This window comes from Rattus rattus, chromosome 2, assembly GCF_011064425.1.
Source record: "Rattus rattus isolate New Zealand chromosome 2, Rrattus_CSIRO_v1, whole genome shotgun sequence".
In the NCBI taxonomy this organism is placed as follows: Eukaryota; Metazoa; Chordata; class Mammalia; order Rodentia; family Muridae; genus Rattus; species Rattus rattus.
In genome coordinates, this window is record NC_046155.1 from 88,074,241 (window position 1) to 88,362,598 (window position 288,358).

The window sequence follows — 288,358 nt, forward strand, 5'->3', positions numbered from 1 at the left end:
AGGCGTTTTCCTAACTGAGGTGCCCTCCTTTCACATAGCTCTGGGTTGTGTCAGGTTGACATAAGACTATCCCACACGAGTGGACAGGTACTAGAACTCACTGGCCAGACAGACTTTCCCATTAGTGAGCTCTGGACTCATTGACTGTCTCAAAAAATAAGGCAAAAGGCAAGAGAAAAAGACATCTGAAGCTGACTCTGGCCTCCTGGTGCGTGCATGCACACATATGTCCACATACATATACACACAAACACACAAAGGTATGGTTTTACTGCCATGACATTGGCAAAAACGTAAATATGTAAGTAAGGGTGTGGGGAATGTCTCTAGGTAACCTAGTGGGTCAAGAAATATGAGAAATAAAACCTAACAAAAATTATAGTAACCAAAATGAAGAAAGCCAGTTTTTTTTTAGAATACTTTTTAAAAAGAAATTTAAACTTAACAGGCATCCAGTTGAACTACCTGACTTAAGTATATTTCATGCCATGCAAAAAATATGATCCCAAATCTGTCTACATTACAGATACCAAGGGGATGGAGTTGTCGACCATGAAGAAGAGACCATGGAAAATAAGGAAGAACAGACATAGGTAAAGAAGGAAATGAACAGTAACTTAAAGTAAGACTGCAACAGGGTCTGCACCCAGAGCTGATCCTGTGCCACAGCTCTCAGTACCCAAATTCTGAGAGAGAGAGAGCTGGTCTCCCAGGAGTGCTGACACACAGACTTATAGGAGGGTCAAGCCATTGTCAGAGACAGCAAGACCAGCTAACAGATAACCAGATGGTGAGAGGCAAGGGCAAGAACCTAAGCAACAGAAACCAAGGCCACTTGGCATCATCAGAACCCAGTTCTACCACCACAGCAAATACTGGATACCAACACACAGGAAAAGCAAGATTCTGACTTAAAATCACATCTCATGATGATGTTAGAGGATTTTACTTTGTCTACAGGAGATGGCCAAGCACAGCTCTGTAAAGGTTCTAATTCTTCCTTCCGTTTTTGTTATTGTTGTATTATAAAATAAACATTAGATCTAAACACGCAAATATAAATACACAGAATCAAATATTAATTAATACCTGGATAAATAGTTTTAATCATAAGCAAAGAGTTAATACCCCTAGCAAGGAGAGGTTCCAAGACATTTCAGAAAATCAGTAACCACTGTAATAGATGGACAAAGACAGAAATGGCCAAACATATAAAAATTGCCTTTAACCCTTTAAAACTATGTTCAATGTATTTCACAATAAGGTAAGCCAAAACTAAAATTAGTTATTAGACTCCAAAGTATTCCAAGATGCGATAGCATTTTATGTTGTGGAGGAAAAGCCCAGCCTCAAACTCCTTTTGAAGAGCAAAGTAATACAAACCCTATGGAAGGCAATTTGCCTGCGACTGTCAAGATCAAAACATTATTCAGAAAAGTCACTTCTCCAGGAGGCTGAAAGGATTGGTCAGTGAGAGTGCTTACCCAGCTTACACAAATCCCAGGGTCCGTTCGATCCCTAATATCATATGGGGAAAGAAGGAAAACAGGGGGTGGGGGGGCAGTGACTATGCAGCTATACACCAAAGTATCAATTAAAATTTAAAGATCCAAAAAGCATAGGAAGAAACTTGGAAAATAGATCAGTGAATTACAGCAAAATCTACTGAAAGAATTTACCATAAAAATGCATCCATGAATAGATGAACTCTCATCTGTACAAGACTCAGTGAAGCACAGTGTACAATAGCAAAGGACTGGAAACAGCTGTCCTCTAAGGGCCTAATCTTAAGAGATGCAGGATCTATCTAGTTCTTGGCAGAAAGAAAAGGCTGTAGGCTGCTTTTGTGTGAGAGAGGAAGAATACAATTTGGATCAATAGTTCAATATATCTGCTTAAAGGTATTTAAAGAAAATAATAAATGGCAATTGTATATAGGGTTGAAGGAAAGGAATAAATGTATCTGAGTTGGGCCTTTTTGTTGCTCTTTTGCTTTTTGTTTGTTTGTTCTGTTTGTTTTTTCAAGACAGGGTTTCTCTGTGTAGTCCCTGACTGTCCTGGAACTCCCTATGTAGACCAGGCTGGCCTAGGACTTACAGAGATGTGCCTCTGCCTCTGCCTCTGCTCTGCCTCTGTGTCTGTGTCTGCGTTGCCTCTGCATCTGCCTCTGTGTCTGTGTCTGCCTCTGCATCTGCCTCTCTGCCTCGGTCTCTGCGTCTGCGTCTGAGTCTGCGTCTGCGTCTGCCTCTGCCTCTGCCTCTCTGCCTCTGCCTCTGCCTCTGCCTCTGCCTCTGCCTCTGCCTCTGCCTCTGCCTCTGCCTCTGCCTCTGCCTCTGCCTCCTGAGTGCTGGGATCAAAGGTATGTACCACCACTACCCAGCTCTGAGTAAGACTTCTTAATGTGTAACTTTTTAGATCTTTGAACCAAGTGAATATATTACTTTTTCAAAGGTCACTAAGCTGAGTTTGGGATGTAGCTCAGTTGATAGAGTGTTTGCCTAGCATGCATGAAGCTGTGGGTTCAATTCCCATTCCCGTGACTTGGTGGTTTATGCCAGTAATCCCCTGTACTCAATGACAGAGGCAGGAGGGGCAGACCCTCAAGGTTATGCTCAGCTACACAGCCAGTTTGAAGCTAACCCTTAACATGTGGGGTGTTATCTTAAACTAAAGCTTGGACTAGAGATGGTTTAAAGATTAAGAGCTCCAGGCTAGAGAAATGACTCAGTGGTTAAGAACACTGACTGCTCTTCCAGAGGTCCTGAGTTCAATTCCCAGCAACCACATGGTGGCTCACAACTACAATGTACTCATATGAGCAAAATAAACAAATCTTTTACAAAGTAGATTAAGAGTTTCTTAATCTTAATTAAGAGCAAGGATCCCACTTGGGTTCCCAGTACTCACATCAGGGGGCTCACAAATGCCTGTAAATTCAGCTCTAGGGGATCTAATGCCCTCTTTGGCTGCCCTGTGCACTGGATATAAACCTACAAATAATTTTTAAAAATGTTTTTTAAAGTCATCACATTGAATTTGTAAGACGCTGTCTGCCGATGCAGGCGGCAGTGCCAGTCAGCCTGTTACCTGCACCTGGGCTTCGCGCTCCACGTTGTCTCTTTCCCTGGCTGCGTTTGCTCTTATCCTTCCGTTGGCACAGTACAAAGAGCTTTCTGCCCGCATTACGTCACCTAGTTGCTCGTACCTTATGGCCCCGTGACCTCAGCGTTGCTAAATCTGACAGTGCCGTTCTTACACCACACCTCAGCAAACTTTAGCAAGTCGCGTCTTTCCTGACACATCTTCCCCTCTGACTTCCTTGTAACTCAGTTTTCCTTCCACACGCTCACCGGTTGATCCCCGTAATTTCTAATTCTTTCCTGCTCAATTTTCCCTCTTCTCCTTCCTCTATCTGAATGTTAAATAGTGGATCTCCCTCAAAACTATGGTAAACATTTTTTTTGAACAATTTGTTCCAAATACACTCAACGCAGAACTACAGATTCAGTTGATAACAGTGACTGCTACACTTTCCCCCCCAAAACCCTTTACAACTGAGGTAGCCCTTACCTGGCAGCTCCTTCTGGCCAAGCCAAGTGTGTAGATATGAACTCAACTGCTGAGCTTCTAGCAGTCCAAATTCCAGGGAGTTAGGGGTAGATCTGGAAGGAGCCACCTAACAAGGAGCTGTGTTACGGACATTTTCTCTAAGAGGGTTATACACCTGTTCACTTTCTTTTTGGTCTCTTAATAATAGACTTTTTAAAAATGTTTTATCAACATTAACATCTTTCTTTTATATGTAGTGTTCTTTTCTGTAAAGATTGGAATTTAATCTTATTATGTGTAGTGAATACGTAAGTTCCATCTTTGGTGAACAGTCATTATAGCTAACTTGGCTGAATCAGGATGTATTCAAGTTTCTTTCACCTTATGCCCGAGTCTAGGAGCTGCCATGCTGCTTTCCACTGTGGTAGCACTGACATGTACTCTTACCAACAGGTACGAGGTTGCCAATCCTACAGGACCCCAGGTCATACCTATAAGGGTATTTACAGAGATTTAGATGAAGGAGGAACGCTCACTCTGAATGTGGGTTTCATCATTCCATGGGCTGGGGACCCATGGAATAAAAGGGACAAAGGAGAAGGTGTACTGGGTGCCAGCATCTACATTTTGCTTTCTGTGAACTCAATGTGGTCTTATTCTCCTGACACCAGAGCTAGAGAGAGCCACTCCCACCACCATGCCTTTCCCCCTATGATAGACTGTACCCTCCAACTGTGAGCTAAGAGAAACCCTTTCTCCCTTGAGTTACAGCAACAAAATAAGCAATAAACCCCCGAATGCAGATGCACACCATAAATTACCATCTTAACTTTATTTGGTACATGGCTTTGAGGAAAAACACCCCAACTTCTGAAATACTAAAGAAAGAACATGCACCTCAGAATTGAGAAAATAAGTCCTTCTTTTGGTTTCTTATAGCCTCTAACACAACACATGTATGTCCCACACAGGGAGTAACATACAGGGAGCTTTTGAAGTCTAAAGAGGTTGAACAATTTAACCAAGATGGCAGTGTGATCTGAAGGCCACTTTCCTAATCGTAAATTATGCTGCCGAGCAGTCTGTGGAGCTAAATCTACTTCCATTCAGAGATCTTCGTCAGATGAGGAGAATCCACACAAACCGAAAACTCACTGTGAGGCCAGACTTTAAACTGGGTGGAGGTGGGCCAGTGAGATGGCTCAGCAGGGAAAGACAGCTGCTGCCAAGCCTGACCACCTGAGTTCAGTTCGGAGAACCCACAGTGTGGAAGGGAAGAACTGACTCTCCAAACTTGTCCTCCGACCTCCACACTGTGTTGTGGTAAATGTGCTCACCCGCACTAAGTAAGCAAGTAAGTAAATGTAATTTAGCTAAGCAGTAAATTATCAGCTTCACTGTCACAATGGGGTGCTGCTGTCTTCACGAACTTGAATTGAGAGCTTCAGTTTACCGGAATCTCAGGACACAGGAATGCAAGTGTTACTGTGGGTGAAAGAATGAAGATTTAGAGGATCAAAACAGATCTGGAATACTCTTGGCTGCAAGGAAAAGGACACTTCACTCAAGGCATTCTACATCAGGCAAACTCATCCCCCCATGTACGAAATTTACAGATAGCACTGTGTGCTCTAAGTAGATGTTCTTATTTACCCTCTGGAATGCAAGGGCACAGGATTGTTTCAGATGAAAAGGCTCTGTGGCAAAGAAGGCAAGTAACTTCTCCAAATGAAAGATGTGCAATGTTTCTGGCTGCAAGTGACAGGAAGTGTCACTCAAACTGTATGAAACGGAAGGGAAATGTATTCTGCCTTTCGGGCAGTGCACTTGGTGGTGGTGGTGGTGGTGGTGGTGGTGGTGGTGGTGGTGGTGGTGGTGGTGGTGGTGGTGGTGGTGGTGGTGGTGGTGGTGGTGAGACTCCGCAACTCTCTTACTTCTTTACTCAACAATAGATTGCCTTAAAAATGGAGAGGCTGGTGTGGTTCCAGGGGCTTGAGCAAGCAAGACAAAGGAAGAGAATATTCTGTTTATCTATCAACTTTAACAATCAAAGTTGTTCAAGAGATGATGTGCTGATTGTTAGGAAACAGACAGAGGTTGGCACATTTGATGAATCACTGTGTTCACAGCACCAATACATCAGGAGGAGCTTCAGATAGGTTCTATAGCTTGGAGAACTTTCCTCACCTTCAAACTCTCTTAAAGAAGCTGAAGATCTGCTCTACTTCCTAACTAGACCTTTCTGTTTAGCTTTTGTTTTTGTTGTTGCCAAAGACATCTCTCAGATCCCCTTGAATGGAGAAGTAGAAATACTAGCTTACAAGACACTATTTCTAGAGGATGAGATTAACTATCATCAAGCATCAGGTTTATTAAATGTTTAATATTTTTACTTGGCATGTGAGTGTGGGCATGCACCTGCTACGACACAGTAGTGTGAAGGTCAGAAGACAACTGTTAGGAGTCAGGTCTTTCTCCCCACATTTGTTTGTTTGTTTGTTTGTTTGTTTGTTTGTTTGTTTTAAAAATATTGGGCTGGAGAGATGGCTCAGTGGTTATGAGCACTGATTGCTCTTCCAGAGGTGCTGAGTTCACATCCCAGCAACCACATGGTGGCTCGCAACCATCTGTAATGAGATCTGATGCCCTCTTCTGTCTGAAGGCAGCAACAGTGTACTCATATATCTCATATATAATAAATAAATAAATCTTAAATAAATAAAAATATTGAATGCTTATTTTATTTGTTGTTATTGTGTATGTGTGTGTGCACGGACATGGAGTGGCCACACATGGGTCATGGCACATGTGTGGAGGTCAGAGAACAGCTTTGTGGAATTGGTTCTTTCCTTCTACCTTACACAGTTTCTAAGAACTGAACTCAGGTCAGGCTTCTGGGCAAGCATCTTTATTCACTGATCTTGTCAGCTAGTCTCGTTTCGTTTTTATTGCTGTGAGAAAATACCCAGACAAAGCAATGCAGCGTTTATTTTAGCTCAAAGGGGGCAAGAAAGGGTTTATTTTAGCTCACAATTCCAGGTTGTAGTCCATCTTTAAAGGAAAATCAGAGCAGGAACTTGAAGCATATAGTTACATCCCATTTAGGAGCATAGGTAAGTAAAGGTATGCATACTTAGTACTTGACTAATTCTCTACTCTTATATAGTTCCAGATCCCCAAAACAGGAAGTAATGCTTACTGCTTTTTCATCAGTGAGGCAATCGAGATAATCATCTGTACATATGCCTATAGGACAAACTGATGTAGACAATTACTCATTGAGACTCTTTTCACAGATGTGTTTGAATGAGAAATGTCCAAAGGCTTATGTGTTTGAACACTGATCCCCAGTTGGTAGTGCTGTTTGGGAGTTTATGGAACAGTTAGGAAGTAGAACTTTCTAGAAGAAGTACATCATGAACACAGGCTTTGAGGATTTATAGTATTGCCCCACTACTTGCTTGTTTTCTCAGCTTCCTGTGTGTGGTTAAAATATGATCAACCAGCTTGCTGCTCCAGCAACTTGTTGCCATAACTTCTCTGCCCTTATGGACTCTCACTCTGGGACCATAAGTCAAAATAAACTCTTCCTTCTATAAGTCAGTTTTAGTTATGGTATTTCAACACATCAACAAAAAAGTAATACACCAGGTGATTTTAGGCCATGTCAACTTGACAGTTAAAACTAAACATCACACTAGCCCTCTACTTCATTATTTGAGGAAGGGTCTTTCTCAGTTCTACCACTTCACTGCTTACTGTATCTGATGCAAAGATATGGAGCACCTAAGGTCAAGATGATAGACAAATGCAAAGGCATGAAGTACATAAGGTCACGATAGCAAAGGTCAAATGGCACTGACGGCATCAGGTACATGATGGCAACTCATCAGGTGCGAACCTGGGAGACAAAGGTAGACTCAGATTGCAGAGGGTCACTGTGCCATAGAGGAAGTTAAACTTTTTAAAAACATTTTTTATTTTATTAATTTTTATGCACTTGGAGTTTTGCTACATGTGTGAGAATGTCAGAGTCCCTGGAACCGGAGTTACAGAGAGTTGTGAGTTACCATGTGGGTGCTGGGGAAGTGAACCCAACTTCTTTGGGAGAGTGGCCAGTGCTCTTAACCACTGAACAATCTCTCTTGCCAGAAAGTTTGACTTTTTAATGTCTCTGTTCCACTGCTTGAAAAAAAAAAAAAAAAAGAATTGAGCAACAGTGTTTTAAGAACGTAACTCCAGGGGTTGGGGATTTGGCTCAGTGGTAGAGCGCTTGCCTAGGAAGCGCAAGGTCCTGGGTTCGATCCCCAGCCCCGGAAAAAAAAAAAAAAAAAAAAAAACGTAACTCCAGAGCTGATGAAGAAGCCGTGATGGAACAGTCTCACTCGTGAGTCTGTTCACCCAGACACAGTGAGGATGAGGTACAAAACGACAGAATGAAGGGGATTGTGAGGAGCCCAAGCTGCGTACTCCCACCTTCACGAACGCCAACACACTTTCTCTGCCACAGTAAATTGTACCCTTTCAAGCTCTCTGAAGAGCCTTCAAGCCGAAAGAGCTCTACCATGCCACTGGCAAAGAATGAATTTCCTGAAACTGGCTCAAAAAGGGCAGATTGGCCATTATGAGACTGGAGCAGCAGAAATATGAAGTTTTTAAATGATCCCTGCTGAGTGAGTAGCCATAGACTCCCCATGAATCATACTCATGGGGTCGTCATTACATTCTGCACCAAATCTGGAAACTGGGACGAAAATCAAAGAGAGCTGAGACTCATATCGGCAAGTAGGTAAGACTCTAGTCAGACTCTGCTTCTATCCCTTTCCCCTTAACACCCAGTCCTCCATTGGTTTGTCCATTGGCTATTTATAGTCAATGCAATTGTAGAAATCAACAGCAAGAGAAACTAAAAAAAAACACATACAAACACTGGGGGATTAAATAACATACCATTGGATGATGAATATATCACAGAAAAAGTCAACACGGAAAAGAATATCCTTAGAATTAAATGCAAATCAAAGCACAACATACTAAAACTCATGGGGCACAAGGAAACCAGTCCTAAGAGGATATGCAAAGCCACAGGTGCCTGTGTTTAAACACCAGAGTGCTCTCAAACAACTCAGCTACTGATGTACTTCAGGGCCTTCAACAAACAAAAACAGGTCAAATTCAAAACCAACTGATGGAAGATACAGTTAAGGTCAGAACAGAAGTTAACAAAGTAGAAATTTAAAAAGAAACACAGAAATAGAGTTGGTTCTTTGAAAAGATTAATAAGAATGGCAAAGCCTTAGCCAAACTAAACAGAAAAAAAGAGGACACGAGTTCATAAAATTAGAGGTGAAAAGGGAGACATTTACAGTGAGTAGCAAAGAAATTCAGAAAGTTGTCTAGCATATACAAGGTTCTGGGTTCAATACTCAACAATCACATACATAAATATAACAATGGAAAAATAAGTCTACAACATTTGCTGATTTAAAGATTTCAACAAAATCCATAGTGCCTACAACTGAATTTACAGGTGCCTGTGACATTTTGCATATTGACTTTGCTTGTAGTCACATTGCTTAATAAATACTATAAATTCCCAATGTCCCTGTTTCATCAAGGAGTAGAGTCGAGCTGGGGTGAATTTGCACCAGGGCAGCAGCCGTAGTCACCACAGTTCCATCTTCGTCTCTGTGTTGTTGCCCTTGGCCAAAACCACACTGAGCAGGCTCCAAGTTCGAAGCATTTGACAAACAGTGGCAAGGCAGAGCCATCAGAAGAGGACACCTAATTTCCATGACAAATAAGGAAATACTATATTAGCAGGTGGAGGCATCTTCTGTGTTTCTACATGGACATATACAGCCACACAAATTGGAATAGAATGGAACCTGTCCCCTGTTGGCAGAGTCACTCGAAAGGAATGGAGAGATCAGTAGTCATGCGAGCTGGTACAGTAATCAAGGAATTGTTTCAAAACCAACTCATAAATGAATGCCAAGTCAAAGAATCATGTACTCTGTAAAATATGGCAGATCGAAGGAAAAATAAAAAGATAGAGCACCTTTGAAATATTAAAAAAAAAAAAAAGTAGGGTCACAGAACAAGGTGTCCTGTGACTTATTATGATACCAAGACTTGAGCCATTGGATGGCTCTGCCTTGCCACCATTTGCCGAATGCTTCGAACTTGGAGCTGCTGCCCTGATGCAAATTCACCCCAGCTCGACTCTACTCCTTGATGAAACAGGGACATTGGAAAGTCATAGTATTTATTAGGCAATGTGACTACAAGCAAAGTCAATATGCAAAATGTCACAGGCACCTGTAAGTTCAGTTGTAGGCACTATGGATTTTGTTGAAATCTTTTTTTTTTTTTTTTTTTTTTTTTCGGAGCTGGGGACCGAACCCAGGGCCTTGAGCTTGCTAGGCAAGTGCTCTACCACTGAGCTAAATCCCCAACCCCTTGTTGAAATCTTTAAATCAGCAAATGTTGTGCATTTATTTTTACATTGTTATATTTATGATGTGAGACTAGTATTTTTTTAGTGGTAAAAAGATAATATATTCCAAAACTATGAAGAGTTCCCAGGAAGATCCAAGGGAAAATCTAGTCACCCTTTCTACAAAATAAACAGAACATCAGCAATCCCTGCCTGTCTGTCTTTGTAAATGTATGTTTTTAATACTTTTTAAAAACTTACTCTTATATCTTTTTTTACACTCCAGTCTTTATCTCCCTCCCAGTCCATCCTCCAAACTGTTCCACCTCCTACACCTCCTCCCCTTAAATGTATTAATAAGAATATTTCATGGTATTAATTGGGCCTTACACAAATTAAGTGTTCTAAGATAGTAACAGAATTGTAGAAACTAGTTGACACTAATGACCCAAAGATGCTTTAATTTGTTTGGGAGGGTTTAAGAAATGAATGATTATTTAAAACTTTAGACAAGCCAAAGTACTCATGCTTACTATGATATTGAAACTTACTTCTGAAAAGAATGTGCAGAAACAACACAGACCAGCTGTGATAATGCATGTCTTAATCCCTGTACGGGAGATGCTAAGGCAGGAGGATTGCCTTAAGTCTGAGACCAGTTTTCTAGGCTAGGCACTGAGTTCATGGCTATAGAGCAAGACTCTGACTCAAAACGATGAAAAATAATAATTTTAATATGTACACATCAATAGAAACTAAAAAAAAAATCCTCCTACATTCTATGAGTCAAATACAAAGACGTCAACCACACTTGTAGAGGAACACAATAATTTGGTGTGTTTGATACTACATGACCATGTGCACAAATAGGCACATCATAGAACAATTTCTGAAAGTATTTCTAGTGATGCTAGTTTCTAACATCAAAAAGTAGACAAAAATTAAAGTGTAATACAAAAATGTTCTCTCATTTTAAAATTAAAAATTTGAAGTAGAAAAAGAAATCTAGGGTTTCTAGCTGGGGCCCGAACCTCGTTGATCCCGGCCCACAGCTGCCTGCTCCCAAACCCCGTGGGAGAGAGAGCTCACTGCCCAGACAGGTGGACACTCCTGAGATTGCAGGGCAGGAGGGACCGCCAGTACTGCCCACCCTTGCCTACATACCTGGCCCAAGAGGAAACTGTATAGGGCCTCTGGGAACAGGAAGATAGAGGCACTCAATGCTGTAGTCCAGACACCACCCGGATCGTAAGGGACCCGGTCAAACAGTTCCCTGCACACGAATCCCATGGGAGGGAGAGCTAGACCTTCAGAGGGGCAGACATGCCTGGGAAGCCAGAGGAGACTACTCTGCCCACATTTCTGACTCTACAGGAAAATACCTAGCGCCATCTGGGCCCCCTATGTACAGGGTCCCAAGCAAAGGCGGGGCAGACCCTTCTGGTTGATGTCCTCATGGAGAGCTGAAACCCGGCTCTGAGAAGTGACTCCAGGATCGAGACCAGAGGTAAGACCAACTTTTCTGCTCCAAGTGACCTGCCTGGTAGACTCAGGACACACGCCCACAGGAACACCTGAAGACCAGTAGACAGGAAAGACTACACGCCTGAAAGCAGAACACTCTGTTCCCATAACTGGCTGAAAGAGAACAGGAAAACAGGTCTACAGCACTCCTTACACACAGGCCTATAGGACGGTCTAACCACTGTCAGAAATAGCAGAACAAGGTAACACCAGAGACAACGTGATTGCAAGAGGCAAGCTCAGAGACCCAAGTAACATAAACCAAGACTGCATGGCGTAATCAGAGCCTAATTCTCCCACCAAAGCAAACGCTGAATATCCAAACACACCAGAAAAGCAAGATCTAGATTTAAAATCACATTTGATCATGATGATGGAGGACTTCAAGAAAGACATAAAGGAATTATGAATTCCTTAGAGGAATGCAGGAAAACACAAATAAACAAGCAGAAGCCTATAGAGAGGAAATGCAAAAATCCCTGAAAGAATTACAGAAAAACACAATCAAACAGGTGAAGGAATTAAAAATGGAAATAGAAGCAATGAAGAAAGCACAAAGGGAGACAACCCTGGATATAGAAAACCAAAGGAAGAGACAAGGAGCTGTAGATACAAGCATCACCAACAGAATGCATGAGATAGAAGAGAGAATCTCAGGAGCAGAAGATTCCATAGAAATCATCGACCCAACTGTCAAAGATAATGTAAAATGGAAAAAGCTACTGGCCCAAAACATACAGGAAATCCAGGACACAATGAGAAGATCAAACCTAGGGATAATAGGTACATAAGAGAGTGAAGACTCCCAACTCAAAGGACCAATAAATATCTTCAACATAATCACAGAAGAAAACTTCCCTAACCTAAAGAAAGAGATGCCCATGAACATACAAGAAGCCTACAGAACTCCAAATAGATTGGACCAGAAAAGAAACTCCTCCTGTTACATAATAGTCAAACCACCAAATGCACAAAACAATGAAAGAATATTAAAAGCAATAAGGGAAAGAGGTCCAGTAACATATAAAGGCAGACCTACCAGAATTACACCAGAATTCTCACCAGAGAATTCTGAATTCTGAATTCAGAGACTATGAAAGCCAGAAGATCCTAGACAGATGTCATACAGACCCTAAGAGAACACAAATGCCAGCCCAGGTTACTGTATCCAGCAAAGCTCTCAATTAACATAGATGGAGAAACCAAGATATTCCATGACGAAACCAAATTTACACAATATCTTTCTACAAATCCAGCCCTACAAAGGATAATAAAGAATAAAAACCCAACACAAAGAGCAAGCTACACCCTAGAAAAAGCAAGAAACTAATCGTTTTGCAACAAAACAATGAGAAGACAAGCATAAACATAATCTCACATCCAAACATGAATATAACAGGAAGCAAAAATCACTATTGCTTAATATCTCTCAACATCAATGAACTCAATTCCCCTATAAAAAGACACAGATTAACAAACTGGATACGAAATGAGGACCCAACATTTTGCTGCCTACAGGAAACACACCTCAGAGACAAAGACAGACACTACCTCACAGTAAAAGGCTGGAAAACAACTTTCCAAGCAAATGGTCTGAAGAAGCAAGCTGGAGTAGCCATTCTAATATCAAATAAAATTGATTTTCAACCAAAAGTCATCAAAAAAGATAAGGAAGGACATTTCATATTCATCAATGGAAAAATCCACCAAGATGAACTCTCAATCCTAAATATCTATGCTCCAAATACAAGGGCACCTACATACATAAAAGAAACCTTACTAAAGCTCAAAGCACAAATTGCACCTCACACAATAGTAGTAGGAGATTTCAACACTCCAGTGTCATCAATGGACAGATCATGGAAACAAATTAAACAGAGACATAGACAGACTAAGAGAAGTCATGAATCAAATGGATTTAATAGATATTTATAGAACATTCTATCCTAAAACAAAAGGATATACCTTCTTCTTACCACCTCATGGTACTTTCTCCAAAATTGACCATAAAATCGGTCATAAAACAGGCCTCAACAGATACAGAAAGAAATAATCCCATGCATCCTATCAGACCACCAAGGGATAAAGCTGTTCTTCAATAACAATAAGGAAAGAATGCCCACATAGACATGGAAGATGAATAATGCTCTACTCAATGATAACCTGGTCAAGGAAGAAATAAAGAAAGAAATTAAAGACTTCTTAGAATTTAATGAAAATGAAGGTACAATATACCCAAACTTATGGGACACAATGAAAGCTGTGCTAAGAGGAAAACTCATAGCTCTGAGTGCCTGCAGAAAGAAACAGGAGAGAGCATATATCAGCAGCTTGACAGCACACCTAAAAGCTCTAGAACAAAAAGAAGCAAACACACCCAGGAGGAGTAGAAGGCAGGAAATAATCAAACTCAGAGCTGAAATCAAGCAAGTAGAAACAAAAAGGACTATACAAAGAATCAACAGAACCAAAAGCTGGTTCTTTGAGAAAATCAACAAGATAGATAAACCCTTAGCCAGACTAACGAGAGGACACAGAGAGTGCGTCCAAATTAACAAAATCAGAAATGAAAAGGAAGACATAACAACAGAACCAGAGGAAATTCAAAAAAATCATCAGATCCTACTACAAAAGCCTATATTCAACAAAACTTGAAAATCTGCAGGAAATGGACAATTTCCTAGACAGATACCAGGTACTGAAGTTAAATCAGGAAGAGATAAACCATTTAAACAACCCCATAACTCCTAAAGAAATAGAAGCAGTTATTAAAAGTCTCCCAACCAAAGAGAGCCCAGGTCCAGATGGGTTCAATGCAGAATTCTATTAGACCTTCATAGAAGACCTCATACCGACACTATTCAAAGTATTCCACGAAATTGAAACAGATGGAGTGCTACCAAATTCCTTCTAAGAAGCCAGAATTACTCTTATACCTAAACCACAGAAAAACCCAATAAAGAGAGAACTTCAGACCAATTTCCCTTAGGAATATCGACACAAACATACTCAATACACTATCTCTGAACTCAAGCAGTATTACAGAGCAGTAGTGATAAAAACTGCATGGTATTGGTACAGAGACAGACAGATAGACCAGTGGAATAGAATTGAAGACCCAGAAATGAACACATACACCTGTGGTCACTTGATTTTTGACAAAGGAGCCACAACCATTCAATGGAAAAAAGATAGCATTTTCAGCAAATGGTGCTGGTTAAACTGGAAGTCAGCATGTAGAAGAATGCAGATTGATCCATTCTTATCACCCTGTACAAAGCTTAAGTCCAGTGGATCAAACCAGATACACTCAAACTAATAGAAGAAAAAGTGGGGAAGCATCTCGAACACATGGGCACTGGAGAAAATTTCCTGAACAAAACACCAATGGCTTATGCCATTATCAAGAATCGACAAATGGGACCTCATAAAACTGCAAAGCTTCTGTAAGACAAAGGACACTGTTCTTAGGACAAAACGGCAACCAACAGATTGGGAAAAGATCTTTACCAATCCTACAACAGATAGAGGACTTACATCCAAAATATTCAAAGAACTCACAAAGTTAGACCGCAGGGAGACACATAACCCTATTAAAAATTGGGGCTCAGAGCTAAACAAAGAATTCACAGCTGAGGAATGCCGAATGGCTGAGAAACACCTAAAGAACTGTTCAACATCTTTAGTCATAAGGGAAATGCAAATCAAAACAACCCTGAGATTCCACCTCACAGCAGTCAGAATGACTGAGATCAAAAGCTCAGGTGACAGCAGATGCTGGAGAGGATGTGGAGAAAGAGGAACGCTCCTCCATTGTTGGTGGGATTGCAGACTGGTACAACCATTCTGGAAATCCGTCTGGAGGTTCCTCAGAAAATTGGACATTGAACTACCTGAGGACCCAGCTATACCTCTCCTGGGCATATACCCAAAAGATGCCCCAACATATAAAAAAGACACGTGCTCCACTATGTTCATAGCAGCCTTATTTCTAATAGCCAGAAGCTACAAAGAACCCTAATGTCCCTCAACGGGTGAATGGATACAAAATTGTGGTAGATTTACACAATGGAGTATTACTCAGCTATTAAAAACAATGATTTCATAAAATTCTTAGGCAAATGGATGGAACTGGAAAGTATCATCCTGAGTGAGGTAACCCAATCACAGAAAAACACACATGGTATGCACTCATTGAAAGTGGATATTAGCCCAAATGCTCGAATTACCCTAGTTGCACAGAACACATGAAACTCAAGAAGGATGACCAAAATGTGAATGCTTCACTCCTTCTTTAAAAGGGGAACAAGAATACCCTTGGCAGGGAATAGAGAGGCAAAGTTTAGAACAGAGGCAGAAGGAACGCCCATTCAGAGCCTCCCCCACATGTGGCCCATACATATACAGCCACCCAATTAGACAAGATGGATGAAATGTAAATAAGAAATACCCAAGTTCATAAAGATGGAGAAAAAAATAAGACATTTAAAACACTTGAAAAAAAAAGAAATCTAACATTCTATGTTTGAATACTGACTGAATGCTAAACTATTCGGAGTCTAGAGGTTTTGGGTTTCAGGGCTGGAAAGGCAGCTTAGTAGTATTGGTGGTGGCTTGAATAAGAAAGGCACCTATAGGCCTGTATAGTTGAATGCTTAGTCATTAGGGAGTGCCACAGTTTGAGAAAGATTAGGAGGTGTGGCTTTGTTGTAGGAAATATGTCTCTGGACATGAGCTTGGTGGTTTCAAAAGCCCACACTAGGCCCAGTGTTGCTCGGCCTGTGAATCAGGATGTAACTCTCAGTTTCTGTTCCAGTGTCATTTGTGCTGCCATGCCCCCACCGTCATGATAATGAGCCCACCTCTGAAGCTGTAAGCAAGCCCACAACTAAATTTTTTTATTTTGTAAGAGTTGCCTTGGCCACGTTTAGTTCCCAGTAGTTACATTGGGTGGCTCACAGAAGCCTCCAGATCCAGGGGGGTTCATCAATATCTTTTGGATTCTGTAGGCACCTGCACTAGTATGCACATACCCACACATAGACATAATATATACACACACAATTAAAAATAATAAAAACAAATCCAGATTTAAAAAGAATGTCTCAGGTTGTTTCTCAGTGGAACAGAAGACTTTCTCTTGAGATAAAAGAAATCTAACTCTCTCCAATGTCTTCTCTTTAAAACTCCTTTCCAAAATATGAAGTTGCCATGTTCATTCATTCTTCCTGTTTGCCACTTTACATCTGGTGTAACTGTACAGGCTGGGACCTTGCAGTATCGCACACATGGAAATTCTCTTAACTGTTTTACTTCAAAAGGACAGGGCAGCACAAAAACAGTTATCACTGGGGCACTGGACAGGCAGTGAGCCCCAACAGAACATGCTTTTTGTTTTATTTTGTTTTTCAAGACAGGGTTTCTCTGTGTAGCCCTGTCTGTCCTGGAACTCACTCTAAACCAGGCTGGCCTCAAAGTCACAGAGATCCATCCACCTGCCTTTGCCTCCATAGTGCTGGGGTTTAAGGTGTGAACCACCACTCAGAAGATTCACAGTGTAACTCTACAAGAGTTTTATTGACCCATTGACACTTCCTGGACTCAAACAGGCAAGGACTCTGCCTTCATCAATATGATTCAACCAATGTAGGCTAATTATTAGTTTGCCATTCTTCACTGGCCAAAAGTCACATGACAAGGTAATTGTCCCATGGAAGTAATAAAATCCCTGCTGGGCAGGCATAAAGAAGGCAGACATCGAGTGCTCTGACCACAGAGGATAAGCAGACAAAACAGTTCCACTGGGTGTTGGACGTTAGACGTCTGGGTCTATTAGTTGCTCCTCTTTGGTACCAAATAATAAGATGTCTTCACCGTTATTACCATCCACAGTGATAGGGCAACCTAGCCCTCTCCCATTGCTCCCTCGGCTTCCTTCCTTTTGTGTTTTAATTACTTTACACATTTATAGTGAACAGTGCAATTCTCAACTTTATCTCTGATTTTTAACGATGTATTCATTTTCTGTGCATCGCTGTTTTGCCTGCATGCATGTCTGTGAGGGTGCCAGATCCTCTGGAACTGGAGTTACACACAGTGGGGAGCTGCCACATGGGTGCTGGGAATTGAATCCTGGTCCTCTGGAAGAGTAGTCAGTGATCTTAAGCACTGAGCCATCTCTCCAGCCCCATTTCTGCTTCCCTGCCCCCATTTCTACTTTTTAAATTTGGTAAAAGGTGCTTTATGAAAAGCAGCTTGGGCAACTTTTGCATTTCTGAGTCTATGTTTACTCACCTTTAAGGCGATAACATTACCTACTTATAAATCAAACTGATATTCTACATGAAAGCCCCTGTAAACCTCACAGTTATGTAACATTTACTTTTTTATTGGAGAGACCTGTTTTCGAATACCAATTCTTGTGTATCATTCTAGCATCCATAAAACAATAGAGTCTTAAGAATATTTGTTAAATCCCATTCAACCCAAATATATTCTTTAGTGCACAATCTAATCTCTGTATTAAACGCAAAAAGTCGGGGGCATTTAAATAAACAAAGCATCAAAACAGTCCTTTGTCACCTCTTCCAGAAGGTTCTCTCTTGTCCACTTGGTGGCAGCATTGCCCGTGTCACTAACAAGAAGCCACACCAGGACACTCCCTCGTCTTTTCCAAAGGACATCTTCAAGAACCAGAACATTTCCCCACTCAAATATCCATTCTCTTATAGAACAAAGCAAAGAGAGATGACACCAGTCACAAGCCTGGGAGCATCTTTCACTTCCATCAGTTCACTGTCTGAAGCTGCTCTTTTAGTCTTTTTTTTTTTTCTTAAAGAGAAATTATCAACTCTCTTGTGCTAGAGATTTAAAACTAGAAGACATCGTGTCAGTCAACTGAGGATTCATTATTGATGACAAAGAGCTTAAGCTAAGCAATGACAAACATGAGAAGGTAAAAATGTACTCACCATGTTCCTAAGAAGATCCTAAAAGTACTAGAGGAGAGAAAAATCTAAGTTATAATATTTGGTGCTTTCTTTTCTGAGATAATCAGCTGCAAATCCCAATGCAGAGGACTGAGGGTACAGATCAGGGACTGGTCCCAACGGCGGTGGACTTCTTCCAAATCCTGCTATTTGTGGGATCCCTCACTCATATACCTCAACCTCTTCACCCCAGTTAGGTTCAGGGTGGTGCGCTTAGAAGCTAACCTTAATGAGATACCCTTAACAACTATAAACTAACTGTAGTTTGAGAAGTTCTGAAAATTACACAGTCCTTTGACTGGTACCATTGTTAAATACAGAAGATCGCATCCATCTTTTCTTCTAAGAGCTCTAAGTATAGCTGTTTAGGTTTCGGATCCTTTTGGAATTATTATTTGCAGCCCTGGAGATAGAATATGGGGCCTTGTGTGTGCTTGGCTAACAAGCTACCACTGAGCTCTGTCTCTGCTCGTTGAGTTAAATCTTATACATAGTTTAAAGCACAGATTCCGCTGTTTAGTTAGTTATTTCGCTGCTAACATGGCTTTATTTATTTGAAGTGGGTTTTCCTATGTAGTTCAAGCTGGCCTTGTACTCAGCCTCCAACACTAGGTTTGTACCACCACGCCTGTTAGTAGAGCGACTCATTTTTATTGAGCACTTATGGTGTGCTAAGCACACTTTTATTGTGTTAAATAAATTCTTTTATTTGAATGTTTATAGGTTAGTTCCTTTCAAGTTAGCTACAGAAGTGGCATGAAACATCGATTTGCACAGTTTGATGAAGACCCATTGAGGAATAACCAAGTTAGGGGTAGCCACTAAGAAGCGGAAGTGGCTCAGCACATAAAGCACTTGCAGCCAAAGCTGACAACCTGAGTGATCCCTGGGACTCATGTGGCAGAAGAAGAAGAGAACAAACTCATATAAGTTGTTCCTTGACCTCCATGTGTACACCGTTTCATGTGAACACACACACACACACACACACACACACACACACACACACACACACACACTATTTGATGAAGAAATAGTAAATTGAATTGTTTTTACCAGTGAAACTGCTTGTTCACAATCACAAATGCCATGTAACTCTGGTTGTAGACACAGTGATTCGTTCCTTCCCTTTCCCTATGTTTCAGTGCCTCCGTTTGGAGACCCAAACTGCAGGGGGAACACATCTGTTCCCTAGATGTGTTTGAAACTGTATTTTTGGTGCTATTTCTTATTAAAATGCGATATTTATTTTCTTCTCCTTGCTGTTCCTCCTGGTCTGTTTCTAAACACTCGTTCTTCTACTCTACTCTTATTGGATATGACTTAGAATGTTTCTCTGTTACAGATATGACTAGGAGACATCGGTGCACACATTCCCATGCACATGCGCAGCATTCTTGAGCATATGGACCCAGACATTCAATTCTTGACAGATGTTTTTAATTTTCAGAAGCAATGCTAAACTGATCACAATGCCACTGAGCAGGGTCTTGCTTGTACCAGCAGTTGATAAGGTTCCTCTCCATCTCTTTACCTCCACATTGTAAGACATTGTAATTCTCCCCAGGTTTTGAGTGTTTTATTATTAACTTACTAGGTGTTTTGGTAGTGAAGTTGAGTTCCATTCCTTGAACATTAGATAGTTTGTGCTGATGGAATTTTATCCATGCCCAACAAGCACTCTCCCACTGAGCTCCACCTCTTGCCCCATGCCCTCATCTCAAAAATACTTATTTAAATATTTTTGCTACCTTTTTTTTAGGACAAACCTTTTTTTTTTCCAGATTTATCTACTTACTTCATGTATATGAGTACACTGTCACTGTCTTCAGACACACCAGAAAAGGGCATCGGATCCCATCACAGATGGTTGTGAGCCACCACGTGGTTGTGGAATTTGAACTCAGGACCACTGGAAGAGCAGTCAGTGCTCTTATCCTCTGAGCCATCTCTCCAGCCCTTTGCCACCTTTTAATGACTTGTTTTCTCTGCTGAATAGCAGTTGGTATGATTCCTTTTCGCTTTGTATTTGCCTTTGTTGACGTTCTGCAGTGTGAGGTTATAAAGTCTCCTTTGTATGACCAGTGCTTGTTTTAAGAAATGTTCTTCTACTTTGGGATAATGAAAGTTTACTTCCGTGCTCCCCTAGATCTCTACTTCTGCCTTGAACATTTGATTCTTTGTATTACCTGGATTGATTTCCACAGGAAGGATTGTTTCATTGTTATTTTTCTGCCACGGGTATAAATATCCTTTTGTTTCAGTCAGGTTTATTTGTTAATCTGCTTAATCCCCAGGTTTCGTAGATACTGTTTTTATCCACCTTGGCTCTGGATCAGTTTCCTTGGTCAAAGTGATCATAGGTCACTTCCTTCTAAATTCTCCTTAGAGAATTTAAGCCCTTGTTGAATTTGAATGACCAAAGGCTACCACAGCCACTTTCAGCTCTGCTGGTTCATTGTGAACATCCATCTCAGAGGTTTTTACTATGATTTTTGTTTCTAAAAAGTGTCTGCATCTGAGTGAACGCTCAATGCCAACCAGAAAGAGCCCTTGACAAACAACACTGTGACTGGAGAAGATCATGATCCCTATAGGATCCCGAGCTGTCCCAGACAAGGAACACTGTTTCTTCTAGCACAGTCTGGAACAACTCACACTTCTTGAATTACAGACAGGAAGGCAGTCACAGTTCAACGGGCGATATCTCCCCACTCTGTGGAGCCAAATCACCTTTCCATTCCCTGCAAGCTCCACTTCATGAAAGTTGTAACAGAGAGTGCATCAATTCCTTCCTTGATGCAGTCACAAAAAATCAACCCTGGGCAGCTTTTCAAAACACAAAGAACAACAAAGTAGTAAGTAGACTGCCATCTTTCTGCAGCCAACAGCGTTGCCCCACTATTTTTTAGTTTTTTTCTTTTAAACAAAAATCTTGCTATGTAACTCAAGAAGGCCTCAAGCTTGCAATCTTCATACCTGTAGAGGAGCCCTAAATGAGTGAAGTCTGGAGTGAATGTGTGTTGTTAACATGTCAAGGACTCCAACACGTTAACATGGCCATGTCAAGGACTCCAAACCTCTGCCCCATGGGATTGCCAAAGCCTTCCCTGGAGAGACACAGGAAGGATAGCAAAGCTTCCCTCAGGAGTCTGGATGCCAGTACAAATGAAAGACCAGTGTGTGGGAGACTAGGAACTATAACTTCTTCCTCCCCTCCTATGTTCACAGCCTGAGACTGGTCAGCTACAGACACCTCCTACCAAAATTAGCTAATCCCTCCCCTGTGCTGTACCTAATGACCATGCTGAGGTTCTGGGTTGGTAGTGGTCGTAGGTGTGGCTCAACAGAGTGCTCACTCCTACCTGACCCCAGCTTTTCTGTCCATGTGTGTGTTCTTTCTTTAATTCCTCGTAAGGGTTCCAAGGACTCAAGTCAGCTGGTAGCTCCTGATTAAAGGTTTGTCCCACAGTGCATCACTTCTACTTTATCTTTTGAGCATGGATATCCCAACATCCTTTACGGCAAATACCATCTGTCCTCCATTGAACTATCTGGGCAACTTCAAAAGACCCTCCATGTCTGGGTGTACTTCTCGAGAGTCAACTATTGTCTAAATGTCTACTTCATGCCAGTGCTGTACTCATTTTGACAGTTAGCAGCATTGGAGCAAGTACTGAATAACAACTTGTAAGGTCTCCTACTCTGTACTTCATCAGCACTGCTTTGGAATAGAGACTGTTGCTGTGCCTGGCTGCAAGTTCTACCAGGAGAACCTTCAAGCGTATGCTATACAAACAAACAAACAAAAATGTATAGATTGTTTGTCATCTCAAAAAGCCCGAGGCGGTGTTGTGGTTTTACTCATTAAATGGCCATACTTTGGGCATCTGTATTTTCCAGCTCTCGGGGATGTAGCATGGCTCTTGTTTCCTCACATGTAGGAAACGAGGATCAGAAAGGTTAGGTAACTCTTTCCAATACTGAAGTGGATTCGGATGCAGCTCCGCTAACTCCTGGTCTTAGTGTTTCGCTACAAGGAGACTGGCAGGTCGATTCTTGTGGCACAGTCCTCAGACTGCCACCACAGGTTATGTTTGACCTTGGGAAAGTGTAATGCTCCTAGGTAGACTTAGAAGGATAAATATTGGATTCTATGGCCGCCGTTAGATGGTAGATTATTTAACCATTTGTTATTTTAAAATGTATAGATTTATTTTTTTAAATTTTGTGTGTGTGTTTGTATGCATGTGTACACGCATACGTACTCGTGCACGTGCTGGTGCGAATACAGATGCCTGTGGAGGAAAGAGATGATTGATTTCCTGGTGTTGGGGTTACAGAGGTTTTAAGTGGTCATTTGACATGGGTGATGGGAATCAAACTTAGGTCCTTGAACAAGAGCAGTGCATGTTCTTAACCACTGAGATATCTCTCCAACCATCCATCATTTATTCTTTAGATAAACATTTATAAAGAGTTGCTTACTGTGTAGTAATACTTACAACATAATCCAGACCAGACATAGACAATGTTATGGTTACATGGAGTTCACCTTCTTGTACAGAAGACAAAGAATAAGAAATTTCTCTCCCTCCCTCCCTCTTTCCCTCCTCCTCCCTCTCTGTCCTTCACACACACACACACACACACACACACACACACACACACACACACACACACACACACACACACACGTCACATGTATCCCAAGATAACTGTGCATGCAAGTCAAACACATTTGTGGGTAGCCATACCATGTTACAATGCCAAAAGGCCAGATACCCAACAGTAAATAATTGCTTTAAAGAGAAGGAAAAATACCCCCATTATTAAGTGATCAGAAACTGCTGCCTTAGATGGTGTCTTGGAAGTGGTAAAATTTAATCAAGATAAAAATAATGAAAAGCTAATCCTTATCAAGAGGATTCTGAGTATAAATTAAAGCGCGAAGCAGAAAAGGACTGTGTATACCTAGATCTGACAGAAAGCTGGTAATGACCTGAGTGTCCTGAAAGGGCAGACAAGCAAGAGCCAGCTTCCAGAATGTGAAAAGATTTATCCAAAGTAGGAACGGCATCAGAAGATGTTAAACCAAAGTGGTCAGTGATTCACTTTGTAGTTCAGATAGCTCAGTCAGGATGATGTATGCAGAACAGACAAAGTGGCAGAAAATTCATGTAGGAACAACTGCCCCCAGATCACAGAAAGATGTTTTATGCTGGGCAGAGACATCAGTGGTCATAAACAGAACAAGCTTTTCTTTTCTTTTTTTTTTTAAGTAAAATTAAGAGGTTGGCAGTCAAGTTTCTGGCTTCAATAACTCACTGACTGCTGATGCCATTTGGCAGAAAAGGGAGAATGGGAGAGGACCAGAGAATGCACAGTTAAAGAAATCATTGAGAAGACTAATTAGACACCTTAAATTTGGACATTCACTTGGCAGCCTCACTGGCATCTGGGATAGAAGGCGGTTCTTCATCAAGAAATACAGCTGAAGAAGAGAGCTTATTGTCAAGGGAAACCTGGCTACCTGGGGGTGGGGGGTGAGTGAATAAGCAGCAAGTGAAGCTGTTATTCGAAGGAGCCCAGAAAGACAGGAACCAGGAACAAATGCTGCCGCTCAGCAAATATTTGCTTAGTGCTCACAAGGGTCGTGTAAGGCTATTCTCTCACATCAGTGGTCTGGAAGTTGGCTCAGCGGTTAAGGATGTATACTACTCTCGCAGAGAACCAAAACGTGTGCGCGTGTGCGCACACACACACACACACACACACACACACACACACACACACCATGCAATTGAAAAAATAATAAAAACAATTATTTTAAAAATAAGAAGATGTAATTTGAAAGGAAAAGATATGGGTTAAAGTCCAGAGACTTTGATCATGTCGGATCTTGCTAGATAGCTGTAAAGACTACAAAAAGTCATGTAGGCATGTTTGTATTGCCCATTTGGGGAATGTCATAAGTGAACAGACGGATGGTACTGTGTAATACTGCACTGTGATAATTTGGGATAAAGGCAGTTTCTCCTGCAGAGGCCAGATCTTGTACTGCTCAGGTAAAGCTGATCAAAACAAAACGATTACGGAGAATAGTGGCATGTCACCAGGTCCCCATGTGGGTGAACCAACATTCCTCAGAAGCCCAGAGTCTCAGCAGATCTTTACCCTGATTATATGTCCAAATCTAACAGCCACTGCTTGGTTGTATGGCTGTGATTTCTCTGCCGTTGAATCCCAGTCCTATCCAGACCATCTGCACATCTTGTACCTTCCTTAAAAAACCACTTGTCAGCATTAACCTGAAACTTCAGCAATATACACCACGGTTTTGGATTCTCTCCCATGTTATCTCATGCACTTGCTTCGTCAACAAAACCAGCATGTTTTTTCATTGCTTCACTGCCCTTTCTAGGACAACTGAATTTTTTCAAGTACCACGCAATTTTGTATTACCAAACTTTTGTCCCTATGAAGGGTCCTTTGGTCTAGGACATCCCTTCTACCCACCTTTCTACTTACTATTATTTATATTATAGGTGCAAATAAATGTAAACTTTCATTTCTCAATACTAGCTAGAATTCATTCCATCCTCACCTAAGTTTCCATTTTGCTCTATGTACAAATCAAAATACTTACCCAACAAGCACAGAATGGCACTGGCTATCTACACTCGTGTATGTATTTGGCAGAAGCTCAAGCTAAGTAGGAGAAGCAAAATAATCCTTCTAAGGAAATAAAAGTAAGGCACAGTAAAATGAGGTACGTAAAGAATGCTATTAGCAGCCATCGCTTTTATACAGGCCAGTTAGGTTGAGTTCCCTAGAAATACAACCAAGGGCAGAGATTCCAACGACAGTGATTTATTGATTCAGGAAAAGGTCCATGACCAAAACAGGACAGGAGAGGGGAAGAAAGCTAAACAAACTATTTCAGAACTTTTACAGTGGCCAGCATGAAGTAGCCCAACTTTTCCTCTCACTAAGCCTCATCCAGGTTGACCTGCCTTCTGCTTGCTACACAAAGCTTTCTTCACACCTGGGCCTTCCCCGTTTACTCTTCTGTTTCCACCTCCACCTTTACTATTGTCTAAATGACACATCTTTAGAAGAGAATCACCCTGATACACTATAGGGAGCATCATGCTTTTCTCAAGTAGCCTTTGTTCCTATCGTAACTCCAAATCAAATTCCTTTGGATACATATCATAGTTTGTAATGACTTTTTTTTTCAAGAGCTGATCCTTTATTTGTTACTCTTAAAGCCTTTGGACTCTGACTTAGAAGTAGAAGCTCTCAGAGACAGCCTACGTCTCTTGGCAATCTCTCCCTGGCTTCCTTCATCCTCTCCGCCAAAAGTTTAGCGTATTCTGCAGCCTCCTGGTTTTTTCTCAGTGCGTTGTTTCTTCAGAGTAATATGCCAGTGTTAGCTTCACAGGACACATGGAACCATGCAGGGTGCTCTGTCCTAGGCTTCTCACCTTCTTTGTTTAAGGGCTTTCTGATCACAGCTATCATTTTCCTTAGAGAGATTGAAGTTTTGGGGTTCTGCTAGCTCTTTTGGGCTCCACCCTTCCAAGGCACAGTAATACCTCTCCTCCTCCTCCTCTTCTTCCTCCTCCTCCTCATCCTCCTCCTATCCTCCTCCTCCTCCTCCTCCTCTTCCTCTTCCTCCTCCTCCTCCTCCTCCTCCTCCTCCTCCTCCTCCTCCTCCTCCTCCTCCTCCCCCTCCTTCTCCCTTCACACTAATTAAGTCAAGACCACTCAGACTGACATCAGAACAGACGTGCTTCCTGGCTCCAGTTTTCCATAGTGTATAGAATTCCTTTTACTCAACAGCAGGTGCACTGTGCAACAAGACATCTTGCTTCATAGGAAAACCTTGTCATTCCCACCACTGATCTGGACCACGGATCCCTTCCACTCTTCCCCAGAGAATCATCGGCTACTTCTATGGCTGTGTATTTCTCATAGAAAGTACAAAGTTCATGTTCACCATTCACTTTATTGAGTTTCTGACAGCTGATGGCAGGGAAGGAATCATACAACTTCATCTTGACAAAGCCAATTTTCCAGTAGGTACCACACACACACACACACACACACACACACACACACACACACACACACACAAAAGTTGTTTATTTTGGGGATGTAATCTCAAGAAGCCCTGGCTAGCTTAAAACTCACTAGGTAACCAAGGATAATCTTGAACCTCTTTTTAAAAATGATTTATGTATATAAGTGTTTGTTTTGTATGTGTGACTGTGCACTATTGGATAACCCTGCTATTGAGATCTCAGTCTACCGTATCCAGATAGCTCTCCAAGATCGGTACAAAATGGAGGACTCCCTTCTTCAGCGGGGCTTCCCTTTTTCTGTCTAACCTCAGAGTATGTCTGAGCACAAATGACTGATCTTATCTGAAGAATGACCCTGTGCATGACTCAGCACATAAATCCCACTCTAGCTTCCTACCTATATGATAATTAGGTGCTGTGTTATGACCAATCAACTCTTCTCACCCATATGATAATTAGGTAGGTCAATCAATCAGCCCTTTCCACCTGAACCCCTAAGAGCCCCTATATACTCTAGCCCTGGGACAATAGCACTGACTCACAGAAGTTCTGGCATACTCACTGCAGTCAAAAACCTGCTCACTGCTTCTGCTCCCTATGCCCTCGAGGGTCACTGGCCAATCACACACACACACACACACACACACACACACACACACACACACACACACGCACCAGGAGAAGGGAGACCCACAGTGAACACTTTATCTGGAGCTGCAGGAAGGGAAAGAAAATAAAAGAGAAAATTAGGCTAAACTGAACTGGGATGCATAGCAAGACTATCTCAGAAACAAATCAGGGGGACTGGAGAGATGGCTCAGTGGTTAAGAGCACTGACTGCTCTTCCAGAGGTCCTGAGTTCAAATCTCAGCAACCGCATGGTGGCTCACAACCATCTGTAATGGAATCCAACACCCTCTTCTGGTGTGTCTGAAGACAGCAACAGTGTACTCATATACATAAAATAAAGATTTAAAGCAAAACAAATCAGATTCAGCAACATATTGGAATAACTGAAAAAGTTGAGAGATGAGGCTTCAAGGATGAGAGGTGAGAAGTGTTAAATCCCAGACAGTTCATATGTCCTCAAATGTCAGTTTTGGCTCAATCCAAGCTGGATTATAGAAGGATTTCTGGTGGTTAGATAAAAGCCAGTGTTCTTCAGGAACTTGGGGAACAGGTTTTCTGTCCTCCAAAATAAATAACTTCCCTTGCCTTTGGCAGAAGGGACACTGACATAACTTCAGTGTCTATCAGCATATCAAAGTCCATGCTAGCCTCCAAGCACCTACAGTCCCTAGTCACAAGTACTCCTCATACAGTTCAAATACCCCTTGCTAGTTAGCATCCTGGGCCCTCTCACCCCCTCACATCTACCTCAAACTCCCAAGCCTGTTCCAGACCACCAGGCTTCTCTCCCCCCCAGCTACTCATCCTTCTTATAAGATGCTATTGTCTTCGATCCCTGTTTCTCTAGCCCTGGCCATGTTCCGTCTGTTTCTTTTTCTCTCTGCTCTGGATTCTTCCAATACCTCTGGATATTTTTCTCTCTTATTCACAATAAAAACAAAAACCTTTCCCCTAATGCAATGGCCATTTTTGCAGTTTTTTTTTACTTAACCCCTCACCTATAAGTCTTATTAGAAAGTGCAACAGGTCAAACTTTTCTCTAGGAAGACATGCAGAGCATGATTTAAGAAAAAAAGAACTATGAAAATAAAGTCAAATTAATATGATTGGTTACTATGAGAAGAGAAGAAGGGACATGGTGGTACATATCTTTAATCCCAGTACTCAGAGGCAGAGCCAGATGAATGTCTGTGGATTTGAGACCAGCCTGGTCCACATAATGAATTACAGGACAGATGGTGGGGGGTGGGGTGGGGGGAGAGGTATGACACTATAGGCAAAGATGAGTGTGATGTCAACTAACTCGAAGAACATTAAAGATTTCCTGTAACCACTGGAAGCTAGAATGTAGCAAGGAAGCATCCTTCCTGAGAGTCCTCCACAGGACCACAGTGTTGTAGATACCTTGACTTCTTACTTCCAGCCCCCTAGCCTGTCTTAGGGCTTCTATTGCTATGATGAACACCATGACCAAAAAGCAAGCTGGGGACAAAAGGGTTTATTTGGCTTACACTTCCACATCACTGTTCATCACAGAAGGAAGTCAGGACAGAAATTCAAACAGAGCAGGAACCTGGAAGCAGGAGCTGATGCAGAGACCATGGAGGGGTGCTACTAACTGGTTTGCTCAGCCTGCTTTCTTATAGAACACAGGACAACCAGACCAGGGATGGGTCCACTATCAACGGGCTGGGACCTCTCACATCAATTATGAATTTAGAAAATGCCTAATAGCTAGGTCTTATGGAGGTATTTTCTGAATTGAGTTTCCCCTCTTTCAAATAACTCTGGGTTCTGTCAAGTTGACACACAAAACCAGCCAGTATAAGACCTGTGATAAAATAAAGCCACTGAGTTTCTGGCACTTCATTATGGCATCCCTAGAGAACGGATACCTATGGCATGCTAATAGATGCTGGAGGAGCTGGGCTGGAAGAGAGGGCTTGGGTAAACGGAGCTATCTGAGGCGTGTTTGTGTATCTGTTTTTGAGACAGGTAGTCCAGGCTGGCCTCCATCTCACCATCCCCTACCCCAACCTCGCAAGAGTTGGGTCACAAGTATATACCCCTAGACTTCGCTTTCTTCTCACTTAAAGCAATGTTAAAATGGAGGTCCTTAGATACTAGTCAGTCTTGATAACAGTCTAACTTCCTTGTCTTGCTTAGTCTAGCAGTCATGATGGCTAATTGTCTCCTCTCTGAGAGCATCGAGGCGACCTTGGTATTTATCACTAAAATATTCATAAAGTTTCCTATTCTTTTCAATGTATTTTTATGGATTCTTTGGGAATTTCACAACCTACACCCCAATCACACTCATATCCCAGCCCTTCCATATCTGCACTCTCCCACCATCCTTATGACCACACCCCAACAAAGCAATAACAGAGAATAAATAAGCCCAATTTATGTTATCTATGTACTCCCTGGAGCGTGGTTGTCTTGGAGTTTCATTGCTATGAAGAAACACCATGACCAAGTCAGCTTCTACAAAGGACAACATTTAATTGGGGCTGGCTTATGGTTCCAGAGGTTCAACCCATTATCATAGTGGGAAGAATGGCAGTGTCCAGGCAGATAGGTGTTGGAGAAGGAGCTGAGAGTTCTACATCTTGATCTGAAGGCAGCTAGGAGAGGACTGACTCTACTGCCCTTGGCAGAACATGAGCATTAGGATCCCTCAAAGCCCACCTACACAATGACACACTTCCTCCAGCACAGCCACACCTACTCTAACAAAGCCAAACGTCCTAATAGTGCCACTTCCCATAGGCTGAGCATATTCAAACCACCACAGTGCTCAAGCTCTCAGTGGCCTACCCTTTAATAGAATTTCCCTGCCCCCCTTCCCTGCCTTCCCATCGGTTGTGGAGAGCTGTACCTCAGCATCCTTATCACTCTTTTAAGAGTTCTCTTGGATAGCTTCCTGTTTAAGAAGCTGTTACTTTAGGGGATAGGGGTTGGAGTAGGTATAGGAGTTGTCACAGATGTCCCTCTTTCTTATATTTTTGGTTGTGAGCCTACCCTTTAATGACTGAGCCATCTCTCCAGCCTGATGTCTCTCTTACTTAAGTGTGTATCTGCAGTCATTGACGTCACTGCCAAAGAGGCTTCCATGGGAGTACAGATCATGAGCCTCCACATGCTTTCTGGTGAGAACACAGACCCCAAACACTGCCCCCTGTCGCAGTAGGACCATGGCTGCTGATAAGGCCCTAGGAGGCAGCCCTGACCACAGACATCAACATGGCAAGTGGCAATGCAGGCCACTCACATCAAAATGGCACCCAGCAGTAGCATGGCCTGCACTCATCAACATGGCCTCAGGTTGAAGCATAGAACAGGGACATCTGCTTGGCCTTCGATGGTGACACGGACCATGGACATCAACATAGACCTCAGCTACAATAGCACCATGGACCCAGACATTGCCCTTAGTGACACCACCGGCCTGGACATTGCCACAGCCTCAGACCACTAAGATTGGTATGGCCCCCAGCTGCAGCATGGCCCACAAACATCAACATGAATTCAAGCTACAGCACAGACCATGAACATCCTCATGGCCCTCAATGCTAACACAGGCCACAAGCATCAACAGAGACTCTGGCCACAGCAGGATCACAGAGTCCTGTTTTTGAAGCTTGCTTCCTATTTCCACACATCCCCACTTACTTGCTGTGCTGTCAGCTGCTCTGGCTGAGCCGGCCTTTCCTTCCTTTTTCATGTCTGAGCTGGTTCTATTACAGGTTTATCACTTCCTGTCCCTTGTGCTCATGACCCTCTTACCGTTTTCATTCAGTTTCTTGCAGAGAACTTGAGGTTCATAAGGATATAACTTGTCAAAAAAGGCTTTAAATTAGCATTGAAAAAGTCATCTCACAGGTGGCTTATTTTCAGTGTAGCATTAAACAATTTAACAGATGTAAAAGTAAATAGAGTAGTATATGAAATCCAACACACACACACACACACACACACACACTAATTAGCAAGATTCTCTCATGCTTTCATCGACCTGTCCTGTATATTCCAGGATATACTTAATTATTTAAAATAAAGCTAGACCTTTGCCAATTTATGCCTGTGTACTCTGTTGTGCAACTTAAAAAAATATAGGGTTTGTCTTACATAACCATGATGATGCTGCCTTCATAGCAACATATATTCAGAACTTCGGAGTCTCTCCCTATCCTCTCCGCCCCCTTCTTCCCTATCCTTAGTAACTAACCTTTAAAGCTTGTTTTAAAAGTCTTTGAGAGCATATAAGAAAATATGGATGTATATCCTTATGTAGCCTGCTTTCACACATGAAACTTATATTTAAAAGTTTTGTGCCTAACGTCTTCACTTAGCAATATATTATAGATGTTCCTAATATTGGTAAAGAGTCTTCCTTCTTTGCTGTTCCTGCTGCCTAATATCTTTTGACTTAATCAGCCAATGTTCTATTAGTATACATCATGGTGTCATTATAAATAAAGCTGCATATTATTAATAATATGCTATGATATACATGACCCAGTTTGTTCTTTGCCAATGTGTCCTTTGAAAAAACTCCTATGGGGCTAGTGAGATGGTTCAGCCTGGAAGGGCACCTGCTGACAGGCCTCCTGATCTGAATATACTTCCCAAGCCCTACAAGGAGAAGGAGAGAATTTATACTCTCAAGTTGTCTTCTGATCTCCACTCCTGTACCATTGTACAGGAACACACAGAGATACACACACTAAATAATTCTAGAAATGAGATTAATGACTCAGAAAACAGCCAAACCCCTTTGTCTTTGCTGTGAACAGACACCGTGACCAAGGCAAGCCTTATTTATTTATTTATTTATTTATTTATTTATTTATTTATTTTTATTAACTTGAGTGTTTCTTATTTACATTTCGAGTGTTATTCCCTTTCCCGGTTTCTGGGCAAACATCCCCCTAATCCCTTCCCCTCCCCTTCTTTATGGGTGTTCCCCTCCTCATCCCATTGCCGCCCTCCCCCCAACAATCACGTTCACTGGGGGTTCAGTCTTAGCAGGACCAAGGGCTTCCCCTTCCACTGGTGCTCTTACTAGAATATTCATTGCTACCTATGAGGTCGGAGTCCAGGGTCCGTCCATGTATAGTCTTTAGGTAGTGGCTTAGTCCCTGGAAGCTCTGGTTGCTTGGCATTGTTGTACATATGGGGTCTCGAGCCCCTTCAAGCTTTCCAGTTCTTTCTCTGATTCCTTCAACGGGGGTCCCGTTCTCAGTTCAGTGGTTTGCTGCTGGCATTCGCCTCTGTATTTGCTGTATTCTGGCTGTGTCTCTCAGGAGAGATCTACATCCGGCTCCTGTCGGCCTGCAAGGCAAGTCTTATAAATGACAACATTTAATTGGGGCTGGCTTACAGGTTGAGAGGTTCAGTTCATTATCATCAAGGTGGGAGCATGGCAGCATCCAGGCAGGCATGGTGCAGGAGAAGCTGAGTTCTACATCTTTATCTGAAGGCTGCTAGGAGAAGACTGGCTTCCAGGCAGCTAGGATGAGGGTCTTCAAGCCCATGCCCACAGAGACACACCTACTCCAACAAGGCCACACCTCCAAATAGTGCCATTCCTTGGGCCAAGCATATACAAACCATCATACCCTTCTTCATAATCAGTTTTGGACCCTAAGTCCTGTTTCTCTGGTAAAGCTAAAAAGAGAACAGCTAGGATCCCTTTAAAATCTAAAATATCATATAAAACGGTAGAGTTTTCAGGGCTTTGTTGAGGCCCACTAAGAGAAAGTTACTCCTTTCTGGTTAAAAGATCAGAATCTGATTTTTACTTCGGGTCCCTGTGTGGACACGTGACAGTCTAAGCTGCTTCAATCATTACAGAAAAAGCTAACCTATCTGAAAAACATACAAAAGATGAGGGAGGAATAATTGCCCCTTTCTGAGATGATGTACTTATATACCCAGTGAATGAAACAGAAATGAAAAGAAAAGAACATGACTGCTCCTAGGTATGGCAGAGGAAGTTTACTATAGATAAAAGACAGAGCATATCTGGAAGCAGGGACAGCTGGGAAAATCCAGAGTGGACATGACCCTGAACCATGAGAGGAGATGGGGGGGGGGAGTGAGGAGGGAGGGGAACCAGGTATAGCAGCCAGGAGGCCAAAGGAACAAAAGTGGCAGGTAACTAAAATGTTAGGATTATATAGGGAAGAATCTCTGGGGGAAGAGCAGCCCAGACCCTGGGATGTTGAGTGCAGAGAAGAGGGTAGGTAGGCTATGCCAGTCATGCTCTTTAACAGGTAGGATCTACGGGATGCTGAGAGAATTTTGAGGCCAAGTCTATTTTGATATATTAAATAGGAACCTCGGCTGTTTGTCCTGGGTTTGAAACTCAATATCCCAGTTTTTTATTGATAATAAATTATTGATAATAAATTTGTTGATAATAAAAGATTACGATGTAATCTAATATGACTGCTTCCTGCTGACATTGGGGAGTCAATGTTGAGGACCCAAAAAGCTGAAAGGTTGGCAGAGTCTGTGAGGAGCAGGCTGTTTCGGTTGCTGTCCAGGCTCTGCAGGACCATCTGGGGCTAGGGACAAGCAGGCAGCAGTTGGAGCAGTTTGCAGCCTTTAATTAATTAGAACTCTCTCTGCTGGAACACACACACACACACACACACACACACACACACACAAAACAACAGAAGGTAAAGTTAAGGAGTTTAGGAAATTTTTTTCTTAAGTGTACATTTGAAACTTTTAGGCTCCTGGTCCTGGTAGTTGTGTGTGTATCGGGGGTGGGGTGAGGGTGGGAATCAGTCCCAAGACCAGGAAAAGGGAAGAGAGCCCACACCCTCAGGAATAGGCAAATGGGAAAACAAGCTGCTGGTTGTCAGAACTTATCTGAAGTCCATTTGACTTATTAAAGGGTAGATCCAAGTTGATTCCCTGAAACTTACAGGACTTTTTTATCTTTACAAAAAGATTATATTAGGTATGTTATCATTATATTATTTATTATGTGCATACTGAAATTCCCATTGTAGAAAGAGCAGTAGACTCATGTTTGAGTCATAGTAAGAGCTTGGGAACCCAAAGATGATTTAGGTTAAAAGCATGAACACTCTGCTCTCTAGAACACTGGGTGCTTGTAGATTAGAAGCAGGGTTAACACAATGAGAAGCACTTAAAGTCTATTCTTAGAAGACACCTGAAGGGAATTTAAAATCTTGAGGTTAGACTATGATAATAGCAGCCAGTGTTTAGAGGTAGATTGATAGCTTATCCAAACTCCATTGATTAATGTTAAGACTCTGAACTTTTAATCTTAATATAATAATAGCATTTCAGGAGAAAGAAATCTAAAGAATTTTTCACGTTTTATATACCTAAATCACCCTTTTCCCAGTTATTTACCAGAAGACACAGATGATTGATTACTAATGGCAGTCAATGTAAAGCAAGTTTCCTTAAATAAAGGACTAGTAAAAGGTTGCTTTGAAACTTGTTTCGTGAGTTTATCTCTTTTCTGAGTCTGGTAACAAGGTAAACTGTGTCTAAACCTAGCAGTAGCTCCAGGAAAGTGAGGCCTGTGGTCCTGAGTTTTTATCAAGATTTTTATGTATGAAGAGAAGCAAGAAGGCCCCTAAGGACTTGGTCTTTGCTGTTTAATGACAAAGCCATCACCTGTCGTCAATCTCAGCAGATATCTGAGATGGATACATTTCATCTGAGTAAGCAGAAGTCCAGACCAAGCAGCTTCCAAAACTATTAAAAATGGCAGAGTCTTGCTGAGTACCTGGACAATGGCCCCAAGTTCAGTCCTCTGTAATCACTGTGGGCAGAGGTCCCAGGGCAGAATCAGTCTTTGGTTGCCAGGCCCAGAAGATCTGACAGACTTTTTGTGGAGTGGGAACTTAGGGGAACTGGACTACTTGTGTAGGCAAAGCAGAGCCAGCAACTCCTCATGTCCTGCCTCTCCACAGTTCAGAAAGGTGACAGGTGAGGTGAAGGGCAGTTTTTACCCAGAGGCTGACTTCACTACATTTAAAGCAAACTCTAGATGAAATTCTTCTGTGCCCCCATCTTCTTTGGAGGAGATCTTAGGGGTGCTGCCAGGAGTTGGTACTTCTATCGCAGAAAGTTCCCCCCATTTTAATTAAACATTTTAAATGTCATATCCAGCAGATCTCTGATTTTGAGGGCCATCTGAATTTGAGGACCATCTATCCATTAAGCATACTTGGTTTAGTTATTTGCTTCAAGCTTAACTTTGCAACCATATACAGGAAGCTAAATAAAGCTTATTCCTGTAATTAATTACATTAGTTCTTAGCATGACTATAAGTATAGTCTGGACACAGTAAAGAAGTTGATCATTTATAAGATGACTATTAACTTGCATGTCTTAATTATCTTTAACAGTTTATCTGTTAATAGCTTTCGATGAATTATTTCTCCACCAGTGAAATGAGCCAGTTCAAACAAGATTAGACTATATCAAATGCAGGTTTATTGGGAAGCTGCTCTAGGGCGAGTTCATTAGACCCGGGGAAGGAGGCCAGGGAAGTCACCATGGGAAGGGAGAGAAAGGTGAAGGGAAGAGAAAGGAAGAAAAGAGTGCTTACAAAGAGAGAGGAGAGAAGGGAGAGAGAGAGAGAGAGAGAGAGAGAGAGAGAGAGAGAGAGAAAATCTGGATTAAATAGGGAAGAGCCTCTTGTGGGAGAGCAGTCCAGCCACTGAGCTAGAAAGTTCAAGTTTGGGGGCAGGGTATGCCAGGTAGAGACTGATGGATGCTGGGAGAACCTGTAGGCCAGGTTTGCTTTGATATGTAAAATATGCATCCCAGTCTCTTGTCCCTAGGTCTGAAATCAAACAGCTTTTTATAAGATTAGGATTATATAGCTTTATCTCTGTTACATTTGAGCCTTAAAAATAACAATTTTTAAATTGGAGCGCTTTTGTTATCAAAATAAAAGTTTAATCGTGGATATAGTCCAAATGGAGACTGACAACTTCTCTGACCATTTTATAGGGCACCATTATAGAATATTGCAGGGGGTTTTGTTTTCGGTGGGAGGTGTGGTTTTATCCAAATAGCTAACATTTAAAGTGAGAAAAGACAAAGAAACTAGACAGATATAACTGTAAACCTGATAGACCTTAGGAATTTATAAATCTTCTTTATCAAATATACCTTATTTATCAAACATGTTATTAGCTGACTATTTCCTAGCAGCTTGGTATTAAACAGTTAGCAAAGACACAAGTAGTTAGACATACATCTTAAATCAGTCTTTGTTAATCTGAATAGACCTTTATAATCTTACATTTTTATCATCCTATACAGTGTATTCCAAAGCAGAGTCGAATCACATATATAGCATGTTGTAGCAAATATAACTTTAAATTTTTATCATCATATAAAAATCTATACTTTCTAGACTTCCTTGGTCTAAAAAGAGATACAATGAAAAACTAAGGGCTTCATAGGGCTGAGACATTTTATAATTGTTGCTTTATGCTATGTGGTCATCTTTCTTTTTTTTTTTTTCGGAGCTGGGGACCAAACCCAGGGCCTTGCGCTTGCTAGGCAAGCGCTCTACCACTGAACTAAATCCCCAACCCCTATGTGGTCATCTTAAGATGATGAAGACACAAGGCATGTACCCTTTAACCTTAGTCAAGATGGCTGCCAGTCATGTGGCTGCTTACATCTCAAAGACCCTCAGCAGAGGTAGAGGAAAGCCACGTGGTTACTGTTATGTTTTATAAAATGGTGGTATGCGAGGGTGCCCTAGTGGGCCCTGCCAAGGTGTCCCTCTGAACAATCAAGCCATTTGACAGGCCTAATATAAAAGCAAGTTTATTTGGAGAAGTGGGTAGAGGCTATTGTGCCAGTTCAGGAAGCAAGCTTTCTTTCTTTCTTTCTTTCTTTCTTTCTTTCTTTCTTTCTTTCTTTCTTTCTTTTTTCTTTCTTTCTTTCTTTCTTTCTTCCTTTTGGCCCAATTGGTAAGATGTAATTGCCCAACTAAACATACAAAGCCCAGTACACATCCATCCCTTAAAATAATTTATAACAACCTGTAAAAGTACAGCATGGAATCTCAACGTCAGCTGCCATATTGTCCTACCAAGGCTTCTGTCCCTCCCTCCTGTCTCTTCCTCCTTTCTGTTCCAGTCTCCTCCTCTTCCTTCAAACTTCTCTCCCGCCCATCCTTCCATCTCATCTAATGACAGGCCTCCTTCTATCCTGTACCTGCCCCTCACCTGTATTTTACAAATTCAATAGGGAGAAGGTTCTTTCTGGTGAAGTCACCTGAGTCCTGAGTATGACTAGGCAGCTGTCCTTGGGGCAGTGGAATTAGCATCAAAATACAGATACCTCCAGGGCAAACCACAACATTTCCCCCTTTTTGCCCAGTTAGGAAGCCTTCAAGAACCCCAAAAGGCCATCAAGGAGCTGATTCTAATGCAGCTGTACTAGAGTCTTTATTCAAGCTCAAGCTTGGGCTCACCACCTTCACTGACACAGCAGGGCAGAGGGATGAAACCCTGAATCCTCAGAAGGACAAGGTTTTATAGGAAATGGCAAGCAAATGAGGTGATTTATAGCCTGGCAAGCATCTAATTGAATGACACTGTAAGCCGACAGGTGGGTGTTCTGAAACAAAAGCAAGAACAATCACAAATGTTCTGTAAGAACATCTGGAACTACATGTGCATTACAGCCATAATCTGGCGGGGGCTGTGCCAAAGTTCTTCTAGAGAAGGGTGCTCCTAGATGGATAAACTGGAAGCCCTCCAATAAGGACCTCATCACCATGACTAAGTTCAATACCTGGAGCTGTGGGAAGAAAGGCAATCCTCTTATCAGATTCACAGATGATGGTAGGGAGGCCAACAGGACTGTCAGTAAGGCTAAGGACAGACTTTATGTTACTAGTAGAGATCCTGGAGTCTTATTCACTGTCCAACTCTACGTTCAGACACACACCCCCATTGCTCTTGGCCCCAATGTTCTGCTTGTTAGACCTACACCTTCACCACCTCTGTGAGCTCAGATGCCAATCCAACCCCAGGGCTCACTCTTTTCTTCCCCTAATAAGGCTCCAACCCAAGCCACAAGGACACCGAGAAGACTGAGTAATGACAGCCAGGACACTCTCTGGAACATGATGACTCAGTCCTTTCATGTCACCAGTGCATCCAGACCAAGTTAACTGAGTCTTGCTGGCTATGCTATAGGATCACAGTACTTTGAAGGCATAGCTCTGATTGGAAACTTTACTGAAACTGAGAATCCCAATGAGTGCAGATGGCAACAAGGTGAGGCTAGGCTAACCTTACAGTCCACAGAAGGCCTGGTCACCTGTATAGGGTCAGTCCCTAAGGCCTGTAGCCACCTCTGTAACCAAACTTACAGGATGAATCTAGACAGTGATAATTACCTATTACCACCCAGCAATGCCTGGTGGGCATGCGCTGCAGGGCTCACCCCATGAACCCATGGGAATTTATTACATCAGGACAAGGAATTCTGTGCATGTGTCCAGTTACTATCTAGGATCATCTACACAGAGATGACCAAGTCCTAGACTTCCTAGATGGAACCTTGGGTTTAGTCCCCAGAAGAGCCACGCAAGAACCAATCTCAGGTGTAACCCTGGCAATTCTCATAGGACTGGGCATGGCTGGCACAGGAACCAGGGTAACTTCCTTGATGTTACAAAACAAACATTATGACAGTCTAAGAGAAGTCATAGATACTGATATAGAGAGATTAGAAAAAGGAATCTCTCACTTCCAAGGTCTCTGGGCTCCCTGGCAGAGGCAGTACTCTAAAATAGGAGAAGGCTAGATCTCCTGTTTAGGTAACAAGGAGGGCTATGTGCAGTTCTCATAGGAAAATGCTATTCTATGTGGACCACTCCAGAGTGGTCAATGAGTCAATGGCCAAAGTTAGAGAAGGTCTGGCCAACAGAAAAAAAAAAAAAAAGAAAGAAAGAAAAGAAAAGGAACAGCAACAAGGTTGGTTTGAATCATGGCACAGTTCAAGAGCTCCCTGTGGCTGACCACCCTGATAGCCACCCTACTGAGCTCCCTGCTCATTTAATTCTGCTCCTCACCATTTTGAGCAGATTGGTGCAGTTCATGAAAGAAAGCCTCAGGACTGTTCAGTTTATGGTCATGAGAAGTCGCTCTCAGTCCGTCCAAAACCTAGACAAGGGCGAGCTCCGGGAAGCCCCATGATTGTGACTTCTAGTTGCCAGAGAAAGGGAGGAATGAGGGACCAGATCTTGGGTTCAGACTCCATCTTAGAGAACCTGATCTAAGTCTGAACTCGAGTTAACTAACGAGCCGGTACCTAGACCAGTTTCTAGGTTACGCCTCATAAATCTGCACCTCCAGATTACAAGCTTGCCCCTGGCACTTCACTTCCTAACAACACCAATCAGGAGGAAGGCAGAAGTTAAGTATATGGTTGGTTCCCAGCACCAGTTAAAGGGCAACAAAATTCTGTAATGCCCGCCCCCCATCAGATGTGTGCCAGTCTAGAAACCCCTCACTTGCTTGCCATTTCCTGCAAAACCTTGTCCCGCTGAGAGCTCAGGGCTTCAACCTCCCAGTCTGAGCATCAGAGATGGTGGTGAGGCCCAAGCCAGAGCATGAAATAAAGAGGCCCTAGTGCGATTGCATCGGGGTCCACTCCTTGGTGGTCTCTGAGTCTTGCAAATGAGGCACAAGGCTAGATGTTACTTTGACAGATTTGCTTTTGTTTTCATGTTGGTACTTTTCTCTTGTATCTTCAAATATTGTTTATTTTGTGCTTTGGCATTTTGACTATAATGTGTCATGGAGAGATTTCTCTCTATCCCTGTCTAATTGAATTTCTTTTTTTTTTTTTTTTTTTTTTTTTAACTTGAGTATTTCTTATATACATTTCGAGTGTTATTCCCTTTCCCGGTTTCCGGGCAAACATACCCCTCCCCCTTCCCCTTCCCCATGGGTGTTCCCCTCCCAACCCTCCCCCCATTGCCGCCCTCTCCCCCACAGTCTAGTTCACTGGGGTTCAGTCTTAGCAGGACCCAGGGCTTCCCCTTCCACTGGTGCTCTTACTAGGATATTCATTGCTACCTATGAGGTCAGAGTCCAGGGTCAGTCCATGTATAGTCTTTAGGTAGTGGCTTAGTCCCTGGAAGCTCTGGTTGCTTGCATTGTTGTACATATGGGGTCTCGAGCCCTTCAAGCTCTTCCAGTTCCCCTCTGATTCCTTCAACGGGGGTCCTATTCTCTCAGTTCAGTGGTTTGCTGCTGGCATTCACCTCTGTATTTGCTGTATTCTGGCTGTGTCTCTCAGGAGCGATCTACATCGGCTCCTGTCGGCCTGCACTTCTTTGCTCCATCCATCCTGTCCAATTGGGTGGCTGTATATGTATGGGCCACATGTGGGGCAGGCTCTGAATGGGTGTTCCTTCAGTCTCTGTTTTAATCTTTTGCCTCTCTCTTCCTGCCAAGGGTATTCTTTTTTCCTCATTTAAAGAAGGAGTGAAGCATTCACATTTTGATCATCCGTCTTGAGTTTCATTTGTTCTAGGGATCTAGGGTAATTCAAGCATTTGGGCTAATAGCCACTTATCAATGAGTGCATACCATGTATGTCTTTCTGTGATTGGGTTAGCTCACTCAGGAAGATATTTTCCAGTTCCAACCATTTGCCTACGAATTTCATAAAGTCATTGTTTTTGATAGCTGAATAATATTCCATTGTGTAGATGTACCAGATATTTTTTAATTCATTCCTCTGTTGAAGGGCATCTAGGTTCTTTCCAGCTTCTGGCTATTATAAATAAGGCTGCGATGAACATAGTGGAGCACGTGTCTTTTTTATATGTTGGGGCATCTTTTGGGTATATGCCCAAGAGAGGTATAGCTGGATCCTCAGGCAGTTCAATGTCCAATTTTCTGAGGAACCTCCAGACTGATTTCCAGAATGGTTGTACCAGTCTGCAATCCCACCAACAATGGAGGAGTGTTCCTCTTTCTCCACATCCTCGCCAGCATCTGCTGTCACCTGAGTTTTTGATCTTAGCCATTCTCACTGGTGTGAGGTGAAATCTCAGGGTTGTTTTGATTTGCATTTCCCTTATGACTAAAGATGTTGAACATTTCTTTAGGTGTTTCTCAGCCATTCGGCATTCCTCAGCTGTGAATTCTTTGTTTAGCTCTGAACCCCATTTTTTAATAGGGTTATCTGTTTCCCTGCGGTCTAACTTCTTGAGCTCTTTGTATATTTTGGATATAAGGCCTCTATCTGTTGTAGGATTGGTAAAGATCTTTCCCAATCTGTTGGTTGCCGTTTTGTCCTAACCACAGTGTCCTTTGCCTTACAGAAGCTTTGCAGTTTTATGAGATCCCATTTGTCGATTCTTGATCTTAGAGCATAAGCCATTGGTGTTTTGTTCAGAAATTTTTTCCAGTGCCCATGTGTTCCAGATGCTTCCCTAGTTTTTCTTCTATTAGTTTGAGTGTGTCTGGTTTGATGTGGAGGTCCTTGATCCACTTGGACTTAAGCTTTGTACAGGGTGATAAGCATGGATCGATCTGCATTCTTCTACATGTTGACCTCCAGTTGAACCAGCACCATTTGCTGAAAATGCTATCTTTTTTTCCATTGGATGGTTTTGGCTCCTTTGTCAAAAAATCAAGTGACCATAGGTGTGTGGGTTCATTTCTGGGTCTTCAATTCTATTCCATTGGTCTATCTGTCTGTCTCTGTACCAATACCATGCAGTTTTTATCACTATTGCTCTGTAATACTGCTTGAGTTCAGGGATAGTGATTCCCCCTGAAGTCCTTTTTATTGTTGAGGATAGCTTTAGCTATCCTGGGTTTTTTGTTATTCCAGATGAATTTGCAAATTGTTCTGTCTAACTCTTTGAAGAATTGGATTGGTATTTTGATGGGGATTGCATTGAATCTGTAGATTGCTTTTGGTAAAATGGCCATTTTTACTATATTAATCCTGCCAATCCATGAGCATGGGAGATCTTTCCATCTTCTGAGGTCTTCTTCAATTTCTTTCTTCAGTGTCTTGAAGTTCTTATTGTACAGATCTTTTACTTGCTTGGTTAAAGTCACACCGAGGTACTTTATATTATTTGGGTCTATTATGAAGGGTGTCGTTTCCCTAATTTCTTTCTCGGCTTGTTTCTCTTTTGTATAGAGGAAGGCAACTGATTTATTTGAGTTAATTTTATACCCAGCTTTGCTGAAGTTGTTTATCAGCTTTAGTAGTTCTCTGGTGGAACTTTTGGGATCACTTAAATATACTATCATATCATCTGCAAATAGTGATATTTTGACTTCTTCTTTTCCGATCTGTATCCCCTTGACCTCCTTTTGTTGTCTGATTGCTCTGGCTAGAACTTCAAGAACTATATTGAATAAGTAGGGAGAGAGTGGGCAGCCTTGTCTAGTCCCTGATTTTAGTGGGATTGCTTCAAGTTTCTCTCCATTTAGTTTAATGTTAGCAACTGGTTTGCTGTATATGGCTTTTACTATGTTTAGGTATGGGCCTTGATTCCTATTCTTTCCAGGACTTTTATCATGAAGGGTGTTGAATTTTGTCAAATGCTTTCTCAGCATCTAATGAAATGATCATGTGGTTTTGTTCTTTCAGTTTGTTTATATAATGGATCACGTTGATGGTTTTCCAGTATATTAAACCATCCCTGCATGCCTGGGATGAAGCCTACTTGATCATGGTGAATGATTGTTTTGATGTGCTCTTGGATTCGGTTTGCCAGAATTTTATTGAGTATTTTTGCGTCGATATTCATAAGGGAAATTGGTCTGAAGTTCTCTTTCTTTGTTGGGTCTTTGTGTGGTTTAGGTATAAGAGTAATTGTGGCTTCATAGAAGGAATTCGGTAGTGCTCCATCTGTTTCAATTTTGTGGAATAGTTTGGATAATATTGGTATGAGGTCTTCTATGAAGGTCTGATAGAATTCTGCACTAAACCCGTCTGGACCTGGGCTCTTTTTGGTTGGGAGACCTTTAATGACTGCTTCTATTTCCTTAGGAGTTATGGGGTTGTTTAACTGGTTTATCTGTTCCTGATTTAACTTCGGTACCTGGTATCTGTCTAGGAAATTGTCCATTTCCTGAAGATTTTCAAGTTTTGTTGAATATAGGTTTTTATAGTAAGATCTGATGATTTTTTGAATTTCCTCTGAATCTGTAGTTATGTCTCCCTTTTCATTTCTGATTTTGTTAATTTGGACGCACTCTCTGTGTCCTCTCGTTAGTCTGGCTAAGGGTTTATCTATCTTGTTGATTTTCTCAAAGAACCAACTTTTGGTTCTGTTGATTCTTTCTATGGTCCTTTTTGTTTCTACTTGGTTGATTTCCGCTCTGAGTTTGATTATTTCCTGCCTTCTACTCCTCCTGGGTGTATTTGCTTCTTTTTGTTCTAGAGATTTTAGGTGTGCTGTCAAGCTGTTGACATATGCTCTTTCCTGTTTCTTTCTGCAGGCACTCAGCGCTATGAGTTTTCCTCTTAGCACAGCTTTCATTGTGTCCCATAAGTTTGGGTATGTTGTACCTTCATTTTCATTAAATTCTAAAACGTTTTTAATTTCTTTCTTTATTTCTTCCTTGACCAGGTTATCATTGAGTAGAGCATTGTTCAATTTCCAAGTATATGTGGGCATTCTTCCTTGATTATTATTGAAGACCAGTTTTAGGCCGTGGTGGTCCGATAGCACGCATGGGATTATTTCTATCTTTCTGTACCTGTTGAGGCCCGTTTTTTGACCAATTATATGGTCAATTTTGGAGAAAGTACCATGAGGAGCTGAGAAGAAGGTATATCCTTTTGCTTTAGGATAGAATGTTCTATAAATATCCGTTAAGTCCATTTGGCTCATGACTTCTCTTAGTCTGTCTACATCTCTGTTTAATTTCTGTTTCCATGATCTGTCCATTGATGAGAGTGGGGTGTTGAAATCTCCCACTATTATTGTGTGAGGTGCAATGTGTGTTTTGAGCTTTAGTAAGGTTTCTTTTACGTATGTAGGTGCCCTTGTATTTGGGGCATAGATGTTTAGGATTGAGAGTTCATCTTGGTGGATTTTTCCTTTGATGAATATGAAGTGTCCTTCCTTATCTTTTTTGATGACTTTTAGTTGAAAATTGATTTTATTTGATATTAGAATGGCTACTCCAGCTTGCTTCTTCTGACCATTTGCTTGGAAAGTTGTTTTCCAGCCTTTCACTCTGAGGTAGTGTCTGTCTTTGTCTCTGGGGTGTTTTCCTGTAGGCAGCAGAATGCAGGGTCCTTGTTGAATATCCAGTTTGTTAATCTATGTCTTTTTATTGGGGAGTTGAGGCCATTGATGTTGAGAGATATTAAGGAATAGTGATTATTGCTTCCTGTTATATTCATATTTGGATGTGAGGTTATGTTTGTGTGCTTTCATTCTCTTTGTTTTGTTGCCAAGACGATTAGTTTCTTGCTTCTTCTAGGTATAGCTTGCCTCCTTATGTTGGGCTTTACCATTTATTATCCTTTGTAGTGCTGGATTTGTAGAAAGATATTGTGTAAATTTGGTTTTGTCATGGAATATCTTGGTTTCTCCATCTATGTTAATTGAGAGTTTTGCAGGATACAGTAACCTGGGCTGGCATTTGTGTTCTCTTAGGGTCTGTATGACATCTGTCCAGGATCTTCTGGCCTTCATAGTTTCTGGTGAGAAGTCTGGTGTGATTCTGATAGGTCTGCCTTTATATGTTACTTGACCTTTTCCCTTACTGCTTTTAATATTCTTTCTTTATTTTTTGTGTTTGGTGTTTTGACTATTATGTGACGGGAGGTGTTTCTTTTCTGATCCAATCTATTTGGAGTTCTGTAGGCTTCTTGTATGCCTATGGGTATCTCTTTTTTTAGGTTAGGGAAGTTTTCTTCTATGATTTTGTTGAAGATATTTACTGGTCCTTTGAGCTGGGAGTCTTCACTCTCTTCTATACCTATTATCCTTAGGTTTGATCTTCTCATTGAGTCCTGGATTTCCTGTATGTTTTGGACCAGTAGTTTTTTCCACTTTACATTATCTTTGACAGTTGAATCAATGATTTCTATGGAATCTTCTGCTCCTGAGATTCTCTCTTCCATCTCTTGTATTCTGTTGGTGAAGCTTGTATCTACAGCTCCTTGTCTTTTCTTTTGGTTTTCTATATCCAGGGTTATTTCCATGTGTTCTTTCTTGATTGCTTCTATTTCCATTTTTAGTTCCTTCAACTGTTTGATTGTGTTTTCCTGGAATTCTTTCAGGGATTTTTGCAATTCCTCTCTGTAGGCTTCTACTTGTTCTCTAAGGGAGTTCTTCACATCTTTCTTGAAGTCCTCCAGCATCATGATCAAATATGATTTTGAAACTAGATCTTGCTTTTCTGGTGTGTTTGGATATTCCATGTTTGTTTTGGTGGGAGAATTGGGCTCCGATGATGCCATGTAGTCTTGGTTTCTGTTGCTTGTGTTCCTGCTCTTGCCTCTCGCCATCAGATTATCTCTAGTGTTACTTTGTTCTGCTATTTCTGACAGTGGCTAGACTGTCCTATAAGCCTGTGTGTCAGGAGTGCTGTAGACCCTGTTTTACTGTTTTCTTTCAGCCAGTTATGGGGACAGAGTGTTCTGCTTTCGTGCGTGTAGTTTTTCCTCTCTACAGGTCTTCAGCTGTTCCTGTGGGCCTGTGTCTTGAGTTCACCAGGCAGCTTTCTTGCAGCAGAAAAGTTGGTCTTACCTGTGGTCCCGAGGCTCAAGTTCGCTCGCGGGGTGCTGCCCACGGGCTCTCTGTGGCGGCAGCAACCAGGAAGATCTGTGCTGCCCCTTCCGGGAACTTCAGTGCACCAGGGTTCCAGATGGCCTTTGGTGTTTTCCTCTGGCGTCTGAGATGTGTGTGCAGAGAGCAGTGTCTTCTGGTTTCCCAGGCTTGTCTGCCTCTCTGAAGGTTTAGCTCTCCCTCCCACGGGATTGGGTGCAGAGAACTGTTTATCCGGTCTGTTTCCTTCAGGTTCCGGCAGTGTCTCAGGCAGGGGTCCTGCCGCTCCTGGGCCCTCACCCCCCCCGGGCACCCAGAGGCCTTATACAGTTTCCTCTTGGGCCAGGGATGTGGGCAGGGGTGGGCAGTGTTGGTGGTCTCTTCCGCTCTGCAGCCTCAGGAGTGCCCACCTGACCAGGCGGTGAGGTCTCTCTCCCCCGGGGTCTGTGAGCAGAGAGCTGCTGCAGGCCGGGATCCGCGGGTGTGGGACTTCCAGTAAACACAGGGCGTGCCCGGTCCTAGAGGAATTCTGCCTCCGTGTGCCCCGAGTTCACCAGGCAGCTTTCTTGCAGCAGAAAAGTTGGTCTTACCTGTGATCCCGAGGCTCAAGTTCGCTCTCGGGGTGCTGCCCACGGGCTCTCTGCGGCGGCAGCAACCAGGAAGATCTCCTAATTGAATTTCTTAATGTCTCATGCTTGAATGCCTTTTTCTTTCCTTAGGCGTAAGACATTTTCTGTTGGAACTCCATTTAATAGATTTCTATCCTTTTAGTATTTTACATAACTTTTGGATGAATTTAATGTGTATGAATGGAGTATTTTTGTACATGCTTGTGCATCCTGTGTATGCCTTGTGCCTGAGGGGGCCAGGACTAGAGTTACAGGCAGTTGTGCATTGTCATGTGGGTGTTGGAAAGTGAACCCAGCCTTCTTAACTGATGAGTCATCCTTAGAGCTTCTGAGTTTAGTTGTAGTTTCTTCTACCCCATAACTTCTCAGATTTGGCCTCTTGACAATGTTCTCAAGCGTTTGGTGATCATGGTGTATCTTCACAACAATAAAACCCCAACTCGGACAGTGATATTTTCTAGTCATTTAAAAATTTTAACTGAGTTTTTTTTTTTATTTCCAACATTTCTATTTGGCTTTTCCTTAAGATTCATGTTCTTTGGTATATTTCTCAGGTATGCTGATCATTTTCTATCTTGTGGACTTCCCTATTCACATCCTGAATGGACTTCCTTACTTCAGTCATCTGATTGCTCCATCTGTGGAGACACTGACGATTTTTAGACGTATCCTTTAGAAATCTCTGTGTTGCATTCCAACATTTTCAGTCTTGCATTCAGTAACACAGGGGTCAGTTACCAGGACTGCGGCGGGTTTCACGAGGCTCCTGGACTTGTGGTTGCTCTTTGTTATTGGGTCTCGGAAATATCTCAGTCTTAAATTGGATACCTTCTCAAGATGGTGGCTAGTACAACCCTTCCAGTGGGAGTGATTGTTGATTCACCACAACAGAGGAGTCCCTCTCTTAGCCGAATGCCCAAGTGGATTTATGTCTTGCAGATGTGGGTTTGTCCACATTAGGTTTTCCACCATGGCCTCTAACTTGTCCTTGACATGAGATGGTTGCTTATCTCCCCTGCTGTACGACCACATGCATGTAGCTGTGTGCCATTTGCTTTCTCAGTCATGTTACTCTATTGTTTCACTGTTCTCTTCAAACTGCCCTGTTATTCACTCTGTGGTTTCCCATGCTACTTTGCCCTTTAAAACAGTCTACCTTTCACTACCCTATTCTTCAAATTCACTCCGTTATGTAGAAGCAGTTTCCACCATACCATATGCCCTTGGAAGTACTATTCTATTGGCTCTTGATTAACTTTATCCACCTCTCAGTTATAAAGAAGTAAAGACTTACTATAAAGATTATATCCGGGGTTGGGGATTTAGCTCAGTGGTAGAGCACTTGCCTAGCGAGCGCAAGGCCCTGGGTTCGGTCCCCAGCTCCGAAAAAAAGAAAAGAAAAAAAAAAAGATTATATCCATAAGGCTGGAGAGAGGAGGAATCAGTGAAGAGGGCAGAGGGCTCTTGCAGCACTCAGGCCGGGAAGTTCACAACTGCCTGGGATTCCGGCTCCAGACGATCCAATGCCGTCTTTCAGACTCCATAAGCACCTGCACCAACATGTGAGCATCGCCTCCTCCTAGCACACTTGCACATAATTTAATATGTAGATGCATGATCTTTAAATTAAACTATGTTTTTATGCCAAACCCAGTAGAGAAAGTTTCTGTGATACTGCTTATTTTTAATGTGACCCCTAAAGTTGATAGTGTAAAACTTAGGCAATGAGAGGCTCAGTGAGGATAGCCGCTTATCATTGAGCCTGACAACCTGAGTTAAATCCTCAGCACCCACAGGGTAACATGAGAGAATCAACTTCTGAAAGCTGTCCTCTGACATCCATACATGCCCTGGAGCAAAGATATGCATCCTCACAAAAAATGTAAAATAATTTTAAACAGTGGAAAACTGACTCTTCAGCTATGTATGCATCATAAAGTAGAAGAGACCTGGAATAATGTTTATTGATCTAAGAAACTGATGTCTTGGAGTAGAGATTAGCAGAAAATGAAAGCAATTGCAAGTTGGATGGATGGAATTTGATATGGATGAGCTAAAATAAATCTACATAGTACTTGGTTCAGGGAAACAAAATATTGCCCATTACTCTTAATGTCCATAGGCTCCAACCACTTATGCATTTGATTACTTTCTTGTATCTCAGATAATTTTAAGACTATATAAAACCACTTATGGTAAATAAAAGATTTCAAATATGAATACAACACATGGCCCACAGCTCTCAAAATCATTTTGGACAGTGTTGTGCCTCCCTGAAAAGATAATCTCTAAGCCTCTTCTAGGTCCCCTTTTTAAGTTTTACTGGTTAGTTAATGTGCAAGTTCCATAGCTTAGAGGTTAATGTGAGAGGTACACTTACAGGATGATGTAGAGAGCCTTGGGCTTAAGTTCTGTCCTTCACCTAAAAATGGCAGCCATGTTGAATCAATGACACAAACACATGAAGGGTGACATTTTTGTGATAATATCAATGTTCTTTGATGGGCATTATAAAGCACTTTGGGGATATCAGTTGTTGCTAGCCAGGGACCACACAGAAGATTCTAGTTGACGCGTATGATAGAAATAATTAAGAATTTGCCAAGTAGTCAAGAGAAAAACTTGACTCTTAGAGATTTGGTTTATGTAAAATTATACAGTAGTAGATATAAACTACTTTTTAAATAGTGTGAAAATTTTAACATGACATGTTGATTTTCCAGAAAATTAAGTTTTAAGATCCTTGCTGAGTCTTACAAGAGTCTCAAAAAAATAACCTTCTAAATCTAGGAAGCCACGGGTTCCACAGTGGAATTTTCAGTATATGTCAGTATTTTTCTAAAAAAATTGTAAAAAGTGAACTTGGTTCTTCCAGATGGCTAATGAGTAATTCATTTCGTGAGGGATTCTAACAAAGTGACCCACTGCCAGCTAGAGTGAATCCTGGTTGGAATAAAGCAATACAGATTGGTTTTCTCTGGTATGCACCACATACCCCTAAACTACCTACCCGTTCCCTGACTTCCCCATGCACAGCTCCTGGATATTGTCCATTCTTTGTTAGAAGGCTATACTTCTTTTTTGTTTTTTAAAAAAAGCATTTTCATATAAAAGTAATTTCATCTGTTCTCCTAGAAATAAAAAAAAGTGTGACCTTGTTGGCACCACTTGTAATCCTACTGTGTGGGGGGTCGATCCATGGGGATTAGGGACTCAAACCCACCTCAGTTTGTGGACAGGCTTGGCTGTATGAAACCCTGCCGAAAGCGGGGGAGGGCAGTTAATTTCAACCAACAAACATACAAAATATGCTTTTAGTGCTGGACAGTGATGGTGCACATCTTTAATCCCAGCACTTGGTGAGGCAGAGTGGTCTGATCTGAGTTTGAGGCCAGCCTGGTCTACAGAGCGAGTTCCAGGACAACTAGATATACACAGAGAAACCTGTCTCAAGCAACAGAAAGAAAGGAAGAAAGGAAGAAAGAAAGAAAGAAAGAAAGAAAGAAAGAAAGAAAGAAAGAAAGAAAGAAAGGTAACGTAAACTTTTTGTAGAGGCAAATCACTTTAATTTCCTTTTCCCGTTAAATATCTATCTTTACATGGGCTACCCAGGATCAGTGTTACTTCCTTTAGTGGTTTCTCAAATGAGGTGGCTTACTAGACATCTTTGGCAATTTTCAAGGATTTGGATTTTATTTGAAGTAGATAGGGAAGCGGGGGGGAAGTTAAGTAGATGGAGGACACTTCTACTTCTACTTCTACGCAACCACTCCGTTGTGTGAAGAACAGGTTGTCTGGAGGGTTTTAGTGTCATTGTCCAGAGGTAGAGCAGTTTTAGTGAGGTGAGTGGCAGAACTGGCATATAAACATTTTAAATCAACAGCACGGGGGAGCTTCTGTAATAATATCAATGTGCCTCTATGTCTTACCTTTCCGGAAGTAGAGCATTCTGTCCAGTACCATATCCCTGGAGCAGATTAAGACTTGACACAGACAGAAGTAATACCCAGAGCACTGAGTAGGATGGGGTTCGATACATGGCATTTATAATATTGAGGTAATTAGTTTTCTTCCAATCCTAGTTTTTATAAATGTTTTTAAAGTGAAAAGATGAACTTTTTCAAATGGTTCCTCCTTATCAGTTGATCACACTTACCCAATTACTTGCCATTATTTAGCTAATAATGGGTATTTCATTATTTGATTTTTGTATGCTGAATCAACTATGCATACCAGCAACAAATACTAACTGATGGCTATATTTAATTGAACTAATTTTAAAGCAAATCAAATAAGAGACTTTTTTATACCCTTGCTAACTAGTAGTTGGGATGCTTAAGAAATTGAAAATAATTTTTACAGTTAGATAAGCTCCATGCCTCTAAGATAAATTATGGTGTAAGCAAACACACTGTAGGAGGTGAGTGAATAGGACACTTAACAGTTCTACATGTGGGTTCTAGAACTGTGCTGCCTCTGTTCAAATCACGTTTCTGCTACCTCCAATTAGATAGTCCTGGTTAAATTTTAAACTTTCTTTTTTATTATTTGCCACTTTTATTTTTTCAATATGTAAACGGATATAGCTGTTTTATTATTTTTCCCTCCATCTTTATTAACTTGGGTATTTCTTATTTACATTTCAATTGTTATTCCTTTTCTCGGTTTCGAGGCCAACATCCCCCTAACCCCTCCCCTTCCTCTTCTATATGGGTGTTCCCCTCCCCATCCTCTCCCCATTACCGCCCTCCCCCCAACAATCACGTTCACTGGGGGTTCAGTCCTGGCAGGACCTAGGGCTTCCCCTTCCACTGGTGCTCTTACTAGGATATTCATTGCTACCTATGCGGTTGGAGCCCAGGGTCAGTCCATGTATAGTCTTTGGGTAGTGGCTTAGTCCCTGGAAACTCTGGTTGGTTGGCATTGTTATTCATATGGGATCTTGAGCCCCTTCAAGTTCTTCCAGTCCTTTCTCTGTTTCCTTCAACGGAGGTCCCGTTCTCAGTTCAGTGGTTTGCTGCTGGCGTTCGCCTATGTATTTGCTATATTTTGGCTATGTCTCTCAGGAGAGATCTACATCCGGTTCCTGTCAGCCTGCACTTCTTTGCTTCATCCATCTTATCTAGTTTGGTGGCTGTATATGTATGCGCCACATGTGGGGCAGGCTCTGAATGGGCATTCCTTCAGCCTCTGTTCTAAACCTTGCCTCCCTATTCCCTCCCAAGGGTATTCTTGTTCCCCTTTTAAAGAAGGAGTGAAGCATTCACATTTTGATCATCCTTCTTGAGTTTCATGTGTTCTGTGCATCTAGGGTAATTCGAGCATTTGGGCTAATATCCACTTATCAATGAGTGCATACCATGTGTGTTTTTCTGTGATTGGGTTACCTCACTCAGGATCATATTTTCCAGTCCATCTACTTTTCTATGAATTTCATAAAGTCATTGTTTTTATAGCGGAGTAATATTCCATTGTGTAGATGTACCACATTTTCTGTATCCATTCCTCTGTTGAAGGGCATCTAGGTTCTTTCCAGCTTCTGGCTATTATAAATAAGGCTGCTATGAACATAGTGGAGCATGTGTCCTTGTTATAAGTTGGGGTATCTTTTGGATATATGCCCAGGAGAGGTATAGCTGCGTCCTCAGGTAATTCAAGTCCAATTTTCTGAGGAACCTCCAGACTGATTTCCAGAATGGTTGTACCAGTCTGCAATCCCACCAACAATGGAGGAGTGTTCCTCTTTCTCCACATCCTCTCCAGCATCTGCTGTCACCTGAGTTTTTGATCTTAGCCATTCTCACTGATGTGAGGTGGAATCTCAGGATTGTTTTGATTTGCATTTCCCTTATGACTAAAGATGTTGAACATTTCTTTAGGTGTTTCTCAGCCATTCAGCATTCCTCAGCTGTGAATTCTTTGTTTAGCTCTGAACCCCATTTTTAATAGGGTTATTTGTCTCCCTGCAGTCTAACTTTGTGAGTTCTTTGTACATTTTGGATATGAGCCCTCTATCAGTTGTAGGATTGGTAAAGATCTTTTCCCAATCTGTTGGTTGTCATTTTGTCCTAAGAACAGTGTCCTTTGTCTTACAGAAGCTTTGCAGTTTTATGAGATCCCATTTGTCGATTCTTGATAATGGCATAAGCCATTGGTGTTTTGTTCAGGATATTTTCTCCAGTGCCCATGTGTTCAAGATTCTTCTCCCACTTTTTCTTCTATTAATTTGAGTGTATCTGGTTTGATGTGGAGAAATTTTAAACTTCTTTAAATGAAATTTTAAACTCCTTTACATTGCTTCCTTAGTTGTAATTTTTGAGTTAAAATTAACCTAAATTAGGGCTGCTGTGTTGAGATACAGTGCTGGTAAAATACTTAGAATAGTGTCTGGCATACGGTAAGTATTCTGCGAGTGCAACTATCATTGTATAATTAATTATATTTCAATAAATGGAATTTTCCTGGAATCTAAGTTTAAAGTCAAATTGTGAACTATTTACTGACAAGGAAAATACAGTGAAAATGGGGGGGGGGTTTGTTCTTTTTGTTTTGTTTTTGTTTTTGTTTTACTAGTTACAAGATTGTCAGCTTTATCATCTGTGTATGTCATCTTATTTTACATCTGGAGAGGAACCAAGATGTGTATCCGTGGATGTTGCTTCAGGTAAAAGGAAGCAATCTTCCAATCACCAGTGAGTGCACTTAAGTGTAGGGTATGACCTTGAAACTGCTTACCATCTACAGTAATCTCTGTAGGAAATTCCAGATCTGACCCTGTCTCTCAGTCCAATGGACCGATCCAGTATCACCATGAATCGTACTAGCTTAATTTCCCAATTACAGTATACATTCCTCAATGCCAGAGCCCACAATGAACCATCCATGAAACCAGGAAAACCACACAGTCTACCAGAACAGGACCATGACCTCAGAAAATGTGTCACCCTTCTTCTCTGCAGGACATTAGGACAGAGCTGTGGCATAATTCCAAAGTCACAGATTTAAATGATGCCTTCCCACTGCTAGTGGAGTAAGTTTTATTTAGCAATATCTCACGTCCCAGTTTAAGCTTCTCACTTCTAAGATAGGAATAGTATTACCCTTGATGACCACATAGGCACTGCATAATGTATTGTGCCAAGACTCCATAGAGTATAAGACAAGTCTTATTTCTTTATAATTATTACTTATTTATTCTAAATATTTTTTCCATGCTGAGAGTTCATTTGCTTATCTTTTGTTGTCTGTCATCGCTATGATTTTTCTAAAAAGTAAATTTTGTATGTGGGTGTGCACGCCTGACATACAAGCCTACAGAAGGCAGAGGCAGGAACACTGCTGAAAGTTGGAAGCAAACTTTACTCAATGAGTACCAGGCAGGTAAGCTATAGAAGACCTTGCCTCATGGGCAAACAAAAAAGCCCACTAAAAATACCTTTCTGTTTTCAAAAGTTTGAGTTGACAGAGCATCTGAGCAGATGGTGTAGAGTTCCTGCACACTTTCCCCATCCCGGAACTGCAAAGGCTCCTGTATTATCAACATCTTCTCCCAGGAATCAGTATTGACACATTAACTAAGCACCATCGTTTGTTCAGATCTTACTTCTTACAAGTGTTCTTTTTCACATTTTAGGATCCCGTCCTAGTTGTCACTTACTTACAGTCATCATGTGCGTAGGTAGTGTGCCATTTTGATTTCCATTGCTGCAGTAAACAGTGACCCACAGCAACTTGGGAAAGGAGTTTGTCTTACAGGTCGTTTCTTAGGCAAAGTCCTACACAGGCTGGCCTCAAACACATGATCTTCCCGCCTCAGTCTCCCAGGTGCTAAGGTTTTAGGTGTGTGTCACTAGGTCTAGGGAGGCTCTTTTTAATGAAGAAGACATAACTTATGAATAGGAAAAGACATTCTGACTTGGTATGGACAGTTAATAAATGACAACTGTCATGAATTTTTTGTTTTGTTTTTTGACTTTTGCTTTTTTGAAGAGGGCCTCTTATGTTGACCATGCTGGTTTTGAATTTCCAATCCTCCTCAGTAGCTGAGATTAGAAATGAGTGCATGTGTGTTCCTTTCATTGCAGGCAGAGGCAGGCTTCTCTGTGAGGTCCAGGCCTGTTGGATTACATAGTGAAGACTTGTCTCAAAACACAATATTTAATATTGTTAATTAATATAGTAATATTGTATAGTATATTGTGTTAATTAATATAGTAATATTGTATAGTATATACAGCTTTTTGTATGTAGCAGTTCTTTTATGATAACCAATCTTATCTTTTAAAAATTAGATGTGATGCAATCCACTCACAAAGCATGGTATCAGTGGAGTTGCAGCTCTGTTTTTCCAGTCCTGGAAGCTACTACTTGTGCTAAGTCTGATAGCCACAGTAATTCCTAGTGAGTGAACAGAAGGAAAACACTACCATTCTCAACCTGGATATCCTTGAAGGCAAAAGAATGCAACACAAGGCCCTTTATTCTTCCCTAAATGTAAGGACTACACTAGGCCAGGTAAACCTGACTTCAGAGAATATTTCTTTTTAAAGCTGAGGTTTTCAAAGCAAAAACCATTATGCTCAGCTTTTCTCTGTTACCAGGTCATTAGCTTCCTGTACCCACATAGCCCTTAGCCTTTGAATCTTCCAATGATGTCCTTCTCCCTTCTGCCTGAGATCCCACAGCCTGATGAGTTAGATAAACTATGTGTCCAATCTTGGCAGCCATCTCACTTATTGTAAGAAGATCAAGTCATCCTTTGAAAAACATCTGAAGGACAAAAATATTGCGGTGCTCACAAGTTTTCAGTGTAGAGCGCACTGGACGAGAAAACTCAGCAAACTTGTGGAGAGCCACCATCCGTTTCCTCTCTCCGTCTACTGCCATCTGCTCACTCTTCGTCTCCATGGCTTCCGTGCCTCTCTCTGCACATGCGTTCTATCCTTTCTCACTGTGTCAGATGGGAAAATCCATCGTCACCCTTGAAGATACCGCCATGTAAAACAGCCTCCAGAAGCAGTCACCCTCTTCTTGGAGCTTTTGTCTTATTCTTATCTCTAGGGGAACACCTGTCACATCTTGTCACAACTATATGGCGAATGTAAGGTCAGGCCACTGCCTTAATCATCCTTTGATTAAGCATAGCCACTGGAAGGGAGTGTGTATTCAATGCAGTTTGAATGAGGAGAGTCACTGTTAAAATTGCCTTATGTTTCTGTAAAAATAGCTTAATAATGTTGTTGCTTTTAGTATGACTTTCTCTTCTATAAGTTACATACATAGTAGAAACATTAAGAGCCTGATATGTCCATTACCACAAATTTGCCCAAAGAACTGGAGAAGTCTTAAAATCAGAAGGTTAATTAAGCGTGGCTTCGGCAGCAAAAGTGTTTCCTTAAGTGTGACTTTTAAGGTCTCCTTTCTGTCACCAGAGAATAACAGAAAAACAAGCATGTACATTTTGTGTCAAAGGAGTTTATGTTTGTTTGCAGAACTTGGCGATGTTAAATCTAGGACCGTCATGCATGGGAGCCCCAGAAGGGTCGTTTTAAAAGAGAGTTGAGGGTGACTAGCACCACTGTAATTTTGGTTTTATCTCCAGCATAACCAAAAACAAAATAAAACAAAAAACCAGAAGGGTTTTATAGTTGAAGGGGACTTCTAGATCACAACCCTTTACTGAGTGTGACTCTCTGCACAATGCCTGATAAATGCTCCACTAGCTTTCACTGGAAACTTCCACCGCTGGGAACCGCATTACTCAGCAAGATGCCCTGTTCTGACTATTATGATGTCCAATTTGAGCTCAAATCATTAGCTATAACTGAGTCTGCCCATCTTTCTTCATTTTACTTATTTCCTTATCTATGTATGTATGCATTTATATTTGGGGTGGGGGTTTGACAAGGGTTTCTCCAACAGCTCTGGCTGTCCTGGAACTTCTTTGCAGGCCAGACTGGTCTCACACTCACAGAGATCCACATGCCTCTGCCTCCTGAGTGCTGGAGTTGAATGCATGGTTCCTAATTTCTTTTAAATTTTAGTCTTTGCTTCTTTTTTTCACTTACTCCTCAAGATACAGTTTCTCTGTGTAGCCCTGGCTGTCTTGAAAGTCACACTGTGGGGTTGGGGATTTAGCTCAGTGGTAGAGCGCTGGCCTAGGAAGCGCAAGGCCCTGGGTTCGGTCCCCAGCTCCGAAAAAAAGAACCAAAAAAAAAAAAAAAAGAAAGAAAGAAAGTCACACTGTAGATTAGGCTAGCCTCAAACTCAGAGATACACTAGCCTTTGCTTCTTAACCCCCAGGGCTTAGACTCCTTCCTTATAGAAGTCTACAGAGAACAACCTACAGCTATATAATTACCCCACAGCTTTTCCAGTTTTACTCAACTACTTTTTACATTGTTCAACTTTTCCACCAAACTAATTTGTGCCCTCAGAATACATTCCAATATTCTCTAATATTTTAAAAGCAAAGCCTGAAACATATGCCTAGTATCTGTAGACAGTTTTCCAGAATAGCACTAACATATGTTTAAAATACCTCTCATCCATTATTCCATACTGTTCAAACGCATACTGAGTGTAGTCGTACCTTGTGAATGGTTAGCAGCCAAAGGACGGATATAGCCTAGGTGTGACCAGAGATAAGAGAACTGATCTAATTCCAAGAATGCCTCTAGTTGAGAGACAAGCTGCCTGAATAAGCCCTCACTGTGTCAAGGATATTGAAGGGTTCTAGTCAGCCAAAGAGCAACATTAGACATGAGCCAAGTGACAGCATCATGTACCTATTAGGTTTTGCAGCAGGATCTCAATCATCAGTTGCAGAACATGAGACTCAGGACTGAATGAATCCCCAGGAAGAGAGTTTGTAAAGAGAATTAAGGTGGAAAGAATTAGATTTTAAGAGAAAACTGAGGTAATAAGAATTAAAAAGGACTGGAGGTATCATAAAATCATTGAATTCCATAACTTCCACATTTACAAGCATAAGATGCTTGTGTAAGAATAAAGATACCACATTCACTGAAGAATTACTGTAATACTTACCAGAATAATGTGTACAAATTAAGAAATGTAGTTAGTGTTTATTGAATGCTATTACCATACCTCAAAAACCTAAGTTCAATGAATTTAAAAATAATTTGTTTGGATACTATCAAAATCATGTATCAAAGCACTCTGAATATTTTCTTATGTCCATTGTTTTCCTCTGTGTGCATGAGTGTGTGAGTGTGTGTGTGTGTGTGTGTGTGTGTGTGTGTGTGTGTGTGTGTGTGTGTAGGCAGAGGCCAAGATTGGGTATCTTCCTCTAGTTTTGCTCTCTTCCTTGTTTTTGCATATGGTACCTCACTGAACCTAATGCTTGCTGTTTGACTGAACTGGCTAGCCAGCCCTGGGGATTTGTCCATATCCAATTCCTTCCCCCAAGCACTGGTTTTACAAGTGCTCCCCACCATGTTTGGCTTGTAGATGGCTTCTAGGAATGGAACTCAGGTCCTTATATTTGCACTTTACTGGCTGAGACATCTGTCCAGCTCTCCAGCCTTATACACATTAAACATATATACAATATATATTTAAAGCTGATCAAAGGTGATATGAGTTGGTTGGAAACGGCTTATAAGAAAAAGCATGCAACATGATTCCTTAAGAACACAAAGTCTTATAATATAAGGCTTATAATAAGGCTGTGACAAATAGCAATATACATCAGGCCTTAATTTTAAATACTAGAATAGCTTTATCATAAATATTTGGAATCAAAACTTTGTAAAGTAGCAAGGCCCAGTGGCAAATGTCTTTGACCCCAGCACTCATGAAGTAGAGGCAAATGGATCTTGAGTTTTGGGCCAGCCTGGTCTACATATTGAGTTCTAGGCCAGCCAGAGTTACATAGTGAGATGCTATCTCAAAACTGTTTTAAATATAAAATCAGTATCATGGATTACGGCAGATTTTTCTAAGTGGTTACTTTGCATTTGCTGCAACTTCTTTTGCAGATTCTTTGCCAGCACCTTGCTCTTTTTCATCCATTATCTAAGTATCTGAAACTTTAGAGGAGTGGGCACCGCCCGATGAGGGTAGGTGGCTGTTCTGATCCTATGATTGAGAACCAGAGAACCAGGCGTGACATCATCCTTCCCAATAAAATACTCCTCTTGGTGAGCAAAAGCCCTGCATATGAAACCCAGGCAGTCCAGTTCATCAGCTGTCTGGTTTACTCCAGCTTAATACAGGGTCACTCCTGAAGGATCCTCTCTGAGAGTCATTGTATGGTAAGGAATCTCTCAATTGCCCTTTTAAATTCTGTGAGATTTAGAAAATTGTGCTAGTTTTTAATACATACCATTTTCTATCAATATCGTGCCATTTTTTAAAACTGGAAATGTTAAGGGAAGGTGAATTTTGCAAAATAGAAAAATGTAGCAATAAAATAATTTATGGTAAGAAATTCATGACTCATCTATGTTTATGGTTAAAGCTTCTTGGGATACCTTATTTCTAAAATTACCTGAAAGTACAGAAACTCAATGAACATTGGCATGATAGGTTCTTCTGATCTCCTTATTAGAAATTTGAAATAAAAAACAGGCTGGCCTTGGGACAATAATTCTGATGTTAAAAAGTCAACAATGATTTATGGAGAATGTCTATCTGTTTCCTTGTAGAATATCCTTGTCTAGGCTTTATTTTTTGTGCCTTCTCAGGAGTTTAGCCTGCATACTAAGGTTGCAAAGTTTTTCCTTTCACTGTTGACTATTCATATCTTTTACATAGAAAACAGCGTTTTTTCATCTTTAAAATAATGTATGCATTTTAAAGATGCTTTATGATTATTCAAGCTCTTCTCATGGCATTCCTAAGTAATAAGTCTATCTTCCACAAATGAACAAGGAAATAAGGCAGAGATGTCACGAGATCGCCAGAGCTGAGCTAAGATTAAGACACCGGATGCACCTTCCGGCCAGCTACAGTGCCTGTGACTGACACAGCCTAGAAGACTTTCCTTTGTTTCTCCATCCATAGCTGTGCAGTGCACAATGAAGAGAAATGGTGCAGGCTGTAAGGTCTCTTATTAACTAAGGATGCAATTTCCTTTTATAACAGAAATGCAATTCCTATTGTAAGTGTCACTTAAAGAGGACAATAGTATTTTTAAGTGCTACTATAATAATAATATCTGTAACTGTGGGGCTCTGGATTAGGCCAGAATATGCTTATTGATTTATGAGCAAGAAGAAAGAACTAGAATTTATATTAAACTATTAACTGTGAGGTTGAAGCTATAAGATGTAGACACTCATTAAGGGTCAACGTCCTGAGAACATATTATAAGAAAATAATTTGATTTTGTTGTTGTTTTGGTTCTTTGAGACAGGGTTTCTCTGTGTGGCCTTGATTATCCTGGAACAGGCTTGCATTGAACTCACAGAGATCAATCTGTCCCCACCTCCCAAGTCCTGGGATGAAAGGCATGGACCACCACTGCCTGGGTCTGATGTTTAAATATGTGTACCAACTATGTGAATATGTGTGTGCATATGAGGCTAGAGGTCAATGTTGGAGTCCTTCCTCTAGCATTCTCCACCTTTTTTTTCCTTTGAAATTCTGCCCAACACTTTTTAGGGGTTTTAGGGATCTGAACTCAGGTCCATGTTTGTACAGCAAGCATTTTCTGACTGAGTCATACTCCTAGCCTAAGACTTTTTGTGGTTGTTCTAAGAGTCACTGTGCTACTCAGTAAAGGTCTCAAAATTAAACCTTATAGTTAGACATGGTGGTGAATGCTTGGAAATTCCAATATGCCAGAAACCAAGACAGAAGGATCATAACCTCAAGGCCAGCCTGGTCTACACAGTAAGATCTTATCTCAAAAATAAAAATAAAATCCCACAAATTTGGTGTTTATGGCTATTATGTGAGCATCTGAAAACAAGATTGGTCATGGAAACTGTTTGCTCACTAGATAGTTACTGTCTACCTAATTAGGAGGTTAGTGGATTTCAATGCTATTCTAACATTGTAGATATAGCCAACATACATATGTGAAGGAATCATCAAAACTGCTCTTCATTCAGCATGTTTTAAATAGCAAATGTTAAAGTTTGTACAAGAAATCTCAGAAAGGGGTTGGGGATTTAGCTCAGGGGTAGAGGGCTTGCCTAGCAAGGGCAAGGCCCTGGGTTCGGTCCCCAGCTCTGAAAAAAAGAAAAGAAAAGAAAAAAAAAAAAAAAAGAAAAGAAATCTCAGAAAGCTACCAAGAAAGTCATGCCTCCAACTTCTCTACGTTGTGTGTACATGTTCTATTACTAAAGTATCTGTCCTATAAAGATCCCACAGGCTCATGAAAAGTAGATCAATTAATGACTATGGCATCAGCTAATGACTGCTTCCTTGGGTGGTTATGAATAACAGCTACTGGGACTGTGTTTACACACTTTAGAGCACTGACAGTGTCTTAAAATATCTCTGTCTCTCCTTGTAGTGAAGATGATGTCTGCGAGCGCCGTGGCTAAGGTGATGACCCTCATGCTGGCGGTTTGTCTCCTTACCCAGGCAGATGGGAAACCCGTTAAGTAAGTGCTGCAGCCCGTCGTGCCCAGGGAAGTCGGACGTGAGGCTCTGTAGTAGGTTTTAATGTTGTGGGCATGGGGAGCTAATGGAGTGGACCTCTCTTTCTGTTCTCTCTAGGAAGAGAGCTGTCAGTGAAATACAGCTTATGCACAACCTGGGCAAACACCTGGCCTCTGTGGAGAGGATGCAATGGCTGAGAAAGAAGCTGCAAGATGTACACAATTTTGTTAGTCTTGGAGTCCAAATGGCTGCCAGAGAAGGCAGTTACCAGAGGCCCACCAAGAAGGAGGAAAATGTCCTTGTTGATGGCAATTCAAAAAGTCTTGGCGAGGGGGACAAAGCTGATGTGGATGTATTAGTTAAGGCTAAATCTCAGTAAATGCTGACATATTCTAGACCGTGCGGAGCAATGACATATGCTGCTATCCTTTCAAGCTCCACGAAGATCACCAAGTGCTAATCCTTCTACTGTAATAAAAGTTTGGAATTTGATTCCACTTTTGCTCATTTAAGGTCTCTTCCAATGATTCCATTTCAATATATTCTTCTTTTTAAAGTATTACACATTTCTACTTCTCTCCTTAAATATAAATAAAGCTTTAATGATCATGAACCAAATAAGCAGTGTTTCTTACTTGTTAAAACTTTGGTCTCAGTGTTGGAGGGCTGGCTCAGAAGTTAAGAGTGCATACTGCTGCCTCAAATGACCTGAGTTTGCTTCTCAGGACCCACATCAGATGGCTCAGAGCCGCCTGTAAGTCCAGTTCCAGGACAATCCAATGCCCTTGGCCCAGTCAGTACTTGCACTCATGTACACATACCCACACAGTTGTAAATAATTCAAAGAAACAAAAAAAAAATCCAAAATCAATCTCATATCTTTTGTCATGATGCATACCCAAATGGTTTTATTGACATAAGCTTGTAAAACAACACAAGAGAAATTTTCTTTAAATTAACTTACCTCAGTTGATATTTTGAACACTGTCTATTTTTAATTCCAGAGTACCAAGTCCCCAAATTCACATTAGCTGGTTATTACTCTCTCCTCCTTTTCAGGAAGCCCAATGAAATACTTAGGAAATGAAGCAGAAAGAGATCTGAGAATTGGCTGCAAAGCATTTGCCATTACATAAACTCTTAGAGTATATCTATATTCTGAACTCCAAACTTCAAGGAATAGAAATATAGTATTTATCCATTATTCAAAAATCTTTATTTAGTGTGCATCACAGATAATGTGTTCATTTACCTTGTTTTGCACAAACATGGTTCTTGTCTTCATGGAACCCCCAAATTTTGGATTCCATAATAACTTTGAGGAGTTCGAAGTATGAAAAACAATATAATACAGGGGTGCAAAATACAGACCCTATGGTATTTACAACAGAGATACACAACATAATATTATGCAATACGGAACTATTCCATACTCTATGAGGCCTGTAATACTAGTTACACTCATGTTCATCTAAAACATGGCTAGCATAGCTGTGAAAACTGATTTAAATTTTGTTTAAATTAATCTAATTAGCAGCTTGTGGTCAGTGTTGTACTTCCAAGCTGTAGGTTCTTTGAACACCTACAGGTTTTCACTTCCGGCCACTTAGTGCCATAAATTAGATATTATGTACGCCTGTGATAAAAACTTACCCATTTGTTGCTTTTTCTATTTATAATAGTAAAACTTACTATTCAAGAGTTTATATTAAAGCATATATATTCTTTCTTTAAGAAGTAAAGAGAAAAAGGCTGGGCACAGTGGTACACACCTTTGATCCCAGCACTCAGGAGGCAGAGGAAGGTAAGTCTCTGTGAGCCAGGGCTAGCCTGGCCTATACATCAAGTTCAAGGTACAATCAGTACAGGATAGGATCATCTCATAAAAATATAACCAAGCCATCCTACTTACTGTTCAGGTTGTGCAGCAGAATTCTTTTCTCAGTTCCTCTTTAGTCACATAACATACATTCTGTTTCTTCTCTCTTGTTTACATATTTTTTAGATTGGCTAGTCTGTCATATTTTCAAACATTTTTCTTTGCAAGACATGAAATCAGTCTTTTAAGCCTAAGCCTAATATTCCCGTTTTCATTTTTCTGTTAGTCAGCATCTAAATTAGTTTGGATTGTGAAATTGATATTTTAATGATTCAAAGTATTTTCACCTAAATTAACTAGAAAGCTAATTGATTAATTTTTGTTTTGTTTCGTTGATCAGGTCTCTCTACATAGCTCTGGGTGTCCTGGAACTCTCTATGTAGACCAAGCTGGTCTCAAACTCATACCTATATGCCTAGCCTTGGCCTCCCAAGTGTTGGGATTAAAGGCATGGGCCACCTTGTCTGGCACCTAGACGTGCATTAGCTCACATCACCTGAACATGACCACTGGGTATGTGAAGAGCTCTGTAGGGTGGTCATGGATCCCACTTCTATCACATCATCCCAGGTTTGTCACCAGCCCAGCTAGCCAGGAGTACGAAATCATTGTGGATATGCCAGACCTGGAAAAGCTGATAGTCCCCTTTTAAGACATAACTGCAATATTTTTGGAAGTACGCTAAATTTATCCATTAGTTTTAGGATAAATTATGGTCTTTATTATATCATTTAGTCCATCAGCACTGTCAGGTTCCTAATTGACTCTCATCTCTTTTCTTGCTTTTTAAGTAGGCTGTGTTTCTTCTCTGGATTTTATGTAGTTGATGTTAATTACTAAATACAATACAGATCTGTGTCTCTCCTGAAGGGAACTTAAGGTTTTGTTATTTTTCTAGTTGATAATATTTTTGTGAAGAAGAATATTCAGTTTTCTCCTACAGCAATAATCTTGTTGAACTCATTTATTAATTAAAATTGTTTATCTTTTGATAAAGTTATACTGTTGATCATACAAAAATGGCACATTTATCTCTTTCCTCCTTATCACACATCTTTATTTTTATAGTTTTATCTAGTACCTGCAATTTTTTAATTTTTAAATTATGAAGGATGCTACTGTTCTTTCTTAATCTATGCTTGACCTTAAAAGCAGTGTGCCAATAATTTCTCCAGAAAATAAGGCTTTTAACATATTTTTTTTTATAACTGGTCTGCAAAAGGCTCTTTGGAAATATAAAGCACTGGATTTTTAAAAATGCTTTCCATATAAAGACATATAATTTTCACTTTTAGGATGTTAATTTCATAAATTAAGTTGTGTGACTACAATTAAATGTCCATAACACAAATTAGTTTTTAGCTTTATAACAACTTTTTAATTTTGTTTCTTTCTTTTTCTTTTTTTTTAATTTTTTATTAGATATATTTCTTTACTTACATTTCAAACGTTATTCCCCTTCCCGATTTCCTGTCCATAAGCCCCCATTCCCTTCCCTCCCCCTCCCCCATATGGGTATTTCCCCCATACATCCCCCTTTTGCCCCCCCATATTCCCCTGCACTGGGGGTCCAACCTTAGCAGGACCAAGGGCTTCCCCTTCCCCTGGTGCCCCAACAAGGCTATTCTCTGCTACATATGCAGTTGGAGCCCTGGGTCAGTCCATGTATATAGTCTTTCGGTAGTAGTTTAGTCCCTGGAAGCTCTGGTTGGTTGGCATTGTTGTTTTTATGGGGTTGCAAGCTCCTTCAATTCTTTCAATACTTCCTCTAATTCCCCCCAAGGGGGTTCTATTCTCAGTTCGGTGGTTTGCTGCTAGCATTGACCTCTGTATTGGACATACTCTGGATGTGTCTCTCAGGAGAGGTCTATATCCGATCCCTTTCAGCATGCACTTTCTAGCTTCATCAATCTTATCTAGTTTTGATGGCTGTATATATGGGCCACATGTGTGTCAGGCTCTAAAGGGCCTTTCCTTGAGTTGCTGCTCTAAACTGTGTTTCCATATCCCCTCCTATGAATATTTTTCCCCCTTTTAAGAAGGAGTTGGAGCATCTGCATTTTGGTCATCCTTTTTCTTGAGCTTCCCGTGGCTTGTAGACTGCATCTTGGGTAATTTGAGCTTTTTGGCTAATATCCACTTATCAATGAGTGCATATCAAGTGTGTTTTTCTGTGATTGAGTAACCTTACTCAGGATGATATTTTCTAGTTCTTTCCATTTGCCTATGGATTTCATGAAGTCACTGTTTTTGATAACTGAGTAGTACTCCATTGTGTAGATGTACTCCATTTTTTTTAACTGTCCCAAAGGGCACACAATTTATTAGGCAGCAGCTGGGAAATCAGCGGTTAGACTTGGCCACACGCTCCAGTTCATCTTTCTTCTTGATGGCATAGGAGTTGGAGGAGCCCTTGGCAGCATTAATGAGCTCATCTGCAAGGCACTCAGCGATGGTGTTGATGATCCGGAAAGCAGCCTCACGAGCCCCCGTGCACAGCAGCCAGATGGCCTGATTCACTCAGCGCAGTGGGGATACATCCACAGCCTGCCATCTCACTGTTCCAGCCCCCACAATGCGTGTTGAGTCTTCTCGGGGGCCACTGTTGATGATAGCATTCACCAGGACCTGCAGAGGGTTCTCACCAGTGAGCAGGTGGATGATCTCAAAGGCATGCTTGACAATTCGTAGAGTCATGAGCTTCTTGCCGTTGTTACGACCGTGCATCATCATGGAGTTGTAAGGCGCTCCACGATGGGACATTGTGCTTTGCGGAAACGCTTGGCAGCATACGGTCCTGCACTGTGGGGCAGGTACTTGGCATACTTCTCCTTCACAGCAATGTAATCCTGTAGAGAAATATCGTTGATCTGCACATCATCAGTGCTCCATTTCCCAAAGAGCTTGATGTCCTGGGTCTCTGCCACCGCGGGTGTGGCTGTTTCCCATACAGTCATTCTGAGGGCGCAAACCGGGCTTCTCAGTCGTTCGGCGCTGACCACACGCCTCCATTCCTCTGTTGAAGGGCATCTGGGTTCTTACCAGCTTCTGGCTATTAGAAATAAGGCTGCTATGAATATAGTGGAGCATGTGTCTTTGTTGTATGTTGGAGCATCTTTTGGGTATATGCCCAAGAGAGGTACAACTGGGTCCTCAGGTAGTGGAATGTCCAATATTCTGAGGAACCTTCAGACTGATGTCCAGAGTGGTTGTACCAGTTCGCAACCCCACCAACAATGGAGGAGTGTTCCTCTTTCTCCATATCCTCGCTAGCATCTGCTGTCACCTGAGTTTTTATCTTAGCCATTCTGACTAGTGTGAGGTGGAATCTTAGGGTTGTATTGATTTGCATTTCCCTGATGACTAAGGATGTTGAACATTTCTTTAGTTTCTGGCCATTCGATAATCCTCAGCTGAGAATGTTTTGTTTAGCTCTGTGCCCCATTTTTAATAGGGTTATTTGGCTCTCTGGAGTCTAACTTCTTGAGTTCTTTGTATATTTTGGATATAAGCCCTCTATCAGATGTAGGATTGGTAAAGATCTTTTCCCAATCTGTTGGTTGCCATTTTGTCCTAATGACAGTGTCTTTTGCTTTACAAAAGTTTGGCAGTTTTATGAGGTCCCATTTGTCGATTCTTGATCTTAGAGCATGAGCCATTGGTGTTTTGTTCAGGAAATTTTCCCCAGTGCCCATGTGTTGGAGACTCTTCCCCACTTTTTCTTCTATTAGTTTGAGTGTATCTGGTTTGATGTGGAGGTCCTTGATCCACTTAACTTAAACTTTGTACATGGTGATAAGAATGGATTGATTTGCATTCTTCTACATGCTGAACCAGCACCATTTGTTGAAAATGCTATCTTTCTTCCACTGGATGGCTTTAGCTCCTTTGTCAAAGATCAAGTGACCATAGGTGTGTGGGTTCATTTCTGGGTCTTCAATTCTATTTTACTGTCTATCTGCCTGTCTCTGTACCAATACCATACAGTTTTTATGACTATTGCTCTGTAATACTGCTTGAAGTCAGGGATGGTGATTCCCCCAAATGTTCTTTTATTGTTGAGTATAGTTTTCACTATCCTGGGTTTTTTGTTATTCCAAATGAATTTGCAAATTGCTCTTTCTATCTCTATAAAGAATTGAGTAGGAATTTTGATGGGGATTGCATTGAATCTGTAGATTGCTTTTGGCAAAATGGCCATCTTTACTATATTAATCCTGCCAATCCATGAGCATGGAAGATCTTTCCATCTTCTGAGAACTTCCTCAATTTCTTTCTTCAGAGACTTGAAGTTCTTGTCATACAGATCTTTCACTTGCTTGGTTAAAGTCACACCAAGATATTTTATATTATTTGGGACTATTTTGAAGGGTGTCATTTCCTTAATTTCTTTCTCAGCCTCTTTATCCTTTGAGTAGAGGAAGGCTACTGATTTGTTTGAGTTAATTTTATACCCTGACACTTTGCTGAAGTTGTTTATCAGGTTAATTAGTTCTCTGGTGGAACTTTTGGGGTCACTTAAGTACACTATCATATCATCTGCAAATAGTGATATTTTGATTTCTTCCCTTCCAATTTGTATCCCTTTGACCTCCTTTCACTGTCTGATTGCTCTGGCTAGGACTTTGAGTACTATATTGAATAAGTAGGGAGAGAGTGGGCAGCCTTGTCTAGTCCCTGATTTTAGTGGGATTGCTTCAAGTTTCTCTCCATTTAGTTTGATGTTAGCTGCTGGTTTGCTGAATATTGCTTTTACTATGTTTAGGTATGGGCCTTGAATTCCTGTTCTTTTCAGGACTTTTATCATGAAGGGGTGTTGAATTTTGTCAAATGCTTTCTCAGCATCTAATGAAATGACCATGTGGTTCTCATCTTTGAATTTGCTTATATAGTGGATTACATTGATGGATTTTCGTATATTAAACCATCCCTGCATCCCTGGGATGAAGCCTACTTGATCATGATGGATAATCATTTTGATGTGTTCTTGGATTCAGTTTACAAGAATTCTATTGAGTCGATAAAGAAATTTTTGTGTCAATATTCATAAGGGAAATTGGTCTGAAGTTCTCTTTCTTTGTTGGGTCTTTGTGTGGTTTCAGTATAAGAGTAATTGTGGCTTCATAGAAGGAATTTGGTAGTGCTCCGTCTGTTTCAGTTTTGTGGAATACTTTGGACAGTATTGGTATGAGGTCTTCTATGAAGGTCTGATAAAATTCTGCACTGAACCCATCTGGACCTGGGCTCTTTTTGGTTGGGAGACTTTTAATGACGGCTTCTATTTCTTTAGGAGTTATGCAGTTGTTTAAATGGTTTATTTGTCCCTGATTTAACTTTGGTACCTGGTATCTGTCTAGAAAATTGTCCATTTCCTCCAGATTTTCCAGTTTTGTTGAATATAGGCTTTTGTAGTAGGATCTGGTGATTTTTTTTTTAATTTCTTCAGATTCTGTTGTTATGTCTTCTTTTTCTTTTCTGATTTTGTTAATTTGGATACACTCTCTGTGTCCTCTGGTTAGTCTGGCTAAGGGTTTATCTATCTTGTTGATTTTCTCAAAGCTCCTGGTTTTGTTGATTCTTTGTATAGTCCTTTTCGTTTCTACTTGGTTGAGTTCAGCTCTGAGTTTGATTATTTCCTACCATCTACTCCTCTTACTCCTCTTGTGTTTATTTATTTCTTTTTGTTCTAGAGCTTTTAGGTGTGCTGTCAAGCTACCGACATATGCTTTCTCCTGTTTCTTTTTGCAGGCACTCAGAGCTATGAGTTTTCCTCTTAGTACAGCTTTCATTATGTCCCATAAGCTTGGGAATGTTGTATCTTCATTTTCATTAAATTCTAAGAAGCCTTTAATTTCTTTCTTTATTTCTCCCTTGACCAAGTTGTCATTGAGTACAGCATTGTTCAACTTCTATGTATATGTGGGCTTTCTGTCATTATTGTTGTTATTGAAGACCAGTCTTAGTGCATAGTGATCTGATAGGATGCATGGGATTATTTCTATCTTCCTGTATCTGTTGAGGCCTGTTTTGTGACTGATTATATGGCCAATTTTGGAGAAGGTTCCATGAGGTGCTTAAAAGAAGGTATATCCTTTGGTTTTAGGATGGAATGTTCTATACATATCTGTTAAATCCATTTGGTTCATGACTTCTCTTAGTCTGTCTATGTCTCTGTTTAATTTTTGTTTCCATGATCTGTCCATTGATGATAGTGGGGTGTTAAAATCTCCTACTATTATTGTGTGAGGTGCAATGCATGCTTTGAGCTTTAGTAAGGTTTCTTTTATGAATGTAGGTGCCCTTGCATTTGGAGCATAGATATTTAGGATTGAGAGTTCATCTTGGTGGATTTTTTCCTTTAATGAATATGAAGTGTCCTTCCTTATCTTTTTTAATGACTTTCGGTTGAAAATCAATTTTATTTGATATTAGAATGGCAACTCTTGCTTGTTTCTTCAGGCCATTTGCTTGGAAAGTTGTTTTCCAGCCATTTACTCTGAGGTAGTATCTGTCTTTGTCTCTGAGGTGTGTTTCCTGCATGCAGCAAAATGCTGGGTCCTTTTTACGAATCCATTCTGTTAGTCTATGTCTTCTTATCGGGGAATTGAGTCCGTTGATATTGAGAGATATTAAGGAATAGTGATTGTCACTTCCTGTTATTTTCGTTGTTAGAAGTGGAATTATGTTTATCTGTCTCTCTTTTGGTTTCATTGCAAGGAAATTATATTCTTGCTTTCATATGGTGTACTTTCTTTCCTCGTGTTGGAGTTTTCCATTTATTATCATTTGTAGGGCTGCATTTGTAGAAAGGTATTGCGTAAATTTGGTTTTGTCATGGAATATCTTGGTTTCTCCATCTATGTTAATTGAAAGTTTTGCTGGATACAGTAACTTGGACTGGCATTTGTGTTCTCTTAGGGTCTGTATGATATCTGTCCAGGATCTTCTGGCTTTTATAGTCTCTGGTGAGAAGTCTGGTGTAATTTTTATAGGTCTGACTTTATATGTCACTTGACCCTTTTCCCTTACTGCTTTTAATATTCTTTCTTTGTTTTGTGCATTTGGTTTTTTAACTATTATGTGACAGGAGAAATTTCTCTTCTGGTCCAATCTATGTGGAGTTCTGTAGGCTTCTTGTATGTTTATGGGCATCTTGTATGTTTATGGGCATCTCTTTCTTTAGGTTAGGGAAGTTTTCTTCTATAATTTTATTGAATATATTTACTGGCCCTTTAAGTTAGGAGTCTTCACTTTCTTCTATACCTATTATCCTTAGGTTTGATCTTCTCATTGTGTGCTGGATTTCCTGTATGTTTTGGGCTAGGAGCTTTTTGTGTTTTACATTATCTTTGACAGTTGTGTCGATGTTTTCTATGGTATCTTCTGCCCCTGAGATTCTCTCTTCTATCTCTTGATAGAAGTGATGCTTGTATCTATGGCTCCTTGTCTCTTCCTTTGGTTTTCTATATCCAGGGTTGCATCCCTTTGTGCTTTCCTTATTGTTTCTATTTCCATTTTCAATTTGTTCACCTGTTGGTTGTGTTTTCCTGTAATTCTTTAGGGGATTTTTGTGTTTCCTCTCTAAGGGCTTCTACTTGTTGACTTGTGTTTTCCTGCATTTTCCTAAGTGAGTTCTTTATGTCTTTCTTAAAGTCCTCCATCATTATCAAAACATGTGATTTTAAATCTAAATATTGCTTTTCTGGTGTGTTTGGATATCCAGTATTTTCTTTGGTGGGAGAACAGGGCTCTGATGATACCAAGTAGTCTTGGTTTATGTTGATTAGGTTCCTGCGCTTGCCTCTAGCCATTGGGTTGTCTCCAGTGTTTGCTTGTCTTGCTGTTTCTGAGAGTGACTTGACCCTGCTGTAGGCCTCAGTGTCAGCATTCCTGTAGAACTGTTTTCCTATTTTCTTCCAGCCTTTCCTGAGAACAGGTGCTCTGCTCTCAGCTGTGGCAGCACTCCTGGGGACTGTCTTCCAGCTCTATACACGGGCAGGAATCAAAGGGTCCTGCCCCTGATTGTTCCTAGGTCCTTGCACCCTGTGGACACAGTTGGCACTACGCGATTCCCTCTTTGGTCTGGACTGTGGGCAGAGGGTATTCTCCCCTGACTTCTCAGGAGCATCCACGCTTCTGAGGGTTCAGCTCTCTCCCCCATGGGATTTGGGTGCAGGGAGCTGTTTGGCCAATTCAGTTTGGTCCTGGGCATAGACCAGAACCTTGGGTACTGGCAGGTGTCTGTTCCTATATCCCTGAGTCCAGAGGCACTGTGCAGTTTCCTCTTGGACCAGGGATGTGGGCCGAGGTGTACAGAGTTGGCAGTCTGTCCTGTGGCATCAGGATGACTGCACTCCTGGGTGGTCCACTCTCTTCCCCTGGGATTTCTATTTTGTTTCTTTTCAGATAGGTTTTCTCTGTGTAGCCCTAGCTGTCCTGGAACTCTGTCTGTTGCCCAGGCTGGGCCTTGAACTCAGATCTGCCTGACTCTGCCTCCTGAATGCTAGAATTACAGGTGGTATACCATCACCGCAAGCCTTATATCCATCTTATTACAGAATGCTTGAAACTAATATAAATTTTATATTTCATTTTTTAATTTTAAGCCAGCAAAGAATGAAATCATGACTTTTGCAGGCAAGTGAATAGAACTGGAGATCATGTTAAGCAAAATAAAATAGACAGCATCTCATATCAGGATATAGAAATTTGTGCTTGTGGGACATTAGAGGAGAAATGGATTATGAGAGGGCAAGAAGAGAGGTATAGGGAGGGAGAATCAGAGAAAGTAAAGGTTAGGCAGGTGGTGGCAGTGCACACCTTTATTCCCAGCACTCAGGAGGTACAGGAAGAGGCAGAGGCAGGTGGATCTCTGTGAGGCCAGCCTGGTCTACAGAGCAAGTTTCATAACAGCCAAGGCTACATAGAACTGTCTCAAAATGCTGAGAGGGAGAAGGGTGGAGGGAGGGGGAGGGGAAAGCGGGAAGAGGGAGGGGGAAGGTGGAGGAGGGAGGAGGAGATGAGGAGGAAGAGAAAGAGGGAGGAGGGAGGAGTAGAGAGGAAAAACATAGCTTTTCTTTATAAATAGTGAAACTTATTGTATATTACAATATGGCTTATTTAAAATGTTTTGCATATAAGGCTGTGTATATGGCTAGAGTTAAAGTTATAAGCAGTTGTGAGCTGCCTGATATGAATGCTGGGATCAGAACAGCAAGTGTTTTTAACTGCTAAACTATCCTTCCAGCTCCACTTTCTTAAAGAAAATATAAAATGAACATCTACTTTCCATCCTTGAGTTTATGTAATAGCATGCTGCCAGTATTTTAGAATTTCTACTCAGGATCTTCTTTGATTTTTTTTAATCATATTCTTAATGTTTATCATTGCTCTCTTGTCTTTTTCCTAGTTAACCACATATCTGTGAATTTTAAAAACTAGATATCTAATATTTTCATATATGTTTGTAAATCACACAATCTGTTTCCCATATTTCCTTCCTCACCATCCACCATGGCTAAACCTCTGTATTTCCCACTTTAAAGTTTTTTTGTCTTTTTTTTGCTAGTATTCAATATAACATAGCCACATATATGAATTATTTTGGATAATAATAAGTTGCTATAAGAATAAATCTCAGGTTGTAAGGGGGCCCACATGCTGGTAGATGCTCTCCACCAGCTCAGCTAGTTACCCTGCCTGCCTTTTAGTCCCTACCCTCTATCCCCAGGAGGGAACCTTTAATTATGTAAATTCAGTTTCAGTCTTCCTTCTTTGGAGAAGGCTGGATTCCTCTTTGTACTAGAAGCTGCTTGGATGGTCCATGGAAAGACAAATTCTGTTAGGCACTTGGAAGCCACCTTTTTCATTTGTGGCATCCTTTTGTTTCCTGATTGCTGTGTCTTGGGGCCACAGACATGCTAATTGTGCCCTCTAACACTGAGTTATACCCCAGTCATGACCTATTACCTTGATCTCAGGATGCTTATGAAGCAAGATATTTGGATTTTGAGAGTATGGTGGTAGATTAGAAGTTGCCTCTGTGAGAATCTCTGACTGTGAAGAAAAACAAATCACAGGAGGGAACTCCCAGAGTCATCCTACTGGTGATCCGGGTAGGAGAGGCCATGAGAGACAGTCATGGAGAAGAGCATGGTCAGATGAGGGCTTACTAAGAAGTTTAGACAGTAGGGAATTTGGGCTGTGAAGGTGTAATGTTTCCACTCTTTGAACCAAGGGGCAAACGTGGTAATATGAAGATAACAGTAGAGAATTATAGGCCTACTCTGTGGTCAGCAAACTGCTCAGTGAAGGCTCTGAACCCAAGCACACTGGATCTCTTGATTTTTGCAGCCCACCCTCCCATGGGGTGTTTGACTGCTGGGCATAATCTGAAACTGCTAAACCTGAGGGCTGGCTTCTCTCTCTGTTCTCCCCTCTAGTAAAAGAGCTCAGATTTCTACTTCACCCTTCTACTTCACCATCTACTTCTGAGACACGGAAGAGATACCACTTGGCTTACACAGAGACACCCTTACATACATAAACAAGAATTATCTGATGCAAGTAAAAACCTCTTCCACCGGTTGCAAAGCTCAGTGCGGTCAGCATTTGCTGCTGGTGCACAAAAAAGGGAAGTTTCTAAAACGAATGTAGTAGCAAAGCAATCATGAGGCCAGCCCAGCACTCTGCTGGGCTACAGCACCGGGCTTAGGACACAAAAGGGACTCTACCTGGCAGATTCCAAGAGACCCACACAGAAGCTTCTCCAATTCATTGTTTTTAAATTAGTTTTTTTTCACCTTTTGACTTTTTGCTATATTTTATAAAACATTTATTATTTAATATTTTTTGTAATTTCAAACATGAATTTAGATCATACTTATCCCTCTTCCCCACCCCCAACCACTCTGGGGCACCTGGCCCCCCTTTTCCATTCCAAGTTTTAGTAGTGCTACTGGTATGCACATGGATAGAAGGTGCCATCTACTGGAGGATGGGTAAACTACCGTGGGCTATGCCACTGAAAACTCACTCAACTTTTACAGAAGCTTCAAATGCCAACAGCACCCCAGCTATGGGTGGGGTGGGGTCTCATGAGTCTCCTCCCTCTTTACTCTGGAGTACTGACTGGCTTAACCATTTTCTATGCTGGCAACCACAGGTTCTATGAATTCATGGGTGAAACAGTCACGTTCAGAAGACATTTCATAACAATCTCCCCATGCCTTTGGCTTTTCCAACCTTTCTCCCTCTCTCTTCTGCAAGGTTCCATGACCTTTTGAACTGAGAAGATGAGATACAAATGTCCTATTCAGGGCCGAGCATACCACAGTCAATTATTCTCTGCAGTTTGGCTTGTTGTGATTTTCTATATAACTGCCATGGTACAGAGGATCACCTCTGATGAGAGTTGCATTATGGGTACAAATATTTAGAGGGCAGTTTAACATTGTGTTCCTTTAATAGCATAGTGGTAGTAGGGCCTATGACCTCTCTGACCCCAGGTTCTTGGCCAGATTTATAATACTACACAAGAGTTCCCTCATGTGGAGTAGGACTTAAATCCAATTAGGAAGCTGTTGGTTACCTCATAATATTCATGTCGCTATTGAACCAATGGGCATATCTTGTTAGACCATAGATTATTGAAGCTTGTAGGAAGACTGTTAATTTTTTTCTCTCCTAGGAACCTGTAAAACACATTCCAGCACTATGACAGCTAGTCAGCAAGGATAGTGCTTCCACATCAGTATCAATTTTTTTTTTTTCCTTTCTTTTTTCCGGGGCTGGGGACCGAACCCAGGACCTTGCGCTTCCTAGGCAAGCGCTCTACCACTGAGCCAAATCCCCAACCCCTTTCATGTTTTTTTTTTTTTTTTTTTTTTTTTTTTTTTTTTTCGGAGCTGGGGACCAACCCAGGGCCTTATGCCCTAGGCAAGCGCAGAACCACTGAGCCAGATCCCCAACCCCATCAGTATCAATTTGATTTCTCTATGTTCTATGACCAAACTATGTGCTGTCTTCAGCAATAGGTTCCCACCATCAAGCTCCAGTGAGTAACCAAGCCTAGTGATTTATATTTCCAAAGAGCCTTTTGCAGGCCAGTTATGAAAGAGAATATGATAGCATGTTAAATAATTTTCTTGAGAAATTATTGGCACACTGCTTTTAAGGCCAAGCATAGATTAAGGAAGAACAGTAGCATCCCTCATAATTTAAAAATTAAAAATTACAAGTACTGGGTAAAACTATAAGAAAAATGTGTAATGAGGAGAAAAAAAGATAAATGTGCCATTATTTTGCATGTACAACAGTATAAAAAAGTTTGTCAAAAGATACACAATTTTAATTAATACATGAGGCCAATAAGATTATTGGTATAGAAGAAAACTGAGTATTCTTCTGCACAAAAAATATTATCAACTAGAAAAATAAAACCTTACTTTCCCTTCAGGATAGACTGTATTCTTTGGGTGGCTGTTATACTTTGTAAAGAACTATTTTTTGTTTTTAATTTTAATCATGTTTTCTTTTCATTGTTAAAGTATTTTTTTTTATCTTGTGCTCTTTTCTTTCTTTACATTCCTTTTTGAAAAAAAAATGAAAAAATTCTAGCTGGGCTTGGCAGGGCACACCTTTAGTCAACACACTTGGGAGGCCAAAAGCAGGCAGATCTCTGTGGTTTCAAGGCCAGTCTGGTCTACAGAGTGAGGTGCTGTAGATAAATCTACAGTTGTAATCTACCCATGGGGGCTGAACAACCATGCAGTCACTTGTTCCCTGCAGTTTGGTTGTAGTTTTCTGTAATTACCTCCATCTGTTGGAAAGATGATTCTTTGAGGAGAGATGAGATCTATACTTTATAAGAATAAATATGTAGAATGTATTGTAAAATTATACTGGCTTGGTAAAATGGGAGTTATATGTTTCCCCATGACCTCACTTGCCCTGGGGAATTGGCTAGGTTTCCAGTACCAGGCATGATTTCCCTCTTATTGGGCAGGCCTTTTTAAAAACTACTTTATTTGATATAAATAAAAATCTACCTAACCGTTTCTTCAAAAGTCTAGGACCACTCTCTGTTGCAGGACATTCGATCACACTGTGAACCCTGAGATGGTTGTTTTTGTTTTTGTTTTTGTTTTTTTTTACTTTTTTTTTTCTTTTCTTTTTTTTCGGAGCTGGGGACCGAACCCAGGGCCTTGCACTTGCTAGGCAAGTGCTCTACCACTGAGCTAAATCCCCAACCCCCTGAGATGGTTGTTTATGGAAAAAGCTGTTCCTAGCTGTAATGCGGCAGAGCTCTTAGTGCATGCCTTTAGTTCCTCTGGCTGGAATATTGTCACGTCCTTAGTACACACCTTTAATCCCAGACAATGAAGGCAAAGTTAATCTATAAAAGGAAGCACCCATGTTTGAGAATGGCAGACAAAGTGACAAATCAGAGAAAGATTTGACAGAATAGGATCTGCCCAATGAGAAGAGAGAGGAAAAGCTTACTTACAGGAGCAGTGCAGGCAGAGGAGAGAGAGGAGGGAGGCAGTTGTACCTAGACAGTTGTACAGACAGTTGTGCAGACAGGCTGCAGAGAGAACAAGATAGACATGGATGAAGACAAATGAGTCAGACAATGAGAAGGAACCAGAAGATTAGAACAGATTGCCAATGTTAGTATGAGGCTAAGCAGAGCAATTCAGGTGACACAGAGTGAAGCCAGACTCAGCTTGGAGAGGAGTTTGAGCCAGTACAGCTGAGTTGAACCAGCCAGTCCAGAAAGAGTAAGAAATGATGAACTTAATAAACAGTAAACCTCAGAGGCTAAAAACATTCTAGACCCAGTTAAGAGTATATGGAGGGAAAAAAAAAAAGATTGTATGGAGGTTAGAAGCTTCCAGGACTAGGCCTAGGTTAGCAGACAGGCAGTAAGCCTTGGAGACAATTACTACAGGAAAACGAAAGATATTTTAGATATTTTACAACTCTCTGAACTGATGATTATAATACTAAGAAAAGGAATTTATTAGATTTGTTTATATGTTAAGTACTAGGTAATTCATACTGGGGCTGCTACTGTAACTGAACCTGCTTTTGTCTTTCATAGGGAACTTGGTGAGGCTCCCTCCAAAAATTCCAAAAGCTAGGCCCTTAGTGGCATGCTTTGAAGCTGGGTTCTCTTTAACTTGGCAGGAGCCTGTGGGAAAGTTCTACAACCCTTTAGCATTAAAGAAGTCTAGAAATGGCTGTCAGCACACTGGGATGACTGAAAAACTGGTTAGCTGTTGAGTGTAGCAGGCTGGGTGCTTCAGCAATACCAACATGGTGCTGATGGTGTACTTGGAGAGCTGCAGGCCTTTCATCCACATTAGAGGGTTGAAAATGTCCCGTGTCAATTAGGGATGGCAGCAGTAACAGGAGAAATACACTATAGGTACACCAACAGGAAGCAAAGATGAGCACAGTCCTGCTTTCCTCTCAGATCGTTTTACATCTCAGCTGCTGGAGGAAGGTACTCTCTTCAGTTAATCCTCTCAGGAAATGTCCTCTCAGACCAGCCTAGAAATAAGTCTTTTTTTAGTTGACAGTCAAGATTCGCCATCATCCCTCTTTCTCTCTGTCCCAGAAAACAAATCCTTTTATCAGACCCATCTTTCTTTCCAGGACAATTTTTTTTTTTTTTTTTCCAGGACAATTAAGATCCGGCCTGCGAGGCTGGTGTTAGAAGGAAGATAACCTTTCAGCATAGAGATCTTTGGAGTTGAACTCACAGCAGCTATGCTTACATATACACAATGTGGTCTGTCACGTTCTATTGCAGAGGATGGAGGGGCTATGAGAAATTACTGAGTTAATAGTTACTAGGGAGAGCACGTAATTAATTTTCTTCAGGGATCTAGTAAGTTTCCCTTCTTTTCCTGACTTCCTTGCCATTTAGAGATTCTGTATACGACACACACACACTCTTCCACTGATCTAATCCCCAGCCCTAGAAGTAATCTTTCATAGCTCTGACCTCTCCTTAGCCATTACTCGTTCATATCATCCAACGTTTTTGTCTTTAACTGTTTATACACTTCATTTTTATCAGTGTGTATTAGTAGTGTCTGTGTCTCTTAGTATTCTTTCAAAGGGGCTTGAACAATAAAAAACACATTGTTCCTTTTGTATTTGTTTTTGTTTTTGTTTTTTGTTTTTTTGTTTTTTTTTTTGCTTTGCCATTATGTCAAGTGCACAAAATTAGTAATATAAGGAAGTCTCAGGCTTTTAGTTTTTTAAAAAGTTTTTAATTTTTTAAAATGCTAGAGATGAACAAAGGGTTACTAAACTATACTGCTAACCCAAATCCCAGGTTTTAAAATCTCAATAGGATGCTGAGGATATCTTGGTTTTTAGAGTACTTGACTAACATGCATGAAGCCTTGGGTTGGATCTTCAGAATTTCATAAAGCTGAATGTGTTGGCACAGCCTGTGGGATGGAGGTAGGGTGATCAGAAGTTCAACTTTATCCTTGGATACACAGAGCTCAAGGGCAGCCTGGGATATATAAGACCCTGTTTCAAAACCAACTTAAAAACAATAAAATAGACTCTAAGTCTATGGCTTATCATTAATTTGCCACACAAGAAAACAGGCAGCCGTATCTTCTGCTTTGAAAACAGTTTTAGCTTAGCAGGATGTTAAAAAGTCAACTGTGCAGACCAGGTTTACCCTAAGTTACTCTATATTCATGGGATTTGGGTTTTCAGGCTGTGCCTTGCCCTACATTGTAGGGGATGTGGAAGTCAACCTTGGGAAGAAAAAGTTGGATGGAAAGCAAGGCTCCAACAGGCTCTTGTGACTCCTCAGAGTCCTGGTCTGCAGTACAGGGCATTAGATCTAAGATGGCTCCTGGAACACCAGTAAGAGAGCAAAAAGGAATGAAGGCCAGGGTGCTTCCCCATCTTCACAGGTGAAGTCCTAACAGGCGACAGCACTCCCTCCCTTCCCCTCTTTCTGAGTGACCCATCAGGCAAGGCTTTCATTAGAGCATGGTGATGGTGTGCCAAGGATTTAAGAGCTTGGGATTGGCTCAAACACTGTATGTTAGCTTATATGTTGGGCAATAAACTCAAATCTTCACACTAGTGCTGGGTTCAATTCCTAGTACCCACATGGTAGCTCACATCCAGTTCCAGGGACTCTGATGCCTTCTGATATTTGTAAGCAACAGTTATGCACTCAAAACATTCATACACATAAATAAATCTTTAAAATAAAATTTAAAAAAGTACCACCTTTGAACTTACTAAACCAGGGACACATAGACACTTAGGTATATATGAATCATTATCAGAGAAACCAGATTTGTGAGTTTATCAAACACATCAGACCAAGGAATTTTGCAATTCCTGTGTTATAGGAATTGGCAGATAACAAAATGCAGACTGTCTCCAGCATAGTTTATCTCTCTGTTGGACTAAATCCAGTTGAACTTCCATTCATCTGGATCCATTGCATCCTAAGCCAGCTGCGAGGCCTTGAACCAAGGGTGCTTTGGCAGCCGGGCCACAGAACAGCTCTGGGATTGGGTTCCTTGTATTTACTGTTTTATCTATTATAATGATTCTCTTTTGCATTTGGAGCAGCCTTGGGCTGGTTCTTTAGTTAGGATCCTTAGAGTTCTGGGTGTTAGCATTCCTTCTAGACTCAGGCTCCACCCCGCAGTTACCTGGCAATAGCCAGGTATGCATGACTCACTGTAAAAGGGACTGTTTGTCCCCTCCTCACTCTCTTATCCTCTTTCTCTCTGCACCTTCTGCCTCTCTCCCCACCCCATCCCCCCTCTCTCCACATGTTCCTGGCTCTCTTCCTCTCTCTTTCTGCCTTTCTCTGCCTCTACTCCTTCAACTCCCTTTCCCATCTCCTAAATAAACTCTATTCCATACTATATCCGTTGTGTGGCTGGTACCGCAGGGGGTACCTCAGCATGGGCTCACAGAGGCCCATTCCACCTCACCACACAACTCGACCAAACATACTCCTGGTTCTTTCTTTTTTATAAAACACTACACTGTGGACATTTTTTTTTTCTTTTTACTTTTCCTGTTGTGTAGCTCATATTTCATTGTGTGACATATGTGATTTGAGATTTAATATTAGCAATTAAGATTGCAGTGTAATAAAAGAACCTTGATTTTGGGCAGATTTAGGTTGGTCATGCCTATAATCCCAGCACTCAGGCTGAGGCAGAATGACTACTTCAAGTTGGAAGCTAGCCTGAGCTATATAGTACATTTCAGGCCAGCCTAGGCTAGAAGTATTTTGAGACTGCCTCAAAAACCAAACCAAACCAACCAACCAACCAAAAAAACTTGAGTACCAAGTAAAATCAATTAATTTAGGTAACTTGGGCCATGAGATTGCACAACTGGTAAAGCGCTTGCCACTCAAGCACTAGGAACTGAGTTCAGTGCCCAGTACTCAGTTAAAAGCTGGACATGATGGCACAGTGTTGGTGAAGCAGAGACAAGAGGGTTCCTTGGAGTTGGCTTGTAGTAGGACTAGCAGAATTTAAGAGCTCCAGATTCAGTGAGGGACACTGTCCCCCAAAAATACAGTGGAAGATTACTAGAAGATGCCAAAATCAGTCTCTGGCCTCCACAGCATGGATATGTTTATACATATTTAACTGCAAACTCACAGATTTGCCTGCCTTTGCCTCTTGAGTGCTAGAATTAAAGGCATGCACCATGGTCTGGCCAAAACCTTTCATTAGGAAATGACAGCTTCAATTTAGACATAAGGGAATGAATGAATCCTGTTTGACTAATCTTTCCTCCTAACTTATGCTATAGTTCATTTGAGATAAATTACAGAAGACTTGATATCAAGATTGGTGAGGACTTTGCTATTGTTGAGGGTTTTCTTGAGGTTTCTTTGAACATTATTCATATGACAAACCTCACTAGCTTGCTCATCTTACAAAGTTTTGAAGATTTCCAGCAATTTCCAAGAATGTAGAACGTTGGCTATAAAAACATTATGCTATATAAGAATAATCTTTGTCTTCCTTTGGCCTCTGATATTTAAGTATTTTCAGGAGGAAAGTATGCTTACTACCAGATTTCCACTTCAAATGCTAATTTCCTTAGCAATCAATGCTGGCTTGGAAAACACATGGTATCACACATGGGATCCAAGGAATTTTTTCTTAAAGTGACAAGATTTTTAAACAAAGTTCTTTTCACAAATCAGTTTTCATGCCAAAATACTGAAACCAGTATTGGGTTTTGTTTATGCCCTTCCTACTCTTCTCGAAATGGGGGAAATTCTGATTTAAATTGGACTCAAATGCCATCCATTCCCTAGTGATCTCACTCTAGCCCAGACACACCTGGAACTCAAATCTTTCAGCTTCTGCCACCCTTCCGAATCCTAAGACCAGAGGTGTGAGCAACGCACAGAGGGTTCTAAACAAGATTATCTCAGATCAGCTCCTACTGCTCACTCACAAAGGGGAGCACGTTCCCTAGCAAGCATAATGAGGATTATCTGTTCTCTGTGGGTCTGAATCCCCGGAGCGTGAGAGTTTTGAGCGCCGGGGAGACGCCTTTCTCACTTTTTCATCTCTTTTAGAGCCTCACACTGGGCACTCGGTGGGTTGGGTGACACTGAAGGACCGGGACGCTACTTTGGCGAGCTTTTGCCTGCCAGAAACTAACTCATCCCATTCAGGTGATTCTTCACGTCCCCGAGGTGGCGCCACCGCAGGTGTGTCAGCTAGTGCACCGGTTCCCGCCAACAGCAGAGCATTTGAAACCAAGCAGCGGCCGCAGATCGGCGACCTCCGGACCACCGCCTGCCAACGCCCCGTGTGGCCCGTACCTGCTCGCTGACCCCGCGTGGGGGAGGCGACCCGGGCGTTCGCTCTGCTGAGAGAAACGCTCTCCTAGAAGTCTCCCAGGCACTGCTTTTACTGGCCCGGAGACGCTGTCCGTTTTTCCCTATAGGTGACAGGAAGCGTGGAGTGAGGATGTGCTCACGGGTGTGGAGGTGGCCTGAGACCCGTCCCGGCTAACTGCCGAACGCAGAGTTCACAGGCAAACTAAAGCACAGCACTGCCAGCGGAGACCCTGAAACACTACTCAGCCGCCCCGTGCCCCGGCGCCACGCCCACTGTGGGAGGAGCGCCGCCCTTCGCGCGAGAACTCGCTTCGCCTCCCCTCTTCCTAGTGCGAAGTCTCGCGAGAAGCAGCTAAAGAGCCGGCCTGCAACCTGCCCGGGCGGCTCTGGTAGGCGCAGCCGGTGGAGCGGCCGCCTTACACCTAGTACCGGAGGGATCCGGTTGAGTAGGCGGAGGGAGCGGAGCGTCGCTCGCTCGCTCGCTCTTGTAGCTCTTCTCCTCAACTCTCGGTGGACGTCTCAGGGGCCGGCAGGTTGGAGTGGGCCGGGTGCGGGCGGCTGGGTTTGCAGTGGAAGCCGAGGGCGAGGTTGGCTGCTGTGACCGGGGTCCGGGAGGCTGGCGGCGGCTCCAGGAGCGTGGGGAGCGGTACTCAGGGCTGCCGGCTCGGGTACTGGGTCGGGAGAGGCGGAGAAAGGTGCTGCTTTGGGGGTTAGGAGTCTGGAGGCCTTTCCCCAGGGGAAAAAAAGGCTATTTTCTCACACCTCCTTTCCAACCTCCTTTCCAGGGCAGAGTAACCCAGTGCCCCGCCCCTTTCCTGTCATCTTTGGGTCACCGCAGCGACAACCCTAAGGAGGCGCATCACAATAGGGCGGTGAGTAAGGCTCCGGGTTTGGGGATAAGGTGGTGGGGGAGTCGCCCTTTGGGTGGAGGATGAGACACCTGTAATGTGCTGTGTGGTTTTATCCTGTAACCGTATCAACAATGGTAAAGCTTTGTTTCCCCTAACTTGCCTAGTAAAGGTTCTGATTTACTCTCTGTAAGACACAAGCCCTCTGACACCTCTTACTTTGGGGGTATGGGCTTGAGAGGAGCTGAGATTTCACTTAGTTTGTTAATGTTGGCTAGTGTGCCTAACCTCAGCCTTTCCGGGCTTCTCTCTCTCTCTCTCTTTTTTTTTTTCTTTGAAAATTTGAGTCGTGGTCTCTTATTGGTATTTGGAGCCCAGAACATGCTAAAATGTTTTCCACTTTGTGCACTTAGTATGTGAAATTATTTTATAGCCATGAAAGAGTCTGCGTGCTTTTTATTTAAGTTAACAATCTGGATGGAGGAGCACAGTGTATTGATTGATTGGCAGTTGGCTTTCTTTCTGTTCTTGCCTGCCTCCCACTCTTTCTAGCTCCACTGGCTAAATTAGATCAGAACTTTTTAGAAATGGGTTTATATTGAATGAAATAGACTATAGAAATGGATGATAAGATATAATAAAAACATGTAAATGTAAAGACTGAAAAAGTTTCTGTACTAGAGAGTCCATCTACAACTCAGCCCTCGGCATTGAACCAAGGACTGATATTGAATATCAAGCAGAAAGCATTAGAAAGTACTTGGAAAATTACTTAATGGGAGATAAAGATGAGTTAATATAGTTTTCGAGGACAGTTACTTTTGAAGATTTTAGGCATAATAGTTTTCTCTAACGTAGAGCTTAGAGTATTCAGCATTTATGGGCGGAGAGAAGGTAAGGAGGGAGCTTCAGAAACATGGAGGAGCGAGTTTAGGACCCAGAATAATGGAGTTCAGAAAGTTCCAAGCAATGTTTTGATTTGTAGACATTTTTTCATATTCAAATTTCCAGGCGGGCTTTTTTCCTCCTATGTTACCCTCCAGCCGATCTGAATTTTGTTTTGTTTTGTTCTATTCTTCAAAGACTTGTATAACTATTTTTTAACCATTAAATGAAATCACAAAGAACTGTGGTCTGCTTTATGGCCTTTTACATTTAAATGGTCTCGTGGAGTGTCCAAGTGATCTGGAGATACTAGCATCCCTAGAATCCCTTAGAAGTAAGAGTGAGGACCATGCACATGCTGGCAGGTACTAGACAGCTGGCTGTTCTCTGAGAGACGTCAGGATTCAAGCCCATCTGATTAACTGTGTAGATGAGTGTGGAGTCAGTCTTCAGCTTTCTTAAAGAATACAGGAACTCCAGATTTTTAAGTTTGATTTCCCCATTTTTGAAATATTAACAGGTAAAACAAAAAAAGCCTTCATGTAACACAATCAAACCTAGTTGTATTTTAACATACGAGAGTATTTTAGAGCTTTGTTTTATATCTTGGTTTAGGAGCTGTGTATAGGTCAGAATTAATTTTATAACTAGAAACAAGTTTAAATCAACTATGTCAGTTTGGAATTATAGATTTTTAGAATTGTGAAAAATGTCTAATCTTATTAAAATCAATACATGGTTTAGTGCCCTTTAAATACAGGGCTACAGACTAAACATAATTTCTAACGTAGTATCTCATTGTCTACACTTTTTTTTTTTTTTGTAGTTTATTACTGGTTTGAAATCATTAGATGGGAAAAAAATCCATAAATAAGCTCGTAAGTTTTAAATTGCATACCATTTCAAGTTCAATGATAAAATTGTGATTCTCACACTACCTGCGTGGAATATAGACCACTTCTTTTCTCCAGTGAATCTGACCAGGATGTGCTACCCATCCATCTGCCACTTTAGTAGTAATTTGTTTATCAGACTGACTGATAATTTTACAGTGTGTTCAAGAACTCTTATTTTATTTAGTGATGGCCCACAGTACAAAAGCAGTGCTGTTACTAATTCATCTACGTCAACAAGAAGTCATAATGTGCTTCTTGTATGTGAGAAAAGTGAAAGTTCCAAACTTCATCAGGAAGGAAAAAAACCATGCCAAGGTTGCTAAGATGTGTAAATTTAGTCACAGAAACATTTTACTAGGATATATTACAATTTTTCTATCTCATTGTTAATTATTGTTACTGTGTGTAACCATTAAAGTTTCTCATAGGTGGTATACATAAGGATTCATTTGGTACTAGTCATAGTTTAAGGCATCTACTGATAACCTTGGAATATATACTTTAAGAGGGACTATATTAACATTTTACTATGGGAATAACGATGAAAACTTTTGATTTGTTTTTATTATTTGATTTAAAAGTATCAAGAGTATATTGGTTTATTTAGAAGGGTACTTGTACCTACTATGTAAAATTAAGTCCAGGATCCCATCTACCGTCCATTTCAGGATCTGAATACTTGTTATTTGCTATACCTTATCACACTGTGTCTCTGGGTATTGACTTTTACCAGAGGAAATACTCATCCCCTGGCGAATTGGGAGAGTGAGAAGCTTGGCAATGGGATGAAGAAGGCAATGTGAAACAAATATTCTTGTGCCTCTTCTTTACAGAAGCCATTGATTGAAATTCTTTTTTCTAGTAAGAAGAATGTGTACTTTGATTAAACTTTGTGTCTGATACATAGCATGACTTAATGGCATTTATGGGATTGAACCTTGTGGATTAAAACTCATTTATTTACTAGTAGGAAGTATTTTAATCACATAATCTGCTTCAAGCTTTGTTGGGCTGTGAGGAATGGGAGTTTATAGGTCAAACTCAAGTCCCAAGAGGTGGATATTGCAAAGTAAGGGTCTTTATCTTAGTGGTAAAGTCATGAAAGCCAGCCATGTAAGGAACAGAGTTTAAAAAAGGAAGAAGAAATAGCTAAATACTCCTTTGTTACTATGCAACTGTACAAACAGGACTGATACAACTGAGTTTATTAAAACTTGTATGAAGACTGCAAAGGATATTTTTTTAAGTCAGGACTTTAGGCGGAGAGTGTAATATACTAGATTTTCTTATGTTTAGCCCAGTCTTTTTAAATTCAGTGAGGCTAATATCTCTTCATCAGTTCCCTGCTTGAGGAAGTGAAAAGAGCAAGGGATGAAAAGAGAAGATGTGTTATGTTTATAAAATGTTCCTGAGAGTTTTAAAAACATTTTTTATTTATTATTTTCATTTATTACATCCTCACTGGTTTCCCCTCACTGCTTTCCTAGTTCCTATGCCCTAGTCTACCCTTTTCCCCAGAGCTGCTCCTCCTATGTTTCCCTTCAGAAAAGAACAGGGCTCCCAGAAATATCAACTGAACATGGGACATACTTCATATTAAGTTAAACGAAGCAACCTAGTAGGAGGGAAAGGGTCCCAAAAGGGGGCAAAAGAGTCAGAGACAGCCCCTGCTCCCACTGTTAGTAGTCTCACAAGAAGACTAAACTATATAACCATCACTTGTATACATAAAGAGGACCTAGGTTAGACCATACAGGCTCCCTGATTGTCAGTTCAGTCTCTGAGCTCCTAAGCACCCAGGTTAGTGAATTTTTTGTTTTAGGGATTGTCATATATTTGTGTAGATTGTCTTGATGTTCGGGTTGGGGGTGTGGAACGTCATTTCCCCCATGTTTCTATGGTGACTTACAAAGAAGGAAATGCTTGTTTGCAGGTAGCTTTCAGCCCCCTCCTTCCACTCTCTGAAGTTATTTTTCCAATGAGGATTAGAGGAAGGGGTTGAATGTACTTTCCTCAGTGCCTTTGGTTCTGTTTTGGGGTCTCCTGTTTCTTAGAACATACATTTTCAATATATTCATCTGTATGGTAGGTTTATCTGAGCAGGCTGGACCTCTGTGAGGGAGAAGGAAATGGAACACCTACATTTCTAACTGGGTAAGTGTAATTTACAATTGAAGTGATTTCCAATTTGGCCAGTGGTTTGGGTTATATTTTTAATCCTCATCTATCTGACTCCTTTATTGTTGCTTTGTTAGTCTAAAGTAAAATTATGGCAGAGGTTGGCTGTGGGGAAAGAGATAGTTACAGATGTTTGTTATAGAGGAAGAGTTACAAGTTAGGCCTCCTTAATCCTAAATCTAAACTCTGAAATGCTGCAAAATCTGAATTCTTCTGAGCATCTCCCTAGTCACCATGTTTGAAAATTATCTTTAGAGTATGTGTCTAGGCTATTCATAAAATGTAAATGAGTTTGTGTTTAGTCTTGGGCCCAAGATAATTCAGTTCATATATGCAAACATTCCAGAATTTTAGAAAAAAAAAATCCACAATCAATCTGGAATCTGAAATACTTTTGGCCCTAGGCATTTCAGATAAGGGATATTCAATCTGGTTTAGAGTTTTGTTTTTCTCTTTAATTGAATGTTTACTAGGGTTCAAGCTAATGTTGCGGTTTCCTTAATATTTCCTCCTGGTTTACTTTGTGGTCCTTGAAACTGATACCTCTTTGCAAAGAAGGTAGCAAACTAGAACTCAGAGGTAGAAGGTGAACAATTAGAACTCAGAGATGCTCTCTAGAGAAAGATAAAAGGGTGATGGTGGGTTCACAGGCAGTGGGGGTGGAGTGAGTTAAATACAACTGTAGAGTTTGGATGCTGGATCTTTGGATTAGAACAGGTAGAATCTGTGATCTCATTGTGAAATCTGAATAACTCCAGTATCTGGAACATTTGTTATCCCAAGCATTTTGGTTAATAGATACTTTACCCATATTTGAAATAGTAAAGCACAAAGAGGAAAGAGTTTGTTACTTATGCATGCTTATGTCACAGATTTCTGAAGATTGTAAGGTATCGTTGCTTTATCTTTGCCAGTAAAAGCAAAAGACACCTTTCTTTATTAATAATTATATTGTTTAAAAAATGTAATCTACCAGATTAAATGTCCTTAATGTCCAAGGAGGATTGGTGCTAACCATCCCATGAATATAAAGTCCTTAGCTGCTTAAGCTCTTGCTGTAAAATGGAGTAATATTTCTGTATAACCCACACACAATAAATCCTCTATACACTTCAAGTCATCTTGAGATTATTTAATGCCTAACTCAATATAAATTCTATGCAAATGGTTGTCCTACTATATTTAGAGAATAATGACAAAAACTGTACAATCTTGAGTTGGTTAAGCCTGTGGGTGTTGAACATGAGAATACAGAAGGCTAACTACTTATTTTTATTGTTGTAGATGAAAGAAATGATATATTAGTATTTGGCGACCTAAGAAAATTAACATTTTGTATTTGGCTGGGTATAAGATGATAGTGTCATAGTGAATGACTGATTAAAATACTACTTGACTAGACACTATGAATAATAGTTTTCTAAGGTAATTAAGAATTGTCATTATTTTTATTCTTGAGTTATTTGGAATCATTTAGATTTGAGTTTAAAGCTCACTGTTAGCTCTTTGATGCTAAAGCTACTTAATCGCTTTAATAATTTTTCTTCACATGGAAATGTGTATAGAACATAATAGCTAGGGATTTAAAGATAAAGGAGGAGTATTTTAAAATGTATAAATAATAGAACAATATATCAATGTAAATGTTTAGCACTTTGACTTTTCTTTATGGCCAGAAGATAGCATATTGGCACTGTTGGTCCTACCTCCTTGCTTACCTACCCATATTCTTGAAACACATCTCTCAGTTAATTTATGTACATTTTTGCCAATCTTATTTAGAAAGGACACGTTCAAAATTTTATTTATAGCTTTTGACAGTATAATTCTTGTACTAAAATTAAAAAAGTTTCCTTTTCCTTATGCTGATAAAGAGTGAACAGTAGGAAGTCCTCCTTGTTTTCAATGCTGGCATTTATTGTCTGGTATTTGTTAGTCTATATACTTTTAACGTCAGGTAAAAAAGAAGAGGGGTATTTTGAAGTATGTCTATTAGAATTTTTTAAAACCAAAACATTTATTAATTAAATTATTTTATTTTCCACTTTAAGATATTTGATTATTACTTGTAGTGAGTAGAACATTCTGGATTTTTTTGTTTACAGATTATATTAAATGCCAACCTAAAAGTAATTTAAAAATTGCCGTTATTGTGGGTGGGTGGGCAGTAATGTGTTCTAGAGGATGAACATACCACAGAGCATATGTGAAGATCAGAGGATAGTATGTGAAATTAGTACTCTTCTTTCTCCTTCACATGGGTTCTGGGGGTCGAATTCAGGTCATCAAACTTGCAGTAAAAGCACCTTTGTCCACTCAGCCCTCTTGTCTGCCCTTCATCCCCCATAAAAATATACTTTAAAGCCTAGTTACCTAAGGAGGAATTACAGGTAAAAGTTTTTGCAACAAATAATTTTTATGATTTTTCTCATTTTTGGATGGGCATATAAAGTGCTGACTTATTTTTAAAGTAATTATTTCATTCAAGGCAGTTTGTTTTACAGAGTGTGGGCTTGAATTTAGTTTTTTAATGTCTAGAAAGCAAATGATGGTGTCTGCTTCTTTAAACGCTTCATTTATTCATTTAGAGTCTATATGTGTGTTTGTATGCATGTGCTGTTTTGGTGCTGAGGTTCAAACCCAGGGTCTTGTGCTTTGACATGCTAGCAGGCTCTATTGCTGAGATGTATCCCTTAGCCATGTACAACTGCTTATAGAACCTGAAACTTCCCTGAATGATAGTTAACTGTAGGATACTCTTCAGTCGTTTTATTAAGTTCTACATTGCTAGTTTCTCCTTTAAAAGAGAATAGTTATTTAGAGACTAGCGGGACTATCAAACTATAGTATACAAAAGTACTTTAAATTAATTAATGCTCTAAAAAATTGGAAGAAAAAACTGAAGCAAACATGAATCAAAACCTCTTAGCTGATTAAGGTAGTAAATTACACCTAGTAATTGGAAGGCTGAGCCTATAATATAGATTGAAAGTTTGCTGAGTGTTTTATTCTAGTGCCTCCTCTGGTGAGCTACACATACTACTTATAAGGTGTGTGAAAAATGTTTACCATGCAGTAGAAAGGAGACATTAAAACTAATGTTTGTATTGCATTTTTACTGCAAATTTTTATTTTCCTTTTTAATATATTCTTACTATATATTTAATATTGCTATGATAGGATATATGAATTATACATATGATTTACATTAGTTGAGCTCAGAATGCATTAAGAGGTAAAGCTGCTATATTTTAGATATCTATGCATCCCTAGTGAATGATACTATTTAACAGTAACCTTAAATAGTGTTACTTTTGAAATTGTTTTATGATGAGAACTTGGAAACATTTCTTATGAAATGCTTTAATGAAAAATTTATCCTACAAACTTTGAATAGTTGTGTTAAAATATATGATAACTACTTTAAAAGTTTATCTCATAAACTTGAGTATCCATTTTCTCAATACTTCAGTTACCATTGTTATCATTCAAACACTTTGGTTATCATCAAACAAAAACATTACTAGGTTAAACAGCTGATTTAAAATTTCTTCTCTTCCCACTTTTGACCATTTTGGATAGGATGTGTGTGTATAAATTGTATGTTTAAAACTAACTCTTTATTTTGTTATAAAATTTATAATTTGCCACCTATATTTTAATATAGTTGGGTGATTCTTGGAAGCCTGTAGTCTCAGTTCCAGTTCCTGATTTCTTTGGTGGGTCTTTGCTAAAAACTTTAGCATATGGCTACTGATTGTACATTCTTGTTTCTTATACTAGAATTCTTTGCCTTGAAAAATTGTCGTTAGCTTTTTTCTAAAGATTTATTTTAATTATGTGTGTCTGCATGTTTCTGTCTCTTGACATGAGACACATGTCTGTGCACTGGTACATATGTATGCACATGATGGACAGAAGAGGGTACCCCATTCTTTTGAGCTGGACTTAAAGGTGTTTATTGATGCCTGGCTTGTGTGGGTGCTGGGATCCAGACTGTGGTCCTCGTGATGGTGTAGTGAAGCGCTTTACCTGGGGAGCCAGCTCTTTAGCTCCCAAGGCTCAGAAGTTCTTCTTCATTTTTGTTTGTTTGTTTTTTAACTTAAATGTGAATCTTGGTGGTTTTGTTTTCATTCTGAAAATCAGTGTTTACCCACTTTTTCCTCAACTTTTTTCTTAAATGTTTTATTTTGAAATTTTTGATTTCTGGAACTTTAGGAAAGCAAGTCCTTTGCTCTTTTTTAGAATTTTTTTTATTTCTTTTTTTTTTCATCTTTATTAACTTGGGTATTTCTTATTTCTTTTTTAGAATCTTATCTGTCATCTTTTTATCTCTTACTGTTTTGAAATGTCACTTTGTATTAGCTGAGTCTGACATTTTGATGAGTTGTGTATTAAATCTGAGAGATGGTATATTATAATTGAAAAAATACCAAATTTCACTGTAGAGATATGACTCATAGCTTTAATTGGCTAAAGCAAGTTACTGAAATCAATCTTAATTTAAAGGTCTTTGAATATAAAAACATTGTTTATTCTCAAAATGGAACACTGCTCAGATTCCTAAGCTATAATGCTATCTAGAGAGAGTTTTTCTGTTATCAAGTATTTTGTCCCAAGGCGCAAGTCTTTGATTGTTTAAAATGAAGAAGGAAAAATAATATTTTTATTATTTTTTAGCTGTAATATTTTGCTTTTGTACTGGCAAATCCAGTAGCTACCAGCCTTCCTGGTCATTACAGCTGCTCAACTTCCAGAATATGACGGCCATGTCAAACCCCAAAGAAATAGCTATAATAGAGGCACATGTGGCTATTTAAAGTGATTTTAAGAGAGTTTTAAAAATCCACTTCGTTTAGGTATGGTGGCATAGGTCTGGTATCTGGAGTACCCAAGAGACTGAGACAGGCCAGTCACTGAGATTATGCTACCTGCAGTTGCACAGTGAGTTTAAAGCTAGCAGAGAGTACATGGTTATACTTTGTTCAGAGAAACCAAACCAGATTCTTCAGTTGAAGTAGACACTATCTTTTTGAGCCAAGTGTGGTGCCACACATCTTCAGTCTAATCACTGAGGAGGCAAAGGCAAGATTTCAAGGCCAGTCTGGTCTACATTGGTGAGTGGCATAAAGACCCTGTCTCAGAAACAAAACAAAGAGAAAATAAACAGACGTGCTGGGCAATGGTAGTGCCCACCCTTCATCCCAGAGCTGGGAAAGCAGGAGGATCTCCGTGCGTTCAAGGCTAACCTGATAAGTTTTAGGACAGCCAGAGCTATCTAGAATACCTTTCTCCAAAAACCAAAAAAGTTGAAAAAAAAATTTAAAAATTTCAAAAAAAAAAAAAAAACCGAGAAACTATCTTCCTCACCTTTTAAATTTTTTATATTTTTTTCTGTTTCCTTTTTTTTTTCATCTTTATTAACTTGAGTATTTCTTATTTACATTTCCATTGTTAATCCCCCTTCCCTGTTTCCTGGCCAACATCCCTCTAACCCCTCCCACTCCCCTTCTCTATGGGTGTTCCCCTCTCCATCCTCCCCCCATTACCGTCTTCCCCTCAACAATCACATTCACTGGGGGTTCAGTCTTGGCAGGACCAAGGGCTTCCCCTTCCACTGGTGCTCTTACTAGGCTATTCATTGCTACCTATGAGGTTGGAGCCCAGGGTCAGTCCATGTATGGTCTTTGGGTAGTGGCTTAATCACTGGAAGCTCTGGTTGGTTGGCATTGTTGTTCATATGGTGTCTCAAGCCCCTTCAAGCTCTTTCAGTCCTTTCTCTGATTCCTTCAACAAGGGTCCCGTTCTCAGTTCAGTGGTTTGCTGCTGGCATTCGCCTATGTATTTGCTGTATTCTGGCTGTGTCTCTCAGGAAGAGATCTACATCCGGTTCCTGTCAGTCTGCACTTCTTTGCTTCATCCATCTTATCTAGTTCGGTGGCTGTATATGTATGAGCCATCTGTGGGGCAGGCTCTGAATGGGTGTTCCTTCAGCCTCTGTTCTAAACTTTGCCTCCCTATTCCCTCCCAAGGGTATTCTTGTTCCCCTTTTAAAGAAGAAGTGAAGTATTCGCATTTTGGTCATCCTCCTTGAGTTTCATGTGTTCTGTGCATCTAGGGTAATTCGAGCATTTGGGCTAATATCCACTTATCAATGAGTGCATACCATGTGTGTTTTTCTGTGATTGGGTTACCTCACTCAGGATGATATTTTCCAGTTCCGTCCATTTGCCTATAAATTTCTTAGTCATTGTTTTTGATAGCAGAATAGTACTCCATTGTGTAGATGTACCACATTTTCTGTATCCATTCCTCTGTTGAAGGGCATCTGGGTTCTTACCAGCTTCTGGCTATTAGAAATAAGGCTGCTATGAACATAGTGGAGCATGTGTCTTTGTTATATGTTGGGGCATCTTTTGGGTATATGCCCAAGAGAGGTATAGCTGGGTCCTCAGGTAGTGGAATGTCCAATTTTCTGAGGAACCTCCAGACTGATTTCCAGAGTGGTTGTATCAGTTTGCAATCCCACCAACAATGGAGGAGTGTTCCTCTTTCTCCACATCCTTACCAGCATTTGCTGTCACCTGAGTTTTTGATCTTAGCCATTCTCACTGGTGTGAGGTGGAATCTCAGGGTTGTTTTGATTTGCATTTCCCTTATGACTAAAGATGTTGAACATTTCTTTAGGTGTTTCTCAGCCATTCAGCATTCCTCAGCTGTGAATTCTTTGTTTAGCTCTGAACCTCATTTTTTAATAGGGTTATTTGTCTCCCTGCAGTCTAACTTTGTGAGTTCTTTGTATATTTTGGATATGAGCCCTCTATCAGTTGTAGGATTGGTAAAGATCTTTTCCCAATCTGTTGGTTGTAGTTTTGTCCTAATAACAGTGTCCTTTGCCTTACAGAAGCTTTGCAGTTTTATGAGATCCCATTTGTTGATTCTTGATCTTAGAGCATAAGCCATTGGTGTTTTGTTCAGGAAATTTTTTCCAGTGCCCATGTGTTCAAGATTCTTCCCCACTTTTCCTTCTATTAGTTTGTGGTTTGATGTGGAAGTCCTTGATCCACTTGGACTTAAGCTTTGTACAGGGTGATAAGCATGGATCGATCTGCATTCTTCTACATGCTGACCTCCAGTTGAACCAGCACCATTTGCAGAAAATGCTATCTTTTTTCTATCAGATGGTTTTGGCTCCTTTGTCAAAAATCAAATGACCATAGGTGTGTGGGTTAATTTCTGGGTCTTCAGTTCTATTCCACTGGTCTGTCTGTCTCTGTACCAATACCATACAGTTTTTATCACTATTGCTCTGTAATACTGCTTGAGTTCAGGGATAGTGATTCTCCCTGAAGTCCTTTTATTGTTGAGGATAGTTTTAGCTATCCTGGGTTTTTTGTTATTCCAGATGAATTTGCAAATTGTTCTGTCTAACTCTCTGAAGAATTGGATTGGTATTTTGATGGGGATTGCATTGAATCTGTAGATCGCTTTTGGTAAAAAAGCCATTTTTACTATATTATTCCTGCCATGAGCATGGGAGTTCTTTCCAGCTTCTGAGATTTTCTTCAATTTCTTTCTTCAGAGGCTTGAAGTTCTTATCATACAGATCTTTCACTTGCTTGGTTAAAGTCACACAGAGGTATTTTATATTATTTGGGACTATTATGAAGGGTGTCATTTCCCTAATTTCTTTCTCAGCTTTTTTCTCTTTTGTGTACAGGAAGGCTACTGATTTATTTGAGTTAAAAAAATATGGAACACTTCACCAATTTGCGTGTCATCCTTGCACAGGGGCCATGCTAATCTTCTCTGTGTCGTTCCAATTTTAGTATATGTGCTGCTGAGGGGAGCACAATTTTTTATATTTTAAAATTTTTTTAAATTATTTTATGTGTGGATGTTTTGCCTGGATGTATATAAGTGTATGTTCCTGGTATCAGTGGATGCCAGAAAGGGTGCTGGATCTCCTGGAACTGAAGTTACATATGGTTGTGAGCTGCTGTATGATTGCTGGGAATGGAATCCAGCTTCTCTGAAAGACCAGCAAATGCTCTTAGTCACTAAACTATTTCTTCAGCACTCATTTAAGAAAAAAAAAAAGTGTGTGTGTGTGTGTGTGTGTGTGTGTGTGTGTGTGTGTGTATAAAAGCATAAACTGTACATTGGGTAGATGCCCTCCATACCTCACCTGCCACTGTTTTTCTTGTCTTTCCCTCCTCCAAGTTTCTTTTGTTTCCTTAGACAGTTTCATTTCTATTGTAATGTCAAATATCTATACTTAATTTTATGTATCTCTATAAAATCTAGGAATCACAAATGAGAGAAAACATATTTATCCTTCAGTTGCATCCATTTTCCTGAAATCCACACAGTCCCTTTATGCCCGAAACATATATATCCATAGTGTATAAGTAGATCACATTTTCTTAGTCTTTTGTTGTTGTTGTTGTTGCTGTTGTTGGACACTGGGTTGATTCTATAACTTGGTTATAATATACACATAAATAGATAAGTACTGTAATACTTTGACTTGGAGTCTTTTGAGTAAATACCCAGGAATGGTCTAGCTGGGTCATCTGGTAGGTCTATTTTTACTTTTTTTAAGAAACCTTCATTATGCCTTCCATGGTGACTTAACTAGTTTAAAATTTTTAAAATATCTTTATTTTATGTATATGAGTACTCTATCTGTATGTACACTTGTGTGCCAGAAGGGGGCATCAGACCCCATTACGGATGGTTGTGAGCCCCCATGTGGTTGCTAGGAATTGAACTCAGGACTTTTGGAAGATAAGCCAGTGCTCTTAACCACTGAGCCATCTCTCCAGCCCTAGTTTACATTTGTAATAGCAGCAGTAAGAATTCCCATTTGTCAACATTCTCACCAGCATTTGGTGTTCTTTGTTTTCTTTGTGACTCATTCTGGCTGGGATAGACAGACTCTCACTATGGTTTTGATTTGCATTCCCGTGATGGCTAGTGGAATAAAACTGTCTGTACGTTTATTGACCAGGCTGTTGTATTTCTTGCTTAGGCTTCTTTGTTCCTTATATATTCTAGATACTAACCTTCTGTCAGATATATAGATAACAAAGATTTTCTTCATTCTGTAGACCATATCCACTGGATTGACTGCTTCCATTCTTTGCAGAAGTTTTTTAATTTTACAAGGTTGCATTTGTCAGTTGGCGTTATTTCCTGAATGATTAGGGTCGTAATTAGAACTGAGTACTTGCCTATACTTTCATCTTGGACCATTTTCCTCTGCACTTCTCTCATAATGGTTGCAGAATTTCAGGTCTTCATTAAGGTCTGACTCACTGGAGTTGATTTTCGTTAAAGATGAAACATAGGAGTCTATTTTCCTTCTTTTACAGATAGATATCTAGTTTTCCCAGCATCCTAAGTTGAATAGGCTTCTTTTTTGTTTTTGTTTTTGTTTTTGTTTTTTTCCATTGTATTGTATGTTTTTGGCATCTTTGTCAAAATCAGGTGACTGTACTCTGGGTTCATATTTCTGTCTTCCTTCTCTGTTCATTGATCAGCATGCATGTTTTGGTGCTGGTGCTGATTTCGTTTGTTTTATTATGGTGGCTCTGTGGTATAACTTGATCAGGTATAATGATGCTTCCCACATTATTTTTGCTCAGGATTATTTGGCTGTCTGAGATCTTTTGTGCTTCCATAAGATCTTTAAGGATTTATTGTTGTTGTTGCCTTTTCTGTTTCTGTGTATGGTAACATTGGAATTTTATGGGAAATACATTGATTCTGTAAATTCCTTTTGTAATATTCTTCCAATCCATGACTATGGAAGATCTTTCAATCTTCCAGTGTGTATTAGTTACTTTTTCATTACTGTAACAAAACACCATGGTCAAGGCAGAGTGACTGGAACAACAAACTGGGAGTTCACATCTTAAACCACAGAGAGCAAACTAGAAATGGCAAAAGAGTTTTTTAACTCTTAGTGTCCAATCCCCATGGTATACTTCCTCCACACCTAAACCTCCCCAAACAGTACCACTAACTGGGGACCAAGTATTCAAACATCTCAACCTCTACAGGAGAGACAACTCATTCACATCACCATATAGTGTGCTCTTTAACTGAAGTTTTTAATATAAGAAAGTCTTCGATTTCCTCGGTTGGTTTTATTCCAAGGTATTTATTCATGTCTTTTTTGAAGCAGTTGTCAATGAGGTTGTTTACCTGTTTAATTCCTAGTTTGTTACTAATGTATAGGAAGGTTGTTGTAGCCACATTTCATAATAGCTTCATGGCTATTGTATAGTCATCACAGATTGAAACATTTTTGTTTTCATATAGTTCTTTCTGTTGTAAGAGCACTATAATCTAGAACTCACATCATAAGACACTTTCTAGACAACCAAGAAATACAAAAGGAATGAAAGTTGTGAAGAAAATAATAAATAGGTAAAAAAAAAAAGCTGCGTTAATAAAGACTGAAAAAATGCATAGCATTGGAAAAGTATGAAAGAAAACAATGTGTAAGTTACTTATAGGCTGCTGTTTCTTAGAGTTGAATGTAATGTATTTCAGTAGCTTCTAGGAATTTTGTCTGTTAATCACATGTCAATCTGGTTTGCTTTGATTTTAAAATATTTCTGGTTTTGGAGGTGTAACTCTTTGGACATAATAAAAAGAAAAAAATAGAATCATAAAGAAAACAGTGATATTTTAACTTAAAATTGTATCTTTTAGTGAGTTAAAGAACTTATAAATATATAGGACTTGTTAATTTTGTTATAAACATGCTAAACATGTTAAGCAGATATTTGGAAATACTTGTAATTCAGAAAGAACTTTAAACTTTATTGTGCTGTTCAAAACAGGAAAAGAACAAATTTTTTTAAATGTGTTAATACCTCGATTAAGAAATGAATGAAGTGCACACTTAGGTCCGCACACAGAAAGGAACACCAGCTGGCCAATGAGGTAGACACGGCCTCAGCAGTTTGAAGATTGAGGCGTGATTTCCAGTACAAGGCTTGCCTGGGATTCATAGTAAGACCCTGTTAAGAAAAAAAGCAAAATAAAGGGAGAGGGAAGGAAATAAAGGAAGAAAGGAAAGGAGAGAGGGAGAATGGAGAGGGGACACAGGAAGAAATGAGGCAGAGAATGAGAGATAAGTGAACAAAGTAATTTTAATACAAAATCTATGAAATAGTTCTTAGGTTGTTGGGGAAATAACTCGGTTGGTAAAGTGCTTGCCATTCAGGCCTGAGGATCTGAGTTCAATCCCCAAAACCCCATTAAAAAAATTACTTGTTTATAATCCTAGTGCAAGGACGTTGAAGACACAGAGGTCTCTGGGGCTTGCTGGCCAGCCAGTGTAACCTAATATAGTTCCAGGCTAACTGAGAGAGATTTTCCTAAAAGAAGGTAAACTGTGTGTCCTGTGGAGTGACACCCAACTTTGAACTTCATCTGCCACATGCACACACACAAAAAATAGAACTTGGAGGCCAAGGGTGTAACTCAGAGGTAGAGCATTTCCTGTCATGCATAAAACCCTAGCTTTGATGTCTAGCACTGTAAAAATAAACCTTATTTTGATTGCAACAAATCAGAAAATAAACTTTTCTTATTTGAATTGAAATTGAATAAATTCTCAATTTGACATTTGACAAAGGGCTTCTGTGTGAAGTAAACAATCATCTTTGAGGGATATTGGGGACACCTACGGCTATTGGATATTTTTAAAAATATTTTCAGAGCATTTATACTTACTTTACTTCCTACATGCCCTCCACCGTGTGTGTGTGGGGGGGGGGGGGAGATAGAACCCAGACAAGAATGAGTTCTAGCCAAAGCCCTATTTCTCCTTTCTTGGTTTATGTTGCTTGTGAATAGGTATTGTCGTTAGATTTAAATTGAATTATAATTTTTTCCCTCAGTGCTCTTTGTCATGACTGTATTGTAGGTTCAGTTATGTGATAGCTTTCTTTTAAGACAAGCCACTGCAAAGCCATCGTATAAATATTTACACTGTGCATTTCCTCTACCTTAGTGGATCATAGTACGTGCCCTTCAGGCCCTTTCATCTTAGCTACTTAATTAGATCATTTTATAAAAGCTTATATTCAGGTTACAGTGAGCTGTACTAAGGCATGGGGACACAAACATAAGTTATACTTTGTCTTTTGTCCTCAAGGATCTTGTAGTATTTGAGGGACATATGGCAGAAACATTTTGATAGTCTATATGTGTTGATCATTGTACATAACCAAAACAGAATTGTACTTAAGCAGTTATTAAAGAATAAAAATTCTGTTAAGGAAAATTTCTGTGACAAAGCAACTTCTAAATACTTTATTTACCAGTATGCTGTTAGCTTGTTATACAAACCATAATTACAAAAATCAAATAGTATAGGAAAGAATATAATGGAAAATAAATTTCCCCTTTATTTCTACTTGATATTTCCAGACATTCTTTTAAATCTGGCTTCTTTAAAGCTTTTAATAATAATTCGTGCTGTGTGTCTGTAGGGCTCCAATACTTAATTTGCTGTATGTGTGTTATTAGATGTACCCCAGCTCTTTGCCACTCTGCTCATTTCTCTGGGCCATCTGCTCTTACACTGCTTAATTTCTCATTTTAGTGTTCCTTTTAGCTCAAGCTGATTTTTCATTTTACTTTTTGATACTTGTCATGTATCTACTGAGATTCCTTTTTGTTACTTATCAAGATTCTTCTTTTAGATCTTTGAGTCTATGGGCCTTTGTTTGAATATATTCATAAAGAGTGCTTTGAAGTTTGGTAACCCAACATCTGGGTCCACATGGAATCCAGGTTTTTTCAGATCTTTTTTATTGTCACATTTCTTGGCATGCCACAATTTTTAGTTCAAATTTGGCTGTTATGGTATTCTTATAAGGGTTGTCGTTTGTTGTTCTAGCAACTACTATTTAACCTGGAATCAGGCAGACTTATCTCCCCTGTACTTTATAGTAGCTTTGTCAGACCAGTTCTTCCATTTTTAATCTATTTTTCTCATTGGCTTCATATTTGGGAGCAAGTCTGTGGAAGAAATTTCTTCTTGTACCTATTATTATTTGATGTTAGCCAAGAATTTGGGCAAAGTTTATAGTCAGTTTTAATTCACCCTTTCTGTGTTCTTTTGGAGGGTGGGTTGGAGGGGGTGAGAGATAAACGCTTTCTGTTTCCACCCTATTTCCTGGTGGTCTCTGTTCATTAACATCCTAGCAGTAAAGGTTTCAGTTTTCTGCTGCTTGTGCTATATATGCTTAAGGAATACGCTGAGTTAAGAAACAGCAAATTGGGAGTGGGGGTTGCCAGAGGGGAAACTGGGAAAGGGGATGACATTTGAAATGTAAATAAAGAAACTATCAAATAAAAGAAAAAAAAGCATCAAATCATAGATCTTGTGTTATAAAACTTTTGAGGGTAGATTCTTTAGTGGTCTACCTTTGGGGTGGGAGGGGCAAGTTATTGGGATTATCTGGAGTCTATCTCCCCTGTATGTAGAATTTACAACAAACCAATGATCCAAGTGAAGTTTATGCTCAGCGTTTGGGTCTTTACCTTTTTGTGTTTTCCCCAGTTTTCAGTATATATGCTTTAAATTTCTATTTATACTTGCAGTATTGAGATTTTCTCTTCCAGGTTGAGTTGCATGGCTTCTTGGTTTTTATTCACCCTATTTGAGAGTGAAATAGAAGAATCTAAGCAGAAAATCTTGTAGCTGAACTCAGGCTCTGTTCCTTTTTTCTCACTGTGATTTGCTTTTGAGATTTTCTAGTTTTAAATAGGCTTTTTTTTTTTAATTTATGTGTTTGCATGTTTTGCTTGCATGCATGTCTGTGAAACACTTGGGTGCCTGACGTCATAGAGGCCAGAAAAGGACATTGATTCCCCTGGAACTGGAGTTACAGATACTTGTGATCCATTGGTGACAGGTTGGTGCTAGGAATCTAACTAGTACTCTTAACCACTGAGCCATTCTCCAGCCCCTGTTTTAAACAGGCTTTTAAAAATAGTCTTTTCAGGTTTAGATTGTTGTTTTCTATAAAGAAGCTTACTTGGCTACATTTAGAAAAAAATTCTTTTTTGTTCCTTGGATTTCCATTTAGAGAGAGAGAGAGCGCGAGCGCGCGCGTGCATGCACGCAGCCTATGACTATATGCAATATTCAAGTCCCTTAAAAATTCTACAGTTTTTGATGTTCCTAAAAATGAATGTTTAGTTCCTTTTCCATTATTTTATGGATTTGTGTTACACTCCAAAGGGATATTTAAAGTGGGTTAATCAAAAGGAAATTATAAACATTTTCTAGAACATTTTCAATTCTTTGTGATTTTTTTTACATTGTCTTAGTTATTTTCTATTGCAAAACACGACAACCAAGGCAACTTATAAAAGAATGCATTTAAAATCAAAACAGCAACAACAACAGAAAAGAATGCATTTAATTGGGCTTATAGTTTCAGAGGTTTGGAGTCCATGATGGTGAAGCAAAGGCACAATGGCAGAACAACTGAAAGCTATACTTTGATCCTCAAGTAGAGAAAGAGCTGTCTTTACAAATGACACAGTGACAAATGACATAAATGATCATGTCTTTAGATATGATGTTTTGAAACTTGAAGTCTGCCTTCAATAACACACCTCCCCCCACAAGGCCATAACATCCAAACCTATGTAAATAGTTCATCAATTGGAGACCAAATATTCAAATATATGAACTTAACAAGTGTCATTCTCATTCAAACTACCACATACATGTTAATGTATTTTCTGCTTTTCTGATTCTACAGCCTCTTTTATTCCTAGTTGGGAGTTTAATCAAATAATCTTAAAGTTTATGATCCTTCAGAATTATTAGTCTAGGCTTCAGTAAAGTGTTTCTTAGTAAAGAATTAACTGAGCATTTAGGTATCTTTTTGACTGCCAGTCATAAGTGATTCATTTACTCATTGGGGTAGTCTTTACTCCTATTGGTCATTTCTATATAGAGGTTACTTTAGGACATTTAGTCGACACAGATCTCTTCCTGACTATTCCTTACCAGTCTTAATCGCCCACACCTCTTGATATTTGTCTTTGCCGTTAACTGAAGGTTCTAAGCCTTCCGTCATTGTTCTCCCTTAAAGGATAAGTTATATGTATGTGGACAAAAACAAAACAAAACATAGGTAGGGGGTATGTGTTTGCCATGGTGTGTGTGTGTGTGTGTGTGTGTGTGTAGAGGTCTCAAGACAGCTTACAGGAATCCTCTTTTCTCCTGTCATTACTTGACTCCCAGAGCACCATTACCTACAGCCTTCAGCCTTCATTATTTTCTCCAGCTTACAAGATCTTTATAATAATCACTACACTTGAATTTCTAGTTTGAAAGACAAAAATAAGCACCGGGGAGCTATCCTAGTTGGTAAATTTCCTGCTCTGCAAGCATGAGGACCTGAATTTAAATCTCTGGCACACATGTGAAATGGCAGGTATGGGAGCATGTGTCTGTAACACTAGTGCAGGAGGTCCTGGAGAAGCTGCATATTCAGAGCTTACTGATCTGTCAGTCTGTCTTGTCAGTGAATATGGTGAGAAACTGTCTCAAAAGATGAGGTGGAGAACTATTGAAGGCAATCCACATGGACCTCTGGCCTCCACATGCATGTGCCCATAGGTACATGTGTACCTATATATGTATGTGGGTATATACACACACACACACACACACACACACACAAATATATATAATTTCATATTAATAGAAAAGCTCTTGTATAGCAACCTTTCTAAACAGCCTACAAAGATAAAGGACACACAAGACATGAGGAGGCTGAGGTTTAAAGGGACATCTGTTGGTAATAAGGAACCAACATTAATTCCTGTATATGTAGCTGGTACATTGGAAAAAAGCATGAGACTTTGGTTAAATTGGATTTTAATCTTAGCTCTAAAAGTTTTTCATAATATACAAACAAGTAGGGCTGTTTATTGTTTTAAGTAGAAGGAAACATATGAACTTGTTAGCTCACTAATACCTAGTGATAACAGTAAGTCTCCTTACACTTTTTATTGTTTTTTTTTAATGTTCTTCTCTGGGTCATTGTCATTAATTCAAACTATCTGGAAATAGTAAATAGTAACACATTTACTGTGTTAGAGTTGTCTTTGAGGTTTCTGGTGTAATGTTTGCCTCCACTCTACATAACAATAGCCAAGAGATAGGAATATGTAAGTAATTGAATCACCTTTTTCTCAGTTGACTCTTGGTAGTCTCCTAAAGAAAGTGTACAGATCTAACCAACAGGTCCAGCCTCTGTAATAGAGTATTTCTAAGTTATTTGGAGCATAGACTATTTCTGTTGTCTCTAAATATAAACAGGGATCTATTTTCTAGAAATACTTTTCAATACTCCAGTAATTGCTCTTGAAGCTTCAACAGTAGTACAATAGAACACTTTAATTTGTCTACTGTGACACTGGATATTTGGGATTCAAGTGCCAATTTTTAAACGAACTTTTTATAAGCAGTTTAGGTATAGGAATCGGACAGCCATTAAATGTTTTTAGAAAGGTTTGGGTTTTTTTTTTTTTTTTTTTTTTTTTTTTTTTTTTGGTTTTTTTGGTGCAAATTTCCCATTACATGGTGGTAAGGAGACTAGCCAAGAGGCTTATTGATAGACAAAATGGTTGGTTCAGCATGAAGGCAGCATTAGCTTTATGGATGAAAACGAAAGGAAGGAATCAAGAAAGTTTTGAAGTAGATTTAGTAGGGGAAAGTGAGAAGTCAAGGATAACTTCAAATTTTTTAACTTGCTGTATAAAGATGACTCCAACTGATTTGAGAGACCAAGATGATGTGGCCATCTAAAACTCAGGAAGGTGTTTTCCAAATTTTGATATTTGTCTTTCACTTAAATTATTATCATTATTATTGGTAGTAGTGTGTATAAGTCACCACATGCCACTTATGTATGTGGAGGTCTGAGGACAATATTCAGAATCCGTTCTACCCATCAGGCTGCAAGGCTTACAAGAGTGCTTTTACACAAGAAGCCCTCTCAATGGCCCTGTCTTTGACTTTTTAGGACAACTTCTCCATCAAATCCAGTTCAAAGTGAGTATAGAGAAAGAATGGCAGAGCCAATGTCAGAAAGTCTGGTTCTAATCAGATTTACACAATTTAGCTAAACAATTTGAACAGTTACATTTATTTATCATTTGGTTTTATGGTGGTGATGGTGGTGGTGTGGGGAGTGTATGGAAGTTTCACAATCCCTGTAAGTAAACTCTGATCTGTTTTTAAGACCAGGATTATTTTATATACCAAATCCTCATTGTTTTTATAATCCTACAGCTGATCAACTTTGTGAACCTCAGCAAAATTACCAAAATTCTGAGGTTGTTTTATTCTATATACGAGATTATAATGCCACTCTTGCAACATGATTGGGAATATTAAATACTGGATATACTTTTTAAATGCTTAGCTAAGATATTGTGTAAAGTTATTGGAGTTTATAACTTTAATAGACTTAGTAATAAATCTCATATATAAGAAAAAATATTGATAGGTTTCATGGTAAAGCATTTTTTGGTAATTGCATTGTAAGGAAATAGGATAACTGTATACATACATTTGTCATTAAAATTAACGTTCTATTCAGCATCAGTTTGGTTAAGGAAATAATAACATTGTTATTTGGTCCTGAGATGCTTTGTGACACTTGGGGATGTAGCTTAGTGGTGGAGCACTTGGCTAGCCTCCACAAGATCCTAAATTTAATCCTTGGTGGAGAAAAAAAAAAAATGACTTTGTAAGCATTTTAACTTTTGGCAATTAAGAAATATTCCAACTGAAAATTTATGTAAAATAGTCATTCATTCTATGGATTGTTTTTGTTTTGAGGATACTGATTGATATTTGATAACATGAGTTACTTATGGATACTTGCTCATTGTAAGGCTGTATTATTAAACTGTTTCACAGGGCAGTGAATTTAGCAAATATATCAGGTAGAAAGTACATTTAAAAGATTTCTGAGGTTTATTTTAACCTGATTTGTGACATTTGATGTTTAGTGTTTTGTGATCTACTTAACCACTTTACAAGTACACCACAGTAATCTCTAGTATATAAAATTTCTATGGCTGTTTTATTCTGCATGGAATAGATTTAAAGGTCAACACTACTCTTTTATGTAGGTTATGGGTGCTACATGTGTGCTTTCAGAGCAGTAGTGTGAGGAAACTTGAAGTGGGATGGCAGGACGGCCGCATCCCTATGACAGTAACTCCAGTGATCCAGAGAATTGGGATCGGAAATTGCATAGTAGACCTCGTAAACTTTATAAACATTCAAGGTAGGTAGAAAAAAATATATATTTCCCATATCAAAGCTCTGTTCAACAGCCTGATTATAAAAACCACTGCTCATTTGATTGTGGTAAGTCCTGTCAGGATGTAGCCACATTTACAAAGCATTGTGCATGTGTGTTTCTCCTGAAATAGCTTTTAGAGAAACATTTCTTTTAATCTTTCAGTATTTTTTTTTAATACTTGTCTCTAGATTATGTTAACATTTTAGTTGACTCAATAATTAGGTGTTATAATGTGATCAGTTTGGAATTCTGGCAAGTTAGGTTAGTTAGGTATTTGAAACTGTCTAATAGAAGTTTTATTTCTTTTTTAAATATATTATGTGTGCAGGTTTAAGAATGACAGTTTATATGTTGTGTCAGTACTTGCCTCAGTACATCTTTAAGTATGCAAAATGTATTCTGTAGGCATACTGATCAAATGGGAAAATTCATCTTTGCAGACCTCTCTACTGGTTCATTTTGAGTTTGATACATGAAATGAAATTGATCTCAAAAGTTCGTGCTTATCTGTATGTTATGTTTTTAACTTTGATTTTGTACTGTGATAAAATGAGTCATTTAGAATACTTTGTAATCTGATATTTTAAGATGTTAAATGACAGCTAATAAATTCCATATATCACAGGTATGTAAGCATGTTTTCATAGAGAATTTTGCTATATAAATATGTAGAAGATATTACTGAAAGTATAACTTTCTCAAATTAAAAAATTCTTCTGAATACTGATAACAAGTACATGCTTTCTTAAATTATACCATAACTTTGAATTCCTTTTTGTAATACTAAAAAAAGAAGAAAACTGATTTGAATACCTAATCTAAATATTTGGAAAATATGAGTGATTGGTACTTCCTAACTCTCCTGAGAAGATACTTACACATATTGTAGAATTTCATGTGTTATCTTAGATTGATGCTGATATCATTAATTTGCAAGTATGTGGCACACAGTGTAAATAGTTTTTGGTTTGGTTTTTCTGTATGAATATCCTTCAAGTAAGACTCTTGTTTATTTCCTAGATAATTATCTTGTCCTTATTTGGGAGGCTTTAAAGTTATGAGTTTTATTACTGTGTAGGATTATGGCTAGCTACACCATACTGTGTATTTATAAATTTCAAGTGAATTTTGTGTTATGCTTTTAACTCTTGATTTGTTCCTGCTGATGTGCACTAAATAGTACATTATTTAACAAAGTGACAAGAGTAGAAATGTCATTGTTTGCTTTTAGAAAGGCTTCATGCATTCCGTGGGAAATTTTATAGTAGTGATGTTTTCACTTCAGAACTCTTTATTTCTATATCCTTAATATCTATATTTTTAATTTTTTGTAGGGCTGGGTATTGAGCTCAGGACTTTGTGTATACTAAAAAAGTACTTCGCTACTATGCTTTTCATTAGCAACTTTTTAATGCTATTTTGGGGTAAGCTGTAAGGCAGGGCAGTGTAGTGGAAGCACCCAGAAGGCAGAAGCAGGCAGAACTCTCTGAGTTCAAGGCCATTCAGGGTTATAAACTGAGTTCCTACTTTGTGGGGTAAGGGAAGAAGGGGAGCAGGAGGAAGAAGAAATTAGTTTAAATTTCTTTTAAGCTGGGTATGGTAGTATATGCTTGTAGTCTTGGCAGTTAGTGGGTAAAGTCAAGAGGATCAGGAGATCAAGATTAGCTGGGGCTACTTGAGAACCTGTCTCAAAACAGCAAAATGTTAATGAAGACTCAAGAGAGGACTTGCCTAGGGTTCAGTTCTTAGCACCTACATCTGGCAGCCCATAGCTGCTTTCAAGTCCAGTCCCAGGGGATCTCCTGTCCTCTGACTTCTGAGGGTTCTGCTTGCACCTGGCGTACATAGACTTATGCAGACATGCATGCATACACATAAATAAATTTTAAATAATAAGGAAAAGGCCAGGAAACCTTTTGAGTGGATTTATATTAAGCCCCATTTATGTAAGATATGCACAAGTAAGAACAGCTTACTTTTAGAAGTTTCTTGTCCCATGCTTTTAGTGATTTCACTTAAGACACTTTAAAGAAAGAATTTTATGACTTTAAAAACAAAACAAAAAACTTGCCTTCATTTCAGGATGATATTCAAAGTATGTTAGGATGCTGTGGGCACTATTACAGAACACTTGGATATTCATATATAGAATAATTAGAAAATTGTAGGACACATGAATCATGACCTTGATTCGTAAAATGAAGTTCAGAGGAAGGGTCATTGTCAGCTTGAATTAGGGGAAAATAAGATGACTAGTCCTGAGGCGCTTAAAGCATTAGAGTGAATAAGGGGTGTGTCGAGCCAGGTCTAGGAGATTACCTGCCTTGGATCTGAGGAAGCAGCTTTGAATAGTGCTGCTATTTCCATTAGATAGATTAAAAAAAAACCCAAACTACAACAACAAAAACTGAGGTTAATAGTCTTGCCCAAGACTATCCAGCATGTAATCACAAAGCTCTAATTTATAGACATGACTCTCCTTAGTTTTCTTTTTTACATTTTAATTATTTATCAGTACAGAGAAACCATGTATAGTATCATCTCTGTCTCTACCTATTCAGTCCCCCGCCCTGTCACCCCCTTTCACTCTTGAGTTGGTAATTGAGTAAAAGCCCCTAACTTTTAAGTAGGGTTTTCGTTTTGTTTTGTTTTTTGGTATTTAAATCCAGAGGTTAAGAGATACCTTATGCATCCTAGTTGCTTAAAAATATCAGAGTCAAAATCCTCTGATTAGTTTGACATTCCTCATAATCACAAGTTGGATGTGTAGCTCTAGACATTTCCCTTCTAGGCAAAAGGGAATGAGAAAATCAATATTTTTGCGAATTTCCAACAGGCACCTGCTTTTAAATGATATGCCTATCTCTAGAACGGAGACTGGGGATAAAGAAATACAGTTCTAATTTAGGTATGTTGTTGCCTCAAGCAAGACTGGCAATAATAATAATAAATAGTAAATGAGTGAGCATAGTCTTCCTCATGTAGTTTTAGTAGGTATCGTAAACATTGTCCTGTTAAATGTGCTGTATTTTATGTATATTTTTAAATTGCCTAATACTTTTATTTTAATGCCCCTCTGCCTTCTTTGGCTATAATCAATTAAGTGTGGATTTATAAAAGTGATATTACTCTCTTAAGTGTATTGACTTTTGTTGATAATTAAGGGCTTGGTATAGGGAATGGTTTCTAGGTTATACAATGTTTTTGTTTCTTTTTGAGATTTTAATTTAAAACTTTTCTCCCTTTTCCTCCTTTTAAGCTCTCCCACATCTCTCTCCCCTAAGTCCTTCAAATCCATGCCTTTTTTTCATACTTATTATTGTATGCATATATACAATTTCCTCTTTTTTTAAATGTAGATATGCTATGATGGACCTGCAGTTTGAGTACAAATAAGTTAGGTTAAATTCAATGAGCTTTGATTCTATGCCACATACATATATATAACCAGTATAGTTAATATACTGGAACTTCTTAGCTTGCTGAAGTTGTTAACAGTGATTTCAGTTGAAGTATACTTGGCCAAAAATATGACAACTTTTTTTTTAAATTACAAATTAGAGATCTTTTACTATTCTAAAAAAATAACTTACCCCTTTTGTATAGTGTAAAAATGCCTGACTAAAAGACACACTAAAAGCTCTTGGATTTAATACAGTATGACTATGTAAAAACTGCTGTCTGCAGTCTGCTTAGGTTTCTAAAGATAAATGCATGCATGCATCCAATATCAGACTTTGCCGCAAGGTTTCATTTCCATCCAGAAGCACACATACTCATTTTTTTTGGGACACTACATGAAAAGCATGCTTTCCATCCCTGTAATAGTTCCAATAGCAATTTAGAATAGGAAAGTTTGGTTCTTAAAAGAATAGTTGGGTGGATTCTTAGGTTGCAGGTATTTTCTTCGTAGTTTAAAAGAGCTTACTGTCTAAAAGGGATACACTGATACCGAAAGGAAGGAGTTATCTGCATCCTAGTTCCTAAAACCTGGCAAGCTGTCAGGGCTGGAATTAGCTTTACAGATGGCATTTGGCAACATGTCTACATATCTCTAAGCCCTCATCTCTGGCGTTTTCTTCCACCTGCCTATCAATTACAATATCCAATCACTGTTCAGGAATGGAGAAGTGGGATGATCACAGCTCACACGATGCTGTTTGGTTAGAAACGTCAGTGCTGCACAACCCACACGGCTGAGTCAGTGTCTGTGAGAAAATGAGCTGAATTAATATTTAGAGGGGGTTGAATCTCTGAACATTTAAAGCTTAAATATCTGCAACAGCAGGATTACACAGTAGAGAGAGGAAAGCTAAAGGAAGTCTGTGGACAGGTGAGGTAGGAGGAGACTGGAAGATTTTCTGACTGTTCAGAAGAATCTTGAGGATGATGGAAAAACCAGATGAACTAAAGTTTCCTAGTAATGCCAAAGGATGCTGACCTGGCTTTCAGTGCTGCATTGTTTGAAAAAGCAGAGTCCCTTTATACTCTGATTTCAAATTTTTTTTCTTGTTTTTGTGTGTCTACCCTGGCATATACTAAAGGAAGGTGTGTATTCATTTTTTGCATCCTATCTCTGGGTTATAAGTATATACAAGAATAAATATGAGAGAGGTAGAGAGAGAAATGCTGGCCTTTGTTTTATAATAGTCATTTACATTTATAAATGCAAAAGATCGTACTTCTGATTTCAGTTTAATGGCACATTTAAAATAAATGGAGTATGTTAGTATTGTTTTCATGGGTTTGGTGCTTTGTTATTTCTTGTAACCTGAGAATGCTTTGTATTTTAGTGTTATATTTTTTTGAATGCAAAACTTGGCTAAGGAAACAAATTCTGAAACAGTTTTATACATTGAAAATAAAGTCAAGATAAAAAATGAAATAATTACCTAAAGATGGAATTAAGATTTTGCTTTGGAATGAATTAAAGATGAATGAAACTGCTAATGTGTAGTAATTTTTACAAGACTGAATTCGTTTGAATGAGGAAAGCCCTGGCTGGGTAAGTGACTGTCTAGTCTACAGGATGTGAGTAGAAAAACTAAATGCTGCTACTGAGAGAGATTGCCAGGCACGATTTTTGGGTTAGTGTAATTTAATGTTAACCTAGATAAGAAAAAAAACTGTAAACCAGGATAAGTGCTCTTGCTATGATATTCTTCATAGGTTACAGTGCTTACTTGATTTGGAGATTTTAGCACAATTTAAAATGTTACTAAGTTTTACTCTGCCTTTATTACCAATTATTTTGTAGGGACTTTTGATATATTCAGAATATTAAAATTATTTTAATGTAAATATTGTTACATCATTTCCTTATTTCAATATCCCTTATTTATTTTCCTGCCTAGTTTCTAAAATTATGAATGATTATTCAATTATCTTGATATATATCTGTCTATCTATATACATGTATGTATATTACATAAATTATATATATATGTATATATAATATGTAATCTGATATTGGGGGTCTTGAGACCTAGAAATTATTTTATAAGCTTATTATTATAATAAAATTATAAAAGGACAACTTCAAGGTTAATCTTCTTACCTTACACTTTGTAGAATACTTAGGTTCTGCTGGTTCTTTTCTGATAATACTGCTTGTCCTATTATGAAAGTGATACATATTATTCATTACATAAATTTGATAGGCATAGAAAAGCATATAGATGAAATGTTATTTTCCTAAAAGAAAACGCTTTAGGCATTTCATATTTAGCCAAATATGAATATATACACATGTATGCAAGTATATAGACATATATATCACATGTACACTTAAAATGACCCCCAGAGTTGTTATATGTTCTGTTATATAAGGTACCGTCTAAAAATTATGGACATTCTGTATTGGTCTTCTTATAGCATAGTTGGGTTACACAGTATTTTATATATACTTTGTCATTTAATCAATTGTAGCTGTTCTGGAACTTGGCCAGAGAAATGATTATTTCATACTATAAATTTCTTCAAAAAAGGACTGTCTTAAGGAGTTAAGTAAAAATGTAATTTCTGTTTTGTTTTTTGACAAAAAAAGATCCTTGATCTCATTTCACCTTGAGCTTATTGAAGATACACACAGTATTTTAAATGAAGCAAATAGCTCTTATAAAAATCAGAAAAATTGGGGTTCAAATGAGTTTGAGCCATTAGAAAGTAGGAGCACTTCAGAAGGGTTTCTTCCATAACATTTAGAGAAAGAAGTTATTCCAGGGAAGTGTAATAATAGTATTTAACAATGAAGGAGGGACCTTAGCTCTGACTTCGAAGTTTCTTAGAGAGGAAGAACAGACCACTACAAACAACAACAATAATAAAACAAGCATTTTTAGGGACATAGAAACCAGTATACGAAGACCTAAAGGTGCAAGTTATACAAGGAGGAGCTGCATTCAATCAAGATGTTCAAATTACTGGTAGTTCTTATGATCTTTGAAGATTTATAAGAGCATAAGAACTGCTAAAAGATTCTGGGCCTAATTTTTCAGGCACAACATCTTGGAACAGAAATGAGAAGGATAATATATTACTAACTTAAAGAAGATCAGATGAAAATGTGAAGTGAGTTTTTAAAAAGTAGACCAACTTTAAATTTTCTCTTATATGGTTAGTATAATTTGTACCCTTGGAATATATTTGAACTTTTTGTTTGTTCAATTTACCCTTGAATGTAAGGTAGGTAAGAGAACTAAATGTAAAAGATTTCCAAGAGTCTATGTAAGGTCTGTTAAATACCTCTGTGTGGCTTTAACATGGTGCATGAAAAAGTGAGTACAGTGTCAGTAAACTTGACATGAAACAACAATGTAATATGGCCTCTGACGTCCCTCATACCCCCTACCACCAGTCTCAGTTATTAAGGACTCTTATAATAACAATTACTTTTGTATATTTGGAGAATAGTAATTGGTAAAGAAACTAAACTTGGTTTGAGTCAGACTTACTTGAGGCTAGCAGCATGAACTCTGAAATTGAGCTTTGCATCGTATATTAGACCTAGGACTTAATTAACTCTGATTTCAGATAACTAGTCAAGTGATTTGATTACTACATATGTTCTGAAATTTTAGCTACAATCCATAGACTTAGTAAGATATACCAGAGTGTGATTGTTTTTTGTCAGCTTGACACAGGCTATAGTTGTCTGGGAAGAACCTCAATTGAGGAATTGCCTCCATTAGGTTGGCTAGTAGGCAAATCTCTGAGGGCATTTTCTTATTAGTAATTGATGTGGGAAGACTGAGCTCACATAGGCAATATTGGTTGCGGTTGCATAGAGAAGGCAAGCGGAGCAAGCCAGACAGTAAGCAGCATTCCTTCCTGGCTTCTGCTTTGGTTTTGCCTTGAGTTCCTGCCCTGACTTTCCTTAGTTATGAATTGTGATCAGAATATATAAGCCAAATAAAGTCTTCTCTCCTTGCTTTGATCATGATCCCCCCCCCCCCCCCGGAGCTGGGGACCGAACCCAGGGCCTTGCGCTTCCTAGCCAAGTGCTCTACCACTGAGCTAAATCCCCAACCCCGATCATGATGTTTTTTTTTATAGCAATAGAAACCTAAGACAGAAGTATTCAAAATGAGGAAGATACCTCCTCAAACTAACAGTTACTGCTATAGAAGGTCATTATCTATAAATGAACTCCACTGTAGATATAGTTTGTGTGTTCATGATTTTCTAATATGAATGCTACTGTGTCAGTGGCTTCTGAAGTTTTGTTGTCTTAGTTTATAAACCCTCTCTTTAGGAACCTGGACATTACATGAATACTGACTTCTTTAATATCTGATATTCTTTTCACTTATTTTTTCTCTTTTGAGGATATTCTAGGTACTTTCTTTCAGTTCTGCTATAATCTTTTCAAAATTGTTATGACTGTGGTTTTGATTTTTTTTTTTTTTAATGGTTTTACTAGGAATGGTCCCCATAGACTCGTGTATTTAAATGTTTGGTCCATGGTTGGTAGAACTGGGAAAGATTAGAAAGTATGGATTGGAGGAAGTGTGTCACTGGGTGTGGGTCTTGAGGTTTCAAAAGCCTTTGCCATTCCCTGTAGTTTCTCTCATTCCAGACATTCTCTCTTAACCCCTCTCCCTTCTCTTGTCAGTCCCTTCCTCCCCCCCCAACACCCACCTCTCTGTCTGCCTGCCAGCCTGCCTGGTGCTTGTGGACCAGTTATAAGCTCTCATATACCGCTTCAGCACCATGAATGCCTGCCAGCTGCCCTCTCCCCCACCATGATGGTCACAGATTGTTATCCTTTGAAAGGCTGAGCTCCAATTAAATGCTTTCCATAATAAGTCGTACAAAACTGAGCCCTTAAATTCCTCTTCAGTCCTTAGGAACCTGCTTTCTGCCTTCCATGTAAACTTGAATTAATTAGAATTTTGGTAAATTTGCAAGTTATGTGCATAAATTCACAGTATGTTGGTATTGATTAGGTTTGATGTAATAGATCCTTGCTTTTTAAGTGTGATCATATTAATAAGATCTTTAAATCCAGCCCATGATCCAGATCTAGGGATTGAACCTTGGGCCTCTTACATGCTGTGTAAGCACTCTAATCAGCCCTAGATTTAAACAGTTTTAAAGACTTTATTGCATGACTCTGAAATTAAATGATAAATTAGTATTACATAAAGAAATAAGTAGGATTATAAGTTAAAGTTATAAAAAATGTAAATGCAGAAAATAGTTTGACTTAATGTAAAGTAAGTTTATTTACATAGCTAGAGATGGTAGAAGTTAATGATAAAAAATTAATCTACAAGGAGTCATGATTGAGGAATGTGATTTGGGTGTTTGTCCTAGCTTTACTGGATAGTGGTGGCTTGTGAGCTCTGTAGGTGGTCATCAATTGTATAGTAGCTGTTCTTAATCTGATTATTGATATAAATGCTTTTGGTTTCTGAGACCATGAACTATACAGCTGTATGCAAGAATCTGTGTAGGCTGGTGGGGAAGCTTTAGTGTTGACCAGTGAGACAACTGTAAGAAAAAGCTTGATTGAGATGATGTATGCATACGCTTCATGGTATAGTAGTCTCAAACAGGTTCTGTGGCCAAAAATCCAGCTTGGGTGTACAGTGTGATAAGTTTAAATATTTTATGTACCCATAAAACCTCAACAGCCAGGGGTATATTGGCATATATTTCACATAAAAAGTCTCCAAAGTGCCCTTTTCTCTTCCCTTCCAATTGCCGTATTTCCTAGAATTTCACATATGTATTTTGTCTGCCTTTTTCACTGGGCATAGTTATTTTGAGATTGACTTTTGTTATGATTTATAAAACTTGTGGAAAATACTTATAGTTTATTGAATTTTGTCAACTGTAGGACTATATTACAATAGTTTATCCTCCTGCCCATGGGCATCCAGGTAGTTTTAAATTTTGAGTGGTTATAAGTAAAACTTAGAAGAATATTTGTATATACAGGTTAGGTTTTATAGAGACATGTTTTCATCTCTTTTCAGAAGTAAAATAAAATAAAATAAAATAAAATAAAATGAAGTGTCTGTGCTCTGTGACCAGTATATGCTTTATCTCTTAAGAAACAAGTTGTCTTCCAGAACAGTTTCCAAAGTAGTTATACCACCCCAGTCCTTCCACAGGTATATGTGAGTTGTATTTCATATACATGCCCCATTATATTTATTTCATGTATGCATGTGTAGGTTAGAGGACAGCTCAAGTTGTTTTTCTTGTATCACCTTGTGAGATCTTCAGATCAGCAGGTCTGTATGCAGTGTTTCTGCATGCTGGGTCACTTTGCTGGCCCATGGTCAGTTTTTTGTCTAGCTGTCCTGAGATACATTGTCATTTTAATTTGTATTTCTTTAATTATTGATGATGTTTAATATTATTTCATATATTTCATTTTATCTGTATATAGTCTTTGTTATCATTTTAGAGTTTATTCATGTACATGGCCTTGAGAACTCAGAATTATTTTCTCTTATTAGTGGTTTTTGTTTTTCTTAAATGGTGATTTTTGAAGAGCAATTTTTTTTAATTCTGTGGCCAATTATCACTTCACTCATATATGAATTTTGCTTTTTGTTTCTAAAAGTTTTACAGTTTTAGGTTTATGTTTGTGGTCTATTTGGAGTTAACTACTGCCCAGACCAGAATCCTGTTCTTTCCAGTTCTAGAAGTGAAATGTCCATTGCTTATCTCTTTCAGTACCATTTGATAAAATACACTTCTCTTTTATTGCTCTTGAATGCTTGTTGAAGTAGTGTATATTTCTCTCTGTTCTCATGAGAGTTGAACATTTCCTATTCTGTCAAATCTTTCTCTTATTCGTCACACAAGTATGAGTGTTTCCTTCTACAAATTAATTTTGCCTTCATTGTTTGGGATTAAAGGTGTGAACTAAGGGCATGTCAATATTCCAGCTGGAGGGATTAAAGGTGTGTGCTAAGGCTGAGACACACCACAACTAGAAACATGTTTCTCCAGTAAACAACACAATATCCGAGTTCACATATGATCAAATATCTAGCAAGTCTTGTGTTTTTAGACAAATTGCATTTAGGTGGGTGATATTATTATATCTTCACATTGTATTATTGTAATTATCAAAACACGTAGAATATTTATCTGTTGTAAGGCTTATAGTTTTCTTGAGATACTTTTTGGTCCTGTTGGGATAATTCTGACCTCATAGAATGAGTTAGGAAGTTCTGTCTTTTTAGTTTAATGGGAAAGTTGCATAAAGTTGGTATTTTCTGTTTGAGGTATTCATCATGGAACCATCTGGAACTGGAGAGTTTTTTGTTTTTTTTTTTAAGGAATGTTTTAAATTATAAATTCAAATTTTCTCAATACACACAGAACTGTTCAGTGTGTCTGCATTCTTGAGTGAGCTATGGTAGATTTGAATTTGTAATTTTCCTAAGTTGTTGAATTATTTTGGAATGAAGGCTTTTTAAAATTATTATTAACTATTCTTTGAATTTCAGTAGACTTTGAACATACCATTTCTGACAGTAGCCATTTGAATCTCTCTTAGTCCTTTCCCACGTGACTAGGGTGGACATTTCTCAGCTTTACTGATCTTCCAAGTTTTGTTTCATTGGTTTTCTTGGTTATCCTTCTGTTTTCTAATTAATTTTTAGTCTGCTCTTTATTAGAGGGCTCATTGAGAACTGCTGCTATGGGGATCAATGCTGAAATTGGCCACCTAAGCACTACTATACTATAATGCCATAGCATAGAGTTGAGACCTGTCAGGTGATTTTTAGTTTTATTGTGTTTTGAATTTTAAATTTTTCTTTTCATTCTTCTTTTAGATAAAGGTGTTTAATTTCTGAGTATTTTGAGATGTTTTGAATTTTAATTTAATTCTGTTGTAATCAGAAAATACTTTATATGATTAAGTTCTTTTAAGTTTATTGAGATTTGCTTTATTGCCTAGAATATGGTTTGTCATTGTAAATGTTTATGTGCATGTAAAAAAGATGATTTTCCTGCTGTTGTTCTGTGAAGTGTTTTATGTCAGGTCAAATCAGTTGATAGTATTATTAAAATCTCCAATTGATTTCTGTCTGCTTCCTCTGCTAAATATTGCAGTAGGGCTGAGCATATAGCTCAGAGGTGAAATGTTCACGTATATGTGGGGCTGGCTCTGAGTTTAGTCCTTGGTAACATAATATCCAAACAATCAAGTAGGTAAATATAAAGATAATATGAGTGTTAAAACGTAATTGTGGGGTTAGCTCTTTCTCATTTATCAGTTTTTGCTTTGTATAATTTGAGTCTGGTTATAAGGCAGAAAAACATTTGAGTTGTGTGTGTGTTCTTAATGAATTCATCCCCTTTCCTCATGAAAGAACTTCCTCTTTGAGCTCTGCTTCACTGTTATAATGACCACTGTTGTCTGTTATTGAACTGATGCTAGCACAGTGCCTTTCTTCTTTCTGTCATATTGAGTCTCTGTACCTTCTTATTTAAAGTGTGTTTCCTGTAGGCAGGATAGTTAGGTTTGGCTTTGTATCCTATCAAATCTCTTATCTTTTATGGTGTAGATCATTTATTTACATTTAAGAAGCTTATGTAATTTGTATATGAATAAGTCTGTTACCTTGATACTGTTTTTTATTCTTTTTTCCCTTCTATATCCTCATTTTTTTCTTGTCAGTTTTTGGATTAGCTGGTGTGTGTATGTTTGCCACAACTAATCGTGAGTGTCCTAGCACATGTGGATATTTAGAGGCCAGAGATTGATGTTGCCTGTCTTACTCTGTCATTCTCTTTCTTGTTTTTTAAAAGAGGATCTCTTTACTGAACCTAGTCATCCAGGAAACTTTGAGATCTATACCAATCCCAGTCCCTGTAGTTGCAGACACATTTCTGTGCTTGCCTTTTACATGTGTGCTAGGGACCTAAACTTAGGTTCACATACTTGTACAGCAAAATATATTTATCCACTGAACTAGTTGTTCTAGGGACAACTAATTGTGTGTTTGGGGGAGGTGTTTTACTTCAGTTTGTAACCAAGTCTTAGAGTGTGAACAGCTGCTTTAGCATTTACAGTATACCATCTTTAACCTGCCTTCCTTCGATTGCCCCTTTTTATGATAGTATAAAAGCCTCACAACAGTGCACTGTCATTTCTTCCATCCCAGTTTTGTTCTGTTGTACTCATGTGTATGTTATAAACTGTGCCATATTGTTAGAATTATTGTCACACTAATCTTTTAAGAAGATTAAAACAGTAAGAAAAATATTTTTCCAATGTACTTACTCCTTTCAGGGTCTCTCATTCTTTGTGTAGATCTATATTGTTACTCGGCTGTTGTTTTTTTTTTTTTTCTACAAGAATTACTTCCATTTGTCTTTTGAATAGGTATACTCATAATAAATTTGCCATTTTGTCTTAAAATGTCAGTATTCTTGTTTTGTTCTTGAAAGATAGTTTTGTTCTAGACCAATGGGAACCTATTTATTGTTGCATTTTTCATGAAAGTGTATGGCGACTTATTGTGCATATTACATTTGTGGCTTATTATGCATATTACATTTGTGACTTGTGCATATTACATTTGTGGCTTTGTAATTTTCATCAGTTTGGGAGAAGACTAGGCGTTTTTCTTCCATATTTTCTCTTTTCATTTTCCTTTGTGGATTCCATCCAAGAAGTCATATTTGGATTTGATCCAAGCATATCCAAGCTCTGTTTATATTGCTGCTTATATTGGTGGAGCTATTTGGACAGGAGAGTAACTGCAGTCTGGCCACTCTCCTGGCCAGAGGCAGGTACTGGGAATGAGCTACTTTCTTTGTCTCCTGTATCAGTTCACAAGGCGCACATTCTTTTAGATGCAGCCTGAAGCAGAGCTTGAACTTGCTTGTCCTTGTTCTTTATTTTGCACATACTGCTCTGCCTTTAGAGTGTTTTCCTGATCTAAAATTATTTAATCAAATAGGGGAGAATGTGATTTTTGAAGGCTCATTCAGCATACTTCCTTTTTTGACTTATAAAGAAAAAAATGGTTGTATGTGATGACAGTGTTTGCATTTATTTAAAATCTAATCAATTTAGAAATGAAGGCAATATTTCAGTAGAACATTTAGCGTGCTCCCTGTCTGCCTCTCTCTGTCTCTCTCTCAGCTAAAATGATGTCATGTAAAAACACTTAATTAATTAGTCTGTCTGGCTCTTATTTGAACTGAACATTTAGCCTGTTTGCCTTTAGCCATAGTTGTAACTGGACATTCTATTAAATTACTGGGTCACATTTAGGAAACTTGCTTTCTTGTGGTTCAGAATTATTAAAACTTAGCAGTAAGAATAATAGAGGGTTCTGCCACCCCCATATATGATCCTTCTATTAATAAGCAGTCCTTTTTCTACTTCAGAAATCAGCCAAAAATTCTGGTATTCCTATTCCAGTAGTAGAATCTCTTGGTTCTATTTGAAGAAAATGATTATGTTCTAAGAATATAACTGCCCCCTCCCTTTCTAGAAGGAACATGAGAGTGGAAAATTCTTTTCTTCATAAGGCTTATGAGAAACAAATGGGTGATAATGGTTAACAGACTGCCTTTATTTCTCTAGGAGTAACTAAATCTGCTTTATCTTCTGTACCTGTAATCTGTTATAACAGGATGGTGATTGATTTCCATAGTAAAAAAAAAAAACCCACAAAAATAACAAAAGCAGTATAGTTAATAAACTAACAGAAAAGATGACCTTAAGTCACTACAGGATTTAAATTAGCTTTTGGAATTATAAGATTACGTTTTAACCAATGTGGTTTTGATAAAAAGAATGCACTAGAGTATAAAGGGGACATTAGGATGAAGCAAGACTTAGCTTATAGTGTTACTGCCATGTTGGCTAGTATTGTATAACTAACAGAAGTTTGAACCTTTCTATCTTCATCTGTTATAACTAAACAGCTAGCATTTAAAAGGTGCACCCTTCTGTTTATTATACTTGATTCATTTCTAGTATCAGCTGTAGAAAGTAAATAAAAGCTTAGAACTTATCTTACAGATAGGGGACTTGTTTCCAGATATTTAGTAACTCAAAGTATTATATAACTATTAAAAGATAGTTTGAGTCTGACTCTTTATTTCTGTGAAACCATAAAGTACCTTCTACTTCTAAAATATGCTATAAAATATTTTTTAAACTGTGAACTGTCTAATTAATGGGTTCTAGTTAACTACCATTGCTTTTTCTATACCTGCCTGGATTGTAATCTCATTGTCAATTTTTATTGTTTGTTCTATTTTCATTATTAAAATTTTACATATTTTTAGGAACGAACTATAGTTTTTAATTACATTCATCTACCTATTTATTATTTTTGTGGGGCTCACATGTGAAGATGAGAGAACAGCTTTGCAGGACATGGCTCTCTTCTTTTACCATGTAGTTTCTAGGGATCAAATTCAGCCCCCTAACTTTTATCTGTTGACTTTGTCTTCATCTTTTGAGGTTCTAAAGTATTTGTTGTCTTATTACTCATTTAGTTGTTATATATTTATGATGTACATATTTTACATTTAGAAGTGAATTATTTATACTTCTCAGTATATGTATTGTTAATGTATTATTACTACATGGATAAGCTCAAGAGAGCTTCTTTTTATTAAACCGCTAAGAACAGATGTTAACTAGATCTTAGCACTCTATTGTCACTTAACACATCATTGTGCCTATAGTATGCATATTTACTAATACTGGGAGTGAATACTGTTACTAGGCTATTTTAGCTAAAGGACAGTGTTCTTAGTTACGTCTCATAGTAGAATTAAGTCTATATAACATTTTCTGAATTTTTTAAAAACTCTCCCATTTTTTACAATTAGAAAGTAAAATAAAAACTGAAATTAACATAGTAATAATAATAGATTTATAAAAATTCTCTAAGTGTTTGCATGGAAACTTGTTTGATGGAAGACCAGTTATTTTGCCCAAACCTCAATTTTATTTATCTATTTTTTTTTTTAAGTTTTTAGTATTTGGTGCTCTCTCCATCTAAGATCCCATTGCAAATAAATTTAAAATACCTGTATAACTCCTGTTACTAAGCTTGCTTGTATCTTAGAAGTCAGTTGCTGCCATATATGATAGTGAATGCCTGTAGTACCAGTACTGGGTGGGGAGAGAGGCTGGGGTCTCTGTAGTAAAGAGTTTATCTCTCTAAAACAAGACAAAGAGTCAGTTAACCTATTGGGGCTTGAGTTCTTTCAATGAATTTGTCAAACGTAAAGGTTCAAGGTAAATCAGATTTTAGAATCAAAAAGTAACATTTGCTCTTTATACTTTAAAATATCAGTTGTATACTAAAGCATGTTTTCACTTGAAATGCTTTGCTATCCTTTTTTTTTTCCTGCTTTTATGATCAATTCTCTTTTTTAACCTATCAGCACTGCCTCACGTGTTGCTAAGGGAGGAGTCGACCACACCAAAATGAGTCTGCATGGTGCTAGTGGGGGACATGAGAGATCAAGAGATAGACGAAGGTCAAGTGACAGATCACGAGATTCGTCTCATGAGAGAGCAGAGTCTCAGCTCACTCCTTGTATTCGAAATGTGACTTCACCAACAAGGCAGCATCATATTGGTATGTAAGATCATCTCACCCCACGATCCTGTCAGCAGTCAATTGTGATGATGTTCATTTGTGCACAACACTTGAGTAAGGTTCGCTTCTTTGTTGTAATTCAGTTATTTGTATTTTAACTGATCTTGATCCTTAAAAAGACAGCTTATTAAATCAAGCATAGAGGTATATTTTAAGTTGAGGAACAATCTTATAAAAGAAGTAACACAAAAAGCTTTTTAAGGTATAATAATCCAGATTTTTAAGAGAAAAATTTCCAGTTAACTTATATCTAATAACAGTAGCTTATTATAAAATAGTAATAAGGTAAATTATTGCTATGGTTCTCTTGTTAGTCATGCTAACAAATAAAAGAATAACCATTGTGGGATTATTTATTCTGAGTATTGACAGATTTCCAAATTTAATAATAAAAATAGACAAAAGAGAAACATGTTTTACTTTGTTAGCAGCTTGGGTCTTCTCCTTTCTTCTTACTCATAGACACGCACTATTAGTCCAGGAAAATATACTGTATCACTATGAAGTACATAAATATGCCCAAGCAGTACGTCATTGTTGAATTCTTTTTTAAACTTCCTCATAGGAAAGGTATAAATTACTAACTTTGGTTGAGGGTAGGTTTATGACTTCTTCTGTGTTATTTGTGCTTAGTTAGCATGCATGTGGCCCTGGGCTCAGACTCTACCACCTGTGTATGTGAGGACATATTTAGGCTGCAGGTCTGTATAGTTTGATGGTAGAGTACTAGTCAGTCGAGCATGTGCAAGGCCCTTTCAATCCCCAGCAGGCACCACTCCCACATTGACTTAACCATATCTGTAATATCTGATAATTTGAGGTAAGTCAAAATCATTTAAGTTAGGCCTTATAAGGCAGAGAAGTTACCAATATCTAAGTAGGTCATTCTTATGCATAGAATGGGCAGAAATAACAAAAAGAGTTAATAGTCTCTTCCATGATTCATTGAGTCTGAGAAATGAGAGCAGAATACAGTTATTTTATCACTCCAGTAAATTTTGTTGTGGGGATGCTACCAGCCTCGTGGAAACAGGAATTAAAGGAGGAGGGTGTCAGAACAGCTCTGGAGCTGTAGCGAGCCTAATTATACAATCAGCATGCTGTACAGAGTGTTCTAAGTAGCCTGAGTCATAAAGGAATTTGGCAAAAACTGATGAGACAGAGGTACATTTTTAGGTCACCTTTAAATTTTAGCAATCTAGCCTTTAAATAAAACTTACCATACAATCTTTATTTCCCTTTTATAGTAGGGTATTAGAACATCTAAAGAAAACTTATAACAATATTTTTTATCAATAAAAATTATAGACAGTAATTATATGGCTAATAGTTTGCATCATTGCCACAGAGTGGTGCAGTCCTGTAAACCTAGTACTGAGGAGGCCATCAGGAGCTGCGTAGTGAATTTGAAGCCAACCTGGTCTCCTTGAGACCAGGCCTAAAACAAAAGAAAACACTGTACTACCTGTTGTTTAATTCTTTGGTAGTCATTAAAGTTGTATGGTTTTGTTTGTTTACTTCTTAATTGTCCCTACTGAATTTTTTCTTTTTAGATCTTCTTTTTATGAGAAAAATTACTGATTTCAGTGTGGCATTATTAATAAAACATGTTTCTACAGTTGTACTTCATGTTCTTTATAATGGTAACCTTTTTTAGTAATTAGGGCTGTTGTAAATTACTCTCAGGCTGAAGAGTGGGAGCACTTGTAATCTTAGTACCTTGCAGTGGACGATCATGCCTGGGCTGTGTAGCAGTACCCTGTCTCAACAACAAACAACAAAGAAATCAATAATAGCTCTGTCAAATTTGATATTCTAGTTAACTTTACTAATTTTTCACATCTATTTATTTGACTTATAAAAATCAAATTCTGATTTTTGGTATTTTTCAATGGAATGATAATGAAAGATTTACCTTAATTTTGCTATTTGGCTGGATCAACATCAGTTAGCTCAAATATTTTAAAAAACATTTTTATGTTTTGAGTTTTATTCTTGGGTTTGTTGAAAATGGTATTTGAAATAGAAAAACAGAAATTCTGCAGTTTCTATATCAGACATTTTAGAAGATTCAGTTCTCAATTATTTTCAACACAGGTTTTTTTCTGTATAGCCCTGTCTGCCCTGGAACTTGCTCTATAGACTAGGTGAGCCTGGAACTCATGGAGATCTGCCTGCCTCTGACTCACTCTTGCTGGGACTAGATGTGTGTGATACCACCTCCTGGATCAAATCTTCTGAAAGATAATTTGTCTGACCTTAATATTTTTTTTTCAGAACGAGAAAAAGACCATAGTTCATCTCGTCCAAGCAGTCCTCGTCCTCAAAGAGCATCCCCAAATGGCTCCATTAGTAGTGCTGGGAACAGTAGCAGGAACAGCAGCCAGTCAAGCTCAGATGGAAGCTGTAAGGCGTCCGGGGAGATGGTGTTTGTGTATGAGAATGCAAAAGAAGGGGCTCGCAGTGTGAGGACATCTGAGCGAGTGACCCTGATAGTGGATAACACCAGATTCGTTGTGGACCCGTCCATTTTTACTGCACAGCCAAATACAATGTTGGGCAGGTTTGTTTCATTGCTGCTCATTAATTTTATTACTAATTTTAAAGCACTTTTTACAGTCACTTTCGTGTGTGGTTATTAAGTTTTACAGTAAAATTTCTGCTGTAGAGAGGATGTAGCATTTCTATTTCATAGATAAAAGAACTGAATTTTGGAAGTTAATTTGTCTAAGTTAATAATACAAGTGGAATGTGGGCAGAACAAAGCTTAAATTTGGTTTTATTTTGAATGGTCTTTTGCAGTACCTGTAGCAGTAGCAAATAGCAATAGCATGTTTGTCATTAAAGTCAGAACACTAAAAGGTCTCTAACAGTCGATCTGGGAGATTGAGTTTAGCCAGATGAATCGTAAAATTGATATATTTCCCAAATGAATTTCTAAAGCCTGTCAGGTATAGAAGGATACCTATCAGCTTTGTTTAAAAGAAAACTGTTTTATTAGCTGTGAAGTTGATTTGAATTGCCACTTTGATGTAAATTTGAATTTTAAGTTTGTTGTAAATATTTAAGGTGGGGAGTAAGAGAAATTGTCATTTAGAAAATGTGTAATTGGTAGTTGCCTTGAGTAGTTAAAAGTTTACGTAATGAGAACCACAATCTCGAGATTTTAGATAATGGAATTATTTTCAGCATACCTAAAATAAGGGTCAAAGACTTCAGTGTAAGGTCAGTATTTTTGTCTATAACTAAGATAGAAAATATAAATGAAACATGTTTACATAAGGCAGAAACTTGAAGTATGTTCCTATTCTATTTTTGTGATGGGCGTAGGGACTCTAGGGAGGAGGAGGATAAAGGGAAGGAGAGAAAGACTCAGTACAGACTTGCTGGTGTTGTGTTATTGTATACATTCTGAGTAACTAAATAATTTTTCTAAAAGATATTGGACTTGAATATGCATTTCCATTAATATGTATTTTTAATGTCATGAGATGATTAGTGGAAGCTATTGACTTGATACTGTTCAATTTTTATATAAAAATAAAGTAGGTATTTGAAATTTTGCTTCAGCTGTTTTAAACTGGTATTCACATTGATCTGAAAGAATAGCATTCCTTTTGTAAAAAGTTCAAGCATTTGAGGAAATTGCTTGACATTTGATTCTTGATGCTATTCAGTCAGTGGAAGCTTCTGTTCAGGCAGTGACTAAAGCATATCTTTGGGGAGGAAAATTAATATTCATAGGAACTGGAAAGCACTTGGCATTCTTTTTGGAAACTTTAAAATAAAAAAGCTTTGTTTTTCATGGATTTCTGTTATAACAAAGAATAAACTGCTTAAACTACTGGATAAAATACTTGAAATAATTGTGTTTATTCTGGAAATAGTGGTATTATTGAATTCAGAGGCTCAATTTTTTTACATTAATGATTTTAAGATATTTCTTAGTACTGCTTGAAACTTTCCATTGCAAAGAACATTTTTAAAAAAATTGTTTAATTTTCTCAGTAGTTACCAGTAGGGCCAGCAATGTCTTGGAAACATAAATTCCTGTTTTTTAACTCTTTCTTATGTTAAAATAAAGAGTAGGAGGTTTCTTCCTTTTAACTCATTTAATTAAACTTTTTTTGGGTGATGCTTGGTTTTTTTTGTTTCGTCTTTGTTTTGTTTGTTTTTGGAGACAGGGTTTCTCTGTGCAGCCCTAGCTGTCCTAGTACTTTCTCTGTAGATCAAGTTACCCTCGAACTCAGATATTCACCTGCCTCTGCTTCTCAAGTGCTAAGACTAAAGGCCTGTGCCACCATACCTAGCCATTTTCCATACTTTCATTTTCCTACTCAGGTACTGGTTTGGTTAGTTGGTTGGTTTTTTTTTTTTTTTTTTTTTTTTTTGAAGACAGGATCTTACTGTGTAGCTTCTGGCTATTTTGGAACTTAGAGCAGGTTGTCCTTGAACTCAGATTCAAATGCATGGATTAAAGGCATGAACCACATTGCCTAGTTCATTCACTGTTCTTAATTTTCTATTCTAGGATGCAAGTCTAAGAATTTTGAGTAGGATTCCTTACATTTAGAATTTGTGAAATGTTAAATAGCCTAACTTGCTTATATCTTCTTACTTTTTCCAGTTCAGCTTACTGTATGTTCTGTTAATATACTTCAACTTTATGATTAACAGAAGTTTCATGGGAAGGGCACAGATTAAACACCCCTCTCAAATCATCCTTTTCTAGAATGATTGTTTTGCTTACTTTCTATCACCATTCAGGGGTGTGGAGGGTTGATACTGTTGGTGCTGTGTAGTTTTAGGGCAACCTGGAGTTTCCTCTGTCGCCCAGGATCTGTGGCAGTGATTCTGCCTCTGCCTCTGAGTGATGAAGGTACAGGTGTGAGCTGCTGTGCCTAGATCAGATGATAGTATTTTCTGTGTGCTAGTGGCAGAGCCCAGGTTCTTATGTATGTGAGGCAACTGCCCTACTACTGGGTGACATGTTTAGCTGTTGGTTTTGTTATTGCTGAAAGGTAATCCATACTGTTGTTACTATCAGACCTTTTATGCTCTTTTTATAACATTTGCCAAATTTCTTGTAATTATTTAAATAATGAAATAATACAATGCTTAAGTATTATTTTTATGTCTGTCTATGAAACTGATATTTCTTTTTAAAAGCATCTTAATTATTTAATGTCACAGGATGTTTGGATCTGGCCGGGAACATAATTTCACACGTCCCAATGAGAAGGGAGAATACGAGGTGGCAGAGGGAATTGGTTCTACTGTGTTTCGAGCTATTTTGGTGAGTGTGTTTCTTGTTTGTCTTAGACATAAGATTCATCCTTAGTGTTTAGATCTCTACTTAAACAAATTTTATTATTTTGTTTTAAATGTTCTTTAATTCATATTTATGTTTATGGCCTCAGGAAGATATGAAGATTCATCTCTTACCCCTCAATGCAATTCTTTCAGGAGTTCTAAGATTTCTAAAGTCTTATTACTTCTCTTAATTCTCTTATAGTTAGTCAGTTAGATGTAATTTCTTGTACCATAATTTATCGCCCCAAACTAGCACTATGGAAATTCAATGAACATCTGAACATTATCTTACTGATTGTTGTTGTTGTTCTTATTAACTTTTTTTTTGATGTTTTTCTTCTTTGAAGTTTTAACCATTTATTTTATTTCAGTGAAATGAACTGTGTGTCTGGGCCTGAATTATCTTTATAAGTAAAATTTTAAAGATTATTAGGTAGACTGAGGTCCCATCTAACATTACTCTTCTATAATTTAAAAATATCAGGGCACTAGTAATTTTGAAAGTGCTACCAATCCAACCTTGATAATGGGTTTGGACTACCTTGTGCTCAGGTCCTTAATACATTTTTCTCAAATATTTTTCCTTCAGGATTACTATAAGACAGGAATCATCCGCTGTCCTGATGGCATCTCTATTCCTGAACTGAGAGAAGCGTGCGATTACCTTTGTATCTCTTTTGAATACAGCACAATTAAATGTAGAGATCTCAGTAAGTATGAGGCTTGTGTTTAATAGTGTTTTAAAGCCTGCATGTGTTATTTACATAGACTTCAAATGTTAAATTCCATTATAGTATCCTGGTATTATAAAAAGTATTTATTGAACTCTGCAGACTTCTAGATACCTATTATTTTCTAAACGTTTTTCAACTTTAATAATTTTCTTAATGAACTTTTAGAGATTTTCTCTTTGGCTGTTTCATGGATCATTTGTTATTATTATGACCTAGCTTGGAAACCCTGACCCTTTCCCTAAAGTGTGACTTATTTTCAATCTTTATATCATATCATCTAAAATTTTATCTTTTTTAAATCTCTGTGAGATAGTATATTGAGCACTCTGGAAGATATAAATAATTTTTACTAGGTATACTTGACATTAGAAATCAAAGACCACATATACACACAGTTGGAAGTTTTAGCTTTCCTCTCCTTCTAGACATAATTTGCTGGTTTCCCACTCCCCTGTGTGTGTGTGTGTGTGTGTGTGTGTGTGTGTGTGTGTGTGTGTGTGTGTGTGTGTGTGTGTGTGTTTGTGTGTGGGGTCTTATGTAGCCCAGGGTAGCCTCAAACTCAATGTATACCTGAGGATGGCCTTAAATCCTGGTTCTCCTGCCTTTATCCCCCAAGTACTGGCATTACCCACATCTCTGATTGTGCCCTAACCTTTTATCATCAGTTTTAGAAATCTTTTATTAGTTAATGGAATTCAGAATAGCAATCTTTACATAAAATAGATATAGTAAGTATCTTAGGGTTTTAACTGCTACATACAGACACCATGACCAAGGCCACTCTTATAAGGACAACATTTAATTGAGGCTGCTTACAGGTTCAGAGGTTCAGTGTAGTATCATCAAGGCGGGAGCATGGCAGAATCCAGGTAGGCACTCTGTATCTTCAGCCACAGAGAGCCATGAACAGACTACATCCTCAGGCAGCTAGGAGCAGGGTCTCCAAGCCCACCCCACAGTGACACACTTCCTCCAACAAGGCTACACCTTCTAATAGTGCCACTACCTGGGCCAAGCATTTGCAAACCATCACAGTAAGGCTTTCTAGACTTTAATATTTTTCCTTAAAATATGTGTCTTACTGAATATTTAGAATTTTTAATTGGAAGCAGTTATTTTGCAGAGGTGTTAGGAATATTAAATAAATGGTACCTGATATGCAGTATTAAGTGAGGATTTGTTTAAGGGAGAAAAAAAAAACAGAGCAAAAATTGGAAATACAAAAACCCAGGAGTAGGAACACATGCCTACAATCCCAGTACCAAAAAGAGGACACAGGAGGGTCAGAAGTTGAAAGTCATCTTCAGCTCTGTAGTAGATTTGAGGCTACTGTGGACTTCCCGAGACACGTCATCTTCTCAAACTGAAAGGAAATAAATGTAAAAAACAAAACTATTAAAAGATCCTTTGGGGGTCAGGGTTGGAGAGGTGGCTCAACAGTTAAGAGCACTTGTTCCTCTTAGCATGTACATGTTAGCTCACAAACATGTATAATTCCAGTCCCAGAGGAACCCTCTTCTGGTCTCTGTGGGCACGATGCACTCACACACACAGACACACAGTGCCACATATACATGCAGGCAAACACTCAACACAGAAAGTAAAATAAATATTTTTAAAACAAGTAAGTTACTAAGTTTGCACATTTGTGTTTAGCTACCCTCACAGAGCCCTGCTTATATGCATCACGTGTACTCTTAGCAGTCTTTCTTCGTAGCTTTGAGCCAACTAGAAGATTATGAGCAGTGCTGATGTGTTGATAACTCTGGCGTTAGTTTTCACTGCCAGGTTTTCTGAGCACCTCTGCTAACACTTCCTCTGGCTCTTAAAGTGTTCTTCACTTTTCTGCCTGCCATTCTCTCCCTTGCTCATTGGTCCTTCACCTATCAAATGTGGTTCTCTTTTACTGTTGTCCATATTTTTCTCTGACTTTGTATATGAACTCTTGTAGGTGAAGTGCGATAGCCGAAGAATAACCAATATATCAATGTATGGAATTCTAAAACTAATGCTGACTTATTCTGATGTTCTGTTTATTCTTTGCTTTTATCAGGCATCCAAAAACATCAAGATATTTTTGTGGGTTTCATTTCAGGTGCCCTTATGCATGAGTTATCAAATGATGGTGCTCGTAGACAATTTGAATTTTATCTGGAAGAAATGATCCTCCCTCTTATGGTAGCAAGTGCCCAGAGTGGAGAGCGAGAGTGCCATATTGTAGTGCTTACAGATGATGATGTAGTTGATTGGGATGAGGAGTATCCACCTCAGATGGGAGAGGAATATTCACAGAGTAAGTATTTTGTCATGCTTCTCTCTTCTGGTTCATTATATGGATGATCTCTATATTTTAATAATAATCAAAGAACAGGTATGAGATTCTTCTCATACCCCAGGGACCAAATTAGCTCTTAGTTAAATCCAGCTCATGCTCGTTTTATAGATAAATTTTTTGTATTGCCTTTGGCTGCTTTGGTGCTATCCTGGCAGAACTGAGTAGCTGCAACAGAGATTGCATGGCTCGCAAAGCCCAGAGCATTTAATTTACTGTTTGAGCCTGTGCATAAAAAGTGTGCCCAGCCCTGCCTGTCAGGCACAGAAACTGTTTTGAGTTTTGTTGAGCGTAGGTACTTTAAGTTCCAAGATTTCTTTTTAAAATCATTTGTGCTTCTGATAGCAGTCCTTCCAAGCTTTATTGAACAAACTATAGTTCTCCAGTTGTTTCTGACTAGACTAGCCTATCTTGAGTAGCACTGAATTCTTTTTCTACTTCCAAACTTTGTGGTTAGAATTTTTTGTTTTGTTTTTGTTAGAAAGGATCTGTTATGTTGCTTTTATGAACCCAATACAAACATTTTTAAACAGTGTCATTGGTGAGCTAGCTGCTTGCTTTCTTTTTTTTAATGATCTAGCCTGTTAACCTGGTAAAGGTTAAATTCCACTGATTTTAGGTAAAAGCTGTAGAAATACAGAAAGTATGAAAACTTTTATGTTTCCATTTTATGAGTCACTTTCCAAAAACTAAACACAGATTGCAAATGGCCACGTTGTCAACCATTTTCAGAAGCTTTTTTGACATGCTGTGGTAGCACTTTCCAAAACAGACAGGTTTGCTTTTACATGATGGACTTACATGAATGTCGTGATTCTCTTAAAAATATTTAATTCTTTAAGAACTTTATACAATGTATTCTGATCATAACCATACATAGTGTTGTGAGTCTTTTGTAAAGATGCAATAGGTGTCTTTGTCGCTGTTTCCTCAGTCTTTGACTTTTTTCTGACATATTTCTCAATTGTGTAGAATAAAAAGTTGAACAAAACAGGAAAAACAAAAAGGTGCCAAAACTCAGAATAAACATACTAAATTATTTTTTGTTCAAGAGTTTTTCCTATATATAATTTGTTTTTGGTTTTGGAGGCAGTTCTGCAACTTCATTTGACATTCATCATGTTAGTTCTCATTCACATTGACAGTCAGTAGGTTTTTGACTATGGTAACAGGCACATAAGTTAGTTACAAGTGTGTAGAGCTTGTTTGGTGAATCTCATCCTCGTTATGTTTTCTGGACAAAGGTACTCACATGCGATATAGAACATTCCTTATTCCTTTGGTTCAAATAGCTTTATTGAGCCTGGTATCAATGCTTACATCTGGAGACCCTATCTCCTTCATGCCAAATTTCCAGATTTCTTTGCATGTTGGGCACACTTCTTGAAGCCCACTTCATGGATGTGCTCATGAATGTTGATGGTGTATTCTCAGGTCATAATCTTGGTGAGGATAGAATGGCCCTCCTTCTTCTTCTCACCATTTTTCTTTGCAGGAGCCATTCCTCTGGCCCAAGTTGGAAAGTATAGGTACAGGAGATTGTGGGACACTATCATTTATATTTTAGCTTTATAGGACAGAGGTCATGCGTTACTGTGGTGACTAAATTATGGTTAGACCAACTTTTCCTCTTTCACTGTTAACGTTTAATTTCTGTTTCTTGTTCCTGTTGTTTTTGTTTTTGTTTTTTCTTTATCTTGAGCATTATAGCTTGAAGGGAACAAAAGCTTTTTAAACTTAGTTTGTCTAAATGAGATTCGTTTTGTTTCAAAACTGTTCTAGCCTAAAGAAGATTCATTCATGGAGGATACAAAGATGGCTTTTTCACCCAGACTGATTTCCTAAGTGTGACTATTTCCTTTCTGAATGGTCCAAAACCAAACCAAAACAAACAAAAAACCTTAAGATATCAGTAGTCTCAAAGCTTTAGTTATAAGCACAGATTGATCCCATGGATAAAATTTGTATACAGATTTTCCTTTATTGACTCTTAAGCCAGCATTTTTGGTTTGTGAGTGTGTTTTTCTTTTTTTGACAAAACCTTGCAGTTCACCTTTTAAGGGCGATAACTCCACCAGAAAGAGAGGAGGCGAGGAAGGCCCGTCAGTCTAACTCCCTGAAGTTCCCAGCACATTTGGAAGACTCAACATGTTGTCAGTGGACTGTCTGCCCTTGGCAAAGCCAGTTTGCTCTAAACAGACTAACCGAGGCAGAACATGCTCGACTCTGCCATATTTAACATCAGTATTAATTGGGGCTCTTTGCCTGAATGGAAAACAGTTTGTGGGGAGGGGCTTTGCCTTTGGGGAAATTATTAATAGTCGCTCAATTCATGAAACGTAAAATGTGCAGTGCTCTTTGACAAGGCAGTCTCCCACCTCCTGAGTAGGCCATGTAGGTATCTTAGTGAAATTCTTTACTCTGCTTGCTTGATAATAGTGTGTAATCAGTATCTTTTGGTTATCTTACTGAAAACTGGGACAGATCCCATTTCAATAAGTAGATGTGTATCTTTGAAAAGAGATCCTTCCTGTAGATTGGATTACCTGACTGGTTATCAGGGCTTTTCTTGTTTCCACTTAAGTAGACATTGGCTTCTGCATTAACTGTACTGAATACCATCCTGTCATGTTGGCTAGTCTTCCTTTGGCATTAGTGCATCCATTATTTCGGCTTTTAGGGATGTCAGGTCCATTTCATGATCAAGGTAAATTGAAGTTAATATATTAAGTACTTTGATGTTAATGTGTAATATTTTTGTCTTTTTTATTCCAGTTATTTATAGCACAAAATTATATAGATTTTTCAAGTACATTGAAAACAGAGATGTGGCCAAATCAGTTTTGAAGGAGAGGGGTCTTAAGAAGATTAGATTGGGAATAGAAGGTAAGGTGTTTTCAATTCATTTTCTTAAAAAAAATTTTTTTTAATGGATCTGCTTCTGTAATTTAAATTTATGGGGGAAAGCCCTCTCAAACGGTTACTGGATGATGATGGTGTAAATATATAAAGTACAGAGACAGTCTTCTGAGAGGACACATGAAAGTCATTAAAAATTAGTATGTATCCCATAAGATTCCCTATTGATACATAAATTAATTTTTTTCCTCCCATGGCATGCCCTGACTCATTTTTAGCAAAGCCCATGTGGTATTTGTTGGCTCGCATGTGTACATTCCCATGAAGTTGACAAGGCTGTTTGCCTAATATGTTTTAAAAGCACCTTTTGAAAATTCATGTAGAAACAGTACTTGGCTCGCTTTATGCTAATATTCAAGTTGCATACAGTTGCACAGCTTGTTTGATCTTTTAAATGCACATACCTCAGATAGCCTTGACAGATGTGTCTTTCAGTTCAAAGTACATGGTAAGCAGAGGCAGGCTGACCTCTTTGAATTTGAGATCAGCCTGGGCTACATAGTGAGTCCAAGACAGCTAGAGCTAGATAGTGAGAGTCTGTCTTAAAACAAAACATAACCAAATTTCCTTCTTGAATATTCGTGTTAGATTATATGGAAAGTAATGGCTTTGGAGCCAGATTACTTATGCATTAATTGTTGCCCATTGGCCAAGGCACTAAAACCTGTTTCGCTTTCTGGAATTGAGAACATTAATAATACTTTAAATGGCTATCGTAAGGATGAGCTGAGTTACTGTAAGAAAAGCATTTAAAATGGTATCAGCATATGTATTTATGGTGATTGTGCTAGCTAGGAACCTGGTTCAGGTGCTCAAGGATCACCAGGAATAGGTTGCTCAAACACTTGAAAGCAGAATCCAGAACAGGACAGTAGAATTAAGACACACCAATGCTTGCCTTTGTCATTTCACACTCCCTACACTGAACATTACCTTGTTATAAAAATTAATGGATAGTTCCTATTTGAATGAGAAATCTCATTAGGGAATAAAAAATATGTCAGTTTTTTAATTTTTTGATTCTTTCTGTCTTAGTTTTCTTGGGCAGAGGTGACAAAGCAGGGGTCTGGTTCTGAACTTTGTGATGTCAGAATCTAAGTACTTCTGAATCCTATATTAAGTGTTTTTCCCCCCTTAAAGAGACAACAGTATTTAACAGTATTTGTCCAGATACATTACAGGCTTAGGTAAATTAATCTTGACTTTGGCTAGACAGTACTTATGCTCCTCTACATTTATTTTAATCACTGCTTCTAGATTGTGGAGCATTTTTTTTTTTAAACTGATTTGTAGATGCTCAACTTTCCCATCAAGTCTATAGGTTTTTTCCTCTTAGAAAAACAAGAAACTGAGCATTGCCAAGGCCAGCCTTGGCTTGGAAAGGGTTTCCTGAGAGAAGGACTGTTTGAGAGTGGCGAAAAGAATGACTGGAAGTAAAATGATGAGATGCCTTGTGGTCTGCTTAAGATGGCTCCGAACAAAGCTCTCTTGGCTCGGTAGTCTGCTCCAAGGTAGCTTTTTGTTCAGATAGCTCCCTGCTCGAGATAACTCTCTGCTAGAGACAGCTCTCTCGTGCTAGAAAAACATTTAAAAGCTCTCTCGAGGGGTTGGGGATTTAGCTCAGTGGTAGAGCGCTTGCCTAGCAAGCACAAGGCCCTGGGTTCGGTCCCCAGCTCCGAAAAAAAGAAAAGAAAAGAAAAGAAAAAAGCTCTCTCGATAGCTCATGAGTTTTCTGACCAAAATCAGAAAAGCTGCTAGAAAAAATTCTAAGAGAGTTGTGTTCACTCTCTATGGATTTTCGACCAAAATAAGAAATCCTTTTAGAAAAAATTATAAATGAACTGTGTTTGTTTTCCAGAGATCTACGAATAGATAGCTCAGCTCTTGCTAGAAAAAAATTCTGAAAAACCAAACAAAAACTTTGCCATCACTCTCTGCTAGCTTACCTCATGCAGACTAAAACCCTAGTCTTTTACTCACATATCAATTTGGTCATTTACTCTAGGTTCCTTCTGACCATCCCATGAATCTGCATACTATGACCATAGCCCCTTGATTCTTAGAACAACAAGTACATTTTTTTAACATGGCAAATGAATTCAGAGATCTGCCTGCCTCTGTAAGCACAAACAATAAACTCAGCTGGGTGGGAATCCCATCCTGAGATTATCATTCTGTCCATGCTTGGACCTAAATTAGCTTTGTCCCAGGCTGATCTTGAACTCAGGAATCTGCCTGCCTTTGTAACTTACTGACAAACTTATAATTCAGCTGCCTCCGTTTTTCTAGGTCCACAAAAACCCTTATATAATTAATATTGTATCCTTATATTTTGCATAGTTGCGAAATTATATATTTTTGAACTCATGTTTTCAGAGTTCTTTCTAAATAATAGGGCTGTGAGGCAGGAGTGGGTGGGTTAGGGAACATCTCCCTGGGGAGATGGGGGATGGGATGGAGGATTGCAGAGGGGAAACCGGAAAGGGAGATAACATTTGAAATGTAAATAAATAACAGCCTTAATGACTGTAATGAAGATTACACTTAACCATTTTTGTTAAGGACAGAGACACACCCTCTCCTCCCAGACTCATACTGTCTCTGATTATCATGGCATCATTAACCTTGGTATACAGAACATTCCCCAAAGGAGGAGCATACAAGCCACATGGCCAGCAACTATCATTACTTGTGGAGGCCTACAACTTGCTGGCTCTGTTCCAAGGGTGGGAACCATGTCTTGCAGTCCTTTGCACATGGCAATTCAGGACTCAGCAGGGTATTGTAGCATACCTGAGGAGGAGAAAGAGGAGGCTCAGGAGTACAAGGCTTCCTTGTCATTGTACTTGCCAAGTTTGAACCAACTTGGGTTACAAGAGACCCTGTCTAAACTTCCCCAAAACAAAGAGAATAAAGTAAGCAAAAGAGCCTTAATCCTAGGAGTTTTAACCTTTTTGTCACTCTTTCCCTATGCCTGCTCCAGCTTTCTCAGTTCCTGATTTTACAGTATTGAATGTATTAACTTCTTTGGGAGCCTGGATATAAGGCTAGAAGAGTATTTTTTTATGCTCATAGCTCCCGTATTCACATTCATATAGACATTACTATAGTCAGACCTGTATGTTAGATATTATGTAATAGTAATCAGGTTTTTGGAATTGGTAAGTGATGAGGTTAAAGTATCTATGCTGGGCACAGTGGCATGTCTAGTCCCATTACTTATGAAACTGAGGCTGGTCAAAAAAAAAATGAACCAACAATAGCAACAACAAAAACCTCAAAACTGACTCGTATAAAGATGGGAAAATACAGATAATTTCTGTCTTAATATCCATACCACAGTTCCATTAAAACATGCGTCTTTGAGGGTTGTTTCCTATATCCTTAGTGGGATATCTGACAACTTCAAATGAGTTATAAAGTCAGTGTAGGAGGAGCAGGATCACATGGGTTTACTACTCCATCTGTCAGAAAATCACCTGTGGATGGCCTTCCATCCATCATTAGGTGCTGTGCCTGAATTTGATGGAAAACTCTCTTCTGTCATAGTATTTAACTGAGATTTAAGTTTAAAGGGAAAATCCTGATGTAGTAGTATTGAAATAGTTGCCATAGAGTACCAGAGTTTAAGATTGAGAAACTAATTATATGAGTTTGTGAATTAATCTGCACTTTTTATTCTGAGCAGGAGTGGCGGGACAGTAAGAATTGAATTCGTCACAGAAACCAAAATTTTCTGTACAGTTTTGTCATTCTAAGCTTGCAAAAAATATCCTTAGCTTCTTTTTTTTTAAATAAATATTATTTAGGGTTGATAATGTAGCTTAGTGAAAGGGCACTTTCCTAGTATATATACCATAAGGCCCTGGCTTTAATCCTTAATACATTAATTATGATGATGATGTAGTTAAAATTCTTCACCATGGAATCAGATCTTATCTTTTAATGTTACCATGGTTTTCTGACATATGCCCTCTACTCCACATCTCTGAATTTGCCAAACATGTTTTGTATGTTTCTGGATCTGCAGCTTATCTTATGCTAATCTCTTTTTCTGCCTGTGCTTCTCTCTGCCTTTTCCATATCCATTAAGAGCAAACACAAGAAAAGTCACTGGAATTCATTGTGAACATAGCATATGCTTCTTGAGTTTTGAGGGGTTTGTTGTTTTGACTTTATTTCAGATGTCGTTACCCGCATTAAAGCATAGACACCTTCAAGGTAGCTGGTACTTTAAGTTCTTTGATATAATTAAGCTATTAAACATTACTTGTTGAGTGAAGAGGCTAGAGACAGACTTTATTGTTAAAGGGAAAAATATTCTTGGACAGATATCTGGGTGCTGGAGAGATCGCTCAGCAGTTAAAAGCACTGGGTATAAGTTCCATTCCCAGCACCCATATCAGGCAATTCAATTGCGTGTAACTCCGTTTCAGGGATCTGACACTTGCATGCCGCGTCAGTCTCTCTCTCTCTCTCTCTCTCTCTCTCTCTCTCTCTCTCTCTCTCTCTCTCTCTCTCTCTCTCTCTCATAGAGCAGAAAGAAAAAGATATATGGACAAAGACTGTCACTGTTGTGTTCTGGTAGTTCATTCAGTGTATGCTCTATGTTGGGTCAATGCCTACAGCATATTAGGCTTGGGAGATTGAGGTGCAGATGCTGGCTTTGCCATGTAAGAACTCTGCTTAGGTGGGAGTCAGGCATAACACAAAGGTAATTACTGATTAGTGTTGCTGGTACTGTAATAACATGAGTGCTTTGGAGGATAAGCAGCAAATGATTAACTCTGTGTAGACTCCTAATATTCTGCCAAGGGTGGAAAAATATTGGAATCACAGACGTTCCTGGGGGGAATTCCAATTCTAGAGCAATTGGGCAAAAAACACAAAAGCATATTCAGGAAGAACTGAAGTTTGTTGTAACCAGTCTATTTTAGTATGAGAGGAAATATAGAATAAAGGTAGTTGAGATTGAGTCAGTTAGAACCAGGTTTTAAAACTTACGGCATACATATCCTTCTCCTTGAAGCATAAAAAAAATTATTAGCAGTTTTAAAGCAAGCATGCATTGTGATTCTGTTTGGGTAGAGATGATCTGTGTGTCAGATGGGAATATAGTCACATAGAAAACTGAGACTTCTAAAAAGGTCTAGGAAGGATCGAGAACAAGGGAATCTAAATAATCCTTCTCACCTCCTGCACCCTCTAATGGTTGAAGACTGGAGGTATAAGATAAAGAAGCCTTCTCTAGATCTTCAGAAAGCCTTTGGCTTTGTTTACCAAAACCCCTCCAGGCTCCCTCACACATAGACTACACACACCCTTAGACAGTACAAACTGATCATCTACTGTCTGAGGCCTTTCTGGTTCTCTGATACCCGTTTGATGATACAGACCAAATCCAATTTATTGCCTTTTTTTTTTTTTTAAAGCTTTATTGGAGTCATTTCTTTGTTCTCTGTGACTGATTTCACCAACTAAAGTTGGATAGGTTCAGTAGAAACCATATCATTTACAAGATGGAAATACATACTGTAGCCTGTTACAGAAAAGTTTACTTATCTCTAGTTTAGTTCTTACTGATAGAATGGAGGGAAAAGACTTGTATATAGTATTTTCCAAGAACTTTATGTGTTTGGAGAAATCTCTTTACTAATCAATAATTGAAAGTTTTCTGAAACTTTGGGTTGTTTTTATGAGTTATTACTTTTTAGTGACTATGATTCAAAAAAAGGTTATAGATACAAGTTTAATTCACTGTTGAGATAGTCAGAATAAAATGGTGGAAGAGATTAAAATATCGCCCTTACACTTGCTGAGCAAGCTGCGGAATTTAATAACCTGCTGGAGAGCAGATTATTCTTTGTTATTTAACAAAAATTCTAGAACCATGTAAAGACAAGACTAAGCTTACGGAAACTGGAAGGCTAATGGAGCCAGAAATTGCAGGCCTTTAGGCTCAGTCACACCTGAGGAGAGCAGTGAGTGTTGCTAGCGCACAGATAAAGCTCAGATCCACTGCAGATTACACACCAGTGTGTGGAGACCTACCCTCCGCGGTCCCACTTTAAAAGTGTTTTGTGGGAGTTGAGTACTGAGTAGCTGAAAAGCTCTCAACAGCTGACTTGAATGAGAAGTTGTGTGTCCCTTTTTAAAATTCCTTTCTTTCCTCCAGGCTACCCTACCTACAAAGAAAAAGTAAAGAAAAGGCCAGGGGGCCGTCCAGAAGTCATTTACAACTATGTCCAAAGACCCTTCATTCGAATGTCCTGGGAGAAGGAGGAAGGAAAGAGCCGGCACGTAGACTTCCAGTGTGTAAAGAGCAAATCTATCACCAACCTGGCAGCAGCTGCTGCAGACATTCCCCAGGACCAGCTGGTAGTCATGCACCCCACTCCCCAGGTGGATGAGCTGGATAGCCTTCCCAGCCACCCTGCCTCGGGCAGCAATGACCTCGATCCTGACGCACAGAATCCAATGCTGTGATGCTGATGTTCCTGAAACCATAGCATGCTACTCTCCACAGTGACGTCGTACTCCTCATTCTGCACTGCGAAGCCACTTTTCTTCATTGTGAGATGCACACGTTTAGGATACTGCAGTGTAGGCTTTTTTAAAGACCAAAGGTAGCTGAATGGTTTTTTAACGAGTACAACTTTAGCATCCTGGTTCCAGTTCTATAAATGTATTTGTTTACCAGTAGGTTTGTGAAATTGGTTCTTTGTATGGGGACAGTCCTTTTTCACACATCTAGGTCTTCTCAGAAGTGGGAATTTGGCAGCTGGGGTACTTTCAGTGTAGATTGACCCTCATGCCCCAGGTAAGATGCAGAATATTACAGAGTTGCACTTTATAGATGGTGGTTAAATGGAGCTGCTGAAGCCATTTTAGAGCTGTGATGCACAGCATAACGTAAGTGCTTCTATCAGAGTACTCCTCAGCACAGTATGTATAGTTGGCCCACAACAAGCAAAAACATATTTATCTTGGGTTTATTTAAACAATTAGGATGAACTTTGATGCTTATAGTATTGGTTCACTCATCTCCAGAGCCCTGCAGCCCTTTTAGAGTGAGTCACATGCAGGGAGGGTGAACGTCAAGAGGTGGTTTACTGTCCAGTCTGCCTTATCCTTAATCCGTTCATATATTTATTTACTAATGCTTTTTTTCTTAAGAGTTATGGGATAGGAAAACGAACTGTTTGCTCTTCATTTACTAAATGATTGTAAACTCGAGTTTTTCATCAAAATAAAATTTCATTGTTTTAATGTTTCTGACCAACTTTATGAACACCTTGGCTAGATTCTGTGTCATGTATGTTACATAAAACTAGAAATCAAATGATAGCTTTAAAAGCACTTTGGTATATTTGTAAGAGGCACTTAAATTTCCTATAATTCAGGAAAGCACTATAAATTCAAAGCAGTTGATCAAAATTTTTAGGATATGAAAATGGAATGACACATGTGTTTAGGAACCCTAACTTTCAGGGCTAGTTTCTAATTCTTAATTCAGTATTCTTTCCATCAGTCTGTGCTACTCTATTCAGCAAACTGTTTAAATATTTGATGGTTTGCAACAAAGAATCATTAATATTTTTAGTGCTTCAGGTCTTAGATCACTTAACTTTGTGTAGCCATACAAATAGTCCAGGACTGTCCTCAGAGCCACAGAATTGCCTGCTTGGAGTGTTCAGCTGTGCCTGTGCAAAAGGTCATCCTAACTATGCTTTTTACTGTTTATATATAAAATCAGAAGACCCTCCTCACCTGAGTGTCTATTCCCACCTCCACTTATATACAACTGCCCTTAACTGGATTTGGCCTCGGGAAGAGTATATAAAGCTGGGGAAGATTAGGAAATGGGTTACAGCTCCATCCGGATGCCTATGGGAAACCCATTTTCTCAGCTGGGTAAAGGCTTTCTAGTGTGGCCTTTGTAGTAGGAGCACCCTGATAGGGAACCTCTCACCTATGTTCTATATCGAAGCCCAGTAAACCTATTAGTTTCCAGAGTGAACTTTAGTTCGTTGGAATCACATCTCAATTTGTCAATGGACCATAGAAAGAGGGTAGATGTTGCTTATGTCGCAGCACCGTACAACTGCAGATCTAGAGAAGCCAGCTTGTAATCTTGAACTTGAAATCAAAGCATTGAAAATTAGAGTTAATGTCTTTGTTTTCATATAAGTTAAGATGGCTACAATTTGGAAATGAACTATTTTTATAATATGTCTAAGCTGGTAGCATGGGAGAAGTTATTGTAAGAGCAGGAATGTGTTTAGACCATCATTGAAATGGATGAACCAGTCCTGTAGCATATGAAGATTTTCTCCCTAATTATCAAATGGGAACAGTAATTATAGAACAAGGGAAACATTTATTAAAAATATTTAACTGTCTAATACATTATACTTTAACCCATATTTATAGTAAAGGATTCTTACAAGGAAGAATAAACAGCTTTATGATACAATTAGTATAAGAAATATCCACATGGGGGACTTCTTTGTAGTGTAAAAACACCATACATCTGAAATGACCATTTTGCATATAAAAGCTACCAATGATGCTTCTGTGCACAATGATTAAAAAATTCAACACAAACAAAATCCAAAATATACAATTAATGCAAGCTATCCACAGCTAGCCCAAACTCAATGATGAGGAAACACTGGAGCAGGCTTAGTTCCACTTTGTCTGAAGTTACACATGGTAGATTGACTTGTCTCAATGGCTCTGAGATGGCTTTTATGGAGTCAGTACATAAAAGCTGTTCTCTCCCTATCCAGTAAGCTTCACAGACTGTAAAACTTCACCAGTAATGCACTTTGATACTGTAGCTGTTGCCAAAGCAAAATGTAGTGTCTACAGCGGCCATGGCAAGTCACTAAAGTCAACGGGACCACCCAGCCCCGCATCTGCTTCCAAGAGGCTCATGATGACAGCCATTGCTGCCTCGTCGTTACTGGGGCTGCTTGATCCTTGGTCGTTGTCTATCATGTCGATGCCTATGTGGGGGTTCTCACCTGTGGAGGGAAGGAAGGCTTGTCAGTAAAAATTACACACTTAGACTTGGAAAGCAACTTCTCGACACACTGGTAAGGAAGTTACATTTAACAAAAGTAAGGGGTTATTTGGGGGATTCTGTTGCCATAACTTTTCATTGTTACTGCCTTTCAGAAGAACATCTAAAATTAACACAAAGAAATCCTTAAAATTCAGTAATAATTTGAGTCAAGTCCATTTTAGTCCTTTGGCAACGAGTTAGTCAACAGTTGGTTGTAAAAGTGATGCCAACCAGAAAAGGAGAGGTGGGAAAGCAGACTGAGAGGAGGCTGGATGGGCTGGAAGTCACTGGGTGACTCAACACCCCTGAGCTGCATGGGCTTCCCTCTGAAAGACTGCACCATGCAGGAGAAAACCTGTCTGGATCGCTGTAGAGGCATGTGGACCACTGCGGTACGTAACCAGGCCTTAAGCCCACTCTGTAGCTGGTGTTTGGCAAACTCATCACTCACGGAGGTGAATGATGATGACAACTTACCAAGAATAGACGAACTATCAGAGTAGGGATAGCCTGGGGTCTCCTGAGCCTGCCCTGGTAGTAGGCCAGCGGAAGGAATGTCTGGAGTCCCTCCATTTAGAATCTGCAGATAAAAGAGAAAAAATGAAGTTTCCCACTCAAATAGTAATCCCACTATAATTACTATCATGCAATGTTACTAAGAGGATGAAGTATTGAGTGAAGGGACTTAAAATGGGTTCAGTTTCCTATTTTTTCCTCCTATCAAACAAGGCCCTGTTTGAACAGTCGTGATGAGGGGGAACAGCCTGTCCCCTATAAACTATTTTCTCTACATGAAGCTAACAAAGGCTGGGTAAATCAGCTCTCTAGGATCACACTGCCCCTGTACTTAAAGCCAAGGCTTAAACATCAGTGAGCCCAGATTGCCCTGTAAGGGAGGGAGTGGCCCATGGCAACAGATAGCTGCTGAAGTAGTTGGGGTCAGTAACAATTTGTGAAGAGAAACAACTAGGACAAGAAAACATGAAGTAAACCTTTGATCATCAGGTGTACCAGAGGCACTAAATTAAGTAGCCTCTGGTTTTCTCTTCCTAAGATGTGATCTTTGCTATTGTTCCTCTGTAGGAGAAATCTGTCTTAAAACCCCACTCCCAACTCCCACCAGCAACACCCCAACCTGGACCGCCAAGCTTCCCTGCCCTGGGCTGAGGTATTTAGACAGGGTAAGGAAATAGTGGCTGCCGGGTTTCAGAAACCAGAACCTTGCCAGCAGATGGCACTGCAACTCAGTTCTTTACAGTTCAGTTTTGCAGGATGGGGGTCCCTGTACAATAGTAAAGATGATTAAATCACCCTCCCCCCCAATGTTTTAGGTAGGGTACGTTCATATAAATAACATGATTTTTGAAATATAGATTATGTATTAACGAATAAATATTTTAGTGAAAAATCACCTGTTACAAGAAATTTTTAGAAGTATGTTAATGTTTTATAACATTGCAAATGTTAAGAGAGTTCAGCTAGGTTCTCCCACCTGTTCTATTCAGTCTGTGTAAATGTAGTTTGAATGTTTGAAGAAAATTTTAGCCCCCAGCAGATAAGTGGTTATATGAAGTCTCGACTTTCACCAATTTTAACATTCTTTGATGGTGCCTCAGCACTTAAGTATATGTCTCATAAATGTTTATTATAGTGTGGAATCCTGTTGAGTGCCTGTTATGTGAAAAATCCATGGGTATATCTTGGCATTCAGAAAAGTTATCCCTTTGGTGATTTTGAAATAGTCTACACTGATCACTTAAAGGATATTAGTTCACTTGGAATGGCTTGATCTTGGGTGACTTTGAAATAATCCTGTATTGACCATTTATAGCAGCCTTTCTCAACCTTGGGCACCACCCCTTGGGGGTCAAATGACCCTTTCATAGGTTGCATAGTAAATATTTACAACCTGTAACAGCAAAACTACAGTTATGACGTAGTAACAAAAATAGCTTGATGGTTGAGGGTCACCACAACATAAGGGTCGCAGCATTAGGAAGGTTGAAACTGCTGACTTAGAAGCAGACCTTTCAAGTTAACGTGAAGCTATCGTCACCTGCCATCGTATAGATTTGAGAAAATGATTGAGCTCCACACAGCAGATACAAGCTTTCTAAAATTCCCAGTCTTGACCGAAAGCTCAAATTTTATCACTGCCACTTTTTCCTTGAAGTGGCAAATATATGGAAAGGAGCAACCGTTTTAGCTTGTGATAGAACCACACAAGTATGCTTCTTGAAGCAACTGCCATGGTAGGTATGCAGTAAAGCTCCATTGTTTTTCATTTTAAGTCTTTGCATTTCAATTTTTATGAGTGTTTTGCTTGTATATAAATATATGTTAAATATATTGTGTACAGTGCCCATGGAGGCCAAAAGAGGGTGTCAGATCCCCTGGAACTGGAATCCCAGACTTGTGAGCAGCCATGTGGGCGTTAGAAATGGGACCTGGGTCCTCTGTAAGAGCAGCTAGTGCTCTTAACAGCGGAGCCATCTCTCCAGGCCTTAGTCATCTCGAATGTTTCATAAAGACACTGCTAAGCTGGCTTACATCTTACTGTGTGTGGTAGGGAAGAATACAATGATATTTAAGAGTTTGGTGACATGGGTTTTTATGCTTCTCAGTGCAAACAAACAGACTGAAAACAATGGGTAATTTTAACATTGTTATAAAAATAGCTTTGACTGGGCAAATCCTTGAGAGGGTATTGAGATTCTCTCAAAAGGTGACGTCTGTAAGATTCTGCTTAACTGAACTTGGCTTGATGAGCCTGCATGTCCTAAGTCCCCCAGGGATCCATGGAGGCTTCCAGTCTCCCCTTTTCAGCTTGATCTGCAGGAAACAACTTCCGGCTAAACAACAAGGCAAATAGACTGAAGGTCTGTCCACCTTTGCCCTGCTTTGCTGAGCCATTTAATGCTGCAGTTATTTTTAACTCAATCATGCTTTCTCTTGAGTCCGGTTGCCAGGAACTTTTACAAAATAGATTCCATTTTTATTACAGACCCATTTTTAAAAGCCAGTGAAAGAGGAAAATTTTTTTCATAAACACCTCAAAAACACTTCAAGCTATATGATACAGGGTGTGGTAGTTGCTGTTCATCAGAAGACCTGGATTGTTAAAAATTCAGGAGAGCTTGGATTTTGCATATATACATATAAATGATAATTGTCCTGGGGATAAGCACAGAACATACCAAAAGCCAGCTGCCCTGAAAGGTGAATTAAGGAGGTGGGATTGCAGGTCACATTACTGATGCTATTTTCTTAATCATTCCCAAGAGCCAGGCAGTTCCACATTCATTGTCGTACAATAGAACTTGAGGGACAGACCACTGCTATCCTCCCCGTGTCAGTTCCGCTGTAAGGAGCTTGGAAGGTGTGAGCAATGGCATAACTAGCACACAGCGAAGCCAGGCTTCACACTTGCTATGACAGTGCTCTTGCCCACAATGGGAGGGCTTTTCAGTTTCCTGGAGGGATCAAAACCCTTTTTAAACAAGTGTGCTGAAGACTCAAGCAGAATCAGTTGCCCTTCCTCCTCTCCTCTCCCCCACCCTGACAGCGCCAGACCTGGTTAACCTGGGCCTGTAAGGAGCCCAGTTCAGAAAAGCCCTACTTCGCTTCTGGTATTTGTCTCTTGCGAGAATCACACCTGATTTCATTCCTGGTTGTCTCTGTATGTGTCCAGGGCATAGGGGAAGGAAGATTTCATGTGCAAAGTCCTTTGTGTGGTCCTGATCCTGGGGGCTATTTTAATAGATTTTTAACTTACAATTAGTATAATTTACGTAGGTTTGTAAATTCTCTAGTAAAGAGGAAAATAGGTGTTTTCCAAACCTCTATAAATCTCTACGGTGTCATCTTCTAGGTAGCTCTTTGTGAGGGTTGGTGACTGGTGAAGTACTTGAGGCTGTATCACATCAGAGGGACACATTATGGTGACAGTTCTCCAAGTGTTCAGCTACAAAGCCTGGTTTGACTTGGCATGTGGCTAATGCTTTGCTTTTATTAATTGGTATCCATTCACTTGAAATTCCTGACAGTAAGGTCCTTCCTAATCTTTCCCTCACAGGAAGTCTGAACTGTGTCCTCAATGAGTGACAGTCCCCCTTTCCTCAGAATGTTCTTCCCAAATGTACCTGGAGTACACCCCCTGAGCAAGTCAGCAAGCCTCCCTAAGTGCCAGCTACATACAAGTATGCTCATTTCAAGGAGGAAAGAACGTCTTGACTTACACCAGAAATCACAGCAGTTCTATAGTTCAGCCTCTAGTGTTTTCAGGATGTCTAAGCCATCACGCTTACCTTCTTGCCTCCTGGAGAGGAAGCATCAGGGGGAGGCGTACTTGTGATGTTCAGTGGGCTGGAGCCACAGCTGGAAGGTGATGACCCTCTTATCCTGTTAGAGAAGAGTTGGTTACACTAGTTACAAGGCCTTGACGGGTGGTGGGGCTGGAGAGATGCTAAGGAGTGAGGATAGGGAGAATAAGGAGCTAAGGTAGGGACTGGCAAATGTTCTGTAGGGCCAAATAACTTGGTTCTGTAAGCCATAAGGGCTCAGTCACAGCAGTCACACATAATACATAAGTGCAGCTGTGTTCCAATAAAGCCTTATTTCCAAAGCTGGATTGTTCTGCATGTATCTGATCTGGAAGGTAGACTCCAAAAGCAGTAACTGTCAAAGCCTTTGTTTGGATTAGAGTGTGGCTAATTAATATTAAATGGCCAGCTTTATTTCTTCATAGAATACAGGTGAGCTGGGGACCTCAGAAGTTTAGCCACCATTTTTGCTACCATGAATTGGAGGTGAGAGCAAGTATGTCCTCTTCCCAGCAAACATTTACAAATGAGTGTCCCTGGGAATGGACAGTGTAGCTCAGGCACACCTAAAAAGGAAACTTATAGTCAGTAAACAGTAGCAGCCTTCTCGGGGAGTGAGTGATTAAAGATGGATCTGGGACTTCTTCATTCTATCCCACTACAGCAGATTAGGAGACTCAGAACTGTAACTCTTCCCACACCCATGAGGTGTCGACCCTAGGGAGAGAAGCTGTGGCTTGGAGCAAGAGTTTGTGTTCATTGTGCTTTCAAGAGTCCTTGCTTGCATCCAAGCTGGAGCCTGAGTGTGGAGTATGGAGGCAGCTCTGTTACCACCAGGCAGGCCTTCAGCCCCTCCAGGATGAATACAGCCTGTTTCCAGCCACTGTGCCTCAGTCTCTACGTCTAAGAATTGGCTCCTGGCCTGCACTGACTGACTGTGAGAAAAGTTTTCTGTCTCCCAGACTAGAAACTCCTCAAAGTCAGGTACACCAGACATGCAGATGGCAAGAAACCCTGAAACTGCTAAGTTTCAGCCAACACTGTCTCCTCAGGATGGAGGCCTGTGAAGCCACCTTTCCCAGGCTCCCCATCCTGGAATGGCCTTTTCCCCATTCCTCATTACCTTAGCACTGGTTCTAGACGCTGGTTTCTCTACAGGACAAAGCTGGGTTAGGAAGCATACCCACCTTTATCTATCCCTATTCTCATGAGCTTCCACAAAGCATAGCACAGCAGTTTGGATACCTGCTCAGTATCCTACAATGAGGAATCTTGAAAAATCTTTATAGTCCAAACTTCTTGGGATTATGTATTAGGAGTCTTTAACCCTCTCCTTAAAGCTCTGTGCTTGCTTCTTACAGGAAGTCTGGCCGGTAGATTCCCTGAGCATCATTCACATGCTCAGACTGAGCAGTCCTGACTTCTTAGCACCTACCTTTACTGTAAACCTTAGCTGAGACCAACTTCAAAACCCTGGCTCGCCCCAATCTGTGAATTCCTAGTATCACAAAGAAAATATACTTCTAAAGGATTTTACAATCATTCTGATAAAGGGCTCTGATGTCATGTTCCAATGGTTTTCCATAGAAACGAGTGGCTGGTCTGAAGCTGATCATACTATCTCCCCATCTCCCTCCAGAGGTGGAGTCAAGCAGCCAAACCCACCTCTGTGGATTGGAGGAGAATTTACCCGAATGGGACAGAAAGCCCCTCTGGCTGACCAGAGAATAGACTAAGTCAGTGGCTGCAGAGAATATTGGTCTTTCTGGATCCTACACCTCTTTCCTTACCATTATGTTCCATTAAAGTTATATTTTTAAGTATCTGGTTACCACCTTCTTGATTTTCCAAATCCTGGTGGACTTATAAATATCTGCCTCCCTCACAATGACTATGATTAAGGACAGTTTCTGAGTGTTTATTAAATGTTATGTTGTTTTTTCCTTCACAATCCCAACAGGGTCCTTAGGAAAGTCAAACTACTTCCCTTCTGTGGCTTAAGTCAGCACACCAAAGATTAGATGTCTCTCCTAAACACAGTCAGGTGAATGCAGGCCCAGGACTGAACCCCAGTAAGCACTACCAAGCTCTGCTTTCATGTGGAAAGGACACCCCCCCCCCAAGAAACTGCCTCTGTTGACAGTTGAGCTGCTTGGCCTCTATTACTAACTCTACATAGCCTGAAGAAGTTTTTTGTTAAGGCTCAAATCATTGGCTGCTCACAGATTACTACAGGCCTGTAATGTTCCTGGACATCCATCCTCACTAGGAAGCTCCTTGGGATATATTCAAAGTCTCAGGAACTGGGCTTTCCCAAGAGTGTCCTTAAGCGCTGGCCTATTTGGTCTAGCGTCTTTATTTAAGGCATGGTTTATATTTTTCACTGGGCCAGAGGAACAGAACAGTCCTGGAACAGAATAGTCCTGTGTGGTAAAAGCAGCAACCTCTACCCAACTGTGATGACCCAAAGTGCCTCTCCACATGCTGAAGCATCTGAGAGGGGGAGTGTGGAGTGCTAAGCCCCAACTGGGTGGAGAGGCAGCCCCAGGGATTACTTGCCTGTGGATTTCCATGATTTCCTCGGCAATCATTCGACCTATTTTTCCTGCTCCAGCTCTGGTTCCCCCTGGAATGCCTGGAACAGTGGGATGAGTCCTCTTTGGGCCACCTACAAGAAAGGAATCAGAGTAGAAAAGGAGAAAAGGGAGCAAGAAATGCTATCAAGTGTTAGATGAAAACCTCCTGACCCACTTGAAGTAGAACATTGAGGTTCTACATTGTCAGAAAAAGTTCTAGCAGGGGAAGGCTTGAGGTTCTATTCAGCATCCAAAGGCAAAGTTTTGACACGAACCAGTTAATTTCCTTCCTGTGCCAGGGCTAGAGACGAGACAGCAAAGTGTGAGCTCAGCAGGTAAAGTATGAGTATGGGATGCCCAACTCATCCAAGTAGGTGTGGCTTCTTGGAGGAGGAGGCTTCCTGAGCTGAGTATTCTTAAAAGATGAGTCTGAATTAGCTTGATTGATAGGTGGCAAAGACAGGAAAGCACCCTAGGCACAGGACCACTGTGCAAGAGGACTTGGGCAGGATAGAGAAGTCTATTGCAGGGTGGTCATGGAATATGATTAGGGCGTGATCGAGCTTGGAACTGGCAAAGACACAGCCGTCAGATCATGCTGTACTGGTGACATCAAACAGGATCCACAAGGAGATAAGGACCAAGGGACTTAGCACAAAAAATGTACTGGTTGCAAGATGGGCCACTAAAAGTCCACCACACAGAGCACAAGCTGCAGCTACATTTCACTTAAATCACAGGGATGCAGCCTGAAATGTGCATGAAAAATGAGTTTGTCATGTCGATCAAACCTAGACATAATAGCCTACAGGGTATAAATTGTAGGCTATAGGGTATGGCCTGTAGGTCTAGGCTACCAACCTAGATTACTGTGCTATAGATGACCACAAAGGTGGCATTTGTGGCTCTAAACAAGGTAATGTGTTACTCTAGACATCACAATGATTATGGCATCAGAAGGAAAAATGATATTTGTCACTTATATGGTCCAATGCTAATCAGACTGTTGTTATGCTGTGTGTTGTGTGGAGTGGAGCATGGAACTGAGAGAGTGAGATTAAAATTAGGGACTAATGCAGAGGCAATGGGTGAGCATAAGAGGCAAAAAGGACAGAATGGTGTATTTAGCTGCACAGAGAGGAATGGGAGGAACCAATAATTCTGGCTTCTACAACTGGATGAAGGCAGTACAGAAGATAAGCTCGGGATATTCCTTATTTCAGTGCATCTGCAGTTCTGTCTGGGAAAGCAGAGAGTGGGTGTGGGAGTCATAAGTAGAAGGGGTCGGCTGAAGCCATGCAAGCAACAGTAGTCCAGGAAGGACAGGTACAGAAGAATCAGTGCTGAGCCACAGGGAAGGAGCTCACTGGATATAGAATATTCTCAATGCAAGTAGTCACCTGTCTCCTAAACACCGGAGCCAGTGAGTCACCAAAGATCAAATCACAGCCTGTGGTCAACAAGGAGTCAAAAGGGAGAGAGTGCAGAGCCCCAGCGAGAGCCACATGTATTCCCAATATCCCAGTAGCATGACAGTGCTGTTCTGACTGGGACTCAGCACATCATGTCAAGGTCTGCTCCACAGAACATGACAACAGGATACCCTGAACACTACGGGAGAGTAGCTGGTCATAAGCAGCAGCTTGTAGGCAAGCCCCGATGCCCAAGCAGGACATAGTTACCTTCTCCAGAGGGCAGCATGCTGTCCATGCTGTGGGGGGATGCTGTGAGCTGTGGGAAGGTTGGGTCCCCGCCTTCCAGGACATTGGCTCTGTGAATATCCCAGCAAGAAGGAAATATGAGTCAGGCTTGCTCAGAACCATGCACCTTTCACCTTGGCCAAGGAGTCCGGTGTCCACTCAGGACCTGGACAGGCCAGAAAATGAAGTGTGTGTCTGAGTGTTTGAACAGGTCTCCTCAGTGTTCTCTAACATGATGGACAGCATCCTGGCTTTGGACTCAATGCTTGCCTGGGCCTCCCTAATTTCTGTGCAACACAATTTAGTAGACATGACTGTAGCAGTACCCCTCCCTGCCCACAGGGCTATAGCACTTTTTCTCCTACCTGCCAATAGCTCCAGGCCCCTGCCTGCTTCTAACCATAGGTGCGTGAAGGCGGTATAAAGGACCTTGTGAAAGAAGGCTCTTCCCTCCCACCCTGGTCACTGAGCAGGTGGCAGAAGCCTTTGAGAAAGTATTCCTGCCAAGACTTAGGGTACTAGCAGGATAGCCATGGAGACCAGTCCATCCTCAACCAAGACTAGAAAGAGCTAGTATCTATGCAACTAAGCCTTTCACCGATGGTTGACAACCCTCTCCACCAGCATAAGCCGACGCCCATATTGGGGTTAGGGTTAGGATTTCAAGAACCGACTGTTTCCTGGAGTAAGTCTCGCTAGTGCAGATCATGTAGGAGGACAGCCAATGCCAGTCCTTGGTTAACAACACTTCCTGTCTTCCTCCCATCAGTAGGCACTAGTAAGGTGACATTAAAATGTGGGTGCTGCCTATTACCCTTATCCTTTGTATGCCCAGGTAAGGATCCCAAGGCACCCCCCTTTGAAGCAAGAATATAGCTCAGAAGATACTCACAAAACAACAGTGTTGGTTGAGACAATGTATTCTACTTCCTTGGTCCACGGGTTCATGAAACTGAACCATCGACTTCGTAGTGTGATAAAGGAACCATCTTTGATCTTAAACTTATAGCAATTAGTCGTGATCTTTTCTCTTGTCTGTAAAACTGAGAATGCAGAAAAAGACACAACTATTGTCCTTTCTTCAAACCAGTGACTATGTTAAATAGGTCACCTGACCCCAGATCCTAGCCATGCTCACCTCCCGAGCCATCACACTTAGAAAGTCAAGGAGCTTCATCCATCTTGTCTAATTGGGTGGCTGTATATGTATGGGCCACATGTGGGCAGGCTCTGAATGGGTGTTCCTTCAGTCTCTGTTTTAATCTTTGCCTCTCTCTTCCCTGCCAAGGGTATTCTTGTTCCCCTTTTAAAGAAGGAGTGAAGCATTCACATTTTGATCATCCGTCTTGAGTTTCATTTGTTCTAGGCATCTAGGGTAATTCAAGCATTTGGGCTAATAGCCACTTATCAATGAGTGCATACCATGTATGTCTTTCTGTGATTGGGAAAGGGAATAACACTCGAAATGTACATAAGAAATACTCAAGTTAATTAAAAAAAAAAAAAAAAAAAAAAAGAAAGTCAAGGAGCACGTGAATGCACAGACAGGTGGCTTCCAAGGGTCTAATCATAGCCTTTTGGTGCATTTATCAACCTGTCACACCTTTCCAGAGTCTATGAAAATGAAGGCTTTCAGGAACACTGGAGTCAGCTGTGACATGAGCACCAGCCATGTTCCTTCCCTATCACAAAGCCCAAGGACAGACTAGTACTTGGCCAGTTTAGGAAATCTGAGTCAACAGAGGCCTGTTCAAATCTCATCCTTTGAGAAACAAGCATTATGAGTACTTTTCAAGTCCCAAGTATTAGAGACAAAAGAGGCAGAGTATGACTCCTGCCCTCTGGAGGGATGTGACTAAGGCTACTTGAACACACTATCTAAGAGCAGGAAAGAACCGCATAAAGGCTAAGGGATGACAGGGACCAGCAGGCAGGCACAGGTGACAGGGTCACAGACAGAACAAATCTGGGGAGTGAAACCAAGGAACTGGGTCTGGGCCAGGAGATTTGAGGTGGGACATTTTGGATCTTGTACCTATCAGAAGTGTTTGGGTGTGAGTCTAAATATTGGTACATTAAGCAGGGATATGATATTATCAGGCCTGATCTTTTTTTAAACAATAAATGATATAACTAAAAATGGTGAACCCAGGGTAAGAGAAGAAGCAGGAGACATACAGGCACAAGTGCCTGAACCAGAGTCAAGGCAGTGGTGGCGGGGTGCGGGGTGTGAAAATGGGGACTCTTCATAAATAAAACCTGCAGCAACTGAATAAGTTCTGGTAAAAAAACAATGAAGGGAGGGGCTGCACATGTGGCCATTACATCTGTGATGGTCAACTTCATCATCCTGACACAACCAAGAATCGCTTGGTAAAAGAATCTCAATGAGGGGTATATTGAGCTGGCCTACAGGCACATCTATACGGTATTGTCTTAATAACGTTAACTTATATGAAAGACATAGCCCACTGTGGGGAGCACCATTCCCTAGGTGGGACCATGAACTGTGTAAGAGTGGAGAATTTTAGGTAAGCACAGCAAACTAACAGTGAGCACGTATGTATTCACTTTCTCTTTGCCCTAGACTGTGGGTATGATGTGACCAGTTGTCACTCCTACCACTGTGACTTCCCTCTAGGACTGTAACCTGAAATCGTGAGCAGAAATAAAGTGGCTTTTTGTCAGGGTATTTTGTCGCAGTGATAGAAATAAAACCTAGACTCCATGAGTCAAGGAAAATACAGGAGGCAGTGCAGCCAGGTATGGAAAGAAAATCAGAGCAGTCCAGGACATAAGAATTCTGTTCAAGTTCAGAGTAAATCCTAACCAAGAGACAGCTCTACAAGCAATCATGGCCTCTATAGAGAAACCCCTCATGCAGTGAGTAGGGGCTGAGCATCTGTAAGGGACAAATGGTTCCTGGACAGTCTTTTCTTCTCTCACATGTTTTAGCCTGAAGAGTCCTGGGATGGCTGAGTCCCACACAGTAGGGGCAATTTTCTCTGGAAGAACAATCAGACACACTTTATAACATCAGACCCTTCCTATGGCTCAAGCTTACCTTGCCTGTGACATTCCGCAAGGTGTCCTATATCATCTTGATGAAAATACTCATAACACGATGTACCTAGAAGTTCCTGTGGTAGATATGCCAAAATAGCCGTCGCCCTGAGAGAAAACAAGTGCCTTTAGATAAGAAAAGGCCATTCCTAGGAAGAATGATGACTTGTGGGTGAGCAGCCTCCTTCTCCCTACCACAGACTCCAGGAGATCAAGGTCAAAAGAGGCAAGAAAGCTAGGTACTTCTCACTGGACTAACTATGTGGGTGACCACCCCATGGAGTTTTCCAGACTTGAATCAGAATTATAAAGACAAAGCAAAACAAAGCAAGGACAACATAAAGGGCTTCGCTCAGAAATCAAATTTCAGGAGGTCTTTAAATGACAACCATATTATTCAGGTAAAGGTAAGATAGAAATCTAAATGCCAGGGCAGGGCAACTCCTTTTTTCACTGCTTGCTTATATCAGGACAGCTAACACCTAGAGGCTCCTGTAGGTGAAACCACAAAAGCCTTAAAAAGTAGTGCCTACTCAGGCTGGCATTCTGTGGCTGTCGCTAGTAGCTAGTTATTAGCCTGTGGATATTTCTAAGAGACAGCAGCAGCAGTGAATTCGGGACATTTGGTTCACAGTCTAGCTCTAACACCAATTAGCTATGGGTCAAGCAGGCGGTGATTCGTAGGCTAGACCTCAAGTCCTCACCTATAAGATGGGGAGTCTGGGCAAGAAACAGTTCAGCCCAGTAGCCTTCTGCAGCAGCACAGTCTGTGTGCTGGTAACCACATGGAGTGGTTAGTGTGTGGCTGCTAGTGCCCTGGGAAACCCAAGTTTTTATTTTAATTAATTCTATCCAAATTTAAATACACAGACAAGTCCAACATGACCAACTTTACTGAAATCTCAGGTCTAGATAGCTGTTTCCATGTCTTACATTCTATTCATCGACACGACCCTGGAACATTTCATAGCTGTAGACCATATTTCTGTTTCCTTTCCTAACTGAGTTTCATATCACCCACTTGACTATCACTATCAATGAATACTCAGAAAAATCTCTATATTTACCACGATACCCTAATGAGTCTGGTTTTTAGCAGAGGCCATGCTCCCTGCCCTCGCTTTATGCAGAAATGTGCAGTCGGAGGCAGGGTGGGTGAGGCCTGCAGTCAAGTGTCTCAATTTTTAGAAGAGATTATCATTATGCATTTCATTATTTAAGGCAAGGTCGTATGTAAGCCAACACTGCCCTGAGCTCTCTATGTAGGTGAGAATGACCTTGGACTTCTGATCCTTCTGCTTCTACCGCCCCAGTGCTGGGCTTCAAGGCATGAACTACCACATCGGCTACATGTGATGCTGGGAACAGAATCCCAGCTTCATGCATACGGGGTAGGCATTCTCCCAACCGAGCTACACGCCCGGCAAGCAGAATATTCTCTTAGAAAAGCCAGCTGAGCACCTTGTCTTCTCAGCTTCTCAGCTCAGGGTTGAAATCCTCTGCTACAGGGGTTCTTGAACTTCCTAATGGTGAGGCCCTTTAACATAGCTCCTCACATAGTGGTGGCCCCAACCATAAAATTATTTTCTTGCTACTTCATAACTGTAATCTTGCTACTGTTATGAGTCATGATGTAAATATCTGATATATAGGATATCTGATATGCAACCCATGAAATGGTTGTTTGGGCCCACCCTCCCACCACCGCCCCTGCCAAGGGATCAAGCCCCACAGGCTAAGAGTCGCTGCTCTACTGCATTGCTGAAAGGTGAGATGCAGGGTCTTACCTCTGATCTACAAAAACAAATTTGCCATCTATTGCATGTCGAGACACATACTCCATAGACTTCACCCGTATTTCCCCGTTCACTGGCTGTGGAACCATGTGTGAGTGCAGCCGCCCGATTGCAACGAGGCAGCTCAGATTACAGCCCTCATTGTCTGGCTCGCTGTCTTCGTCCAGCCCCATCTTTGTGGGTGGCCAGCTTTTCAAGTAGCCTGTGCTGTGGATTGTGCAGAAGCTCTTTCGATCTGCTGGAAAACAAAAGCCCATGGTGAGTGTCAGTGCTGGGCTGGCAGTGGGACTCGGTCTCCACGCGCTTCAGGTGTCACCCGGTGAATGGGGCAGGGAGAGAGGTCCCGTGTCACATAGTTTAGCAGAGCCATACACTAGAGGCATCGCATAAAGCACAGCAGGGAGGAATGGACCACACAGGGAGAAGACTCCTGGGATGGTTTGTATATGCTCTGCCCTCGGACTGGCACTATTGGGAGGTGTGGCCCTGTTTGAGTAGGTGTTGCCATTTTGGAGTAGGCGTGTCACTGTGGGTGTGGAGTTTAAGACCCTCATCGTAGCTGCCTGGAAGCCAGTATTCTGCTAGCAGCCTTCAGATGAAGATGGTGCAGCTCCTCCTGCACCATGCCTGCCTCTATGCTACCATGCTCCCTCTGAACCTGTGAGCCAGCCCCAATTAAGTGTTGTCCTTATAAGAGACACGGTTGCCTTGGTCATGGTGTCTGTTCACAGCACTAAAACCCTAAGTAAGACACCTCTCCTAGGCCAGAGGACAGGGAGGGCTGGTGTGGGATGGAGAACAGAGGCACAGATGCAGAGACTGCTCACTGGATAAAAACACTTGCCTTGTGGGGCATCTATCCTAGCATTCCCACATCAAGATGGGAGGAGACAGAAGCTCACAGGCCAGAATGCAAGGCTGTGACCAGGAACAAGACCCTACCTCAAAGTAAGGTGGAAGGAGGGAACCAACTCCTGGAAACTGTCCTCTGACCCACACACACACACACACACACACACACACACACACACACACACACACACCAAGGTGTGCTCTCTCTCTCTCTCTCTCTCTCTCTCTCTCTCACACACACACACACACAGACACACACACCATGGGTTTTCCTGTCTCTGTCTCTCTCTTTCTCTTACACATCCCCACCTGTTTCTTTCTGTCTCTGTCTCTCTGTCTCTCTGTGGCTCTGTCTCTTTCTCTCTCTCTCTCTCTCTCTCTCTCTCTCTCTCTCTCTCACACACACACACACACACACACACACACACACACACACACACACACACACACACAACACAACCAAAAGAAAAAAAAAAGCCATGAGATAAGAAAGGTAGGGGAGACAGATTATAAAGGCCTTGAGTTACTTGCTAACAAATGGGCTTAGCAGATAGTACAAGATTCATTGTTAAAAGGCCACACCACAGCAGTGTGGCAAAGCAGACAGTACATAGTGTCGACCTCCTCAGACCTGGAGAGAGTTGAGGGTAGCTGGCTCCAAGAGGTGAAACAGGCTCTTGGAAGATGCTCTAGCTGAGTGAAAGACATGGGCCCTTCACCAGGCACACCAGGAACAAGGCAGGATGACAGCCTGACTTCTCTGCCTTCAGTTTGTGCTGTCTCCTTTATTTTGACCAAAGGCACAGAGGTAAATCATTGCCTTGCACCTGTCATCACCCTGGACTTCAGAAGAATGAATCCTAGGGGGAAAGTGTACCCCAAATGAGGTGGTTACCCATGCAGGCAACACCGCATCCTGGAAGTGATTGTGTCCCAAGCCTTCAGATCACAGTAAGGATGGATTTGGCCCAATGTTTAGAAACTGAGCTGAGACTGTGTTCAGCCAGACCACACCCAGACTACAACTAATGAGGCCTGACCCTTGCTCCAATTATTCCTCTATTTCATCCTAAAGAACAGGGCAGTTCCCCAACAGACAGACTCTTCCTCTTCGGAAGGGGCCACATTGAAGACATCTTTCTGCTATCTTCACCTGTCTCTCTAATGGGACACGTGGCCTGTCCTAGCTTGTTGAAGCTGCTGGAGCCTAGGCTTTGGTCCTAAAATGTCTGGTTCCATGACTGGAGAAACAACTCAGTACTCAAGTGCTTGCTGCTCTGGCAGGAGAGCTGGGTTTGGTTGTGAGCACCCATATGGTGCCCGTATCCTAACCCATATCTGTGAGGTCAGTTCTAGGGGATCTAATGGCAGCACATTAAACACAGATATTGCACACAAACACTTAAAATGAAAATAAATAATTTTTTAAAAAATCTCTAGTTATACCTGGACATAAATAAATATCCTTCAGTGATATGAGCAGGTGGTACATGTTAGGGCCCAAGTGGCCACTCTGGAGACGCCCCTGAGGCTTACTAAGGAGGTACTTGGAGCTCAAAAGAAAAGTTGAGGTAGAAATGTAAACTTAGAAGCTGTTGACCTGTGGGTGACATTACCTATAGACACATTAATATGGACAGAGGAGAGTGGCCCCAGGGCAGAGAGAAGGGGAAGCCAAAGGGCCAGGGAGAGAACTCTGCAAGAAGAACCGTGAACAGTCATTCAACACATGAGATCACTAGGGAAATTGGCCAGGAGGATTCTAGAAGGGTTGGTACTTGAGAGACAGAACTGTGACTGACTGTGTTTTTTTCCCAAGTCACATCAGGATAAACAGAATTTATACACAGAAAGCCTATTCACAAATCTGTCCCCATGGCAACACATCAGGGCTCCAGGGCTCCCCATTCCCCGCTCTGGTTGCTGAAGGCTGTAAGGTGAGAGGCAGCCAGGGCTGCAGGCCAGGGAGCAGACGCTCTGGGGAGCTTCGTGAAGAGCCCCCTGGTAAGCCTCTCTTAAGGCTGTTAACTGTACCTTTTTTCTTTGAACAGGTGGAGGCGAAGTCCTTATCCTCCACCTTTACTGAAGGCCTGTTGCACTTCATCCTACAGAAGAAAGAGCGCCGAGCTCCAGAGCACAATCGGGAGGGCCCAGGGGTTATATCCGTTTTAACCGGAAGTCCAGCTGCAAATCAACACAAAACGTGGTGAAGAGAGGGCCCAGGGGTTATATCCGTTTTAACCAGAAGTCCAGCTGCAAATCAACACAAAACGTGGTGAAAGGAGGGCAGAACTGTCTGCCGCAGGAGGGGCAGTGTGACCTCCCTGTTCTCTCGGGGCCCACGGTCACGTGGATGGGTTACAGATGGTAAGAAGTGCAGTTGCACAGGTGGTGTAAGCTGTCTAGGGGAAGGAGAGAACACAGCAAAGAGTTCCTGCCCAACAGGAGCAGAGGAAATGAGAGAAATGAGGCATCCCAAGAGAGGTTGATAACAGGGAAACTTAACCATCAGTGCCAACTGGCAGACACTTGCTTCCCGGCTAAGGGTCTGGGGTCCTACCCAAAGGGTGCACAGGATTGAGATACTGGAATGGGGGTGGGGGACACAAGATTGCCTTGAAATTTCAGCTTAACTGGAGTTAAAATCCCTTGGGGGCCCTGATCAGTTGACCCCATTGTGGATGTTTGCTCCCTAGGATAGCCGCCAGCTTCAGGCTGCCACTGAACATGGAACGAGGCTTTTCTGAACTGAAAAGGGTTGAGTAAAGTATTTGCAGGATTTCAGAGACAGCACCAAAAAAAATGTTAAAGGACTTGAAATCTTTAGTAACAATTAAATCAACATAATATTATAGATTGATGGTGATGTTATAATTAGCTTTTGAATCTTGCTTTTGAATCTTGGGGCTACCCAAAACCCTGAACTAGACAGGCTTGAGTTTAGACTTGTGGTTTCAACCATGGCACTGTGGGTTGAACCCTCAGCCTTTGGCACATCCGGCAAGCACTATATACCAAGCTACCATTTTGTTCTGCTGGGCTGGGCTGGGCTGGGCTGGGCTGGGCTGGGCTGGGCTGGGCTGGGCTGGGCTGGGCTGGGCTTTTACTTTCTGCAGGTAGAGCAGGGCTACTGAAAGCTCCTGGGTGACTTTGACACGCATGCCTCTTACACCCCTCACGGCTGTGGAAGCTGGGTGTATAGACACCACTGGGGGAGCACCGCAGCCATGCCAAGCAGTGACCACTGCCCAGGGACCCTCTCCCTACTGCCTCTCCCAAACTGGCTCTGTTAGCTTTTCTAGAATGCCAGCCCAAGCCTCCCACATTGGTTCAGTGCCCTTCACTGTATCTTTCTCCCTACACATTTTGCTGTAAAGACAGCAAACAGGCTCTAGGACACCACACAGCTTCCTCTCTGCGGGATGTTTCCTCTTCACTTCCTGATACGCATTAACTCATCTTTGCATTAACTCATCTTTTCAAACACACCTCAGCCAACACAGACTCAGTTGTGCCTGTCCTCTTGCCCCATGCCTGTCACTACTGCTGTAGCTGCAACTATCCTGCAGGGTGCTGCCCATGTCACTGTCTCCTGACCATGTGGGAAGAGCCTCAAGGACAAAATGCCATCCATCTTTTTTCTCCTTCGGTCACGGGAAGGTGCGGAAGCCAGCCTACAGAAGGCAACAGGCATTAGGGCCAATGTTTGCTTTTATGGAGAAACACAACTTCCTGAGAGGTACCCTGAGGGAGTTCTCTGACACCATCTCCATCACCAATCAACATGGAGAACAAGAAAGCCATATGCCAACTGCTTTGAGCCCAAGCGGATCCAACACCAGTGCTACACTTGCACCGTGCTGGGAAAAGTCAACATTCTTACACATTTCAACTACCCAATGAAAAATGTATGTTTTACAGATGAGGAAACCGAGGCACAGAGAGGTGAACAACTTCCTCACAGCCACACCCCCAGTGAATGGTGGAGGCAGGATGTGGACCTAGCCAACCACAGGGCCAGCTCCTGGGTCTTGGTCTGGGAATGACTGTGGGGAACAAGGGCTGGGGCCAGAGAAATGCTGACCCTAGGCTGCAGGAAGTAAAGGACCTGGTCAGGGGACAAGAAACACTGGCTAAGTGTGACTCAGAGACACAGAGAGAGAGAGACAGAGAGACACAGAGAGACAAAGAGACAGGCAGAGAGATTTGTTCTGGGAGAACTGGACAGTGTGAGCCTTCTCAACTTAAGAATATGCTATTAGAAAGTTATAAATTCTGGGAAAAAAGTTAACCTGAAATCAGACAGAACGTAATCAAAGTGGCCCCTCTTGCACTAGGTTTGGCCATTGAAACCTCTCCCCTTTAGGTAGTCCATAATGTTAACAAACCCCAGTGAGCAGAAATAAGTCCAGTTAGCCACAGCAAGCAGCTGTAATGGAGAAATATGGCAGAGAGGTAAGAACGAAGAGGTTGGGCCCCAGGAACCTGTCTGTCCCTGGGCAGTGTCGGAGCAGCATGGGGCGGTGAGGAGAACACACAGCCTCCCCTGCACTCACTCTTCGCGTCGATGAGTCGCTCCCGAGGTGCGGTGTCCGAGGAAGATAGCTGTTCCTTAACTTTGGCAATATCTTTTGGATGCAGGTAGTCGAACAAACTCTGGCCAATAAGGTCATTCTGAAGGGGTGACATGAATGGACGGTCGGCATGACAGATACACAAGATGCAGCAGCACTCCGAGTCTGCACAGCCCTGGCCTCTACTCCGCCTTCTTAACCCTGAACATCTCAGGCGTTTATGGGACCCTGCCCACACGTCCAAACTTTTGTCTGGACAGACACCAGGAAGAAACATTGGTCCAATACCCTTGAAAGCCCAGTAGACATTAAAAGAAAAAGCTACAGAGAATGGGGTATTTTCAACTCTGACATTACGCTCCTTGGTTCACTTTTGAGGGGATACTGTTTGACACAGAATGACCATGATGACCCCACCTTGCCTGTGTCTACTCAGGTCATGACTTTCCTATCTCAGACACCCGGGTCCTAGGGTAAGTGCCAACTAGCCAAGTCATATCTTTGTGTGCCTTCATCACCTGTGTCTGCTCACAGAGATAACAGACTTCCCTTTATGAGTGCCCTGAGAGGAAAAAATTAAAAAGCAAAACATCTTGGAAAAGCTAAATTTACACAACTTCTCATTTATAGAAATGGCATTTTGACTAAAAACTTCTTCTGCCTACCAGGCTTCCATGCAATTACCAAGACGTAAATGAGTGAATGAATTAACACATATTCTAAGGTGAAATGGTTATTCTAGAAGCTTTCATATGATCCTCTTATTTAATCCTATAGGCAATTCCAAACAAACAAACAAACAAACAAACAAAAACTGTATAGGACAGTCAATGTTAACAGAATCTAGACTCCCCCGGGAGGCTGGGCATCTGAGCTGCTGGAGTGTGGGGGTAAACTCCACTGTGAATTGATGTGGGAAGACCCAACCACTGTGCTAGGCACGGTTCCCGGACTGAGATCCTGGACTGTATAAATAGAGAAAGGGAGGTGGGCCACTGGGTTAAGTTCCCAAGATTCCTATTCTTGGGTATTGAATTACCTGCCTACCTTTCTCTCCCTTTCAGACAGCTTCACTCCCCATCCTAGTCCACAGATGTGGGATCTTCATTTTGTGGCAAGAAGAAAACTTAAGCTGTTGATTGGGTCAGAGTCAGACCTTCCAGTTGGGGGAAATACAGGACCTGTTAAAATTCTTCCTAAATTTAATTCATTTCTGTGTTACAAAGTGAAGAATTTTTGGAAGAAGGATTTCGCATGTGACCCATATACTTTAATTCTTCTGAAAAACTAGGTACTATTTCTGACCACCATGAGGCTGCCCACCACTAATAGGAGCCCGACATTACCTGGCTATAATTGAGGATCTTGAAGACAGATTCGGAGACAAAGAGGATCTTCCCTCGGTCACATCCTACGACAAACAAAAATCCATCTGCTGCCTAATCAGGAGAAATGGATAATCAATTTATCATAGGTCAGGACACATGATCTGAAAGCAAAGCAGGGCTTCATTTTCTAAGTCTCCAATGTATGGGGTCATGCACCGACACCTTCACTGGTGTGAGAAGAGGGTGCTTACAGTCAATACTATGTGAGACCAGCAAAATTCCCTCCCATGTGACCATGTATGCCTGGACATCTAATAATCAGAGGGGAAATGCCAATTAAAGAAAGCTCCATTTCAGAATGAATTCAACTCAAATTTAATCTTCTGGTTCTATGACAGGCCAGACAAATTACACTCCGCTGCTCTAATTATAGTCCCTCTGTGCTGGTTAACCTCAGCTCTCAACTTGACACAGCCTAGAATCACCCAGGAAGAGAGTCTCAAGGAGGAATTATCTAGAACGGATTGGCCTGTAGGCATTTCTGTGGTGAACTGCCTTGATTCTTAGTTGATGCAGTAGGACTCAGGCCACTGTGAGCAGCACCATTCCCTTGGCAGGGGGGTCCTCAATAGTGTAAGAGCGGAGAAAAGCTGAGAGCAAACAGGCAGGCAAGGACTCAGGCATTTATTCTCATTGCTCTGACTATAACTTGCAAGGATCCACTCTCTTGTGTTGCCCTTGACCTGACCACAAATGTGGTTCTTTAAGTGCCTGCCTTGACTTCCCTGTAATAATGGACCAGGTGAGTTGCAAGTTGAGCCACATTAGCCCTTTCTCATGTTATGTTGATCTTTGCCAGGGTATTTTAACGCAGGGATAGAAAGGAAACTTGAACTACCACTGTGGAGAACATAGAATCTAAGCCGGCAAGGACCATTTAAGATCAGAATTCCATCTTCATTATCCCTGCTGCCACCTATCCTGAATTTGAATACCCCCATTTATAGGGAGTGCTTCAGACCTTCAAGCTTCAACATCCCAAGTGGAGTCATTTTGGCTTTTTCACTTTTGCTGATGGCCTGGCAGGAAGGAGGGTCACTTGAGTTCCTTTAAGCAGTGCCCCCGCCTGACACACAAACATAGTCCAAATGTTCACAGGTTCAGGAAATACCTCCCTTCATCCAAGCTAAGCTACTTGTGTTGTAAGAAAAACAAAGCAATAGTGATGAGATGCTTGTGTGGCAGACATGAGGCCCTGGGTTCAAGTCCCACTTCCACTAACAAAACAAAACTCCCTCATGAATTCTTCTGACCCTTTCTTTAGTTTAAGTACATGTGAACTTTAAAGTTCTCAACAAAGACCAGGATGGGAACAAGACGTCCCAGAGAGATGGGAGCAGGTAGGTGACAGGGACAAAGACAAGGACAACTTTGGCTGCCACATGTCTGAATCCTACCAATGATGTTTTATGGATAACCAACCAGTCCTATAGGAGTTTCCAGGTGAAGTGGTTGGGGTTCCCCTCTCATGCATTTGGCCTTAAGACTCTGCTCCCCTGGGTCCTGAGAGATTCTGAAAGCCAGGCATAGTGGCTCAGGTCTGAGATCCCAGCACCTAGGAGTCTGAGGCCTAGGAGGACTGCAAGGATTTGAGGTCAGCCTGGGCTACATATCGAGTTCTAGGCCAACCTGGGCTAGAATAGGACCCTTTGTAAAAGCACATAAGAAAGACAGCTTGCACTAGTCACAAGTGGAATGAGGACCTGCTGCTAATAACTGTAACATTTATGAGTCTTTGACAAATTCTAAAAAAAAAAAAAATCTGTCCTTTTTTACAAGGAAGGACTTTTAGAATATAGTTTAATTCTAAGAACTGGGGCATGGATTCAAGTGCCAGAAAGAAAAAGGCCAGCATGGGCAGCTGTCCTAGGATGTAAAAGGCCAGTGCAGGCGACTGTCCCATGATGTAAAAAGTGAGAACAAGAGAGGCAGAGCCATTCACCATGAGAACCTGTCAAGCCACCAGCCACAGGAAACTTGAGTCCCTAAGCTGGGCCAGGGTGAAGGATGACAGTGAGGGGGAAGTAATTTTCCTAGCACCATCTGCTGGAAGCCTCATTATGTCAAAAAAATGGATATTAATAACTTCCTCATTTGCCTTGCAGACAGTCATATCTCACAGGAGAAGTGTGTTCAGGGTTTTTGCTAAGGTGGGAATGTGACATGAAAGGTGCCGGGCAAGAAAGTGACTGACAGCCTGGAGGGAACGCTGGGCAGAGGCAGGCTTGACCCAGAGATCTGAGTGAAGTGTTTCTAAGGAGGGCAGGAAGGTGGCAGAGTCAACATGGATACAGTCAGCACTGCAGGCTCCACACGGTGCTGTGTTCTGTAAAGCAGACAGCCGAGCAATGGAGCCGGGCCTGGGGGACAGCCTGTGAGCAATTTGTCATTATCGAGGGCCACGCAGATAGCCAGAGTGGGCTCCTCCGGGGAGAAGGTTGCTAGTGAGTGGGCAGTCAGGCCAGGGTTTAAAATGCAGGAGAGTAGAGGGACTGAACATTAGAGTATGATCAGGTCGACTGATCCTCACACGTTGTCATGAGAGATCCTGAACACCAGGCATGGTGGCTCAGGCCTGGAATCCCAGCACCCAAGAGTCTGAGGCTTAAGAAAACTGTAAGCATTCGAGGTCAGCTGGGGCTACATGGTGAGTTCTAGTCCCGCCCGGGCTAGAATAAGACCTCTAATAAAGGCACATAGGAAAGACAGCTTGCACTGCTCACAAGAAGAACAAGGACAGACCTGCTGACTACTGCAGCAGCAGCATCTGAATCAGCCCAGGCACAGCTCATGGAGAAATGCATGGAATGAGTAAAGGGGAAAAATTGTGTGTGTGTGGACGTGTGTGTGTGTGTGTGTGTGTGTGTGTGTGTGCAGCTATAAAGAAACTACTAAAATTAGGTCATTAGTAGGACCATAAGTGGAATCAGAGATCATGTTAAACCAGACTCAGAAAGACAAATATTACATGTTTTCTCTCCAGATTTAAAATGCATACACATGTATGTGTGTATATATGGCATGAATATAAAAGGAGGAGAAAGGATCTGGGAAGAAATGGGGGAAGGAAGAACCTGTAATGCCCCCTCCCACACACTGAAAACTAAAACAACATAAATATCATGTGATGAACCCGCCTTCTCTACGCAAGTTCCCACTCAGCAGGTGGACACTTGGACATGGTAAGGGATTGGAAAGGGTTCAGAGTTCCAAACGTACCAGAGAACCAGGACAAGTTATCATGGAAGTTACTGATTCCTCAAACCTGGCGTAGCCCCTGCTCTGTAGGGTAAATCAGTCACTGTATTCACTCAGCCAGTGGTGTGAGCCGTGAGAGAGAGTGTGGTTCTTACAGACTTTCACAGCCACCCCAGCAACTCCACAGAGCCACTCAGAACCAGTCACAGGAGAACTGGAATCCTATCCACCTATCAGGTCTGTTCACTGCAGGTAAAACCACTCAGAGCAGCTCATGCTGAGCTGTACATGAGGCCAGTACAATGTGCCTGGACCACACTGAGTAGAAAGAGGTGGGAGCCATCCTGGGCTTTGCAAACTTCTGCTGAAGGACATGGGTACAGTGTGGATGGAGGCAGGCAGGGTCAGCCCTGGTTGTGTGGGGGTAAGGCTGGGCGATCTACCTTTTAGTTACAGTTTTCTGTTCTTCCTGTTTGCAGTATACCAAAGGGCATGCTCCTGGATCCAGGGTCTTCCCCTTTCAATTTCTTAACTCATCTCCCCCTGCCCAGCAGCAGGCTGGAGCCTGGAGCAGGCCTCCTCTGTGGAAGCTGTAAGTTCCCGTGGTGCCTGTTTGGTCATCTCTTTGCAGAGATATGGGAGACAAAGTGAGCACGAAGGCCAAGCAGGTGAGAGCACATCTTCCTCTTTGGCAATTCTGGATGGGCTCAGGCGTGAAGATTTAGAAGGAGCTTTTATTAGGTTAGAAGAGAAGGGCTTATCCATTGCCAGAATCAACCCTCTCTAAATGCTCCGTGAAGGAATCTGATTAACTCACTCCCCCTCTTTTTAAAATTTTACTTATTTTGTTTCATATGTTTGAGTGTTTTTTCCTGCATGTATATATGTGCACCATGTGTCTGGGAGGGCCAGAGAGGGAGGGCATAACCTTTAGAGTTACAGATGGTTGTGAGCCACCATGTGGGTGGGTGCTGGGAAGCAAACCTGGTCTTCTGCAAGAACAACAAATGCTCTAAACCGTGAGCCATCTCTCCAGCCCCTCTCTCCCCCTTTAACAAAATCTATCTCTGGCTGATAAGCATACTGCCATAGACTTACCCTCTGCTGCCTAAGTAAGGTGATATGAGAGGCAGGGGGCTGGTTTTGTGGAAGGAATGTGAAATGTGCCCAAAACCAAGATAAAGTGGGGGGAACTAAGAGAGGAAGTGGGCCCAGGGAATTCAGTGTTCAGATGGCAGACTCCCTCAAGCCATACTTACTCTGAAGCTTAGTAAGAAACCAATGCAATGTAAAGGGATCCCCATAACTGCCACATACCCTGAGAATTAGGTGTTTCAGTTCGTCATCGGATAGAAATGTTGGCTTGTAGTTTGCTTCTGTGTATGGGTTGGTGGCACCTTAGGAGAAGAAGAAAGAGTGTAGTGGGTAGATTTTTCTATTTGGACAGCATTTCACACTCCCCTGCTACAACCTGGGTTGAACCACCCCTGGGATCTCTCTCTGTGTCTCTCATTCTCTCATTCATATTCATTCTCTCTCTCTCTCTCTCTCTCTCTCTCTCTCTCTCTCTCTCTCTCTCTGTCTCTCCTCCCCTCTTCCTCTCCTCCTCCTCCTCTTCCTCTTCCTCCTCTTCCTTCCCCCTCTTCTCTCTCTTACCAAAACTTGGTGGATCTGGCTTGAGTTTTGGGGAAACTATGCCCCCCCCAAAATCTCATTGAAAAGAGAACATTGCTGCCCATGGCCAACTCAGTTATTGGGAAATAGGTGTGGTGCCTCACACCTTCAACCCCAGCGCTAGGGAGACAGAGGTAGGCAGACCTCTGAGACTGAGGTTAGCTTGATCTATACAGTGAGTGTTAGGCTAGCCAGAACTCTATAGTGAGATGCTACTCAAAAAACAGAAGCAAAGCCCCACAAAAGACCACAGCTCTACAGTCTCCTGGGCTGGTTCTGAAGTCCAGAGTGAACAGGCTGTCCCCATCTGTCAAGTCACTACTTCACAGCTTCTAGAGAAACCATCCAAGCTGCCAAGCCCTGGGCCCACTTCCCTGGGGAACATGTTATTCTCATCCACACAGTTCAACCCCAGGATTGAAGGGACCAGACTTTTGTTTAAAAAGCTTTTGATCTGAAATTCTGGAGAGCAATAGCTTAGCAAAGCCAGCTGCAAATGACAGCAGAGGAGCCCAGCAAAGGACTCAGATGAAGCCCACCTGTAATCCAGGGTACCATGGGGAAGGATGCTCTTCACATCAAGTAACAAGGCACATGTCTTAATCTACATCCCTTGGAGTTTTCTGTCCAACTTGCTAACGATTGATTGATTATAACCCATCTCTTCATCACTAAAATCACATTTTCATTATCACCCTTCAAGCATGAGATCCAATGTTTCTGTATCTCTGAATAGTGATCAAAAGGACAAAAGCAACTTCCTGCTTCTAGTGACCTTCTACAGATACAGAGGCATGCCTCTCTCACCATATGGGGCCAAGCACCCTTCCCAATTTTGTCCCAAAGCCCAAACAAAACTGACTGGAAAATTCCAGGAACAACATTCACCAAAATGGGTGATGTATTTCAGATTCCTCCTGCAGTTTGGTAAAGTTGCTTCCAGTTTCCTGCCTCTGTTTTCTCACCCTCCCCACAGTTAGCAAAGAAGGAAAATACTGCCTCCCTCACAAGGAGTCAATCTAGTTCGGGAAAATTCCAAGAAGATGAAAATATCATCAATGTTCATTTCTGATGATAAAACTCTCTACCTGTGACTCATTCATCAGAGGAACCAGGGTAAGTTTTTCTCTTAAAAGTCAGAGGCTCTTTCCTGCCTCCCCGTGTGCGCCTACATTTCTTGATTTTGATCATTATAAGGGGTGGGGATCCAGGCACAGGCAAGAGGCGGCATGAGAGGTGTCTGTCCTCTTTGGTAGATGAGAATATGTCAATGTATATATGCTATGTACATAGGTATCTGAGCTCATATGCTTATATGCTCTGGGAAGGCATGAATGCAGATTACATCTTAATACCCGTATCAGATCATTAATAACCTGATTTGGCCCCTTACCTGCTGCCGAGAGGTGCAGGCGTATCACTTAGGGTTACATGATGAGAGAAATCACCGTTTGTGTCAGGGACAGTGCAGGCCAGAGTAGTCACATTTGGAGGCAAGGGCATAAAGGTGATAGAGTCTGAGATCTCACCTCTCAATGTTTTCATGTGCTGAACAGCCATCCTGAGCACGGTGAGTTTATCTAACTTCCGGGACATCGCATTGCATGTTGGTACCAAAGAAGCCAATTCATCAATGAAACTGTTCATTTTGTCCCGACGCCTCTTTTCAATCTGACTGTGGGCCTCCCTGAACATGGGAAAGAGAATGACTTCATTTGAGATGTGCGCCAGCATCAAGGCAACATTGACAAAAATAACTGAGTTGTGACTGCTTCCAATATTCTCTGACGTGGGACCCCCAAATGGTCTATTGACTAGTCAGAATTAGGCAGCAGATTTGTTTTTTCATTTATTTGTTTTTGATGCTTATCCCATCATTTAAGGAAAAAATACATGGCAACAGTTCTTTCACAAGAAGCTAAATTGTTTATTTTTCCTGATTGCTCTTCAGATCCTATACGACCAGGTTTTGGGGATGGGGATAGGAAGAAGAAGGAGGAAGGTACGAGGTTTCGCATACTCCAGCACCCAAAACAGCCATAGAGTACCCAGGTCCCACAGCGAGTGCCTCTGCAGCCTGTGAGCAGCCACTGTGTAGCCTGCTGAGGCCATCGCTTCTGTCTGGTGGATGTAATTAGTACTAACACACTCTTGGATGAACCAGGACCTGGCTAGACGTAACAGATGTTTGGCCTGTCCTCGGGCTTCCTTTGAGGGATGTCATATCATACTCCACTCCTGGACTGGCTGCCTATTTAGGTAGGAGGAAGGTAGGAGGACACTCCCCTATAAGTCTGTCTCCCTGACAGATGTGCATCTGATGTTTTTGCTGATAGGGCAGCATCACCAGTGGAGAGGTAGGTACAGAGCCACAGACTATCTGTATAGGCTTGTCTGCAAGGGAGAAGCTGGATGTCTCAGGTCAGCCAGTGTCTGCAGCTTGCTTGTTCTGTGTGCTATAACACAACTTCAGCTACCCCTAGTTGGGATGGCAAGGGGCATGAAGACCCAACAGAATGGCATCAGCAAGTGTGACAGACAAGAAGGACCAAGTTAGATCTCTAGGGAGTGCGAATGCCCGAGATCTGGCCTTCAGATGCCACGTGTAGCACAGAAAAGGCTCTTGTCAAAGGTGAGGCTCCACCTGGGGATGGCATCTCAGCCATAAGTCTTCTGGAGGACCAGTGAGTAAGAAGCCATCTGGGAGGCTGGAGAGGACGCCAGCCAGGAATGATTTTCTCCCTCCAAATCTCCTCCAGGTTAAATTTGCATAGTCAGTAACGAGTGAAGGCCAGTTCTATATAGAGGGACATGGGCTGGGGCAAAGGGAAGATGCTTAAATGAGCTGGAACCTGCCACTGCCCCCTCATTTTTCTGAGAAGACTCCACAGACATAAAGCAAACACACCAACCTTCCCCAGCTGCTCCCTAAGCAACCGAAAATACATTCTGCCAACAGAGTCAGAGGTTGAACTTACCTTGCATTTTTGATCCTTCCTTGGTGTTCTGCATATTCTAACCTGGAAGAGAGGGAAAGAGAGAAAATTCAATCCCCTAGATAGGACTGGAGGACTTATACATTTGTTTTCTCTACAACTGACCCCTGATGCCTCTCTACAGACACACAAAGATTCTTAGTTCTTAGCCACACTAGAGATGGGGGGCGGGGCATGGATAGAGGGACAGTCTTGAGTTCACATTAATTTTATCAAGAGAATGGCCACAAGCTAACTGAAGTTAAAGTTATTAGGGGATGGTACCTTCCATGAGGGTCATCTTTGTCTGTGTCCATACTTTCTCTGCAAAAGCAAGAGGAGAGGATCATGTCAATACAGATATGCAACATAACATCATCATATAGAAAGCTCTCATTTATTCAGAAAGCGCAAATAACCACAATACAGAAATGGATGGTTTAAGCAAGTGCTTAAACCAGCACTCCATATTACCAAACAAAAGTTATTAATAGTCTCCATAGGGTGTATATGTTAGCTAAACTAGCTTATATTATAGATGTATCAAACACCAAAGATACTACTGCATGAGTCTATTTGTTGGGGGGTGGGGATGGGCGGGTGAGGAGGGGCTAATGAAAGCACTGACTGACAGACTGTGAGGAACAGAGCAAGGGCCCCAGGGAGCATCTTAGAGGTATTGCCACCACAGGCTGCTCCTGGGCCAAGTGGGCAGACCCAGGTTCAAGAAATTGAGATGAAGTGGAGTGGAGGGCGGAGAGCTCCAGAGGGTCTTGGGGTCACAGCAGGGCCCACCTCCCTTTCACAGACCCTAGAAAACCTGAGCTTCATGACATTTAGTGGTTCAGTAAACACAGATGGAAATCCCCAGAGGAAAGAGTTCCAGTCTCTCCCCAGGGTCAGCATACTCCCTCGTCCAACTCAGAAACTCAATAGGAAGATAGTGACTGCCTCCTGGATGTCTCTCCTGTCTCCCATGTCTCCTAAGGGAAGGACTGTGATTCTTCAAACAATATAAACTGCTTTCTGGAATGTGGGATTCATCAAGGGCATTCTAATATAGCAGCTCCAACTTAATGCCTTGCGTATCATCACAGGCAGTTTCTCCAGCTAGTCCTGGGACTCGGGGGAATAAAAAGGTTAGAAGGTAAACGTGCCCCTCTTTGCACCTGGAATTGTGTCTACTGCTGTGGTCAAGCTTAGCCCCAGGTGAGAGGAAGCTGATGATCTTAACATAGGAAAACGTCAGGGGGACAGAACTATGAATTCTAGAAGGTAACTGACAAAAAGAATTGCAAAACTGGGGTGCACAAGAGAAGTTTAAAGGTTACTGGGTGACAACGAGGCTGGAAATCACAGGTCTAGTAGAAATCTTAGATGTTGGCTTTATAGGCATCTGCCCAAGACAAAGCTTTACAACAAACACCCTGGTCTATGTTGGGAATGAGCGCTGTGGCAGAAGCCCCGCGGTCCTCATGCCCACTCTCCATCCCCTAGCAGTAACTCTCTCAATGATCTGGGATGACTTACACATTAATCATAGCATCTCCTAGGGGGCGTCTGAGCTCCAGCCTCTGTGTTCCCCAAATCCGACCTGTGGACTTCAGCAGAAAGGACATCTGCTACGGGGTCTACCTTCTCAGAGATTTTTCCACTCAATTCAACAAAAGAAAAGCTCTTCGACCCCACACAGCTGTCTCAGCGAAACGAAACCTGTCTCTGACCATTCTATGCTGCCTCCCTCTCTGGCAGACTACAGGGCAGGGGGGCGGGTAATGAGTAGGAAAATGTACTTACTCAAAGGCAAAGTCATCAAGTCTAAGGAGAAACAGAAAGACTGCTTAACAAGGCAGGTACATGCTAATTTAAATAGTGTCACTGTCCGGAAGCTGTTGACACACTGGCTTCTACTCTTTCCTCAAAGAAGCTGAGTGGGAGCTCTCCCTGATTACGATTCTCCAGATTGAGTTTTCCTACTCAAAGGAGTCAAGGAAAACCAGGACCTGGCTTTAAGGCTATTGTTTTCCCTGTGACATAACGTAGTCTGGGAACAGTGGGTGACATAAACACCTCAGCAGTGCTGCAGGCCTTCTTTGCTGGCCATTTAGGAGCAGATGAGGCTAAAATCAAATGGGAAGCACTTGGAGGGGAACTCAGCTTCCCGCCCCTTCCTCCGGGAACAATGTGGTTGTGGGCAGGTGCTCCTGCCCATGCACTGGCATGGGCTGACGGTCCCCAGGGCCTTACTGGTAGTCAGTGGCACTGCCTTTCCTCTTGCGGTTGCAGTCCACACCACTGGTGCTCAGGGAACCGGAGAGCAGGTCGGTGGGGCCCGGAGACATGAAGTCACTGATTGTGGAGGAAATGTCCATTCTCTGGTCCGCCATTGGAAGGAAGGTGCTAGAAGGGTTACGAGAGAACACTTACTTCTTTAAAACTTTGTTTTATTTTCAATCATGTGCATGTGTGTGAGCATGTGAACATGAATGTGGTGCCTGTGGAAGCATGAGGTTTCCGGTCCCCCTAGAGTTGGAGTTGCAAGCAGCTGTGAGCTGCCTTACATGCGTGTTGGGAACTGAACTTGGTCCTCTGGAAGGGCAGCATGAGCCATCTCACAAACCCTGGGAGAGCTATTTCAGTATGCTCTTCTGTGGGAGTGCAAGGCCTGGGTGGCACTGCGGACATGGGTCTGGCTTACGGCAACAGTAGTAAGAAGAGGAGGCAGACAGGGCTGGGAAATGGGAAAAGCATCACACTCGGTTTGAGGGTTTTAATTTGTAATCTGTGAAGACATTACACCTTTGTGCAGGAGTCTCTGTGCCCAGAGAAGTTTAGTGGCTTCTAGGACCTACAATGGGGGAAGAATAAGCCAGACAGAGACTTGGGGAGGTGACCATGTCCCACGTGTACACAGGCAATTTCATTCCTTCTGATTGACAAATACATGACCAGCGAAGCAAACATGAATCATAAGGCTGTGCTTTTGTTAAGTCTTTGTTTTTAAAAAGTCGTGAAAAAGCACAAAATACAAAAGGTATATAGATAGCTGGGCAGGGTGGCACACACACAGTTCTTGCAGAAGCAGGAGGATCATGAGTTCAAGACTATCCTGGGCTACATTAGTAAGGCCCAGTCTCAACTGCCATTCCTCTCCAAAAGAAAACATAAGTCCTACTTCCGAGTTAAGATTATATGGTTCCTCTCTCTTCCAGATCAAGCAAGGCCTGCCTGGTCTTCACTACCCCACCTTGCCCCTCCCCCGCCCCCACCCCTCCACCCCTTTGATCCTAGCATCCGCTTGCATAATTAAAGACATTACGAATCAAAGTACAAGCCATTTTCCAAGTTCATATTTTACAAACACAGTGTTGAAAAAAAAGGTCATAAGTACCTTGCAAGGGACTCTAACTTCAATCCCTGGTGAAGAGGGGTTGCCCAGCGGGCCTCAAAGGGCTCCAAGGTCCACAGGATTTGACTGGGGCTGTCACTCCCACCCTCTGGGCCCAAATTCCCACATCTGCAAGACAAGAAGGAAAAGGTGAGAAGAGCCTCCCAGAGTCACTATTTTGCTCTCAGGCTAGCAACTAGCCCCTCCAGCGGCCAACGCCGACTTTTACACACACTTCTGGAATCTGCGTACTACCCATGTGTCTCCATTTGTTAACTCTTAGAATTAGTTTCTAAAATCTGGTAATTTCTATCCTTAAAAGAGCCCCTGCCAGTTTCAAAGGGAGACCTCACTGTTTTCCACTGTTTTCCTTAATACTGATGTTTGCTCATCCCTCTGTGGGCATTTGTCTCCCCAGATGTCTGTACTCAGTCCCCATCTATTCATCACATGCCTCCCGCCTGGTGTTCAACCATGCACTTGAGAAAAAGCACACTTCTGAGGCCTGCAGGGCTGCCAGGCTTCCTTCACATTCCTGGACATCCTGTTGTCTCTCCTGTCCAACTTCCAACATCCCCCTCGTTCTCACTTTAGGTGATAATTTTTCTCCTTTTTCTCTCTCTCCTTCCCACCCTGCTCCCACCCCAGTACTGGAATCTGAAGCTAAGGCCTCATGCATGCTGCCAAATGCCCTACCACTGAGCCACACTCCCAGTCCTGCCAGCTAGGCTTCTGTAAGTCAAATGGTGGTCAACAAACACGGCCCTCTGCCAGCCTGAGTGGGCACTGCTGCTGAGGACTCCACACTCTAAGGCCTGCCTGAACTCTGCAGCTCTCATCTGATTGAGACCATTGCAGGACCCCTCCTCCTGGCCAATCCTACACCATCCGTGTTCCCCACACAACTGGGTCTTTCTCATCAGGATAAACATCAGTCACATAACTGGATCTTGGAGGAAAAGAACCCAACACGTTATTTTTTTTTTTCCCCACAATGCAGGGTATGGAACCCAGGGCCTTTGCTTGCTAGGCAAGTTGCTCTAACTCAGTACTGTGCATCCCCTAGTCCCAAATAAATTGTTTGGGACACTGCCTTCCTATTGTCCCATTTTCTGTCTCTAGTTTTTTCTTGGTTTCTCCATTTAATCTAACTCACGTCAGGATTTTTTTTAAAATCTAATTTAATTTTACTTTATTTTATGTAGGTGAGTGTTTTTCTCCCATGTATGTCTATACACCCACTTATGTACCTAGTGCCCACTGATGCCGGAAAGAGGCATCAGAGTCCCAGGATTTGGAGTCACAGTGGGTTGAGAGCCACTGTGTGGGTGCTGGGAATTGAACTCTAGTCCTCCGGAAGAACAGTTAGTACTCTGAATTTCTGAGCCATCTCTCCAGCCCCCAGGTCAGGCATTATCCCTTCATGATGTCATTCCAATACTGCACCTGCCCTCGCTAGTTCAATAGGGACCACCATCCTTTCTAGAGCAAATGGCCCCCAGTGGCATCAGCACAGCTGACCTGGCTTTGAGATGCTATTTTCTCATAGTTCTTCTGTTTGGGGATTTGCTCCTTTTTAGTTCTCAACCTGGCTTACCTCTAGACTAACAATCCCAGGGGTATGGGGACCCTGACCTGTCTGAGTTCAATCCCTAGAAGCTCCTACTTTGACTGTCTCAAATGTCACCTATACTGTGACAACCTCAAGCTTCTAACTCCAGCCTGGCTGTCCCCAGAATTCTAGACTTGTACTGGAATGTCCCAGCTCCTCCACCTGAGTATGTGACAGAGACTACACTGACATGCTCATGTTCCCTCCAAGCCTCCCAGGCTTCCCTATGCAGCCTCTATCCTCTGGCTCCCAGGCTCTGAGCCCAGAACCCATCTGACCTCTCCATTGTCTTCTTATTGGCACGGAATTAAAAATACAGAACAGTGCACTGCTAAATGTCACTTCATTAGTGACACTTCCTTGAAGAACCATACAGTATAAACCCTGCCGACACTCCTATTCTATAACCCTATTTAAATTTTTCTGATCCATATTTCCCCATAACAATCTCCCTTCTGTCCTCGCTAAGAAGTTCTAACCCTAAGAAGAGGTTCTCCTCTACTGACTGGCCACAGCTTAGTGGGCAGAACTGTTTCTGACACCCAGAGATGTTCTACCAGGAGACTGGGCATGAATGAGACAATCTGCACAGGACAGAGCAATTCCTCGATTATCACAAATGTTGTAAATGCTTTTTCTTCCATTATCCATTCTCCTTTGACTTTCGATTTTATACATAGTATTGAAATATTATAAAAATCATAATATAAATATTCTTTATACCAATATTTTGGAGCTATTAATGAGTTAATTAGTTAACATTTATTTTTTAAGACAGGATCTTGCTGTGTAGCCCAGGCTGACCTGGAACTCACTGTGTAGACCAGGCTGGCCTCAATTTCCTAGTGGTAAGATTATATGCATAAATGACCATGCTGGCTTATACTTTAATTTTACTCGTGTGTGTGTGTGTGTGTGTGTGTGTGTGTGTGTGGTGTATACATGTCCATGTATGAGCCTGTGTAAAGATGTGTTATGTTTATGTAAGCACATGTGTAGAGGTTGGGTTTGACACTGGGTGGCTTCTCCAATCACTCTAATATTTCTTGAGACACGGTCTGTTATTAAACTTGGACTAGACTGGCTGTTGGGAAGCCCTACAGATCAACCTGTGTTCTCCTCCCCAGCATGGGGTGACAGTGTGTCCACTTCTCCAGTACTGGGTTACAGGTGTGTGTTTGCCTCTGCACTCGGCTCTACACTGTGCACGCTTAAAGACTTATTTATTTTTATGTACATGGGTGTTTTTGCCTGTATGTATGTAGTATGTATATGCAACATGTGTGGCTGGTACCCTTGGAGGTCAGAAGAAGGCACTGGATCCCCTTGAACTGGAGTTACACATGTTATGAGCCACCATGCCGGGAGTAGGAACTGAATCCAGGTCCTCTGGAAGAACAGCCAGTTCTTAACCACCGAGTCATTGCTCCACACCCCCTTTTAACATTTTTAACTATATGTCTGTGTATGTCTGTGTACAGGAGTACAGGTACCCACAGAGACCAGACATACTGAATCCCTTTAAGCTAGAGTCAGAGACAGTTGTGAGCCACCTAATGTAGGTTCTGGGAATCGAACTACACGAGTAGTATATGCTCTTAACTTCTGAGTCATCTCTCCAGCCTCTACACCCAATGTTTTTACATGGGTCCTGAGATCAAACTGTCATGCTTGCCTGACAAGCATGTTGTCAAATGAGCCTTCTCTCTAGCCTCTCCTTTTATTTTTTTACTTCAAATCTAATCTTTTTGGCAATTGTTCTGACCCATCACTTATGGCTAGACATTTCTGAATTATTGTCCCAGAGCTTCTTCTTAGGCCCTGCTTCCTGTTTCCAAACCCCCTGACCTGGCGCCTCATGGACTCTCCATGTTCACTCATCCTGTTTTGTTCTAATCTGGTTCTTTTAATTCTACGGTCACTCTCTTCTTACAATGTGGCTTCCGTACATCTTAACGTACGGCAGGCTACCCAAACGATACCCAAATTAATTCCCTTCATTACTCTTGATTTTCAGAACTCTCTTGACTATTCTGACTTGTTCTTTGGGGAACATCTCATAAAAAAGCCATGGTGAGTGGCCACTGTTGACATTCACGACAACCTTCAGAGAAGCAGGGAAAGGGTTGACTACACAGCCCTGTCCTCTTAGCCTTGGTGGTTTATGGATGCTTAGCCCCTTGCACCTGTCAGACCTGGGGTGCCACCAGTGAATGCCACTCATTTTTTTCTAACATCCCAACATCTGAAGGCCCCCAACAACCATCAGCTGCCAGGGCCTTAGGGTGAAAGGACTTATTTATTACCTGAAGTTACAGTTCTCAAGCTTCCGTCCAGCGTGTGAGGTGCAAGGGGCCACTGTACTTGCTGGTCACCTCAAAGCGACTTTCATGTTTTGTAACTTTCTTCCAGGCAGTCAACTTCTTCCAAAATCCTACAGTAGAGAACCAAGAAAAGAAACCCTGAGGGTCACACAGGGATGAACAAACCTGGGAGTCTCTTCTGAGCTAAGAAGCATGAGGGAACGGGGCCCGACTCCCGCAAGACAGGCTCCCATCTACTGATATGCCCATCTATCACCACACTCACTAGCTCAGCACCGGCCATCTTTCACATCCCTGTGACATCGGAGCTGCAAATGCATTAAGGGATCTGGCAAATGCTTCCTGTGAAAGCCATGTCTTCTAAGTAGAAATTCTTGGACACATCCTCAGGAAAGCTAGGCATGTTTTATTCCTTCTTTGACTGGGTTACATAATGCCTGGAGTGCCCAGTTGTTACTTTGCATCAGACACTTACTGACATGCGTGGGTTAACGTATTTAAACTCGGCCGTCACTCTAGGAGGCAGACACACTGCTGTATGCATTTTACAAAGGGAGGATCCCAGCACCTGAAAGGAAGAGTAACTAGCCAAAGTCACACCGAGTGTGCCGGGCCACAGAAGCAACTGACAATATTCTTCAGTTCTAAACTGGGAGTGGTGGCTCTTGGCTGTAATCTTTGAAGGTAGAGGCAGGAACATAACAAGTTCAAGGTCATCCTTCAAGATAACATCAAGTTCAAAGACAGAATGGCTTACAGAGAGACCCCATCTCAAACAACAGTGCTGGATGTATAGCCCAGCCAGAGCTTGCTGCTCTTCCAGAGTGCTTGAGCTCGGTCCAATCTCACGTCAGATTGCTCAGAGCTACCTGTAACTCCAGCTTCAAGGGATCCAACACCCTCCTCTGGCCTATGTGTGCACTGCACTCATGAACACACAGACATACCCATACACACACACACACACACACACACACACACACACACCCATTATTTTTTTTAAAAAAATAATTGTTTTTAAAAAGGAGCTCAGCTCTCAATGCAAGTGAAAATAGTCACCTGAACCTAGAGGATCTGAGCAACAGAAAAGGACAGAAGCCATTTTAGCTCAAATAAATGCCAGCAAGACCAGTTCAGGCATTTAAAGAAAATCCTGTGAACACCAAAATGTCTAGACATACCCAAAGCTAAGAGAGACACAAGTCTACGAGGATTCTTGTCAGCCAAGTGGCTACAATACCACCTCCTCCTGTCAGGACACAGGCCCTGCTGATCTCCATGGCAGCTTCCTGTATTCGAGGAGAGCTGATGAGGAGGGAACACAGGGGCCTTCCACGTCTTCACACACGCGCTCTGCCTGCAGCAAGTGAGCTGGCACTACGAGTGCTCCCTGATCTTCTGAAGACAAAGACCTGCCGTTACACTGGCTGACCCTTGCGGTCTTCAGAGAATGCTCTCTGCCTTGATGGTCCTCAGCTCTTGGAATGACTGACTATCCCTGGAATGACTCCCTCCTCCTCCATTGACTCATGCATAGCACCTGGCCCAGATCCTTCCTGGTCCAGCTCTGCTAACTCTAGGCCAGGCACATGCAAACGTCATATTTGGAAATCTGGCTCCTCTAACCCCTAAACCACAGTTGGTAAAGAAACAACGAATGGTGATGCAGTCTCCAGGCTTAACATATGCCATTCCCGCTCCGTCGGATTCCCTGTACAGCTGCACACTGTCTTCTCAGCTCCCAAGTCAGCAAGGCCTGCTCCACTCTGGGCCTGAATGCCCTGTCCCCTTCCCCCCCCTGCCCGCCTTCTTTTTTCTCCCTCCCTCCCTCCTTTCCCCTCCTTGCCTCCCTCCCTCCCCCCCCCCACACACATACCCCACACACAAAACACACACACACACACACACAAACACATACACACACACACACACACACACACACACACACACACACACACACACACACACACACACACAGAGCCCCAAAGCCCCTCTGAGGGGTGGATCTAGCTACTTCCCAGCATGCCCTGCCCATGCTTTGTCAGAGCCTCTCCAGATCCACCACCTTCCCACTATGGCCAATGAGAGAACACCCTCCTCACTTATTGCACTGGAAGCTTCATTTTTCCTTAAGCCAGAAAAATTCCAAACTCCTTAGCAGGATGGGCCTCACTCAGTACCAGCCCATCCTTGCTACACACTGCCCAGGGCCCAGGCCAAGAGGAAACATCGGGGAATCTAGGAGCTGGGTGGTGGTGGTGGGGTCCCTAATGTCGGACCCACTCTGTTCCCTGGTAAGGTCTATGCTATTTCAGCCGCCTGTCTTCCTTGATCCGCTAGAACCCTGCCGACAGTGCCTCGATTATGAGCAGTTGTAACTGTCCTGTGCCTCACTGCTAGTGGCCCATGACCAGACAAACCTGGGTCCCTTCTCCCTTCTGTCCCTGATCAACAAGATTTCAATAGATTATAGATCCTTGGTCCACAGGAAACGCCTCACATCGATGGACTTTTGTGATATTAAATTTTACTTCATAGAAATCATAAACAATAATTGCTGTCTGTCGCCGTTACCTACACAAAACAGAACTGTGAAGGTGTTTCTCACATGTTCAACAAGGTGAGAAGGCCGAGGCAGATGTAACAACATTATTTTTGGAAGACTTTTCTTTCTAAGAAGGTGTTCTTAGAAGAACAACAATTGAAGGTGTAAGGGGGAGGACGGGGAGAGAAACAACAACGCCCCAGCTTTCTGTGTTACTTTCTTCGGAAAGGGGCTTGAGGCAAGAGCCAAGAGACCTTAGGTGCCTGTTCAAGGGACCTTTGCTGGCCGAGGGCTCAAAGGAGCTGCCCTTGGCACACAAGCAGGCAAATGGCACACGAAGGTCACTCTTGGAGCCTGACCTGTGTCTTGCAGTCCAGGGCCACATGTATACCCACTTCTGAGCTAGAAAGTCCTAAAGGTAGAGAGGGTCTCACTGAAGAGTCAGAGAAAGCAGGTGTGGGGAAACCGGTACAGTGGGCCTGAAAAGAACACCAGGTCTCTCCCGCTCCTTCCCTCGGAGCACAGGGACCTCCGAGCTCCATCTAAAGGAGCAGAAGGTGGAAGGAATCATCACAGGCCAGGCTGCCCTTGCAAACGGTTACAGGAGCCAAGAAGGGCAAGGCAATAGTTTGGCCACTAGTGGGCGCCTAAAGGAGACTTAGTGCTTCTCTGAGCCAGGCAAGACAATGCCAAACTCCAACTGCCCATCCTACCATCTGCAGGAGTGACAGCCACACTCAAGCCCTCAATCCAGACCACAGGTCCATGTTCCTTCATTCCCATCCTTGCCCAGGACCCCAGATGGCCACCTGCAGATAAGATTAATGTTCTAACAGGTGCCTCGTGCTAACGAGACAGAGGAAGATGTCTGACCTCTCTCTCTGGGATCAAATCACTTTTAAAAACCACTAGTAATGGGGATATAGAGACAGTTCAGTAGTACACTTGCCTAGCCTGCTCGAGCACTGGGTGGTGGGGGTGAGGGCACCAACTTTTATGTTAGAGATACATTCTTACTGTCAGCACTCATGGGGTTCATTTTCCTGTAAATAAGCAAAGAATGTGGGACACTGGGCAAAGCTCCCTAATTGACAGCTTTTAGATGTTCTCAAGCTTCCCTGGCTACCCTGAGCAAATGGGCAGCAAATATGGTCGAACAGCACGCCGGGTGGCTGTGTGCCAGCAATGGCACTTTGGAACAGTCCCTGGATGCTTTGAGGAAACTGCATCATGGTCTCGGCTAATTGCTCTGCATTCTGAAGGCACAGCTCCAGCCCGGACAGTTCCAAACACTTTGTAGCAGACGTTTTGCTACTACTAGCCTCTGTGACCTCTCCATGAACCTACAGCCATTTCTGTCTAAGCCTAGGAAGGAGCACTTCTGTGGTGGCCAAATTGAGTAAAGCACTGTGACTCATGCAAACAGGAGCTTTCTCTGGAATGTAGAGTTTACTGTGATTGGTACACACACCCTTCTCCAGCCACATAAGACTGACTTACCTGTGAGCGAGCTGAGAGACGCCCCACTGCACCTAGCACCCTGCACTCTCTCTCTCTTGGTGTTACAATATTAGGCCTGCTACAAAGCTTCTCTTCAGTGGTCGGTTCCTACCTGCTTTTAGTTGAGTGACTGAGCTGGTACCACAAGCAGCAGCAATGACAGTGGAGTGATGGCGACAACAAAGGCAGCAGAACGGAAGCTGGCACACCAAACCAAAGCGCAGTGGAGTGGCTTATCTGGCAGGTGAGTGAGAGTCACAGAGCTGAGTAGTCAGCAGGCCAAGCTGCAAAAGCAGCACCGGAGCTGACTGCATTGCCAGCTGCAAGCAAGGCAGCGCCTCGATTTCCACAGTCAACAGAAGCAGAAGCAGCAGCAAGAGTGGTCAGAGCTGCAGCCCATCAGGACACCAGCCATAGCAACAGGAGGCAGCAGGGAATGTGGGCGGGGCAGTGTAGGGAGACAGAAGGTAGAGCGCTAACTAGAATGACCAATCCATCTGTTTGTCTTGGAGCTTTCCATCTGAGTATGCAAAGGTCTGCATCCCAGCAGACCCTTCTGCCCCAGAAAATCCATCAGAGTTGATCCCATTGTAAGTGCAGCTGCATGTAGCTACTAAGGTCTTAGAGCCACAGGGCAGCCAGGCCTGGACAAGACTGACCTTTGCAACAAATGACTCATTCACTGTGGTCATGACCCAACTCTCCAAGGAAAGAATAAAGAACTGATAGGCAGGTTACCTTGTTCAGTAAGTATAGCTGGAAAGTGGGGACTGAAAGCCAGCGTAGGTATCAGGCTTTTCTGCTTGCTGGTCCTGCTAAACCCATCCCCAAAAGCAAAATTCAAAGACAAAGCAACCATTGAAAGAAGCAGTCCTGGGGAAGGAATGGAGGGGCTCACACCAGAGCAACCTTGGTTCAGAAAAGCCATGGGGAAAGCGCAAACACGTCCTCTCTGAGCTTGCTGACAGCCAGGGCAAACAGGGAAGGAGCCGTCGGTGGATGACACCGGAAGTCTATGAACTAGCTCATCAGGACAAACCAGGCATGGAAGAGCATCTTCTGAGACCAGGCTGCAGTGAGGTAGGACGCCCAGTGCTTCTGAGGAAACAGGCTTTGTAAAAGAGGCATCTCTCTTTAAATAGAGCCCAGTGACGGCCCAACTTCCTCTTCTCCCTCAGTGTCACCCACATCACCCACAGAGTGTCTGATAAGAGATGTATGAAGCAACTTTCGATGATGTGGTCTAATAACAGGGTAGGACGAGAGCCGTGATTGCCCCGTCCATACAGCCTGGAGCTCCTGAGAAGGGCCTCACTCACACTGTTACCTCTGCATGCCTATACTACAAGGAGCCTACCTCAGGGATAACGTGTTCTGGAGGGTAGTCTTCCCTCCCTAGCTGCAGAGCCTACTCTCTACTCCCTGAGCTCTGTCTGCCTTGGTTCTTGCTCAGTTGCTCGGATGTGTTCAGAGGACGGGGTCTTTGAACAGAGGCCAGAGGCTGATGATGGAGTCTATTCTCCTGCCAGTCCCTCATCGTGTGCCCTACCCCCAGCGTCTGGCACTGACAGGCTCTGAAGAATTCAGAAACCTTGCTTGGCAACCCCTAAGTTCAGAGAACACTCACCAACTGAAGCCAGTGCCCTGAACCTAAGCTAACCGACATTTCTACTAGGGTTACTCAACCAGCTGTTCTGTCGCCTCTGACAGAAGCCAGGCCAATACAGACACAATGGAAATCTAAAGTCATTACATTCAAGACACTTTCGGTGAAGTTGGAAAGATGGGGCGTTTAAATAAATGCATGACAGCAAGCCAATGCCACAGCTGCCCGGCTGCACACTACCAACTACAGGAAGGGCTGGTGCACTTAGATGCCATTACAACAAAGTTCCAGCAGGTGGCAGTCCAGTGTCTTAATTCCTCATGTGAAGACTGGAAGAGAAAATAATTAGTTTATTGGTATGTGGGGTGTGGCAGGTTATGGAAGGTGAAAGGGTGGGGCTAGGACTAGGTGTTACAGGTGTTGACCGGGTGAATGTTAAGGAGTACAGAGTACTTTTCTCTGAAAAGCATCGGCTCTGCAGGTCCTGGGGACAGATCGTTTTTTTCGCACTTGTATGCCCAGTCCTACCAGTAGCACAAAGTGGTCAGAAACCCAGAGGTTGAACATAAATGAGATCATACTTGGAGCTATGGGGCTGGACTTGTGAATACAGGGTTCTGTGTGAAGAAAGACAAGGCCTCCCTTTGTCAAAAAGTCCTCTGATACATTGGAAGGAGGAAAGTTCACAGAATTCCACTTTTGGATGGTGTTGAGGGCTAATCCAGAATGCCAGGGCTCTAGGAAGAGGCCACAGGCTAGACTGGCCTCACAGAACAGTCTGGTCTATTTTTTACCCTGTAAGGCATGCTCCAGTAGATATACCTGAAGATGTTGCCTTATTTCTCCCTGATAAGTAAAATGAGACGCTATGATTCCCTACTCCCCACTTACCAGCCCACATACCCCATCCCACTCCCCAGCCCCCTAACCACCCCACCCCACCCTACCCCACCTCACCCCCAGCCCCCACCACCCATCCCACCCACCCTTACCCCACCCCATCCCACCACTAGGCATTTGGAAAGAACTCCTGGCCTTGGCTGTGGATACACAGCTTTCCATAGCCTGGCTGTGGGGAGCTACCTGAACCCGACAGACAGCTGAACAGCTGCCCAAACTCAAGCAGCCCAGGATGAAGGTGGAGCAGACAGACTGTCACATGAGTAACTGAGTGGACAAGCAGCCATAGAGGTGAGCACTTCCTTGGTATGAGAAAAGGGACCAGAGTGATCTGAGTCTTAGGAACACCAGTTCCCCTTTAAGTATCCATAAGCCATCCAGAAGGGCACTGCCTTCTTGTTTTAGGGACTCTATAAAAGTGGGACTTAAAGTACATCTTCAGATGGGAGATGGTAGTCGTCAGGTTCCAAAACACCAGGTCATCAGGCATTTGAGCCATGGGTTCAACACACACCAGCAACAGAACGCTGGGCACATGGCCTCCTGATGTGCGTGCAGCAGTCCCTGCCTCTTCAGCGAGTGTATAAGGTGCTTAGCAGGGCACCTGCCAGGTAACCAGCCCTTTGTGTGAGCTATTTATTACTTCCTCCATGGTCGTCATGAAAGCTAATGTCCTGCCCCAGTGTTACAGAGGAAGCTATGTTGGAGGGTCCTCCCTCCAACTGGACAAAGGCTGGGGTTTTACCAATAGTCAGTCCTGTCTGTGGAAGAACTGGGTACTACACAAGGAAACTCCAGTCCGGTGCAAAGACGGCTTGGTCAGTCAAGTGTAAACTGCACAAGCACCAGGGCCCCGAGATTGGATCTCCAGCGCCTGTGTAAAAGGTCAAACGTAGCCACACAGTGGTAGTGAGGGCTGGGAGGACAGGCAGACCCTGAGGGCTTGCTGACCAGTCAGTCAGTCAGTCTAGCCAATCAGTGAACTCCAGGCTGATGACAAGATAGATCCTGCCTCAAAAATTAAGGTGAAAAGCAGTCAAGGAAGATATCTACATACCAATCTCTTATTTCCACATGCATGCACACACACACACACACACACACACACACACACACACATACACACACATGCGTGTGCACACACACACATTTTAAAAATGAAAGTGCACACAAACATCTCCAAAACAGCCCTGCTGAAAGGTCTGCCACACACAGAGCATCCATTCTGTGGGACGTTGATAGGATTCTTGGACCTTTAAGGTACCCCCTCTTGAAAGTGTTCCCCTTCAGAATGTGAAATCCAGGGACAGCGGAGTTTCTACTACTCCAGATATGTGCATCCACAAACTGCTTTCTTCCTGGTTCTGTCATTGCCACTGCTGTTAGTGAGACAGGGTTTCTCCGTGCAGCAGAGCCCATAGCTGTCTTGGACTTAATTTGTAGTCTAGGCTGGCCCTGAACTCAGAAAGATCTGCCTGCCTCTGCTTCCTGAGTGCTGGGATTAAAGGCAGCACCCGATGCCCCACAAACCAAGTTTTTTGTTTGTTTGTTTTTAAAGATAGCCAAGGGCTTGACAGTACACACTGAAAGAAACTGCTATAAACCACTTGGATTGGAGTCCCCTCCCAGAAAATGCTACCTGTCAGCCTTGTGGCTGCTCTGTTATCCCCCAGACTCTAAAGTTCCAGTTCCATGCGTTCACGTGAGAGGTCTCTGGCCTCCCACTCTGGCAGGTTAAGATCTGTGGCCTGTGGGTATTCATACACTCGGCCTACTTCCCGAGCATCTGGAACCAGGACTCTGCCCAGATCACAGCCTTTTCTACCAACCTGGACCCCAGCATCAGCCTGTGCTCCCTGGAGAATAACGGTGGCACGAGGAGGAGAAAATGGAGCTCCTTGGTGCCTGTTCTCCACATCCCAGAGCCTGGTGTGAGGAGGCACCCATGTGTGCTCTGTCAGCCGCACCCCTCCATCCTTGCCGCCTCCTTTCTGGGAAGAAGCTACCCTAACCCAGCCTCACCATGCCTCTGTGTTCAAAAGAGGCACAGGGCAGGAGCCCACGGTACCATGGAGGGACCATGAGCCGTGTTCGATGCCTGCTGACAAGACCTGCCACCTGACCCTGCTTTCTTTCTACTGCAGTCTGCCTGCTGCTTTGTTTTTGATCACTGCAGAGGGAAGAGAACCTGGTTCTAAAGACTCCAGGGAAAAAAGACTCTTCCAAAAAAAAAAAACAAAACAAAAAAACAAAAAACTTACTGCCTGAGGTTGAAGAAAATTCTGGAAAACATCTGCATCTTGTTCTAAGGAAACAAAAGAATGCACTGTTGTTATTGGGTGGCACACGAGAGATGCTAACCTGAGGGAGAGCAGGTGGACAAGCCTGAGGCCGGCCTTCTGTGCATCAGACTGGAGGCTGCTGACCAGCAGTTGGGCAGGGAGGGGTCTATCAAACACTGAGACTTGGACAAGGCACATGCCCTGTGAGGTACATCGGAGGGATACTCAGCAGAACAGGCTTCCCTGGCATAACCTGCTGCTTTCCACCACACACAAAGTGCATAAGGGTGCTTCCGGGGACAGACTGAGAAGGGCTTGTGCTTTCAGGGATAGACTGAGAAGGGGCTTGGGGAGGACTGCAAAGCAGGAAGCCCCTGGGTCAGCAGGACAAAAGCATGCATCCTCTTCTAACTCCAAGAGGGAGAACAGGAGGCTGACCCCTTCTGAACTAGACCACTGTAGGGAGGGGAGGGTACAGGGTCAAAGATGCTGAGCAAGTGGGTACAGGAAAGACAGGATGGTGAGAAGTGTGGGCCTTCTGAATCACACCTCACCTCTGACTGTCAAGCAATCAGGAGGCAGAGGCTGGAAGATCTCTGAGTTCGAGTGCAGAGAAAGTCCAGGTCAACCAGGGCTACACGGAGAAAGCCTGTCTCAAAAAAAATAAATAAAATAAATAAATAAATAAATATGAATATTAAAATCTCACTTCTGCCACTTGAGGGCTGAGAGGTCACTAGGGGTGTGGTTCCTCCTCTGAGGGATGCTCTCCCTCTGTGGCTGGCTGGGTTTAACATAAGGAGAGCAATGGACACAGCTGGCTACCTACTTCAGCAGAAGGGAAGAGCTGGGGCTGAGTAAACAGGAATGCAGAGGCCTGGGCACCTGGCATAATGCAGACCCACATTGGAGACTTCAGGGTGAGGATGGAAAGACAGGGACATGTGGCTCTTAGAGCAGAAGAGATTAGGGACAATGATGTCAAGAACCAGGCAGGAACAGGTGGGGGCAACTTCGGGAAGGTTGGAGACGGGAACCTGGAGCAGGCTCTTTACAACAGCACTCCAGACACGGGGCACGCCTAGAAACAAGCAGACTTCAGACTCCCCTGAGTTTGTCTGAAGCCTGGACAGAAGCCACTGAAGGATACAAAAAACTCAGGAAGCTCATCAGCGTATGCTGGCTAACAGAATTCTGTAGTTGCTCAAGGAGAGGAGCTGCAGACAGCAAGAACAGTGGTTCCATCGAGAACAGGAGCCATCAGGGAGGAAGGAAGGAAGGAAGGAAGGAAGGAAGGAAGGAAGGAAGGAAGGAAGGAAGGAAAGAAAGAGAATCCAGGAGACAATGGCTGCCATGTGGTGAGCTGGATCCCCACAGTGGGAGGGGGCTCTGGGTGATGCAGCAAATCCATACTCAGGAAATACAAGGTACCTCATATCCCACCCAAGTACCACCCCGAAACCTTCCAGCAACCCACCCTATACACTGCTGAGCACCTGCATAAACCAGGTGACTTCTATGGTGACAGGCTCGTTAGAAGAAGCAAGTTTCCCCATACATACTGCATGTGGCCACCAAACTTCCCTTTGGTGACTCTGTAACAGTGAAGACACTGTTAGCAGGCTGGACCACGATCCGCTCTCAGCAAATATTTGCTGAAAGCAAAAGTGCCAGGAACTGTCCTTCACAGCAGTGCTGGTGTGGACAGGGGACACCGCCCCTTGTCCTCATTTGGTACACATGCTGCCCAGGACAGGATGGCAGGCAAAGGAAATGAGCAATCAAACTATACTGGATGTTGGGCTGTGGTAAATGTGCTGGGGGTGGGGGTTGGCATAAGGGGAGATGCGCAAGACACTCTGGGGAGCCAAGGCAGGCAGGAGGTGAGAGGGTGGCTAGAGCATTATAGAGAGAGGACAGCAGCCCAAGGGACACAAGTGCTAGGACATCATCAGGGTGAGAGCAGACAGCCAAGCTTGACTCTGAGAAGCATGTAGTTCCACTTAGGTTTGGGGGCCAGGTGGGGGCTTGTTGTGACAGGGTCTCATTCTACACCTTAGTCTGACCTGGAATTTACCTATAGCTCAGGCTGGCTCAAACTTATGGTAATCCTCCTGCCTCCATTCCCCCGAATGCTGGGATCGCAGGTATGAGCCACCATGTCCAGCAACCCCACTTGACATTTTTAAGTCAGGTTGTAGCAGTGAGTTAGAAAGGACTCTTTTTGATTGTTTTATTTTGCTTTGTTTGGGGGTGTTAAGGTATAACAGGGTGGTGAGTCTGAGGAAGAGGTAGTGGGGGGAGGGGCTAGTCTGGTCTTAAGTGCACTCCCATGCTGGGGCTGACAGACTGCTGTTCCAGGACCAGGGGCTGAGTACACAGTGGGCTGTGACTTCCATTCTATGAGTATTCTGGAGAGACGAGAAGTATTATTTCCTGAATACCTAGACATGGAACAGGGAAACGCCCAGTCTTCGATCCATACTGAGGCTTCCAGCCATGGGGGGTCCTGGGGGTCAAAGCCACCCCGAATTCCATTTGCCAGAACACACCTACATGAAGGCTGGAGGAAGAGAGAACTTGTCTTCCACCATGCAGGACTGGAGCCACTGGGTTCATCAGCGTTAGAGCCTATGTGTCTGGGCTGTACCAAGCGTGCACAGTGCTGTGTGGAGGTGAAATACAAGACACGTGTCTCCCGCAATTCTGAACGGTCACCACCTCCCATCAGGAACAACAAGCCTAGGCCATGGCCAGCTCTGGGCCCTTAGACGACCTGGAGATAGCACTATTTATCTACACAGCCTAGAAAGACCGCACTGTAACAGAGAGGTAACAACCTCTCGGTCGTGCAACCTGCATGAAAAGGGACGAGCGGGGAGCAGGAGCCCAGACATGCTGAGCAGCACAGCCAGGACCACACAGGCTCTGCTGCTTCGGTGACTCAGCAAATCCACGCTGAGCGAGAGCTCTGTCCCAAGTGGTAGAAGAGGGCAGGGCAGGCTCACCCCCACCTCTGCCCATGTGCCAGGCTTCCAAACCCAGGCATTAACTAGGGCACTGGGGAAGGAGCAGACCTGTCTGAGGGAAGAGTTAACCAAAGGTTAACCAGATTAGCCTCTACGTGAATGGAATTTTCCAACATGCACTTGGCCTCTTGCCTACTCTGTGAGCACAATGTGTGCATGGCCACTTAATCTAAACAAGACTCCAGGGGTCTCCCCTACCAACAGGTAGGTCTGAATGAATCCTGACCCTGCTGAGTTCCCCAAAGGAAACAGTAGCAGCTTGCTTTCTTTCACTTGTTTCTTTTCTTTGAAAGAAATGGGGGTGGGGGGTGGAGTGACACAAAAACAGCTCTTGTAATTTTAGTTTCGTTTTTTCTGAGAGTGGGTCATGAAAAAAGAATATTCTGGGTCTAAGGCTCTGTCTGGATTGTAGTTCCAGAGTATTTTTCTGAGAATGTTGCACACAGGATCACAAGGCTGGGCTTTTCAGTAACTGCCTGCCACCCTCCCCTGCTCACCCAGGACTGACAGACCCTCTGCTCTCTGCTAGGAAAGTGAAAGAAAAAGGTAAAACAGACTCTCAAGTCTCCCACAAAGCTTCAAAAAGGCAAAAACTCAGATGGGAAAATAAGCAAAGGATCAGAACAGGAAATTACAGATGATAAAATACAAAGAAAAAAACAGGAAAACAACTCCAACCCCCTCAGGTCAAAGTGAATGAGAGGTCACTCACTGTCTTTGTTTTTCACAGTTTCTCTGTGTAGCCCTGACTGTCCCAGAACTCGCTCTGTGGACCAGGCCGGCCTCAAACTCAAGAGATCCACCTGCCTCTGCCTTCCTACTGCTAGGATTAAAGGCATGTGCTACGACCACTAGGCCACTTTCTCTGCTTTTATTAGCCGAGGCTACATGGTAAGGGGATGGTCCAGTAGTGAAGAGCAGGTGTTGCATATGGGTTCAGTTCCTGGCAGCTTACTCAGTCTATCTCAGATTCCAAGGGATCCAAACCCTTTTTCAACTTCTATGGCCCTACACGGAAACAGTACATATAATATAAAAATAAATGTTTTTTTGAGGAGCAAGTCAATCCACCATCAGACAGAGTGTAAATTGGTGTGGATAATTGAAAGAAATTTGACACTACGTATATGCATGTGCCAACCTTTAAAAAGGGCTTTCCCAAGCTAGGTATGGTGGCACACATCTTTAATGCCAGCACTGGGAAGCAGAGGTAGGTGGATCTCTGTGAGTTTGTGGTCAGCCTGATTTACATAGTGACCTCCAGAATAGCCAGGGCAACACAGAGAGAGTCTATCTCAAAAACAATAAAAATGGGGCGAGGGTGGTGGTGGTGGAGGAGGAAGAGCAGGAGGAAGAGGAGGAGGAGGAGAAGGAGGAAGGGGAGGAGGAGGAGAAGGAGGAAGGGGAGGGAAGGGAGGAGGAGGAAGGAGGAGGAGAAGGAGGAAGGGGAGGAGGAGGAGAAGGAGGAAGGGGAGGAGGGAGGGAAGGGGAGGAGGAGGAGAAGGAGGAAGGGGAGGAGGAGGGAAGGGGAGGAGGAGGAGGAAGGAGGAAGGGGAGGAGGAAGAAGGGGGAGGGGAGGAAGAGGGAGAGGAGGAGGGGGAGGAGGAGGGGGAGAAGGAGGAGGGGGAGGAGGAGGAAAGAGGAGGAAGGGGAGAAAGAAGGAGGAGGAGGAGGAGAGGAGGAGGAGAAGGAGAAGGAGGAGGAGGAGGAGGAGGAGGAGGAGAAGGAGGAGGAGAAGGAGGAGGAGAAGGAGGAAGGGGAGGAGGAGGAAAGGAGGAAGAGGAAGGAGGAGGAGGAGGAAGAAGGGAAGGAAGAAGGAGGAGTAGGAGGAGGAGAAGGAGGAAGGGGAGGAGGAGGGAAGGGGGGGAGGAGGAGGAGGAGGAAGGGGAGGAGGAGGAGGAAGAGGAGGAGGAGGAGGAAGAAGAGGAAGGAGGGGGGAGGAGGAGGAGGAAGAGGAAGAGGCAATGGTGAGTCATCTGCTTGCCCAAATACTTTCTTTTCTTTTCAGACAAGATCTCACTGTGTAGTTCTAGCTAGCCTGGTACCAGACTGGCTACAGAGTCACAAAGATAAGCTGCCCCTGCTTCCTAAGTGCTGGGATGAAAGGCGTGTGTCATCTACCACACCGAGCTCAGCTCAGGAATTTCTTGTTTATTAGCTGTTCTTTCTAAATAGATCACATGGCACACAGTATTCACTTAGTGAACACCTATCAATGGATGTACAGGGATTTTCTCGTAGCCTTAGAGTAAATAATCAAAAACCTCTAAATAGCCATAAAGAGAGAAGTCAGGCTTGGGATTATGTGGTTGCAAAGATGGCGCCCATGACAGGGAGCTTACAACTCTGATGTCCTCTTCTGGCCTCTGTGGGTACTACATACACATGCACGATTTTTTCTTTTTAATGAAATTATGAGTATATTTAAGATGAGCTATTACAACTGTTTAAATTATTCTTAAGAGTGTAACAATTTGGGAAATACTCCTATAGGTGTCAAGTTTCAAAAGGACACAAGATTAAAAACACACTCTTCCTGACTTCACTACACAGCTAAAGAAGAAGCAATGAGTATCACCAGAATAGGGACCCAGTTGGTGAGACGAGTGGATTGTTTTATTATGAAGAGTTGACTTTCCATCTCTCTGTGTGTGTTAAACATGAATTATTTAGTAACATTTAGTAAAGTGTTAACAGGAATTGTCTTTGGGGCTGGGACAGTGAGTAGTGGCTTCGTCTTCTGGTTTTCTGTCTACTGTGAGCCTTTCTCTAGAAGGCAGAACAATACGCCTGCCTGTGACACATTGGGACAAGCCTGCCACTATCTTCAGTGTGAAAAGGAAAATGTAAGATAGAGCAACAAGGGACAGAAACTCCTCAGGACCAGCTCCACCAGATGGAGGCCTTATAGAAAGATCATTGCAATAAATGTTAGAGACCTCAGGCTTCCTGACAGCACAGGTTTTGTGGCCAGAGCTGTCCTCTTAATAAAGACTTCAGGTTTGCATGCAAAAGAGCCAGCTGTGAGCACTGAGCTGGGGTAGGCTCGCTCAGGAGCTCACTTTCCCCTGCTCAGGCCTGCATACAGCTCTGAGTCTATGCAGGAGTGAGGGCAGGAAGGGGACAAGCCCATCCAAACAAACCAGGAAAAGAGGAGAGCAGGTGCATCTTCCTTTCTGGGAGGTTAAAAACAAAAACAAAAAACAACCCTCCATGTGGATGTTACGGCAGGGATGTGAAACAGACGGGACAGAGATGACCAGAGATGAAGCTGGGGCTGTTCAAGGCTCTGAGACCGTAGGATCGTAGAAGGTCAAAAAATACCAGAATATCTTCTCTGACAAACAATGGTACCAGCAGGTGTTCGGAATCCCCTGCATGTCCTTTGTAAGAGGGCATTTCCCAGAGAAATAAGAACATTTCTTTTTATTTCAAGTCTGACCTAAGACTTCCTCAGTTACTTCATAAACTATGGTATATTGTGGAAATATGCACACATATGCTTATTCCTTTTCTGCTTTCAAAAGAGCCATACAAAATGTGTGTGTGTGTGTGTGTGTATGCGTGTGTGCACGTGTGCACACATGCACACACGTACTTCTGTTTGTTTATTTACTTTTACTGATTGGGCCTTACTATGTAGCCCAGGCTGTCCTTGAATTCATGATGACCTACTTTGCCTTCCAAGTGCTAGGTAGGTTTGGCCACACCCAATATTCACACAAATATTTCCCACATGTCTTTCACTTTCTTGAAACAAAATCTGCCAATAATAAAACCAGGAGAAACTTATTTACAGCCAGTAATATTCCCTGTCTATAATATGAGGAAAAATGAATTAAGTTGGCTAACAAAACGTGTAAGTTAGCATGTAAGCACATGTGCACAGGAGACACTGCCAATGCACAGCACGAGGCACTGGGACTTCTCATAAACCACCGCTACGCACACATTCGGCAGTGGTGTTCTCGAAAATTCAGTATAAACGAAAAACATGATTCTGTGTAACATGAAGTTGGGCCCCAGGCTCAGTTCACAGACAGGAATGCCCTCTGCACATTTGGCGGCTGTGTGGATGGACAATCCCGCCTTCTGGAAGGATCGTCCTTCCCACAGAACCTGTGTCTGCTCACAGCACCTACCAAACCACCCACTCATTCCCCATATGCCCTCCAGGGGGCACGCAGCCCACTCAGGGCTTCATACCACAGCCCTCTTTTTGTCAACTGGCAGGAAAGGCCTAGAAATTCAGGTATTTACCCAAAGCCAGATGGAAAAGCCAGTAGCTGACAGGATTGGAGGAGAAGGAGGGAGAGGAGAGGAGGAGAAGGAAGAGGAAGAGCTGGTGGAGGAAGAAGGAAGTCACCAAGCAAATATTTACTCTCAGAACCAGAACCACAAGGCACGGTGTCAGGCATTTTCATTGTATGCAGTCAACATGGCAGCACTCTGTCCACCCCGTCCTTTCAGGCATACTCGTCGACAGAGCCTGAGTGAGTGGATGAGCAAACATTTAACACCTGCCTCCCAAGTTAAGGAATGTACAGGGTTGGTGGCCATCAAATTCCCCTGCCTGGACCCAGCCAGGCTGCTCCCTGAGACGGAACGCTGTGTTGGAGGTTTGTAGACACTGTTCTCTGCTGTCTGATGTCAGACACTAAAGCTATGAGTAGGCACTTTAACAAAAGGGCCTGCTGTACATCCCACACAGCCCACATCTGTCACCTTGACCTAATCCCATCACCTCAGTAGTCTCGTGAGATGTGAGTCTGAGGACGACCCCATGGCTGCTGACAGCAAAGGCCCTTGCAGCCCTTTCTATCAAAACAAGCTCTAAAGAGGTTTCATGGAAAGGGCTCAACTCTGGCTCCTGTCAAAAGAAGTTAAGCAAGGCCATCCCAAGGCTAATTATGGACTTATTTTTAGCACGACAGACAGAAGGCTGTGGGTACTGGAGGACCAGAGCTCATAGCACAGGCTCAGAAGTCACCACCAGGGGCCCAACTCCACTCCGTCACTTAGTTACGTGGCTCTGGATAAGCTCTGATCCTGTCCATGAACCTCCAGGTCCTCCCTAGTAAAATGAGGCTCCTGACAGTGTGTGCTCAAGTACAAGAACCTGAGGAAGACACTTAGAACATTGACTGCACAAGGCAAATGCACACTTACTTACCATCTCCTTGTTAATATCAGACTGACTGCAAGTCACCCAAAGAATGGCTAGAGGCCTGCACCCATAGACATGTGTGTGTGTGTGTGTGTGTGTGTGTGTGTGTGTGTGTGCGCGCACACCTACATCTTTGTATGTATATAATTTTTTTTCCAAAGGGATTGGAGAGATGCCTCAGCAGTCAAGAGTGCATACTACTGTTTTGCAGAGGACCCAGGTTTGGTTCCCAATACTGACAATGGGTGACCCGCAGTTCCCTCTAACTCCAGCTCCTGAGGATCCAATACCCTCCTCTGTCCACTGCTGGCATCTGCTCTCATATGCTCAGACCCACACAGAGATACACACATATGCACATGATTTAAAACAACTCATAAAGGAATGGTTGGGGAGAGACGTAAGAATAGAGAGGAGAAAGGCGTGAGCCTAAGCCATGTTTTCCTGCTTCTGAGGTGGAGCCTGGCCATGCCTACAGATCTTTGTTCTGTGTGGCTACAAGGGGCAAAAGTAGGTCACCAAGGGAACACTGGCAAAGCAGACTGGAGGTGAGAAGAAAGAAGAAACCTCTACACGCCAGAGGTGTCCGGAAGAGGGAGCGTGGCTAGGTGCCTGAGCCAGAAGATGGCTTATATGCCACACAGGCAGGCCTGCCTTAGTCTTGCGCCAGAGAAAGTGACCTAGGATGCCCTTTCCACTGAAGCACCTACTGTTTCAATAAACTGCACTGAGAGCCAAGGGCGTGGCTAGGGGAAGAAGGGTGGACTTTGGACTGGCAGTGCACACAGCCCTCGGGGCTTTTACTTTCTGCAATCACAGCATCAGCTGTGGTAATGGAGGCAGCACGGTGACCAGCTATGGTTCAAAGAACCAAACACATTTCTTAAGTAACCACTGGGGTGCTGGGGCTGCATCAGAGTGAGGACTGGGCTAGGACATTATTCTGTTGTCTTTCTACTTTGGGGGATTTAAAGTCAGCATCATTTTCTACGGCTGGACCAACGGTGGAGGGGGCTCAAGTACAAATCAGCAGGCCAGCCCACTGCATATGCTGTGACGGGCCCTGGAAGCCATCACTTATGGCATCCCCTCGATAAAGGGTCCAGGGCTCTTCACCTCCTGCTTTTCGCCACACAACCACACACACACAGCCTGGGTCTTCCCAGTTGGGTACCTTCTGGGCCCACATGCACAATGCAAGTTACCAAGACAGAGAAAAGACCAGGAGCGAGAGGCGGGAGGGGCGGGAAGAGACTTCTCCTTCAACAGCGGGTACCCAGTGAGCAGTACTGCCTTTGTAAACTATAGAACTAAAAATAAATTTAGAACTAGGAACTATTTGCCAACAAATGTTGTTTGTATTGAAACAATACAATTCAAGAAAAAAAATATTTCCTGAACTATAGCTCATGGGCCATTTTCCAAGTCTTTCCTGTGTACTTGTTTCTGGTCATTCACATAGTCTCAGCTCTGAGAACTTGGGAGTGGCTGTGGGTGTCAGACATGGAGAGAGGAAAAAAAGGCATAGAAACGACCCTGTTTCTCTGTTTGCCATCCGGCAACATCTGGTAGGAGAACCTCTGGCTAGGCTGGCTAAAATTCCACTGAGTGAGACTGTACTCAGTAAGCCAGGCTGCTGGATGTGCCACAGCCCAAGCCCTGGCATTGGCAGTTCAAGCCCCACCATGTCTCTGTCTTTGACTCCATTTGACTGTAACCAAGTCTCACAGTTTTGGTTATGATTCCCCACATTCACCCAGAGCCATTCCTTGCTCACCTCACTGTTCTTCTCCCAGCTGACTGCTACCAGCTTCACTTAGGCCTTTACCTCCTCCTGTGTGGCCCGCCTCCCTCCTCTAAACCACTGGCCTCTGGCGTTGTCCACTGGTGTCTCCAACAGTCACCTAGGGAAAGGTCCCTGGAAGGTCCCTGCCCCTTTCAGCTTCGGGACCCACTCTGCCCAGGGCAAGAAAGAGACACGGGTTCCACACGCCAAGTCCAGTTCACTGGCACTGGTGACCAGAAAGAATTATCCTTCTCTCTGGGGTGGGGCTGGCAGGACTGGGAACATAGTCCTCATGCTACTCACAAGCTGTCTAACAAAAGGGCATTCCATCGGACCCAGGGTGCCCGGCCCTGGCCCAGGTCCTAGTTGTTCTCATCTACAACCCTGTGAAATTCCCTCAGGCACCTCTAAAGATGGGGTCCACCTCCACTGTGTCCACCGACATCTGCACCATGTGTGTCTCCTCCACATGTTCAGCAAATGTGCAGCACCTGCTCCCATGAGGAAACTTTACAGCGTCCATAAAGCTTCTCTGCAGGAGGGGACGTCAAGGAGCAACTGAATTCACCTTCGCCAGAATTCCTACTACTGTCATCCGTCGAACATGACTAATTGTGTACATTTTTAATTCACTCTACTCACCCATCGTGACTGTTCAACTACCTTGTGTCTGTGTCTCCTAAGATTGTGACCCCCAGAGGTGCAAAACTCAAATCAGCTTAATCATCAGTCCTGAGTGTCACAAAGAAGGGCACTGTACCCTTTCTGCCATGCCTTACTTTAAGGTTCTAGGCAGCATCCCCTCTGAAACTGCATCCCACTTACAGTATGATTTGACTGAACCCGAGGGTCTCTGTGGATCCTCCCAGCTCTAACTCACTACGCGACCACAGCCAAAACTGCACAAGCTTCCTGGCTTCCTGGGACTACGGGGTAACATTCACCCAGGGCTGGGCTAAGCAGGCAGCACAGCAGCAGTGGCTCCTCTGGGCAGCACAGATCTGCCGTTGCAGTGAGCCAAACTCCTGGAATGGGTAGTTAGAATATTGGGATCTGTGTGTGCACACAGCTAAGTATAAGGGACAATGAAGAATGATTTTATCTCCCTCTGAGGACGCAGAAGTACACCACTCTATATTTATCCCTTCTGTCTCCTGATTTAGACCAGAACTTTTTTCTGATCAGCCCTCACTTGCCAATACTTTCGTTCCTTGTCTAAATGAAGAACTGAAGTCATGTAAGTTCACAGGCTCAATGGACAGCTGATTTACAAAGCCCTTCGAGTGTGGCTACAGGCCGATGCTGGCAACCCCATAATTAGATTCTGCGTGTTTTGCAGTGTTTTTTTTTTTTTTTTTTTTTTTTTAATAACTCAGTCTTCCTTCTGGGATGAAGGGAAAGATAGAATTTGTTAAAAATAAATTGAGATTTAGTGGCTTTTCAGCCTTCTGCTGCTGGGTGCTCTAAATATTCTATAAATAAGAGAAGCCCTGCCCTATAGTGCACCGTAAACACCCACAGACACTCAGAGCCAAATTCTTCCAATTATGACCCTGTGTCTGTTGCCAAGCTGCTGCAAGGACCTACTTGAAAGGCAGCCATCTAGGCCATTTCCTGATTAAGCTGCCCTGTAGCAAGGAATCCAGGCCTGCTGCTCTGGCCTCACAGCCAGTCCCAAATAACAGTTCTGTGTTCCTGAATTAAGCCTTTTCCTTGTGATAGAATTACAATTCAAAGGTGACTGCAAAACTCACTAGGTACGCAACCATCTGTTGGCCCAGGCTGGGTGTCCGTTTAAGACCGAGGGCTGTCACACTGAAGACTTTTAAAATCAGGCAGTGGAAGTGCAGTCCCAGCGGCATTTCTAATTGTGTTCAACAAATCAAGGTCAAACAAAAGTAGGTCAGCTGTCAACATGACAGGTGAGTCAGATACTGCCAGCCCTGCTGCACAGCTGCTTCGTGAACAGCAGGGGGCACCACTGCCCAGTGCAGAGGCTCAAATGGTCCTTTCAACAAGTCCGCACCACACCCCAAGCAGAGCGGCATGGGGTATGGGGTACTGGGCTTACTGATCAGCGGTTCAAACAGCAGCGCTTCCTGGCATTCACCAGACGGCACAGCCCTTAAAGGACTGCCTGAGAAGCAGTCTGCGAGCACCATGTGTCACTGAGATTACTTCCAGCTCCTTAGAAACCAGGATGCTCCGAGCAGTTTGGAGCAAAATGAGCTCAGGCTAGAATAGAAGCAATCTGCCTCCCAACAGGAGGCTCCCTGCTCACTGGGGGCTCACTTGGGCGTGGACTCAAAGGGCATCATCTGAGGCCAGTAAGAAGCTCTGGGACCCAGTTCCTACTGGAGAAGGGAAGGATCCTCCATGAATGGCAGCCCCTTAGTGAGCTGGCTGGCACCTCTCAAAAGAAAACTGAGGTGTGCATGTCCAGCTCCCAAAACTGGTAGTGCGGACCAATGTAGTTACAGGGACAGGTTTTTTAAAGTGGGCATCCAGGAATGCTGGGAAGCAGGGCGTCACAAAGCTTTGAGCCTCTTCAGAGGGGCCTCGAATCGACAGTGGTCCTTTCCACCACTGTCACGTTTTACAGGGTTCTACTATGTATTAACTGTTAACATGTACATACTAGTGTTTGCTCTTAGCGCCTGAGCATTAGGTCAGAGGCACTCTCTCTGCTTTGCTTGGTTCCTTTGGCAGAGCCACAGCAACATGGCCGGCCTTTAGTGAGTACTCTATATGTCACCCACAGAGAAATGAGCATGTGCCCAGACCTCTGCAAGGGTCTGGGATGGGAGAGCCCCCATGCAAGGATATGACACTGGTCTTTGTGCACAATGGGATAAAGCAAGGCTCAGGGTGGGTGCCCGTCTGCTCAGGGGTGCATATTTGGTAAGCAATGGAGATGGGTTTCAAAGCCAGGCATGCAACATTCCAACCTTGCTTTTGCAGGGAGCACCCGCTGCTTTTAGAATCCAGAAGCAGCAAAGAGTAACAACTTTTGAGGGGGAACCCACTCATCAGAAAGAACTTTTCCATCAACCAGCTAATTAATAGGCAGGCTCGGCTCCTGTAACCCAAATCCAAGTCCTGTTCCCATCTTTAGAGAGCACTGACAGCCACAGCCGGAGCAGGATGGAGAATTCTGGGCTTTCTCTCAGTGGCAGTGACAGTCATCATAGCTGTCGCTGTTAGCAACAGCAGGCTACTCCACGGTTCTCTGGAACAATTCCAAAGAAAGGGCCTGCAAGCAAGCCTATGCCTGGCAATGGTAAGGTCCTTGGGATTTGCCTTTTCCCAAACCAAGAACCAAACACTTGAATAAGTAAGAGGGAAAGAGAGGAGCACAGTTTTTAAAACTGAACTCTCCCAAGTCTTTAAGTTGACAAGTGGAGACTGGTGTCGACCAATTGAGAACATCAATCTCTGCTGAAGCTAAGTTTATCCCCATTATAATCTATACACCACAACAACACTCCGATCCATCTGATATTTTGGGCCGAGCACCCCCACGCACACCAGGCTGTCTGCTAGCTGCAGGCTCTGCCTCGAATTCATGTGCAAATCAGCAGGTGCATCTCATCAAAATGGCCAGGCTAGCTCTAGTGTGTGAATCCATTTCCCAATTATGAGAAATAAATGCAAGTAGCAAATGTCATCAGACAGGTATTTCCAAATGCTACCAGGATGTCCTGCGGCCCTTAGACACAAGCATCCTTCAGAATCACTAAGCCCTCCACAGTTGCCAAGGAGCAAAAACATCGAGATAGAAGAGTACACAGCCTGACCCTGGGTATGGAGGTGCAACTGGAAGTGGTAGACTTGAGGGTAGTCCCTGAGGAAAGAGCCAGGCTTGTGGCTGGTTTTCTTATTTGGGGGACATGGGTTTGCAAACACCATCAGATTCACAAGGTAATCCTACACACACACACACACACACACACACACACACACACACACACACACACACACACCCTGCAAGGATAAGGAGCACCAACCTTTCTCCTTTCACTTCTGTGACACCTAAGACCACCTGCCAACATAACTGACCACCCAGGAAGAGCCCAGATTCTCACAGCACAAGCAATGACAATGACTAGTATGGGAAATTGTACAAGCTCCTACATCGACAATCAACCATGGTTTAGTCAGTGGCTATACACAATGGAGATGCTACCCCGACTTAGCTTGAACCCACTCCTATAATAAGGACAAATGTCACACCCAGAAAAAGATGCCAACGTGGGGACCAGAAGGTCCCAGACAAACTTAGGAGCAACAGTTTGGGACAGGAAAAAAAGAAGCCAGGGTGCTACCTGCATCCTAGCTGTGTAGCCCCAGGATATTAATAGTGATGACAGTGATTGTATCTGCAATGTGCTATTAGTGACTGACAGCACAATATTTACCTCACAGTAAGCAGTAAGTGTATATTATTTTTTTTCTTTCCTTTTGTTTTGTTTTTGGTGGAGGGAGTGAGGCTGTATCTAGGCTGGCCTCAAACTAGTTACAGCCAAGGATAACCCTAAGCTCCTGCTCTTCCTGCCTGCATCTGCCAAGCTCTGGGATCACTAGGCATGCAACCACTACACCAGGGTCATGCTTTCCTTTCATTTTCACAGTAAGTCTATGCACCCTCTCTCTGTGTTACATCTGTTTTCCAGATCTAGAAGGAGAATGTTGGAGAGGCTTGGGTTGCATCCCCAAGGGCTACAGGGAGTTGAGGTTCAATCACAATCCGTCTAATTCCATGCTCTTAAGGATGGCAGGGCTAGCATGATCTGCTTCACAGCACAGTTAGCACTCTGGAAGCACTCAGATGTAGCTGCTTATGTTATCTCTATGCCACGGGGACCAGAAGGGATGTCAGAGGCAAGAGGTGGCCTCTACAGACAGCAGCATTTCACCTCATGGGGCTCAGCATTACAACTGGAGACTTTGGAGTAAGGCCTAAGACACTAGGGTGCAGCCAGACTTAAGAGGTGCAGGCCTGTCAGTCCACCTACTCAAGAGGCTAAGACCGGAATACTCCGAGTTCAAGACCAGCACCACTATTAAATGAACTAAATCAAGGGTCAGAATGCTTTCTCAGAGATAAGAGACTTTCATCAGGGCTGGAGAGGACTGAGTTCTTAGAAGAAAATAGCTCTCGTTTGTAGAGGTGCTTCCCAGAGTGCCCCCTGGAGTGCTCTGCACAGCGCTACCCAGTGCCCCACACAGTGCCAATAGCCTTACATAAAATACATCCGCAGCTCGCATTGTCATGGTGAGAAGAACAGCAGGGAGAGTTAGTTACCTGCCTCTCTCCATACTAGCTCATCCCACCACACTACAAATACAAATCACAGATCCTCAGAGGTCTCTGAGTCCTGTCATCTGTACCCTCGGCACAGACTCAGCATCGATTTCCTGGACCAATCCTACCAGCCTTTGAAGACTTGCTGCCACCTCCCTCCCCCAGTTCAGCCCCCACACTGCCACCAGCTGGCTTTCTAAAATAAAAGTGTTGACCAACATCATTCACCTCCTGAAAAATGTCTGCAGGAACCACAGCAAGGACAGAACGGACACCATGCCTGTCTATGCTAATTCAGACACAGGCTCCTCACAGCTCATCTTTAAAGTCCCAGAGGAGTGGGACTAATAAACAAGGACCTCCTTGTAGATTTTTTTTAAAGAATTATTTATTTTATGTATAAGAATATACTATAGCTGTCTTCAGACACGCGAGTAGAGGACATCAGATTCCATTACAGATGGTTGTGAGCCACCAACTTAACCTCTGAGCCATCTCTCTAAGCCCCGTGGATTTCTATTCTAGAGAAATATAACACATGGCACACAAGAAAACAAAGTAGTGATGACAGGTAATGGAAATTAACAGAGTATATAAGGACAGAACAATGGGTGGGAAGACTAAGGAAAGGGAATGGTTTTTAAAGTATTTTAAAGACAGGTGAGAAATTGCTTGAATGGAAACCAGACCCAAAAAGCCTGAGGGTTGTATAACAGTTTCCTCTGAGATTGAAACATTGTATCCTACAGGGAAGCTCCTTAAGAGGGAAGGTAACAACTCAAAATAAAGACAGGAAGTCCCTGAAACCAACCAGATTCATCAGGTACCGCCCACCAGAGTAAACAATAAAAGCTGAGAGTTCCTCTCAGAAGAGGCAAAGCCAGCTGCAAAGAAAACTCAAAATAAGCAAAGCTGCAAAGAAGACTGAGACACGCCGCCTGGAAGAAGCTCAAGCCAGCCAAGCTGCCTGGAAGAAGTTTGGACCAACTGAAAGACCTGGAAAGGATGCTCTCCAACCTGTTGAGTTGTCAGCAGGCTGTGCATTGTGTTCTAGGTTCCCAGCTTTGTGAGCTATCACCTGTGCTGGGGTGGACTTTGGTAATGTAGTTGTCTTTGAGTAATTTCTGCTCCTGTAAGTAAACCCAATAAAACCCATAGGTTCACCAAGCTGGACTTTAACGGTATCCGTACTTTGGTCTGTTCTGGATTCTCAGGAAGAGTTTTGCCACACAATATTGAGCCAAACACAAATGTGGGAGAATAGCAAGTGAGACTGAGATGAGTTGAGTGCAAAGCTGGAGGCAAGAAAACAGGACCAGAGAGGAAGATACAGAGCCTGTGGGAAAGTCAGCTAAGCAGTGAGAGCCAAGGGTTGAGACGAAGGGATGGCAGGCAAGGGCAGGATGTTTAGTTTCTATCCCAAGCATGCCAGAGGCCACTGGAGACTCTGGAATAGCAAAAGGGCTTGGAGGCCTTGCTTGCCCATGCCCATCTGAGGAACACTGAAAGCAGCAGGGCCAGTGCAGCCAGTGTGACTGCCTAAGACAAAGAAGGACTGGATGAGGGCAGAAAGGGCTGGTACCTTTCAGGTGTACTCTGAAGGAAAATCTCAGAATTACTGTCAGGCACAGTGAAGAAGGGGAGAAGATACAGAATCAATGCTGGCATCTACATTTGGAGCCTGGGTGGTCTCAGAGATGATGGGGAGGACTGTGGAAGAGCACGAATGTCTGGGGATCGATCTTACCCTCTTAAAGAACAAATTGAGACGTCTGCTTAGCTATACTGGTCTGGGATGGCCAGAACAACACGGCTCAGTGTAAGTGTGTGAGATGAGGGCCCAGGAGCAAGGTCCAGGCTGGCACCAAGACTTGGGGTGGGGTGTGTCTTCCTGTGGACTGTGTGTTTACCATGACACAGCGACTTGGAAGCCCCACTGCTGACCACAGCCCCAGACACGTAGCCTGTGTCTCACCATCAGGCAGGCCCCTATCTCTGCCCTGAGACCCTTCCGCTTGGGATATAGCTGGCACACTGGCACTCATCCTTTTTAGATTTGTTCTAAAGTCATCTGAGAGTTACGGCCACCCTGCAGCCGTCCTCGAGCCCCCGCAGAACCTTGGTAGCAAGCCTCTCTCCTTCTGGGTCCAATCATCTAACCTGAGCCCTGAGCACAGAGGACATTTGGATGAATGGAGTGCTCACTGCAGAGAGGCGTAGAAGAACCCACAGGCAGCAGTGACTTGCAGCCCTGCTGCTGTCTGCCCTGAAAAAGGCTGCAAAATGAGGCAGTGACTGACGCACATATAATGCTCAGGGGGGTGGAATGCTTGCTCCCCTTGGGGACTTTCTAGCAACAAAGAGCTTCAAGAAATCCAAACACTGAGCATCTCAGGGGTGGCAAAGTGTAACGAACATGATGCCTGGCGAAGGTGTTTTAAGTTCCAACTGCAGAAGCCCAACGTGCTGGCTGGTCTTATGTCAACTTGACACAGGCTAGAGTCATCAGCAAGGAAGCAACCTCAATTGAGAATACGCCTCCGTAAGGTCAGGCTGCAGGCAAGTCTGTAGCACATTTTCTTAACTAGTGATGGATGGTGGGTGGGGCCATACCTAAGCTGGTGGTCCTAGGAACTGTAAGAAAGCAGGCTGAGTAAGCTAGGAGGGACAAGCTAGTAAGTAGCACCCCTCCATGGCCTCTGCATCAGCTCCTGCCTCCAGGTTCCTGCCCTGTTTGATTTCCTGCCCTGACTTCCTTTACTGATGGACTAGGATGTGGAGTATAAGGCAAAAATCCCTGCTCTTGGTCATGGTGTTTCATCACAATGATAATGCTATCTGGGATACCCAGTATGGGCTCCCATACTCACTGGGGGCCACCAGTGTCAAGAGTTGCACCTGTTGCCTACAGCTACCTTAGAAAAATGTGAGTGGGAGAGGAAATCGTGTCATCATGTGTGACTGTGAAGCGTAACAATCGCTTTTAGATGATTCTGGACCCATGATAAGGCAGAACACAGTGTACCAAGTCAGTGCACCAAGGGTCCAGGTTGAACCATTTAATTCTGGGAGTGATACTGGGAAGCAGGCCTTGGACCTATCTACGTGTGGGGACAGGAAAAGCCAGATGGTTTGCTGGGAAGTACAGGATTTGTGACCAGGAAGAGGGCACCAATACCTACATACCTTCCCACCAGGGCCTCATCTATGGCCTAGGCAGGGTTTAGAGGCTAAGCCAGTGTGGGTCTAGGAGGAGAAGTGATGACTCAGAGCTCCTGTGCAGCTCCTGGTGGAAGGGAGGTGGGATTGACCCTCCAGTGCCAGGATAGGCCCCTGTGTGCTCTCCCATACTCACTGGGGGCCACCAGTGTCAAGAGTTCATACCTGTTGCCTACAGCTACCTTAGAAAAACATGAGTGGGAGAGGAAAGTGTGTCATCGTGTGTGACTGTGAAGCAGAACAAGTGCTTTCGGATGATTCTGGGCCCGTGATAAGAAGAGGGCAGAACAGCAGCCTGCACGGAGCAGGCTGAAGGAGCAGCAACCCAAATCCAACCCCAGGCATGGATGCTCTGGTGTGGAGGTCGGGGTGGGGGCAGCACCAGGGCAAAGAACCCTGGTTCTGGACTGCAGCCCCCGTACATGCCCAGTACACTAACCTTTCTAAGCCCAGTTTTCTTACCCACAGAGAACAAGGCACAGCCTGTTTCCTAAAGTTGCCTGGTGTTCTGGGGACTGAAGGACAGGTGCATGTGGCTGGCATACAGAAAATGTGGGAGGTGGGGGCGGGGTGGGGTGGTGGCAGGTTCTTCATTGCTAAGGCACAATAAGCAGAGAAGAGGGTGGAAAGGGACAGCCATGGGAAAGCGCAGGAGATCATAACCCAAGGATAATAAATACAACCTTTGAGGGCTTACCACAGCATAAAGAAACTACTCGGGAAAGAGGTGGGGATGGGGGGACCTGGGGCTCAAGGCCAGCCTTGGCTCCATACATAGCAAGTCTGAGGCTAGCTAGATGACATGGGAATTTGTTGAAAATGGTGGGGTGGGGCATGAAGTGGGGAGAGGAGAGAGAGAAGAAAAATTTTTTTTTTTTTTTTTTTTTTTAGAGCTGGGGACCAACCCAGGGCCTTGCGCTTGCTAGGCAAGTGCTCTACCACTGAGCTAAATCCCCAACCCCTGAAAATTTCTTTTAAGAAATTCTGAGTCTCTGTTTTGTGTTTTGTGTTTTTTGTTTTGTTTTGTTTTTTAAGAATGGGATTGAAAAGAAAAAAACACAATGAGAGAAAACAGGAAGAGAAAAGAGATGCACAAACTTTGAATATATCAACATATTGGCAGAGATCAGAGGAAGTTAACATGTCTGCCCAAAAAACCCATGCTGTTTTAATGAACAGCATCTTCTCTGTCCAACTCCTATTCAATCAGCAATACCCTATTTGCATGAAAACCTTTTCTCACACACCCCAACCTCCACCTAGACAGTCATTTTCTTGTTCCTGTTGTCCTAGGCAGGGTGTAGCTGTGTAGGCCTGACTGGCCTGGAACTTGCTACATATGCCAGTCTGACTTCAACCTTGTAGGAATTCCTTCTGCCTCTCTTCCCAAAATCTTGGTTTATAGCACCATTCCTGATAGGAAGAAAGCAGGGAAGACAGATTATTCCTAACTAACATGAGAAGATGACAGCAGCTATGAATGTCAGATTCTGACCTATGACATTTCCCCTCCATTTGCAGTACCTATCCTTTTTTAAACCCCCAAACTGAAGTCAATACATTTGTCTAGCAGCAAGTGAAAGGATGAACAAAGGTGTGGCCGTCTGAGAGCAGGACTTCTCAGGCTCACGCACCGCTGGGATTCACTCTCAGCAAATCCAGAACTTACTGTAGGGTATTAAACGTTCATTATTAAGGAAAAGATCATCCAATAATATCAGCAGCCATGAACATGCTTCTCTATGCCAGGTGCTGTCCAGGCACTTGGCACCCAGGCTGGCCAATGTGGGTCACACAGCCACTGGGCACGAGGCCAGCAAGGGCCTGTCTGACAAAGCCGCCTCAGACAGAAAAATGGAGAGCTTAGAGTCAACATTGTAAAACAGTGTTCAGTCATTTTGTCAATGCCAGAACAACATACATTTGCACTGACAGTGATACAGAGGTGTAACCAGCGATGCTCAGTGTGTTCCTGTGTCACCTCACTCACCTGTCACAGCCTTCGCTGCGCTCTGAGGCTTTATAAGTCTCCACCAGGTGTCCCACGGCTACTGCTAACAAGGGTACTTCTGGAAACAATGCTTATGATAGCAGACACTAGATAGTTGGTGTTTTCTACATGTGAGAATCACACAAAGGGAACATCTCTTGTTACAGTGCCACCTACAAAATCAGCACAGCCCGAGGGTTTGTCTTGGGTCAGGGCACGGCTGACATCCCAAAGCAGGCCAGTCTCCAGAGCCTATGGCCAAGGTGACAAGTGCCCTTTGAAGGAGGCTTGGAGGCTATCTGCACTTTCAGACATCTCAGTCTGCAGTCAATAACAGTGCCTGACCCTCACCATCTATCACCCACACTCCCTGCTGCCACTGCCCCCTTTCCCTACCTGGTCAGAAGCCATCTCTGTTTTTGTTTTTCTCACTAAATAGCATTGTGAGTCATTTGGTCTTGAGCCACACTGGCCTCAGAAAGCCCTAACAGCCGGGTAAGGTGCCCTGGGGAACCTATCCAGCTTCCTCTGTGGCCCAGCCCCTGACCAGCTGCTTGGAGTCCACAGCAAAATTTCATGTCACTGCACTCTGGGAGGAGGGTTCTGATGATCACATAAGCCAGTGGACAGAGTGCCAAAGCAGGAAGGAGGGAGGCTTCAGACTGGGCAAGGAGAAAGTATTTCTTTAGCCAAGAGCAATGATATATTATTCAAAGTGGCACATTAGTCTCCTGAGAAGAGGAGGTGTAGCTGAGTAAGTTATGCAAGGGAAGCGCACGCGCACGCACACACACACACACACACACACACACACACACAGACAGACACACACACAGACAGAGAGAGAGAGAGAGACAGACACACACACACACACACACACACACACACACACACACACACACACACACACCACCACCACCACCACCACCACCACCAGCATGCACATCTGCACCATGAAGTGGCTGCTCTTAAGGAAGTAACTTCCGTTTCTCTCTTGCCCTTTCTGCAGAACCCTGAGACCTCAGACACTAACTCCAGGACTCCTCTGGGTCCTGATGAGCTCCAGAAGGACAAAGATGGCAGACACACAGGTCATTATGACCCGCGTGGTCAGTCATCCTTGGGAGTACATGCAGGTCCACATACCAGCTCTGTCCTAGGAGGCCCAATGACTCCTTTCATTACAGAGGGTTAAAGAACAAGAGAACTGGGGGGATCCAGGTAGATGAAGATCACACAAAGGGGCAGACTCCACCAGGCCTCAATGCTTCCTTGGCAGATGACTCCATTGCAGATCCCAGGAAGTAAGGCTTGGGCTAATTCCATAGCATAGCAAAAGAAGTTCACAGAGCAGAGGGTCTCTAGGCTCTTTCACAGTCCATACTCAGACAAGGGGAAGGGAGACTCCAAGGATGAGTAACTGGTTCCTTAGGCTGTCAGTCAGCACAGGGTGGGACACCTGCTTGTAAGTTTTAGTGACTGTTGCCGTCCTGGGGCTCACAGGGGTTGCTCAACATTAGAACAAACCACCATTTGCCATAACAACACAAATAAATGTGAGATGATATCTGGGATGAATGCTGGCCAGGAAGAGGAGAAGGATGAGTTGCTGGCACACATGACTCAGGACATAGAAGAATGGGCACAAGCACACATTGGCAGCATGGAACATGGGACTAGCCTCCCGTACTGGCTGGTTTTGTGGGTCAACTTGACACAAGCTGGAGTTATCACAGAGAAAGGAGCCTCCCTTGAGGAAATGCTTCCATGAGATCCAGCTGTAAGGCATTTTCTCAACTAGTGATCAAGGAGGGTGGACCCGGCCCATTGTGAGTGGTGCCATCCCTGGGCTGGTGGTCTTGGGTTCTATAAGAAAGCAGGCTGAGCAAGCCAGGGGAAGCAAGCCAGGGGAAGCAAGCCAGTAAGAAACATCCCTCCATGGCCTCTGCATCAGCTCCTGCTTCCTGACCTGCTTGAGTTCCAGTCCTGAGTTGCTTTGGTGATGAACAGCAATGTGGAAGTATAAGCTGAATAAGCCCTTTCCTCCCCAACTTGTTTCTTGGTCAGGATGTTTTATGCAGGAAGAGAAACCCTGACTGAGACACCTCCTCACTGCCAGAGTCAGTAGGGGGAGGTAGGGCCTCGGTGTCCTACACAGGGTCTTCTGGGTAGTCATAATAGTACCTTAATTAACATGGTCTTAGCCCCTACAAACAGTAGCTTCCCACCAAGCACTTTGGCAGTGCTGGACACACACAGAGCTGTCAATCGGGATAGACAATGACATGTAAAAATCATTGGTGAGACCTAGCCTCTGAGCTGAGGAGGTGCTCAGAGCTGGAGCGCTTGCCTAGCTTGTGACCTTAGGCTCCATCCCTATTACCAAAACCGGATTCTATTCCCCCCCATGGAAGGACTTAGCTTTCTTATCAAGGAAGGCTTTCTACTGTATCCGATGACATGCAAGGACCTCACAGGCGTGGGATGGGCTTCCATGCAGAGTGGGCAGCTGTGGAAAGTCCCTGCACAGGGAGGCAGTCTGATAGGAAGGAAGGCAGCTGAGAGTCCTGCCCTGGTCAGCAAGAACACCTCTTCTGGGAAGCCTTCCTGGCTTGCTGAGAGTTCACAGATGACAGCTGCGTTCTTGGCACAGGATCTTAGTTCTACACAGGAGGAGGAGGAGGAGAAGGAAGAGGAGGCAAGCATGGAGCCCCCACAAAAACATACACACTGACTTGCTATAAACCCAGTAACTGTGTTAGCTCCTGGATGGAATGCAGATGCTTGCCTGGGACACCTGGTCAGAACCTTGCATGTTCATGTCACTTCTCAGTACACACTGGGGACATCATGAGACACCAGATGTAGTAATGTCTACCTCCACAGATGACTAGGGATCCACACCCACCAGCCAGACCAGGGGAAAGGCTACAAGGCAGGAGTTGGCAAGAATCAGTACTGGGCTCATTTAGGATATTTGAGATTCATCCAGGACCATGCTGGGTGGACTTCATTCCTAAGAACTCCTTGATGGATTATTTTTCATTTTGAATTGCAAGCATTATTCCATCAACAACATCAAAAATTTGATTGGAAGTTAGAGGCAAAGAACATAGGGAATAAATGCTCCCGAAGTCCTAAGATGTCCGGAAATTACAACGGTCACAAACTCCAGCCTGGAACAGTCTGTCCAGCACCTGAAGCTAAGGAGTCTGGCCCAATCAAGTCCAACCACCAATGAACTTCCAACTCCAGGTACACCTGATCACATTACAAATCTGTTGTTTAGCTGTGCAAACAGACTCTGCTATCCACACTCTTTCAACAAACACTTCCTGAGCCAGGTGCACTGTGCTGGCTGAGAACGAAGAGGGAGGGGTGTGTGTAAAGAATGAAGGGGAATGTGTGTGTCCATGTACGTCCGTGTTTGTGTGTGTGTGTGTGTGTGTGCGTGCGTGCGTGCGTGCGTGCGTGCGTGTGTGTGTGTGGAGGGGGTGTTTTCTCCACCCTTAAGCTCAGTTTACTGAGCATCATAGATAAGTAAATCAACAGCTCTCCTGTAAGTACCTTATGCACCAGAGAGCCATGCAATGTATTATGGGAAGAAGGAGGAAGGTCAGCTCCAGGTTCAGGGAGGAAACGAGGGGGTATCTAGTAGAACAGGAGAAATTGGAACTGAGTCCCTAGGTGGGGAGTAGTGGACAGCTTATTTCCAAGAGAACCCAGAGCTTGAAAAGGTACTTTGTAGAGGCCATTGGTGGGCTGGGCTGAGGTTGGAATTTGTGATAATGTATTAAGTGGCCAAATACCAGGTAATGAGAAGACTACAGGCTCTGAAAGGGCTGTAAATCCCTTTACTCTGAAACTACTGAGGATCTCATGAAGAGGTTTAAGTAGATGAAAGCCATGAGATGTGTGAGTTAGAAACACAGCATTAACAGGAGTATGAGTAGAATGAGGGAGGAGAAAGACGGATAGGAGAACCAATTAATAGGATCTGGAGGGGAGGGAGTAGATCTCTCCCAGAAATGATGAGTCCTAAACAATGGGGGAAGAGAAGGAAAATAATTGACCAGGGTCAGTGAGGTGGCTCAGCAGGTAAAGGTGACTGCCACACAGACCTGACAATCTGAGTTGAATCCTTAACCCCATGGTGGAAGGAAAGAGCATCAAGTCATCCTCAAACCTCCACACATGTACACACTCTTACACACACACACACACACACACACACACACACACACACACACACACATGGGGGGGGGTTTAGGGGAGAGAAAGGAGAGGCTACATAAAATAAGGAGTTTGTAAATTATAAGAACATGGGAGACACTGATATGACAGATGAAAGGAGACAACAAGGATGAGTTGAGAAGAGTGAGGCAGGTCAGGGCACTTGGGAGAGGACACTATTGGGAGTCTTGGTAAAGTCTGGCTGTGAGGCAGGTCTACAGGCCGCTGGAACAAAGGAGAACAGAGGAGCTCATCCGGGAGAACAGCAGGGAGATGAAGAGTGGCTCAAGCAGAACCTGACACTAAAGGTGGGAACGTGTGGGCACAAACAAGCCAAAAAGGGTGAAGGAGGGCCCTGGGAGAGTAAGCCTGGGGTAAGATCCAGAGCCGGAACACTGAGCACAGCCAGAGAGACCTCAGGAGGGCATCCTTGACTGAGGGAGCCGGGGCAATGCAGCTAAGGAAAAGACCAAGAGGAAGTGTGGAGAGCTCAGCTGACAGACCCACACCCCTTCCAAGAGTGTCCATATGCTTTCCTACAGGCTCCCTGACCACCCTACCTGACCCATCGGCCCCTCATTCTCTACTCTACCATGACCATTTCTGTGTTCTAGACATGCTGTTGTCTGCCTTGTGATGACACAGACGACACCCTCCCCCCAATCCTGTGTCACCACTGTAACTGCAGTACTGGGAGCAGGGTCTGTCACAAGAGGCTGATCACTGCATCTCTGATGGTTTGAATGAGAATGGCCCCCATAAGCTCATGTATTTAAAAACTTGGTCCCCAGTTGCCCAGTTGGTGGAACTGTCTGGGAAGGATTAGGAGGTGTGGCTTTGGTGGAGGAGGTGTATGTGTCACTCAGGGTGGGCTTTGAGGTTTCCCAGTTAGCTCTCTCAGCATGGTGGTTGTGTCTCAAGACATAAGTTCTCAGCTACTGCTCCAATGCATTACCTGCTGCCATGTTCCCTGCCGTGATGGTTAGGGACTCTAACCCTCTGAAACACAAGCCCCAAGTTAAACACTTCCCTTTACAAACTGTTTGGTCATGGTGTGTTATCATAGCAACAGAAAACTAACAAAGTCAGTACCCAACATCACCTGACCCCCTGGAAGCAGCAAATACTTAGGGAACATGTAACAGACTCCGTACCTGACTGTGCTAAATGCTGGGGACATGGTGAGAAAACAAAACTTTGTAGCTTGATGCTGGAAATAAGTGAAGACCAACACCAAGCATTGGCAATAATAATAATAATAATAATAATAATAATAATAATAATATAATAAAAAATCTCACAGCATGATCACGAGGCAGGACTTATTCTATCCCCATGCCTTTTGTGGAAGTCCCTCTCCAAACCCAGAGCCACCAACTTCTCTAACTGAAGAATCATCTTTCTGGGAAGCTATTAACACTTGAGGTTTGATTGTCATTTCTTCCGGATTTTCTCACCCTTTTCACAGGTTCCTGAGAAGTGGAAACACCTGCCCTCTGCTCTCAATTGTTAGAATCTGACTCCATCTATTTCTATGTAAGTGGGAGAAGAAATCCCAGACTTAGATAAGAGAAAGCAAACAGCACAAGGGTCATGCAGAACTGGGTTCCAGTCCCGTTACTCTGCATGGTGTATTAAACATTTTAGTGGCTGGGTTTCCTCACAGCTGAAACCGGAATGCTAACTCTCCCAGCAGAGGTCATGTAGAATTAAAATGGGATGATGTACTTGGAGGACCCAGCCCTCTGCTACCTTCATACAAACCAAGCCAAAAGGTGAAAAGGTCCTTACATTTCCAACCACAGAGCCTATGTCAAGATGCACAGAACGGAAACTGGTCAGCGACCTTAGGAATGACCTCAAATCCCACACACTTGTCCTGACTCCCCCACAACAAGTCTGACTTCAATTTTGGCTATTCTATTTTTCTCCTTCGTTTCATGCAAATACAACCATTTCCCCCACCGGTAGATCACATCTCATCTCACGGCGAGACTCTAAACCCAAGCCGGATTCCACGGTGCAAGTTGTGGCAGAGTTGGGAACACCACGCCTCAGAGCTAGCCTAAGAACACAGTCGGAAGCCCAGTGTGCACACCAGTGCCAACACACTCAGCTCCAAGAAGGCAAGGACGACTGGTCACAACATGCCTGGCCTGCCCCAAAGCTACGGGATAGGCTCCTCTGGCCCTTCTTCTGTTTCAGCTATAAGGAAACACTTTTCTTTGGCCTCTGGGTGTCTCTCACCTTCTTCTTCCCACCCCAAGCTATGCATGTTTTTCTAAAACTCAGTCCTCTACTTCCTTGAAACCCTGTTGGAGCTGGAGAGATGGCTCAGATGTTAAAGGCTAAGGCTTACAACCCAGACTCAAATGTCCACTCTACATCTCTAGTCACAACTGTCTTGGCTCAGGTCCTGTATCATGAACTGTAAACTGGACATTTCCTATGGATGAGCCAATGTCATTTAACTCAACTGAAAACAGTGTCAGAAGAGTAGATGAAGTTCAGTGGTTGAGGATTTGTCAAACGTGCATGAAGGTCTGAGTTCCGTCCTCAGCATGGTAATCAATCAATTGGTACCAACATTAACTATCTCTTCCCAGTTCCAGTGCCTACCCTCCTGATGATGATACTGCCATGAAACACCAAATTTCAACTTTCATCTTTGATTCCTGTCTTTAGAGTCAAGTCTGCACATTGGATGGGCTCTTCCCTTGCAACCTCCCATTGACTGTGTATCTGCCACTGGCCACATGACAGCACCATGTATTACCCCTATAACCTCCTGCCTAGCCATCAGATAAGTGTTCCTAAAATGTCGCTTTAGTCAATTCTCCACTCAACATAACATAAACAGATTCCTATTGTCTTGAAAACAGAGTTGATAAACCACAGACCACTGGTCAAATCCAGCCTACCCTCATTTTCTAGACAAGGTTTACTGGAGCATAGCCATCTCCCCTTTGTTGACATAGCAGCTTGGCTGCTTTCAGGCCACCCAGGTAGAGCTGAGTAACTCTGAAAGACCACACCATTCTATAAGCAAAAGGACCTAGCCTCTCATCCTTCACTGAACAAGTGTGCTGGCCTGGGCTGTACTAGTCAGAAGGCAAGAGGTCCCACCAAAGATCTATGCTGCTTCAGACAAAGCTCCTGTTCCTGTTGGTCTGCAGATAGGCCCACTTTCTTTATACCATATATCCATGCTTCCATGTCCAGAAAATCTCTTATGATCCCTAGACTCTCTCCCAGCTAACTTTTCTTCTTAGAGAATGACAAAGCACCATTTGTCTGTGAGGGCCATCCCTGAAGCCCAGGGGTTCGCCTCCTCTGACTTCGTCTACACCAGTGGTTCTCAATCGTCCTAGTGCTGTGACCCTATAATATAGTTCCTCATGTCATGGTGACCCCCACAACCATAAAATTATTCTTGTTGCTACTGTTATGAATCATAATAAAATATATCTGATATGCAGGATATCTAATGTGCGACCCCTGTGAAAAGGCCATTCAACCTCTCAAAGGGGTCGCAACACACAGGTTGAGAACAACTGATCTACATCACTCATACAAACCTAGAGAGAGATTTCTTTCCTCCAGGACTCAGACTTCATAACATCCACTGAGCACCAGCAATAATAACAACCTTGCTCTTCATCCCAAACACAACCTCAACTGTGTCATTTGGTTAAAAAAGAAAAAAAAAAGGCATCAAACAAACTTACCAGTGAAGGCCTCGGGGTCCACATTTGAAACCGTAAGTTTGCTTCCAAAAGCATTCACTCTGGCCAACACCACCTGAAAGCAAGGAAATACCATTAGCTCTAGAAGAGAATGTTACGTGTCCTCTTCCAACTGGTGCCGTGCAGTAAGTAACCATTCTCCTAGGATGTCAGCCCTGCTCTGTCTAGACAATCCCAGTGGACTCTGCAAACTGGCTAGGGGCCTTCCTGACGTCCCGGTGCCCACCCTCTCAGCTTCCATGAAACACTGTGGCATGTCTGTGGTGACACATGACACACTGATATGACAGGATTTCTTCCTTATTTGGAAGTGGAATGGTTCTAGACTACTGGTTTCACTCTACCCCTTGAATGCACTGTCTAGAATACCACATGCATTTAGACAGTCCTCAGTAAATATGCCAAAGGAATGGGAAGAAGTCACCCATTCAGTTCATTACCGCATGTGTGGGTTCTAAAAGAGCCCGGTTTTCACCAAAGGAATGCATGCCCCAGTCCCATTGCTTTGAATAGCGAATAGTTTGCCAGAAGGATTAATGAAATTAATCTAAAGGCACACCTTGGCAATGACACACCCCTGGGCAGAAACCTTCAGAGGCTCCCAGAATCCAAGCCAGGATGTCAGGCCTGTACCAACTGGCCCAGCCTCACACGGCAGCCTCGGCTCACCTGGATTCCCCACATGGACCCTACTTGTCCAGAGAGATAAGACAGACGGTGAATTCCCAGACACGGAGGCCCCACCGGCATCCCCTCTGGCTGGATGACTTCTTCCACTACCTTGACCACCTACTGATGCTACTCATTACAACTCGTCACCCCATGCCACGTTCATGATGCCCTCGTAAAGTGTGACTCTTCCTTAAGCTGTGGCGAAACACGTATAAAATGAAGTTCACAATCTCAGCCATTTGGCAATACAGAGCTCGGCAGTGCTCTCTATGTTCATTTACAGCCACTGCCACTATCCACCTCCAGCGCGCTCTGCATCTGTAGAATGGAAACTATAACTCAGCCCCTGGGGCCAGTAAGTCTTAGTAAAACATGTATACATGCGTGAATGAATGAGTGAATGAATGAATGAATGAGTGAATGAATGAATGAATGAACACACTGCTGAACTCTACCATGGTACTATATTCACATGTTTTCTGGATTATTTTCAACCCATCTTAAATCTCTGTCTCTCTCTTTTACATACACACACACACACACACACACACACCCTTTAGATTGTGATTTGTCCTTCAAGCCATCAGAACCACGTTCATGTCCTAACCCCCTTACAGGACCCTGCCTCCGGTAATCACTGCTTTAGCTGGCCACTCTCCTGCCTCGGCTGCATGCCTTCTTGGATTTTCCACCCACCTCATTGGCTCGTTCTCTTTGTTTCTTTTTCCTTATCTCTCCAGGTCTTCTATCAGAGGCCTCAGGGCCTACCTCTCTCTCTGCTGTCACTCCCTGGTGGTCTACCTCTGATTCGATATCACCACCACACCTGATGCTCACCCAGATTTCTTCTCCCAGCCCGGGCCTCTCCTTTGCAATAGTCAGAGACACATGCACATTCTCCATGTGGACTAGTGGGGGTCAAGCTCAGCACCTCTATCACAGATTCCTCCTTCCCTAGACTCGCTCCTGGCAGTGTCAGCACTGCAGTGTAAGGAAACCTGTCCAGCTGCCTTCTCAGGCCTTACCTTTCCCTCCACATCCAAAACTTGTTCTCACATCCATGTATTATTAGCCTGGACATTTTCATCACCTCCTGTGCTGTTATCGTTCTAGACTGTTACAGCCATTTCCTAAAGGGGTCCTTATTTCTAACTACAAGGCCGCTCACACCTCTCGCCTTAGCTGATTCTCATTAGAGAAGAAGCCTGTTACTACGTGAGTCATATCAGGTCACTTTGCTTGAATCCCTCAGTCTTCCTGGCAAGGATGCCAGAGGGACAGGTATTTCTAAATCTACAGGCTGTGGGGCAGGTGGTGGGGCAGGTGTGGGTGCAGGAGGAGAAATACCCTCCCTTGGGGGGCTAGCCAAGTAAGCATACAGACAACACAAAATGCTTCTTTTCTTTTCCTCCTTCTTCTTCCTCTTCTTCCTTATCCTCCTCCTCCCCCTCTTCCTCTTCTTCCTTTTCTTTCTTTCCCTTTATTCTCTTTTATTTTTCTTCTCTTGTTTTGTGGGAGGAGGGAGAGGACATAGGGGGACTGAGAGGTAAGTATGATAGGATGTATGTATGATAATTCCCAAATAATCAATTTTTAAAAGACTACAACAACAACAACAACAACAATAATGAAATTTATTTTGCCCAGAAATTATTTTCTTTCTGCTTTTAGTTTTTTAAGTAGATTAAACAAATATTCATTCAATAAGTAATTATTGTATTCTTGCTATGAAAAACATTGCTCTCTGAAAATTCATAATCTTGTTGAACAAGCAAGAGAAAAACAAAAACAGAGCAATGACAAAAAATAAAAGGTTATTATCAAAAAAAAAAAAAAAAAAGGCCCTAAGTCACAGCCTCAAAGAAGCATGAAGTACATGAAGTCTGCCAGCACTTACAGACTTCCAGCAAACAGGCTGGCCTTCCAGAGCATGAATCCTTACTCCCCTGACTCCCCCAGGGGATGCAAACTCTTCCTAAACTCTGCGTTTAGCCTCTGACTCGCACTAAGTCTTGTTCACTTATTTGTATACCCACACTCATCTTCTTTTCCACCTCCTGGCACCATAACTAGAGGTAAAATTCAACCACGATCATGAAGGAGCCATAGCTGGGATCCCAGCAGCCATGCTTGGAGTCTCTGTAGCAGCCTCCTAGCCAATCCAGCCACCTCTACACACAGACTCCCAGTCACCACTCCAGACGGGAACTGGGCTAGTTCCAATGAAAGCTAAACGAAGACTCTCAGCCCTACTGTACTATACCATCTTCCAATGTGTTAGAGAAGACCATGCTAGACTCGTTTCATCTGCCCCAGGTCTTCTAAAATGGGCTGCTTGCCTGGGCAGGGATGGGGACATGTCCCTCCCTGGCCTATTAGTGATTGGCCTGAAGGAGAGGCCTCCAAATGAAGCAAATCAGAGCCTTGTTCTAGAACTGATGGCCAAGTGCACAGAAAGGAACCCCCCTCCCACACACACTCATACTGGAGTTATAAACGGAGGCTGCCAGAGGCTGAGCCCTCACAGAAGGGCAGCACCCCAGGTGCCAACAAAGCAAGAGGGACAGGAGCCAAATGGGCCACTGGCAACGTCACCCCTACCCTCACCACCTGGTTCAGGGTTGAGCTCCTTTGGTGACTTCCCATATCCCAGTAAGTTCCCATTTACACCTCTGCTAGAAGTGAGGTTTTTGTCTCCCTCCCCTTTTCTTCCTTTGCCTACTTCTTATGTCAAGAACAGTTCCTAGAACGTTGCATTTAATCATCTATTAAGAACGTTGCATTTAATCATCTATTAAGAGAATAAACAAGCACATTGGCTCCAGGGCAGAAAGACTGGTGAAGCCCAACGCTGTCCTTTCCTAGCTATATGATCTCAGGCAAGGTTGTCTAGCCTTGGGTGGTGGTTTGAACAGGTACAGCCCCCACAGACTCTCGTGTTTGAATGCTTGGCCCACAGGGAGTGGTACTATTAGGGAGTGTGGCCTTGTTGGAGGAAGAGTGTTACTGTGGGGGCAGGGCGGGCTTTGAGATCTCCTATGCTCAAGCTCCACCCAGTGTGGCAACACAGTCTCTCCTTTCTGCCTTTGAATCAGGATGTAGAATCCTCAGCTCCTTCTCCAGCACCATGTCAGCCTGCATGCCACCATGCGCCCCACCATGAGGACAACAGACTAAACCTCTGAGACTGTAAGGCAGCCCCAGTTAAATATTGTCCTTTATAGGGGTTGCCTTGGTCATGGTGTCTCTTCACAGCAATAAAACCCTAACCAAGACACCGTGTGTGTGTGTGTGTGTGTGTGTGTGTGTGTTCGTGTTCGTTATGTTTGTGTATGTAAGAGCCCAAATGTAAGAGCAAGTGCACGTCTACACACGTTTATGGGAAGTAGAGGACAATCTTTGTTGCTGTTCCTCTGTTTCTCATGCATCTTGTTTCCTGAGACAGGATCGACTTGCCAATTACGCTAAACTGGCCAGCCCACCAGCCTCGAGGAGCTGCCGGTCTCCAACTCTGTACCGAGTGGAGCTGTAAACCACGTGACTGCCTGTTCTAACTCAGCCCCTCCAGCACTTTTCCTCTTGAGCCATCTCCCTGGCCTTCTCCATTCCTTTAACGACTCAACTTCTCTGCAAAAGAAGGGAAGCCACAGTACCTACTCAGAGGGGTTGGGAATAACTAAGGTCTTGAATAGAAATCCCTTCCCTGGAAACAGCCCAGGCTCCCCAAATGCTAACTGCTCTCCTTATCAACTCTAGGCCAGAGGCCCAGTGTGGGCTTCAGACGCTCATAGGTCATTGGGAGGGTGGTGCAAGAAAGGAAGGAGCTGACAGGGTATTTACAAGCACAAACTCTCCAGGGAGCAATAAGCCAGCCTTTAGTGAGATCTGAGAGTTACTAGGGCTCTCAGTAAATTGCCAGAGGTCGGAGACCCAGGACAAGTGCTGGCAGAGAAGCATGCGTGGCTGCAGGAGAGTACTGCCATAGACAGTACCACCCGGGTGATGAGAGACACTCTGTGCCTTTTGAGAGCCGATTTTCACAGCAAAGCTTAAAGAGAGAGAGAAACTTCTTACATCGCCAGGACAAGGTAATAAGGCTATAAAAATGGAACCACACAGAACCCACATGGGCCCAATTTTCGAGGAAAAACAGCGATTGCCACAGCATTTGGGGTGGGGGAGGAGTCACACTTGGGTCTCGGCAGGAAAACAGCTCTCAATGAACATAATGAGGCTGTGGAAAGCTCCTGGGTCTGCCAAATGAGCAGGGCTGGCTCTCATCTGTCCCCCTGTCCTACCTACTCCCTGCTTTCCACAGATATCAGGATGGACAGGGCAGTCCAGTGGCCCTGCTCGAGGAGTGCACAGTACCGAAGAGGCCCTGCTGACCATCCCCACACCCACCCAGAGGCCTTCTTCTCCCTTCTGTTCAGACTATGGTTTACTCTCCTCTTAAACCTCTCATCATAGAGCGTCTGACTCTTTCCAGCCCACTCTCCCCCAACATGAGAGCATCAGAGCAGGGCAGCTTAGTGGTTAGCAACACTAAGGTTTGCTCGAGGTATATGGGTGGGGTCCTTTGTGACACGGAGACACAGACATGGTGGATTAAATGAGCCAGTTCATTTAAAGCTTTCAGTCATGCCTAGAACCAGCTGCACCCAAAAGAGTTACCCTAGAGTGCAAGCTGTGAACACTGGGATGCACGCCCAATAATCCAAGCCTCAACACAGCTCTTGTCTTTACACTTCCTTCTCCTCTACCTGGGCCTTTTACATCTGCTGAAAACGCTCACCATGCACTTCAGCCTGCCCTACAAGGTGTTGACAAAAATCAGCCACCTCCACAAACCTTCCCTGACTCTGCTCAAGTGACAGAATGTCTCCTTTCCTAAGAGATGGGCCCGCCTTTTAATCTCTTGAATAAGCATCAGCTCTAAGTCTGTTGTGTATGTCCCACTCCTAGGTCACAAACAAGGGGTTCTGGGATCTCTCTCCCCGGTGTTTGCTCCCTGTAACCTTAGACATATGGAGACTTAATAAACATTTGCTGGATTAAAGTGAAACATGATGCCTAGAGCCAGGGTCCACATAAAGAGAAACAGGAACTAGCGGCTGAGAGTGTGTAGCGTGTTCGAGGCCATGGGTTTCCACCTCAGTACTGAAGAAAAATCTTTAAGAAAACCAACAATTCAGCAGATGTTGGACTCTCCCCGGCACCCCTAAAGCCAGTGCTGACTTCAGGCTCAACCCAGTACTGGGGTCCAAGTCATGGTGTCTGCTCGTTGGTTTCACCCTAGTCGCACTTCCTGATGGCTGACAGAAAGCCAAAGTCAAAGCCTCTGCACATGTGCAGTGCCTTCCACCCGCTGCTCACCCAGGGGCTGTCTTCCCTTCCCTCTGAAACTCCAGGTGCAGCTGGGCGTGGGGATGTGATGCAGGAGGCCCACGAGGCTAACAAGACCCTGTCTCAAAAAGAATTCTCCATGTACTCCCTTGTCTTGGGGCATTTCTTACAGCACCCTTAAGGGAATCCAGGTTTTATTTTGTGATTATTTTAATCAAAGCATCAGGTGTTGGGAGACAAATGTCCTTGATTTTCACAAGCTGATGGCTCCTTAAGAGGATTTATTGACTCACCTCCCCACATAGGCAAATAAATTATGGCCACCTTTTGCTTATACCTCCTTTCTCATTAGTTACCCGGCTTCTTCACTCATGAAAAATACAACAAAGACTGTCTCCAGCATGAAGTACATTTTTAATACATTATCACAGCATTCTTTTTGAAAAAAAGAAAATCTGACTCTCTGTCGACTCCTGGGCCGTTGCCATTAGCTAGATAAATGCCGACTTAATGAAATGATTCTGTAATACACGAGGATGGCTTAATGCAGCATTAGCTGAAAGAGCAAAAATGAGAAGCAATCTAAAACCTGCTCCATTTCGTGCTCCCAGCTCACAGAAGACAGTCCCTGGAAGGACAGAAGAGTACACAGTCATCTTTAACGAGCATGAGGGGAACTGAAGATATGATGTTGGTTGTGCAGGAGACAGGACAGTTCCTGCAAAACTCAAGAAAAAAATGGGAGTCGAGAGGAAACCTCAGCACATGTAGCTTGAGAGACAACGGCAGTGTTGGTATGGCAGTGGGAGAGACTCAGACCAGCCTTCACTGGCTGCTTGGCTACTTGTTCCCAGGCCCGAGATGCTTGGTCCTAGGCCCAGTCAAGCTCCCGGTCCAGGGACAGTGCTTCTCATCCTCCTACAATGCGCTTCTGTGTGCTTCCCAACCCTGCCAGCTCAGCCCTGCCCAGTGGTTTTGGGCAAGAAGCTAAACTGTTTCCGAGCTTCACTCTCTTCATCTAGGTACAGTGCATTGCTCTCTGGGTACTGTCTGTCCTGTGCCCATTCCCCTGCTCCACTCTAGTCTGGGGGCTGGAAAGATGGGTCATTGGGGAAGACTGGTAACTGCTCTTCCGGAGGACCCAAGTTCAGTTCCTAGCATCCATACAGGGAAGCTCACAAGTCCCTATAATTCCCAGGAGACCTGAACCCCACCTCTAGCCTTCACAGGGACCCACCCCCAATACACATATACAGACACACACAGAGACAGAAACAGTGAGAGACAGAGAGACAGAGACTCAGGCTTATCTTGGAGCAAACTGGATGCATTTTGTCACATGTTGACCCCGTAAAGAGAGGCCTGGAGGTATGCCTGGGCTATGAAGAATGTGAATGGATCCTTCCAAATGGGAGCAATGATACCCAGAAGGTAAGCAACACCTATGTCCCCAAAACTAGGCAACATTCTCACAATGACAAAAATGGGTTCCAGGGCCCCAGGGTCCCAGGACCCCAGGCAAGAGGCAGCGGGAAGCAAAAGATTTCCTTTCCAAGTCTGCAAGTTGAACCCCAAAGTCATCCTGAGAACCAGAAGGACCTATGAAAGGAACTCTGAAATGAAACCTAACACATCCAGGCCAGGGAACATTTGAGGAGAAGTCCATTTGTTGATGGATCATTCCTTCCCCTGGGTCTTCTGTGGGCCTCTTTTCTACATACACAGTGTGTACAGATGATAGGGATAGTCAAATAGGAATGGCAACAAGCTCCCCTCTTCAAGAAAACCAGCTGTTCGGTAGCTGAGACTTCCAGCCCAACAGGGGACTAAAGCATTCCTGAGGCATGATTTCTAGCCAGAAGTCACAGTCGGTAGGTGGGAGGGGGTGAGGATGTTTAGATAGTTAGGCAATTCCTCCTTGGACCTCTTTAAGAGCCGAGTAACTTAAAACGTTCTTCCCTGCATCAAACAGGGATGAGACAAGTTTCAAAGGCCTTCTACTCTTTGGCCAGTAAAGAACCATCACTGTCTGTGGGAGGAAGACTGTTGTATCTCCATAAAGCTAAGGGTCCCAGAGTTTTCTAGGAAAAGCAAATTCCAAAAGGCAGGATGAAGGACCAAATCCCAAGGTTTGTCAGGAAGGCTTAGAAGACTTCACGAGGACACTCTGTGTGCGGTCACTCACCTGGGCCTGTCATCGAGCTTTCCCGGGTCACCTAAAGCCCTGTACACAGTGATCTCTGAGCACTGGTGACCAGAATTTCCAAAACAACAATAAAAATAGTATATTCTCTCAGTCTGTTTGAAGGCCTGAGTCTGAGCTACCAGGAGAGGAATTGGAGATAATGAGGAAGTGCAGAGGAGTTCATTAAAAATAGTTCCCCGAAGGTACCAGCCAAAATCCTTGCTGAACCTACTTAGGTGCTGAAAATAATGGGAGACTGTATATGCCTGCCTCAGACAGAGCTGCTGCACGCATTAATCTGGACTCTTACATCAAGGCTGGCTTGTCGGTCTTCAGAAAAGCTGGCTACTTACCTAGGGCAGCTCAGAGATAGTCACTTGGAAAGGCCAAACTAGCTTTTGTGCCTTCAACTTATGCCACCACCTGCAGGCCCTGGCCTGGCCTGGCCTGGCCTGGCCTGGCTGTTGAAGCACCTTAGTCTACCTGAGAGGTCTTTCTCAACCTGTGGGTCGGGATCCCCTGGATGACCCTTTCACAGGGATCACACATCAGCTATCCTGCATATCACATGTTTGCATCACGATTCATAACAGTAGAAAAATTAGTTATGAAGGCGACGAAAATTATTGTATCATTGTGGGTCACCACAACATGAGGAACTGTATTAAAGGGTCACAGCATTAGGAAAGTTGAGACTCACTGCTCTACTCCAACAAACCCAGGGGAAATGAAGGAAGCAGGCCTTGGGATTAAAGTCCTGGATTCCCATGCAAACACTGGCCCTCCCATGCCACTATTAACAGATACATTTTTTCCCCTCTGGGGCCAGTCTCACAGCCTGTAATTATCTTCTTCCTTGAGCTCCTGGTTGGCTTTCTCTCTGTCCCCAGCTCCTCTCAGCTAAGGCAAAATCAGCGGCCCATTCTTGAACCTCAGCCACCACGTGGTGCAGAGACTACCATACTACAGGACCTCCACAGATGAATGACAGCTTGGGAACTGTCTGGCTTCAGATACCAGTCAGACGCCTTCGAGAGCCACTGGTGACTTTGCCATGCTGCATACAGGCCAAGTCCCAGAGGGATGGGAGGGCAGCCCAGTGTCCTCTTGAAGGCCTGTGGCTACCTCAGTGCCTCCAGTCAGTGCCTCCAAATCTCCTCTAACCCAGCACAGCTCGGCCCACTCACCTGAGTGACAGCAGAGAGGGAAACTGTAGAGAGGTGAGGACCACAGTGAGTTCTCTTGAGAAGCCACCACCAGAAAAATTAAACCTGAGCATAAATAGAGAGCTCAGGTACAGAAGGGGTCTGGGAGAGCCAGGGTTGCCCAGCCCTCAATGCTATAGAGAGATCAGGTATAGAAGGGGCCTGGGAGAGCCAGGGGCACCCAGCCCTCAATGCTAGATAGGCAGGGTACTGTGGTACAGAAGAGAGGGTTACACAACACAGTCTCAAAAAGATAATAAATGAAGGAAGGAAGGAAGGAAGGAAGGAAGGAAGGAAGGAACAAACGAGTTGCCCAAGGAACAGGGACTGTGCAGAACTTGTTTCTTTAAGTCAACTGTGAGAAAGCCTGGACCAACCACAGGGGTGTTGCTGGACATCCTTCCTCGTGCAGGAGGAAAACCTTCACTGTACATGCTCCTTACTGCCTTGGTCAGGAAGGAGTCTGCATCAGTCTGGGGGCATTTCAGAGTTCATAGCCCAGGACAGGTGCCAAAACCAAACCAAACCAAACCAAATAAAATAAAATAAAATAAAATCTCAGTTTTGGCTTTGAGTATGAACTTATTTATTTATAGGGCTAATTTTCTTTGCCCTTTAATGATCATGAAAGTGATACACGCAGGGTTGAACCAAGGAAACCACACAGTAAGAACGGGAATAAAATCACCTCTAATCCTACAAGATGAGAAGCCCTGGTAATATCTGCTGCCCTTCCTTCCTTTCCTGAATGAGAATTTAAAAGAGATTGGTGCATACTGTGAAGAGATTTCAGTAACACATTGTCTTGCAGTAAAACCCATCTACAACTGCTCCACTCAGTTCCCAGCAAGATGCTTACCCATAGTGAGTTAATAAATAATAAAATAAATAAGAGACTAATGTTTGAAAAAATGAATTAATCTGAAAAATGAATTAATTTGAAAAAATTAATTAATCTGGTGAGCCCCAATTCCTTTACCAACCGAAAAAAATCACCACTACATCTAGGATGGAAGTTCTCATCACAAGAAAGCATGAAACCCACTTTATATTTTCTCATCTAGATCATCTCCTCAAGGTAACAGTTTGAATGAGCCACATTTTTCAAATCAAAGCAATTTTATAACTGCATCTGATTATTTTGAAGCAGGAAATCAAGTCTGGGTGGCCTAGGAAGGTCAGCGGGTTGGCCGAGTCATTATAAAGGCTGCTTCAGTTATGATACATCCGGTCACCCACACAGAGAGACGGGCAGATGAGTCTTGTGACACCCAACTGGGAGACGCTCTGCCCTGATACTTATGGCTACTGGGTTTTATACTTGGGTTCCAGTGCTTGGTCAGCAAAGAGTCTCAAATCCTTCTTCATGAAGAGAGGACTGCAGGATGAAGGGCTCCTTTGCATATGCCTCTTTCCACCTCTTATTATATCCACACCACTCAGCAATGCACCCACACCAAGCACTAGGTGGAGTACTGGGATACTGGGATACCACAGTGAACAGACCGATGCTCCACCCGTTGCCATGGAGTTGCAGGTGATAAGTGGTCCTCATCCATTAGCCTCACAGGACTGCAGCAGTTATTCCTCTTTTATAGATGATGTAATATTTACTAGAATGTTCTACTCAGGTCATAGGTGAAAGGCTAGTTTCAAACACAGGTCTCTGACTCCCCAGCAAGGGTTCTTTCTACTGTGCCAATCACATTGGTGGACATGCTTCCTCTTGCTGACAACTTGAGTCCTTTCTGATGCCTGGGTAACAGGCTGGCTGCTGACTGTGAGCAGTGAAGTGCTCTGATCTCTAGATGGCTCTAGGTGTACTTGTGCTGGTTTCAATGGTCGCTGAGCTTCTAGTTCCTGGTTAGCATTATCCTGGTTCTCTTCACTCTAACTCCAGATCAATTAATCACCTGCCATTGCTACCACAATGGCTGCCTACCATCTTCCCAGTATTCCATTTCCTCTCCACCACTGACCAGGCTGGGTACATGGCCTCCCAATTAAAGAGAGTTCTCAGTGTCCTTTGCAGCTATATGTGTTCCTAGAACAAAGATCTGACCTCAGGAGGAAAAGAATTACTGATTCAAGGTCTTCCCTGTAAAGTGATATGACCCCTCATACCCTGGTTCTTCCCACCGAGGAAGGTGAAATGAAGCTTTAACCTTCAGCCACCAAGTGGAAGTCACTTGTTGAAGAGACCAGGCCTAGACCCCCTTCACTCTGGACTGGCATATAAGAAGTCACCCTCCATCTGGGCTCAGCTATTATGGGAGTGTGGGGCCTGTGGGTCTCCTTAACAGAAGAACAAGCCCAAGTAGCTTGAATGAAATCAGTTCCACACACCCCCAGTAAAGCTATGAAGCACTTAAAAGGGAGTGTCTAGACCTGTGTATGAAAGTGTTCATTCCATGTTATTATCTCATCGAAAAAATGTGAATAAAGGCCACCTCCTGGACCTCAAAGGGAAATTCTACTCGGTCAGAAGAAAACTGAGGAACCCAAAGAAAGGAAATTAGCTTCCTTCGGCAGTAATAGGCAATCCCAAGAGAGGTGAGGACTGGTTGCTGTCTCCTACAGCAACTCTCTCCTCTTCCAGCAAAGGCACTGCAAGCCAAACTAAGGGCCAAGGCTAATGTCTGCATGGACAAAGTTATCACAGGAGTGGTGTTCCTGACCAAGAACTCAATGGTCAGCTTTTAAGAGAAATTATATAACTTTGTGATTTGTCAACTGTAAACAACGCTTTTTGTTGTTATCGCTCCCTTGCTCCCCCATCCCCAGAGAAGAGGGCTGCTGGTGGTCCAGGAGTCTCCTGCAAAGGACACATGCATCGTGCACATCATCTACGGGATGTGTGTACTGGCCGAGTCCAAGACGAGAAGCGGTCATGTGATCTTTTATTTAGTGGTTCAGAAACAGTCTGTAGCACAAAACACATTAAATTAATCATTCCTGCAGGTCCCGAAGGCTCCTAAATACGGCACACAGAACTCTCAAGATCAGCTTTAGCAAAGCACGGGAAGGGAGGAACCTGGGTAAGGCTGGTTAGAGCAGAAGCTAAAGTAAAAATGTATCTTGGAAGCCATTGACCAGCTGTGGAGCCTGAACGGTGACTCACCCCAGATGAATTCCTAGTCTGCACATGCAGATTCCTAACACCTGTCTCCCAGGGCCATGACAGACACCAAACAAGGCACTGCCTATTAAAACAGCTTAGCAAACCGGTTGAGAATGTGAGACGGCGCTTTTAGAAAGGGCTTTTCAGAGAAGATTCTGATGCTCACCTACCCAGAAGCCCTACCAGACTAGAGGCTGCCCAGCCACTCTACGAGACCTAGAGGAATCTCTCGTCTGACCACTCCTTATGAGCTAGGGGGCATAGCTGGCAAGAGTCAGTCTCTGCCGAGTTCATCACTGACATCCATTTGCTCACCAGCCCCCGAGCAGCCAGCAGGACATCAGTCACGGGCTCTGAAGAAAGGAGAGCTGCAGTGAGCTGGGGCCACTGCATGGCGATACGGCTGTCAACCGAGAGAGAGAGGGAGGCGGGGGGAGGTGCTGTGAGAAGCCCAGACTAAGTCAGGAAATGTTCTGAAATTCAGAAATAAGAAAAAAAATAGCTGGGTTTTTGGTTTGTTTTTTTGTTTGTTTGTTTTTAAGGCAAGCTCTTGAGATTGGGGTTTTGATCCCAGCTTTTCCACAGAACACACATCATCTGAGGTACTCTTTGAGTTTCAGACTCCCTAACAAGAGAATGAGATCTATGTCACCCACCCCATAGTGGAAAGGCATGTCAGCACTTAGCATACGCCAACAGCCAAAGGTTAGGCACCACTCTTAATATATAGCGAATGGATATATACAGATGAAGTCAAGAGCTGGCAATTTCAAGCAAGGTTCTGCCACACCATAGCAGCTATAGGCTTTGCAACTGGCTATTACCTGGACAGTGTTGCTGGCTCATTTATTAATCCTAGGCTAATAGAGGTTCTCCTGGATCTCTGCCTAATGCCTGAGGACAGGCAAACCATCCAAGAGCGCCCGGCCAGCCAGTTGGCTAGACTCTGACACTTGTTTTTCTGGTTTGGAGCTGCTCATCATTACGCTGAGAGACATTCTCAAAGAAGACATTTGCATGACTACCGCATCTAACTTTTCCATCCACGTCTGGGTGTAAGGCTCTCCACCTCTGGGTCTGAGATGAGTAAACGTCTTTAAAGCATGACCCAGGACTGGAGATGGAGGTCAGTTGGCAGAATGCTTCCTCAGCAGGCACAAAACCCTTGGTTCAATCCTCAGCACTGCATAAACAGGGTGCTGGCAGAAGCCTGCAATCTCAGCACTCGGGAGCTGAAAGCAGGAGGATCAGGAGTTCAAGGTCATCCTCAGCTACACAGAAAACTCGAAGCCATCCTAGGCACACAAGATCCTGTCTCAAAACAAAAAAATAAATAAATAAAAATAAAAATAAAAATTAAGCAACAACAAAGATCTTTCTGGCTAACAAAGTAGTGTGGGTCAGCACCCAGGTAGTGGACAGCGCCACAGCCTCCAGCCAGCTCCAGAGGTGGCCCTGCACCACCGCCAGAATACCTGGGAATGGGCAGCACAGTCCCACAGTAAAACTGCACCCTCACAGATTCAACGCCTGCTTTTTCCACTGTCTCTCTCAAGCATCCGAACTACCCACTCTGTGAAGGATTGGACGAAAATTATTTTACCAGCCTAGCAATCAGACTCAGTCTGAGACGTCAGGATGTCTTCAGGGAGGGTAGTGAGTAGCAGGAGCAGCCTAGACTGCAGTCTATTCGATTTCTAAGCCAGTGCTCCTTACAAACAAAAAGTCTTTGTTTTTTAACACTTGTCCTCCAAGTGGCCCACTGCCTCTGAAGAACTCATGACTGAGATATCTGGCCATAGTACAGTGCAGTTCACACTCTTAAAAGTCATTTGCACTAGCAGATATTTGCACGCTCCAGAACTTCACAGAGCAACTGATAACAGTCATGCGGACTAACACAACTGTCAATGGCTTCTAGCTTCATGTCTCTCCCTATCTTCACATCTCTTCCACTCAGATCTCTGCTGCACTTAGCCCTCTATGCTCCAGCCTAACTGCAACATTCAGGGCTCCTGTGTGAGAACATAGGGAGTATTACCATACCATGACGAATTAACTTCGAGGGATCTCCACTGTCCCCCTCCAGTCTCTACCACTCTGATAGGCGTCTCTTTACTTTTCCTGTTGCTGATTTAAAGCGGGGTGGAGGGGGACCTCAAGGGGCCAGTGAGGTGGCTCCATGGGGAAAAGCACTTACTGCCCAATGACAAAAGCCTGGTCACCTGAGTTCGATCCTGGGACCCGTTTAAAGGTGGAAGTAGAGACCTGATTCTGCAAAGTTGTCCCTTCCGAATGCACATCATGACATGTGCAAGCAAACACATTATGATGATGGTGATGATGTTGTTGAATACACTGACAAAAACGATTGAAAGGGGAAAGGGGTTATTCTGGCTTGAAATTCCAGGGTAGTCCATCATGACAGGGAGCTTGAGAGGCACCTGGTTACATGGCATCTGCAGTCAGAAGCAGAGGGAGAGGACTACTTATCCTCAGCTCCCTTTCTCCTTCGTGGGGAATGCCAACCCATAGAACGGTACCACCTTCTCTGAGTGGGCCTTCCTCCCAGATGCTCACGAGTGTACCTGTCTCCTAGGAGCTTTTAGATCTTTCCCAGCTGACAATCAATATTAACTACAACACTAGGTGTTTCTAGTTTTGTCCTATTGCTCTGATAAACCCCTCTGGCCAAAAGCAACCAGGGAAGGAAAGGGTTTATTTCATCTTATACTTCCTGCTCATTGAAAGAAGCGAGGACAGGAACTCAGGGCAGGAGCCTGCAGACAGAAAGCTGGCTCAGGTTTCAGCTTCCTTATGCACAAGGATGGTCCCCCAAGATCAGTCAATGCAGACAATCCCTCAGAGACACAGCCATAAGCCAACCCATCAACAGAGATTCTCCTTTTGAATGACTCTACCTGGATCAAATGGTTACTAAGTAAACCCATCAACAGAGATTCTCCTTTTGAATGACTGGTCCCTTTTTCCCATCACAACGTGGGTTAAACACAGCCACTTCAAACCTTCCATTCTGGGCCAGCCCATCTCTGAATGTGATCTCGTCACCCCCACCTCTGTCCTTTGCTTTATCTGTATTCTTATCCATCCACCTCTGAAGGTCCCACCCTCCTCTGTAAGACTAAATCCTAGATAAGGAGCTGGCATCTGAACTAAGGTCCTCACACTTGCTCGCCAGACACTTTACAAACGAGCCATCTCCCCAGCCCATGGGATGCTCTTTAAGGAAATAAAACTGCAGGCTCTTTCCTGGGTCACAAAAATGAATCAGCTCTGCCCCTGGGTCTAGTCTGGTGTTTGGCATATAGCCCTTCAGACATCTGTTGACTAAATAATAAATGTGTCATTCTGCCCAAACAAATATGCAGTAAGTTTCCTTTCAGTTGATGGGGCTCAGCCACTGCTAAGCTGCCTCTGGAGCCACGCAGACAACACAAGGATGAAGGTCAGAGAAGAGTTAACTCTCCAACAGTAAAAGGCTCGATCTCTGCCAACACAGAGAACAGGGAAACACACAGATGCCCAAAGGAAATGGCAGCCCAGACTTCTTCCAAACACACACAAGAACAAGTCTTGCATGTGTCCTGTAGGAAGGCAGGGACATTTGAGGTTTTTCACAAAGCTCAATTCACTTGTTGAATAAATAAATAGGTATTTATTGGGCACTTGCTCCGTTCAGACACTAAGTCTGTTGTTGGTCCTGGGACACACCAGGAAATAAGCAGGTGACGTTCCTGAGCCCAAGGAAGACGAGGGCACCATGCAACCCCCAGATCCACAGTGGAGTTCCCAGTACAGTGTCACCTTGCACAAACTCCTTCTATGCTTTCAAGTGAGGGGTGGAAATAAATATTCTGCTCCAAACTGACCAGGCAGGGGCAGCGCTAAAAGTGCCCTGTCACTCCAGTGCGGCAGTCCTTCACTCCAGAAGTCACTGAAGGACAGACAGTACAACGTGCTCTCATCAACATTGCCAGCTGATCTCAGACACTAACGTCACTTAAATATCAAATGTCTCAAATGGCACAGTGACCCAAGATGCCAAAAACAGGATTCAGAGGTGGGAAGGGAGGGGCGGCGCTTGGTGAAAGGGTGGCTTTTTTTTCCCACGGCGGGTAAGACTCCTTCCTCCTCTGAAGCAGAACTCGCTTCCATCATCTCCAGCCTTGGGCTCCTTTTTCCCCTCCAGCAGGATACTGAAAATAGATTTGCATTTAACATTTAAAGCTGTTTTGGATCCCACACTCTTTTAGCTCTGTTCTCTGTTGCAAACTCATCCCAGTCCCAGGGTTCTCACAAGTGTATTTCACAAGCAAACAAACCAGTCACCGTGTTTATCCCTAAGAGTCCAAAGGAAAGGTGATTTACATAATGATGTGGGAGATTAGATGACCAAGAACACACAATTCTTATCTGAACCAAAAGTTCTAGGAAAAAAAAAATTTCTTTCAATCCATCTAGAAAGATCGATAAACTGGGGGTGGGGAGATGGAAACAAAAGTACTGAGCACTAGTGAGGGGAGCTTCTAAGTCCCCCAGTGCCCCACCTTGTACTGGAAAATCTGGAGGGGGCCATTTCCATGCAGGTTTACACGATGAAGGCCACGTGCCATTTTCCTGTTACCCTTGGAAAACACAGGATTTTATAACTGAGAAGACCCTGAGAAGTCGAAGTTCCAAGAGTAATAATCACTCTGAAGAGGCTCAGCGCACCACACTGGTTCACAAACCCCTTCTCCAAGCATTTATAAAACCGCACACCAACTCTTAAGGGAGCAAAGGTTAAAAAAGAAATCCCTTCCATAAAGCTTTCTGAAAGGATGGACTAGCAGAACTGACTAAGACAAACAGCTAAAGCCAGCAGTAAATAACTGTAGTGCAGCACAGACGAGGGCCTCGTGAGCAGCTTAATTAACGCTAACACTACTTTAGAAAGAAGCGAGATACAATTTGGGCTGCAGCTGTCCCTAAGTGGCTTTCCTGAGCCTGATGAAGAAGTAAACTAACAATACTTAGTTTGGTTGGGGTTTTGTGTTTGTTTGTTTTGTTTTGTTTTAATATAGACAAATTTATATCAAGCTTCCATCATATCAAGCATTACAAATAAACTTTGTTTAAACCTGCTTTTGAGATGAGCATACCTGTCAAATAGTATACAGAAGCCTACAGTAAATATAATTAAAACGGTTAGCGCTGGTGACACCTGTCAGCAGCTCATTTATGAGGGGACCTTTCAAACCCTTAGTTTGTTTGCATGTGACACAGCATAAAACAATGCCTTGGGTTTCACAAAGCGCCTTCTAAGCAGGGAACGGTGAACCGCTAGTTACATGGTACACAAAGAATGAATGTTTTAAGCCATATTTGCGGACCTTTGACTCTGGGCTCAAGGCTCCTGAGAAGAGAAAGAAGAAAGCTGGCGCTGGCCACAGAGACTCCTATCCTTACACTAGCTTTTACTTTCCTTGACAATCAAACTGCCTCCAAAGTCATGACCTTTGTGCCAGGTCCTCTTGCTGGGAAAGTGTTCCTGGATCTTTAGGAAGTTGAACTTCAGTCACCTTCTCAGTGGGGTCTTCCCTGAGCACCCACTCAATCGTCTCCCTGACAGTATTCTCGATTCCTGTTGTCTCGCTCCATCTGTTCCTTCTCAAGTCTCATTGTTTACTGCCCTCCCCCCGTGGGGCCCATTCTGGTCACTTCTGAGCTCAAAACTGTGCTATGTACTTTGGAGCCTCCAGAAATCCCACTGAATGAATGGATGAGTGGAAACAGAGAGCAGGAAGTGAGGGGGAGACAGATCACCAAACTGAAAACGGAAGGAACTGACCATCCTGGTTAGGCAGGAGATGGCAACCTGCCCCTTGTGAAATACCATTGCTTCGGAATACATGGTTGGCAAGCAAAAGGAAGGGGCGGGGAGAGGCAGGTGGAGGGTATCATCAGAGGAGGTTTTACTAAGAAGAGAGATTCAAGGTAGACAGAAGGGAGGGTGGGCTCTCTCTGGTCAAGAGATCATAAGCTAGGACAGTCAACTGAAGCAGCACGGGAGCTTGGGCACAGGGTCTAGTAATGTGAATGGGAGACAGGGGCAGCGATGGCCTAGAGGGGCAGAGGCAGCCTGGAGAGGCCCAGGAGACTGGACACAGGGCATTTGATCTTAGAAGGCATTCCCTGGTCATACTGTATGAAGGAAACCCAGAGCAGTGGAGAGCAAAGCAAGAGCGGTGGACAGAGGTGGTGCTGATGTCCGATTCTGAAGAAGTAAGCAGCCTAGACACGTGGGAGATGAAAGCCACCAAGACATCACTGCATCTCCTGTCCCCAAAGGCGACTTCCCGCCCACCTCCCAGCAGCACCCCAGGGCAGATCCAGACCCGTTCCTACTCAGCCCGCTCCAGATCCCCAACAAGGACAGCGCAGTTCAAAGGATATGCTAAGGGCAGAGTGTCACTTTTCACACTTGTCAATCTGAGGCTAATTCTGCTCCATAGAGCCGGTGATTATTACCTTTGGTGGGGTATATATTTGAACATTATATAACTCATTTTTATGTAACAGGTTTTTCACATAAAACAATGTTCCTTTTGCTATCTAAATGTATTCAGAGGAAACGGTTACTGGCATTAAAAACATATATATCTCCACCAAGGCTGGGGTACAGCAGTGACTTGGGAGTAGTGGGGAGGGGTTGGGGGAGGGGTCTTTGGGATAAGGATGACAAAGCTGAGAGACTTTTCCTCCCTGGGTACAGCTCCTAGGTGTCTATGATGGGACCAGTGTCACTGAGTTTCTTCAGGAAGCTCATCTCACATGGGGGATCTGGTGGAGGAGGAGACTGAATATCAGGGGTGTGCAACAGAGCAATACCTCAGAAAGGCGGGAAGAAGCAAGACAGCAGAGACACATCACAGGGTGTAGGAGGATGCTCACAAGCCCTTGCAACTGCTGCCAGGGTAACATCCAAACGTGCGGCCCTCTTGTACCATAGCAAGGGTACCAGACCTGCTGGAAGGACAGTGCATACCATGCTTTGCCAACCGAGACTGGTTTCCAATCTCTACAAGCCCAGAGGGCTCCCAACATGATGTCTGCTACATGGCCTCTAACACCCTGACTCTCCCAGCAAGCTCTGGAGTCCACCAGATAAATAAGTCCTGGTCCATTGCTTAGCAATCAGGTAGTCTTGGCTTTATCAAACCCTCCTCATCTGTAGGGTAAGGACGGTGGTGCTGAACTCACAAGATGATGAAGAGTACAGAAATTAGCAAGTCTAAGGTAAGCAAGCAACCTACCTACTGGCACACAGAAAATGCCCCCGCGATGCCAGCTACAATGCCACAATTGTTTATTCCTCCCTTTCATTTGAAGTAAATCACACTCAAAGAAGCCCACCAATTTGTCCTGGCCACACAACCAAAGCAGTAGTGAAAGAGATAAATACAGATGAACATTTTACTCAGTCTACATCCAAAACAACGGTAACCAGAGTAATATTACATTACAGCCCCATCTTTACTCAGGGCGGACAAAGAAGAGCCTTCAGGATTTAAAAGGGCAGCATGTACCCAAGTAAAAACCATTTGCCATTATCCCTGCACTCACTCAGCATTCTCCTGAAGCGAGGATGAAAGACACGTCATCTCCCTACCCCCAACTCACACACGCTCCTTCCATGAGACCTCATCACCCATCCATGTATGTCCATGACCCTAGTGCATTCCTCATCTTGTATCCCCAGGACTGGGATGGGCACCAGACAAACGTGTCCCAGAGGCCTCCTGTGCCTATTATTTGGGATCAGAATGAATGCTACCCAAAGTGCTCAGTCTAGACAACTAGGCCAGGGTCCCAGGGACAGCCCAACGTGATATAGAATATAGCAGAACCTACAGAGATTACAGAAGGGTCAGGGGCCGGGGACACTATTTCCAAGTGTCGAGACAAAGATTGTTCCCGAAGGTCCAAGTGAAGGTCCAAGTGCTGGAGTTTGAACAGAAAAGCAGGTATGTGAAGACCTGGAGGTAGGGAGGACCAGGCCAGGGCTGGTGCCTGGGAAGGGCCACGCTTTGGCTTGGCTGGACAGTCCTGTGCACACAGCAAATGCTGGCCAGCATGTGGGCTGGATGGCGAGAACCCCCGACAGCACAGTGAGGAACAGAGCAATGAGGAGTAACACCGCTGAGCCACTGCAGAGTGTGGGGTGAAGACCTTGCCATACACGCCCAGTGTCTTAACTCATTCGCTCCACACTGCAGCTGCAGGAGCTAGAGGTAGCTCCCATCAGGAGGATAGCAGCACAGAGAGAAAAGGCACGTTGGCCATTAGTGATGAAGGATGCACGCAAACTTGGAATGTGAAAGCACGGGGGCTCCAAACCACCTAACGAAAGTGCCTCGCTGTACAGCTGGGAAAGAGGGGCATGAGGAGCTCTAGGCTCCAGGATTCTGGGGAACAGTGCTAAAAGACAGGCTACAAGCCTGCAACCCCATGGGACACTACTAGACCTGCCACAGTTAAAGCAGGAGGGAGTGGGGCCTGACTACAGATGGGACTCTGGGGACAGGGTGTGTGTGTGTGAGGAGGCAGTGTGGGCAGAAGGTAGACGCTGACCTTCGGCAGGAACAGGAAGAGAATCAAGAAAGCAACATGGCCTAAAGGTACAAGGAAGAGGTGACTTCCAGAGAATAAAAGACAAACAAGATCAAGCTGCAAAGGGACCAAAACAACCTGAGGTGCAAGACTTAAAAAGTTTCTAGAGGTCCTAAGAAGTATAAAGAAGGAGAAAATCCAGAGGATGAGAACGTTCAGCTCTCGGGGAAGCTAGCATCTTGTTGGGGAGACACCCAGACTCAGGGGCACCTGGTATGGAAACTGCCCAGTGTTCAAGGGACTCACAGTAGATCTGTTTCTTCCTATTCCCCAATCAAGACAAAGGTTCCACTGAGACTGGTGGGGTTTCCGAGGGCAGAGTACAAAGGATGTTCTGGTGACAGGAGCCTGGCAGAGGTGGGAGGGAGTGGCATCTGGCACTGAGGAGAGGCTTCCTGTGTGCTAGGCATCTGACACACATCATGTCCCGTCATCCTCTAAGAGGCAGGCGCTGTCACTGCACAAGAGGAGTAGAATGGAGGTCAAAGAAGTCAGGCACTGGTCCAAAGCCACGGAGCTCCAACCCAAGCACCAGCTCCTTCCTCCACCAGAACCCTGCCTATTCGAGAGCTCAGTGGGAAAAGCAATGTTTTCTCCCACCTGAGAAAGAGGGGAGGGGACAGTGGGAAACTGGACAGAATGTTCTGAATGGGTAAAAGATGCTGAGAAGCAAAGGTCATAGCAGGTGGATGGAGGGGAGGAGAAAGGTTCAGGGTCAATCTGAGTCCTCTGATGAAGTGACAACAATGGAGAAGACGGGCAGAAAAGGGTGTGCTTGTGTTCCCTGAGCTCCCTGTTTAACCTCAAAGGTCTAGAAAGGGTTTTGTCTTTCCTAATGTCTCTGCAAATGCCTATTTCAGTTAGAATCACACTGAAGTCACTGTCAGAAACTGCCATGCTGTCAGGGACAGGAGCTCTTTAATCTTCACATTCTCCTACCACAGTGGGGCGACGATGGAAACATAGAAAGAAAAAAGCTCAGAGATAGAAAGCAGGCTGTCCCCCACGGACAGATAAAATCTTTCATTTTTGCATGTTCATATGTAGCACTGTTAACATGGCAAGGTCTTCAGTACCACTTATCTATACATGAATTCCAGTGAGGCTGGGGATGTGAAGGAATAAATCTGAAAACACGGCCACTTCCTTTTCCTGCCCAGTGGCATGTAAACCTCTTCTGCAGATAGCAGAGAGACGGGTGAATTGTCATCAATTATAAATCATTTGAAATGGATCCCTTTAAACACCATCTGTTGATCTCCTTAACTGTCCCACAGAAAAAAAAAAAAAAAGGACTTTTGCTCAACTGTTCTGACAGCTCCAGGAGGTAAATGCCCACCCACACTGAGAGGCATACAGAATCTAAGAGTGGTAGAAACCTTTGACTTCCCTTAGTTCAACCGTCTGACTTTCCATCAGAGGTGAACATAACCCAGAAAGGTACAGTAACTTGCTCCAAGTGGCAAAGCCACTGGAGTTCCAGTTGGAGCCAGAACCTAGTTTCATGCCTTCTAATTCCCAGGTTACCACTCTTCCACACCTTATCAGAGCCTCTCCCATTTTAAGCAGCAGAGATTGGAACAAAGTACAAATTTAACTGCTGTTTTAACATCATCATTATTCACTGGCAACATCCAAGATAGAACCAAAGTGCTGCTACAGATCCAGCTTCCGCTGATACACCCAATTTTAAATCTGCCTAGAAAATTTCTAACCCTTCTAAATATGTTCAACAACCCATTTTTTTTAAAGATTTAGCAATAATATAAACCCAGGAACAAAGAATAATCTTAAAGATTACATTTTGTATTTTAAAAAATATATATTTGGAACTTCACTGGTATGGGAATCAAATTTAACAACAGTAGTCCCCCCACCCCCTTCTTGCAAGCACGGGAAGCCTGGGATTATTCAAAACTGCTCAAGAGCAGCAACGATTATTTTAAGCTCATGATTCAACTAGTACATTAATTAGAAAATCCACCAACCCAAATTGACAGATCCTGGTATCAATGGGATCTTAAGAATAAAAATAATAGTTGTTAAGCAAAAATAGATTGAAAGAGGGCACAGCAGCAACCGTGAGAAGGACAAATGACAAGCAAGAGCAGGAAAAAAAGCATTTAATGATCAGTTTTCCTGGGCAAAACAAAAACAAAAACCCCCACAATGAATATCTTGGCGATACTGGTACTGTCAAAAAGTAGTTGGTTGTGATTACAGTATCTGATTTTTGGAAGTTGTGTAAGAAAGCGTAACAATTTAAGACAGGAGAGGAGACCAATCTCAAGGGGTCAAAGGGCCAAAACTAGGCTAAGAGTTGGGAAAGGACTGGAGAAGATGCATCCAGAATAGGTAAGGGGCGATCATGTCAGTTTGGCCAGTGTAACTTGACAACAGACACACCCGTGTTGAACGCAGCCCTTCTTTCCCCAACGCGGAACACAACCGCGGAACACAACCCGCTATGCGACCCCTGGGGATGGCTGCCATGTGCGCCCAGAGTCCTTCTAAAATTCTACCTTCGACTTCTCCCAGCAAACCCGAGCTCCCCCAGCTGTCAACACTGGGGCAATCTCCAGTAAAAACCTTAGTCTTCCCTGATTATCTGTCAAACCCGCATCTGAGTGAAGCCTCACTGCGCACTCCTCTGGTCTCTCGGATGCCCACCGGGTGCAGGGCACGGTCCCCACGCCAGCCGTGATACCTACTCGCAGACCCAAAAGGGAAGACACATCCTCCAGGGCCACCCAGGTACCGGACAGCGCAGGCCCGACGGCTGTCCGTGGGCCTGGTCTATGCCTGCCAGGGGATTCCCGGGGTCCGCGCCAGCCCCAAGACAGGCCATAAGGACGCACCAGCACCGACGCCCCGACTTGACGGAGACGCCCTCCCCGCCCCCACCCGGCTCCCGAGGGGGAAGTGTAGAAGGGTTGACCAGGCAAGCGCCGCATAGCATCGTTCTGCCCGCGTCCCGGCCATCCCCTCGGGGATCCAGAAGCTCCCGGGGATGCATCCCGGAGCTCGTCCCAGGCTCGGGTCACTGCCGCTACCGGGTACTGCTGTCTCTTTAAGAGGCCGCCGGCCGCCCCCTCCCGAGCCAGGTGGTGATGCCCGCGCGGGGAAGGTGGGCGCGCCCGCTGACAGCGTCCCAGGGTCCCCCCTGTCCTCCCCCGCCCGCTGTGCAGCCCAGGCGGGGAAGATGGGGGTGCGCAGGAGCGGCGCCTTTAAGGGGCGCAGCCTCCCGGAGGCTGGGTGGGGGCTGGGAGCCGCACGGGCCCTTTAAGGCCGGCAGCGGGCACGTCGGGCAGGGCTCCTGGCGGCCTGGCTGCGCTGCGGGCGGGGGCGGTGCGCCCGCCGGGAACTCGCGACCCCCGACGGGACGCCCCGAGACGGCCGCTGCCCGCAGCCGTGCCGACACTCACCGTGGCTCGCCGCGAGCGCCCGCGCCCGCACCCGCACTCGGATCCCGCGGCGGCGGCGGCGGCAAGTCCGGCGCGGGTAAACAGGCACCTCCGTCCCTGACCTACTTTCTGCCTTCCCTAAATGTCGCACCACTAACCTACTTTCCGACCAATCCGCTCCCCGCCGGCCCAGGCCCGGCCCCCCGCCCACCAATCGCTGTGCCCAACCCCCCTTCCCCGCCCACCAATGGAGGAGCCGCGGAGCCCGGATACCTGCCTCTTCCCGCTAGCCAATCAGAGCGCGCGAACTGAATTGTCTTGGCGGACAACCCAAACCAATTCGCGTTCGGCTCCGCGTTAAGCTAGCCAATCGAGTGACCGATAGAAAAGCCGCTGACCAATGGCAAGACGTCAGGGCTGGTTTACCTGCTACTTTCCCTTCACCAATCATTTGGTGCACAGAAGCACACGCCCCGAGGAGTGGACCAATCGGCGCGCTCTGTGGATTTCTTGCCCCAGCCTTCAGTTTTTCCTGTCAGGTCTAAAGCTCGCTGAGGCCACCGCGGTGTGGACTCTGCGAGCTCGCCGTAGTCCTCTGTTCCTCAGTCGCGTCCCCAGCTAATGCCTGCCTCCCAGCTCTCCCTTTCTCCTTCGTCCCCTTCCTTGATCGCAGAACGCTGAGAAAACGCCGCATCTCCTCGCCCATCCCTTTCCAGCTCCATCTAGGAAACCACATTATAGGAACACAGAGTGACAGAACCTTCCTGAAACCCCTGACTTGTCCCAGTCGGAACCACAGCGCTAATAGCTAACGTATTTAGAAGACTTTTCCTTCCGACGACTAACCGGATCTCGTGTTCTTTTTGTCTTGACCTCCAAGCGTCCGGTGGAGCTGTCATTCCAGTTCGAAAGAGAAGTCTCCCGGGGGGGGGGGTAGTCTGTAATTCCAACCCTCAAGACGCTGAGGCAGGGGGATAGTTGAAAGTACTGAAGAAGTCTCCCGGGGGGTGGTGGCGTAGTCTGTAGTTCCAACCCTCAAGACGCTGAGGCAGGGGGATTGTTGAAAGTACTGAGCTAGCCTGGGCACAGGGTGAGACCTGAGCAAGATTCTGTTACATGTTACCGACAGGGTCCTAGCAAATCTACTTTGCCAAAGTATCTAAGGAGCCGGGAGTGGGGGGGGGGATTGGGGGAGGGGATACTTTCAAAGTTGTTCGTTTGTGTGGTTAGTTGCTCTGTTGTAGCCCCAGCTGTTCTGGAACTCAGGCTGACTTCGAATCAAACTCACAGATATTCACCTGCCTCTGCCTCCTGAGGCACCCCCGTGCGCGCAGAGATTTTTAAAAAGAGAGAAAGAAAGAGGAAGGCCATGACCCATCTCCAGCCCCTTGCAAGGCACGCAGCCTTTATGGAAATGTGTATTGACTTCAAGACCAAAGAAATTCATGGGTAACTTCCCACTTCCCCCGAGTTTCAAAGCAGATTTACTCTGTCCTGTTTTGTGAAGGGATCTCTCTGTGTAGATGGAACTTTAATGCAGCATTAGAGAGGATATTATTTACAAGATGGAAATTCGAGCTGGATGCTGACCTAATTAAATGGACTAATAGCTAGCTAAATTCCGGTAACCTGAAGATGCCAGCTGATGCATCCCACAATATCTCTCTACTGTGTTGTGTGCCCGGCACGTGCTAAAAACTTTCCTTCATTTTCTTAATCCTTGTATCCTGACAACCACCCTGTGCAGAAAGCAGTTCTTAACCCATTTTACAAAAGTGTCAGTCCGGTTCTAAATGTGTTTTGGTTTGGTTTCCACTCTAAAGGCTCACATCAGGCCAATTACCGACCCCCGACCCCCCCCCCCACCAAAAAAATGGTGCAAGGTTCCCAACTAGGCCCAGACTCAGGACTTTTACCCATGTCCTGAAAGAAAAACTAGGAGATTTGCATTCATTTTCCATGTGATGGAAAGCCAAGAGAGAAAGAGACACTACATGACATCAACCGAATTTTGCTAGGGAACAGTGGACTTCATAACAGCAGCAACTGTGGGGTCCAATCTTGGGGGAGCCTGCTGTTCTCAGACAGGGTAGGACAGAGGTGTCTGAACAGATGCGTAAAAGATCAAGATGGGAACCCTAAGTCACAACTCAGTCTGAGCCCACAGAGATTTGTGGCTGCTCATAGAAAGAATGTTGTCTCAGGGCAATCACCAAAAGTCTAAGAGAAAGCAACACGGGCATCAGTGGACCTGCTGTCTTGGTCAGTCTGTGACGAAGTCTTGGCAAACAAAAGTTATCACTGTGCACAAGGAGAGAGATCAGGATGTAATGAGACTGGAAACTATGTCACACGAGGAAAGATTAAAGGAAACAGAAGTTTTTGCCCCGGGGAGTACAAGGTAACTCTCTTCATGTATTTGAAGAGCTGTCAAATAGAAGAGAAATTAGACTTACTTTTTGGGGCCTGGAAGGGATGGAAGGAAAGAGTGTGTGGGTGGAACTCACTGGAATCAACAAAGAGAATTTTATAGTAACTATAGCCACCCCTGCCTTGATGATACATTGCCCTGTCACAGAAAGGGTTCACCAAGGAACGGTTGGCAAACAAGGGGCCTAGCCCCTAGATTGTGGACCTTTAATGTCTTCTTTGAAGAGTTATTATCTTGCTTTTTTTTTCTACCATTAGTAGATAAGAGATGGCTTCTCCTTGTGCAGACCTGTTCTTTCATGGTCAATTATATTTTCCATAGTGTTTCTCTCTGTTAAAAACCCAAACACGTTTATCTTCTACTGGTACCTACTTTGCCCTTTATTCTCTACCTTCCAGAACACTGAACTTTCCAATTCTTTCCATATAGCTAAAACATCAAAGTAAGTGTTCTCAATCTAAATTTCCTAGGCATGAATAAAAATCACACAACTAGAGGATAAGAGAGTGTTTAGTGAGCACCTGTGTTCTCTAAAGATGTTTAACATAATTCTCATCCCAGAAGTTCACGCACCTTCTATGCTAGCTAATCTTGATTGTTAATTTGACACACTTGGGAAGGAAGAGAGACTGGCAATTGAAAATTGCCTCCATTAGATTGGCCTATGAAGCCTCTTCTTGAATGCTAATTGGTGTTGAAGAGCCCAGCACACTGTGGGTGGTACTTTCCTTAGGCAGGTGGGCCTGGACTGAGAAAAGGTAGCTGAGAAAGCTAGGAAGGACAAGCAGGGTTCCTCTGAGGCTTCTGCTTCAGTTCTGCTTCAGGTTTCTATCTTGAGTTCCTGCCCTGGCTACCCTGGATGATGAACTTTAATGGGTAAGCCAAATAAACCTTCTCTCCCCAAACTGTTTTTGGTCGTGGTGTTTATCATACCAACAGAAAAGCTAGCTAGAATACTTACCCTCCAGACTTGCTGTCTGGACTCTGTAAATCAAACGGCATTCTCTCTTGGTACTTCAGTTTCTTCCTGTGTGCAATGGGGATAGTCTGTTATCTGCTCTAGAGGGTTGATGAGAGGTGAGGTGATTTATAGGGATCACTAATGTAGTTCCTGGTGCACAGGAAAGAGCTGATTATACTAGGCATCACTACTGACATGTATGAAATAGATGCTGTTCTGGTTTTATTGGTGATGCCGGGGAAGACAAAAAGAGTCTACTCTACAGAGGCTTCTAATGCAGAGGCCAAAGCCGTTCAAATTGCCGGGAAAGAGTTTTGTAAAAATACAGAATACTGAGGCTCCATCTGGAAGAATCTAATTCAGCATCTTTGGAATCTGAGATGCAGAGGATGTTGGGATCTGGTGTAGTGGAAGATTGGATTCTGAAGTTAAATACCCAAGCTCAAATCCCAGATCTGCTGGGTTGACTGCAGAAGACCATGTCAGAACGCAGAATTCACAGAAGTGTGGAAGCTGGAGAGTCTTGAGATGAGCATGTTAAATTTGTCTTGGGAAGCCTGAACAGGATTGGGCGCAATCCTATCAATATTTACTGGGGTTGGGGAATGAGTCGAGTGTTGCTCTAGAAGTCCCGTGTGTATCACCTCCACCAAGCCTCACAGCCCACACAGCAGGCCCTTTTATTCTCACCTTACACATGCAGACGGGTCCTGAAACCACAGGCTCTTTGGACAACCCCTTCTCAAAGTTCAAGTTCTACTTTGCTAAACTACATCGTTACAGTTACATTTGCAATGAGCATCCAGAGGCAGACAGTGTAGCTCAAGGAGCCACCATCCTACAGGTGGTGCGGTGAGTCAAACTCTCCAGTCAACTGTGGAGGAGCAAAGAACACCCAGGGTGAGGTCCCAGGAGTGGGATGTCTTCTCACACTGGAGAGATGTGCAGAAGGGAAGGTTCCAGGGAGGGGGTGTGGTAGCTTGTGGAATCCGGCAGTGAGAGGCACAGCAAGTCCTGGTAGAGACGTGAGCTGCTCTCTGTTCTCCGTGCCTCACCCTCCATCCTGCTGAGCAGAGCCGTCATGAATGTACTCTGCCAAAGCCAGACAGAGAACACGAGCCTCGGCGGTTGTCCAATAGGGAGGCCAGGCTGAGCCATGCTCCCCGAATGTCAAAGCAGGCAAAAGAGGAATTGGAGCAGGAGAAAAGAGTGATAAGAGAGGAAAGCGGAAACCAGAAGGCAAAGCGGGTGTGGGAAACGGCAGGAAAAGGATCTCCGTAGAGAAGCTCAGTGTGGTGAGGGAGAACGCTATCCTGAGGACGTGGGGTTGGTTGGATTTAAAAAACACCTTCGGAAAACTGATTTTGCTTAAACTGGAGATCGGATTCAGGGATGAGGACAGACAGGAGGAGCAGACGGGTGCCATGGTGTGAAGAGGTTTATTATTTAAGGGGAATTTAGAAAATAAATTAGCCTTACTACCTTTTCTCTGCTGACCAGGGTGAAAGTGTGGGTGTGTATGTATGTATGTATGTATGTATGTATGTATGTATGTATGTATGTATGTATGTTAGAAACAGAGAGGAAGAGAGGCAAGGAGGGAGGGAAGGAGGAAGGGAAAGAGGGGGAGAGAGAGAGAAAGAGAGCGGAAGAATGGCTTACATTTTAAAACTGAAATTGACATCTGAATATACAAAAATAAGTTTTGGGTTTTATTTGGATGGTTTTGGGTTTTGGTTTAGTTGTTTGTTTGAAGACAGCTCTCACATGTAGCCCTGGCTGGTCTGGAATTCACTATGTAGACGAGACTAGCCTTGAACTCACAGACGCCTGGCTCTGCCCCTCAAGAGTTTGGATTTAAAGGCATGGACCACCATGCCCAGCCCTTAGCATGAGTTTCTAAACAGCAGGCACTCACAGGGTAACAGGCGTTGGCAGCTCTCTCAGAGGCTTCCCAGGCGGGAGGCCTTCCCTGGCTCTTTTTTGAATGGAATGACCCAGCAGCTCAGAGCTGGAGAGCAGCAGTACCTCGTTTGGAATGTGTCCTACACCGTGTAATGGGGCTGAAGATCAGATCTTTCTTGCAGACGGGGCCAAGATTCTCCGGCTCTCAGCGCTGCAATGTGAGAAGGGCTTTGCCATGTGCCTGGGAGAAAGTGAAGTACCCTCAGCCACCTCACTTCACAGAAGCTCTGCACGACAGACACTGTCTAGAGCAAGAGCAAACCGTTTCCTGCTTTGCTAGAATGCATAGCACTGAACTGCTCTCTCTACAACAGGAAAGAGAGACTACCAGCACAGCAAAGCCAGGTGTGTAGCCACATAAGAACTGTAGTAACTGAAGAACATAAAATGATGTTTTTTTAAAAAAAATAGGGTGAGAGTATCTGACCTGGCACATTCTCAAGACAATATATAGGAGAGGTAATTAGCCAGGTCTGATGGCGTAGGCCTGTAACCCAAGTTATTTAGGAGTCTGGTGCACTTATGTGAAAGGTTTAAGGCCAGCCTAGGCTGCAGAGTGAGTTCAAGGCTAGCCTGGACAACTGTCTCAAAATAAAAAGTGAAAGGAGAGTTGAAGCTATAGACTTAGGGTAGTTAGCAGGCAGGATGCCCTAGGTTCAATCCCTAGGACCATCAAATAACACAATAAACAGAAGTGATTTAAATGGTCTCATAGTAGCATAAAACAGACCACTAGATGGATCCAGAAATAGACCCAAAGTGCATAAAAATTGAATACATGGTAAATTTTAAATTACTTTTAAAAAGAGATTGGTTTTCAATATATGCTACTGAAACAATTATGGAAACCCATGAAAACTTGTTCCTAACCCTATCTCTGTACTTAGAATGTGTTTTATAAGACATGGGGCCAGTGATATGGCTCACCAGGTAAGGGTTCTTACTTCCAAGCCCAAGGACCTGAGCTCAATCCCTGGAACCTATGTGGCAGAAGAAAACTGATTCCTGAAAGCTGTCATCTGACCTTCATGAGCAGGTACACACACACACACAAACACACACGCGCACACCGTATAAACAAGTAGTCCACCCACATACAAACCCCACAGACATACTATCTATTCAGAAAGCACCCTGCACATCTTAATTTTAATTTGCAGTTGGGGTAACACAAAATGGTGTCACCCCTTTTACATGAACTTGTCCTTTGTACAGAACTATTTCTTGGAAAGAGCTACTCTTTATAAAGTTCTTCTGCTCCTTGGCCCTCTCTCTCTCTTTTAAATTATGTGAGTACACTATAACTGTCTAACATACCAAAAGAGGACATCAGATCACTTTACAGATGGTTGTGAGCCACCATGTAGTTGCTGGGAATTGAACTCAGGACCTCTGGAAGAGCAGTCAGTGCTCTTAACCACTGAGCCATCTCTCCAGCCAGCCCTCTATTTCTTCTAGTGTTCCAAATCAAATCAGTAGCTGGTGTGTACTATGCCAGCATGAGGGCAGTAGAAAAGGAAGAACAGAGGTTCAAGGCCACCCTCCTCTACTTACTGAGTTAGATACCACCCTGGGCTGCATGAGAACTTCCCTCAAAACAAACAAACAAGTGAATAACGGAACAGGGCTGGAGAGATGGTTTGGTCAGTACAGTTCTCAGCGTCCACTCTGGGTGTCTCAAAACTGCTTATAAATCCAGCTCCATGGAATCTGATGCCTCTGGTCTCTGTGGAACCTGCACTCGTGTGCACATACTCACTCCCCCAACACACATAATTAAAAATGAAATAGACATTAAAATTAAGTAAATTAAAAATAAATAGCCATTTGTGGTGGTGCATGCCTTTAATCCCAGCACTGGGGAGGCAGAGGCAGGCAGATCCATGAATTCCAGGAGTTCCAGGATAGCCAGGGCCACAGAGAAATCCTGTCTGGAAAAAAGTTAAACTAAAAGAAAGAAGAAGAATACTAAAAGAAACAAAGAAACAAACAAAGGAAGGAAGGAAGGAAGGAAAGAAAGAAAGAAAAAGAAAGAAAGAAAGAAAGAAAGAAAGAAAAAAGAAAAAGAGATAAAATGAAAGCAATGAAGCCTGTTTGGACCATCTAACTTCATTCAGATAAAAAACAATCAATACAGAACCTTAACAACTGGAGACGTAGCTGGGGCTAGCATTCGCATAGCATGTCTCACTCCTAAATTTGATCCTAGACACCACAAAACAAAATAAAACAAAACAAAACATCCACTTAACCTTCTCCTTCCTATAGACAATAAAACAGAACAGGAATATCTATTACTTTTATCCACCCAATATAAATCTGATGCTTATCTGTGACAAAAAGCTTGGAAAACACAAACATGAAGCAGAAAAATAATACATAATTACATGAAATTGGTATAATCACTAGAAAATATTCATTGCCAAGTTTCTTCTGTAATTATGTAGTTGACCTAATTTTATTACCCTGACATTTTACTTGTACCCTTATCTCTAAAAATTAATAATTTTTAGATGAAGCCTTCCTATGTAGCTCAGGCTAACCTCAAACTTGTAGTATCCTCTTGCCTTAGTCTCTGGTGTTTTGGGACGATAGGTGTGGACCATCGAACCTAGTTTTATACAATAAAACCTTATAATAAACAACTTTTAAAATAAAAACTTAGTTTTAAAACTTAATTTTTTGTAACCACTCTCCATGAATTTAGCCCTCCTTCTGCAACATTGTGTCTAAGTGTCTGCAGCAAAGTTTACTCTATAGGGAAACAACAACCAAGAAAGTATTTAAGTGTTTCTCTTTTGTCTTTATTATAAACTGTTCTTTTAAATCACTGTGTGTATGTGCATGCTTGTATTTGGTACAGTGCCGCAGGTCACATGTGGAGGTCAGAGGGCAACTCTGTGCAGTTGATCCTTCTCCTTCCACCTTTATGTGGGGTCTGTGAATTGAGCTGTTTGCCAAGCTTTCACGGCAAGCACTTTACCCACTGAGCCACACATCACCAGCCTGTATAAACAGGTTTTTTTTTAAATTTATGTGTATGCATGTGTCTTTGTGTGCCTACAGAGGCCAGAAAGCCATAGTGAATCTCTTGGAGCTGGAGTAACAGTCGGTTGTGAGCTATCTGAAGTAGGTGCTTGGAACTGAACTCAGGTCCTCCGGAAGAAACAACAAATGCTCTACGCTCTGAAGCATCTCTCCAGCCCCATTCAAACAGCTTTAAAAAGAACAGTGTTTGAAATGTTTGAACCTCTCGGTTTTCTGTCTGTGGTTTGGCCACTAGAACTGGCCCCAGTTTTCTTAGCCCACATCCTTACCAACCTCAGGGTCAGAGAATCAATTTGCAAACAGGGATTTCTTGAAAGGTCTCTCTCTCCCTTCTCCCCTCTCTCCCCCTCCCACTCCCTCTCCAGGTCATATGTCATATTATATGTGTTTTCATTCAGTAGAAAACTAGAATTGACAAGTCTTGGTAAGTGATCCTTGGGGGTTTTGTGACCCCAAGACGGTTGTGCTGGCAGAAAGGCATGCAATGAAACAGAGTGTGGGCACCGCTCTCCAGCTCTCGAGTGTGCAGAATGGCGCTGATGTGCTTCCATCAGTGCTGTTATTAACCCCTGGCTGGGCCTTGCGCTTTACCTGAATACTGCTGAGTCATGTATCTGTACAACTGCCAGAGATGTAAAGAATTGTCGTCAGATAAGCCTGTCCTTGGCCTCGGAAGACAGACTAGTTGGTAAAGTTTAATCAGCAACCGCCGTGTTGCTTACTGGACCCCTCTGCTTGAAAACTATGTCCAACCCCCCCACGTGCCTGCTTTCATGCCAAAAGATCACTTGCTCAGTGAAGCCCTGACCTCATCTTATAAAGGTCCACCCCTTACCCCTTGTATTTTCTCTTCTAAACACTGTCAGTTCTTGTCTTCTATACCCTGTGAGGCCAGTCCACACGGGAACGGGTCAATCTAATCTGTGCCTCCCCTAGTGACCAAAATATAGCACATGCACAAAAGTTAATACTGTTTGAACGTACTAATTAGAAAAAATTGTGAGAAGGCATAGAAGCCAGCTCCATCACGTTGGATGGATACAGGCAGGACTCAAGCAAGCACCCCAGCATCCCCTCAGAAGAGCAGACTTCTAGGCTTTCCCCTTCTAGAGTGGCTGCCCTGTCATTTCATCTTGCCTTGCTATCTTCTCTTTTTGGAGAATCAAAATCTCTGTGTCAACTGGATAAAACATTGTGCCATCCTGTAAAACTCTTACCATGGGATTGTCGAGGTGGGCTGTTTCTAGGTGATCCAACGTCTTCTTTTGGCCTCTGAGGGCACTCACATATATACATACATACATACATACATACATACATACATACATAAACACACATACTGTCTTAGTCAGGGTTTCTATTCCTGCACAAACATCATGTCCAAGAAGCAAGTTGGCGAGGAAAGGGTTTATTCAGCTTACACTTCCACATTGCTGTTCATCACCAAAGGAAGTCAGGACTGGAACTCAAGCAGGTCAGGAAGCAGGAGCTGATGCAGAGGCCATGGAGGGATGTTTCTTACTGCCTTGCTTCCCCTGGCTTGCTCAGCTTATAGAACCCAATGCTACCAGCCCAGGGACAGCACCACCCACAATGGGCTGGGTCCTCCCACCTTGACCACTAGTTGAGAAAATGCCTTATAGCTGGGTCTCATGGAGGCATTTCCACAACTGAGGCTCCTTTTCTGTGGTAACTCCGGCTTGTGTCAAGTTGACACACAAAACTAGCCAATATATATACTGGAAAAATAATAAACTTTAAAAATCTTAAAAAATATAGATAACCAGAGGTAGTAGTGCATGTTTTTAATCCCAGCACTTGGGAGGCAGAAGCAGGTGGGTCTCAGTGAGTTTAAGGCCAGCCTGGTCTATATAGTGAGTTCCAGGACAGCCAGAGCTACATAGTAAGAGCTTGTCTCATAAAAACTAATGGTGAACTGAACTGAGAATAGGACCCCCGTTGAAGGAATCAGAGAAAGAACTGGAAGAGCTTGAAGGGGCTCGAGACCCCACATGTACAACAATGCCAAGCAACCAGAGCTTCCAGGGACTAAGCCACTACCTAAAGACTATACATGGACTGACCCTGGACTCTGACCTCGTAGGTAGCAATGAATATCCTAGTAAGAGCACCAGTGGAAGGGGAAGCCCTGGGTCCTGCTAAGACTGAACCCCCAGTGAACCAGACTGTTGGGGGGAGGGCGGCAATGGGAGGAGGGTGGGGAGGGGAACACCCATAAAGAAGGGGGGGGAAGGGGATGTTTGCCCGGAAACCGGGAAAGGGAATAACACTCGAAATGCATATAAGAAATATTCAAGTTAATAATAAAAAAAAAACTAATGGTGATGATGATGATGATGATGATCATAATGAGTAGAAATAATCACAGGAAATAATATAAATATAAATGTTATGAGAACGTAAGGTCCCTGTCACAGACAGACTTACAACCTTGTAGGGAAGATATAAGGAGAAATCTGTAAGAATCTCTGAGGATAACTCATCATGGCATTTTATGGAAGAGGTTATGGGATAAACCTTCTGCACAGTTGTTTATAATAATAAAAATGATCATAAAAGGAAACAAAGAGCGCCAAGTGTCCCAGAGCACCCCTTGTGTTTTCTGGCACCGCTTCATGTTATTCTGGTTTCTCTCTCTCTCTAAAGTCACCAGTTATCCGCCCTCAGGCTGGCCAGCTCTGAGATGACTTGCCCTGCTGTGGCTGTGTTCCCTGGAAAATTCCAAGAAGAACTACCCTAAGCCTCACCATCCCCTTACCTCAGAGGACTGTGTGAGAAACACGAATAACTGCTTTATGAGTTTCTAAGTCCAAGATAAGTTCAGGGTGGCCCACGGTTTGTGGAGCTCGGCACGGTTACTGCGCTCCTTAGCTCAAAGACCCCTGCTGCCTGGAAGCCTCCAGAGCTAACGCCCTCGCCAGCATACCGTACACTGTCCCCTCACTGGGGCCTCAGTCTGGATCCAGGGAAGAAGAATGCTTCATCCCTGGAAGCCAACATCTCCATGCCTTCATGCTTCTGGAGGACAGCGGGTTCTGAAGAGTGAGTGTAGACTAGCTTTTCTTGTGAGGTCCTACCTCCTTCCCACATCTGCTCCTATCCCCTTACGTAGAGGGCGTGTTGTCACTTTGGAAGATTGGCCTTGCCTTCTGTTCAACATAGTATTTAAGCACAGACTTTAAGTAAGAAGATGAGATTGAAGGAGGTGCAAATTCTGCATTAAAAGAAAATTTCTTTCCCCTACTCCGATTAAACCCAAGAATAAAAACATAGTCGATGGACAACCATTTGATTGTACCAGGGGGAAAGAACGCGTTATAATTCTCACTGTGCTGAGTACTTCAGACTGGGCTTTAAGCATCCAACTGTCTTCATTTGCGAGGCATCAAATATTTTCATATTCCACAAATGGGGCTATTGAGCAAACGCTCTGCGAACGAAGGATAATGCAACTATTTTTAGTATGGTAATTGTAATTAAAAGGCACTGGAAGAATAATCCTGCCCCGGCATGTCTGAGCTCTCCCTTTCATTTCCTCAAAACAATGCTTTCTATGTCTGGCTGCAGAGACTTGTAGCTTGTTTTCCTTCTGGTGAAAAAATGGGCAACACTTGATATTCTTCCTAGGCCAAGAGGAGAGTGTGTGTGGAGCTGTGGTTTGGGCTGGACTAGAGATCCTCTCTCTCTCTCTCCTCCATGTTTTCATCTACTCAATGGAAATTTCTTTTCCATGTCTAGTGTTGAATGGCTAGGGACCGAATGGGTTCACGAGGTCTGCTATCTGTCTATGTGGTTTGCTAGCTCAGTTTTAAATTGAGGACAATTGTGTGTGGCTGTTTAAGAAGAGTCACGGGGTTGGGATTTGAGAAGAGCGCTTGCCTAGAAGGGGCCCTGGGTTCAGTCCCCAGAAAAAAAAAACCAAAAAAAAAAAAAAAAAAAAAAAAAAAAAGAAGAGCCACAGAGGGGCTGGAGAGATAGCTCAGCTGTTAAGAGCACTTGCTGCCCTGGTAGAGGATTGAGCTCAGTACCCAGCACAGACATCAGACATCTCACAGCTGCTTGTAACCTCAGCGCCCTAGGGTCTGATGTCCTCTTCTCACCTCCGATTTTACCTGCACACGTGTACATTTAATCGCACACATGTACACGAGACTTTTAAAATGAAAAATGTTTTTAAAGTGCTACTAATTCCTATTCATAAAAATATTTCATCCCTACTAATTTAATTCCCACTGGTTCCTATGAATATTACTCCTGCTTACTTTCCTCCTACAACCAAAAGAAAAAAAAAAAAAGTGACTTAAAAGAATGTTCTTTCCTTGTTAGAACATGTTTTTAAGCTTCCAAAATGTCATCTTACTGACGGTTGTTTACAGTGTGTTGCATTCGAAAGTTATAATCACAATTAGAAAACAGGATCTAAAGTTGGTCATGGAAGAACACTGGGGAAGCCGAGTAGGAGTATCATGTGCTGGAGAACAGCTTAGGAGACATGGCAAGACCATGCCTCAAAACTGGACAAAAGAGAGGAAGAGAAAGACAGAGAGACAGAGACAGATAGACAGACACATACATTGGAGGTAGAGGCAGTAGATCAGGAGTTCAAGGCCAACGGCATAGTGAGTTCGAGGCCAACCTGGAATACCTGAGACCCTGTCTCAGAGAGAAAAGGGAGGGAGAAAAGAAAGGGGACCTGGGGAGATGGCCCAGTGGGGTAGGAGTGCTTGCTCTGCAAGAATGAGGACTTGAGTTCAAATCGCCAATACTCACATGAAAAGCATAGCACAGCTGTACCTGACCATAAGCCAAGCATTGGTGGGCAGAGACAGGCAGATCCCCAGAGCTTGCTGGCTGGCCTCCTGGTTCAATGAGAGACCCTTTCTCAAGGTAATAAGGCAGAGAATGATGGAAAGGAGCACTCAACATCTGGCCTCTACACTTGTATACTTGAACATAAACATTACACACACACACACACACACACACACACACACACACACACACACACACACACACAAAAAATAAAATAGAGTAGGGAGGGGCTGGAGAGATGACTCAGCTGTTAAGAACATAGTCTTCCAGAGGACCCAAGGTTAATTACTAGCACCCACAACAGGTGTCTCTCAACCACTGTAACTCTGGTTCCTGGAGATCTGACCCCTCTAACCTCCACAGGCACCCACACTTATGGACGCACACCCCTTCCCCATACACATATACACAAACACAAACGTGATTTAGCACAAATCTTGTAAAAAATAAAACAAAACTGAAGTCATGGTCTTTTGAAAATGTTCCAAACATTCCATTCATTACACTTCTTATGATGCAAGGAGGAAAAGAAGTTGCCAGGGTTGGCTGAGCTTAAAAATGCATTTTCTCTTAAAAAAAATAAATAAAAACAAAAGCAAATCATAAATTATAGCATGGTTCTTTCTCTTGCTTACTTTCTAACCCTGCTTCTAACTGCAATACAAAAGCTTTTACCCTCAGCTAGAAGCTATGATTACAAGTCCCCATCAGCCGGCTGGTCTTCGGAGCAGGCTTGAATGCGCCCTGAGGAGACTGCGCCTGCGCAGAAGAGTCAGCTTAAAACAGAATCTGAAGATTAAGCCTCCTTAAAAATCAGTCCACCCAGATTGTCACAGAAGGCCAGGGTATAGCACATCACTCACATTTTTCTCTGCAGATGAAGACACAGAGGGCTTCTGTTTGTTGCTGTTGTTATCGTTATTATATTAGTTACTATTTCTGCTTCAGCACATTTGAAGCTGAAGTGTGGTTTTCATGCTCAGCATTAATAACGACTTTGCTGTGCTTTGAAATTTGCTGTCATCCTGTTTCCTGTGTGTTCCTGTTTTTGAGACCAATTCAGCAACTACGAGTCATGCCTGCTCTGTCCTGCCCGGGTCATTAGAACTTGATTTATTAATAGCCCTTCCCTCTCTCACACAAGGGTGTTGCCTGTTTTAAAATATTTGTCCTTTAAAACAGCTTCGATTTTAAAATAGAAACATTGTGTGCGATCGTTGAAAGAAAGCGCTTGGAAGTTTTAAAGGGAGATAAAAAGAGAGATGGAATACTTGGGACCCTGCCCCAATGGCACCACCCACAGAATGCCGAGAAGGAGACAGCTGTCACTGTGAGAACACCTGGCGGTACAGCCTGTAACGTCAGCCCCCGAGAGGCAGAAGCAGGTCTGCAAGGCCTAGGCCAGCAAAGTCCCTAAGCTAAGCCTTGTCTCAAGAGAACACACAAGTGACAATGACAACAGAAACAAAGCAATGAAAACAATTTCTTAAAAAGCATACCTGCTACTCTGCACTAGGATCATTTTAAGTCTGGTAAACATTGGCAGCATGGATGGAAACAATTTTTAAATGGGTGCTTTCCTTAGTGAGGTCGATGCTGTCTTTCACGTTAGTTTTCAACATGATTCTCAAACAAAACGAAACAAAACAAAACAAAACAAAAAACTGTGTCTGTCCTTGTGGTCTCATGTTACAGACTTGGAAACCCTTCCTTACCCTTAGGTTCCCATTTCCCTGAAAAGAGTATTTTAAAAGCCAGCAGAGAACCGCTAAACGCCAATAGGATGGTTTTTCCTTAGTGCTCAGTCTCCTTGACTTGGGAGCAGCAGTGAGCTTAATGTTGGTGATATAACCATCAAAATTAATTTGACGTGTATTAAGTGATCAGCAAATAAGATTTGCTGCTTAGTCATAGACCATAAATATTAAACAAGCATTGCAAATGGCTTTAATTGACGGTGTTTAATTTACCCAGCCCAATCAATTTCTATTTCCCAATCCTTTTTTTCCCCTTTACTCTAGCACATATCTAATTCATTTCATTTAACATTTTTCTAGTGTTGGGTATAATGCTAAATGTTCTATACTTACAATTTCGTTTAATCCTCACATATGTGCAAAGATCGTTCTTGAACTAGTATAACTCTGTGGTAGAGTGTTTGCACAGCCATGTATGAATTTGTCCTCAGCTCTGAAAAGGAAATCTATTGACATCTTCCATCTATTGTGATAGGGAAACTATTTACTCCAATTCCAGGAAACCAGCGCCCTCTTCTGGCCTCTGTTGGTTCTGCACACACCTGGTACACACACATACTTTTAAGCACTCATACCTATTTTAAAAGTTACATTGTATGTCTGAGTATTACTCCACATAATACAGAGAAATTATAGGAGTGATCCAAGATTATATGGCTAGTGAAGAGCAGAGAGACCACTTTGTCAGACAATAAATCACTTGACTCCAATCATACACACAGCATTGATTTTAATAGTTCTTCCCTGCACCACATATTTTAATATTTTAGTCACTAAGCACACTCACTTATCCAATCAGTTATTCTGGCAGTCAATAAACATTTAAGTCTTAAGTGAGACAGAGTACAGACCTACTGATGAAAGAATTCATGGCCCAGTGGGGAATATGGGTCAATACATGCATTAATAGTCCAGGGAGATAGGTATCATAATAAAGAAATGCATGAAGCTCTATGGGGAAAATAGGTGAACTCTGTCTGCAGAAGAGAAAGGAGAACCTCTTTGACCGGAATCAAGATTTGAAGAAAAGGAGAGAAGAGACAAATTGGGATCTTGAGTCTCAGCATGTGAGGTCTGGTCTGGTTCCCAACATGTTCACATGTGGAAGTACTTAGTATCTGGCTGTTGGCATTGTTTAGGGAGGTTTTGGAACCTTGGAAGGTGGGGCCTAACTAGAGGAACTGGGTTACTGGGCGGCATGCCTAGTTTTATAGGCCCGCATCCGTTTCCAGTTCCCTCCCTGTCTGATCCGATAGCATATGAGCAAGCTTCATCTGCCAAACTGTAAGCCACTCACACCACAAGGTCTTCCTTACCATGATGGACTGTGCTCCACCAAACCATGAGCCAAGGAAGCCCTCTCTCCTTTAAGTTGCTTTCTTGGAAAGATAACTAGCACATCACTAAGCCTCCAGACCCCTCTATCCTTCCAACACCTGCAATCAGTGAATTACAATAACCCTGCCCCTCTCCCTATTCAAAGAAGGCAGCACATCTTAGGGCAAAGGGGTGCAGCTTCTCCTCATCCACTGCTCTATTCATACTCTACCTCTAATGCAAGCACTGGGGGTGTGGAGGCAGGAGGATCAACAGTTACAGGCTAGCCTGAAGACAGAAACACTGTCTTGATTTCTTTTTTTGGTTGCTGTGATAAGAACATCCTACAAAAGCAACTTAAGTGTGAAAGGGCAGATACAGTCCATTGAGGTGGGGAAGTTGAGGAAGGCCACAGGAGCTTGAAGCAGCTGGTCATATCCCATCCACAAACAGGAAACATAGAGGGAAGAATGCTTGCTTGCTTGTACTCAGCTCAATTTCTCCACTTTGTATGGTTCAGGATCTCCTGCCCAGGAAATAGGTCCACCCACAGTTAAGATAGGTCTTTCCACATCAATTAACAGACTCAAGGCCATTCATTCTCAAAACATTCTCAGAACTAATTTTAATCTAGGTAATCCATCCTAGGAGGTTCTACATTCTGTCAAGTTGACAGCACTATCAAAGAGACACTTTCTCAAAAGGCAAACAAAACCAAACAAAAATCAACAGAATAAACAAAAATAACAAAACTCTCTCCCCTTTCTCCTCTAATGTTAAGTTCCATTGATTCTCCGAGTATCAACCTTGACCTTGAACTAAAGTAACTCTCTTGGGAACTTGGAAACAGAAGTTTCTAGATCCCACTTCACATTTGCAGAGTCAGAAACTGTGAGTGTGACTAACTGCAGACTTCAAATGTATGCTCTGAGGAATTCTGACCCCACTAGAGTCCAGGAGCTCCTCCTGTAAACTAGCCCCTGACTACAGTACAGAATGTAGGCTTGGAAGCAGGATGCATGTTCTGACCACCCCCCTACAGCTCTCCCAGAACCAACTCATAATGAGTGTTCAACACATAGTTGCAGAAATAGCTTACCCACTAGTCTACCCTACCTCCAGCTTTTCAGCCTATACAGAAAAGGCGTCCCCTATTGAGGAGGAACAGATTGGAAGAGTCCTTCACACCATATCCGAGGCTAGAAGGGCATTGGGGCTTTTCAGGTGTCTACAGGCCCTCCCTGATTTATGAAATATATTCAGGACTCAGATTGTTCCAAGCTGTTATTTTATGAGTGAACTAATCTTTGTTAAGCAGATTATGTGTTTGAGACAGGATCTCACTATGTATCCTTGGTTGGCCTGGAGCTTACTGTATAGACCAGACTGGCCTAGATCTCACAGAGACCAGCCTGCCTCTGCCTTCCTAATGCTGGGTTTAAAGCATGCGCTAGCAAGTCTGGCCAAATGGATTTTTTTTTACATCATGTATTTATTATTCTTCTTCTGTGTGTGTGCACATGTGCGCATCCTACATGTGTGTGGTGCCTGCAGAAGCCAGAAGAAGACGTCAGATCTCTCGAATTAGAATTACATCTGGATGCGAACTGCCATGTGGGTGCTGAGAATCAAACCCAGTTAGAGAAGTGGATTCGGAGCAGCAATGCCTTCCCCACTGAGCCATCTCTTCACCCCCATTAAACAAACTCGAATAGTTGAGATGATATATTTTTATGGAAATAGTGGAGGGATAAATTACAAATGCATTTCACACGTACTTAGTAAGTTCTACACACCAATGTCCTTAGGGAAAATGTCCCTCCTCTGCTTTCCAGTAAGAGTGGGAGGGGATGAGAATGAGTGGTTGGGGCAGGCGAGAACCAACACTCCTCAAACACTGTATGCTACAGTCTTTTCAGAGATGTCCCAGAATCCTCGTGGTGACCTGAGTGAAAATGTTGTCATGCTAGACAGAGAGAGGGACTAGTCCCAGAGCCTTGTGGCAGGCGGGCACCTTGCACTCAGGGCCCTCTGGCTCCAAGGAACGCTTTTTCTGTTTTTCCTCCACTCAGTGCCACCCTGGAACCCCAGCAGCAGTTAGGAAGGGTCAGTGTGAGCCGAAAAACCTGAAGGGGAGGGAGAGGCTCCATTAACTTCACAGCTTTGCCTCGGTTCTCACTGTCACCTCTACACGTTTCTTCATTAATTTTAATTGGCGGGACGCTGTGCTAAGTGGCCTCCCTCACCTGCCAGCAGTGTTCTGAGGCAATGTAATGCCACCGCTCAGCCTCGTGCTTGGAGCCCTCTTGTCCTTTGGCTCCAGTGGTGGCGTCGTGACCTGACACCATCATGCTGAGAGTGATTCCTAGGATGAGTCCACCCTTCCTGTCTGCTTCCTTTGTGCCCTCTCTCGCTTCCTTTCCCTCGTCTCCATCCCTCCCTCCTCCTTGCCACTGGTTACTTTTTGAGTACTTTACAATATGCTGCCGGCCCTTGCCTTCCTGGAAACTTCAGTCTAGTAAGATGGGGCGAGGTGGGGGGAGCGGAGGAGGAGAGCACCAGAAACCCTCGAGGGCAAGCGGGCCACTAGTTAGCACATCTGTCTAATGCGTGAAGCACAATCCAACTCAGCCATGCTATTTTTCTCCTGCTATCACCAAATACTTGAGAAAGCAGCTTAAGGGGAGAAGGAGCTCTTTTGCCTCATGGTTTGAGACACAGCCCAATGTGGAAAGGAAGGCATAGCAGAATCTGAGGCAGCCAGAGCCTGCTGCTGGGACTCCTTGCCTCCTCCGGATTCAGTAGGACACGAAGTGGAGCTGGGATAGGAAGCAGAGCTGGACCATGAGCCCCAAGGACTTCCCTGCCCCGTGGCTCACTTCCTCCAGCTAGGCCCCATCTTCCAAAGCAGCCCCATCGCCTGGGGACCAAGGGTTCAAATTCAAGTCTTTAAGGCAGTGGTTTGCAACCTATGGGTCATGACGTGTGTGTGTTTGTGTGTGTGTGTGTGTGTGTGTGTGTGTGTGTGTGTGTGTGTGTGTAAAACAATCCTTTCACAGGAGTCACTTAAGATCATTGGAAAGCACATATATTTATATTATAATTCATAACATTAGCAAAATTATAGTTACGAAGTAGTAATAAAAAAGATTTTATGGCTGAGGGTCACCATATTATGAGGAACTGTATTAAACGGTCACAGCATTAGGAAAGTTGAGAACCACTGTTTTAGGGGATATTTTACATCCAAATAGGGACTTGTAGACAACATCAGAGGTATTTCCAAGAAAGGCTTCTGTGAGGATGCAACCATAAGTAGAGACCTGTGATGATTGGTTATACCATTGGGGTGGGTGGGAGGGGTTGTGGGTGGGGGAGAAGGCCATGCAAAGCTATGCAGGTGGACAGGGCTTACACAGTTGGTGGAAGAGTAGAGGGACCAATAGAGAACTAGGTATGGGAGGAGTCTGACTTCATCCGGAGTGTTCTGGAAACCTTCAGAAAGACTCAGCGAGGTGCATCTGTTTATTCTGCTCTTATAGAAAGTATGGAAAAATCCAGAGATCTTCTCAATGCTTTCTGGAGAGCAGATTGGAGAGACACTTGAGAGCCAAGTGAATCCACCATCATCTGCCAGTATCTTCCTGATGGAATGCCTTCCTCATCAGGACCAGTAATCTTCCTTTTAGTCAAAAGAATGAAGGTTTAGCCTAAATCATTTTCCTACAGTATATTTCAGAGGAATCTCAGGCATCGGTAAAAGGCAGTGAGTGCCAACAACACACAAGAAGTTTTCCTAGGGACAGTTGTAGCGAAGCTTTGAGCACTTACGTGCACTGCTCAGACACTCTCCTGTCAACTCCCTTTCACAGGGAAGGAAAGAGAAGTGAACGGACTTGCCCAAAGTCATGCAGCCACCAGGGAGCAATCAGTGAATAAGAGGCACACAAAGATTCCCAATAAACACCAAGAGTTATGACAGCTTCTTCTCCTCTGACCACACCCATTGTGGAAAATTAAAACTACAAAATTATGTCAGGCAGAGGATGAACATTCCCCATTATTTGGCCCCAGGAGTTCACTGCCATTTCTTGATCCACAAAGCATCTGGTCCTCTCTGAAGTTCACTCACACTCAGGGCAGGTGGGGCTGCTTTCTTCTAGCACACTCCAGGAAGTTGGTGCTGGTTACAAAGGGAGCCGCACCCACTGGGAGCGGACACATCACCACTGCCCAGAAAGCAGGGGGCAAAACCCCACCCCTGCCAACAATAACAAAACCCGGTAGGAGGAGCCGCCGCCCCCAACAACTCAGCAAAGGAGACAGATCTGGTTGTTGTGCTCCTCTGGTGTCGTGGTTCACAGAGGAGTGTCATCAGATGGTCTCAGAGGCATATCCCATCCCAGCAAAATGACACGCAGGTGTCCTTTTATAATTCCAAATAAAAACAGAGGAGGCACTAATGTTTTTCTAAACCCTATAGCACAAAAGGTGGCTTTCCAGGCCAGCTAGGCCACCCTCACTGTCAAAACTCATTAGCCTTCTGGGTGAACTAGCTTGTCTTTTTTTAGGACCGGAAATCAAATGGGAAGGCTCCCCTCCTGTTCCAGGCGTGCCGGAGGAATTACTCATGCCCCTTAACCTATGACTCACACAGGAGTCTAGGAGAGTGTTTCCAAAACAGGCCGACAATTAGATAAACAACGCAACTGATATGTGACAGATAGTAGCCTCATCTGGGTGGGTGGAGAGGGTCCTTAGACCTAGGTGGGATGGACCTTCCCAGAGCAGCCAATGGGCAGCTCACAGTGGCCGGAGAACTTGGGACACTCCCCGGAAGTGGATATCCACACTTGTTTTCAGAGTTGTGAGGGGTTCAATTTCACTGACTTTGTGAGTGAGTGGAATTATGGCATCTTTCTCCCTCAAAGCTTTGAGGGACTGGCTTGCTATCTCACTGCGCTGTCTGGCTATCTGCAGGTTCTGTTTTTTCCTGAGTTTTGACGTCTCGAAACACAATACATTAATCATTTGGGGACTCTGGGTCTGTTCCCAGAGTCCGTGTTAGCAACTGTTGATCTGTGGCTAGAAAAAACGGCTTCTGAATGACAGAGGCTTCCCCACACTGAAATATTAAGTCAGCGGGAAAGCACAGCTTAGGAAATAGCTCAGTTGGGAGTGGATAATCTCCAGGGCAGGTGAGAGGTCAGCGTTTTTTGTGGCTTCTCTGGAAAGGACTCTGGAGCCAAGTCTCAGCTCTGCCTTAGCTAAAGGCTTCTCCTAGGCAGGGCTTGAGGACATGCAAGGGGCAAACCTGGGGCATGGCCTCACTACTCAGATTCTCATCCCTGGAGAAATAGCAGGTCCTCCTGGCAGTGAGGGATGAACAGTGATGAATGGTACTGCTTTTTCTGCTGTGTTGGTCTAATGTCATTGATAAACTCACTGATTTAAGGGACCGGGTTGGGAGCTGGGGGTGGGGATTTGGATGGAGATCTACAGAGGGTCCCAAACAAGAATTTTGCCTAGCTTCTGCTGTTTTACCCAGCAGCAGAAGAATGCTCTGAAACCCGGATCTGCTCACGTCTTTCCTCTCAGAGTACTTTAAAGGTAGCCACCCTTCCTGGAGAAACCCCAGTGTTATTTCTAGGCCAGGCTGTCCCCCAGTCCTTGACACTCATAGACCCTCAGCCACATCACCAGCCGTGCCCTGGACCTCTGAACACATGGGCCTGCTGCTTCCTGGAAACATTGGTGGTTTCAGGCTCTGTATCTTTCCTTCACACCCTCCCTTCAACCTGCAGTGATATCCTGTGGACCTAGAACACTGCTGTCCTGCCCAGGCTGGGTCATGCTTCTCTTGCACGGTCCACCGTCCCTGAGTTCATGGCTCTCTGGCTGAGCTCTGTCAGCTTCCCTAACAGCCAGTACTTGCCTTGTGCAGGACTAGTTTGTATGATCAGTCTTAGGGTGGGGGAGTTTGATACTCCCCAGGAAGGAGCTGCGGTTACTCCATATTGAACTTTGGAAAAGTGTACAGTGTTGAATGGCATGAGGGAGGGTCTGCTCCGTTCTATTCAGAGTTGATAAAAGTTTTAGGGAATTGTGACATGGCGGTCTGGGTACTATCCTCCTCATACATGCCAGTGTGGCTTTTAGAGATGTTCAGTGTGCGTCACAAATACTTATTCAATTTTTTTTCACTTGATTTTTTTTCAGAGTGTTTTTTTTTATTAACTTGAATATTTCTTATATACATTTCGAGTGTTATTCCCTTTCCCGGTTTCCGGGCAAACATCCCCCTCCCCCTCCCCTTCTTATGGGTGTTCCCCTCCCCATCCTCCCCCCATTACCGCCCTCCCCCCAACAATCACGTTCACTGGGGGTTCAGTCTTAGCAGGACCAAGGGCTTCCCCTTCCACTGGTGCTCTTACTAGGCTATTCATTGCTACCTATGAGGTTGGAGTCCAGGGTCAGTCCATGTATAGTCTTTGGGTAGTAGCTTAGTCCCTGGAAGCTCCGGTTGGTTAGCATTGTTGTTCATATGGGGTCTCGAGCCCCTTCAAGCTCTTCCAGTCCTTTCTCTGATTCTTTCAACGGGGGTCCCATTCTCAGTTCAGTGGTTTGCTGCTGGCATTCGCCTATGTATTTACTGTATTCTGGCTGTTACTTATTCAATTTTAAGAGGGCAAAAGTCCCAGGGTACACCAATATCTCCATTTAAACTCAGAATAGAAAGTCTCTCTCTATCTCTCTCTCTGTCTCTCTCTCTGTCTCTCTCTCTGTCTCTCTCTCTCTCTGTCTCTCTCTCTCTCTCAGCTTAGGGTAGTACTGAGTGTGTAATAATGTTAAGTACCGAATGTTACAATAGGCCCATTAGTTAGCAGGTGTGTACAGGAGGTGGCCCCCAGGTCCGCTGCAGGGCTAGGTGATCTGTAGAGAACCTTTAAGGGCAATTTCAAGCAGCATTCTGGAAAATAGCTACACACTTTTTAGCCCTGTAGCATGCTCCTCTCTCTGTCTTGAAAGCCTCTTCCCTTCACTCTAACTCATCAAGTTGGTGCTAGATGGTCCTCCAAGCTGCAGTGTAGACATAACCATTCAAAGACAACGCTTAGACCAGCCTCCCATGGTATATATCTTAGCTCTGGAAGTGTGGTTTTCAATACCTTTGCAATGATTTAATATAAGTTACCACTTTTGTTTGCCTCTCCCATAACCCTGAAGACACCGAAAGGATCAGGACTCATTCAGGGTTTGTTTTGCACCATGTTTTAGTCAGAGTTTTTATTCCTGCACAAAGCATCATGACCAAGAAGCAAGTTGGGGAGGAAAGGACTTATTCAGCTTACACTTCCACATTGCTGTTCATCACCAAAGCAAATCAGGACTGGAACTCAAGCAGGTCAGGAAGCAGAAGTTGATGCAGAGGCCATGGAGAGATGTTACTTACTGGTTTGCTTCCCCTGGCTTGCTCAGCTTGCTTTCTTATAGAACCCAAGACACCAGCCCAGGGATGGCACCACTCACAATGGGCTGGGCCCTCCCCCTTTGATCACTAGTTGAGAAAATGCCATGGAAGCATTTCCTCAATTGAGGCTCCTTTCTCTATGATAATTCCAGCTTGCATCAAGTTGACACACAAAACCAGCCAGTACACACTGTGAAGTTTAAATTTTACTTTTTTAGAATTATGTGTTTGCACGTGCATGCATGTGCGTGCACATGCGAATACCTTGAGAGGGTGGAAGAGGACATCTGATCTCTTAGAACTAGAGCTGCATGTGACTGTGAGTCACCCAAATGGAACCTGGGTTCTCTGCAAGAGCAGCATGTACTCTTAACCACTGAGCCATCTTCTCAGCCCTTATGAATATAAAAAATCTTGTGTGTACAAAAGTGCTTGCCCATGTGTATGGCACAGTACACATGTGGAAGTCAAAAGTTCCATTGTGTGTGAGACAGGGTCTCTCTTGGTTTTCACCTATCCAGGCACCAGGCTAGCTGACCTACAAACCCTGGGTGACTCATCTCTCTCCACCTCCCATCTTTCAACAGCAGTGCTCGGATTGTGCATGATGCCACAGCACCCAGTTCTGGAGCTCTGAGCTCAGGCCCTCTTGCTTGTTTAACAAGTGCTTTACCTGCTGAGCCATCTTCCCAACCCGTGAATGAATGTATCATTTTAAATCAAGATTCTTTATAGAAAATGGGGGAATTGATTTTTATCAAGTTGGGGACTTTTCTTGCCTCACTGGTGCCATGATGCCACTGTACATTTTTATCGATGCAGAGAGGTGTTCTGAGCTTCCTTCTGAGTGGCCACTAGGCCCTCCCTAGGCCTGGGATTGCCATCCACGCTCCTCTTCATTTAGCACCTTCTGGTCTACCTTGCAACCCCTTTTTATACACACTTCTTCCCTGACACTTACTCCAGACCATCAACTTCTGAGCTCCTAAAGTACTTGAATCTTATTCCACATTCTCTAGGATTTGTGTGTGTGTGTGTGTGTGTGTGTGTGTGTGTGTGTGTGTGTGTGTTCTAAAGAAGAGAAAATACTCTAGGGAACCAAAGCACACACCCCAGACGCCCACAAGGAAGAATCGTAATCTTTCTTCCCACCTTCAGAATACCAACCAGGAGTTCTTCTGAACGTTTTCAAACATACACCAAATCTTTGCTTTTAAATGAAAGAGAATCACATATGCTCAGAAAGCAAAACAAAAAACAAACCAATCCAGGGCATGTGACAATACTGTAGAATAACTCATTTTCCAATCACTAGCCCTTGCTTTTCTTTCAAAGCTGAATTTTGCTCATTCAAATAATTTGGTTACTTGTTGTTCGGAGACTCTGTAGCTCTGGCTGTCCTGGATCTCCCTGTACACCAGGCTAACTTCCAACTCACAGAGACCCACCTGCCTCTGCCTTCCAAAGGCTGGGATTAAAGGTGTGTGTCACCATGTGTGCCTTATTGATTTGTTTTTGAAAAATATCAATACATTTATTTACCTATTTGTGTGTGTGTGTACACATGTGCATGTTTGTACAAGCCACAGTGCACATGGGGAAGTCAGAAAATAGCTGGTGGGAGGGAGTCAGTTCTCCTTCCTCTGAGTGGGTCTTAGGGACCAAATGCAGGTTGTCAGGGTTGGTGGCAGGTGTCTTTTACCCACTGAGCCATATCACCCATTCTGCTTTCATTTTCGAGACAGTCTCAATCGATAGCCCAAGAGGACCTAGAACGCTTATGTAGCCCACGAAGCTTTCTAGTTGCAGCAATCTTCCGCCTCAGCCTCCTAGTAATGGGATTACAGGCTGGGCCACTGTGGCCAGCTGCAACATCAATTTCCCGAACTGCTCTGCTAAAGTGCATGCACCACGGTTTGAAAACGTCCTTTCCTAGTGGTTATTTGGGTAGCTCTTGTTTTTGTTTTTGTTTTTGTTTTTGTTTTTGTTTTTTTTTTTTTAGAATTTCACATAAATTCCCGTGGATACTTGGTGGTTACTTCTCTGGGAAAGATTACTAACCGTGGAGTCAGAGGATCCAGTGGTTGCTGTCTGGTATTTTGATAGTTACAGTCTAATTGTCTTCTAAAAAAGTGAGCTCATTTACACTCCCACCCACAGTGCTTAGGAGCAGCTAAAGCCCTGACAGGGTGTTATCGCTGAATCTAATCTTTGTTATCTAATTGATCAAAAGCTTTTCTGTCACCAGGCATGGTGACATCTGCCTAGGATCCCAGTACTCTGACGGGGAAGAACCCTGAATTTCAAAGCTGCTTAGTGTCCCTTCCCCCTCCCCTTTTTCTCCTTTCCCTCCCTTCCCTTCTCCTCCCTCCCCTCTTTTACCTCCCTCCCCACTCCTTATCTTCTCCTCTCCTCCCTTCCTTTTAGAAGTCTCATATAGTCCAGCTGCTTCTAGCTGTGTAGCCGAGGATGACCTTGAACTCTTGATCCTCCTATTTGTTTATCAATAACTGGTTTTTAGTTTGGCTGCTTTTCCCTTGATTTACAAAAACGTGGAGCCCTCCATTCTAAGAACCACCAAAAAAGGGACTTTCGTTACCATGCCAACATTCTGCTCAATCTTCCTGCCAAATCTCTTAATGGAGTGGTCCACAGTGGCAGATGCTGTTCATCTCTCGTTCTCCTTTACCGTTGGCCTTCAGGCCTCAGTATCTCTTCTCCCTCCCTCATGACTACATTCAAGTGAATTCCTATTGTGTGACAAAACTTTGCTTGGGGAGATGCAACACACACACCTACTCACCCCAGATAGGGAACATACAACAGACCAAACTGTGGATACCATCGAAGTCCAAGTTAGTGAACCAATGTGCTTTATTGGGGACATTTCAAAAAGCAGAAATGACTCCAAGACTACTGCATTATCAGAGCCCACCCCAGTGTAAGTGACAGCTCATAAGGCTGGGACCCTGGAACATACTACACAGCTTTCAGGCAGCTCAACTTGTGTCCTTTCCAAGAGAGTCAGTTAGTCCAAACTGTAAGGTTAAGAGGCTGGCTCAATTCTGGAGCTTGAAATCCTACCAATCCCTGAGTTTGAAACCTTACCAATCCTGTATCTCTCTTCAGGCTCAAGACTTGAAATCTGACCAATCCCCACCCTGGAAAACTCTGTCCCCAGGAAATCCTAGATAAGCCTATCTCTCACTCAGTACACTGCTGCTTCTCTCCTGAGTAGAGGCAGCCACACCCTTGTGGTTTTCTCCAATAAACCTGTGCTGTGCAATGTGGTATTCCTTGGATCCCAACTGCCAGGCTACCTTTCTGCTCAGATCTGTAATGCTTACAGACATTTCTGGTTTTTCCAGGCAGCTAGTCTGATGTCAAGAATCCTTCAGAACAAGGGAGTCTTTCAAGTTTTTGGTTTTTGGTTTGTTTTTGTTTTTGCATACTCTGTTGGGGAGGAGCCTAGTGAATCTGGTCAGTTTCCGGGACTTCCTGAAGCTCTTTGAGTTTTTGCCTTCCTGCTTAAAGAACTTCTCTGCAGGAGGAAATGTTTACATCTTAGAGGAAATTCTTTTCATAACAATTCCTAAGGCCGCAGTCATTTCAGCCCATAAATTCCATGATATTCTTCCATCTATAGTTTGCCACATCCAGCTGTATGACTGGGGAGTGGCCAGCAGCACCCTTCTGCTTGGGACACTCCCTTGCCTCTGAATCACTTTACATGTCATATTTTCCTTTTGACTATCTTGCTACTACTTTACCTCATCCACTCGTCAAATGTTCACTGAGTATCTACTATATACCAGAAGAGTATCAAGTGCTGGCAATACTGTGGTGTACTACACAGGCACTGTTACCTGCCCACTGGGTCCTGAGCTTATGATCCAATAGGACAGCCATCAAATAGCCATATGCATTCTATCAGCTAGCTGCTGTGTATCTTTTCATGTTTAGAGTTTGCACAAGCTGTTAACAGAGAGGAAGCTGGGGAGAGGAAGTGAAGACAAGGAAGGACAGTTTGAAGAAGTAAGAGTTAAGCTGAGATCTGCAAGATAAATCTGTGTTAGCTGGGTGAGAAGGGAGAAACCCTGAAACTCCTTGTGACCAAGGAAATGGAAGCAGCCAGTGTAGCTGGAGAACTGGGAATTGGGGTGGGGGTGGAGCAAGTCAGACCCATGGGCAAACATGTAGGGTCTTGTGTGGGACTTGAAAAGTGTGGGGATTTACTCCTAGAAATAGTGGAAGCTGTTAAAAACCAGTCCCTCCATCTGTTTCCTTATTTATACATTCTTTATGATGAGGTTCTTCTGGCCACCCAGTGTCATGATTTAGTAATTAACATCTCAACAGTGGGTTCCTTAATACTAAAGACCCCTGTATTCTAGACCTTCTACAGCAACCTACTAGGACCCTCCTGCTGGGTAGCAAGCTGATATCTCCTATGTAAATATTGGAAACTGACCTTATGTTCCCTTACAAAAGAAATCCTCCACAGTCAGGTATGCTGGTGCATGCCTATAATCCCAGCATTCTGAAGTACACACAGAGAATTGGGAGTTCAAGGCCAGCTTGGGCTACAATGGGAGAGTGATGTCAGCATGGGCTACATAGTAAGACTTTTTTCAAAAGGAAAAAAAAATGATGGCTTCTCTTGCATCATGTTTATTCAGACTGAAATTCTGGAATCCCTTTGATGTCTCCAACTAACCTAATTATCCATTTATTATTAAGATATATAAAGGACCAAATCCTATGGAACTTCCGTTCTAGCAAAGCTGACCAAGAGTCAAAACACTGATGTGTTATAATGTCAGTTAGCAACTACTGAGTGCTATAAATTTAAAGGAAGCCCCTGCGAGGTGCCGGTGGAGCGACACTGCCTGTTTTCATTAGGGTTGGTCTCTCTGAGGAGTTCTGTGTGAGGGCTGGAATAGAATGAAGGACACTGTACGTGACCGTTCAAGGAGATGGGACATTGAGCAGAGGGAATAGCAAGGTCCAGAGGGGCAGGAGCATACTTGAGGCACTCAAAGAGGCGGGCAGCTGGAACGCAGTGAGTGACAGGTTGGTGACAAAGAATGAGATGACTACAGACTGTGTGTGGTATGAGCAACGGAGAGGCTTGGAGAAGAATTTTAAGTGTGCATTGAAGCCATCGGAGGGCTTTCCTTTTCTTTCCTTCCTTTCCTGGGTCCTTTCTCTTCCTTCCCTCTCGCTCTCTCTCTCTCTCTCTCTCTCTCTCTCTCTCTCTCTCTCTCTCTCTCTCTCTCTCTCTCTCTCTCTCTCTTAATAGAGTCTTTAGTTCAGGTTGACCCTGAATTTTCTAAGTACTTGTAGATGGCACTGGACTTCTGATCTTCCTGCCTCTACCTCCAAAATGCTAAGATTGGCGTGCACCACCACATGCAGTTTGCATGACCAATCCAGGACCTCGTGCACGCCGGGCAAGCACTCTACCATCAAGCATCCCCAATCCGTAGGAGAGTTTTGATAAGAGAATCGATCTGACAGCCAATCCAAAAAGACACCATGGTTATATGTGAGGAGTAGACTGCTGAGCGAAAACCACGCGCCCATTCTTGCGGGCTGCACATTCTCCAGGTCCTGGCCACCTCTGATCTCTGCTCCATCCTCACAGCTGCTCTCCTAAACCCACTTCTCCTTCCCTCCCACATCTGAAACATCTCTGTGGTCTCACCAATCATCTTCCTGCATCCTGCTCGGTTGACTGGCTTGCACGAATCTGAGCTGTCTTGAGCAGGGAAGACTTACCCATCTCCTCAGCTGCTCCCTACCTTTAGGAATTAAGCACAGAGCTTCAGTCTTCCACCCAGGATCTTTCCCATCCTCATCTTCCACTCCCTCTCTGCACAAACCTCAAGCCAAAGTCAAACTGGACTACCCAGTCTCCCACAGAAGCATCTTGTCTTCTTTGCCACACTCATGCCCAGTGGACCAATAGCTCTAAACTGGGTGCTTACCATCCCTGCTCTCTATAAGGTCCGGACTTCCTGCGCCTGTCCAGATCACCCTGGGCAAAGGAGGCTCTTCCTGCTTTTGGACTCTTATACCTTCCCAGTGCATTAACTGTTCCTGACTTTAGATTATAGCTCTTTATTGTATAGGTCTTATCTTCCTCACCAAACAGTAAATTCCTCAAGGTCAAGGTCCAAGCTCCATATATCTGTGCACTCTGATCCACAGGGCCTAGCCCAGGTTCACAGTGAGGACACAGGTGAGTGAATGTATTCCAAGTCCTAAATCAGTGAGAGTGAACACCATGAGACAATATGCACCGGAAAGCTGACATGGTAGGCTGTACCATGGCGGCACTGTGAGAAGTCAGAAGCCAGGTCTATAGTAGGTGGGTGGTCAGGCTACAGTCATCAGCAGTGGATGTTTCTGGAACATTTCTCATACTCTGGGCCCCAAGTAATGTACAGGTATTGTCTCATTGTTGGTGATCTTGTGTTACTGGCACTAATAAGAAACTCGTCTACATATATGGAAACTGAGGTAGAAAGGACAGTAAAACCTAGAAAGGCAGGGTTTGGGCCCATTCCTGTCTGCTGGGTTAGTCTTTCCCAGTTTCTCCCCTCTCCTGTGTTTAAGACCAAAGAGAAGGTGCTGCTATGGAAACAGCTCGCCGCCTTCCCAATTGGCTTTGAAACGCCCAACCGTGACCTGGGCCATGTTTGTGTCTGGGTGGGAGAGCAACTGCCTGTGGACTTTGGCAGACCCTTAGAAAGCATCTTGAGCTGACCGTGAAGCCTTGGTTGGATGAGTGGCGATTGTGTGGAAGGCACGTGAGATGTCCCCCGAGGCTAGGATGTTGCAGGTTTATTGGCAGCGTTGGTATGCACCTCTACTTTAAAACCTGTATTTGGAAAGGCTTTGCACCAAGCACATGTATGAAACTGTCTGATTCTCTAGACACACGCTTGCCCTCTAAGAACTAGAGGTCTTCAGGGGAGATGCCACTGACAGAATGAGGGAAAGGTAGAAAGAGAGCTGAGGGCTAAGAATTTTAAAGGATGACCATCGAGAACTCAGAGGTTGAGGCATTGGAGCCAAGCCTTGACAGGATGCAGAAGGAAGGATTAGGCAGCGGTCCCACTCATCGTGATGTGGGATCTATGGGAAGGTATGGCTAAGAGAGGGCCACCCTAGCAATCACACCTGAGCTAGGACACTAGTGGTCTCTAGCCCCCGAGACTCTGGAAGAGACATTCAGTGATCCCCAAACTCCCCATATTCCTGCATGGGCATCAGTCTGTGAGGAAAAGGAGGAAGGGCAGTGTGGAGGTGCACACCTGTTACCCCACAACTCAGGAGGTAGAGGCAGGAGGATCATGAGTTCAGGGGCATCCTTGGCTAGATAGGGAGTCTGAAGCCAGCTGAGCTATTTTTTTAAAAAAAAAAATGAACTTAAAAAATGTAAATGAGGAAGGGCCTTGTGTTCTGCAACTCTAAGGACAGAGGAGCTGTTTAAATATCAAAGGAGAAAAAAATGTTCTCTGGCTACCTCAAATGCCACCAGTCTTGGAGACTGAACCCTAAGAGTTTGGCCAGTAGTAGGGACATACTCCAAACCTGGTTGGGCCTGTCACGACCTTTTACCTAGGGTCACAGCCCTAGGAAGTAGAGAGTCAGGATTTAGGCCTACGTTTGTCTGATGAGAGAACTAGTTTTAGTGGGGTTTTATTTGTTAACTTTCAGGGAGGAGTGGGTGAACCCAGGGCCTCACACACTAGGCAAGCGTTCTGCCACTGGGCAGAGGACACAGTAAAGCATCTGCGTGCTGTCCCATCACTGTCTGCCTTATTCCTTTGAAACAGGCTCCCTGAACCTGGAGCTAGGCCAGCAACTAGCAAGGGCCTGAAATCTTCCTGTCTCTACCCAATGCAGTGTGTGGTTACAGGAGCTTGGGAGCCAGCCCAGGCAAGCTTTTCTATGAATTTTAAGGGTTCAAAACCAGGTCCTCATGTTTGTGCAGCAGGTACTATTAACCCTATTATGATTAAAACATGGTTCTCAGACAGGCATGGTAGTTTACATTTGTAATCCCAGTACTCAGGGTACTGAGGCAGGAGGATTTCTGCAAGTTCCTGTTTTTTTTTTTTTTTAATTTGGGGTTTGTTGTTGTTGTTTTTGTTTTGCGTTTTCAATAGAGTCTCATTCTCTAGCCCAGGTTGTCTTGAAATTCACTCTGTTGCCCAGGCTAGCCTGAAACTTGTAGCAATCCTCCTGCTTCAGTACCCTGAGTACTGAGATTACAAACGTGAACCACCATGCCTGGCTGAGAACGGTGTTTTAACCATAAATCTATTACGTTTGCAAGTTCCTAGTGAACATTAAGATGCGTATAAAATGACCTGGGACATGGTAAGCACTTCATTATAACCGGTTTCATAGTCGCAGTAATTATCTTCATGGCCAACCCAATCAGGGTGCAGAAAACAACAAGACAAACGGGACACCCACTTAGCTGTGGATCAGGACCCCGCCTTGGTCCCCAGCTATTCCCATACCCAGAGCCACCGAGAGCCTCCGCCTTCCTGGAAAACCATTATCACTCTTCCCTGTCTTGTCCCGCTGCCTGCACAACCTGCTATTCATAGATGGGGGAGTGGGAGGAGCAGGGACAGTTAATTTAATGTCAAGGTTCCACAGCCCATGCATTGCATAGATTCCACTTAGTCATAGGAGGGAAAATGAAAGTAGTTTCCTTCTGCTGAGCCGGAAAAGTCCCCACATCCTCGCAGATTGCTCTGCAGAGACTCCAAGCTCACCTGATGGTGGAGCCCACTCAGAAGGATGCCCTCTTCAAACGATTGCCTGGTTCCATCACAAGGAACACTGTGTGTCTTCACAGGCACGGGTGTGTTGGGGGTGTGGATCTGCCTAGCAGAGATAAAGGCTGGAGGGAGAGCAGTGCACAGGACATGCATGCAATGGGTTCTTTTCTAAAAATTAAATTAAATGTATGTGTGTGCGCGCGCGCGCGCGTGCGTGCATGCGCATGTGTGCACACGTGCAGGTGCCCTTGGAGGCCAGGGGTCATCAGATCCCTGGAGTACAGGTATTTATGTGCCTGCTGTAGGTGCCGGGAATTCAACCTACGTCCTCTGTAGGAGCAGTGCACACTGAGCCGTGTTTTCAGCCCCTGCAATGGATTCTTCAACATGGCACTAACGGTGTTGTTTCTTTCATTGGACAGTAATGAGAAAGACTTGTGTAGGGAAGGGATGCTTGAGTCAGATCTTGAAGTATAAACTAAGTTTTTTTCAGGTGAAGAAAGGGGGAAGATACGTGAATGAGAGGCAACAATGGTCCCAAGCATTTCTGGGACAATACAGCACCCCTGCAAGGCTGGTAGGTGTCTGTGGGAGGAGTCCAAAGGGACCAGGCTGCAGGCTTGGGTGGAGTCAACTCACACAGGGGCTCTATTTCTATAAAGGCTTCTGAATAGTGGGGGTGGGCTGGGAGGGGATCTCAGACAGTTTACAGCAGAATAAGAAACAGCCTGATTTTGAATCTAAGTGGAATCTGTTATTCCTTTTAATCACTCTTCTAAAATACTTGACAGGGACCTTGGAGAGCTCAGGCAGAAATCTGAGTCCCATGTAAATAGCTGGGCATGGCAAAGCATACTCAGAATCCCAGCCGGGCAGGGCAGTGCACACTTAGAATCCCAGCACTGGGAAAATAGAGACAAGTGGGTCCCTGGAGCTTCCTGACTAGGCTGTCTAGGCAGTCAGTCCATGTGCACCTATACACTTGCACAGATACACAGACAGAGGCAGATGGATAGACAGGCAGAGGCAGACACATAGGCAGACACACACACACACACACACACACACACACACACACACACACTACTTGGCAGAACGACATATATTTTACTAATGGTTGCAGTCTGTCACAGCAGGGAGGGCATGGTGGAGTGCAACTATTCATACCATCACTGACAGAAAGGTGGGGAAGGAGGGAGAGCTAGAAAGAAGAAACACAGTCTCTCCCTCTCCTCTCCTCCCCTCTCCCCCCCCCTCCCTCCCCCTCCCCCCTCCCCTCCCCTCCCCTCCCTATCCCCCTCCCCCACCCCGTGTGTGTGTGTGTCTCTCTCTCTCTCTCTCTCTCTCTCTCTCTGTGTGTGTCTGTGTCTGTGTGTGTCTCTCTCTCTCTCTGTGTAAGTGTGTGTGTGTGTGTGTCTGTCTCTGTGTGTGTGTCTGTCTGTCTGTCTCTGTGTGTGTCTGTGTGTCTGTCTGTGTGTGTCTGTCTTGTGTGTCTGTGTCTGTCTGTCTGTCTCTGTGTGTGTGTGTCTGCGTGTCAGTGTGTGTGTATGGTACAACTGTGTACCCTCCCATCCCGTGGCTTTCACTCTCAGAATGTGGAGGATCACAACGCTATCCCCTTCTAGTGCCGGTGTGAAGCTTTTCATTGGTCAATTAAGTGCACCATGGCCTTTGTGGAGGACGATGAGTCAGAGAACACGGCCTCAGGAAGAGAGTCTTGCCAGGTTTCTGAACTGCACCACACCCTACCAAAATCAGTTGTTGTTTTTTTTTAAGCTTTTAGCATAACATTTTGAATCTGGGGTCAGAGCTCTTGAAATCACATCTTTTTGAGCTCAGAGAGAGAGAGGAGAAAAGGAGCACACCTATAAACAGACCATTACATCTTCCCACTCTTCGGCCCCTCAGCACTGTGGGAAACGCATTTCTCAGAATAGCTCAGGGGAAGAAGTATTTGTTATTCTCGCACGAACTGGACTTTAAGATCTATCCCCAGAGGATACAGTACATTCCACTATTTCATTAGTCAGAGAGGCTTGCTTCATATCAAGGAGTCTTGGAAAATTTATCAATTAATCTAAACACTGATACCATCACAGTTACAACAAACAGGGTCACAGGGTCAAAGTGTTTGCACTACCTTTTCCCTCCAGAGTATAGCTTATTTCTTTTACTTCCCAAGTACCTCTTGAAGAGCCTCCCCCATCCTTCCCCCATGGTGTCCTTAGACAACTCTCCCTAAGAGGGGAGGACATGACCCTTCAGTGCTCCTGGATCTCCATAGGGGACTCACCCACTCCTCACTAGGAATCAAGGCTGCACTGGGGTCCCAGACCACCTGAACTCTATCTCCTGACAACCCCCTCCCTGAGAGAGAGCCCCCTCCCCTGATGCAGCCCCCTCACCTGATAATAGCCCCTCCCTGACAATAGTCCCTCCCTTGACAGCAGTCTCCTCCCCTGATGACAGCCCCCTCCCCACTTTTTTTCCCAGTTCTATGAACCCAGAAGGACAGACTGAACGATTTTCCCTTCTAATTTGTTTTCGTCAGAGTCCAGCTCAAATAGCCTCCCAAACACAGTACAGCAGCACTTGCCTCTGGAGTGTAACACCTCCTCCCGTGTCCTGGGGTTCTAATGTCCAGATCTTAATTCCTTCACTGAAGCACTTTCTGTGCTGTGTTGTGCTTACTTGGCATGGCTGTAACACACAAGGCTTTGCCTTGACATCCGTGTATCTTTACTACATGTATGGAGTCAAGAGCTAGGCAATTCTGTATGTGGGGTGTGTGTGTGTGTGTGTGTGTGTGTGTGTGTGTGTGTGTGCGCGTGCGCATGTGTGCACACTACGTTAAATGATGCAATGAAAGGGAGGGGAACAGGTGTTCTTAGACAGTCCTCAGAAGGGGAGAGTAAGCAATTCCAGCTTCTCAGCCAGCTGACTCCCCAGTGTCCCTTGATCCTGCAGGACTGCCTTGTGCTAGAGGCTAGGGATCTGACCTTTAGAGCCATCCGAATTTTGGCTTTATACTGCTTAAGAGTGTGTTCTTTGGGTTGGAGAGATGGCTCAGTGGTTAAAGTACTGGCTGATGCTGCAGGAGACCTAAAACCAGTTTTTAGAACTCATGCTGGGCGGTGTGCAACCACCTATAGCTCCAGTTCCAAGAGATCTGACACCCTCTTCTGGCCTCCACAAGTGCCTGCATTCACATAGTGCACACACACACACACACACACACACACACACACACACACACACACACACACACTTTAAAAAGAGGGTCCAGTCATGGCGGAATATAACTTTAATCCCAGTTCTTGGGAGGCAGAGACAGGCTGATTTCTGAATCTCTAAAAACCAAAATGATGATGATGGTGGTGGTGGTGGTGGTGGTGGTGGTGGTGGTGGTGGTGGTGATAATTTTTTTTAAAAAGAAATCTTTTTTTTTTTTTTTTTTTTTTAAGTGAGAGGAGGTTGGCTCCCAGGTCTGCCTCCTCTGGGTAGCCACAGACAAGCTGCCTTACTCCATGTTTTCATCTGTATGGGGCAATGATGGCCCTTCACTGTAGAATTTTGTCTTGAGAATTAGTGATATGATCCATATCGAGCACTTAGAGCAGTGTCGAAAGTATGAGGAACATGGGATAAATGTCTCCAATTATTGACGAGCTGAGTCAAGGTGGCTTGAGGTGACATGTGGCCCAAGGGAGCTCTTATTAAGAAAATGCCACTTGAAAAAAATAAAAACACAAACTACGTACCACCTTCCAGAAGGTTCTCTATTCCTTATCAGCCATTTAGATTGAGGCTTTAAAGATGGCAAGAGGACTGGGAAAACAGATGCAGTGATTTTAACACTCGTGGAAGGGCTGGCCTAGCTAACTCTCTGGGGTCTGTGGGACATTTAAGGCAGCAGCAAACCTCCACGCTCTGGAGAACACCCCGTGAGCACCTCTGCAGAGCTGGCCTCCTCATTTACTCCTGGAGTTGTCTGGCTGGCTCTACACAGGTAGGTCTGGGCTCAAGATAGTGAGAACAGTGATGCTGTTATCCGTGTGGGCCACGAGCGACTGTAACACGAGCAGAAAGGAGCTATGGGAAAGGCGTTGGAAACACGCATGGGAGAGGGTCAGGCTATGCTGCAGTGGCTGCAAGCAAGCTGACTTCTATGATTGGATTGAGGCTGGTGGCTGCCTGGAGTACCAGCAATGCTGACCAGCAGGAAACCCTCCACGTCCTTAGGAGACCATCATTGCCTCTCATGTCAGAGGCTGTTTCCAGACAGGACAAGTAAGACACATGGCACCTGCTCAGAGAGTCATGCACGAGTCTTGGTGGCTAAAACATCTAAGAAGTCAGAGGATGTGCCCTTGGAAACCTCCAGAAGCTTCCACGATCTTAGACATTATCTAATGGATCAAATATTTGGGTGGCCTTGATCAAATGTAGGTTCAGTGAGCCAAAGCCAACTGTTTTAGACATGGTCTAGTTTGCCATCCTTAGCCAATAGGCTTTGAGGGTTTGTGACCTCAGGCTCTCTGCCACATGATTTATACCATGTCCCCTCACCCTCCCCGAGAGCCAAAGCTCAGTATGCACGGAGCAGTCCGCTGCAGATGAACATGGTCACCTGACTATTGTATGCTCACACTGCCGGTTAGCAGTGCAGCTGGGGTATGAGTCAAGCACGGCCTCTTGGAGACCAGAACCTCAACTCTTGGTTGGGACCAATGAGGAAGAAGCCAGTGACTACACTGCAAGCTGCAGCCTACCTGGAGGACACAGCTTATAACTAGAGAGTGTAGAGGATAGGGGTCTCTTTCTTCCTTCCCTTCGGTCTGAGGCCATGCTAGGTGAGACTGGACATCTCTAACTTTCACAAAGCCCTCTTTTTGTTTTTCACAAAAGTAGGAAAAGGTAAGCTGGGTTGTAGTCTTTGTAGGAACAAATACACACAAAAATCTACTTGGAAGAAAATTAAAATATGGCCGGGCAGTCAGGTTCCTATCTATGAACCCAGCACTTGGGAAGAGGGGCCCATAAGACTGAGAAGTCACATTCATTCCAAGCTACAGAGCAAGAGAAAGGTCTGCCACTGCTTCAAAGACCTTCAAAAACAAAAACCAGAAAACTAACTAAATAAATGAAAGAGGAAAGAAAGAATGGAAAATGGAAGTGATTAAAAAAGAGAGAGAACGACAAAAGCCAGCCCTCTATCTTCCTAAGCAGGCATACTCTAGTCTCTTTTACTGGCTACCGAGTTTCTGGTACATCTAGCCAAGTGTAATTTGCAATGAGACATTTAATATAGCGCCACTCCCTTTCCTGACTCACTGAAAATGAGATCATCTGAATATCGGACTAAAGAAAGGAATTTCCAAACTGAGTTTGGCATTTGCCTGTTCTATCCTACCGACTGCTTCTTGTCTTTAGAGCAGAGGAAGGTTCCCAGATGGTGAAGTGAGCCGCCCTAGACAGCACGGCGGAGCAAAGGGCTGTCACCAAAAGCTGGTTTCATGTGATGTGGCGGCTTGGTCCGATTCCTCCCGTAGGAAAGCTCTGCTCCCAGACCCCACTGTGCCATCGCTCTGAGACTGATATGCACCCTAAACACAAGGACTTACTCCCCAGGGTCAGAGGGGAATCTGGTAGCAGCATCCAGCCTAAAAGGAATGGACCTCAAACCTAAGAAACAAAAACAGAATGGTAGAGCTTCCCTGGAGGTAAGCAAAGGAGGGATATTACAAACCTTTAAGATTAGAGACTATAATTGATGCTAAAGTACTTAAAAACGAAAACAACGATGTGAAGATAAAAAGCAAATAACACACAGAGAAAATGTTTGCACCAAAGATCATCCAACCATATGATACATGAAGAAGTACTCAAACTTTAAAGGAAAAACAAATCATGGGCCCATGGGATGGCTCAGTGAATAAAGGGGCTTGCTACCAAGCCTTAAGACCTGAGTTCAAGTCCAAGGGCCCTCGTGCTAGAAGGTGACAATAGGTTCCTGCAAGGTGTGCTCTGACTTATATACACGTGCCATGGCACTAGCACACTCACACCCAGATATGTACACTTCTCTCCCCACCCACCCCGCACACAAATAAATAAAAATAAAAGTAAGGATAAAGAAGGGGACTTCTGTACCTACTTGGATGTTTATTTTTAAACATATTTTATGTTGTACATTTGAACGAACCTATACTGTCAACCATGTGAGCTTACCTGTATTTTAGAATCCTTCTAAAGAATAATGTGGACTTTGAAATTAGTGGTGTTCGCTATTTGGGTTAGTATTGCTGGTGGAGTTGAGTTGCTTATGAAGATTACAGCTCCTTGTGTAACGTGCTGTTGATTCCGTGCAGCGAAGGACCTCCCCCTCTGGGTAACATATTTAACGCATATTGTAATGTTGCATTTCTTTTCTTTGACCTATGATCTATAGTAAAAGCAAATCCAAAGTTAGTTAACTGTTCCTCTGACTCTCAATGTATAAAGTTCTCACTGCTTCAGACAAGCACAGGTTTTCATTAACACATCCGGTTAAGACTAGCCGGGCAGAGCAACAGCGGGGCTGAATGAAGCAGGCAGGTCAGGGCTGGAAGGTTTGGGATGTGCAGTCCCCGAGTGAGGCATATGTTCTGTAAACACAGCACTCTAACGGTGAGAGAGGAGACAGGAGAATCATCTGGAAGCTCATGGGGCCAGCTAGCCAGAAGCACAGAAGGAGAGAGAGGGGGAGAGGGGGGAGAAATGGGGGGAGAGAGAGAGAGAGAGAGAGAGAGAGAGAGAGAGAGAGAGAGAGAGAGAGAGAGACCTCAGTAAAGTGAAAGAAATAGGCCAAATCCCCAAGTAGTCCTCTGACCTTCAGAGGTAGTAATTCATGCTAGTCACAATCCCCCAATATAGATAAAGTAAATGATAATATTTATTTTAAAGAAAAGGGATCAGAGAAAATTACTCTAAGTCAACTTTTCACCCTCTTTGGGCACACTTTGATTTCCTGTCTGCCCAGTGGGAAATCAGCCTTGCTTGTCAGGTCCTGAGGAATACCTGAGAGTCTTCTTCTCTAAGGAGTGTAGTGCTCGGAGCACAGAGCATGTCACCCTGGTTCCATAGGCAAGGAGCGGGCTTGCCTCCTGGACCTTTGAACTGACCTAGGGTTCTTTGAGCACAAAGAGCCAGGGCCCAGGCTCTGGGTTCAGGTCAGACAGCTTCTGAGCTGATGGTATTGCATAGTGCCAGATACATTGTTTCCACTTTCACATCTTTTAAAAAACCCAAACAAGGGGTTGGGGATTTAGCTCAGTGGTAGAGCGCTTGCCTAGGAAGCGCAAGGCCCTGGGTTCGGTCCCCAGCTCCGGAGGAAAAAAAAAAAAAAAAAAAAAAAAAACAAACAAACTTGGTCGTGGGCCTTTGCAGGTCAAAGTGAGTTGTACGCTAACATGTGGTAATCTCCCAGTAACATTTTCCTGACTTCAGCAGTGACCATGTCACTTTCCTAGGTGGCTTTCTGTGTCTCCAAAGCAATTCTGATGATCAGCGTTGCTGCACCAGCAACATACATGGTTTGCTCACCAGTCAGATCTTCCCTCTAAAGTCTAAGACTGCATTTTAGTAGCTCATGGGAAAACGAGGGCTTCTCAGACGGCCTGCAGGTAATGGTGCTTTGTCTCACAAGTCTGATGATGCGACTTTGAGACCATGGTGGAAAGAATGCCACAGGCACACTGTGGCACAGGGACTCGCACATTCCAACACGCATGGTATACACCAATCATAATAAATACGATATGTTTAAAAGGAAAAAAATCAAAGCAGTTGCGGGAGGGTACATGGTACTGCCACTAGAGGGAGTGTACAGTCAGTGTCACAATATCTTAGACCCTAGGGCAGGCAGTTTGTGCAGCCTAGGCAACCTTTTGCAGACAGCCCAGCAGTCCTCAGGAAAGCCCGGGTGATATGTTCTTGTTTGAGTGACCATTAGTAGACGTGCAAGGAGGCAGCGTTGCACATGGGCGATAGCTCTGATATATTGAGCACCTACTGTGTGCTAGGTCAGTGCCTCAGCATTACTTGCTTCTGTCCCTGGAAAGCAGGAGTCATAGCAACACGTGTATAAAATGTTTTGTGAGCACATTAAGAGGCAGAGTGATAAGTGTTTGAGCGGCAAGGGGTCACTACTAAACTCTCATGCTTCAGACGAAACCTTCAGGGCAATGCTCACAATCACTGGGCTTCCTCCTGGTTGACAGTCCTGTTGCCGGAGACAACCACACATGGTTGTCTCTCCCTCTGCCATTTACTTCTAACCCATCTCTCATCCTTCTGATGATCTTGTCCCTGTGGATTGGAGCTCCGTTCTGTCACTCCCAGGCTCAGTGAGGCCCCAGATCACTTTACTTCTGGCAGCTCAGTTTGCTCATCTGAAAAGCGTGGGGATACCTCTCTTAGGGTCTTTGTGGGGATCCAATAATGTTTCCCCAGAAGAGTGCCTAGTCCTGTTCTGGGCACACAGAACTCATAGTGTGACCCTCTTATCATAAAGCAGATCACGGATGTGCCATGATTCCAGCCACTGACATGTGTACATATACCCTTCTTTCTGGCAGTCTTTGACAAAAGAAATGTAGCAGAGACCTAGGCATCGACAGCCTTTCTTTGGTCTCTTTGTAATAGGCCGTTTTCCTAACTCGATGCTGTATAAAGCAGTATAGCTTCTAAATTCATTGACAGTGTCTGTCAGCAAGGAAATGTCAGAGCGCTTGGTTCCAACTGTCCCCATGCCGTCCTCTGGCTCTCCCTGGGTGAATGGTAACATTTTCAAATGAGAAAAATCTCCTGGTAATGTCGCTGTCCTCCCCCAGAGCAGATTTACAGCAGAGTGGCTGGCATTTCCACATGCTCAGCACTTGTCAGTGTCAGGTTTTATATGTCCCTGGGTCTCCATACATATGTATATATAGGCATCATTTAAATCCCCAGCGAACAAAGGCTCTTCTTCCAACTTGGAGATATTTTAGAAGATCTCTTCATTTCATCTATTTTTAAGTGTTTGTGGGATTTAAGGCTATGCTAATATTAGGGCCTGAGGAGCTGGCTCAGTGGCTAAAGCGCTCGTTACACAAGCCCGAGGGCCTGAGTTCATATCCCCAGTGCCTGTGTGAAACTGGGCACAGTGGTGCATATCTATAACCCCAGTGCTGGGCTGAGCAGAGACAGATGCGTTCTGCGGTCTTGCTGGCTAGCAGCTAGCTAAATCGGCAAGCTCCAGGTTGAGTTAGAGACTTTGTCTCAAAAAACATATCAAGTAGACAGTGATGGAGAAAGGTACACAACAGTAGTGGCACACTCAGAGGTGAGTACACCCTCCCTGCCACTCACAAGTCACCTCAAATGGTACAGGAGAGGACAAAATACTCAGCTTCGAGTGGCCAGTCACACAGGTGCAGTAGATACTTTCCAGACAACATTAATCTATCCGAAGGCTGGGCATGTGTTATCTCGCATTTACATACGGAAAATCTAAGGCTCAGCAGGGTGAATCACACACACACACACACACACACACACACATGGCAAGGGGAATCTGTAATGATGTATTTCTTCTGCAGGTGGCATTTTCTTTTCCCAAGAGCCTCTTTCTTCCCTAATGTCCCAATGTGAGGTAAAGACCAGTAAGCGTCATGGAGTACAGGGAGTGGGAAACTAGAGATGTTATCTTCGGTTTTCTCACTGGTGCTCTTTATGGTCTTGGGCAAAACATTAAAAGTGCCACACAGGTGATGTCCAATCTACCTGACGCATAGCACAGCACTCGATTATTCCCGGACCTTTGTAATAACAAAGGATATTTGCTTCTACAGTAGGATGTTAGTGGGCTTAGTGGGCTAATACTTATGAAGTCTCCAAAATCTCTAAGAATTTACTCAGCTGTTTGCTAGCCGCTCCCCCAAACCAAAGAGGCGGTGGGGCACTCTGTATAGATGTGCTAGCCTAATGCATGTTCATGTGGAGGTCAAGGTTAACACTGGCTATTTTCCTCTATTGTCCAATCAATCAAGCCATTAAAGTGTATTTACTGGAAAGTTGCCACTGCCTTGGAATACAGAGGAAGCAGTGCTCCTGGAGCAGAAAATAGTAAATGTGAGTCACTGGCCACCCACTTCATCGTCCACCAAGCTAAGCACGGAGGGAGTTGAGATGACAAAGCCGGAGCGCAGGGAGTTGGGTAGGAGGCAGGAAGGCCCTGGATCTTATGCCTACTTAAAATATAGATTTATGTTCTGTGTGAGAGCATTTGCCTGCACATATTATGTACAATATGTGTGTGCCTGATGCCCCAGGACACCAGAAGATGGCATCAGATCCCTTGGAATTACAGTTGGTTGTGAGCCATCATGAAGGTGCTGGGAACCGAACTCGTGTCCTCTCCAAGAGCAGCCAGTGCTCTTATCTGCTGAGGCATCTCTCTAGTCCTTTGCTTATGTTTTTATTCTAACACCTTTGCAGCTGTGTATCATTGCATCTTCTCACACAGACTCTGACTGCCACCTCCTTATCTTTCTTCTCTTCCTCTCATTGGCCCCCTTCTTCTCTCCAAAATAACCTCACTTCTACACGCATGCCATCTCCTCCCTGTGTGTATGCATATGTGCTGTTAAATCTAGATTCCACAGAGGAGAAGAAATGCTACAGATTGTTTTTCTTCTCCCGATTACTGTGTGGTTTCCTTCTGGGTACTTCCCTCCTTCCTTACAAGCCTTCTGATCTCATGTCATAGACAGACAGATAGATGAAAGACAAACGGCTGATTATAAATAAATGATAGGTACAATTGAAAGATCTGGATAACAGATAGATAGATAGATAGATAGATAGATAGATAGATAGATGAATATGTAGATGATAGATAGAGAGATAAATAGATACATAGATATAGATACATAGATACTTAGATACAAAGGTGATAGATAATAGATGATAGATACATAAAATGATAGATAGACACATAGATACATAGATAAACAGATGATAGACAGAAGGAGCTGACAGATACAGATGATTGATTTATATTTAGATTTATATTCTGTTATGTCTCTCCTGTCCCTCTGCCTGGTAGACATGGCCCCCTTGCTGGTTTGCATAGTAGGATCTCCAAAGCCTTCTGAGCACCCACCCCTAGAATGTGGCCAAGCTCAGGCGCATCCTACGGATGGAAAGAAAGTAGACTCTGAGCATCCTTCATCTCTCCTTTCTCACCTCCACATCGAATGCACAGCTCCTACCCATGATACCTTGGTCAACCCTTCCTTCCCTACCTGCCTTCATGTTCCACCCCTTACCTAAAGTCCTGTTTTAGGTCTTCTGCAACAGAACAAATCAAAACCCTTGTTTTTTTCTTTTTTTAACAAAATTAAGCAAGCGAGTCTTTGTGGGGGTGTGGTAATAGACCCCAAAGCCTTGCACGCACTCAGCAAGCACTCCGCCACTGAAGCTACTTCTAGCCTTAGTAATCGTGGCTCCGCATCGCCTTCAGAACGGAAGGCCACCTCCTCAGCCTGGCGCTGTGACTTGTCCCTGCTGTATTCCAGCCTCTTGTTTCACTGTTTCTCTCTTTCAGTCTCCAGTCGGCACGGGAGACATCGCGCGTTCATGTAACCATTCATCCTAGAGAACCCTCTCCACGCTCTCCAACCGGCAATAGCTTCCTTCTCCTCAAGTGGGCTTCTGTAAAGTTGTCCGAGAAGACTTGAGATTCAGGATGGATTCCCTAATTTCTCTTTTATTGCTTGTCAGAGTCTGTCTAGCAATATGGCTTATTAAATTTTTTTTCCTCTGTCAGGCTGTGGGCCTCCCTGAAGACAGTTGTCACGTCTTAATTTTCTCTGCATCTTCAGAGGCCAACCTAGTTTGTGCTTGTTTATTGAGGGAAACTGTTGAAGGGGTTCTAGAGTGATGAACACAGTGTGATCAGCCACTATAGGGGGTGGGGGAGTCTCTTCACGCTGAGGCATTACGAGCCATGTTTTACTACCTGTGTGACATTGGACAAATGAATGGGTCTCTCTCTCTCTCTCTCTCTCTCTCTCTCTCTCTCTCTCTCTCTCTCTCTCCCCTCCACTCCATTCCTCCTTCCCTCTCTGCCATACCAGTAAAAGCTAATCATAGTATCTTCTTGATAGTAATATTGTAAGGATGTCAGTGAGTATAAGTTTAGGAACCCATGTCCCTGTGTGTGAACGTCTCTATCCTCTTTCTCCCCCAGTCACATCCCTGCTCTTGCACTAAACCCCTCTCAAACCAATTCTTTGGCCCCCTAGCTCGAGTGTCTAGTTTCTCTGGCAGTGTCTCCTCACCGTCTTGTGTGTCTGTAGGCAGAGTCTTCGTGTATCTTCTTAGAAAACTCTGACCTGCCCTTACCATGGCATCATCCTTCTGTGGCTTCTTGCCTCTCACTGGGGCATCGATAACTAGAGGAAGCACATGATCATTTCTATACTGAGCACATGCTCCATGACAGGGCACTATGGTGCCTTTGTGACCCTGTCCTTTCCAATCCTCCCAGTGTCTCTAGGGCACACACTTTACTATGGCCATTCACATTTTACAGAGAATACGGGACAGAGTAGATTCTCAAAGCTGTCCAGGGTCACCCAGCTAGTGAGTTTTAGGGCAGGATTCAGCCTATCTGCAGCCTCATCTCTCACTTATCTTCTGGTTTTTATTATTTTCTTGTGGTTTTTATTGTTTTGAGACAAGGTTTTGTTATGTAGCTCTGTCTAGCCTGGTCCTTGCTATATAGCCCAACTGGGCTCTAACTTAGAGATCTCTTCCTGTTTCAGATTCTTGAGTGCTGGGATTATAGGCATGCACTACCACACCTGACTCTATCTTCTTTATGCTATGCAACACGTCTCCAAAGTCAACACATGATTGTTACACTCTAGAACAGGCACACAGGCGCGCGCACACACACACACACACACACACACACACACACACACACACACACACACACCCCTCTAACAGGTTAACTGAAAAGGCCTTCTTCTTCTTGTCTCCTTGGGGTATCTAGGGGAGAGAAGTTTCCTCATTCTTGGTCAACATCATGGTTTGGCCTGAAAAACTCATGATGTGGTTAAGCAAGCTCATTAGAAACCCACGGAAGTGAATTATAGCAACAGGGCTTGTGCCAGCCTACCTAGCCACATTCTCGGTACCCGGGACATATGGGTACCAGCTCATTTAAGAAGCATTTTTAACAAAAGCACACAAAAGCATCTCTCAGCATATGTTAGAGTAGGTAGGGGTTCATGGAACCTTAACTCAACTTGCTTTTTATAGCCATTTGCAAAGGGACAAGCTAGTATGAGGCCCTTTCTCCTTCAGTGCTCACCCAGGAGAGGCCGGGCTGGGGAATAGATGGAAGGGCCCCAGTCTGTGCTGCCGATAGAGGGCTGATGGCACCACTCCTAGTCCCCGCATTCTCTCCCACCCACCTGCCACACTGTTGGAAACGCTCACTGACTTGTTCATTCTTTCCAAGGCGTATGCACCCAATCTTTTTAAAAAGATGATGTAAGTAATGTATGCAAATGAAAAAAATAAGCTTGGGGGAAGATCAAACTTACACACATTTTCCTAAAGAAAACACTCGGGTATCTATCCTTCCTTCCAGATCTTTTTATCTTATTGATGCTTTACATATACCACACATATACTTTCATGCAGACATATGTGTAGTGTGTGCATCTCATGTGATTCTAATATAGTCCTCTTAAATGATCTGTAAGGGGTTAGCTTACAGGTATGATATGACTCTTTCAAACCAAGAAACATTTTTTTGTTTTGTCATAATTTTGCATATGGTATTCCACGGCCTTGTTCATTGTAATTTAACAGCCCCGTGCTATTGGACAATTGGACTACTTAGCCACGGTGATCGTAAATGCCACCTCCTGGAGTACAATACGTACCACCCTCAGTGTCTGTTCTGCTGTTCCTTACACACATCCCAACCATCCTATACTAAGAGGTTACAGTGCACACCTTAATAGATTAGTGTGATCATTTTCCGTGAGGAAGTGTGAGAGTGAGTGCATGCCAGTTAAGGAGAAGAGAGAAGAGAGGCAGAAGAAAGGGCATCTGGGTGACGAGGATGCACGCAGAGCAACATAGGGTTGCTTGCAGCTCGATTGGGTATTCTCCAGTTAGATGGAGAGCATCCTACTAAAATACAAACCAAGGGGGGATGGGCACCCTCACCATCTGCTCCCTCAGTTTCCATTCTCATCAAGACCCTGGATTGTTTGCACAGAGCTTCGGAATGGCCGTCTCTGTTAGTCTTTTGGGAACTAGTTTGGTGAGCCACAAAAATCTCAATCCTCTTGGATTTGGTCCTGGCATTCGGGAAATATAGGAAGAAGAGCTGATGACAAAGGGAGATAAAGATGTGTGCAATGAAAGGCTCCTTACAGAGCTAAAGGATCAAAAGCTACCTGGGCATGATGGAACCAACAGTAGCACAGCGTTTTGGAAGGACTCCAAGCTCAAGGTTAGCTTAGGCTGTATAGTGGGCCTAGGCTACAGAGCAAGGCTACCTTACCTAACAAACAGACAAACAGAGAAAAAGCAAAAAAGAAGAGACAATTTTTTAAAGAACATAGCAGTTAGGTAGCCTGTATTATATTTATATGATACAATTGCATGTAGTTATTCCATGCTGTGTGATTTTAGAACCATGGCTTAACCCCTCTTATCTATTACATGGGGATGGTATGATAGTTGATCTTAGTTGACTTAACTGGATCTGGAGTCAACTAAAAGACAACCTGCTGGGCACTCCTGTGAGGAATTTTCTTGATCCTGTTATTTGGAATGGGAATATGTAGGCTACGTAGGCAGCCGGATGAAAGCAGGGGGAGGAGGGATCTTTGCTTTTTATCTGCTTGCCTTTAAAGGCTCTCACCAGCAAGTAAGCTCACCTACCCGGCTGATTCCTTCACTGAGCCAGCTTCCTCTGGCTTCAGCATAGACTGAGTGGCCACAGCTCTGCAGGACTCCTCCAGGCTATCAGCGGAAGATTGGGAATGCAGAGACATCTAGCCCCAAGGCTTGAGGCACTGCTGGCTCTGGGCCTCTCCTATGTGAGATAGCCCTTGTCGGACATCTTAGACCGTATCACGAAAGCCAACCTAGTCAGTCACCCTTTAATATGTACTAACTCTACCGATTGCATTCCTCTAAAGAACGCGGCTATCACGGGGCCGGGGGTGGGGGTGGGTGATGATATTTATTCACACAGGCTTGTTAGGCTGCAATGACATAATGCAATCATCATCTGAACACAGCATTTGCTACGTCTACCCGAGACTGACAGTAGTTTAAATGGATCTGTGTTCTGGCACATACTTTTAATCACCGTACTTGGCAGTTGTATTGGGTGTCATAGAGAGTTGGTTTCAAGCATATGAGAGAATATGCATAGCTTATACACAAATCCTTTGGCTTTCTTATTGGTGGTGATGAGTTTTGAACTCAGGACCCCATGTTCAGGAAGCAGGTATTATACCATTGGGCTATACCTAGACTCCCACTTTTGACACTCACGTAGGGTCCTGGGACCAATCCCCCATGGATGGGTACTGTGGTGATAAGTCTTGACAGAGTATGGAATCACAGACACAGCAACAGGGGTGTCTGTGAGAGTATTTCCACAGAGGATTAACTGAGGTGGCATTCCCTCCCTCAGTGGGTGACTCCTTCTAAAGTGTGTGGCCCAGATATGGACAAATCCAAGGCAAAATGCAGTGTGTCCCCGCTTCCCTTTGCTTTTCCTGAGACAGTGTTTGTTGATGCCACCACGGCCATTGCTGTTCTCTACTGATGTCAGGCTCTGCTTGTTTGGCTTCCAATGCAGATTGAAGACTAGCAACTTCTCAAGACTCTCCCAGGCCATCAGCACTGGGTTGAGGCCATACAGGCATCTAGTGTCAAGAGCTGAGAAGCTACTAACTAGGTGGGTGTTCAACCTCTTCAGTGTCCAGATAACCAAGAGGCACCCCCCACTCCAGTCCCTCTTGTGTTCGCCAACCAACCAATGAATCCCTCTATGTATGTATGTATGTATGTGTGTATATATATATATATACACACACACACACACACACACACACACACACACACACACACACACATGCACACACACACGCTATCAATTTTGTTCCTCCAGAGAAGTAGTTATCAACCTTTCTGATACTTCACCCTTTTAATATAGGTTTTCATGTTGTGGTGACCCCAACCATAAAATCATTTTTTTTTTGCTAATTTGTAGCTGTAATTTTGCTACCGTTATGAATCACACTGTAAATATTTTTGGAGACAGAGATTTGCCCAAGAGGTCTCGACCCACATGTTGAGAACTGCTGCTCTGGAGAACCCTACCTAATATAGACATGAGGAAGGACTGAGTTTGAAAAGCACTTCAACATACAATGTGTTCAATCAATAGCTTCTAAGTGCTCAAAGAATGTGTCGCACTCATGAGAGTGAACATGGTAGAGACAAAAAGCTGCCCAGAGAAGCACCCACACCACCAGTCAGTCCTGGGGGAAGCGGCATCAGGAACTGTATCTCGTTTTTGTCTTACTAGATGTGAATCCTCAATATCAAGACATAGAAAATCAGTTTTGTCAACCCTTGGGGATCAGGAGACTATCTTTCATTTAAAAAAAAACCTCAAAGGCCC

General features: G+C 43.3%; 3 protein-coding genes, 1 non-coding gene and 2 pseudogenes across 18 annotated transcripts; 3 read left to right on the plus strand and 3 right to left on the minus strand.

The window, feature by feature from the left end:
* Positions 1-9,487, plus strand: part of LOC116893140 — a 15,466-nt pseudogene extending 5,979 nt beyond the window's left edge.
* Positions 9,488-58,833: 49,346 nt separating this feature from the next.
* On the plus strand, positions 58,834-61,851 carry Pth (parathyroid hormone). The gene is made up of 3 exons (XM_032895658.1): positions 58,834-58,934; positions 61,145-61,235; positions 61,351-61,851. The coding sequence occupies exons 2-3, from the start codon at positions 61,150-61,152 to the stop codon at positions 61,610-61,612; spliced, it is 348 nt and encodes a 115-aa protein (XP_032751549.1). The 5' UTR covers positions 58,834-58,934; positions 61,145-61,149; the 3' UTR covers positions 61,613-61,851.
* Positions 61,852-65,402: 3,551 nt separating this feature from the next.
* LOC116891640 lies at positions 65,403-66,112 on the minus strand (annotated as a pseudogene). The gene has a single exon (XR_004386853.1). The product of XR_004386853.1 is annotated as a 40S ribosomal protein S5-like (transcript).
* Positions 66,113-82,346: 16,234 nt separating this feature from the next.
* On the plus strand, positions 82,347-139,868 carry Btbd10 (BTB domain containing 10). 9 transcript variants are annotated; one of them, XM_032892864.1, is made up of 12 exons: positions 82,347-82,528; positions 82,781-82,867; positions 86,714-86,778; positions 88,087-88,227; positions 105,001-105,158; positions 121,071-121,267; positions 123,566-123,851; positions 126,482-126,584; positions 127,191-127,311; positions 129,431-129,628; positions 132,443-132,553; positions 138,762-139,868. In XM_032892864.1, the coding sequence occupies exons 5-12, from the start codon at positions 105,058-105,060 to the stop codon at positions 139,070-139,072; spliced, it is 1,428 nt and encodes a 475-aa protein (XP_032748755.1). In that variant the 5' UTR covers positions 82,347-82,528; positions 82,781-82,867; positions 86,714-86,778; positions 88,087-88,227; positions 105,001-105,057; the 3' UTR covers positions 139,073-139,868. The 9 variants fall into 9 exon arrangements, with proteins under 9 accessions (XP_032748755.1, XP_032748754.1, XP_032748756.1 ...); XM_032892863.1 differs by lacking the exon at positions 88,087-88,227; XM_032892865.1 differs by lacking the exons at positions 86,714-86,778; positions 88,087-88,227.
* Positions 94,549-94,655, minus strand: LOC116894841. The gene has a single exon (XR_004387056.1). It is a non-coding gene; the product is annotated as a U6 spliceosomal RNA (small nuclear RNA).
* Positions 139,869-140,946: 1,078 nt separating the features above from the next.
* Arntl (aryl hydrocarbon receptor nuclear translocator like) lies at positions 140,947-205,842 on the minus strand. 6 transcript variants are annotated; one of them, XM_032892856.1, is made up of 19 exons: positions 205,691-205,842; positions 177,081-177,208; positions 173,166-173,291; positions 172,022-172,174; positions 170,060-170,098; positions 169,778-169,819; positions 168,329-168,486; positions 166,443-166,522; positions 161,886-161,978; positions 160,522-160,639; positions 158,000-158,149; positions 155,105-155,351; positions 153,319-153,425; positions 151,147-151,297; positions 150,237-150,325; positions 148,538-148,646; positions 145,964-146,057; positions 142,134-142,236; positions 140,947-141,615 (listed from the first exon to the last, which is right to left on the minus strand). In XM_032892856.1, the coding sequence occupies exons 4-19, from the start codon at positions 172,159-172,161 to the stop codon at positions 141,455-141,457; spliced, it is 1,881 nt and encodes a 626-aa protein (XP_032748747.1). In that variant the 5' UTR covers positions 172,162-172,174; positions 173,166-173,291; positions 177,081-177,208; positions 205,691-205,842; the 3' UTR covers positions 140,947-141,454. The 6 variants fall into 6 exon arrangements, with proteins under 6 accessions (XP_032748747.1, XP_032748748.1, XP_032748746.1 ...); XM_032892857.1 differs by lacking the exon at positions 205,691-205,842 and adding an exon at positions 185,911-185,939 and having other exon boundaries at positions 155,105-155,348; XM_032892855.1 differs by lacking the exon at positions 205,691-205,842 and adding an exon at positions 185,911-185,936.
* Positions 205,843-288,358: the final 82,516 nt, after the last annotated feature.

What these genes read in the sequence shown, in the direction of transcription:
- Pth (XM_032895658.1), top strand. Translation starts at nt 61,150, where the DNA reads ATGATGTCTGCGAGCGCCGTGGCTAAGGTGATGACCCTCATGCTGGCG. An exon ending in GCAGATGGGAAACCCGTTAA is followed by an intron (nt 61,236 to 61,350) that starts GTAAGTGCTGCA and finishes TGTTCTCTCTAG; the next exon opens with GAAGAGAGCTGTCAGTGAAA.
- Btbd10 (XM_032892862.1), top strand. Translation starts at nt 109,600, where the DNA reads ATGCCAAAGGATGCTGACCTGGCTTTCAGTGCTGCATTGTTTGAAAAA. An exon ending in CCAAATACAATGTTGGGCAG is followed by an intron (nt 123,852 to 126,481) that starts GTTTGTTTCATT and finishes TTAATGTCACAG; the next exon opens with GATGTTTGGATCTGGCCGGG. An exon ending in GATTAGATTGGGAATAGAAG is followed by an intron (nt 132,554 to 138,761) that starts GTAAGGTGTTTT and finishes TCTTTCCTCCAG; the next exon opens with GCTACCCTACCTACAAAGAA.
- Arntl (XM_032892856.1), bottom strand. Translation starts at nt 172,161, where the DNA reads ATGGCGGACCAGAGAATGGACATTTCCTCCACAATCAGTGACTTCATG. An exon ending in CACCTGTTCAAAGAAAAAAG is followed by an intron (nt 155,352 to 157,999) that starts GTACAGTTAACA and finishes TTTGTTTTCCAG; the next exon opens with CAGATCGAAAGAGCTTCTGC. An exon ending in TTTGTTTTTGTAGATCAGAG is followed by an intron (nt 153,426 to 155,104) that starts GTAAGACCCTGC and finishes GTTTTCTCTCAG; the next exon opens with GGCGACGGCTATTTTGGCAT.